Here is a 288,358-nt window from a genome sequence, read left to right as displayed (position 1 = left end):
CACAGGACAGCAAAGCACAGTAAAATGAGGTATGTCTATATACCCAGCAGTGGAATTTCTGGGTCATATGGAATTTCTATATTTAACTTTTTGAAGAAATCTCTGGACAATCTTGACTTTAGCTACAACTTCAACTACAATCTATGCGGTGTTGTCCAGTAGGACTTTCTACAATGATGGTAATGCTTTATAATTCTACACTGTATGATACAGTAGCTATTAACCACACATGGCTAATGATCACAAGAAATGTAGCTAGTGTGACCAGTGAACTGAATTTTAAAGTTCTATTTAATTTTAATTCATTTAAATTCAAATTTAAATAGCAACATGTGGGCTAGTGAATCAGACAGTGTTTATCATAGGCTGTGAGTTCATCTAATTCTATATTCCCAGTCTGGCTATTTTTCCTGTTTTACATACAGACTTCCACTGAGTTTCTGCTAACATTTCTTTAATTCACATGGTTCTAATTTCTTATATGCATTATTGCTGCAGACTCCAACCTTATCTCCTAATGGGAGGGTGGCACCAAACTCCAGTCAACTCTACTGCCAAAATGATCTTGCTTACTTTGTCCCAAGCACTGTAATTGATCTAGACTATCTACATGTGCAATGAGTTCTAATTGAACTTTCTAAAGTGTAAATCTAGGAGTTCCCCTTGTGGCTCAGCGGTTTAAGAATCTGACTAGTATCCACGAGGATGTGGGTTCGATCCCTGGCCTTGCTCAGTGATTAAGGATCCGGTGTTGCTGTGAGCTGCGGTATAGGTCACAGATGCAGCTCAGATCTGGCGTTGCTGTGGCTGTGGTGTAGGCCAGCAGCTGAAGCTCTGATTCGACCCTTAGCCTGGGAACTTCCATATGCCTCAGGTGTGGATCTAAAAAGAAAAACAAAACAATAATTTGGTCTTAGAAGGATTCCACTGGCTGCAGGATGGGGAATCTACTGGAGTTTCCAGGACTGTGGCAATAATCTAGGTCAGGGATGGGCAAACTGGGTTCTGGATCAAATCTGGTCCACCGTTTTTGTACAGAATGCAATCTAAGAATGATTTTTATGCTAGGTGCATTTTTGAATGATTAAAAAAATCAAAAGAAGAATATATCCCATGACATGTGAAAAACTAAATGAAACTGAAAGTTTGGTGTCCATTAATAAAGTTTTATCAGAGCATAGCTAAATGCATTTGTCTATATATTGTCTACAGCTACAAGGGCAGAGTTGAGTAGTTGCAACAGAGACAGTTTAACGCACAAAGCTGAAAATATTTACCATGTGGCCCTTTCCAGAAAAAGTTTTCCAACCTCTGATCTATCTAGGTGAGAAATCACAGTGAATTAGACTGGATGACCCAGGCAGACTTCAACGTCTCCTTCTTACCTTTTCCAAAGACTGTGAATTGAAATAATACTCTTAATTTCTTTCTCCCTTTCCCCCTTTCTTTCTCCTTTTTTCCCTGCCTGCCTGCCTGCCTTCCCTCCCTCTGTTCGTTCTTTCTTTCTTTTCTTCCTTTCCTTTCGTTTCGTTTCCTTTCCTTCCTTCCTTTTTTTCTTTTCTTTGTCTTTTTAGGGCTGCTCTTGTGGCATATGAAAATTCCCAGGTGAGGGTGTAAATCCTGCTGTAGGCACCAGCCTACACTGCAGCCACAGCAATTTGGGATCCCAGTCACGTCGGCAACCTACGCCACAGCTCACAGCAACACTGGATCCTTAACCTACTGAGCGAGGACAGGGATCGAACCCATGTCCTACTAGTTGGGTTTATTACCACTGAGCCATGATGGGAACTCCAATTTCCCATTGCTTTTTTATTTTTCTCTCTTCCACTGACCTGTGAACATCTTGCGAGTATGTTTTTTTTTCTTCAGTCAACTTTGTCTTTTTGGCGTTTATCACATAGTACATGTTTATTAAATGTTTGTTGGATAAACAGATGTAAGTGGATTTATATGGGAGTGAAACTCATATATGGTTATCATAAAGCACCAGATGCTTTTGCTTGTTGCCCCCTATGCCTCACTGTCAGGAATCATGGGATTTTGTTGAAGCTGAAAACTTTTACCCTCTGCCCCCACTTCAAGAGTGGACTGTGGCCTGGGTCTGGCCAGTAAGTCTTTCCTAAACCTTAGGTTTTAACACGTGGAAGTGCAGAGGGCCACTTTAGTTGGTTTTGCCTAGAGCTGACCTGAAGTTCATTCTACCCAAAGCTGGTAAGATGTCTATGAGGAAAAATGAGATTTATCCCTCTAGGTACTCACTTGTCCTGTTCTTGTATGACAACAACGAATAAAATAAAATAAAATAAAATAAAATAAAATAAAATAAAGTAAAATAAAATAAAAAGTAAAATAAAGTAAAATAAAATAAATAGCGGTAGAACTGAATGTCATGAGAAGCATGTGGATTAAACCAAGGCAGTGAAACTCAACACAGGATTTTCTTTTCCAAATCTATTGGAAAAGAGAAACTCTTCCTTTCTGCTATATGCTGAGCTGGGAAGATATAAATCATCTAGAGATCACCATCTAGGGAGAGAGGCTGCCTGAGAATGAAGTCAACGCACAGGGAAATAGAAACAGAAAAAAGAAGAGAATCCAAGTGTTAATAATTAGCCTGTGGGTGGAATCTGGACTCCTGTGGTTCTCAGTTATGTTTTTTATCTTTTTAATTTTAATTTTAATTTTTAAGGGCCTCACCCATGGCATATGGAACTTCCCAGGCTAGGGGTTGAATCGGAGCTGCAGCTGCCAGCCTACACCACAGCAACACCAGATCTGAGCCGTGTCTAATTGGAGCTGTAGCCACTGGCCTAAGACAGAGCCACAGCAATGCGGGATCCAAGCCATGTCTGCGACCTACACCACAGCTCACTGCAACGTGGATCCTTAACCCACTGAGCAAGACCAGTGATCGAACCTGCATCCTCATGGATAAGAGTCAGGTTCTTAACCCCCTGTGCCACAATGTGCTTTAATTATGTGCTTTTATTATTGCAGTTATGTGCTTTAATAAGGACCCTCTTTTTGCTTAAGCTTAGTTTTCTGTTATTTCAAATAGAACAATTCATGTCTAAAGGCGTATGGAGCTGGAGCTTACCAGCTGTTGTTTTAATTTAGGCTCCAGAGCCTGAGATTAATATTGGGGTGCAGGTGGCTTATTTGGGAGATGATGTCTGAAAGCAGGGCTGAAGCAGCTGCTCAGGGAGGGTGAAAGAGCAGAAGCCAATAAAAGGGGTTTGTTAATGAGCTGGGGACCTTCCGGGTAGGATGTCTCAGCATTACGCCTTCAAAGGAAGGGAGGCTGAGGCATCCACCCAGCATCTCTGATCCCTCATTGGTTGACAGCCTGGAGCATTCATTTAATAGTTTCAGACTGCTTGCTTCCTGACCTTTGGAGAAAACTTCAAGCAGAAGAGTAGGGAGGTGCTGGGGTTCGACCTGAGATGCATGGAACTTTGCACCACCGCGACTCTTGACGTCACAGGCGAGTGGGCAGTGAATATATCACAGGGCCCTCAGGGAACAGGCTGCACATGTCAGCTCTTCTTGTTCATGGTCAGCAAACTCTGTAAATCCTGTACACTCTTAGGAATGCCCTTGAATGGAGAAGAAGCCCTAAAAGAAACAACAGAGGAAAGGCAGAACATCTGGGAAAGGCGAAAGGCAAGAGGAAGAAAGAGAAAGAGGTGGAGTATGGAAAGGCAGGACTACTTTGGACTGTGGCCTCCAATGCCATTTACTTGCACAAGTGAAATCTAAGTAGAATGGTAGCTACCTTGGAAAGAAGATTAATATTTTTCAGACATTGAGTATGATTTATTAAGTGTAATAATATCTTATTTTTGGCTATGCTGGTGGCATGTGGATGTTCCCAGGCCAGGGATCGAACCCAAGCCACAGCAGTGACAATGCCAGATCTTTAACTGTTAAGCCACCAGGGAGCTCCTTAAATGTAATATCTTAATTTGTGGGTGCTTTACAGATTATAAAGCCTTATGCTTTTTAATTAAGGTAATTTAACTCTTAATATAGGAATACTTTCTTGTTTTGAATAATTTAAAAATACTTACAATAATCCATTAGGCTAGGTGCTTTTGCCTTATGTAATACATTAGGTGCTTCTTTTTCTTTTTGGATGGGGGGCTGCACTCCCATGGCATGTGAGCCACAGCAGGGACAATGCAGGACCCTTAACCGGCTGAGCCACCAGGAAATACCTCAGACATAGATGATTCTGACCTTCTGAAAAACCTAAGTATTTTTACTCTCTTGGACACAAAGTGTTACAGATCTCAAATGCCTAGCCCCAGGTCATACACACCAGCTAGATGGCAGAGCTGAATTTCTTTTCTTTTTCCTTTTTCTTTCTTTCTCTCTCTTTTTTTTTTTCAGTCTTTTTAGGGCTGCACCTGTCACACATGGAGGTTCGCAGGCTAGGGGTTGAATCGGAGCTATACCTGCCATTGTACACCACAGCCACAGCCACAGCAACAGGGGATTGGAGCCGAGTCTTCGACCTACACCACAGCTCATGGCAACACCAGATCCTTAACCCACTGAGCGAGGCCAGGGATTGAGCCCGAATCCTCATGGATAATAGCCAGGTTCGTTAACCACTGAACCACGATGGGAACTCCCAGCAGAGCTGAATTTCTAACTCAGGTATTCATATTCTTGGTTCAATGATCCTTCCACAACTCATATTTCCCTAAAGGGGAGCCCAGTGGCCTATATATAACATAGCTCTGAAAATAGAACACTGGTTTAGACTGAGTACCCGTGCTCAAATAAAATCACAAATTGCAGATGTTATGGATTGAGTTGTGTCCTCCAAAAGATATGCTGAAGTCCTTACCCTCGAGTACCTCAGAATGTGATCCTATTTGGAAATAGGGTCATTGGCGATGCAATTCATTAAATTAAACGAGGTCATACTGGCCTAGGGTGGGTCCTTAGTCCTATATGACTGGTGTCCACATAAGAAGATGGCCACGGGTAGACAGTGACACAAGAAAAATGTCACGTGATGATGAAGGTAGAGATTGAAGTGTGTAGCTCTAAGCTGAAGAATGCCCCCAAATTGCTAGCAAACTACCAGGAGCTAGAGGGGCCAGGAAGTGTTCATAAGAAAGGTGGTTCTGCCAACACCGTGTTTTCAGACTTCTAGCCCCCCACCCCCCAGAAATGCAAGATAACAAATTTCAGTTATTTGAAGACACCACGTTACAGCTCTAGGATCCTAATACAGCAGGTAAATTTCTTTCTAATAAAATCTATAAAGGTAAATGTCTTTGATAACATCTTTTTTGTCCCCCCCCCCCAAAAAAAAGACCCCATTCTTTCCTCAGGGTACTCTTGTTTGTTTGTTTGTTTTTTGTCTTTTTGCCATTTCTTGGGCCGCTCCCGCGGCATATGGGAGGTTCCCAGGCTAGGGGTCAAATCGGAGCTGTAACCACCAGCCTATGCCAGGGCCACAGCAACGCGGGATCCGAGCTGCGTCTGCGACCTATACCACAGCTCATGGCAACGCCGGATCGTTAACCCACTGAGCAAGCGCAGGGATCGAACCCGCCACCTCATGGTTCCTAGTCAGATTCGTTAACCACTGCGCCACGACGGGAACTCCCCAGGGTACTCTTTTCTATGTTAAGTTGTTCAAAACAAAACAAAAGCCAGAAACAATAAGATTTTTAATCTTCCAGTTACCCAATGATGGTTTAAGAGTTCAAAGAGAAATATTGTGCCCTTGATTTAAGAGCAAGTAGTTGATATTTAATCCCTAAGGTTATTTTCCCCAACATTTTACTATAAAAATGGATTTTTTTAAAACTCCGAGGTTTGTTTTTTTTTTTTTCAGAAATGTACCGAGAAATACTTACACATTTATGGTTGTATGAAAACATTTTCAACTTAAACTATGGCAGAAAATGTATAAAATATGAGTGCTACTTGAAGTATATATTAGTTTTTTCCTCTCCTTGCAGAAGAGGGCTTACATGATGGTCACTGAATTTTTTTTGTTGAACTAGTTTGTGTTGGGGGATGACCTATGGGTAATAGTATGGAGTAAAAAACCCTTCAGTTCTAATATATCACCTGTCTTTCTTACCCTAGCTTAAAATTCCTTCTCTTAGAGTCATTTCTTTGGGCCAAGAGAACAAAGGTCAGGACGTTGTCCTGAGAAGTTGTAATAATTCACATGACAACTGAGAGAGGTAATAGATGAGTGTTTAGCGTCTCCATGGCTTTTTTTCCCATTAGCTGATTAGCATGGAATAATTTACTTGATCTGTTAAAATTTACCAGCAATGTCATAGAGTCTGAATCAGAGAGGCTCAATCTAGTGGTGGAGAAAGCATAACAGCAAGAGCTTGGAGTGTGGTTGGGGAGGCCAGTAGAGTCTTTACATGGACAACAGTCCTGCTGGGGAGGATAGAGCAGGACTCTATCCTGGCTGGCTTTAGGAGGGACATTCTGGAGCAGAGAGGAAGAGAGGTCCACCCATCAAGGAGAAGTTGGATCCACCCTGCTGATGAATGAAGGAGGGGGCTGGATAGAATGCTGCTTCCTCATACCTTAGTGAGGAGGTGGGACAAAGAGTGAGGCTTTGGGTAATGACATTCTGGGAGCAGAAAGATGGGAGTGGCGATAATGAGGTGACAGTGATGAGAAAGCCCACTGGAGGGGGAGCAGGAGGAACAAAGAAGAGAATGCTCAGAGGGCCACCTTCCCATCTTCCCTTTGATTGGTTTCATCCTGAGTTGAATTTATTTTCATCCTGTGCAAAGCTGGTGAGATATTCACCAGGATCAGTGACAGGTTTATCCCTCTAGGTACCCACTAGTCCTGTTTTTGCATCCCTCTCTCTCTCTCACACACACACACATACACCCTCTACCTAATGTGAAATTCTTCAATACGAGGCAGTCGTTATTTCAGCTTTGGAGTGTAAGAGGAGATCATTTGCCTGCTACCTTTAAAATCCTTCCTCTCCTCACATTACTTAAGGGCAAGTGTAGGCCTCTGTTACTTTTACTGAGCTGTCCATCACAGGAAGCTTGATCTGCTTCTTGAGAATGAGGATGCTGTTTTCTATGGTCAGGAATGTCTGCTGAATATTGGTTGATTGATTATGTCTACATTGCCCATCAAATCATATCTACCCAAGATATGCACATGTAAACATCCTGCTCCAAGACATATTTCCCACACGTCATCCTGAATATAAAACAGAGGAAAATGAAGCAAGAAGCAAGCACACGTTATAGATGTACTTATTTTACTGCGTTGTCTTGTTCCGAATCAGTGGCAGAAATATGCAGACTAATATATTTCAGATGATCAAGCGTTAAAATCTGTGCTTTTGAAGAAATAGAAGTGACTTTCGGGGGGGAAGAAAGGATGGCAGAAAGGGGGTAGGGTGTGGAGGAATGTGTGGTGTTATGGGAAGAACGTCTGTTTCAGCTAAAGAACAAAACCTGAAAAATCAAAAGCTGAGTGCCTGGATGTCCAGTTAGGTTGGTGATAGCTTTCTGAGAGCTAAGACCCTGTTCACTGCTGAGACCCAAGACCCTGTTCACTGCTGAGACCCAAGACCCTGTTCACTGCTGAGACCCTAGTATCAGAAGAAGCATACAAAAAATGTTTGTTGAGTGAATGAATGATGGATGAATGAATGAAAGTCTGGAAATCATTTCCAGTCTATGAGGAAATCCATTAGACCTACGTTTTCTCCAAATCAAAGGTTTATTTTATTTTGCTTTAGATGTTGAATTATCTCTTCAACCAAAACCTTGCTGAACACAAATAAGGGCAGAGCCACACTGATGCAAGTTTGAATGAGAAGTGCGGTGACGTCATCCATTTGCCTTTTCACCAGTCATGTCCCTCTTCATTCCAGATGCTCCAGTTCACTGGATCTGGGGTGTTGTGATCTTAGGAAGCTGACGCAGATCCAGACTTGGACACCGCAGCTCCTGGGCTCCCCTGAACACTAGACTGTAAGCCTCATGAGAGTATGGAGTGTACAGTTGTATGTCTTACAACCAGCCAGGGCCAGGTTCATCCTGGACTCCAGCACTATTTTCTCTATTTCTATTATTGAAGTCACATTTGTGGTCTTCAAAGTATCCCTTGGAGCTGATTTGGGGTTAAAATAGATGCTCAGTGAATGTCTGTTAATTTAGTCTAGCTTTTTCAGAAAATTTGGAGATAGGGCAGGAAGATCCCCTCCCCCCTTTATCTGAGACAGAACTTTCCTCCCTTTGAAATGTCTGATATTTTTCTTCACGACATCCTGGTAGTGGGGAAAAAACAGATATTTCTATTCTTATTTTATAAATGGGGAAACTGAGGACTAGAAATTGTTATTCATGGAGTTCCCTGGTGGCCTAGTGGTTAAGGATCTGGCATTGTTACTCGAGTGTGCCTCAAGTCACTTCTGGTGGCTTGGGTTTGGTCCCTGGCCTGGGAACTTCTGCATGTGTTATTATATAAATATCTTCTACTTAGCAAAAACTGGTAACGTATGATTACAATACAATCTCTCGTGATTTTGTTGGGCAACCAATAGGATCTTCTATTTTATTTCCCAGATAAACTTTACAGTCAGTTAATGTTATTCTATACACTTTGGGTCCCTCAGCCCCTTTCAAAGTACTCCTTAGCATCTTTCTCCTCAGCAATACTTATACTTGGCATTTCCCATTTATTTTCATTAAGCCTGTTCTCTCAAAGATTCTAATAAACTTCCTTTGTAACTGAATTCTTCTCCTTCCTCCCCAGTACCTATTAAAGAACAGAGTGCCTCTGAAAAGCACAACATTTGATGTATTATCTTACTCTCTGATTCTGAGACTTTTCAAGATAACCTTGAAAGGGCATCAGCTCCGTGGCATTCTCTAATGAATATCACAGAAACGTGCATGTTTTGACCCAATCCACGAGAGGAGTTCCTTTGGAAGTGATCCCAGAATTGGGACCACAGATCATAAGAATGAGTTTATTTATGGACAATGATGATGTGAAATCCTCTGTTGAAATACAGAAAATTCTAATCAATGCCTTACTCTTGAGCATCTCTCCTCAATCTGAGCATAATTTCTTTCAGTTTTGATCAGGATGTGTGATGCATAGCTAATGGGCTTCCCACTGCCATCTGGCAGGCTCTGTGGGCTTGCGGCTCATGCTACGGCAGAAGCGAGTCCAGAAGCCACATTTAAAATAAAAGTGAGCTATAGGACACTTGAACCTGGGAGAATGAATTCTTGCTTTGCTCACTCAATTCTTTTTGGTGGGACTACCAGCTTTCACAGTTGGCAAATCTCTGTAGCCTTTCAGATAGGGCCCTTTCCCTGTCCTGACACTGGTAAACCTGAGGTTCCAAACTGTTTTTTTACCAAAAAAAAAAAAAAGTTTGCTTATTTGGAGAGTTTTAGAGTTGTTTGTTTGTTTGTTTAGTTTGAATCATTTTTTCATCACTAATTGTTAGAATATGATTTAATTATATTAGGAGGATGGATTCTGGGGAGTTTCTAATTCTTGAGAAGGTGCTCATGTATATTAACCAATATCCAAACTGGTGTTTATGTTGGATAATTGTAGAGAAACACCTTAATTGGCTTGCTTGAAACTGTTGTTACTGCCATTTAGTTCTTCACCTCAGGATGGGTCACTGGAGTGCTTCCAAGTAATACTGGAGCAAATGAGGACACTGGCACTCTCGATTACTTTCAGGGTAATTTATGCTCTTTATAATTCTTGCATGAAACAATTTTTTCCTTTAGAAAGACTTACTGCTGTGTGTTTTTCACATTATCCTATTCCCAGGTCGGAACTTCTCTCTGCATCTTATTCACATATGTAAGTCCATAATATATTAGTTATTCCTGTGATTGGAAGTCATAGCAAGCCAACTTGAGTTTGCTTAGACTCCAGGGGAGAGTTGAATAACGGCTCAATCTCATTGATTCTAGAACTTGCATTACAATTTAAAAAAAAAATCTCTGAAATAAAATGTCTAACAATTGATAGCATGCTAATCTTCATTGCAAATGTATTTAAACGATTTTTTTTTTGTCTTTTTGCTATTTCTTTGGGCCGCTCCTGCGGCATATGGAGGTTCCCAGGCTAGGGGTCCAATCGGAGCTGTAGCCACTGGCCTACACCAGAGCCACAGCAACGCGGGATCCGAGCCACGTCTGTGACCTACACCACAGCTCACGGCAACGCCGGATCGTTAACCCACTGAGCAAGGGCAGGGACCGAACCCGCAACCTCATGGTTCCTAGTCGGATTCGTTAACCACTGCGCCACGACGGGAACTCCTGCAAATGTATTTAATACACAGTATTGAAATAGATAACATAGTAGTGCATCCTGTAATTGGTGGTGTCTTTTTTTATTTTTTAATTTTAACTTTTTGCTTTTTAAGGTGACAACTGTGGCATATGGAGATTCTCAGGCTAGAGGCTGAATCAGAGCTACAGCTGCCAGCCTACGCCATAGCCACAGGAACATCAGATCTGAGCCGTGTCTGCGACCTATACCATAGCTCATGGCAACTCGGATCCTTAACCCACTGAGTGAGGCCAGGGAGAGAACCCTCATCCTCATGGATACTAGTCGGGTTCATTACCAGTGAGCCATAATAGGAAGAGGAACTCTGATGGCATCTTAAACTTGATCAGATATGGTAAGTCATGGGGCTGTGATGCAGGTGTGTTTTGGGGGGACTACTTGAACCAGAATTTCAACCATTCCTGGAACCCCCTGTCCGTGGCCATGGCTTCCCTCATTTGGATTGGCTTTACTTCATTTTCTGCACACTTCTTTCTTTTCACTGTGTTTCTTTCACTGCAGGCTAGCAAGAGACAGGGCTACTAACAGCTCTTTAGAGTCATAGCCTATGAGTTCCACCACAATGGTTAGATAATGGTGAGTCCAGCTGAAAGGTATCGACTGGGAAGGGTTCAGGTGAAATTGTTTAGCAAGCAGTTGAAAAAAAAAAATGAGCCTAAACTTCACGGGGAGGTCTGGACTGGAGGAGTAGATTTGGGAGTCCTGAGCATGTAGACCAAAGGTGGCTGCAACAATGGAGCTCAGCTTGGATCCACTCACTCTTGCACAGTAAAGGCAATCTACTGACATGGGGTGGTGGGGAAAGAGAGTGCAGCTAAGCGAGAGCCCTGGGACTAGTGCTCAAAAGGCCCGAACTCCCTGGTGGGTTTGAGCAAAGCACTTTTAAAGGCCAGGTTGGGGGGGGCAGTCCAGGCTTGGTGATCTGCTCATGCACAATTCTCTTGATTGGTTGATGGTGAGGTAACAGGGCAGTGTCACAGGGGGTCCCTACCAATGGTACGTCTGCAGGCCACGTGCTCATGGTCATCAAATAGTTACTTCCTTCCATTTGGTGGGGGTTTTAGCATCTGTCAAACAACTCAGGAAATGTGCATGGGATACTATTATCTGCATAGTCAGGTACTAAAGCAGAGGATATGGGGGAGGGTCTGTTCCAGGAAGGCTGCACGGGGTCCTGCTCCACAAAAGTAGAGGGAATTATTCAGTGACTGCGTAGAGGGTGAGAAAAGGACAGCAGACTTGAGGAAACGTGTGCTTGGACAGTAGTTGGGGAAGGGTATGAGGGAGCTATGTAGGATCTAAAAAGGATTTTTTTAAGGAGCAAGTGTTTCAAGAAACCTACCATTTGGACATTTTTAACTCTCCTCTCTCTTCTTGAAACTCCCTCCTTTTTTTTTTTTTTTTTGGCTTCTGTGAAATTGTTTTTCTCTGGTCCTTCTCTTCTCACTCTTCCTAATGCTTCCACTGCTGTAGGTCCATCTTCTGTCTCCCGAACAGGTACCACTGCGGGTACTTAAAGACCCTTGGTGATTCTAAGTAGTAGTAGTTCTTACGGACTTGTTCTAAATGGAATCTAAACACTAAATGGAATCTAAACACTGCCTCAGGGATGGCCCCAGCTCCTCCCTAGAGATGAGATCATGTCCTGCACCAAGTTATGCAGGTGCCAATATAGTTTTCATATATTGGAGCCACTCTCCTCCAGATGACGTCACTTGTTCTCTCTTCGTCCTCTCTTAGCAATTAACACTTCACATGTGCCAACAGGTGGGTGTACCATAGAGAAAGCAATAATAATAATAATAATTATAATGAACTTCTTATAATCAATCCTGCAATAATCAACTTTTTCTACCCCTCCTAATCTCACAAGTTTTCCAGACCCTCATACAGCAAAGAGCAAATAAGATTAAGGAGCAAGTAAGATAGAGAGGGTTAAATAGGGAGGCGGATACGACATTTGGGCTAAATAATTTCACCGTCCTTCACGCTGTAGGCATTTCATGTATCCCTTGCAATTCTGGGCTGGGAATCCTGGCTTTGTTTCCTCTCTTCTATTCTTCTTAAAAAAAATCATATTAAGAGTATAATTGATTTACAATGTTGTATTAGTTTCAGGTGTATAGCAAAGTGAATTCATTATACATATATCCATTCTTTTTTCCTATAAAGGTTATTACAAACTGTTGAGTAGATTTTCCAGTGCTATTCAGTAGGTTCTTCCTCTCTTCCTTTCTTTTTTCCTTCTTTGTTTTTAGGGCCACATCTGCAACATATAGAAGTTCCCAGTGGAACAGAGCCGCGGCTGCCTGGCCTGCGCCAGAGCTATAGCGAGGCAGGATCTGAGTCACATTTGTGACCTATGCCACAGCTTGTGGCAATGCCGGATCCTTAACCCACTGAGCGAGGTGAGGGAGCAAACCTGCATCCTCAGGGATAGTAGGTGGGTTCTTAACCCACTGAGCTACAACGGGAACTCCCTCTCTTCCATTTTTTTTTTTTTCTAGTCTTTCAGGGCCGCACCCATGGCATATGAAGCGTCCCAGGCTAGGGGTTAAATCAGAGCTATAGCTGCTGGTATACGCCATAGCCATAGCAATGTGGGATCTGAGCCATGTCTGTGACCAGCACAACTCACAGCAACACCAGATCCCTGACTCACTGAGCAAGGCCAGGGATCGAACCTGCAACCTCATGGATACTAGTTGGATTCGCTTCTGCTGAACCGCAATGGGAACTCCCTCTCTTCTATTCTTGATTTGAGGGGTCTGATACAATTTGGGTACTTTCTGTGATCATTCACATGTGGGAATTGTTTAGGGGTAATCAACTCTAGAACCTGAGAGAGAAAAAGCTTCTAGAATCCACAGGTGGCAGAACAATTGCCTCTCTGGAATTGGGCTTCTCACCTAGTTTATTGTTAATTGGTGGAATATGACACTCCCCACACTGGACTAGTGATTACAGGACAGATTCCCCCACCCCCCCTTCAAGAATTCATTACAATAAATGGCCTCTTCTGCCTTCTGTTAATTTAATCTCCAACCCACTCTGCGTCATGTTCGTACTGCTCTAGTAGAAAATGGATGTCATCATGCTTATGTAACTTTGGGTTGAGTGCTTTATGCTCCAGCCATACTTACTTGTGAGTCATAATTATGTCTGTGTTAAAACACTGCTGCAAGCTGTGTGTGCCTGTGTGGGTGTTTTGTGGATGGGTGTAGTCTACAGCCTGGGAAGCTAAACCTGTTGGTGAAGAGATTTTCATTTACCTAAGAGAAAGATCTTAGCACGTAATAGAGATCAGATTGATTTCACCTGCTTATTTACATGGACCACAAGCTTCATTAGCAAAAGTAAGTGTAACCCACTGAATGGCAGACGCCTTCCTCTCTTACTTTCAGGAGAATCAAAGAAAACTCTCAACTTCTCCCTGGCAAGGCAGGCTTTTGTTAGTTCTCCTGTCCGGCCAGTAAACCCAGTGGGCTCCATTTGAGATAAACTGTAATAGAAAATAGCATGAAAAAAAAATATATATGTAGAACTGAGGCATCTTGCTGTAGAACAGAAATGCACGCAACATTGTAAATCAACTACCACTCAGTAAAATTTTTAAAAATAAATAAATAACCAAACAGGCTTCTCTAGCGCTAGAAGTAGATTAAAGGGTTTTTGTTTTGTTTTGTTTTTTTGAATAAAAGACTGCCAGGGATTATGATGTGATAAGAGGATAGACTTTGGATCCAGGGCAACGTTTCTTTATCTGTAAAATGGGATGATACTATATCTCATAGGGTTGCTGTAAGGATTCGGTGATATAATACATGGCAAGAGCTTAGTACCTAATACACCATGGAACTCAAATAGCTGTCTTCTGTCTGAAGGGTTCAAGAAGTGTCCTAAAGCTGGAGGGGGCTCACTGCCTTAAATCACACAGAGGAATGAGGCCTCAAACTTCCGCAGCTGGGCCTTCAGCTCTGTCTCACGTGGTTACGCCCTCGTTGGCCCCTCTTCTCCGCAATCACTTCCTTAGTCTCCAGCAGGCCCTGATCCTGCCTCGGCCTTGTCCTTGACACTCTGGTAAGGGCACGTCTTTCTTTTCCTTGAGTTACGTTTTCAAGCTGACCTCGGTGTGTGTTTGTCTTTTGTTCCCCTCGCTTCCTTCCACCCACTCTCCACCCCCAGCCCCACAGGCACCAATGCCTCCTTGCCAAAACTGAGTCTTTTCATCTTGCTCAAGTTCGGGCGGCTCTGTCAACCCCCCTGTTTGCTCTGATGGAGTGTGGGTGACTTCGTGACTGCCCTCCCACCTTACCTGGGCCAGTTTGTTTCACTGTAGTGCAGTAACTGGCAGGCGCGGTGTTTCCTGGTTTTTTTTGCCCTTACCTCTGGGCGTGGTAGGGGGGCTCCGCTGAGGCTGGTGTCCTCTTAGAAACTTTGAGCTTTGTGCTCCTCTCTGAGTTCATTCCACCTGGTGTTCTGCGTTTCCCCAAGGATTGGATTCCTTCTCCAATTAAGAGGGTAGCCCTGGACCTTGCCCATTGGTGTTATTCCATTGACTGTTTCACCAGGCTTCACCTCAGCAGCCATTTCCATTAGAAAATAGAAAACAGTAGCCACACAGACTGGCTTGTTGCAGATTTGGAATATTGATGAGAATGCTTAGGAGTTTATAATTTGTGACACAAGGAATTGGGATTGGCAGCTCTACCAAGATGGACCACTTTTTCAAGGTTTATGAGATGAGAATGGGTTCCTTTCCTCATTTGATTTCTGCTGGTGAGTTTTTGGAGGGCTTGCTTCAACTTTTTCCCCATTCCTTCCTTAAGAATTAGATGAAATGAAGCTTCATTCCACTATATTGATCCAAAAGTTGTATTTTTTTTTCCTTTTAATATAAAAAGATCTATTCCATATGGAGCAGAAACTCTGACTTTACTAGGCTATAACACATTGGCCTTTTTTTGTAGCCTGGCCTTTTTTTTTTTTTTTTTTTTTAACAAGTCTCCACATAAACCAGCAATCCTTCTACTTGAGCCGTCTGGTCAAATGACACATAATATCTTCAACCTTCAAATATCTCCCCAGTAGTTGGGATAATGGTGGATTAGAGAGTTCGTTCAGTGTGCCATTCAAACTAATTTGCTATAACCAGCCACAGAAATTAGGTTCCCTCAAGAGCAGTGGTGTTGTAGGGTGTTATCAGTGTGGGCTTTGGAGCCGGAGTGCTTAGGTTACATTTCTGTCTCTACCACTTATAAACTCTGCAAACTTGAACAAGTTACTTAGTTTCCTGTGCCTCTGTTTCCTTATCTGTAAAATACGATGATCATAATTGATTTTACCTACCTCTTAAGAATTCCTAAGAGCTTAAATGAGTGATTATGGGCGCTATCTTTTACTAGCTCATTGTAGTGATTTAATACGTCTTGGGCAATCGTCTTACTTTGGTTTTTTGATTGTTTTATCTAGCTATCTCTGGTAAGTTCTGGTCTTCAATGATCAACAGGAGCAAATATACTTTCATTTAAGGAGAGTAATGTAGAGGGAGAGATGGGGGTAGGGAGAGGGGAGAGATGAAATAAGAGTGGAGATTATTGAAGCCAGGTGATGGGTACATGGTTGTTCATATATTATTGTCTTGTTTTTGTCAATGTTCATTTTCCACAGTAAAATTTAAAGATAAAACAAGAGGTGAATTCTGAACCTTGTCAGTGTGGATCAAGCACAGTGCAATGGGAGCTCTCGTGTACTCTTTAAGTGGGAGGCCAAATTGCTGTAGGCTGCTTGGAAAACAAACTGACAGGATATATCAAGAACCCTGAAAATGTTTGTTCCAGTGATTATTGCTGCCTAAAACGTTACCTAGAAACTTGGCTTAAAACACCATTTTATTAAGTTCACACATTCTATGCATTAGAAATGCGAACAGTGGAGATGGCTTGTCTTTTCCACAACACGTGGGGCTTCAGCTGGTAAGAGTTGAAGGCTGGGGGGGACTCAGGGGCTGGGGCTGGGCTCTTCAGAAGGTTGGATTACCTACATGTTTGGTGCCTGGAAAGGGGTGATGCACAGACTAGGAATTCCTTCCTTGGCCTCCATGTGGGTTGGCTTCCTCACAGCAGGGCAGCTGTGGGGTAGTCAGGTTTTTTTATATGGCACTCCGAAATCCAAGGGTTAGTGCTCCAGCCATCAAATGTCAGAGATCATACAGTATCAGTTCTGCTTGCTCTCTGGGTTGAAGTTTTCATAAACCTGCTGAGATTCAATGAGAGGGGAAATAGACCCAACCTTTCCCTAGGGAGAGTGTCAAGGGCCATGGTCCCTTGAGACCCATCAATGAATGTAACACGTTGAAATATCTTGGTTGCCCCATACAATGACTGAAGTTGTAGTCTTCCCATAAACTAGATAATACATCACTTTTTAAAAAAGACCTCAAACACTGAATCAGTTCATGTAATAGGTTGGCAGCCCTTGAAATAAACTGGTTCCAGAGCCACATCTTATTATTGGTGGTAGTTTCATAATAGTTTTCTGGTATGAATTATGGATGATAGTGCTCTGATGTTAATATTCAGTTCCTCAGGATAATTTTTAACCAGTTAAAATAATCAAAGCTATACATAATTTGTTTTAGATCACCTGAAATGAATAACACTAGGCTTTTAGCATATCACATCTTCCGGGCAAGTTATCAGTGCCAGCTGTCCACATCCTTACTTTATGATATAATATGAACAGAGGATTAGGGGGAAGGATAAAATATAGTTTGAGATAGAAATGGAAATGGTTTATGATGCAAACTCTGACTAATATGGTTAAATCATTTGATCCTCTTAAAGGATTTGCAAATCAGGAAAGACTTTATTCTCTGTTCCAACCCAATTTCTACTACTAAATTGTTTACGAACTCAAAGAAACAAAGTGTCATCCTTGCCACTCACAAATATTTTGGTTCTTCTGGGGACATGGTAGGACTGTTGCTTTGGAGTTAACTTGGCCATGAGATTGGCTTTGGAGAATGAATTATGAGTGGAAGTAGAAGGAAGGATCATTCTCTGGGTGAAGCTTTGAGAACCAGGGTGTGCTTTGCCATATTCTCTGCCCCTGTTGGGTTGAACGGAGATTGTATTATCCTGGTTTTCAGGTGCTTAGATGATCAGTCTCCCCAACTTAAACTGAACATGTGGTAGGATGAAGAAATGAATTTATTAAGCCACTGAGATTTCAGGATTGTTTGTTACCAGAGTATAACTTAGTCCATCATGACATGGTAAAGTCATGGTAGCTGGCTAGATGATGGGTAGGTATACATGTAGGTAGACACATACAGAGAGAGAGATGGAAATTCAGATATACTGGTAGTAGTTGTTCATGGGTATAGACTATAGACCTGGAAATCATGACTAAATTTTTACTCTAGTATTGTTAGTCTAATTAATTGGTCACTATTTTTGATAGCTCATTTGAGTCTCCTTACTTTGAATTAAAAGTTATATTTTGACTTTGTTGCTATCTATATTGAGTCTTCACAAGGTATTTTAAGTGAGAAATGGCAAATTATAATGCGGGATATTCACTATGACTCAATTTTTGCAGGAAAAATTGTATATGATTAGAGAAATGTTTGGAAGGCTATATATACCAAAATATAAGTATACATGATTTACATTTTATTTCTGTACATTTATTTTCTATTTTAAAAATATACACATGTCATAAAGATCTATTATTTTTGTCCTAATTGGTGTCCATTCCAGTGAGTAACTGTCCTGCCTTCTGTCCATAGGATTCCATTTCCCACCTCTCCACCCCAACCAGTAGAAAAGCAGATATATGCCATCTGAAGTTAGCCAATCAGACACTTTCCTAGAATCTAAATCTTGATACAGATACATGGGAATGGATGGTTTTTGTAGTCAAATCTGCTGGCAGTGTCAAAAGTGACACTTGGGAATTCCCGTCGTGGCTCAGCAGTTAATGAACCCAGCTAGTATCCCTGAGGATATGGGTTCGATCCCTAGCCTTCTTCAGTGGGTTAAGGATCCAGCATTCCTGTGAGCTATGGTGTAGGTCATAGACACGGCTCAGATGGGTGTTGCTGTGGCTGTGGTGTAGGCCAGCAGCTACAGCTCCGATTTGACCCCTAGCCTGAGAACATCCTTATGCCACAAATGAGGCCCTGAAAAGACACCCCTCCCCCGCCCCCGCACACACAAAAAAAGACACTTGGAACTTCCTGGATTTTTTTCCTGAGGATTTAGGAGTTACTTTGATTTTAGGGTTATCTAGTTTCTTCTACTTGTTTTATCTTTGGTTTATGTTAGTCTAAATTGATTTGGGGGTTTGCCACAAAATTGTCTTTACTGACACAACATGTATTATTTGTTTAGTTTAAAAGATTAATAAGATAAAGCATAAAGAATAAATTTCAGAGTTCTTATTGTGGCTCAGTTAGCAAATCTGACTAGCATCCATGAGGACGCATGTTCGATCCCTGATCTTTCTCAGTGGGCTAAGGATCTGGCTTTGCTGTGAGCTGTGGTGTAGGTCACAGACACGGCTCAGATCCGGCACTGCTCTGGCTGTGGCATAGGCCGGCAACTACAGCTCTGACTGGGAATCTCCATGCTGCGGGGGTAGCTCTAAAATAAATAAATAAATTTTGTGCTCTTGCCTATGAAAGATTAAGTCACGGAAACCTTTTAGGCTTTTTATGCTTGCTTTGTTTGAGGCGGTGGTAATTATTACCGAGCTCTTTAAAAGAATGAACAGGTCATTTACAGTCAGCTACACGTGCATTCAGACACACTGGGAATATGCGTGTGTGTGTCAAGGTTGTACTTGATGAGAATAATGGGTCAGTATCCTTCCCACTTAGTTAGCCACCCACCATTTCACCACACCTCATAGTTATATGAACTTGTTATTTCAGGTTCCTTTCAGAAGTCACTCTTTCCACTATTGATTTTTTTCTAGTGTATTTTTCATTTCGATTATTGTATTGTTCATCTTTGTTCTTTAAATCATCTATCTCTTTGTTGAACATTTCTTGTATCTTCTTGGTTTGTGCCTCTAGCCTTTCAGAAATCTTGGATCATTTTTACTATCAGTACTCTGAATTCTTTGTCAGGTGGATTGCCTCTCTCCACTTCATTTAGTTATTCTTCTGAGATTTCATCGTGTTTTTCTGCCTGGAATATATTTCTCTGCTGCTGTAGCTGGGCTTCGAGGGGGAGAAGGCAAAATTACCTAAACCGTCCTTTCTAGCATTCTGTTCTTATGCTCTTCAGCCTTCAGTTCTTTTAAAATGATAGCTATTCCCTCTCTCACTCTCCATTCAATTAATATTGGCTTGGTAATTGCCATGTGCCAAGAGATGTGCCAGATGCTGTGGATCCAAAGCAAATGAGACAAGAGTTTATCTTTAAGGAGTCTGCAGGTTTATAAAGACCATGGAAAAGATGCCTAGATGCCTTAGAGAATGAACCAAGATACTCAGAGACTTCTAAAACCTGAAGCCCACTTCCCAACTCCCACGTCCATGGGAATAGGAGTCTGGCAATCATTAGTGCTGCTATTCTCCAATATTTATGATTCTCCTCCTTCAAGTCACATGGTAGAATTGCACTTCCCTCCCCCTTAAAATTAAGTATAGCCATAGGACTTGCTTTGGCCAATATGATGTGAATAGAAGTAATATGCGTCACTTCTGAGAAAAAGCTTTTATGAGCAAGTGCATGATTTATGATGATAGTGGATGGCCATGTTCCAGATGGTGAGGCTCTATTAGCCTTGGTCTCATGACAAGAGGGACTTGCAATAGAGCTCCCTACACTGACCCAACATAGATATATGGCTTAAAGCATGAAAAAACTTTGTTGTTTTAAGCCACTGAAATTTGGGAGTGTTTGTTACCTCAGCATGAACTAGCATTTCCTGACAGATACAGTAGACATCTCTGAGACCTGGCAGGAGTTTTTGTGGTCCTGGATCAGGCAATCAAATCTGAGTTAGGATGGGTAGTCCTGGGTGACCAGCAACACTGCATGAACAAAGATAACCCTGAACTTAGTTTAGTTGGAATTCCCAGAAGAAACTGTCTTTTCAAGTTATGAGTAATTTCTCTTAGCCTCAAAGGGGCTGCCTTACCATGCCACGGAATTCTTAGAAACAGTAAAACCCAAGGGTACCTACTTGGCAGCAGTAGGTTCATACCTGGGACCACTCTTGAGAACCAGAACTAAAAATTTCTGTGACAAAGCATCCTTGGAAAATGCCGGGCAAGCCGGCTACTCTAATGAGAGTCTATAATCTTGAAACCTGGATTTCCCATCTAACTCTGCATTTAGAAGCTCAGAAGCCTCTTCTGAGACGTATTTCAACAGAAAAAAAAAGATACAAACATCACCAGAAATGAAGAAAATGCAACATTTTAAATAGCAAAATGATCATTTCTTTCAGCTATTAATTTGACAAGATATTTGAAATGTCCTGTGTTGGCACAAGTGATGGAAATATAAATTGCTGCCATCTTTTGGCAGACCAGTAAGGTAGCATATATATAAGACCTTTAAAATACATATGCTTATTAACCCCTTCTTTGATGGTAATAACATATTTAGCCGGACTACTCAGGATATAGATTATATTCCCAGCTTCTGCTGCAGCTAGGAATGGGTGCACGAGTAGTTCTGGCCAATGAGATGAGAGCATAAGTGATGCGTCTAACCCCGGGGTTGAGCCCTAAAAAGGTAGTTGTGTAGTCTCTTGTTCCCCCTTTTCCTTGTCTTACTACCTGAAATATGGACATGCTTTTAGGTGCCATGGGCAAGAGCAATATCTAGGGAAGGCAGAGCCACAAGGTGGAAAGAACTTGGATCTTTGACATCATGGTGCAGAATCACCACCCCAGCTCTGACGTCGGCCTAGATATAAACACACTCTTGTTATTTAAGCCACTGCATGTCACACATGTGACCAAAAATATCCTAACTAATGCATCTTAATCCCTACTTTTGGATATTTATCCTAAGTCAATAATTGAGCATCTGTGCAAAGATTTAAACAACAATGAAACAATGAACCTTCTGTATAGCCCTGGGAGCTGTATCTAGTCACTTATAATGGAGCATGATAATGTGAGAAAAAAGAATGTATACAAGTATGTATGACTGGGTCCCCTTGGCGTACAGTAGAAAATTGACAGAACACTGTAAGCCAGCTATAATGGGAAAAATAAAAATCATTATTAAATAAATAAATAAATAAATAAAAATGAAACTTATGTGAATGTTGGAAATAAATTAGTGGTTTGGTTAAATAAAATATAGTTTATCTGTACAATGGAATACAATGAATCCATTCAGAATTATAACAGAATCGTACTGATTGATGTAGAACATTCTTTTTTTTTAAAAAAAAATGCACATATAAAACAAGAAAATTATACCTGTGTATATGATCTCAGCTTTCCCTCTCTTCACCCGCAAAGGGACAATTCTAACTCTGCCCAGGAAGTTTCTTTCTCTCCCTCTTTCTCTATGGAAGGGCCTGCCTTGCCAAATGAACTCCTGTGGACTTCTGTGATGAGAGTTGAGGAGAAGGTCCATTGATTGGCTAGGGCTAGGAGGGTATTTTCCGAAGGGTTTTGAGAAGTAAGGGGTGAGCTGTTGAGTGTGGGGCAATGGCTGGGAGAAGAAAAAGGGGATTTTTAAAAGTATGTCTGTGGACCATATATCTCTTCAAGATATTTGGGCTGAAATGATTTCAGGCTGCTATGATATGCAGGCATTGGACCATGATCATTTTTTTTCAGCTATTAAAAAATGTTAATAGGGTTAATAGTAGGGTTCTCTACTGTGGGCACAGAGACAGGTTTCGAAGATATTTATTAAACACTCAGGGTTTTTACCAGCTTTTCTACTAGTGGGTAGAATTCCATTTTCTGCTTTTTGGTTTCCTGCTAGTATTTCCCCATTTGTTATTAAAAACAAGTGTTAAGATTTATTTTTTTGGAGTTCCCATCATGGCTCAATAGAAAGGAATCTAACTACGAACTATGAGGTTGCAGGTTTGATCCCTGGCCTCGCTCAGTGGGTTAAGGATCCGGCATTGCCATGAGCTGTAGTGCAGGTCGCAGACGAAGCTTGGATCTCATGTTGCTGTGGCTGTGGCACAGGCCGGCTGCCACAGCTCTGATTCAACCCGTAGCCTGGGAACCTCCATACGCTGTGGGTACGGGCCTAAAAAGACAAAAAAAAAAAAAAAAGATTTATTTTTTTAAAAAAACAGTGGCTGAGCCCTGCTGATAAAAGCAGAGGCATAAACCTAATCCCAGCCTTTTCCCTCAGCAGAGGAGAAGAGGAAAGTTCCCAATTTCACTATCCCCAACTCATAGCAACATTCACCCCGTCTGCTAGAAATGACCATCTGCCTCCCCCAGGTCCCGCGCCCGTTAGAGTTAGGTCAAGTGGTGTCTGTCAGTGGCTCTCCACCAACTGGGTGGAGAGGATGAGAGAGCATGACAAGAGTCTGCTGCTTTAATTCTGGGGAATTTGGACCATACACACCCTCATGGACATCTATTGCAGGCCTGCTCTCTATCTAATCAAACTCTCACTGCTTGTGGTCCATCCACCCAACAGACCTCCTGCTCTCAAGCCAGGTTTTCATCCTTGGTAAGACTAAAGCTTAGCTCAGCTGGCAGGAGACCTGATCACAATGCCGTTATCTAGAAAGGGAATGAACTCTGCATCTGGAATTCCTGCTCTGCAGTTATGGCACATGCCTAAGGGCTTGAAAAATGACAGCTTCACCAAAATTCTGTTGTCCTCTTTGCCCACCTTGGGGAGTATCTATGGGGAACGATGGTTGAAGTCCCAGGTGCTGGTCATCTTGACGTAGAATAAAAGAGAGAATGGTGTTTTGTTCATCCACTATCAGAGAGAGTGGATCAAATCACTTACTATTTTTAGCTATCCCTTTCCTCAGAGAGACATCCTGAAGTCTTCTGAACAGCTCAAGAAATAAAATATAAAGAGGATGGCAACTTACGTCTTTCCATCTCTATAGGGTCCTCTTTAATCAGCTGCATTTTAAAAGAGTCTTCAAACCAAGCTTTTGCTCCATGAAGTTTGTCCCAGAGGTTGACCTGGAGCTTATCCTATAGACATAATGGTAGCTCTAGGGTGAATGGGAAGGATGGATGAGAGAATCCATAATTATTGTGGAGGAATGTTTCCGCTGGTCATATAGAAAATATTAGTCATCAATGGGCCCCTCAGTGACCCAACTATCTGGATGTCATGGGGTATAGTTCTTGAGGAATCATTCACAAGTCTGCTAATGCACTTGACATTGTGATGCCAGTGCTGGGCAGGAAATTCATGGGCCCGAATGATAGGATTTTAATACGGAGCTGCCAGAGTTCACTGGGCCAGGAATCCATAGGACTGAAAAATTTCCTGGATGAAAAAAGCCACTTTTTCTTTTCGGCCACACCCACGGCATGCAGAAGTGCCAGGACCAGGAAGGGAACCCACCACCAGCAGTGTCATGACCCACAGCAGTCACAACACAAAATCCTTAACTGCTAGGCCACCAGCAAACTCCGAAAAGGCCATTCTCTTGATGGTCTTCTGAGGACATGTATCTATGACACCTTTGCCACGCTAATTAAAATCAGAGGAATATGGTGCCCACAGACAAAAATCCACGGGTAATAAAAGTCCACATTGTTTCTTAGCGCTGCACATGAGTGGGAAGTGGGAGCAAGAAACTTATAGGCAGGACTGTCTACATTATTTGCAAGACTGCGAAATGAAAACTCGGGGCCCCTTATTCAAATAGCATTAAGAAGTTCAAGACAGAGACAACAGAGCATTAATTCAAATATGGAGTCCTTTAAAGCCTGAAGCTCTATGCAACTAATTATACAGGTTGCATGCCCACGAAGCTGGCACTGTTTTTAACATTTCCCAGAGAGTCTCCGAGAACTGAAGACAGAGGGAGCCAAAGCAGGGCTGAACCAAACCAGTAATTGCTGAGGTTATTCTCTCTCCAGTTTTTAGTCTCTCTGGCTCTACTAGATATTGCCTCATGGATTATACAATTGGCCCGCAGAATTCCCCTAGTTACCCCTTCATTGCTCTCATTTTCTTCACAAATTTCTCGGAAGACTAGATTACAATTGCTCTCTCCACTTTCACTCTAATTGTCCAGTCATCTACACTTTAAAATCAAATTTTATCCCCACAAATCCATCACCTCTTACCAGGAGGGGTCAAGTTGTATGAGTCAGGGGTGCTTCTAATAACAAGTAACAGATACTCTGGCATATCGCCACATAGACAAACAAAAGTTTATTTTCTAACCTTCCAAGAGGTCTGGAGATTGATAGTTGTGGGTGTTGGTTCAACAATGCCAAGGCCAATATCATGCATTCACCACATGGTTATAAGATTTCTACCATTCCCACTCAGCTCAGCTCCTAGAATCAAGGCTAGAAGAAGAAAGAAAGGGTAATGCTAGCTCTATCCATATTCCAGATGTAAAGTAAATCACTCCCAAGCTAAGTAGCAAAAAAAAAAAAAACAAAAAAAAAAACAAAAACAAACCAAACATTTTATTTTGTTTATAGATTCTGGCTTAGGAATTTGTACAGAGCACAGTGGGAAAAAATTGTCTCTGCTTCATCACGTCTGGAGTCTTGGCTAGGAAGATTTTTTTTAAACATAAATTTTATTGGCGTGTAATTGACTTACAAAGTTGTGTTAGTTTCAGATGTACAGCAAAGTCAGTCAGTTATACACATACATATATCTATTACTTTTCAGATTCTTTTCACGTATGGGTTGTTATGCAGTATCGAGTAGATTACCCTGTACTCTACAGTAGGTCCTTGTTACCTGCTTGTTTTATATACAGTAGTGTGTATATGTCAATCCTAACCCCCTAATTTATCCTTCCCCCACCCACGTTTCAGCTAGGAAGATTTGAAGGCTGGACATGATTCAGTGGTGGGGACTACAATCATTGAGTGCTGTCCTCACCCATATGCCTCACCACTGGAGCTAACTGTTGGCTGGGACCACTGCTGTATTATCCAGAACATCTAGACAATGGTCTCTCCATGTGGTCTCTTGGCATAGTTTGAGCTTCCTTGCAACGAGGTTGCTGGCTTCCAGAAGCAAGTATCCCAAAAGAACAAGTTGGAAATGCATGGCAATTTTACGGTCTTGTCTTAGCTGTCACAGTACCACTTCTCCTGCACTTTGTTGGCCAAGACAACCACAAAGCTTACTCTAGGATCAGGGAAGAGGACACTGGCCCCATCTCTCAATGGGAGCAAATTCAAGATCACATGGGAAGAAGAGCTATCCCATTGAAGGGGAGCTGTTGTTGTAGCCATCTTTGAAAAACACAATCTTCCTTGAGCCCTTTTACTAAGAAATCAACACTTCCCCAGAGAACACCTGGCAAATTTACACTTATATCTCACTGAACACATTTATGTCACATGCACGCTTAGTTGCTAGGGAGGGTAAGAAAAGGAGTATTTGACCTTCAAGTCTATTTAGTGGGTGGTATCAGGGAAGGGGATAGGATGATTGTTAGTCAGGCAGTCAGCAAAGTTTGTCATCCTCTCCGCCCACTGCTAGATTCAACCACTCCCTCCCATGTACTGTTTCTTCTCCATACATCCTTCTATACGGCACCTATAAAATTTTATGGCATTTGTTTTTTTCAGTTATATTTCAAGCCCTTTATAGGCAGGAACTCTGAATTATTACTCCTAGGTCAGATTAGGTCTCCTAAGGTCTACTGCTGTGCCTGGCACAGAGGAACCTTTAATAACACACATGTTGAATAATGACAGGTAAGATTAGGTTCTAGAATTTTCAGAGTACAGTAACTTTTATTTTTTAATTTTTTTTTTTTTGGTCTTTTTAGGGCCATACCTGTGGTATTTGGAAGTTCCTAGGCTAGGGGAGCTATAGCCGCCAATCTATGCCACAGCCACACAGATCCAAGCCTCGTCTGTGACTTAACACCACAGCTCACGGTAATGCCAGATCACTAACCCACTGAATGAGGCCAGGGATTGAACCCGTGTCCTCATGGATACTAGTTGGGTTCATTACTACTGAGCCACGATGGGAACTCCTAGAATAACTTTTATGTCCAAGATTATAAGTAATTTCAATGGAAAGACACAAAGAAGTCAACCTTCAATACCCACAATAACTAGATTGCCTTATGGTCTACAGACAGCAAAGGACCCAAAGGTCTAGGAGATACTTTTGATAAAAATAATCACAAGCCCTTTGTTTCATATGAAGTAGTTTCACTAATATTATCCTATTTGTTCCTCATAACCACTCTGAAAATTCAGAAGGGCAGATATCATTGTTCCTGTTTTGTGGAAAAAAAAAAGTAACTAAGATTTAGGTTAAGTGACTTGCTCAAGCTAATATGTATAGGAAAAGCATGATAGTTTCTTTCTAAATTAACCACACATACATTTTAAGTCTGGAAGTCTGTGGGATGCAATCAAAGCACTTACTGCCTAATTGCAGGTATAGTTTCTGAAAATAACCTTAAAGTTTGAAATTACAAGTTTACACACACACCATTCTTTCTTTCTATCTGTCTGTCTGTCTATCTGGGTAGACACACAATCAAGTACAATTTACCTTGAAGTTTTATGTAAAATAATATTCTAGAGAAATAACTATGAGTTTCCTTGAGTATAATTGTCTATCAAAAGTTAGGTTGCAGAGACGTCTATTTGAAAATCTGGATTCCTCCAATTCTTGAGTGCCTGGTTTAGAGTCTTGGCAGTGGTAGAGATATGTATGAATATTAACCTCTCTCAGGAGGAAGGAGTGGGAAAGAACTGCGAAGGGTGTTAATTCAGCATCACACAATCTTTGCTAAGGTACCAGGGAGAGTCCTACAGAAAGAAGGGTGCACCCAGAAATGTTGAAACCTAACTGTCAAGTGTTTCCTGGTAACATGGCGCTGAACTACCAGAATTGGAAATCAAGTAATAAGTGTGAAAAATGGATTCTGTGGCTAAAATGTTCCTACATTTCCCTAGAAGAAAATCCCACATCTCTTTGTATATGTTCAAACATAGGCTCCAGAAGTGGAGGAGCAGGAAGGATGGCTACCAGAACACCATCTGGGTTAACTGTGATGGAAGGAACAGAGGTACAGAATACCAAGTGAGTCGGTATTCCTTATACTGTTTCAAGAACAAGTGCATAAAAATCTGTAGGTAGAGTCATTTCTATTTCAAACACGTAATTCATCTTCACCCTTTCAACCCAATAATTGAAGATAAACTCTGTGAAAAGGTTGGCACCTGTTTACATTGCTTTTACAGTATTTACCTTAGTTTTCCGATGTGAAAGTATATTCATATAAACCTGAACTGTTCCAAGGCCACGGGCTGCCAGACAACAGGGAATATATGTCTTGTTTATCTTTATGTCTAGCCCAGAGCTTTGTACTTATTAGTAGTTTAGTAAATGTTGTTTGAATTGAATAGCTCTGTGTAGAGGCTGCTAAAGCAGATAATAGACAGCGGGTCCTTGACTTAATTAGGTTCAATCAATATATCATAAAATGCCCAGGGAAATTCAATTATAGGTCCAGGCTATGAAGGTAAGAGCAGTGTCTAACACAGCCAGGATTACTATCTGTCTCCTCTGGCATTCAGAAGAAGTTGAGCTCTGTATCCTGATGCCCGTAGGAGATACAAAAGGGATCTTGCTGGGAATATAAGGAAGAGCATTTTGCAGTTAATGCTTGAAATGTATTTTAAGAATACTCCATCGCTTTGGCAGCTTTTTAGGAGCAGACATAGCCAACAAAAAAGTTTATTGCCTGTAGAGCTTCCCACTTGACTAGATTTTCGACAGGGCATAAAATATAATTACCAGTCCCCAGAAGTCAGAGACGTCACATAAATAATATTTTTATGTCTCTGACGGCTGCTTATTATAAGGTTGCATGACAACAGTGATAAGGGTGAGTGAACCTTGAACTGCCTGGCTAGTGAAAAATTACTTTCAGTTTCGTGAGAGCCCTGGGTGGGTGATAATGTCTCAGACTCCTGTCTTCTTCCTTATTTGATTATTTAATCCCTGACACCTGAATATTGGGTCAAAGTTTAAGCATCGACTTAGCTAGAAGTACTTGCTATTATTGTAGAACCCAACTGATGACAGATCAAACTCTCATCCCTTTCAATTGTGCTTCCTATCATGGTTTTGACTCTCCCCAATGAAAGTGGGCTATAAACTCCAAGAGCTTCAGCCTGAACCTCCTGTCTGAGCGCCATCTCACATGCTCATTCATGTAAGGTTTATTATATGGGTAGTGGGTTTGGTGCTGGAGCTAGACTAAGACACCATTCTTCTCCTAAGGAGTTCATAGCACTTAGGGAGACAGAAAAGCCATTAATCATGATAGAGGGACATCAGGGTACCACAAAGGCATCACCAGAGGATTCTGGAAGCACCAGAGTTGAGGACGAGACTCCTGTAAGAACATAACCTTTCAAATGGCCATTTCCACTGAACGAAGACTCAACATTTCAAATAAAGAATTCATAATTTTCTCTCCCCAACTCTCATGGCTTCCTAATATTTACATTTCTACACACAGTACTACTATTTTATCTTCCCAAGGATTCAGGTTTAAAACTTCATGTTTCTATTTTCTTCATCCCCTAGAGCCATGTAGCCATTAAGTTTTGTTAGTTCTTCCCTTTCATTTCAGGTCACTAAATCCCTGGGTACAATTATGCGTGGAGTGTTTGTATTCTGCCTCTAGTCATCACAATTTCAGGTACGCTGTATTATCAAAGTTAAAAAAAACCAAAACAACCTAACTAGCTCAATGTATGAGTCCACACCCCATCCCCTCACTCATGGATTCCTGAACTAGCCTCCAGGCCTATTGAGCTTGATCCATCCTGGATTCTGCCACCCAGATCCTAGAGATATTTGCCTGGCTGGACCATGTGGCTTTAAGATGAAGAAGGCTGGAGAGTTCCCCTGGCTCAGTGGTAATGAACCTGACTACGATTCATGAGGATGAGGGTTTGATCCCTGGCCTCACTCAGTGGATTAAGGATCTGGCATTGCCACGAGCTGTGGTGTAGGTCCCAGATGTGGCTCAGATCTGGTGTTGTTGTAGCTGTGGTATAGGCCTGCAGCCGTAGCTCCAATTCAACCCCTAGCCTGGGAACTTCCATATGCCATGGGTACGGCCCTAAAAATCAATCAGTCAGTCAATCAGTCAAAGAAGGCTGGAGGTCCTCTCGTGGCTCAGTGGTAATGAACTGACTAGTATCCATGAGGACGCAGGTTTGATCCCTGGCCTTGATCAGTGGGTTAAGGATCCAGCATTGTTGTGAGCTGTGGTATAGGTCACAGACATGGCTTGAATCCAGTGTTGCTGTGGCTGTGGCTTAGGCTGGTGGCTACAGAGCCAATTTGACCCCTAGCCTGGGAACTTCCATGTGCCATAGGTGTGCTCATAAAAAAAAAAAATTAACTTTTAAAAAAGATGAAGAGGGCAGGAAGGGCACCATACCTACCTAAACCTGTAAAATTAGGATGTGATCAATACAAATGGGCATGGTGTCAAGAAGGGTGAGAGAAGAGGAATTACCTAACAATTCACCAGGAACGCAGACAGGGAAGCAATGTAACTTTCCAAAGGGGCACGATGCCCAGGTCATTTCCAGAGAGCCAGGTCATTGTATTAGTTTCCTGTGACTGTTGTAACAGAATAGCACATACTTGATGGCTTAGAGCAACAGAAATGTATTCTGCTCAGTTCTGGAGGCACAGAAATCAGTATCACCAGGCAGAAATCAGGTGTCAAACAGCCATACTCTCTCTAGGGGAGGCTCTAGGGGAGCACTGGTTTCTTGCCTCTTCTAGCTTCTTGGCTTGTGGCTGCATCCTTTCAACCTCTGCCTCTGTGGTGATCCTGACTGTTTTGGTCTATGTTCTCTCCCTCTGCTTTTCTCTTGCAAAAACATGTGTGGTTGCATTCAGGACCCACCCAGATAATAGAGGATAATCTCTCTGTGTCAAGATCTTTAATTTTTTTTTTTTTTTCTTTTTAGGGCCATACTTGTGGCATATGGAAGTTCCCAGGCTAGGGGTCAAATTGGAGCTACAGCTGCTGGCCTACATCATAGCCACAGCAATGCAGGATCTGAGCTATGTCTGTGCCCTACACCACAGGTCATGGCAACACCAGATCCTTAACCTGGTGAATGAAGCCAGGGATCAAACCTGCATCCTCATGGATCCTATACGGGTTTGTTAACTGCTGAGCCACAAAGGGAACTCTAAGATCTTTAATTTAGAGACATCTGCAGAGTCCCTTTTTTAGCCACAGAAAATAACATTCACAGGCTCCAGAGATTAGGATGTGACTATCTTTTTTTTTTTTTTTGCCAGGGGGCAGATTACTTAGCTTTCAACACCAATAAACAAAGTAAATGTGAAATCATGATCCAGGCCTATAAATCTGCTCTCCTGGTTGTCTCAGAACTAGAGCTGGGTTTTGGAGATGTGGATGAGGCACAGGGTATTTCTTTACCAGGGGGAACTGCATGAGCAAAGGCCTGGGGGCAGCTGGGAGGATATAACGAAGATAAGGGGGACTAGGCCAACTGGACTGGAAATGTCATATGTGATCTATTATAGAGAGAATGAAACAGATTATGTAGTTAAAGAGGGGCCAATTAACAGAAGAGCTGGAGAAGCTGAGACGCTGGGGACTGTTTGTTTAGTTATTTATTTTTGGCCATACCTGCGGCATGTGGAAGTTTCCCAGGCCAGGGATTGAATCTGTGCCACAGCAGTGACCCAAGATACTGCAGTGACAATGATGGATCCTTAACCTCTTGCATCGCAAGAAAACTCCCTGGGGACTGTGTTCTCATGGAGAGAATGCTATTGCTTCCTGCACAGGAAATGGCATCTTGGAAGCCCTGTCGTAGGAGGAGCAGTGTGCACTCCCCTTGTGAAGGTCACTCCATTCCTAAGACACTTAAGGTCATGGGCCAGAAATCCATCACTGGACACCATCTCAGATATTCCTCTCAACTTGCTACTAACAGGTCTAGCCTTAGACAAACTGTGAATAAACTCTAAACTCTACCATCGACCATCAGGTCATTTGTAATTTGGCCCCTGGATACCTCTTCAGCATCATTTCGTGTCATTTTTCTTATTACCACTAGTCCCCTTTTAACACTTTGAAGATGTCAAACTCATTCCTGCTTCAAAGTCTTTGAATGTCTTCCAGAATTATCTCCTCTCACCATTTGCAGGGCGGGTCCTGTCTCATTCTTCTAATCCCAAACTGTCATTTCTTTCCAAAGATCCCTTTTCACCATCCTATTGAAAGGGGCTTCTCCATTAATGCACCTGCTAGCTTTCTTATAGCACTCATCACAACTGGTAATTATATGTATTTATTCATTTACTTGTTTATTGTCTGCTTCTTATAATTATTATCTTCATGAAGGAAACCATTTCTTTGCCTTCACATATTCAGCAAATATGTATTGCACATTTACCGTGTGCCAGGTGCTGTGCCAGATGTTGGGAGACAGCAGTGAACAAAAAGATGCACTCCCTGTTGTCAGAGAACTCACATTCAAATAGGAGGCAGGAAATAAACACTTAGATGAATATATAGCAGGTGGTGATGAATACACAGCAGGTGGTGATGATAAGCACCAAGAAGAAAAATCAAGCAGGAAAGGGGATGTAAAGATTTCACTCTTTTTAATGACTGAGTAGTATTCCGTTATATGTATATACACCACATCTTGTTTATTCATTCAGCTATTGATGGACACTTAGGTTGCTTCCATATCTTGGTTATTGTAAATAAAGCTGCTAGGAACATTGGGGTACATATGTTTTCAAATTAATATTTTCATTTTCTTCGGCTATCTACCCCAGAGTGGAATTGCTAGATCATATGGTAGTTCTATTTTTAGATTTTTGAGGAACCTCCATACTGTTTTCCATAGTGGCTACACCAATTTACATTCCCACCAATGAGTGTTGGAGGGTTCTTTTTTCTCTACATACTCATCAACATTTGTAATTAGTGGGTTTTTTGATGATAGCCATTCCAGCAGGTGTGAGGTGACATCCCACTAAGGTTTTTGATTTGCATTTCTATGATGATTAATGATGTTGAGCATCTTTCTATGTGCCTGTTGACCATCTGCATGTCTTCTTTGGAGAAATGTCTATTCAGGTCTTCTGCCCATTTTTTAATTTTTTTTTAAAATATTGAGCCGTATAACCTGTTTAAATATTTTGGATATTAACCCCTTATTGCTTATATAATTTGCAAATATTTTCTACCATTCAGGTTGTCTTTTGGTTTTGCAATGCTTTCTTTTGCTATGGGGAATAATATTCACTTATCTTTGCCTGGAACCACCATCCTCCCTCTCACCAGAGGAGTTGCCCCTCTGTAATTGGCCACAGATCAAGTACCCTCCAGATTGACCAGTCACTGTGATGGTGGCGAGACCTTCAGAGGCTGGGGCTCTTTGGGCAAAACGAAATCATCAATTTGTCTAGAACAGTGCTGTCAAATATGAATATAATGCAAACCACCTATGGGATAGAAAAAACATTTAGCAGTCACATTAAAAAAGCTAAAAGAAGTGGAATTAATTTCAATAATGTTTTTTATTTAACCCAGCATAGCCCAAGTATTATCATTTCAACGTGGAATCAATGTAAAGAATTATTAAAGAGGTGTTTTACATTCTTTTTTTTCCTCTTTACATAATGAGTCTTTGAAATCTGGTGTGTGTTGTTATACCTATAGTACCTCTCAGTTCAGCTCAGCCCCATTTCAAGGGCTCAGGAGCCACCTGTGGCTTGGCCTATTGTATATTGCTCAGCACAGGTCAAAAACTTACCTTTGCAAGAGAAACACACATACACTTCTAATGTGGCTTAGGGGCCTAAATTCATAGCTGCCTCAGCCAGATTATGTCCAAGGCTTAAAGGTATTAGCTTCTTCAGGGGAAGTGAAGACCAGAGGAAGGAGGTTCCATCAGGGAAATGAAATGGTACAGATCATGTTCCTCTGCCTACCTTTCCAGACCGTCTTGCCCATGACAAGAGGCCTATTGGCCTCACATTGAGGACTGAATCTAGAAACCAGATCCCATAAAACCCTGCTGTGAGAAGGAAGAAGGGAACACATACTAGGTGAGCCCCCATCTTTTCCCAACTTCTTCCCAAGTCCTCACAGTCCTGAAGATGCTTCCTCTCCTCCTCTTGCACTGGCTGCCCCATGAGTGGGGAAAGTCAGTGCCTGCCTGAGTCCTCTGCGGGAGCTGCAGGCAAGTCTGCAGATTGAGGTCTGGATAAATGAGCTATGAGTAAGTCAGTGGGTTCCACATCCTGCAATGCTTACATTTTGAACAGTTTTGCCTGGTGAGAAGAATATCTGCTTCAAATAAGTGAATATATAATGGTGGATTTTTAGGTACCATTGGTCCTGAATTAGGGAGAGGGGATATTTTTTTGGATGGCAGTGTCCACTGGCTCTCAGAGTGATGAGCTGTTTAGTTGCCTAATTCCATAACCCTTCCCTCTTTCTGCAAGAGTTGTTTGGACCCTGTCTATAGGCTCAGTGCTCCTGAAGCCGGTCAGTCAGTACCCCACAGCTGATTCTTCTCTGAACCTGAACTCCTGTTTTAAGAAACTTAGCCCTTGTTTTTTCCATAGCACCAAGCCCACTGCTGGCCTCGCTGTCTCAGTACCATCTAGTTTTAAACCTCCAGGCTGGGCATCATCCTTTTCCTTTGGTGATCTGGACCAACTCAGCAGTGTATTAAAAGCTCCATCCACCTCCCTTCCAATAGGTGTGGTTTGTATTTAGTCTTAATGATAGCAATGGTTCTGTTTACAGAGCCTCTATAATGGTGCCAGGCACCAAGCTTGGTGCGCTATACACATTACATCACATTATCTTCACAGCAGCTGTGTGCCAAGGGCATGTTGTTAGCCCCATCTTAAAGATGAGGCAACCACAACTCAGATGTTAATTAGCTGGCTGACAGTCTCACAGCCAGTGCACGGTAGACTCAAGGTTAAAACCGCAATTAGTCTGGGTGAGAGCAGAGGCCAAATGACACCACCTCACAGTCTTGCTGCCCTTGGCCAGGATCTGGTAGATCTGGGTGGGTCCAACATGCTCCAGCTTCACATCTAACCTCGCATGTGTGTGCCTTGTATGTGGGATTCTGCTTCTGCCCTGGACCTTGACTCCTACTCCTGGGCTGAAGTTCCAGCCTGACTCCCAGTCTGCCTTGCTGAATGCCTTGCCCTGCCCCTCTTCTGTGGCTGCACCTGTTCCTCCAGCTGCTGGGTGGGGTCTTATGCTCCATTGGCCAGGATCTCCCAGAACCATGAACCCCTCTCCTGCTTGACCTCATTCGCAACCTCTATCCAGAGGTGGTTGTGGCCACACGCCATCAACCCCTCTTTCAGTGGCTCATGCACACCCGTATCAGCCCATGCTGTGACTGCTACATATCAGGCCACCATAGGGGCTCACATTTTGTCATGAAATTGACCTGAAAGGAGTCCTGAGTGCCCTGAGCCTTCACTCTTCACCCTTTCCCCCCAGTTTCTTGATCTCCCATTGGGCTCTTTAATGCAAAAGCTATTCTCAACCTCTTGTTTTTATGACCTAGCTTTGGATTTTCTATCAAAGATGTTTTTAGTGTAGAATTTTTTTTTTGCTTTTTAAATCGAGGTATAATTGATCTGTAATTATTATATTCATTTCAGGTGTACAACATAGTGATTCAAAATTTGTAGAGATTATACTCCATTTAAAGTTATTCTAAAGTATTGGCTATATTCCCTGTGCTGTACAATATAGCCTTGTAGCTTATTTATTTTATACATAGTAGTATTTACCTCTTAACCCTCCCTTCCCTCTCCCACTAGTAACTGCTGATTTGGTCTCTATATCTGTGAGTCTGTTTCCACTTTGTTATATTCATTTGTTTTCTTTTTAGATTCCGCATATACATGATAACATACAGTATATCTTTCTCTGCCTGACTTATTTCACTAAGCATAATAGTCTCCAAGTCCATTCATGTTGTTACAAATGGAAAATTTTCATTTTTTTAAATGGCTGAGTAGCATTGCATTGTGTGTGTGTGTATCTACTTTATCCATTTGCTTTTTTAAATTCAATTCATTCATCTGTTGATGGACACCGAGTTTGCTTTCATATCTTAGTTAATGTAAGTTATGCTGCTATGAAGACATGACAAAGATTTGTCATGATTCATAGTCTCACCTGCTGTAGCCATCGCTCTGGGGAAGTCATGCTATGTCCAGTGACCTACCGTGACTAGTGGGATTTGCCCCAGAAGTTTGCCTGGCTTTTGCCTAATAGGAGGGGCAGGGATTGGGCTTCTCCTGCCAGATTTGAGCACTGGTACCAACCCAAGTCAGACCCTAATTTGTGGTTTGGACAGCTGGCTCCTCTCCTTGGGGCCATGCCCAACCCAAATTAATCCCTCTTGCTTGGTCTCTGCCAGTTTTCAGCTCATTCTTTCAGTACTCACCTACCATTGAGATCTCAGCATGCCCTGTAACACAATCAACCCGAATTACAGTCTCCATGTTCCCTTGACTTTGAGAAAGTTCCCACCTGAACCACTGTGCCTTGTTCTTGCCTCAGGATTCCTTTTCTCCAGGGCTGGCGGCTGTACAGAATTGCCTGGACCCGATGCCTGGCTTTCTTCTACTACACCAACCCCACTGCTGTTGGTCCATCCACACACGGACCTCGCTTGCCTGTATCGCTGCCGATGGCTTCACTCTGTGGAGTGCTGCCAGCCAGCCAGCCAATCAGCCCCACACTCTGCCTCCCTGACACTCACTACTCCATAACCCCTGTCACCCCAATCATGGTTCCCACTTGGTGATCTGCCCAGTGTCTGGGTCCTGGCCTTACCTCATGTGGCCTCTCTCCCTGGCTCTGATGTTCAAAATTCGCACGTGCTATGATGGGAATAACCATGTGCAGTACTGAGAACATGGGATCTGCCTGTGAGCCTTCTCACTTGTCTTGCAATTTACCAGGCTTCAGCACACATGAGTTTGTATTGATTTCTAGAGACTTCATACATGTAACTCATCTCCTCCATTAGGGTTCAAGCCCCTTTAAGCTAATAACTATGTCTTATTCTGAGTTAACCTAATATGCATTGAGGCCTTATGTCCTAAGCCCTGTGCTGGATCCTACAGTGTGTGTATATGGTTGAGATGGGGGGTGCATGTGTAGGGTGAAGCACCAGCATAGTATCATGAATCAAAAGAGGCTTAACGTAGAAAGAGGTCATATGCTTGATCACCCCAAATTGGGAGACTTCTGAGAGTGAAAGTGGCCCTAAAAATAATGAAGTTAATTGGTCTACAGTACATGGAAACCAGGACTATCATGGGAAACTTGGAATTAGGGTCACATTTCTTATATACTATCTAGTTTGGCTCTTGCATCCCAGCACACTGAGTGGGCTCCTATTTGAGGCCTGACTAGTGGCAGCCCCAGGCCCAGAACCTTCATCTCCCTCCCAGCCCTCACTGTTTCTGTGGTTTTCATTTGAATCTTTGCCCTTTAGAAATTTGGAATCTAGTTAGCAAATCCACAACAATCAAGGGAGGTGTTCCTGGTCGCCTGGTAGTTATGGACTTGGCATCTTCACTGCTGTGACTCGGATTTGATCCCTGGTCAGGGAACTTCTGCATGCTTCAGGTGTGGTCAAAAAATAAAGAAAGAAAATAAAAAAACAGAATCAGGGAAAACATAAACAATGTGTGTTAATTAATTGCCAAGATACCGGCAAGCATTTTTCAAACAGTGTTCCAGGGTACCCCAGTGTTCCTAAAACTCTCAGTGGAGAAACTCCCAGACTAGCACATCCCCACTGCTACCAGAGCCCCTCTGCCATTATTGGACTTTCATATCAGCTTCTGCAGAATTTTTGTCCTCAATAAAGAGATGTATGGCTTTAAAAACATGAAACCTTTTGGTAGACAATAAATAAAATGGAAGGTCCGAGGAGGGCAAGATTTTTCTTGTGTCAGGAGGCTTTTAGAAGCCATGGTACTTAAGTTAGGCCTTAGGAGATGGGTGGAATTTAAATCCTTCTAATGTACTTCCAACCACATCCAACTCAATATTGTGATCAAAGTTGTTGCCTAATAGACAATCGTTGACTTTTTTGGCCTTCATGTTCACCCTAGTACATTCTGTGGTTTAAAAAAAAAAGTATGATAATAATAGCTAACCAACATGACCTCATGCTTCTCTCTCTCTTCCTGTTTCCTGAATCATCTCACATCCTCACCCTTCCTACCTCATTCCTAAAACACATTGAGCATTGCTCTTCCCAGTCATCATGGTATGGGAATCTTCCCCTAGTGGGACTGTCCACTTCCCCCAATCTGAAGGAGTCCTCTTGTCTTGCTTGCTAGTGGTAGTGATGACCTTGTGATGGGGGTGTGATGCTGTTGCTTGTTCCCAGACAAGCTGGGGGCGGGGGTGATGGTGGTGGAGGGCGGTGTGTGTCAGTGGTGTATAGGTGGTTATTGATCTGCCCTCAGCTAACTGACTTCCACCAATAGAACACCATGGCCATGGCCCCATTCACATGGGAAAAGTGCTGCTGAGCTCTCTCCATGTTCTAAGCACCCACCATCTGATTAGCAGGGGATCGGCAGGGCTTTATACACCTGTAGCAGAGTGAGCCTGCAGGAAATACTGGGAAGCTCAAGAAGACAGCTCTGCTAGTGGCAGCTGCTGGTATTTCCAGCTTCCTTGTTGGTTGTAAAGGAGCCAAAAGGTTTTCCTACACATTTGCAGAATACTCCAGACAGAATAAGAGATGGAAGAGAAACCGAGTTTAGGTTACTTCTAGGCCCTTGAGGCTCAGCCACCTTATGGCTACAGGGGTGTCAAAGGATGCAGAATAAGCTGCAATTCTTAGTCTTTAGTAAGAAACTAAAACTAGTTTAGTTTTTAGTAAGATGCTTTTTTTCTTTTCAAGGCCACACCTGCAGCATATGGAAGTCCCCAGGCTAGGGGTCGAGCTGGAGCTGCAGCTTCCAGCTGTAGCCACAGCCATAGCAATGCAGGATCCGAGCTTCATCTGAGACCTACACTATAGCTCATGGCATCACTGGATCCTTAACCCACTGAGTGAGGCCAAGGATTGAACCCATGTCCTCATGGATACCAGTCAGGTATCAGTTCCAGACTGGAACTCCTAGTAAGAGAATTTTTTGTTGCCTTAACCCCAGAGCTTCAAATTAAATCATTGGCAAAAGATAAAACTCAATTCTATCATATCCACCAAGGTTTTCTATTTGCAAAGGGTAACTAGCCCAGCCCAGTTCTCTAATCTTCAAGGACACATCACTTCTTTTTAGGGCTGCGTCTGTGGCATATGGAAGTTCCTGGGCTAGGGGTTGAATTGGAACCCTAGCTCCAGGGGAACACTGTCTCCCACCTCCTGGTAAAGATAGGACATCAATTCTCTCTTTTCTTCCTTTCTTTCTTTCATTTTTTTTGGTGGGGGGGTTCTTTTTAGGGCTGCACCAGCAGCATATGGAGGCTCCCAGGCCAGGGAGTCAAACTGGAGCTGTAGCCACTGGCCTACTCCACAGACAGCAACTCGGGATCTGAGCCCACATCTGTGGCCTACACCACAGCTCACGGCAATGCTGGATCCTTAACCCACTGAGCCAGGCCAGGGGTAGAACCTGTGTCCTTATGGTTTCTATCAGAGCCATGATGGGAACTCCATCTCTCATTTCTTATAGAGCTATAAAGCACTATTACTCGTGGTCAGAGAATCATGCTGTCTGCACTGATTCAAATTATAAATGAACATGGGGCACCTTGCTGCCTTGTACCCAACATGTAAATTCATGTAAAGTGACCAGAACAGGATGAAGAGTTCAAGTTATCTCCAATCATCGGTGACAAATCACCTTGAATTCTCTTGTAGAGACAAGGACAATTAATGGCCACCTTTATTTTTGAATGTACTCTCAAATAGTTGCTATTCCTGGAGTAAAACAAGCATTTTACATGCTCACTTCAGCTTCACCTGGACGCTAGGAAGTAGGTACCGTCAGTGCCATTTTACAGGTGGAGAGAGAGGCACAGGAAATCCACTGACTTACCCAGGGCGGCAGAGCTAAGCTCTGAATCCACATCTCTCTGAAGCCCATTGCTCTTAATCCAACATGCTTTACCCCGCTCTCAAAATCCTTATCAAACAGTGATTCTTTATTCTCTGTACTTAATTTGCCACAAGACATTTTCTATTAGGGAAACAGCGTCTAGAGAACCCTGACTGCTAGAAGGTGATTAGTGTTAAATAAATTCTTCCCCTCTAGGAAGCTGTGATATGTTTAAGGACAAGTGATACGATTAAGGGAGAGTTTGGTTTCTAGAGCAAGCCCTGGGAAGCTTTGTGAGTACTTGCTGTCAGAAGTATATTTAAACACCGAAGATTCAACTTCTCTGTCACCTAACCATGACAAGGCAAGGCAAGGACATTTTACTACCACCCCTAAGGGAAGTTATGCTCCTGGGAAATTCATCGTTATTTAACACTGGTTGAAAAAAAATAAATTCATCGAATTTAGACCGGCATCAGGGAAGGGCAGCCACATGCCTCCTGGAAATCAGGGCTGAACAGCATAAAACCTGTACACTCTGTACCCATCGACCTTTGTATTTTGATTTCACAACATTTGTGCTCCACTTAACAACGTAACTGCATTTCAATGTATGTCACAAGGATTTTGGCTCATGTCTTTTAGCTGGTAAATAAATGCACTCATGAGCTTCAGGAACACAAACAGGGAATCAGTTTATTCTGAGACAACTAAGGCTTAGAAAAAAAAATTCTGGTGTTAGGAAGAGAATTGACATCTGAGAAGAGATCAAGAATTTCAAGGGAGACAGAAAGAACGTCAGTGCTTAGAATAAAGGTTAATACCTAAGTTGGGTGGGTCTTTGCTTTTAAAAATATGAGTAGGTTCTAGACTGACTAATAATTAAGAATGAATTTTATTCCCAGCGTTATCACTAATGTGTGCAACTTTGAGAAACTCATTTATTCTGTGCCTCAAATTCTTTTATCTGTAAAACTCCCCTTGTGGTTACAAAGATCACTGAGATAAGGATTACAAAATGCTGTGAAGAAACGTCGTACACAGATATAGAATACATCTCTTATGGTGAGCTATGCTATATTTCACTTTCAGTTTCCTCTGACCATAAAGTAACCCTCAAGGACAAATCCTCAGGCACACACACATTAAAGTGCCTTTCCTGGATGATGGCTTCCCCACTCTCTTTTTCAAATCATGATTTGGAATGCACAAGAAATCAAAAGTTTATTATTTACTCCAGGTTCATCTTTGAGGCTTGAACTGGAATACATATCTGTAGTTAGCATCTTAAATGTCAGGCTTGTTTAGAATATGGGTGGTGAAAATGGGAAGTTGGGTATTTTACAGTTTTTATCATAAAGGTCAATCATGGTTCTCCACAATGTAAATTTTTTTTGGATTTGAATTCTGTAGGTGATTTTAATTTTTTAAAATTTTATTTATTTTTTTATTTAAGTATAGTTGATTTACAATGTTTGTCAATTTCTTTGCAAAGTGACCCAGTCATTCGTATATACATATGTGTGTATACACACACACACACACATATATATACACACATTCCTTTTCTTATCTTCCATCATGGTCTATCCCAAGAGATTGGATATAGTTCCTTGTGCTATACAGCAGGACCTCATTGCCCATCTATTCTAAATGCAATAGTTTGCATCTACTAACTCCAAACTCTCAGTCCACCCCACTCCCTCCCATCTCCCCCTCAGCAACTACAAGTCTGTTCTCCATGTCTGTGAGTCTGTTTCTGTTTTGTAGATAGGCTCATTTGTGCCATATTTAAAATTCCACATATAAGTACTATCATATGGTCTTTGTCTTTCTCTTTCTGACTTACTTCACTTAGTGTAAGAATCTCTAGTTGCATCCATGTTGCTGTAAGTGGCATTATTTCATTCTTTTTTGTGGCTGAGTAGTAGTCCATTGTGTATGTATACCACATCTTCTTAATCCATTCATCTGTCAGTGAACATTTAGGTTGTTTTCATGTCTTGGCTATTGGGAATAGTGCTGCTATGAACATGTGGGTGCATGTTTCTTTTTGAATTGTAATTTTGTCTGGGTATATGCCCAGGAGTGGAATCGCTGGGTCATATAGCAACTTTATTTTTAGTTTTTTTGAGGAATCTCCATACTGTTTTCCGTAGTGGTTGTACCAATTTACATTCCCATCAACAGTGTAGGAGAGTTCCTTTTTCTCCACATCCTCTCCAGCATTTGCTATTTGTAGATTTATTAATGATGGCCATTCTGAGCAGTGTGAGGTGGTAACTCATTGTAGTTTTGATTTGCATTTCTCTAATAATTTGTGATGTTTAGCATTTTTTTCATGTGTCTGCTGGCCACCTGTATGTCTTCTTTGGAGAAATGTCTACTTAGGTCTTCTGCCCATTTTTTGATTGGGTTGTTTAATTTTTTTATTGTTGAGTTGTGTGAGTTGTTTGTATATTTTGGAGTTTAAGCCCTTGTCATTTGCATCGTTTGCAACTATTTTCTCCTATGTCATACACAGTGTGAATTTTTTAAATGAGTGCATCAGTTAAGAAGAAATTTAGAAAAAAATCAATTAATCATTGTAGGAAAACAAAGAGGATAGCTAGCATCCTATTATTCTAACCTAACATGCGAGTTTAATACAAGAAGATTCAACTCCAAGTTCTTTCGGGAGTAGAAGGTTGTCTGCAATATCACAGTAGCCAGGAAATAAGTGTATCTACATACAGATGTCTAGGTATTGACTCTTTAAAGGGCACTATGTTTCCTGGCCAATTGGTAAACTGCTCTAAGAGGGAAATTTACCAGTGCAGCTGTAACTACTTAGGTACTAACTTCTGCCATCTTGAAAGGACATTGGATTTACTCCCAGGATCTCAGCCTGATAAACTATGGAAAAGAGGCCTTGGGTTGCTTGGAAAGAGGATGCAATGGAGGAATCTAGAGAACAGAACTTTAGTTCTGGCATTCTTTTTTTTTTTTTTTTTTTTTGTCTTTTGTCTTTGTTGTTGTTGTTGTTGTTGTTGTTGCTATTTCTTGGGCCGCTCCCGTGGCATATGGAGGTTCCCAGGCTAGGGGTTGAATTGGAGCTGTAGCCACCGGCCTACGCCAGAGCCACAGCAACGCGGGATCCGAGCCGCGTCTGCAACCTACACCACAGCTCACGGCAACGCCGGATAGTCAACCCACTGAGCAAGGGCAGGGACCGAACCCGCAACCTCATGGTTCCTAGTCGGATTCGTTAACCACTGCGCCACGACGGGAACTCCTAGTTCTGGCATTCTTTTGCTTCATCCTGGTGTAGCAATGAACCCATCCCGATGAATATCTCACCCAGGACAGCTCAGGTCCAGTTGAATTCTGTAGACCAGGGAGGAGGCAACTTGGACTTTGCCTTGGTGGAAAGAAGGTAGACTGGTCATGAATGGAAAATAGAAGGCATGTTGTGAAGTAGAGTAAATTATCCAGGATCAAGTACAGTTCAAGTCAGAACTCAGAGGAGAGGAGCTGAGGGTAAAGAAAGCCAAGGTGAGCATCATTTACTGACACCACAGCATACCAGAGGCAGGACACTGCTCTCAGTGCAGCTCTGCACCAGGCAGAACCTCCTCCTTCAACAATAAATTCAATAAAGACTTCTGAGCTCCTACCATGTGCTAAGCACTGTATTAGGCAGTGAGAATACTGCAGGAATATATCTTACTTTGGAGGCTTACTAGCCGTTCTGCCTTTTCTCTGGTAATAACTCGATGGACTTCTTTTAGGGAACCACTCCCACCCATCCTTGTTCAGTCCACATGGTTCAGAGAGTCGCTGCCCCCCAGAGTCAGAGACAAAGCATGTGCCTCAAGGCTGGCCAATTACTGCACTGAATTTCCCTCCATAGTGACTGGTTCAGAAGTGACTGGTTCAGTCACTCAAGTTCCTCCAATCAGAATGAACCCAGAACTTAAGAGGGAAGCACCAGGAAGATATTTTTCTTCTGAGATTAATCATAGTAAAAATGAAGTCACTAGGAGTCAGCACATAGCATCTAACCTGTGCTATGGGAGGAGAGTTAAGATGGAGAAAAATAGAATTCTCAAGATCCTATTTGAGCCTCTGGATCCAAGCTTTATCAGTCTGGCACTATTTTTGAAGTTTTCAATTTTATGTTTAGTTAGATTCCCTTTAAAAAAAAAAAACAAACAAACCCAAAAACACCCTTGGAGTTCCCGTGGTGGCGCAGTGGTAACAAACTATCTAGCATCCATGAGGACGCAGGTTCAATCCCTGGCCTCACTCAATGGGTTAAGGATCTGGCATTGCCATGAGTTCTGGTGTAAGTCACAGACACAGCTCTGATCCAGCATTGCTGTGGCTGTGGCGCAGGGGGGTGGCTACAGTTCCAATTTGACCCCTAGCCTGGGAACTTCCATATGCTGTGGGTGCAGCCCTAAAAAGACCAAAACAAAACAAAATCAACCACACTTCCGCTTGGCTTAATCCACTTTGAATTAATTTCGATGTCATTTGCTACAACATTTCAGAATTTTGATATAGAAACTTAAAGGAAAAGACATCACTCCAGATCCGAGGTGGCCGACTTGTGGTAGGTACAAATGAGAGATGCATTCCTAGCATGAGATGGGTAGAGCCAGTGATTCTGTCCTGGGGACTAAGTTTCCTCAGCCTGGAGAGGATAACTGTTCATGACTAACCTACACGCCTACTGACCGTAAGACATACAATCTCTCCTCCTACATGCCTCAGGCTAATTAGTTCTGGGAGGATCCAGTGGTCTGGAAAAATTTCCTGGCAACTCCTTTTCCTCTCCAATTTCCCCTGGTCTGTGCATTTGCAGTAACTGATGGATAATCCTGACAACCTTACAGTCTTAGTCAAAGACTGAGCAGGTGACAATGGCAAGAGAAAATATTTTTCTCTTTTTAGGGAAGCAGTCATTGGCCTTAAACCCTCATCCACAGCAAGAATAGATCACGTAAATTACCAAAAGAAAGAAAAAGACACAGACAGACCGAAAGAAAAGAAAAAGAGAAGAAAAGAAAAAAAGTAACTTACTGCACTGTCAAATATTTCTTATGACTTGATGTACTCTTGAGAAAGATAATTACTGGAAAACACTGAATTCCTGGATTCGCGTGGCTCCTGTGCTCTCCTTCAAGCTGGACAACCAACTGCAGCCTTCAGCATCTGTTCTTGTGGGGGTGATGTTTTGAAGTTGGAAGGTCTGCTTGACAACACTCAGACTGGCAATATTCTCCAGGACACAAGTTCTTTAGTTGCCGGCTGGCATGGGGGAAGCAGAATAATGAAGTGGAAAGAACGTGACCTTAGAGTCACATGCATCCATTTTGATGTCTTACTGCACCCAATCAAGAGAATTAACTTCTCTGAGCATTGATCTCATTTGTAAAATGAAGATAATAGTGCATCACTCTCCGGAGTTCTGTGAAGGCTGCGTAAGATCAAGCGCCTCGCACGCCTCACGTCATGTTCTGCATTCATTATAAAATAAATGGTTGTCATCAGTGGGTAAGTTCTCTCGGAATTCCGTCTCTAAAAACCAAGATTTAATAAAAATATCTAACCAGATCTCTATTTCCCTTTGTGCAAGCTCTCCCCCCAGCTTATTCCCTTCCACTCCCAGAGCGCGAGGGCTAGAGTTCCTATCCATAATTTACTAAGTAACAGGGAAACTAGTGAGCCGTGTGTCCAGTTGGGATCACAGTAGGGAGGGTAGATTATAGAGTGACAGCTGGCCTGAGAGAGAAACCTTCCCTAAAAGGGCGAGGGGCTCTATTCCAGTCTGTCGAGCCCTCACTGCCAGAGAGCGGATAGCAGATTTCTTCTCCATTTTCACCTGCACAGTCACTGCCACTTAGCCGATTCTCGGTAACACAGCTTGACTTCTTCGCAGAGCCCCCCCCCTCATTGCAAGCTCCTTGAAGGCAGAGACCTGGTCTTTCATTCATTGCTGGGACTTAATGCCTAGACCCTACCTGCATACAGTTGATACATGATAAATACTTAGGAAGCACTGTCTAAACAGATGAATCCAGAGCCCTGATTACCTTCCCTTGTCGTCTCTCCCTAGGGCTTCGTTTGCATAAAGGGCTGATTAGAATCCCCTTGCCATACAATAGGGCCATCTTTCGTCTTTTCAGCCTTGACCTCCTAGATGAACATCCAGACCTTAAATTTGGTCTGAAGATAGAGGGAAAGCCTTTAATGGCTCCAACGAGATTAGCCTGAGCAGGTGAAAAGGCCAAGTTGATGTTCTAGTACCCCTTTCTCTAGAGCTAAACACTCAAAAATATTCTTTTCCAGCTGAATATTTTGTTATATTTATATTTGAAGGAGTAATTATAATTTATAATTCATTATAATATAATGAATATAATTTACATTGGAGGAAATGCTTTCAATGCTTAGGAACTGAGACCTCCCCCTCTCCCCCACCTCAATAATAGTAGCTTAAACAAGATAAGTTTGTTTCTCTCTCATATAACAGGACAGTTGGAGGCAGGCAGTCAAGGGCTGGTGTGATGGCACCACAGGGGTGTCAATATCCAGCCCCCTGGCTTTCTCCTCCCCCACCCTTAGCGCATGGCTTTCATCTTCACAAGAGCTGGTGCTAAATGCATCTCATCCAAGCTGGAGCACGGTCTGAGAACAAATGAGTCCTTGCCAGCTGAGCGTCGACACATGTTGTTTCATTGCCTTCCTCTTCATTGCCCTTCATGGTTATTGCACTTTTTTCTAAATTGAAGGTTTGTGGCAAGCCTGTGTCAAGCAAGCCTATTGGTGCCATTTTCCAACAGTGTTTGCTCACTTCATGTCTCCATATCACATTTTGGTAATTCTTGCAAGATTTCAAACGTGGTCACGATGCCGGATGGTGATCTGTGATCCGTGATCTCTGGTGTGACTATTGCAAAACGTTTACAACTTACTGAAGCCTCAAATAATGGTTAACTTTTTTTTTTTTTAGCAATAAAGTATTTTAAAGTTAAGGTATGTACATTTTTTTTTGTCTTTTTGCTATTCTTTGGGCCGCTCCCGTGGCATATGGAGGTTCCCAGGCTAGGGGTCGAATCGGAGCTGTAGTCACCAGCCCATGCCAGAGACACAGCAACGATGGATCCGAGCCACGTCTGCAACCTACACCACAGCTCACGGCAACGCCGGATCGTTAACCCACTGAGCAAGGGCAGGGACCGAACCCGCAACCTCATGGTTCCTAGTCGGATTCGTTAACCACTGCGCCACGACGGGAACTCCGGTATGTACATTTTTAAAGACATAATGCTATTGCACACACATTAGACTACAGTATAGTTAGTGTAAACATAACTTTTAGGTGTACTTTTACAGTATAGTGTAAACATAACATAAACATAAAATTTAGGAAACCAAAAAAAATTCGTGGACTTGCTTTTATCATGCTATTTGCCTTACTATGTGGTCTGGAACCAGACCCATAATTTCTCTGATATTTGCCTGTAGACTTATCCCAGAAGCACTGTCCAAAGTCTTCCACTTCATCTCCTGGGCCATTCATTCTGCAAGGGGATATGGAAATAGAGCATATGTTTTTAAAGCATGACATATTTATACCTCCCAAATATAGAAGTTAGTGAAGATGAGAGTGGGTACAGGGTAGGCAATTTGCAATTTCTGACCAATTATTCTATCACTCAAGATGCATAAATGAAGATGACAGAATCCAGCCTGTAAATTTATGGAGAAATTGTTGAGAAGATGCAAGAGCAGATTGAGGAGGCTATGCTTAGGGAACAACTCCCGGAACCATACTTCAGGGCTGGCCTGCTCAGTTGGCTGCTGTTTCCAGCCCCAACCAGGTCTGCTGGTCTCAGAAGAACCAAATGTCTCTACCACTTTGCCAAATGCATAGCTGAATCACTTTGCTGTACACCTGAAGATAACACAACATTGGTAATCAACTATACTTCAATAAACATTAATTAATTAGTTTAAAAATTACCCAATGCCTACTCCAGCCTAACCATGAGAAAAACATCAAACAAATCTCAAGTGGGGAACATTCAACAAATACTTGACCTGTGTCCCTCAGGTCTGTCAAGGTTACCAAAACCAGTAAGTCTGAGAAGCTGTGACAACCAAGAGGAACCTAAGGAGACATAACAGCTAAATGTTTTGTGGGGTCCCAAATGGGATCCTGGAACAGGAAAGAATCATTAGGGACACACCAAGGAAGTCTGAGTAAAATATGACATCACACCAGCCCTTAACTGCCTGCCTCCAACTGTCCTGTTATATGAGAGAGAAACTTATCTTGTTTAAGCTATGGCTCATCAATTGTACCAAATAAACCATAATAATGTAAGATGTTGTTAATAAGAGGCCAAATTAACTGTGGGGTATAGAAGAATGCTCAGTACTATATGTGCAATAATTCTCTAAGTCTTAAACTCTTCTAGAATTACAAATTTATTAAAAACAAACACTAGTATATCTGTACTCAAGGCAGAATCACTCAGAAGGTAGCACTCAAGCACTGACATGTTTTGAAATTTTTCCGGGTGACTTTCATATGCAGTTGGGGTGGAGCATCCATGCTTTGTCTTTGGCAACCAATTCATATATTTTAAAAACACTGTGATGGTAAAACAAAACATCTGTGGGGCCATATGCAGCCTTTCACCACCAGTTTGGGAATTCTGTTCTATACTTTCAAGAAATTTATAATATAGTTGGGAAGAAACACAGAATCAGATCTAGGAGCAATGGCTGGAATTTATACAGCAAAGAAAGACCCTCAGAGAATCAGTGGGGTTCCAGTGGGAGGGAAAACGTGGTGGTGGTGGGTGTGGGTGTGACTGAGATAATATTTGTGGAACACCCCCAATACCTTTTCTCACTGCTCATCTATTTTCTTTCCCTACACCATCTCTGTTCTGATCATCCAGGAAAGTGGAGTTAAGAGAAGCAAATACAATCCAGTGAATGAGGACTGATCAGCCTGAGTTCTGAAAGAGTAGTGGTTGTCCAGCCTGGTTGGTACTACCTGGGAGCTTGTAAGAAATGCAGCTTCTCAGGCCCCATTCTATCACTATTGTGTCAGAACCTGCATTTAGTAGCATCTCCAGCTGATTTATAACCACACCAACACTGGAGAAGCACTGATGTAAGTAAATCCTGTAAGTCAGGAAAGAAAACGAGAAACCCACTCCAGCACTAAGGGAGAGCACTCCGGAAAGAAGAGGTGATGGGCAAGGGTTGAGTTATGACTGTTGAACTCACTCTTCAGGTTGGGAAAGGGCATAGAAAAGCCAGGTAATTTTGTGGCAGTTTTGTCTGGGAGTATTGAGGCAGATCCCTTGTTTCTTGGGGTATTATTTGGGGGAAGTTCATTACATCATCACATCCAATATGACACAAGAACAGTAGGTTGATCCTGGCAGAGGTTAGATCTAAATGTATGAGTCTGATGCTGGATACCAGGTGCCTGAAGCCTGCATATGGCATGAAGATTCCAGAAGCTCTGAAGACCTCAGAGCAGAGCTGGGAAACCAGGAGACTGAAAAGGGTCCTGGGCTCAGAATGAGGAGGTTTCAGAAAGTGGGGACAAGGCCAAAGGTTGTGGATTTCTGCAGCTGATGTTATCGCAATGTCTAAAACTCAAGTTGGACCAGGCATACCTCAGCAGCTACCAGTTCAGTAGGTTCAGAGGCCTGATAAGGCAGGTGACATCTGAGCAAAGCCCAGGAGGAGACTGGGATTTTCAACACTTTCATCTTCAGACACAGCTTAGTGAAGGTAAGTTATGTCTCTGCACCCAAGTGTCATCTTGAGTGGGGAGTGGGGGCAGGTGCATGAGTTCCTTTGAGAGAGAAGAAACTGTCTCAGGAGGTGCTGAAAATGTCCCTGTCTTCCTAAGAGCAACAATTTTGAATCTAAAGAGACCGAATTACATTTTGGCCTTGGCCCTCCCATTAGCAGGGGTAATAGGATATAGAGAAAATAAATGAAGGAATACATTTTTGCATATCTGAGATGAAATGCATGCGTTGCTTCCCTGCTCTAAGAGGAAGGACTTAAAAGGAAGTGAAGCTTGAGCTAAGCTTGAAAGATGAGGTTTGTCAGGAGGACAAGAGGGGAGGGGAGAGGAGGTTTGTCAGGCAAAGGCAAAGGCATTCTAGGCTGTCAGCAGCGTGGTGGCCTTATTGAAATGAAAATGGTCCAGATGGCTAGAGAACAGGGTATGAGAGGGTTGAGGGTGCCATGTGAAGATGTAAACTCATAGGTAGGGTCAGGTCTTGGAGAACTCCGGGTGGCATGCTGTTTGGATTTTATTTATACGGGCAATTGTGGAGAAGGGGACGGGCACTATATAGGACTGTTAAGGAGATTCGAGTTTCAGAAGGAGCCCTCTGGCATCATTGCAGAAAGTGAACTGAAAGGAGTGTGATACTGATGGAGAGACCAGTTAGGAAGCTAAAAGGTGAGGGAAGGGCTGGACTATATAAAGAAAGAAGTCTTTGGATTGTTTCTGTTGGGTTACTGTGTCAGTGGTGCTGTCATTCACTGAAAGAGGGTATGAAAATGAAAGGAGGCACTTCAACACAGCTTTTATTTTCATCTGCTCAAGCATCTACTCATTGTTGAGTATTTGAGCTTATATCTTGCTGTCACACTGCTGCCATGAACATTCTTCTATAAATTATTGTTCCTAACATTTGGAGTTTTGAGGGGAATTAAAGTGTATTTCCAAGTTATGATGATTTTATCAACATGCAAAATAGTTTTATGCTTTTCACTACTTGTTTTGAAAATTTTATTGAAGTATAGTTGATTTATAATGTGTTAATTTCTGCTGTACAGCAAAGTGACTCAGTTATACATATATTCTTTTTTTAATTTTTAATTTTTTTTTTCTTTTTAGGGCTGCACCCACAGCTTATGCAAGTTCCCAGGCTAGGGGTCGAACTGGAGTTACAGCAGCTGCCCTACAACACAGCCACAGCAACACCACATCCAAGCCGCATCTGTGACCTACCCCACAGCTCAGGCAACACCGATCCTTAACCCACTGAGCAAGGCCAGGGATTGAACCCGCAACCTCATGGTTCCTAGTCAGATTCGTTTCCACTGCGCCATGATGGGAACTCCCATGTATTCTTTTTCATGTTATTTTTTTCATTATGGCTTGATCACAGCATACTGATTACATTTCCCTGGGCTATACAGTAGGACCTTGCTGTTACCCATCCTATGTATAGCAGTTAGCCTCTGCTAATCACAAACTCCCAATCCTTCCCTCCCACCCTTCTTGGCAACCATAAGTCTGTTCTCTATATCTGTGAGTCTATTTTTTCTGTAGAATGTTGATGTGTGTCATATTTTAGATTCCATATGTAAGTGATATCATATGGTATTTGTCTTTCTCTTTCTGACTTCACTTAGTATGATACTCTCTAGGTTCATCCATGTTGCTGCAAATGGCATTATTTCATTCTTTTTAATGACTGAGTAGTATACTTTTAACAACGCTTTTAAATATTGTCAGATTGCTTCCTGGAAAGACAGGCCACTTGATAGCTAACTAGCTGTTATTAGTACACCTATCTGTACACAGTCCCAATGTATTGGATTTTTACTATATAAATCAATTTTACTATATAAATCCACTTAAAAGGTGGATCCTAGAGTTATTCAATCTTGATCTCCACAATGAATGCTAAGCCTGTGGACTTTGTATGCAATACATTTGCTGTATTTTCTAATCCTACTTGTTCATCTCTTTTGACATCTTAGCTATGAAAACAGTGACTAACAACCTTTATAGCTATAATGCTCTTGTAGCTTCTAGTTTTTAAAATAGGCTTTATTTCAGTTCTTGATTCCAATATCTAGTTATCTCAACAATAAGCATTAAATAGAGACTCTTTTTCTGTCTGGTTATTTTTGCTGGTTATCATTGTTTTCTAGTTTCTAGAACAAATATCTACTGCATCTACTTCACTGGTTGTTTTTTAGGATATATCACTAATTATGGCCATTCAATTAAGATGTATGGCTCTTCCTCATAACCTGCTTCTATGTGAAACTCATTTATAATATTTCGTAGAACGTCATATATTATTTTTTCCTTTGTCTATATTTGCATCTCTTTGATTTTATTTAGAATAACAACGAACAACTTTTCTAGTACAATGTTAAGGAAGATTAATGCCAAAGGGAAATTCGACATATTCCTATCTTGAAGCTGAACATTTTTTGGGCCATGCCCAGTGCGTGTGGAAGTTCCTGGGTCAGGAATCAAACCTGCATCACAGCAGTGACCCGAGCCGCTGCAGTGACAATGCAGGATCCTTAACCCACTATACCACAAGGGAACTCTGAAGAAAAACATTTCTAATGCTGAACTGTGTGCTAAAGGTGATAGTTCCTGTCAGTTTTTAGTATGAACTCATTACCAAATTAAGAAAGAAGAATTCCTTTTAACCAAGAAAAGACTTTTTATTTAATCAAATACTTTCTTTGTACTTACTCATATGGTTATATGATCTGTACTCATTCCTGTCGATTTAACGATTGTCTTGATCATGTTTTATGTGTTATATTAATCTTGTATTCCTACAATAAACCTGACTTGTCATGAGTGATCGTTTGTTCTTAGATGTTTGCAATGATCTCATTTTCTTCCTTCCTGCCTTTGCTTTCTCACTTCCTTCCACTTTTCCCTCCCCTTCTCTTCTCTCCTCTCTCCCAGTTTCTCCTTTTCTTCTTTGCATCTATGCTGATGATTCTAATTTTCTTCTTTAATATTGGCCTTAGCTTTGGGGGACAAATCTTGTTTAACTTATAAAGTTAGTCTAGAAATATTGCTTTTCCCAGTTTTTTGAACCATGTGACAATTATATACTTGAAAGATCTGCAAATTGAGCAGGTCCAGGTGATTTTTCTCCTTTTCTCTTCTTTTCATTATATTGTAACAGCTTCTCCTATGGTTTTCTGTTTAGTTCTGCTGTATGTTTTTTCTCTGCTATAAGAAGTCTATTTAATAAATCATCTCCTGTTGTTAATTTTTCACTCAAGGGTGAAATAACAGTGCTAATCGGTACCTGGAATCTACTTTTTAAAGAAGTTCTCATGAGATGTTCTTCAGGATGCTCCACAATCAAAACGAGACCTTGGGAGTTCCCTTTGCAGCTCAGAGGTTAACAAACCTGACCAGTGTCCATGAGGATGCAGGTTCGATCCCTGGCCTCGCTCAGTGGGTTAAGGATCCACGTTGCCATGAGCTGTGGTGTAGGTCGAAGACACTGCTCAGATCCTGTGTTGCTGTGGCTATGGTGTAGGCTGCAGCTATAGCTCTGATTCGACCTCTAGCCTGGGAACTTCCAAACTTCCATATGTGTTGGTGTGGCTCTAAAAAAGCAAAAAACAAAAACAAAAACAAAAACGAAAAAACAAGACCTTGTATTTCTGCTAGTCTGTTAGCTTGTATTTTTTGAAAACTCATCCATTTCATTTTGGTTATCAAGTATTTTAACATATAACTGGAAACAATAGTCCTTCATTTTAGTAAAATAAAATTTTTTTTGTTTGAATTCTGATAGCTTTTTTCTTGCACTGAATATTACTATTCTAGGTTTTCCATTTATTTCAATGACTAATGTTTTTTAAATTTTGTAAAAGAACCTCCTGTTATGGACTCTATAGTTTTTTCCTTCTTTGTTTATACTTTGTTAGTTCTCCTTTTCCAAATTTTCCTTGGTGGTTTTCTGCCTTCCTAAAAAACAGATAATTTAGGGAGTTCCTGTTGTGGAGCAGTGGTAAAGAAGCTAACTAGTATCCATGAGGACTCGGGTTTGATCCCTGGCCTCGCTCAATGGATTAAGGACCTGGCATTTGCCGTGAGCTATGGTGTAGGTCACAGATGTGGTTTGGATCCTGCCTTGCTGTGGCTATGGCTGTGGTGTAGGCCAGCAGCTACAGCTCTGATTCAACCCCTAACCTGGGAACTTCCATATGCTGTGGGTTTGGCCCTAAAAAGACAAAAAACAAACACAAAATCCAGATAATTTAGAAAATTTGTTAAATAAGGAAAATTAGGGCTGAGACTCACAAGCCAAAGACAACTATGTTTATTTTGATGCATTTACCTGCATTTACATAATTATGTGACAGCCATATATAAACTTTGTGTATTGTTGATCATATGTGACATTATACAATATGAATATGTTATTTAAAATATATTAGGATAATGTAGTGAATTTCTTCCCTGATGTAGGTTATTATTGAAGAAATTTATTCAAAATTTTAATCAATTCTGCTATTGTTCATTATTTCAAATTGCACTATTTCCTCTCTCTCTCTTTTTTTGTCTTTCTAGGGCTGCACCTGCGGCACATGGAGGTTCCCAGGCTAGGGGTCCAATCGTAGCTGCAGCCGCCGGCCTACGCCACAGACACAGCAACGTGGGATCCAAGCTGTGTCTGTGACCTACACCACAGCCCTCAGTGAGGCCAAGGATTGAACCTGTTTCCTCATGGATGCTAATCAGGTTCATTAACCACTGAGCCACGACGGGAACTCCCTAAATCGCACTATTTTTTCTTTGGGAATGTGGTATGTAGAATCTGTCTCTTATTTATTTATTTATTTTTGGTTCAAATGAAGAAATTTTTTTGTGTGCCTCATTTGATTGATATTTTTGATGACCCCTTAACTAGAAAAAATATATTAACTTCCTCTGTGACTCTACATGTCTATTAATTATACCTAATTTATTATACTAATCAACTCCACACTCTCTTCGTTAAATCTGAATCCTCCCGACGCGACACATGGAACACCGCCATTTCCAAAAACAATTCTACTTCTGCCTATTTTTTTCCTTGCATGGTGTTCTGGTGTTCTTATGCTTTTGTTATTATAGCTTTTATTATTCTGTAAGGACTTTATTTCTTTTTGAAATCAAATAGTGAGAGAGCAAACTCATTTTTATCCTAATCAAAAAGGCAAGCTCTTTCTTGGTGTTCCCCCACTTTACTTGGCATGTGTATTAATTTCATGGGAACGTGTTAATAAAGACCACAGACTGGGTGGTTTAAAAAATGGAAATGGGGAGTTCCCACTGTGGCTCAGTGGGCAACAAGCCTGACTTGTATCTGTGAGGAAGCAGGGTTTGATCCCTGGCCTCTCTCAGTGGATTAAGGATCCACATTGCCGTGAGCTGTGGTGTAGGTTGCAGACATGGCTTGGATCCCATGTTGCTGTAGGCCACCAGTTTGACCCCTAGCCTGGGAACTTCCATATGCTGCAGGTACGGCCCTAAAAAAACAAAAACAAAACAGAAATGTGCTATCTCACAGTTCTGAGACTAAGTCCAAGATTTAGGTTTGGGCAGGCTTGGTTGCTCCTGAAGCTTTGAGGGAAGGGGCCATCCCAGGCCTGTCTCCTGGGCTTGTAGACACCTGGCTTCTCCCAGTGTCTCTTCAAATTGCCTTCCTTCTATGGGTCAGTGTCCACATTTTCTCACTTTATAAGGATACTGGTAATATTGGATTAGCAGCTATCCTAATGACTCGTTTTAACTTCATTATCTACAGAAACCTGTCTCCAAATCAGGCCACATTCTCAAGTACTTGGGGTTAAGACTTCAACATATGAATTGAAAAAGTTAAACATTCACCATATGATGTTTTGGGGGGCTATTCCATTCAATTCCATTCAATTCAATAAATCTTTATTAAGCACCCAATGTGGATTGGGTCCAATAATTGAGCTTGTCACAGCCTACCTGCCTTCTTTCTTTCTTTCTTCCTTCCTTCCTTCCTTCCTTCCTTCCTTCTTCCTTCTTCTGGGGCTAAGAATACAGGAAAGTAGGGAGGGAGGGGATGGAGGGAGGGGAGGGAGGGAGGGGAGGAAGGAGGAAGAGAAGGAAGTGAATGAAGGAAGGACAGGAAGGAAGGACTCCCTCCTATCCCTCCCTCCTCCCTCCCTCGCCGCTCTCTCTTCTCCTCTCTTCTCTCTCGTTCTTGCGTTCTTTCTTTTCTTTCTTTTTGCTTCTTTCGTGTTCGGGCTTTCTTTCTCTTTCGTGGCCGTTTCCCGTGGAAATCTCCTTGTAAAATGTATCTTTATTTTTGCTATTCTTTCTTCTTTCCGGATAGGGTTTTTTTTTTTTTTGTCTTTTTGCTATTCTTTGGCGCTTTCCGCGGAATATGGAGTTCCCGTCTATGGGTCAAATCGAGCTGTAGCCACCGGCCTACGCCAGAGCCACAGCAACGCGGGATCGAGCCGCCGTCTGCAACCTACACCACAAGCTCACGGCAACGCCGGATCGTTAACCCACTGAGCAAGGGCAGGAACCGAACCCTCAACCTCAATGTCCTAGCGGGATTCATTAACCACTGCGGCCACGAGGAAACTCCAGGGTTTTATTTTAAAAGATTTTTTTAAGGCCGCACCCGCAGCATATGAAAGTCCCCAGGCTAGGGGTCGAATCAGATCTGGAGCTGCTGGCCTACACCACAGCCACACCAATGCAGAATCTGAGCCTCATCTGCAAACTACAGCACAGCCCTCGGTAACGCTGGGTCCTTAACTCACTGAGAGAGGCCAGGGATCAAACCTGAGTCTTCATGGTTACTACTAGTCAGGTTCATTACCGTTGAGCCATGATAGGAACTCCAATCATAGGGTTTTAAAAGTATGCTTTCAGGGAGTTCCCCTTGTGGAGCAGCAGAAACAAACCCAACTAGTATCTATGAGGTTGCCGGTTCGATCCCTGGCCTCCCTCGGTGGGTCAGGGATCTGCCATTGCTGTGAGCTGTGGTGTACGCACACAATACTCGCATCCTGCATTGCTGTGCCTGTGGTGTAGTCTGGCAGCTGTAGCTCCAGTTTGACTCCTAGCCTGGGAACTTCCATATGCCACAGGTGCGGCCCTAAAAAGCAAAAATAAAATAAAAGTGTGCTGTCAACTCTATATCTTTTCTAGATGATGAGATCAGTTTATCTAATTTGGTTACTTTTCCAACATTATTTAACATTAAATATTTCACACAGTATTTGCTATTTACTCCTGAGGCTTTCTCATATAAACTGGTGAGCTCTCTTTCCTTCTGAGGGTGATAAGGACTCAAATGATTTTCTGAGAAGGTGCCATGCAGCATGAGCTGTGTGTGTGTGTGTGTGTGTGTGTTTTCCTTTATATCTATTAGCTTGCAGGTAAGATTTTGTTTGAAGAAAGCCATCAGAAAGCCCTGTCTAGATTACCTTCCCCAGGCCCGATGCACCCATCCCCCAAATGCTAGGAACATTAGCTTCTTAGGACCCACCGCTGCCCACTTTGTCTGAAGAATTGCCCTTAGCATGGGGCTGCCTGAAACTTACAACCCCACTCTGCTGCTCTCTGCCAATGACCAGCTGATGGGATACACAAAGTTGACCCCTCGCCTCGCGGGTAATTGAGTCTGCAGTGTAGACTGGCTCCTGGGCTCCCTGGGGATCAGCCTGAAGCTGGGCTCTGGCTGAGGCCACATCCTTGCTCAGCTTTTCTATCCTGCGCCTGTCCTGCTTTCCCTCTTCCACTTTTCCAGAAGTGCTTCCTCCACAAACCACTTGCACAAGAGTCTCCATCTCAGCTTTTCTTTCTAGGGAACCTGTTCTTAGAAGGGTTCCACAACTAAACACCACAAAAAAAAAAAAAAATCACAGATCTCATGTAAACATATTGTGATACATCTACCAGGGTAAGTGGATTCCCTGGTGGCTCTCAGGAAGAAGTTAGAGTTCATCGTTCAATGGTTTTCTTCCGTCTTCTGAGAAAGAGCCCACTGGAGACCACTTTTAATCAGCAGATATAAGATGAACCATATAACTAACCATCATTGTGGGAATGTTCCAGCCCAGTGGACATCATCCAGTGGAAGCAGATGCTTCAGACTCTGATATTAAATTGTGAAATGTCTTCTCTAGGGAGAATTACATCTTTACTCCTTTTCATAAGTGTGTTTTAATTTTTATTTGTTTTCTCTAATGGGAATGGAAGGCCTGAGGTTGGGAGGCCTTCCTTAAACTCAGGAGGAAGAGAGAACAAGAAATAGGAAGAAAGCAGGTCAGAGGAGGCATGGAAAAAACTCTCTCCAATGGACAGCTCATGGGTCCGTCAAACCCAACATGTGTGAAACAAAAGCATCTTGTCTGTGTATCATACCTGTTCTTCCTACCTTGTTCAATAGATGGCATGACCATTTTTTTTTGGTCTTTTTTTGCTATTTCTTGGGCCGCTCCTGTGGCATATGGAGGTTCCCAGGCTAGGGGCTGAATCGGAGCTGCAGCCACCGGCCTACGCCAGAGCCACAGCAACGCAGGATCCGAGCCGCGTCTGCAACCTACACCGCAGCTCACGGCAACGCCGGATCGTTAACCCACTGAGCAAGGGCAGGGACTGAACCCGCAACCTCATGGTTCCTAGTCAGATTCGTTACCCACTGCGCCACGACGGGAACTCCTGCATGACCATTTTCTACTCCTTATCCTCTCTCAGACTGTACCCTCTCTTCACTCCTGTCTTTCCCATGCCCTTTTTTTTCCCGAAGATATTTTATTGTGTTTTTAAAATTTAATTTTATTGGAGTGTAGTTGATGGACAATGTTGTATTAGTTTCAGGTGTACAGCAAAGTGAATCAGTCATACATATAAATCTGTCCATTCTTTTTTTCCACATATAAGCGGTTATAAACTACCAAGTAGATTTTCTCGTGAAACCAATGTAACATTAATACATCAATTATACCTTCTAAATGTTTCTCCAATCCATTCACTTTTTTCCATCCTTTCTCCTACCAATCCTGTCTATACCACCACAATGTCATGCCTCAGCTCTGCAACAGACTCCTATAATGTCCATTTTCCATACGGAAGCCACTGTATCTTCTGAAACACAAATCTGATCATGCCATTGACCTGCTTAAATCCCAATAGTATGTTTCCATTTCCTTCAGGATGAAGTCTAAAACCCCTTTTCATGGCCCGTATGACCTCACTCTATTTGCCCTCCGCCTGTGAACATACCATTTTTAAAAATCATTTTTTAAGTTGATGATTAGTTGATTTATGTTAGTTTCTGGTGTACAGCAAAGTGGACCAGGTATATATGTTATTACATATTTGGGTTATTACAAGACATTGAATATTGTTCCCTGTGCTACATACAGTGAAACCTTGTCATTTATCAGTTTCATTTATAGTACTACCTGTTAATTCCATATTCCTAATTTATCCCTCCCCCAATTTCCCCTTTGGTAACCATAAGTTTGTTTTCTATGTCTATGCATTTGTTTCTGTTTTGTAAATAAGTTCATTTGTATTGGGTTTTTTTTTTTTGCCTTCCACATATAAGTGATATATGATATTTGTCTTCCTCTGTCTTACTTCACTTAGTCTGAGAATCTCTAGGTTAATTCATGTTTCGTGAATGGCATTGTTTCTTTTTTATGACTGCATAGTATTTCATTGTGTACGTGTACATCTTTATCCATTCATCTGTTAATGGACATTTAAGTTTCTTCCATGTCTTGGCTACTGTAAATAGTGCTGCAATGAACATTGGGGTGCATTATCTTTTCAAATTATAGTTTTATCTGGATATATGCCCAGGAGTGGGATTGTTAGATCATATGGTAGCTCTGTGTTCAGTTTTCCAAGGAACCTCCAAACTGTTTTCCATAGTGGCTGCACCAATTTACATTCCCACCAACAGTGCAGGAGGGCTCTCTTTTCTCCCTATCCTCTCCAGCATTAAATCATTTTAAAAGTCTCCCTCTCCACATTCTTCTCAAAAAGCCATGCTTGTCTCAGTGGGAACATGTTCTCTCTTGCTTCCCAGCCATCACACCTGCGGTTCACTCTTCTTCTCATGCTGTTCCTCCCCTCCCCTCTCCCTTCATCCAGCTAATTCCCAATCAGCTCTCAGTTTCAGCCCCTCCTGAACCCCGCTCCACCCCACACTGTTAGATGTCCCTGTCTTATGTTCCTAGAACCTCAATATTGTCCATCATACTCATCACCACACTTCATTGTTTGCTGTCTTTCTTCCTCATAAAACTTCAAGAGCTATGAAGTCAGGAACCATGTCTCTTCTTTTCTCCACCACATCCCCAGTGCCAAGGCTGCAACTATTACACATTGAACTTTTGTTCAGATCAGAAAAAGGTGCCTCTCCAGGCCAAAGAGTTGCAAAAAGTTCCTCTCTCTCCTTTGGTGCAGCCGTGTGCTGGAATATTATGGCCTATATTTCAGCCCTCATTTGCCCTTCTTGGCCTTGGAAAGCACAACCAAGTGTTTGGAGGTCCTAAGAAAAGAAGTAGATCTGGTCTAGTCACTGAGAAACATGTCAAGGGATTGCTTGCCTATGATGAAATGCATAGCAGGAGAAACTAGAAAATCTATGGACATCAGGCAAAGAAATTTCACAGCAAAAAGAAAGGTATGGCCCATTCACGTATCTAATAAGACTCTTGTGATATTGTGCTTTAGCATGACTGGCAACAGGACTAAGTAGTTGTGACAAAGACCATGTGACCTGAAAAGCCTAAAATATTTACTATCTTATCCTTTTATGCTGGCCCCTGTAGTAGAGTCTCATTTGATTCTCCAGCGGCCCTGGAAGACGTGTATCATAGAACCATTTAAGCTCAGAGCGGTTACATCATTTGCTCAGTGTCACAAAACAATGCCAGGATCTGATCCCAAGTCAGAAACTCGACTATTTATGCTAAGCCTCTTTTACAGACACAATGCACTTAAATCTCACAAGAATGCTCTCATTCCTCTTTTTCAGACGAGGAAGCCAAGGCTTAGTGATCTGTCCTAGTTCATAATCTGGTGAGTAGATGAGTGGGGATTTGAACACGCATTCATCCGAGGCTTCAGTGCTCAACCTCTAAATACTACCAGGTAACCCTGCCTCTAAATATTATGTTGTGAAATGTATTCGTTCTCAAAGATTTTTTGAGGAGCCATGATTTGATCCTAGCTTTTAAAAAGATGTCATGAAATCAATACAGAGCCCAATTCCCTTCAGAAGCAATGGTAAGGAAAACAGCTGACCGGGTTGGCGTTGTGTGACAGATCCATTTTTGTCCCTCCAGCACTGGGATTTTTCTAATCCTTAAAGAATTTGAAGATATCCTTTAACTAACAAAGTAGTCATTGCAGGAACTTGTTGACACTGAGCTAATTCATTATATTATAGCACTGTCATTCCTCCTAGCTCCCCCCCCCCCCCAGATTAGCTCGCAATAGATGCAAAATTACTTCTTATACACGTACACTATGTAATCCCAGCCAATTAACTGGAAGCTTACCATTTCAAAAAGAAACTGTATAAAATTCTCCCTCCTGTTTTTCTTTTTGACCTTTGAACATGTAACACTACAAGGTAATCATCATTTTATGGTGTTCAAAGATTCTCATTTTATCTGCAGTACAGATAGGACATATAGGACCAGTAGGGAATCCACGTTCAAACAGTACGGAGTTGGGTTGTAATTCCATCTGGTTTTGTGGGAAGGAATTGGCAGCCAGATGGAAGTGAGTAGAACTAGGGAGATGGTGTCAGCCGCGGGAAAAGCAAAAGAGGCTGTGATAAAGACAGAGAGAGAAACAGAAATTCCCTTGCAGATTTCCATGTGAGTCTCGGGGTCCCAGGCATGGAAGGTGACACACACATCGACCTTGGCATGGCTGTAAGGCCAATCCTCACTGATGTATCTAATGCGTGAGGTTATTCTTGTGCTTCTTTCATACTTGGTAGGGCAGAGGCTTCCTTTGAGTCTCACCCAAGGAAATGGGAGAGCAGGGCACAAAGCAGGATTGGTTAACAGAACTGTTGTGTTTAAGCACCTGCCAGTTACATGACAGAAGCAACCTCTAAGATAAAATCTTCCACTTATGACCTCATACCCCTGGTAATGCATTTTGTTTACATGTTGGTTTGTTTTTGTCCCAGTAAGAATGAACAGCTTGGGCTTGCATTGCATTATAGACAAGAAGGCATATGCCCATTGATTGTTAGGCTTCTTAGAAGAAGTAGCATTTTTAGGGTGGGAACACATACTACAGAAGGAAAGGAAGAAAGAGAAAAATACTTGTGGGAGTTCCCATCGTGGCTCAGTGGTTAACGAATCCGACTAGGAACCATGAGGTTGAGGGTTCGATCCCTGGCCTCACTCAGTGGGTTAAGGATCCGGGCATTGCCATGAGCTGTGGTGTAGGTTGCAGATGCGGCTCGGATCCCGCGTTGCTGTGGCTCTGGTGTAGGCCAGTGGCTACAGCTCCTATTAGACTCCTAGCCTGGGAGCCTCCACATGCTGTGGGAGCGGCCCAAGAAATAGCAAAAAGACAAAAATAAATAAATAAAAATAAATAAAGAAAGAAAGAAAAGAAAAAAGAAAAATACTTGTGGGACAAGGGGTCCCTTTCTAATTATATTACTTTAGGTCTCCTGTTGACTCCCCAGGCTGTCCTGAAGCCAGCCCCAGGATACTAACAAGTGGCAAGTGAAATTCACACCAGGAGTCTGTCTGGGTTAGAAACTGACAGGGATAAAGCCCAGTGGACTATTTTTGCAAAGGTGTAAAGTTTGTTTTCTTAAATTACTTTGAACATGCTTCCCATGATTTTAGAGGCTCTTCTCATAGGATGCAAAAGGTCTGGCAGAAAGTAGGAGTGGAGATTGTGATTACAAGGGCTTTTGAAATTAGTTACATCAACCTTAAGTACTCAAAATATTGCTATTGTAATTGTCATGCTTTTTTCTTCATAAGCCACCACAACAGGATAACTAACAGATTAGTTACTCTGCCAGCTTCTACATACCATGGAAAAAAATATTTTCAGAGTTAGTGGGGGAATCTAATGCTGCATTTAATGAGAGAACAATCAGGTGATGTTTCATTTGTGTTAAACAATAAAGAGGAGTTCCCTTGTGGCACAATGGGTAAAGGAACCAGCGTGGTCACTGCAGTGGCTCTGATTGCTGCCATGGCACAGGTTCAATCCCTGGCCTGGGAATTTCCACATGCCGCAGGCGTGGCCAAAAAAATTAGAAGAGGGAGTTCCCATTGTGGCTCAGCAGTAACGAATCTGACTAGTATCCATGAGGATATAGGTTTGACCCCTGGCCCTACTCGGTGGATTAAGGATCTGGCATTGCCATGAGCTGTGGTGTGGGTTGCAGGTGTATCTCATATCTAGCATTGCTATGGCTGTAGCATAGGCCAATTTGACCCCTAGCCTGGGAACCTCCATATGCTGCAGGTGCGGCCCTAAAAAACAAACAAAAACAAAAAGCAAAGGGATAAAGAAATTAATTCACGAAACAAAAATATAGGCTGCTTCACAGTAGGGAATATTCATGCTCAGAGAGACCAGCAAGATGACCCTAGTGGTCCCTGGCAAGTGCCACTGATATGAGGAAAAGTGACCCAATGGGCTGCTTTTGGGGCTGGTTTTGGCAGGTTTTGCCTGTGTGTGGTAGATGCAGGTCGGCTGGTTTGGTGAGCTTCTAGGATTTACGCTACAGCAAACATTGACACTGCTTTCCAGCTCACATGATTAGCCAAGAAGATGACTTGATGTAAGAAATAGCTGATAGTGGGACGAGGACAAATAAAACATGTACAGATTGTATTTATTTTTATTTTGTTATTTTAAATGCTAGAGTAATCAAAATGTCTCACAAGCGTGAGAATGCAGAGGCTTCCCAGTGAAGGCATTCTGGTTCTAGGCAGGCTTGGGGTTGGCATCGCCACAGAATATCTCCCAGCAGCCTGTCACTGGTGCCTGAAATAGTAGCACCAGATTCATTCCTTTGGATTTAGGGTGTGATTAAAGAGCCGGGGCCCAGACAGTGGAAAACCTGAAGTGTAGGCTAAGCTACTTGTGAATGACCTTCTCTCCCCAGTGGGGCAGATGACTGGCTGGGGGACACATGTCTATAGACTTTCCAGGGGATGGTTCTGGGCAAGTAGAGGGTCACCAGTTGGCATCTGGGAGAAGAGGTGGCTCTGAGGGTGCTAAGGGGTGTTCTAACAGAGCCAAGGTGGGCCAACTTAATCCGTTCCACAGTGTTTACGAGGCTGGCGGTCTAATCGAGGCTGATAAAATATTGTTGAGACATCTGTCCAGTGGTTTCCTGCAAAATTGGGGAATCAAGAAAATACCTCTGGATTTCAAAGGCCTACTCTCAGTATCATTTGGAAGACCAGGGACAGCCACAAGGGGTCTAAGAAACCACCCCTTTGTGGCTAGACCTTGACTTTTGTGGTTGTTTTTGTTGTGTTTTTTGTCTTTTGTCTTTTTAGGGCTACACCCATGACAGATGGAGGTTCCCAGGCTAGGGGTCCAATCAGAGCTGTAGCCACAGCAACACCAGATCTGAGCCATGTCTGTAACCTACACCACAGCTCATAGCAACGCCAGATCCTTAACCCACTGAGTAGGGCCAGGGATCAAACCTATATCCTCATGGATACTAGTCAGATTCCTTACTGCTGAGCTGCAACGGGAACTCCCTAGACCTTGACTTTTGAATGGATGGGCACTGTCAATCAAGGAGTTTGGCCTCCATGTAGCAGACCTAATGGAACCGTGTTCTTTTCAGGGTGATGGATCCAGGGAGAGCCAACACATGGTTTACAGCAATGCGGCCAAGGCAGTCATGGCAACAGAGCCCAGGACTTGCCATGGGTTAGTCAGCCGAGGTCCCACATGCTGCACAGACAGGGAGTGGGCTGTCACAGGGTTGTGTCAGGACAAGCGTGGATTCCGAGTCCTGGCTGGCCAAAGCAGATTTCCCTAATCTCCTCAGCAGTTAGTCATAGGGGCTGCTTCATAAATTGTCTAAGAGTATCTCTAATGGTTTGTATAATTTCATGCTCCTGGGATATTTTCTGAAATCTTTTGGCAGTATTCAAAGTTTACCAAATTAGAAAAATTTCCATGTGTGTGGAAGTCGTCTTCAGATGCCAATTTTCTAGGTCATTTTTTCCCCCATGCTTGATTATGGTGGTGTAAAGAGATAAAACTGGACCTATTAATAAAACCTTATACAAATATATACAAACAACTCATACAACTCAACAACAAAAAGACAACCAAATTGAAAAATGGGCTGAAGATATAAATAGACATTTCTTGCAAATCAAAACTACCATGAGATATCACCTCACACCAGTCAGAATGGCCATCATTAATAAATCCACAAATAACAAGTGCTGGAGGGGGTGTGGAGAAAAGGGAACCCTCCTACACTGTTGGTGGGAATGTAAACTGGTACAGCAACTATGGAGAACAGTTTGGAGATACCTTAGAAATCTATACATAGAACTTCCATATGACCCCGCAATCCCACTCTTGGGCATCTATCCGGACAAAACTCTACTTAAAAGAGACACGTGCACCCGCATGTTCATTGCAGCACTATTCACAATAGCCAAGACATGGAAACAACCCAAATGTCCATCGACAGATGAGTGGATTCGGAAGATGTGGTATAAATACACAATGGAATACTACTCAGCCATTAAAAAGAATGACATCATGCCATTTGCAGCAACATGGATGGAGCTAGAGAACCTCATACTGAGTGAAATGAGCCAGAAAGACAAAGACAAATACCATATGATATCACTTATAACTGGACTCTAATATCCAGCACAGATGAACATCTCCTTAGAAAAGAAAATCATGTGTGGCTGCCTGATGGGAGGGAGAGGGAGTGGGAGGGATCGGGAGCGTGGGCTTATCAGACACAACTTAGAATAGATTTACAAGGAGATCCTGCTGAATAGCATTGAGAACTTTGTCTAGATACTCATGTTGCAACAGAAGAAAGGCTGGGGGAAAAATGTAATTGTAATGTATACATGTAAGGATAACCTGACCCCCTTGCTGTACAGTGGGAAAAAAAATAAATAAATAAATAGACATTTCTCCAAAAAAGACACATGGAAGGCCAGTAGGCACATAAAAAGATGCTCAACATCACTATTTATTAGAGAAATGCAAATCAAAACTACAATGAGATACCACCTCATACCGGTCAGAATGGCCACGGTTAATAAATCTACAAATAATAAATGTTAGAGAAAGTATGGAGAAAAGAGAACCTTCCTACACTATTAGTGGGAATGTAAATCGGTACAACCACTATGGAAAATGATATGGAGTTTTCTCAGAAAACTAAATATAGAACTACTATATGATCCAGCAATCCCACTTCTGGGCATATATCTGGACAAAACTATAATTCAGACAGATAACATGCACCCCTATGTTCACTGCAGCACTGTTTTCAATAACCAAGAAAGGAAACAACCTAAATGTCCTTTGACGTATGAATGGGTTGAGAAGATGTGGTATATACATACAATGGAATACTACCCAGCCATAAAAAAGAACAAAATAATGCGATTCACAGCAATGTGGATTGATCTAGAGATTCTCATACTAAGTGAAGTAAGTCAGAAAGACAAATACCATATGATATCCGCTCTATTTGGAATCTAAAATATGGCACAAACGAACCTAGCTACTGAACAGAAACAGACTCGCATGCATAGAGGACAGACTTGTGGTTGCTGAGGGGGAGGGGGAGGAAGTGGGACAGATGGGGAGATTGGGGTTAATAGATGTAAACTATTACATTTAGAATTTTTAGAATTGGTGGGCAATGAAGTCCTGCTGTACAGCACATGGAACTATACCCAGTTTCTTGGGATAGAACATAATGGAAAGTAATATAATAAAAGGAATATATATATATATATAAAACTGGGTCACTTTATTGTACAGTAGAAATTGGCACAACATTGTAAATCAACTATAATTTAAAAAAAAGAAAAGAAAACCTTATACAAACAGTTCCTTGGGAGAGGAGGTGTTGGGGACCATATATATACTGTACACATATGTACACACACACACATGCACACACATGTGCACACACACACAGTTACACCCACAAATATCTTGATAGGCCACATCCCATCTCAACCCGGAGCTTTTCAATTTGAATTATTTCATTAGTGTGTTGGTTACAATTATATTTTTAAAATTACAATAATGAAACTATTGAAACTCACACCCCCAATTCTCCCATTTCTCCTGCCCCCTCATGCCCATAATTAGATTAAATACACCTATACAACTGTATTTGGATGCGGGGAACAGAAAAGTCACCTACAGCAGCTTAAACAAAAAGAGGATGATTTTCCTCTCACGAGAAACCTGGCGTTGGCAGGTTTTGGTTCAGCTGTTAGGCAAGGGCAGGGCCTCCACTCTGGCACTCCCTTGGCCTTCTCCTGCATAAATGCAAGAAGGCTGCTGTAGCTCATGCCATCCTGTCCATAAGGAGGGAAGGGAAATGGGAAGAGGGTCACGGCCACTTCCTAGCAGGTGCCTGGGAAGACTTCTGCTTTGTGTCATGGGTCTGAACTAGGTCATTTGGCCTCTCGCACCTCAACAAAGAGTGTGTTGTAGGAACGCTCAAGGAGAAGAGACTGGGGGTAGCCATTTAAAGAATAGGCCACAGTTCATTTCTAGAACGCTCAGAAAAATTCTCCGCTCTGACCGAGTCACCATCACAATTGAGGTGGTTTTTTATTCTGCCTCTAATGTGAGATTTCATTGCTGGAAGTGGTCACTAAATTTTGGTCCTTAGGACCATCATCTAATAATGTTTTTCCATGAAGTAAGAAACTCATTCGAGGAGAGCCTTTCAGTATTATCAAAGTCTAGACTTTGCTTCTAGAAGGCGCACGTGCCTTGTACTTCTTAGCCGTGTGAAGTCTGAGCGCACCTTGGTGGCCATATCTTTCTTCTGGAGCAGTTTTGCTACGTATCCAACTTTGCAGAAAAGTAATAAAGAGTGAAGACTCAGTGTTTGACAGCCACGTTGCTGGGTTGAACAGATGGGTGACTGCAGGATCTCCAGGTAGCTTTGGTCTCGGTAAACTGCAGTGTAGTCATGACAAGCAATTTTGAAGGAATCCTTCCAAAGATAAACCAAAACAGAAATCAAAACAATGTGCCTATAATTAGAACTACTTAGAAACAGAGTCAGAGCTCTCCATTCTGGTTCTGATTCTGGTTACATCCAACTGTGTGACCTTGGGTGAGCAGGTCAGTAGTGTCCTGGGGATATTATTTCCACATATGTGAGAGTGATTGAGTTGGCTTAGGAGATTGCTTTCAAGTATAAAGGATGATGACATTCCCATAAAGTCCAAACATTGATCTGTATATTTAATTAGATGGATTACAGAATGTATGGCTTGAAGATCGGATATCATTCTTTAAAACTGACCCAGTTACACTTAAAAAAAAAAAGAGTAGCATTACTCCACCTTTTTTTTTTTTTAAAAAAATAGAAGTTTCATTTCCTGCATTCCATACAGTTTTAAAAATATGGCCAGCTTGGCTGACTGTGAAAGCACGAGCCTGAAATTAATTGGCAGCATTGAATACGTACATTTAGGTACTATTTCAAAAAGTATAACCTCCAACTAACTGCTGCTCAACAGTTATCAAAATTTCCACTGAGATTATATTTATGAACTGCCAAATTGGCATTTCTAGCCCAGATTTCTCTCTCAAAGAAATGTAACTGCCCACTGAATATTTCTATAAAGAAAGTCCACTCAATGAGTTTAAAACAGAACTTGCTTCTTCTACAAAGCTGCTCTTTCTGAGTTTTCTACTTCATTGAATGAACCCTCCATCCTGCCTTTTGATTCATTTTTCCAAATATCTCTGTTTCTCCAAGTCTCCTTGTGCCCCCACTGGCACCATCCTGGCCATCTCAACTGCTTGTGTGATTAAAAAGCAGCCACCCAGCTGGTTTCTCCCATGCTAGCCCACAAGGCAGTCCATTCTCACCATCTTTCTAAAATGCAAATATTCTTTCATTCACTGGATATTTATTGAATGTTTCCTACATGACCGGCATGGTTCCTGTTACTGGAATAAGCAGCATACAAAGCCAAGTCCTCACCTTGCAGAAGTTACACTGCAGAGGAAAGAGACAATAAACAAATTAAGAGCTGGACATAGATGACAGTGGGGCAGGGAAAGCAAGGCAGGGATATTTTTAGAGAGGAGGGTCAAAGAAGTCGTTTGAGAAGTGATATCACCTTTAGGAGGAAGTCAGGAGGCAAACTAGGCAATATGGATGGAAAGAATATTCCAGAATGAGAGAGTCCTGAAGTGAGAGCTTTCTTAGTGAGTTCAAAGAGGCCAATGAGGCTGGAGTGGAGTCAGCCATTGGCGGGTGGAGGAGATGAGGCCAGGGAGGTGACGAGGGCCTGGGTCCCTGGAGGCCTGTCCAACTGCTGGAAGCTTTCCAGCAGGGGAAGGAGGTGACCTGACTCATGTTTCATCCAGCGATCTTTTGTTGAGTAGAAAATAAACAATATATAAGGGATCAAGAATGGTCACAGAGAGATCACTTAGGAGGTTTTTATATGGTTTTGGGAAGAAATGATGAAAGGTCTATTTTATTTAATGTTATTTATTTACTCTTTACTGTGCTAAACTGTATGTAACATAAAATCTACCATTTTGACCACTTTTAAGCGCACAGTTCGGTGGCATTAAATTCATTCACATTGTTGTGCAACCATCACCCCCATCCATCTCTAGAACATTTGCATCTTCCTAAACGGAATCTCTGTGCCCATGAAGTAAGAACTCCCCATTTCCTCCTCCTCCCCCCAGCCCCTGGCAACCATCATTTTACTTTCTGTCTCTATGAATTTGACTATTCTAGTTTCCTCATATAAGTGGAATCATATGTTTGTCTTTTTGTCTCTGACTTACTCACTTAGCATAATATATTCAAGATTCTTCATGTAGTAGCATGAGTCAGAATTTCCTTCCTGGAATTCCTCTTGTGGCTCAGCGGTATAAACCCCACTAGTATCCATGAGGATACAGGTTTGATCCCTGGCCCTACTCAGTGGCGTTGCTGTGACTGTGGTGTAGGCCAGCAGTTGAAGCTCTGATTCAACCTCTAAGAATGTCCTTCATTTTTTAAGGCTGAATAATATTGCATTGTATATATAGACTACAGTTTGTTTATCCATCCATCTATTGATGGACACTTGGGTCGTTTCCCCCCTTTGGTTATTGTGCATAATGGTGCTGTGAACATGGGTATATCAATGTCTATTCAAGTCCTCGCTTTCGTTTTTTTGGGTATCTGCAAAAGTGGAATTGATGGATTGTATGGTAATTCTTGTAGGCTTATTTTGAACGTAGAGATGACAGGCACCTACTCTTCTGCTTAAAATTTTTCAGTGGTTTTCTATTGGCCTTCAGGACAAAGTCCAAAGTCAGTTCAAATACCCTGCATGATCTTACCCTTTGCCAATCTTTCGCAATCACCTGCCCCCACCTTCCACCTTCTAGTGAATTTCTTTGAGTCCCTAGAATAGGCCATGCTGTTTCCTCTCCTGAGAACGGCCCACCCATCCCAGCTGACTTGTACTTATTCTTAGTTCTTCCTTACAGGGCACCTCTCTGTCCTGCCACGTTCAGGTTGGGTTTTCGAATGCCACCATCCTCCCTGAGCACCTTCCCCCCACACCCCCCGCCCCATGTGCATCCCCCGAGTCCTTGCAGGGCTGTTTTAGATGGATTGGTCTGTGCTGCCCTTGAGATAGTAAACATTGTGTCTGTCTCAGACCTGATGCCTCCTGTAGAAAGAGTATTTGTTGAACAAAAAGAACAAAAGAGCGTATACAATACAATTACAATCTGCCCTTCCTGGCGACACAGTATTTTAAAACATGAGTGATGAATGAAAACACCGCTGGGGGCCAGTTAACCCAGATGTGTGATGCTGAGGGGGAGTGTTTCATAAAGTGGAGTAGAGTGGGACCTGTGGTATCTCAGAGCTGTATTGCCCAGTAGGGTCTCCACTAGCCACATGTGACAATTTGCATTAAAATTGGTTAAAACTAGAGTTGCTGCTGTGGTGTGATGAGATCAGTGGCGCCTCTGCAGCACTAGGACTCAGGTTTAATCCTGGGCCCCTGAACAGTGGGTTAAAGGATCCAGCATTGTGGTGTAGGTCACAAGGAGGCTCAGACCCGAACTCCATGTGCTGTGTCATGGGTGGCCAGAAAAAGAAGAAAGCAAAAAAGATAAAAAAAAAATTGTTGAAGTTAAATAAAATTTAAATTCAGTTCCTCCATCAAAGCAACCACATTTCAGTAGGTAGCTGCGTGGGACTGTTGGCTACCACAGTGGGCAGTGCAGATACAGAAGATTTTCATTATTGTAGGGGGATCTATTCGACAGTGCTCTTCTAAGGAGTATATGGCCCACCTGAAGGCATAAAATATTAAAAAAAGAATGCTTAAACATGGTGGCATCCAACAAAGTACTTTGGGACCCCAGTGTCTAACCCCTGCTCTCAAAAATGCACCTTCTGTTAAAGACAGACACTTGGAGGCTGAAACACGGGATGTGTCTTTGTGGAAATGAGGGTCATGCTTTGGATGAGCCAGTGACATCGAGAATGTGGTTTATTAGCCACCTTACATGGTGGCCCCTTTCTGAAAAGCCTGGGGGAATTTTCCCTCTGATCTTAGTGTCAGGAATCGTTGTATGTTTTTCCATCACAGTCTGATTCTATCATTGATCAGATTTCCCTTTTGCATTGGCTGCTAAAAGTTTAGGGCTAAATGTGACCCAGTGCTAACCTATAAACCAAACCTCATTTTGTGCATTAACCCCTTATTTAATCTTAGTTTTCTTATTCTATCTCTCCTGTAAAAAGAAAGAAAAAAAATCCCCTGGCATGTGTTTTGGAAATGCATTATTTCCTCTAGTGAATCTTATTTATTTATATTAGTGTTATACAGTATTCCATTGTATGTATATACATACTATAGTTTAATTCTCCATCCCTTTATGAGCAGGTCTTTGAATTCTTTCCATTTTTCCCTTTTGCAAACAGTGCTAATAGATGTCCCTGTACCTATATCTTTATTCTGCTCTGTGAGAGGATGCTGAGAAACAGAACTACCTGGTTGTAGGCTATGCTTATTTTTAACTTTAAGATGTTTTCAAATTGCCCTCTGAAGCTCGTGTATCAATTGACCTGCCCACCAGCTATGTAGGAGAATCTTGTTTTCACATCCTGCTAGCATATGGATGTGTTATAATTTGTTGCCAGTAGAATGGGTTTAAATATCTCTCTTTGTTGTTGTTAGGCATTTTCCCCACCCTTCATGGGGAAACCATTTATTTGCCTGACTGTGGGTCCTCTTCTGAGTGTTTCCAATACATGTCCTTTGTCCATTTTCTATTGGATTATTTATGATCTTCTTAATGTCTGATGGGAACCATGGAAATCCATTTTTAATTTTTAAATTTATTTTTATTTATTTATTTGGCTGTGCTGGCAGCATGCTGAAGTTCCTGGGTCAGGGATCAAACCTGCGCTACAGCAGGGACCTGAGCCATAGCAGTGACAATGCCAGATCCTTAACTGCTAAGGTCACCAGGGAACTCCTAAATCCATTTTTTAAAATAACATCTTTCTTGGGATATAATGCACACAGTCATAAAATTCACCCTTTTAAAGCGTACAGGTCAGTGGTTTTTAGTATATACACAGAATTGTGCAACCATCACCACTATCTAGTTTTAGAACATCTTCCTCACCCTCATCCCCAAAAGAAGCTCCGTACTCATGAGCAGGCTTTCCCCATCTCTCCCCGTCTCCCCCCTCCAGCCCCAGGCAACTACCAATTTCCCTTCTGTCTCTATGCACTTACTTATTTTGGACAGTTCATATAAATGGTATCATATAATAAAATTCATTTTGAAGTAATATGGAAGTATAGATAAATAGCTATTTTAATGAGTTATAGGATAATTCTGCATTTTGAATTATGTAAGTGGCCCTTCATGCTTAGATGCTTTATACTTGTTTTTTCCCCTTCTCACATGAGTATGATGAACAAATATATATATTGTATAAATAAATGTATTTCGTATAAATCTTAATCTTGCCTTCCCAATCCTTGTCATCTTGCACCTTCAAGGATTCCCAGAGATCAGAATCTCCCCTTTGAAAAGCATTGGCCTGGAGCAAATCAGTCTAAACACAGCTCTTGTAAGAGCAGAGCTAAAATTCAGTTCTGTTTACATTTGGCTGAACTAAAAGGGGTCATTTCGAGAAAGAGTCAAGGACTAGAAAAGGAAATGGCCTGGAATGAGCCTAAAGATTTAATGTTTAAAAATTGGGGGACTCTAAGGGAACTTCCAGCTATTATCAACTGCATGATTGAAAAGGAATCAAGTGTTAGAGTAACTGGCCAAGCCAAAATTCTTTTCAGAGTAAACATCACAAAGTATATATTTTTGTGTAGGCATAGGACAGTCTACAATGCAGCAATGAGAACACAGACCATAAGATTCCTCTAGGAAATACATTCCTTGAGAGTTGAAGGTGGGGGGGGGGGAGCTACTAAGAAAGGATGGTCCGTGTTGAATGAGGAACTTCGAAGTTTTCAGCCCATGAGAAAAAAAGGATTGGGTTCAATAGAAATGAATGTTAAATCGAATCATAAGTCAAATAGAATGTTCACATATGTTGTTTTCCTAATCTTTCCAAAGCAAAGCATGGTGGTGGTTATTGGTTTTCTTTGTTTATTTGGATAGGCAAAATGGTGTCTTTAATTGTGTGGGTTTAAAGTTCAATGTTGTGTTGTTTTCAGTGGGAGTTGCCTTCCTATGTTTCTGTTGGGTTTTAGAAATCCAGGTATTCCAGCATGTCTTTCAATGTTAATGCAGTGGGTTTTTTTCTTCCTAAAATGTAAATACTTATAGAGGCATTGTAACACATTCAGCATTTCGCACATACCCACCAGGGCTTAACAAATGCAATTTGCTACCAGACACAGATAATGACCACGGATATTGTGATACAGGCTGGCATCTTCTCCCAAGGAAATAACTGTATATCAAGATCTTCTGCACATGCGCTAGACTTAAGCATAAATGGGTTTATAAAAATAAAAGCAATGTGTTTTCTTGACTTGAAATTTCCACTTCTCACTGGTTAGCCTCTTCTGTTTATCCTGCTTTTAAAGAGAAAATTGACAAATCCTCTAGTGGTTAACTGAAGTGAGAATAAGGAGAGTCATGAGACATAGCCTGTAACACTTCAGTAACCTCAACTGAACCTCAATTGAACACTTCCAGGCTTGAGAATATTTTTAAAGAACTATAGTTTATGACTTTGAGGCATGTTCATGAACTAAAGCTTCGGGCAAGGTATTTCCAAGGTAAGCGCCTCCCGGTCTGTGTTTCTGTCTCATTCATGATAGATGATACAGACAGTAACACATACCTAGTCTGCTAATGTGCTCACAGCAGATTGAGCAAACAGAGTAAATATAAGCTCAACCTCTTTTTTTATTAACGTGCTCATCAAGACTTTTTTTTTCAGAGATAAGCAATGGTACAGCTTTTTCTTGTGTGAGTGTGTGGTAGACTTACACACTTCGAAGTATTTGAATGATTAAGGTTCAGTCAATAACATTGACAGTTTGCACCCCAGGCACTTACCAAAAAACTCAGCACTTAATTGGCTGGCAAAAGTACAGCGGAAGCAATTAATATCAAGAGAGGTGATTGAAAGGACATGTTAATTATTCATTTTCCCAAATCTTTCCATTTCTGCATTATTACATGACCAAAAAACAGCCATACTTTTCCATAGGGTGGTTTTCAAACTTTAATGTACCAGATTCCCGGGCCTTGTCTACCCAAATATTGACAATTTTCTGGACTAGGATTTAGGAATTTGCATGCGTTATCAAGGAGCACCAGATGATTTTGCCCCAGGTGGTACCACTGAATGTTTGAGAAACGGGATGTGAATACATCACATTTTCTGCGTGCTATGTTCTGATAGATTATGCTGAATGCAGAATACAATCCAGTTTCCTATCAAGAAATTTTTGCTTCTCTTGCAAAACTGTTGTTTTCATGATGCTCTTCATACTTCTTATGGTCTTTTATATAAGAAATTACATAACAGATTTAGTGACAGAAAAAATGTTTTCCTCTCCTGAAAAACTGATTTTCCTCCAATTAACAACCAAAAGAATAAAAATGTTCTCTTTTTGCCCCAGAAGATATATAGGAAGCTCAGAGGACAAATAAGCATTTCATTGTAGGTTCTCAGCTGAATTTTTTTTCCTCCTTTCTTCCTCAGTATGGCTTCTGAACATTCTACCTGATTTAGGTTTTAGCTATTCTGGTGTAAATAGCTTTTTATTACCATAATGTTTCCAGAGAAGTAGAGAGGATAAATTATTAAAGTGTAGGTAAAATAGTTGATATGGTTGTAGCTTCATAATGCTACTAATAATTGTCCTGCATTCAACTGCATTTCCTGCATTCAAGTGCAAGCCAGGGTCCAGTATTGACTTGGGCTGCCTTTCTGACCCACAGTGCTTCTCACACTGATTTTGGTTTCTCTCATTCCCAGTGGACATATTATCTAAGTTGAACTAGTCCCATGGTGGCCTTTCTCTCCACTTTCCTGATAGGTCCTCTTCACTGACTTTTCCAGGGATCAAATCTGAGCCACAGCTGCAACCTATGCTGAAGCTGCTGCAATCTTTAACCCATTGAAGGAATCAAACTCATGCCTCCACAGTGACCAGAGCCACTGCAGTCATATCCTTAACCCACTGAGCCACAGTGGGAGCTCCTGAATTCTTTAGAGTGCTGGAATGTTCTATATTTTCTTTGTAGTGGCTACCAGAATCCATGAATGTGTTAAACACATAGAATTGTATGCCCATGTGAATTCTACTGTAAGTAAATTGAAAAAAAAGAAGACAAACCAGAGGCTAGGAGAAAATATTTGCAAAACATATTTGTTTGAGGATTTTTATTCAGTATTAAAAAGAATTTTCCAAACTCGATAATAAGAAACCAAACAAAGCAATTAAAAAGAGCAAAAGATTTGAACAGACCATCAAGGAATGATGGATATGGACTATGGATAGCAAGTAAGCACATGAAAAAATGTTCAACATTGTCATTAGGGAGATACAAATTAAAGCCACAATGAAATATATCTATTAGAATTCCAATATATATTAGAATTACAAAAGAAAAAACTCTGGTGTTCCTGTCATGGCTTAGTGGTTAATGAATCCGACTAGGATCCATGAGGATGTGCTTTTGATCCCTGGCCTCACTCAGTGGGTCAAAGATCCAGCACTGCTGTGAGCTGTGGTGTAGGCCTGCAGCTGTAGCTCCAACTTGACCCATAGCCTGGGAGCTTCCATATGCCTCGGGTGCAAAACCAAAAAAAAAAGAAAAAGAAAACTTAGACAATACCAAGTACTGTTGAGGATCTGGAAGAAATGGAACAGTCTGATATCGTTGGTGGGGACATAAAATGGTTACAGCAACTTTGGAGAACAGTTTGGTGTTTCCTTAAAAAGTTAAGCATACTACATGCTCCAACAATTCCACTTCTTTTATCCAAGAAAAATGAAAACATATGTTCACACAAAAACCTGTATATGACTGATTTCAGCGGCTTTATTCATAATTGCCCCAGATGGGAAACAGTTTAAATGTTTTTCAGCTGCTAAGTGGATAAGCAAACTGTGGTCCATGCATACAATATAGAAAGAGGACAAACCATTGACGTATGCTACAAAATGGATGAATCTCACATACATGATCCTAAGTGAAAGAAGCCAGGCACAAAAGGTCACATACTGGATGATTTCATTTATATGACAAGCAGAAAAGGAAAAACTATAGGAACAGGAAACAGATCAATGATTGCCAGGGGCTGAGAGAGAGGCTGACTACATAGGGACGCACAGAATGTTTTTTTAAGAGTGCCTTAACTGTTCTCTATCTTGATGATGACAATGGCAACATCACCATATGCATTTGTCAAAACTCAGAGAATTGTACACTGTGCAGAAGAAACCTTACTGTGTGTAAGGTTTGCTTCAATAAACCTGACTTTTAAAAAATCAGTATGATTTTTTTTCCATTGTGGTGCAGCGGAAATGAATTCAACTAGTATCCATGGGGACATGGGTTCGATCCCTCGCCTTCCTCAGTGGGTTGGGGATCCGGCATTGTCATGAGCTGTGGTGTAGGTCACAGATGCCGTTAGGATCCCATGTTGCTTTTGCTGTGGTGTAGGCCAGCGGCTACAGATCTGATTCGACCCCCTAGCCCAGGGCATTTCCATATGCTAGAGGTTTGGCACTAAAAAGCAAAAAAATAAAAAAAATCAGTATGGTACTCGGAACTTGAAGACTTGGGACTAAGCAAGTTTCACCCTTACTTTTCCTTTCTTTCAATTTTTCTTTGTTTTCAAATGAACTAAACAAGTGTCAAACATTTCCATGGAGCATTCACCATACTAAGCATTTCTCTGAGACCACAACAGAAGTTTAAAACTAGGTTTCCAAACTCTAGTTGTTCATAACTGTGAGGACAGGCATTGCAATTTAGACATTACAAGTCCTCAAGTATAGAGATGACAAATGAGTACCACATCTTAGAAAGTTCAACCAGAGAGCTTTATGTGGTGTACATTGTACTGGGAGGTGCTGTAGGAGACAAGTTAAGAAACAGTGGGCGTTGACAGATGAATGGATAAAGAAGATGTGGTATACATATACAATGGAATATTACTCAGCCACAAAAAAGGATTGGAGCAACATGGATGGACCTAGAGTTGATCATCCTAATCAGAGTAAGTCAGAAAGAGAAAGACAAATACCATATGATATCACTTATATGTGGAATCTAAAGTACAGCTCAAATGAACTTATCTATGAAATAGAAACACTCACAGACATAGAGAACAGACTTATGGTTGCCAAGGGGGAGGAGAGGAGGGGAGGAAAGGATTGGGAGTTTGAGATTAGTAGATGCAAACTAGAGTATATAGAATGGGTAAATAGTAAGGTCCTCCTGCATAGCACAAGGAACTATATTCAATATCTTGCAACCAACCATAATGAAAAGAGTATGAAAAAGAATGTGTATATACGTAACTAAATCGCTTTGCTTCACAGTAGAAATTAATACAACATTGTAAATCAAAGATACTTCAGTGAAATTTAAAAAAGCAAAAAGAAACAATGAAACTAACCTACAAGTGAGGTGTTGATAAGAACACATGCAGGTGGATGGCCGTTTTGGACACCTAGAGAGGCAGATTAAGTGCATACCCAGGGAGAAAGGCACCTAAAAAGAAATTCTCAGCATTAGCAGTTCTCTTGTGGCTCAGAAGGTTAAGGATCTGGCATTGTCACTGCTGTGGCTCAGGTAGCTGCTGTGATACAGGTTTAGTGACACATATACACGTTCTTTGTCATATTCTTTTCATGATGGTTGATCGCAGGATATTGAATATACTTCCTGTGCTATGCAGGAGGACCTTATTGTTTACCCATTCTATATACTCTAGTTTGCATCTACTAATCTCAAACTCCCAATCCTTCCCTCCCCTCCTCTCCTCCTCTCCGCTTGGCAACCCACCTTGCTCAGTGGATTGGGGATCTGGCATGGCTGTGAGCTGTGGTGTAGGTTGCAGATGTGGCTCGGATCCTGCGTTGCTGTGGCTGTGGTGTAGGCTGGCAGCTACAGTTCCAATTTGACCCCTAGCCTGGAAACTTCCATAGGCTGCAGGTGCAGCCCTAAGCAGACCAAAAAAAAAAAGTTTCCAAGTTATGCTCTTGAAAGAATTTAACATTAATAAAGAGGGAAAGGTGGTGGAAGGCTTGAAAGGGGGAAGACTCTGTGCCTTGCTTTGGACCTCCTGAAGTTTGATGCGAGAAGGGTCCTCCAGTCTGGAAACCTGCCCTGGGCTCCTTTGCTGTTTCTGGAACGAGTCAGGCACACCCAGCTGTGGAGCTTTTGAATTGGTTCTTCCCTTTACCTGAAATGCACCCCGCGCTCCTTGCCGTAGCTACGTGGTATCTCCCTCACCTTCTCCAATTCTTTTCCCAGGCTCACTTCCCAAATGAGGCCTCTCAGACCACCCTCCCGAAAACTGTGCTGGCCCTCTCCAGTCGGCACACTTTGCTCTGCTTTTCTTTTATTTTTCATAGCGCTGACTGCCTTCTTGTCTCTAGACACTTCACTTACTTATGACGCCTGCTGTTGACTGTCTGCCTTCCCTTGCTAGAATGCAAACTCCCAAAGCAGGGATCCTTCACAATTTTGTTCATGGATGCATCCAAAGCACCCAGAATAGCACCTGGCACACCAGAGGTGATCAATAAATATTAATGAACTACAATAATTAACATTTATTGAGCATATTCTTAGTCTAAGCACGTTATACTTTATATTATTTAATCTCATTGAGTCCTTACAATTGTTCTATGCTGTTTTTTTAAATGAGATATATATATATATATATATATATTTTTTTTTTTTTTTGGTCTTTTTGCCATTTCTTGGGCCGCTCCCGTGGCATATGGAGGTTCCCAGGTTAGGGGTCGAATCGGAGCTGTAGCTATCGGCCTACGCCGGAGCCACAGCAACGTGGGATCCGAGCCGTGTCTGCGACCTACACCACAGTTCACGGCAACGCCATTTCCTTAACCCACTGAGCAAGGGCAGGGATTGAACCCGCAACCTCATGGTTCTTAGTCGGATTCGTTAACCACTGTGCCACGACGGGAACTCCTAAAATGAGATATATTGATGAACAATATATAGGTTTCTGGTCTACAACAGAGTGATTCAAAATTTTTAAAGATCATACTCCATTTATAGCTTATGAACTGTTAGCTCTATTCCCTGTGTTGTACAATATATCCTTTAGCTTATTTTATACATAGTAGTTTGTACCTCTCAATTCCCCTATGTTCCTTTTTGTTTGTTTGTTTGTAGGGCTGCACCTGTGGTATATGGAGGTTCACAGGTTAGGGGTCAGATCAGAGCTGCATCTGCTGGCTTACACCACAGCCACAGCAATGCGGGGTCTGAGGCGTATCTGCGACAAGACACACACCACCTCTTGGCTGCTGGGCATCTGGAAACCTAACAGATTCTTGGCTGACAGATTAGATCTATAGGATGCATCTGTCAGTGGAAGCCGTCTAAAGAAATGAATTATCCCATAGAAACCCTTTGCCAGGAGTTCGTGTTGTGGCTCATTGGGTCAAGAACCAGACTAGTATCCATGAGGCTGCAGGATACCACCAGCATTGTGGTGAGCTTCGGTGTAGGCTGTAGACTCTGCATGGATCTGAGGTGGCTGTGGCATAGGCTGGCAGCTGCAATTTGACCCCTAGCATGAAAACGTCCATATGCCACAGGTGTAGCCCTAAAAAGAAAAACAAACAAAAAACAAACAAAAAACCGCAAAACAAACAAACAAATTCTCCTTTACCAATGATATGGAGAGACAATGAGGCTGAGACTAGACTGCTAAGAACACTTTTGGAAGATAAAAGCTGGAATTCGAACTGAAGTTTTTCACTCTTCAACGTTGATAAGAAATTGAAAATGGAATTCACATCTTTCCTTTCTTCCTTTCTAAAAGGGAAAGGTAGGCTGAATTCCCTTTTATTCTCCAATTTTTAGTAAAGCCTAGCTAAAATAAAATCCACTCAATGCTGACGCTTACTGAAATTGTTTTATGTGAGCAATTAATTTGTTTTCTGTTTTACCAGACAGGAAAATGTTTTTCATTCCTTATGTAGTCTCTCTAAGAATTCATTACGGAAATAGGATTTACAACACAAAAATAGTATTGGAGGGAAAAAAAAAATCTTAATTTGGATAGTTGTTTTACCAATTCTCACAACGGCGCCTGATGATGAAAATATTCTCAACCCTTTCGGGCAGGGTTTTGCTCTTCCGGTGCATGTTCGGGGGAGGATGACCTTTCACTCCCTTTTGATGAGCGCCCTCTTGTGGTGGATGGTGAGTATGCACGTCTCCATCTTGCTCCAAGGTTCTTTGTGACCCGGGATGCGCAGTGTTTGATCTGGAGCATTCTCTTAGAGCCCTGGCGAAGAGAAGCAAGCCCGCCGCGATTTCACGTCCTATGTAGTCTCTGGTGTTCTTGAACCATAAGGACAAATATGTTGTTTTTCTTCCTAGGCTTCATTTTTCTTTATATCTTTTTCTTTCCACTGCTGTTACTGTAACTGGTTTTCTTAATTTTTGTCTATTTGATGGAGGGTAATTGGTGAATGTAAGTAGAAAACTCACTTTAAGTAGGTTTTAAAAGTCTTTACTTTTTAAAGGACAAATTCATTCCTTACCCAAACAACTCTGCATCTTTGTGCTAAAAGAATAATGTGCACTTAGGGCTGAGAAATCTGCAAATGTCGTGGGAGTGTGAGCTTGTCTTATTTCAAAGCTGTCGAATGGTCAGGGAGAAAATGGCAAGATTCAGGGAGATGGAGGAGAATTGCGGAAGCCCTTAGGACATGTTCCCTGCTTGGACACTTGATAATTTGTCTCCTGGAAAATGATGGTAGATATGATATATAAATTGCTAGTCTCCATTTGAGTTCTCCTGTATAATGGCTGCCACTTTAATTTCACTCACTCAAGGGATGATGTCTTATGCTTTTTTCACAATCCATTGAAAATCACAATCTTTGGAGTCAAACAGACTAGGTTTCAATGTAAACTCTGATCCTTAGCAGTGTGATTTTGGGCAAATTACTTAGGAGTGCCCGTTGTGGTTCAGTGGAAACCAATCTGACTGATATTCATGAGGACACGGGTTCCATCCCAGGCCTCGATCAGTGGGTTAAGGATCCAGCATTGCCATGAGCTATGGTGTAGGTCGCAGATGCGGCTTGGATCTGGCATTGCTGTGGCTGTGGCACAGGCTCGTAGCTGTAGCTCTGATTCTACCTCCAGCCTGGAAACCTCCATATGCCACAGGTGTGGCCCTAAAAAGACAAAAGACAAAAAAAAAATTTACTTAATCTCCCATGTTGCAACAAGGGGACACCCATCCCTCCTTCAAGGGGTCAGTAGCGCAAAGGAGGTTGTGAGTGTAAAGGGCCTTTCACTTGGAAGGAAAATGTCTAATCATTGATGATTTATTGTAATCTAATTGGGTGACAGGACACACATTGAGATAGTGACCAGACTACATAGTCAGTTGAAATGAGTTTGGGTGAACACCAAGTTTTTGTACTATCTGTTTTTCTTTGTGTTTGGAGGCTATCTTAAAAAGAGCATGCAAGTTGAGAATTGCTATACCTTCCTGGTGAATTGAAGTTTTCTAAAGAGGTATTTGACAACTTCTATAAGGTTGTTTGTCTTAGAGCCTTTTTTGTTTGACATTGCCACAGTTATACCAGTTCTTTTGGCTAATATTTGCCTGCTTCAAGTCTGCAATTCCATATCTGCAGTTCTGAAGACCAAAAAACTCTGATAAAAAAGGTTTTCTTCATAATTTATTTGGCAGCAAAACCTGATCTATGCTGATGTGAAGCTATTTAGTCCTTATTTATTCTACTTAATCTGACTAGTCATGTGTTTCTTTCAGAAATATTACTGTGTTTGATTATGAGGTGCTGCATCAAACCCCACTGGGGGTATTATGTAATATATAACACAGGCCTGTATTAATTTATTAAAGTAAAACTTAATCTCAACTGGAAACACATTTTGTTTTAGGGTTTGAATTAAGGACTGAGTGTGTGAATATATAAACATATATATATATACACACACACACACACACACATTTTTTATGTAGGCATACAGTACTTATAGTATATAAAATATATAAAAACCTTGTAACATATAATATAGAATATAATATACATTATACATCACATATATAATATATAAAATATATATATATATTATAAAATATATGTAGTATATGTTTTATGTAATTGCATATATAACATATAAAATACATATATTTTTATATATTTCCCTCCTGTTCCTATGTGGGTTTTTTTTATTTAATTTTTTTTTTCCTTTTTGGCTGCACCTGCAGCATATGGAAGTTTCCAGGCCAGGGTTTGCATCCAAGCTGCAGCTGTGACCTACACACTGGATCCTTAACCCACTGCACCCCAGCGGAAACACCCTCCTAGGTTTTAGATGTGTATCTTTAAGCAGCATTTAGCTGGATTTATTTTTAATCTAATATAAAAATCTGTCTTTTAAATGGAAGGTTTAGTCTATTCAGATCTATTTCTGATGTATTTGGATTTTTTTTTTCCCCTGCCCTCTCACCTTTTTGCTTTTTCTGTACTTTTCTCCTTTCTGGCATTCAGTTGTATTAACTGAGCCTCCCTTTCTATTTTTTCTAAGTTTTTGCTCAGTTAACTAGAAAGTTATACCCTATTTATTCTCTTAATGGTTCCTTTTAAAATATTTTCATGCATATTTAATTTACAAAGTCTGCAATCAATCAACATCTTTAGCCTCTGCCTCAAATATTCCAAGGCAGTTCATTGCTCTAATTCTGATCACACTTTCTTAGCTTACATGATATTGCCCACTATTTTTATCTACTTTATTTGTTTTTAGTCATAAAATTTAGAGTTTTCCCTAGTGGCTCAGTGGGTTAAGAATCTAGCCTTGTCACTGCTGCAGCTCAGGTTGCTGCTGTGGCCCAAGTTCGATCCCTGGTCCAGGAACTTCCACATGTCGTGGGTACAGCCAAAAAGAAGAAAAGAGTTTATTATCATTTTTAAAATTTTTATTGGAGTATAGTTTATTATTTAATTGAAATGTTTAGTTAGATTTATGCCTCTGTTTACCAGTTTGTTTGCTCATTAACCATTCATCCAACAAGTAATTTCTGAATACCTACTGCAAAAACCTGGGGACTCAGTGAGCAAACAAAATGAAGTCTCTGACTTTCAAGGACTTAACTTGTAACTCATAGTAACTGTTCCTTCCTACACCTCATATATATATATATATATATATATTTTTTTTTTTTGTCTTTTAGGGCTGTACCCACGGCATATAGAGGTTCCCAGGCTAGGGGTCCAATCGGAGCTATAGCTGCCGGCCCACACCGCAATCACAGCAACGCCAAATCTGAGCCGCATCTGCAACCTACACCACAGCTCACGGCAATGCAGGATCCTTAACCCAGTGAGTGAGGCCAGGGATTGACTCCGTGTCCTCAGGGACGCTAGTCAGGTTTGCTAACCGCTGACCCATGAGGGGAACTCCCACCTCATGTCTTTTTTCCGGGGTCATTTTTCTTCTTCCTGTGCATCTTTTAGAAGTTCCATTACTAGGAGCTTATTGAATCTTAATTCTTTTTTCTTTTTTAGATAGCTTTTTAAAAACGTTTTCCTATTTAAAGTATGCAATTAAGGAGTTCCCTGTTGCCTAGCGGTTCATGATTTGGTGTTGTCACTGCTATGGCTCCAGTTCGATCCCTGGCCCAGGAACTTCTACATGCCATGGGAGCAGCCAGTAAAATAAAATAAAATAAAATGTACAATGAAATAGTTTTTAGTATATTCATATATATGTGCACGTCACCATAGTCAATTTTAAGACATTTTCATAACCTCAAAAAGAAACCCTATACCTGTTAGCAGTCATTTCCTATAGTGAGTTGAATAGGGTCTCCTTAAATTTTGTGTCTACCTGGAACCTTGAAATGGGAACATATTTGGAAATAAGGTCTTTGCATATGTAAGTAGTTAAGGTGACATCCTTCTGAATTAGCATGGGCCCTCGATCTGATGACCACTGTTCTTAAAAAAGAGGTGAGGGCACACAGAGCCACAGAGGTGAAAGTCATGTGAAGGGGGAGAGAGTGATGCAGCTGCAAGTCAAGGATGCCAAGGGTTGATGGCAGTTGCCAACAACTAGGAAGAGGCAAGAACGACTTTTCTCCAGAGCCTTCCGAGGGGGGATGGCCCAGTTAACAGTGAAGATTTCTGACTTCTAGCCTCTAGTACTGAGAGAGAGTAAATTTTTCTGGTTTAACGCCACCCCGTTTGTGGTCATTTGGGATGGCAGCACCGGGAAACTGACACCCTTCTTTTTCCCCCTTTCTCCAACCCTTGGCGACCATTGATTTACTTTCTGCTTATACGGATTTACCTGTTATGAATATTTCACATAAATGGAATCATAAAATGTGTGGTATTTGGTATCTGCCTTCTTAATGTATATTTTCAAGGGTCATCTGCATTGTAGCATGTATCAATACTTCACTGTATTTGTTGGCCAAGTAGCATTCGATTAGAAGGATATACCACATTTTGTTTATCCACTTGTCAGGTGATTAACATTTATGTTGCTTCCACCTTTTGGTTATTATGAATATTGATGCTCTAAGCATGTGCGTACAAGTTTTTGTGTGGACATGTGTACATATATATATACCTGGGGTGAAACATCTCACGGATATGTGTTACTATCTGACTTTTTTTTTTGTCTTTTTGCCTTTTTCTAGGGCCGCTCCCGTGGCATATAGAGATTCCCAGGCTAGGGGTCTAATCAGAGCCGTAGCCACCGGCCTACACCAGAGCCACAGCAACGCGGGATCGGAGCCACGTCTGCAACCTACACCACAGCTTACAGCAACACCAGATCCTTAACCCACTGAGCAAAGCCAGGGATCGAACCTGCAACCTCATGGTTCCTAGTCAGATTCAGATTCATTAACCACTGAGCCACGACAGGAACTCCCTATCTGACTTTTTGATTCTAGCTATCTTACTGGTTGCCAAGTACTAGGTATCTATTGGGGTTTTGATTTGCATATCCATGACTAATATTGATGTCAGGCATCTTTTCATATGCTTATTGGCCATTTGTGTATCTTCCTTGGAGAAATGTCTATTCAGATCCTCTGTCCAATTTAAAAAATTGGCTTCTTTGCCTTTTTATTGTTGAGTTGTGAGCATTCTTTATATATTCTAGATAATACCTCCCTTGTTAGAGATATGATTTGCAAATATTTTCTCCTATTCTGTACATTGTTTTTGCAGTTTATTGATGGTGTCCTTTGAGGCACAAAAGTTTTACCTTTTTATGAACTCCAACTTATCTATTATTTTCTTTGTGGCTCTTGCTTTTGGTGTCATGTCTAAGACTCTATTGCCAAATCCAAGGTCATGGATATTTATTCCTATATTTTCTTCTATGAGTTTTATACCCTTAGCTCTAACATTTAGATCTGTGATTCATCTTGAGTTGATTTTTATATATATCGTGAGGTAAAGGCTCAACTGCATTCTTTCACTTATGGGTGTGTAGTTTAACCAGCATCATTTGTTGAAAAGACTGTTCTTTCCCCCATTGAATGGTCTTGGCACCCTTGTTGAAAATCATTTGGCCATAGAAATGTGTTTTTATTTTCTGAGCTCTCAATTCAATTCCATTCTGCTGAGTTACATGTCTCTCTGTATGTGAGTACCACACTGTCTTGATTGTCATTGCTTTGTGGTAAGTTTCGAAATTAGGAAATATGATTCTTCCAACTTTGTTTTTCTTTTTCAAAATTGTTTTGGCTATTCTGGGTCCTTGGTAGTCTGACCCCTATCTTGTGTGAACCTCTTTGACTGTCTCTTTTTCTGACCACATCTAGCTGTTAATTTCCGCTATTTGCTGGTTGATTGCTCTCTCGTTTTCTATGATGCCTTGGGGCATAAATTGCTCCCTAGACTAAACAAATTAGATTTGGCTTCCTTTGGAAGGATGTTCCCTAGGTCAATGTTTGAGATTTGTCTGAACCCAGATAGGCTCTCCCAGCTGTCCCTTTCTCTAGCTGGCTCAGGTGCCTATAAATGCAATCCCAGCTGCATATCAATGCAATCCACTAATTTGAGATTGTCCATAGACTTGAACTTCCCCACACTCTGTTGCAAGTAAAATCAGTATCTTTGGGAAGAGGTTAGGAGCCATCTGTTTTACGGTCTGCTTTTCTGCAAATTTAAGCCTCACCATGGGGCAAGGAGGTGGGAGCAATGACACACTTCTTTCTGAATGATACTCCCACTTTAAGAGCTAAGTTCTTGCTGGTCAGGGAGGGACTGTAGCCCCGAGTCTTTTTAGCTTGACCTGGTATAGAACTATGAGCTTATGCGCTGAATCAAGGTCATCAGAGTGCCCATATTTTCAGCAGTGTCACAACAAAATAGAGTCTCCTTTCGACAAATAGACTTTGGGTAGAAGAAGGGAGCTCCCATCTCTCCACATTTATCTGGAACTTTGCCTCAGTTATAGGTAGCTGGGGGCAGCATGAGAAATGCTCATGACCTGCTTCTCCTGGGAAGAGAGCCCTCTGCTTGAGAGTTGAGGGGAGAGTGAGCGCTGGGCTCTTGGCTGCACCTGCCTGGAGTGGAGTTTCCATCTTGTTGAGTTGGGAGAGGGGAGAGAGGCTCTATTCAAATACCATAGACTCTCACTGTTCTTATAGAATTTTAGTAGATTTTCTTGAGTAAATGTTACTTTATTTGCAGTATGTCCTTGGATCTATTTCCAGAGATTTTAAATAATTATGTTTTTGAAGAAGCCATAATTTTCATCAGTTTTGCTGTGAGTAGGTCCTTGAAGCACCTCATATCCCTCTCAATGCAATTGAATGTTAATTCTTTCAATTTTTTTTTTTAAAAAATATCTTCCAATCACTTGTGGATAATGTAAGAAAAAGTGTGTGTGTGTGTGTATGTGTGTATAAGACTGGGTCACTTTGCTGTATAGCAGAAATTGACAGGACATTGTAAATCAACTATAACAAAAAACTATACTTCAATAAAAAAGATATATAAAAACATAAAAATAAAGAAAAAAATCTGAAAATTATTTTACCCCCAGCCATGGAAGATATTTTTTTTTTGCATGAGGAATACATAATTTTAGGCTGACAGTTATTTTTTCCTCAGCATTTATTTTTCCACCATCCTTTTTAATTTTTTTTTTAATTTTGTTTTTTGTCTTTTTAGAGCCGCACCCATGGCCCATGGAAGTTCCCAGGCTAGGGGTTGAGTTGGAGCTGTAGCCGCCAGCCTACATCACAGCCACAGCAATGCAGGACCCGAGCCGAGTCTGTGACCTACCCCACAGCTCATGGCAGTGCTGGAGCCTTAACCCGCTAAGTGAGGCCAGGGATCAAACCCGCAACCTCATGGTTCCTAGTTGGGTTCATTACCGCTGAGCCCCGATGGGAACTCCCAAAGTTTTACGCATTTTGACAAACACTTGTTAAATTGTCCACCATCCTAGCAATCAAGAGATATAATATCTTCATAACCTCAGAAGTGTCATAGTGCCCATTTATAATCTGTTTTCTTCCCCCCATTCACAGTTCCTGGCAAATACTTATTTGTGCCCACAGTTTTGCTCATTCCTGGGTATCATAAATGGAATCATACCACATGGAGTCCTTGAGTCTGGCTTCTTTCATGTAGTCAAATGTTTTGAGATTCACCTATGTTTTTGTGCATATTTATAATGTGTTCATTTTTTTATTGCTCCGTAATACCCCATTGTATGACTGTTCCACAAGTGGTTTATCTGTTCGTGTGTTGAAACACATGTAGACTATTTCCAGTGTTTGGTTATTGTACATAAAGCTGCTATAAACATTTTTATATAAGGCTATTGTGGCTACATATCTTAATTTCTTTTGAGTAAATGACTAGGAATGAGATTGCCGGGTCTTATGGTAAGAGCATGTTTAATTTTATAAGAAACTGCCAAATGGTTTTCTAAAGTGGCATTTTGCATTCCCTCCAAAGCATGCGTGTTTTCTTCGATCTTTTCTATCTTTGCTTTTCTGAAGTTTTACAACACCATGTCTAGATGTGTGTTTATTTTTTCCCCAGATTTGAGAATTCCTGCCTCTTACCATTTATAGGAAATTCACCATTATGTTGACAATGATCATTTCTACTTTCTTCTTCAGAATGTTCGTGACATGTATTTTAGGCTCTCTTCCTCTAAAATACATGTTTCTTTTCGTTCGCACTTTTTGTCTGCTTTTTACCCTGTGCTCAGTGGTGGCAGTTTCTTCAAATCTGTTGGTTCTCCATTGCTTGTCTTTCTGGCTGTCATTTATCGGCTTTTTATGTATCCACTTGATTTCTCTTTTTAATACTTACTCTTTCCTTTTCTAGAATTTCTTTTAGGTTCCTTTTCATACCTGCCCGGGCATGTTAAATTGTACTTATTATTTTCATGGTTTAAAATCCAACTTCTCTGTCTTTAAATATTGTATACAGTTACTTTATACTCTGCTATTACAACATCTCATACTTCCAACCTCTGAAGCCACTGGGGACTCTAAATCTTTTGTTTGTTGTTCTCACTGACTCTTGTTTGTGGGGTTTTTCTCCCTCAAGTGTTTCATTAATTTTGATTGAGAATTTCTATTTGGCAGAATTTAATCGGTGGAAATCCTGGGAAACCTGAGATGAGGATGTTTTCTTCCAAAGAGAATGTACATTGGTTTGGTTTGGCCCTGGGCGGTACCAATAAGCTGGGACCACTTAAGCATAATTTCTCTTGGGATGTAGCACTTACACAAACATTTAAGTTCAAAGCCCAGATCCATATGTAGATACATGTGGTCATGCAAATTCTTATGGAGGTTGTTTCTTCTTTTTCCTTGATAGCCATGGATTTTCTTGTTGACTCTCTTTGCTATAACTGGAGAGTGTTTTTTTTTTTTTTTCCTGGTCTACCCTTTCACAGAAAACAAGACACTATCAAAGTCCCAGATTTATGCCTGTATTGCAGGTGTGTGAGTGTGTATGTCTCCAGTTGGGAACTCCTCGAGCTCCTTTCAGGGACCAAAACCGAGATCCTGTTCCCTAGGCAGCTGGCTTATGATCCTCTGAGTTGTACATTTCTGGAATTAGCATTTGCCCCCTTCTATATATATATGTATATTTTTTTTGGGGGGGGGGTCTTTTTAGGGCCTCACCCGCTGCACATGGAGGTTCCCAGACTAGTGGTCAAATCAGAGCTACAGCTGTCAGCCTACACCATAGCCACAGCCATTCGGGATCTGAGCCGTGTCTGCGACCTACACCGCAGCTCCCAGCAATGCTGGATCCTAACCCACTGAGCAAGGCCAGGGATTGAACCTGTGTCCTCAGGGATCCTAGTTAGATTCATTTCCGACAAGCCACGATGGTAACTCCTCAGCTTCTGTATTCACATCACTTTGGTTTCATTCCTGTACATTTCATTTTCTGCGATGGGTGTACCATGGGGGTTTACTTTACTTTTCTCAATTTAGCAATACATTTAAAAGCGTTTTTGGTAATTAATCCAGTAGTCAGGTGTTTTTCAGTGAGATGACTTTTTAGACTGTCTAGACAGCTCTACTGCTGTAAATAGAAATGCTAAAATTTGTTTATATATTTAATTATTGGCTAATTAGGGCATTTCAAATTTATTTTTCTTAATACTTATAAACATGATTGGCCTTGTCTCTTTGGGTCAATATTTGTAGGGTTTCTCTAGGTTATATGACTTGGAGCCAGATTTCTGGAGCATAGAAATGGCATGTTCAGCATTATGTGGGATTGCTTGTGACACATTATCGGTAATGAGTAATGAATTTTTGCTGCTAGACATTGTTGTCAGTCTTAGTACCATCAAACTAATTTATGCCTGTCTGATGGGTGGGAAATGTCATGTGCCTATTGTTTAAATTTCACGTCTACCTGATTACCAACAATTACCAATAATCACGAATTTTTCATGTTTACGTTTCATTTGTGTTACTGATTTGGTTGACCGGACCCCCACACCAGGGTCTTGTTGCCAAAACTCGGCCTCTGTCCAGGGGTGCTGAAACGTGGACACAGTTTTGGTTGAAGGAGAAAAAAATAGCTTTATTGCTTTGCCAGGCAAAGGAGGCCATAGCAGGCTAATAATGCCCTAAAGACTGTGCCCTCCCTTAGGAGAGATTAGGAAGTGGTTTTATAGTTTGGGAGTGGAAAGTAGGGCCACAGACAAGGATCAGGGCAGATGCAACTTTACTTCTTCTTCAAAGTTGGGGTTTAGTGGCCCCAGGACTAGTTCTGCTGGGCCTCCTCTTAGGTTTTCATTTGTTGGGGGTTTAGTTCTACAGAAGAACTCAAAGATATTGTTATGCATTGTCCCTGAAGAGGAGGCAGGACCCGCCCTCCCCCCCCAAAGGCACTATTTTTTTCTTTTTTTTTTTTGTCTTTTTGCCATTTCTTGGGCCGCTCCCTTGGCATATGGAGGTTCCCAGGCTAGGGGTCTAATCGGAGCTGTAGCTGCCGGCCTGCGTCACAGCCACAGCAACTTGGGATCCGAGCCGCGTCTGTGGCCCACACCACAGCTCACGGCAATGCAGGATCGTTAACCCACTGAGCAAGGGCAGGGATCGAACCCGCAACCCCATGGTTACTAGTCGGATTGGTTAACCACTGCGCCACGACGGGAACTCCACTATTTTTTTCTTGACTGCTCCTCCCTCATCTCTGCCTCCCCTCCCTTCCCTGACTTGCAACTGTTTGAACCTGCCCTTTGGAACTCAGGGAAGGTCATGGAGGCTGAAGCTTATTCCCTAGAAACAAGAAATGGGGAGACAGAAAGGCTTGTGCCCAGGAGCCCCACAGGGTCCTGCTCGGTTTCAGTCTTAGCCCAGGTTGAGAAACTGGGAGGTTCTTTTTCTAATCAGTTTCATAAAGAGAATAATAAAACCAATGCTGAGACTGGTAACAGCACAAGTTTTATTCAATGGCCAAAGAATGGGGAAGTGGGAATCTAGTTTACAAATCAACTTCTCAACTCGACGTGGATAGAGACGCCAAATAAACAGGAGGATGGAGGTAAAAGGGAATTGGAACAAGTAAGAGGAAGATTCATGAGTTATCCAAGAACAGGGCTGTGGCTTGGATCTGAAACTAATGCAACTCTCCTTTTCAGTCCTTATAGGGGCTTTTGCAGCTGTTGTCATGGCAAACATCAACTGTCAGGGCACTGGGAGGTGTGTTTTTAGCTGCTAATAATGTATTACAGTGAGTATAAGATGTGGCTCAAGGTCCATTGGAAGTCAGATCTCTGCCATCTTGGCTCTAGTTGGTTCTAACCAGTACTTGCTTTTTTTTTTTTTTTTTTTTTCCTCTTGGTACCTTTCTCTGGAATCTTAGATAAGAGTAATTGGGGAGTTCCCGTCGTGGCGCAGTGGTTGACGAATCCGACTAGGAACCATGAGGTTGCGGGTTCGGTCCCTGCCCTTGCTCAGTGGGTTAACAATCCGGCGTTGCCGTGAGCTGTGGTGTAGGCTGCAGACGCGGCTCGGATCCCGCGTTGCTGTGGCTCTGGCGTAGGCTGGTGGCTACAGCTCTGATTAGACCCCTAGCCTGGGAACCTCCATATGCCGCGGAAGCGGCCCAAAGAAATAGCAAAAAGACAAAAAAAAAAAAAAAAGGGTAATTGGCTTCTATTCCAAAGGGGCAGGGGTATGATTCCGGGGGCAACAGTCTTGGTAAAATTTGGGATTTCTTTTTGGATATTGACAATTTATATTCGTTACTCATTTTATGCATAGTTGTCTTTTTCTCATGGATTTACTAGATATCTTTATATATCCCTTTTCAGTTTTATTCTAAATCTCTTCTCCCCTTTGTCATGCCACTTTGTTCAATATACCCGAGGTGTTATCAGTCTTTTCCTAAATAGTTTATGCTCTGGGGCTTTCTGACCCTGAAATCAGATGCATACTCTCCCATTTTCTCTTACCTATCTTAGAATACTGAGACCTATCTTAGAGTACTTACTGCTGTAAAGATCTTCGATCTTAGAGATCACTTTGACCAAAAATGAAATTAAAAAATAAAATTAAGATAATGCAAATAAGATGAAAAAAACAGCATACGCAGCCCTACTCTCTATCTCCCTTAATCTAGTCACTTTTTCTCCACAGACTTAACATTTGGTCTATTATGTATTTCTTTCTCACAATCTGCCACCTCTAGGACATAAGCTCCTTGAGGATTAGGAATATTGTTTAGTCATCATTGCCTATCACCATTGCCTAGAACAGCACCTAGTACATAGTGAATGAATAAATGCATACATGTGGGGATCAATGAATGGCAGGTCTAGGTGTGGGTAGAACAGCATAAAAACACTGGGTATTTTAGAAAAAGAGTAGATACAGAGCGGGGAAGAGATCATAAAGAAGGAAGAAGGCAGATAAATTTCTCCCATTTTGCAATGTAACTTAGAGCCTTTGGGGCAGCTGACTCCTTGGCCCTGGCCTCTTCTGTTGTCTTAAATATTAGTTTCTTTCCTAATATCCTGAAGGTGGCCCTCTGTAAAGGCTTCTTGACTGACAACTTCATTAAGTTATTATAAGAAGTTTTCTCCTACATCACCTGGAAATGGAATCATTTCTTAGATTGCTTTGGTGGCCAGGCTTGTCCTCAGGTCCACCAGGAGAGGGATGGACCAGAAGAGGGATGGACTAGGAGCTTTCTGTGTTCGTGTTGAGAACGTTGAAAGTTGATGTTAAGGAGATGGGGTCTTCATTTTTTTAACTTTAGTTTTTAGTATTATTATTATTTTGGGGTTTTTAGGGCTGCACTTGTGGCGTATGGAGGTTCCCAGGCTAGGGGTTGAATCAGCGCTACAGCTGCCAGCCTACACCACAGCCCCAGCAACACGGGATCTGAGCCACGTCTGTGACCTGCACCACAGCTCACGGCAGTGCCGGATCCTTAACCCACTGAGGGAGGCCGGGGATCGAAACTGCATCCTCGTGGATGCTAGGCAGATTTGTTTCTGCTGAGCCACGACAGGAACTCCGAGAAGTGGTCTTTATTAAGAGAAGACTTGTATTGGTTTATCATGTATAAAACCATTCAAGAACGTAAGAACCAAATGAGGTGGCTGGCATCCAAGACGTAGCTCTTACTTCAAAAGTGAGGGAAGAAATAATGCAGGTAAGTTAAATCTTCCCTTTGTTATCATCTTTGACTCACTAATTTATACTTTCGAGTATATCAATGTTTGTGTAGGTATTTAGAAACAGTATAGTCTACTTGAATTTAGACTGAGGGAGAGAAGAAAGGCTTATCTATTAATCAGCTGTACTCTGGGCAAAATATTTAGTCATACTGTGGCTCCCATATGGTAGGGATGAAATAGTTAAATAACAAAACTCCAAAGATGAAGGAGGTAGCCAGTTTTTAACCCCAGCTGTCACAACCAGAGGCTATCAATCAGAGTGGGACAGGTTTCTAGGAAAACATTTTCCAGCCTACACTTTGCCTGTAAGCTACTCATTTTCTGCTTAAAGACAAGGATTAAAGCTTTTCGTTGTCAGAAAGAAAAAATACCCAAATACTAGAGCACTTCCGTATTTTTTTGAGATTTGTGCCACTGCGATTAAAATGGGGATCTAGGAGTTCCCTAGTGGCCTCGCAGTTAAGGATTCCATGTTGTCACTGCGGTAGCTCAGATTCAATCCCTAACTGGGGAACTTCTGCAGGCCCTGGCTGCAGCCAAAAATAGATAAATAAATAAAATAAAATGGAGATCTCTAGAGAGATAGCAATATGAATGTTATACATAGGTGCCTGAAAGCTAAACTTTGGTAATTGTGGGCATAAGAGACTGAGATCTCCTCTGCAATACATGGATCAGACTGCAGATGGTGTGGTGTGGACAGATGCAAATCGGCACAGGAGGTGGGCTCGCATGGCATGTGTTCCACATAGAATTAAACAATACTCAGCAGCTGATTAAGAAGCAGGACAGGATAATGGAGATGCAAAATGAGAGAAGAGTTGCTGGGACACTGAACAGCAAGTGACAGAAAACCAATCCAAACTAGGTTAAACAGGGAGTTCCCTTGTGGCTAGTGGGTTAAGGATCCAGTGCTGTCACTGCAGCAGCTTCGGTTGCAGCCGTGGTTTGGGTTCAATCCCTGACCTAGGAACTTACACACATTGCAAGAGCAGCCAAAAAAAAAAAAAAAAAAAGCCAAACAAACCAAAGACTAGGTTAAACCAAAAGAGTGATTTATCTGAAGAACACAGAGGCAGCTCAAAGGACCATGAACAGGACATACATAGGGTCCCAAGGCCTGGAACCAGGAACGCAAACATTAGCACTCTCCCTCCATTTCTTTCTGTCTTTCTCTCATCTGTTCCACTTAAGCATCTTTCTCTGTTAACAGAGACAAACATTCTCTGCCCAGTAGGAAAAGTGGCCTTCAGAAACTGTTACAGTCACATGCTGAAAGATTTGCAGCCGGAGATGTCTCTAAATTTCAGTTGGAAAGATCCTAGGAAGGACTCAGACTGTTCAGATTGGATTCTTAAGCCCAATTCTTGGATTATTGGGCTACACTGTAGCCAGGGGTGGGCTCTCTGCTGACCCAGCCTGGGTCATGTTGCCTTCTTTGGGTCCGAATGAGCAGCTTCTGTACCCAAAGGTGGCTTAGCACAGACATGACCACTGGCCCATTTGTTTGTGTGGGGACAGTCCCTGCAGTGGACCCCTGACAATCATCACCACGGTCATTTTTAGCACCCTTCTGAGGAGGACGGCTGGACAGTTACTCTGTGAACTTGACATGTGTACACCTGTGTCGTTACGCTGACTACATTCCAATGGCTTCTCCCTCCACCACTTACTAGCTAAGGGATCTTTCTATGTACCCATTTCCTTGTTTATAAAATGAAAAGAATAGTGGTACCAACTCCAAGTGGTTGTTAATAGGATTAAATGTTCAAGGTAAAGCTCCTTGAACAAGCCTGGAATATGAAAGCATAGTTGTCACTATTACTAAGAAGAAAACCATAAAGACGATGCATTGAGTAAGGGTGCTTTTCATAATATCATCCCTTCCCTTTACAGACCATGATGCCTGTGGAGTTACTTTGCATTTATCATTGTTTGCTCACTGGAAACTGTTCAGACTCTCCTTGCAAGATACTCATTGGGGCTCTGAGGCTGTCCTGTGTCTTGCTGGGCCTCCATTGTAGAGGGAGTGTCTTTCTCATTTTATGATCCAAAACAGTTTATTTCTCAAACAAATAAACTTATATTATAGGGTCCCTCCGAAGCCCCAGAGATAAAGCCTCACTTGAAAGCTGACAATGAGCAGAGCTGTACCACTCTTGCTTAGCTTGCTTGAACTGGTCAGGCCCATATTTCTGAGCAGCGTCCTCTACTCTGCAACCATACTTCTTGCCGCCCCGGGTGGCTTCCTGTCAATCAATTGCCATCAGACTCTCCTTTACCCACCACAGGCTTCTCATTCCTAGCAATGAGTTTCTAGGGCCTGGATTTACTTTCCCTGAGGTTTTGTTGTTGTTGTTGCTGTTGTTGTTTTTAATACATCTTTCTCTTCACTTTATTGTACAAATATCTATGTCTCTATCTTTGTAAAAATTTTTAGTAGAGTATAGTTGATTTATAGTGGTGTGTAATTTCTGCTGTACAGATAGTGATCTAGTGATATATATATATATACACACACATACACACACACATGCATACATGTACACACACATATTTTTCTCATGCTATATTCTATTGTGTTCTATCCCAAGAGATTGGATATCATTCCCTATGCTATACAGTAGGACCTCATTGCTTATCCATTCTAAATGTAATAGTTTGCATCTACTAGCCCCAAACTCTCCATCCCTCCCACTTCCTCCCCCCTCCCCCTTGGCCAACCACAAGTCTGTTCTCTATGTCTCTGAGTCTGATTCTGTTTTACAGATAGGTTCATTTGTGCCATATTTTAGATTCCATATATAAGTGATAACATATGGTATTTGTCTTTTTCTGATTTACTTCACTTAGTATGAAAATCTCTAGCTGCATCCATGTTGCTACAAATGGCATTATTTCATTCTCTGTTATGACTGAGTGCTAGTCCATTGTATATACGTAGCATATGTTCTTAATCCATTCACAGAATGGGAGAGAATCTTTGCAACCTACAAGGGCCTAATCTCCAAAACATACAAATGACTCATACAACTCAACAACAAAAAGCAAACGACCCAATTGAAAAATGGGCGGAGGAGTTGCCGTCGTTCCAGTAATGAACCCAATTAGGATCAATGAGGACACGGGTTTGATCCCTGGCCTCAATTGGGGGCTTAAGGATCTGGTGTTGCCTTGACCTGTGGTTTAGGGTGCTGACATGGATTGGATTCCATGTTGCTGTGGCTGTGGTGTAGGCCAGTGGTTACAGCTCCAATTCAACCCCTAGCCTGGGAACTTCCATGTGTTGCAGGTGCAGCCATAAAAAGTCAAAGAAAAAAAGGAAAATGGCTGGAAAACCTATGTCCCTATGTTGATCCAAATCAAGTTAGCAAATTTTGTTTGTGGTTCTATTATAGACCAATAACTGTGCTTGTATCACTCCTTTTACTTCTTTTTTTCTTTTCTCTGCCTTCTTTTTTTCTCAGTTTCCTTCATAGAGGGAATCACAACTTTTAATACATAATTTTTTAGTACTTGAAATAAAATTCTCTTAGTTGTTGAAAGTATCTTCAAAAATAAATCTCCGTATATCAGATCTTTATGTGAGAGAAAATGCCACTGGGGAGAAGTTAAATGCATCTGTTTCTTTTACCTATAGGTCTGTGGTTAGTAAATTGTACATTGCTCATTCCATATAATAGTGGGTTCATTATTGCCTGTTAATTTTTTTTTGTTGAGTTTATAAAGTCCTGAGTTTTGAAGTAATTCTTCAAGTACTTTTAATGGCAGATATCTGAACCAGACAAATTTATCAACATTTGTGGTCTCTAATTTGTTGCTGAAAGTGGTTAAATTAGTCAAGAACTTCAGACTAGAAGTTCTACAGCAGGTTAAGGATCTGGCACAGTATGCAGCAGCTGTGACCTGTGGTGTAGGTCACAGCTGCAGCTTGGATCAATCCCTGGCCTGGGAACTTCCATATGCTGCAGATGCAGCCAAAAAACTTTAGACAGATGCCTAAAGAGGAGCTACTCTCGTGTGGCTGTTGTTTCTCCAAGCTCTGTGCCTCTTAAAGTAAGAATAATAATACCTCATGTATGGAAGATAACAGGTTAATCAGAGGTCAGCAAACCTTTTTGAAAATGTAACTAAGTAACTGAAGAAAAGCATGTTTTAAATAATTCATCATTTCATCATAATCAGTGGGAAGGCAAGGACCCATAGGTAGGTACTACGTTTGCAGACATTCACCTCATTTCATTGTCTCTTACTCTTTTCAGAGAAACTAGACTTCTGAGATAATTTGTATAAAATGGTACTGATTTAATTATTAAAGTGTTATTTTCTTGGATTGGGAGGCTGCACCTTCTCCAGAAGCAGAAGAGAGCTGTTGAGGAAAAAGGTGAAGGGTCCAAAACCTGAATCTTGTATTCTAAAATCACTTTTACATTCATTCATTCATTCACCAATCATTTACCGAGCATCCGTGGGTCAAGTCCCATGCTTTGAGCTGAGGCCTCAAAGACGAACAACATAAAATGGTGCCCTCGAGAAGCTGACTGTCTGCTTGGTGGGGTAGACAGATGTGTAAATGAATAATTATACATAGTCAGGTAAGTACTAATAGACAAACATACCAAGTGTTGGGAGAGGAGGAAGGAATGAATGGCTAACCACTTGGTGGGGAGTCAGGAACATCTTCGTTCATTTAAGGGATTAATGGTCCATTGAGGAGAGAGGGGGCTGGAGGAGGGCATTTCTGGAAGAGGAAATTTGTGCAAAGACCAACAGTGCTCTGAAAGAGTGTGTAACATTCAGAGGGTGGAGGGGAACTCCGTGAGACATGCAGGTAGAACGGCGTGTGAGGAAAACCTAGGAGTGAAGCCAGAAAGGTAAATAACAGATGGGGGAAGACTATGTGTCATGCGAAGGATTTCAGACTTTCTCTTGGAAGGAATGACTTAATGATATTAAATGGGGAAATGACATGATCAGAATCCAATAAGAAATAATTGAACTGCTTAGTCAATGAGGAGCTGATCCTCCAGAAATACTTGAGCAATTTCACTTCAGAGTAGATTTTGAGGGATGCTCATTAAAAAAAGGTAATTTTTGTTCAAGTAAGTTTGAAAAAAACTGCACACTCACTTCTCTCTCAGAGAAACCTTATATACCAGCCATTAATTAGTGGCTCTGTGAAAACCAGCATAAAATGAGTTTGTTTAACTTTATTTATGTTTGTCTTTTTATGGCCGTGCTGGTGGCATTGGAGGTTCCCAGGCTAGGGGTCAAATTGGAGCTGTAGCCACTGGCCTACACCACAGCCACAGCAATGCAGGATCTGAGCCGCATCTGTGACCTACACCACAGCTCACAGCAACGCTGGATCCTTAACCCACTGAGCGAGGCCAGGGATCGAACCCACGTCCTCATGGATACTATTCAGGTTCGTTAACCTCTGAGCCATGACAGGAACTCCATGTCAAGTTTTCCCAAACCTATATGGCCATAATATAGAGTTGGCAGATGAAATTCTGGATATCCAGTTTGAAGTGGAATTTGTGCTAGATAATGAATACTCTTTTAATATAAGTAAAGGATATTGCATAGGATACCATATGTGAAATTAGAATTCCGAGGAACACTTGCATGGCCCTGTAAGCTTCAAAGATATTTTCTGCTGTGTTTTTAATGAGACAAGAAAAGGACTCCATTCCCCAGAACTCCAGACATCCTTAAGAAATCTGTCTGATATAATTCAAATCATTTTACGTTAATTGTGGTAGGTACTGAATGCCGTTATCTTTGTGTGTGTGTAATAAGAATGTAAAAGTCTACTCTTTTAGCAACTTTCAAATATACAATACCTTATTGTTAACTACAGTCCTTGTGCTAAACATTCTATCCTCATGACTTATTTATTTTATAATTAGAAATTTGTACATTTTGACCACCTTCACCCTCTTCTCCCACCCCTCCCCTGCTTCTGCCTCTGGCAACCTCCAATTTGTTCTCTGTATCTATGAGGTGTTTTTTTTTTTTAATTCCACATATATTGAGGTCATATGATCCTTATTTATTTCACTTAGCATAGTGCCCTTAAGATCCATCCATACTATTGCGAATGGCAAAATTTCCTTCTTTTTTTTTGTGGCCAAATAATACTCCATGGTGTATATATGCCACATTTTCTTTATCCATTTGTCCATCAGTGGACACTTAAATTGCTTCCAAGTCTTGGCTATTATAAATATAGTTGACTATTGAACAACATATGTTTTTAACGGCATGGATCCACTTACACTGGACTTTTTCTTTTCAGCAAGTATGTATATAATATTACATGATTAGCAGTTGGTTGATGTGCTGGTGGGGTCCCTCATATATAGAGTGTTGTCTCTAAAGTTATACATGAATTTTTGCCTGAGCCAGGGGTTGGGGTGCCAACCCCTGCATTGTTCAAGGGTCAATTGTAATGCTGCAGTGCATATGGGGATGCATAAGTCTTTTCAAATTAGTGTTTTTGTTTTCTGCAGATGAACACCCAGATGTGAAATTGCTGGCTCGTATGGTAGTTCTGTTTTTAATTTTGTGGGGAACCTTCAAATCGTTTTCCATAATGGCTGAGCCAGTGTACATGCCCACCAACAGTGAACAGATGTTTCCTTTCCTCCACATCTTCATCAACACTTGTTGTTTCTTTTTGATGACAATTTTCTAACAGGTGGAAGGTGACATCTCCTTGTGGTTTTGATTTGTATTGCTCTGATGATTAGTGATGTTGAGCATCTTTTCATGTATCTGTTGGTCATCTGCATCTCTGCTTTAGAAAAATGTCCATTTATATAAGAACAATCTAATTTGTTGAGGGTTTTTATCATAAACACATGATGAATTTTGTCAAATGCTGCCTCTTCATCTATGGAGATGATTATATGATTTTTATCTTTTATTTTGTGTGGTATATCACACTGATTGCTTTTTGGATGTCAAGCCATCATTGGGAAAAAAATCCCACTCGATCATAGCACATGATTCTTTTAATGTATCGTTGAATTTGGCTTGCTAATATTTTGTTGCAAGTTTTTGCATCTCTATTCATCAGGGATGTTGGCCTATAATTTTCTTTTCTTGCAGCATCCTTACCTGGTTTTGGTAACATGGTAATCCTAACCTTATAAAATGAGTTTAGAAGTGTTCCTTCCTCTTTGGGTTTTTTTTTTTTTTTGGAAGAGTCTGAGAAAGATTGGTTTAATTTTTCTTTAAATATTAGAATTCATCAGTGAAGCCATCTGCTCTTGGACTTTTGTTTTGGGTGATTTTTGATTACAGATTCAATCTCCTTACTAATAATCATCTGTTCATATTTTCTATTTCTTCATGATTCAGTCTTGGTAGGTTGTATACTTTTAGGAATTTATCCATATTTTCTAAGTTATTCAGTTTGTTGGCATGTAATTAGTCATCATAGTTGTATGACCCTTTGTATTTCTGTGGTATCTGCTGTAATGTTCCTACTTATGTTTCTGATTTTTATTTATTTGAATCCTCTCTTTTTCTTGGTGAGTCTAGCTTCATGTCAATTTTATTTAAAAAAATTTTTTGTTGTTTATCTGTAACTTAAAGCATCTGTTTAATTTTACATTTTTTCATTTGTCAGTAACTATATGGTAATGTACAGAAAAGTTGTCCTTCCTATAATTGATTTGGAAAGTCTTCTCCTTCCAGTGGTAGGGTTTAATTAATTAATTAGCCTAATTATCCAACACACATCTGTTGAGGTTCTACCATATACCAGGTGTTGAGGATACAGAAATGTACAAGGAAGATATGTTCTCTGCCCTTTGTGGCATTTACGGTGCAGTGGACAACCGAAAGTCAATCTCTGGTCCTCTAAACTGAGCTTAGCACAGTAGCTTCTGCATGATCTGACTCAGGATGCTGTATATAGTTGCTTTTCCCACCATCCTGCAGCCTGCCTTTAACTTTAGCCATATTTGCAGTTCCCAGGACATACCAAAAAATGCCCCTGTGCTCTCTCCTCCTCCTCACCTTCTCTATGTCATACTTGGCCTTCAAGATTCAGTTTAAGCATGAATCTTGGAAGCGCTTCCTGACAATACTTCCTCAAGGGGTGCCCCCTTTTTCTACTCCAAATATTCCTCTACCCAAATATAACTCTATCATAACATTTACTAGAATTTGCTCTGATATCTGATTTCCTCGAATCTTTCCCCCACATTAAACTATTATCTCCCAAAGACCAAGAACTGTGTCTTTTTCCATTCTTACCACCTAGAACCACCCCAGATAGATAGATTTCTAAGTGCTGGTTGAAAGATAAATCGAGGGTCAATACCTTCCTGTCTTACATCAGTAGACTTTCTTCCATTCTCTCCTGCTATCTTCACGATACTGAATTATTCTGAAACGAATTATCAGTAGGAAAATATCAGCATTTTCCATCTCGTGCACTATAGTAGACTAAGTCAAAAGACAAAAATGAAAAACTTTAAGTACCCTTTGAGGAAAAGTGTTAAATAATTCTACTTTGGGTTGCTAAGAACTGTCACCAAAGCCATGTCTGAGGTAATTAGGAGAGGACAGCTTGACCCACAAAGGTTCTTTGTCAAAGAGGCTGATTTATGAACAGTCATGATGGTTCTGCAAATGGCAGCTGTGGCCCCAAACCAAGTAATAATCTTTATAGCTCCCCAGGGTGATTAGATGGTTGGGCTTGCTTTGGTGGGTATGGTTACATCCCACACTCAAATAAAAATTGTTCTTTCCTTTTTTTGTCTTTTGAGGAACTCAACAGCAGCATATGGAGGTTCCCAGGCTAGGGGTCTTATTGGAGTTGTAGCTGCTGGCCTATGCCAGAGCCACAGCAACGCTGGATCGAAGCTACATCTGTGGCCTACACCACAGCTCACGGCAATGTTGGATCCTTAACCCACTGAGTGAGGCCAGGGATGGAACCTGCATATTCATGGATACTAGTCAGGTTTGTTTCCACTGAGCCACGACGGAAACACTATAAGAATTGTTCTGAGTAGTATCATATACCAATGCCAAATGCCAGAAGGAAAGTTAGAATTATGTCCTGTTAGAGGACAAAGATATTGTAATTTGGTGAATTATGAATTTATTGGACAAAGAGTTAAGAATAAACATGGAGGCATACCTTCTCCATGTCCTGGCACCTGACTTAGGGCTGACCACCCCACTCCTAGGTAGTAATGTTATGCTCTCCCAGAGAGTCTTCTTTATTTCCCTAAGATAACTGCTTTTATAAGCTTCTGGACAAACATGAGGATATGCCATTATCCATGGAAAACAGGCCAGGAGAAGGCAAAGTAGCTTCCACATATAACAAGAAACTTGAGTTACAGAGAAAACAGGGAACTGAAACCATCCTACCTTTTAGGATCCTTGGTCAAATGTGGCAAACGCTCTGTAACAACAAATGTATCGACTCCTGATGTCTGTTAGACGCCCCTCCCAGCGACACCTGTGCTGCTTGCTCTCCGTCATCTCCTCCCCTTTGAAGGATACTAGCAGGGCTCTTGGGCTAGATCGTCCTACCTCTCCTGGTGGTCATGTCTCAGCTCTTGCCGTCTGTATCTTCTTGTATGACATCAACAACTTCTTTGTGGGTCAAGACCTGACCTGATAGGTGCCTTTTCTCTGACAGAATGTCAGTTTGTCTTCCTTGGCCTGCGCAGTGTTGAGTGACTCATCTGGGGGTGGAGTGGGAAGGCCAGCCACACCTGAAAAAAAAAATGTGCCTTTTGGAACCTGCAGATTAAATATTGCTCTGTACTTCACTTTTGATTTTACCATTTCAACAGATGTGATCAGAGAGATGAGAATAAAGCTATGTGTTGACATTTCCTCATTCATAGTGGGAACTGGAAAATTAAAAGAACCATCTTTTTTTTTTTTTTTTCCAGTGGAGGGCATCTCCTTTTCACCTGTACTATGCTCCTTAGCTCATTTCCTGCCACGGCAGTTTCAGGTTCAACTTGTTTTTTAAAGTTGTGAATCACATCAGTGACTCAAAGCCAATTTGGGGAGGAAAAAAAAAAAAAAAAAGCTGAGCTCTCTGTTTATAAAGAATCAAGGCTAGTAGGGAATTTGAATTATTCTTGGAACTTTTGGCAAACACCCACTAAAGTATTATTCACTCCTTCATTCAGCAAAAATATGTTGAAGCAAAAATATGCTCAGTGGATTATGTCATATATAAAGGCAATTAAACACTCTTTTATGAAAGATGCATAGGTTTTTTGTTTTTTTTTAAAGCTGGATTCTTATTTTTTCTCATGCGGAAAACAAAATTTAGAAGTGGTAGTTACTATAAATTTGTCAACTGTGTTGTTTTAAAAAAGAGAGGAAATTATGGATTTCCTCAACCAGACATACTGTGATAATGAGTTGATACATGAAACATTTATTTTCTAAATCACAGAGCTGGGAGAGACCTCAAAGATTATGTGTACAACTTTTCCATTTCACTAATGAGAAAAGGGAGTCGCAAAGATGGTGAATGACTTCCTTGAGATTGCCTGGCTGGTCAGCCTGTGGCAGGGCCAGGCCGTCTGGATCTGCCATCTTTCCATGAGCAAGTGCCCTCTCCTGGAAAAATCATGTACAGTTATTATTTACTTATTATGAGAGTAAGGAACTTTCTCCTAGGCTGTATTACTTAATATTTAGTCATCGTTGCAAAATAGATATTACTCTCTTTACTTTAGAGAAAGGGAAATCAAGTCTAAAAGAAAATGTCCTTTAGCCAACAATTTCCCGATGGGCTAGTGGCAGAGCTAGGATTGGAAAAGGCAAGAATCTGACCCCTGAGGTCATATTCTTTCCACGTTTTGGCACCACTTTACCCTACACCGTGCTACAGGGTAGCATCTTCTTATGCTTGTGTCTTTTCCTATATAGCCAAGACCGAATGGGGATGAATGAAATTCTGTCCCCACATTGATATGTTTATTTGGTCATTCATTCTTTCATTCATTATTCTCTATGTAAAGCACTGAGTTAGGTGCTACAGACAATCAAAAGAATAGATAACACACAGACCTGCCCGTTAGGATATCCAGTGTCTGTAAGGGGATATAAAACTTGTTCACAAATAACTGTAGGAAAAAGGTAGAATGTAGTAGCCAATTCAAAGTGGTAGAAAATGTTACAGGAATTCTCATGTCGTAGGAAAATAAGATAATTGTGGACAGTTGAGAAGACTTAAGAACTCTGGGAAGGAAGTTTTTTTTTGGCTATACCAAGTGGCATATGGAAGTTCCCAGGCCAGGAATCGAACCTGTGCTACCATAGAGACGATGCCAGATCTTTAACCTGCTTCACCACAGCAAGAACTCTGGGAAGGAAATATCTTAGAAAGATTTTAAGTTGTTTAACTGTTCAACCTCTAGGTGGTAAAAGAGAGGAAGTACATGCCTTATGGAGGTTTCATTACAGAAGAATGGGCATAATTTTTAAATTCAATGAATTTTATTATATTTATCATTGTGCAGCCATCATCACAACCTAATTTTAGAACAGTTTCATCCCAAACCCCCAGACCACCTCTTTCCTCACCACCTGTCCTGTTTGGTAACCACAAGTCTTTCAAAGGCTGTGAGTCTGTTTCCATTCTGCAAATAAATTTATTTATATCCTTTTTTTAGATTCTAGGTGTAAGTGACATCGTATGCTGTTTGTTCCCCACTGTCCGACTAACTTCACTTAGTATGATAATTTCTAGGTCCATCTATGTCACTACAAATGGCATTATTTCATTCTTTTTTTATGGCCGAGTAATATTCTATTGTATATATTGTACCACATCTTCTTTATCCATTCCTCTGTCAGTGGATATTTAGGTTGCTTCCTTGTCTTGGCTATTGTAAATAGTGCTGCAATGAACTTTGGGGTACATGTATCTTTTTGAATTATGGTTTTCTCTGGATGTATGCCCTGGGTGGGATTGCTGGGTCATATGGTATTTCTAATTTTAGTTTTTTGAGGAATCTCCATACTGTTTTCCATAGTGGTTGCACCAATTTATATTCTGACAAACAGTGTAAGAGGATTCCCTTTTCTCTGCATCTTCTCCAGCATTCATTTTTTGCAGACTTTTTGATGATGGCCATTCTGGTTGGTGTAAGTTGGTACCTCATACTAGTTTTGATTTGCATTTCTCTAAGAATTGGTGATGTTGAGTATCTTTTCATGTATTTTTTTGGCCATCTGTATGTCTTCTTGAAGAAACGTCTGTTTAGATCTTCTACCCAAGAATGTACATAATGTTTTATTGAAGAATAATTGGAGTTAATGAACTAAAGAGGAAGACGAAGTTTGGATTATTCCAAATGGGTCCTTGAAACAACAACATAGCTTCTAAGCTTATCAGCAGTCCAGTCCTCTAGGATGTAAAAGTTTAGATGCTATTTAAAATTTAGTTAATAACTAAAAATGCATAGTTATTACATTTACTGGGCTCTCATCCCAAGTAAGGTAAATGTGAATGAATTGGTAGATAAGTAAACATTCAGATTTTGATGGAAATGCATAAAAATTTAAATAGGAAGAGATTCGATTGGGCAAGAACAACAGCTATTTTTTTGCAGGAAGTTTTTCAATTTTAAATGGCTACTCTATGGGGAAATAAAATTTAAAAAATCAAATATCTTGTGAAATTACACAAGATTTTCAAGATGTGTTTGGACATCTTAAAATTTAAAAATTTAGATCGAAGGCAGGTAAACATTTCAAAGTGCATTTAGATCTCTTTTTTCTTCTTTTTTTGGTCTTTTTAGGGCCACACTCACGTCATGTGAAGGTTCCCAGGCTAGGGGTTGAATCAGAACTGTAGCTGCACAGCCACAGCAATACCAGATCTGAGCCACATCTACAACCTACACGACAGCTCACAGCAACGCCAGATGGTTAACCCACTGAGCAAGGCCAGGAATCGAACCTGCATCCTCATGGATGCTAGTCAGATTCATTTCAACTGAGCCATGACAGGAACTCCCTAAATCTGTTTTCTGTCCACAATGAATCCTAATTCTAGGCTTGAGATTCTTAGAAAAATGAGAAAAAAGAAGGGGGGGGGCTCTAAATGAGAGGGAACATATGCCCTAAGACTAGTTCAATTAAAGCCCATAGCGACCAGGGAAGAATTTCACTTTGCCTTTCAACACTGTTTTCGGATTTATTACTACCACACTCACAACCTAGCATTTATATAGTTTAAAGAATAATAATAACTACAAGTTCCAAAAGAGGTAGGAAGAAGATTCAACTACATCTGAGGTATTTTATTTCCTCAAAAACATCTGAAGTAAACACAGGGAAAATGAGAACAATCTGGATGGTGGTGACTAAGAGCCTGTTATTTTGTTCTTCCTCCCTTATTGTGTTTGAAATGCCTCATAATAAAACACCTGTACCCAGGCTTTATGAAGCCTTGATCATTTTTATAAATCCCCAAATCATTCTGCCCACACACTCTCCTGTCAGTGTTTTGATTTACCACAGGGGACATAATTCCACAAAAATGACACAATAGAGGGACAAGAACCTCCAATCAACTAGTGGAGGCAGGGAAAGCGACTGGTAGAGGAGTGGGGTATGGGGATGGGGGCAAGAACATCTGTCTTTAGCATTCCCAGAGCTTGTTGATGTCTTATTGATGGCTTTGTGCGTGGTGGGGGCAGGGCGGGGAGGGATGCCCTCAGAACAGATTCTGTTACCAGATGGTTAGGCTCCTTCTGAGGTGGTTTGGCTACCACAGGACTAAAGAATGTCTTTTCCATTCTTTCGGAGAAAAAGAATGTGTGTGTGTGTGTGTGTGTGTGTGTGACTCACTCACTATGCTGTGCACTAGAAATTGACCCAACACTGTAAATCAACACTAATAAAAATAAAACTGAAAAAATTTTAAAAAAGAATGTCTTTTTGAAGAGGCTAGGAAAACTGTTCTACCTACAAAACTGGGAGGAAATGTCATGTTAATTTTAGGTTTTCAGAAACCCGGAGAAGAAGGGCCGAGTAGGTAGATGATACCCAATTAGAACACCTGACCATTTTTACTAATAGCGTGTCCTCCTGCATCTCATAGTGTGCTTTTGATGAGAGGGCAGAAGATTTAGTTGCAGAAGACTTTCAGAAAAGGATGACAGTTACAGGAAAGCATGATAGAAAATGTCCAGATTTCCCACTAGTATTCATTGATTTGACAGTTCTTCCAAGTACAATTTATTACATTCTAGCCTTGGGATTCCTCCTCATAGCTATCAGATATAGTTTCAGGCAAATTTGTGAAATAAGTGAGGGGTGTGCTTACTACCTGATGTGAAAGACTGAGTGTTTCTAATGAGATGGTTATGGTGCTAAGCATTTCTTGCTGTACATGATCTTGTTTGGTCCTCATGCCTTTTTTAAGATTGGGAGTCTCTCTATTTTCATAAATGAAAACCTGCTTAGGACTATGGAAAACAGTATGGAAATTCCTTAAAAAAACTAAAATAGATGATCCATCTACTGTATGATCCAGCAACCTGACTCCTGGGCATATACCTGAAACAGACAAATATCCTAATTTGAAAAGATACATGTACACCAATGTTCTTAGCAGCACAATTTACAGAAGCCAAGACATATAAACAATCCAAATGCACGTCAACAGATGGTTGGTTTAAGATGTGGTACATATACACATTGGAGTATTACTCAGCCATAAAAAATGAAATATTGCCATTTGCAGCAACATGGAGGGACCTAGAGATTATCATGCTAAGTGAAGTTACACAGAGAAAGACAAATATCATATGATATCTCTTTTACTTGGAATCTGAAAAATGATACAAACGAAGGCTAATTGTACTAATGCTTCCTCTGAATGTCCAATTTTGCTGTTTCTAAAAATTGCTTTGGTTATTTTAGCTCTTTTGCAATTCCATATAATTTTTTTTTAAAAAAAAGGTAATAAAATTTGACAAAAAAAGAACAGGAATTTAAGTGGGAATTTTGTTGACTCTATACACAAATTTGGGAAGAATTGCCATGTTAACAAATACTGAGTCTTCCAATCCATATGTGAAGTATAATCTCTCCATTTGTTTAGACCATCTTTAGTTTTCCTGTCTTATGTGTTTTGTAGTTTTCAGTGTAAGGATCTTGGACAATTTTAATTTTATGTATGTCTTTTCTCTTCATTTTTCCCTTTTTAGATGTATGAAAAAATAATTCTCAGAAAATAATTGGGCTTATTTACAGCCTGTAAAGTATTGCTCCCACAAGTAAAATCCTGTGGGCAGAGCAGAGCCAGAAAGAACTTCATAGCAAATAAGAATTTACAATTATTTTTTAATTTAATAAATTATTGACCAAAATGTTGAACAATTTTGAACAAATTCTTTTTTTAAAAAACTGCTTTGGATGGTAATTTCATTATTAATTTGTTTATTTCACAAATATTCTTTTTAAAATTTTTAAAAATTGAGGTATAGCTGATGAAAGCAAATTCTTAATGGAGGTAGGCAGAGTTATATATTTTCCTAACTAGCATGGAAAAAAGGATTTATTTTGCATTTGGCCATGCTTTGTTATTGAGTTCTTACCCGATGTCTTCCCAAGGTCAGCTTGCTCAATACCTTTGCAAAGCAAAGATCAGTCACTGCGTGGGTTAGAGACAAACTACATAGATGATTTTTCCTGAAAGAAATAATCACTGTGTCTTTCAGAAGTCACTGGTAGGGAGGGAAGAACATTAAAATAAGAATACCTAGAGTTGAATTTTCTGATGACTGCAAAGCGTCCTTATCACCTTGAGATAAACAATTCACATTTTGGAGTTCCTGCCCTGGTGCAGTGGGTTGAGAATCCAGCTGCCACAGCTCAGGTCACTGCAGAGGCACAGGTTCAATCCCTGGCCTGGCACAGTGGTTTAACGCATCCAGTATTGACACAGCTGCTGCGAGGGTTGCAGCCGCAACTCAGATTCAATCCCTGGCCTGGGAACGTCCATATTTGTGGGTGCAGCCATTAAAAAGAAAGAATTCACGTTTTAGTGTAAAGAGACACAACACTGGCTAAAGAGTAGACACAAGTCCTTCAATTAGGAGCAGGAGTCCTCAGAGAGGACAAAGGGGAATCAGAACCTTTACTATCTCCCGACAGCTCTGTGGCTCCTGCATTCTTCATTAGCAATGGGTGCCATAGTACTTCGAATTAAGAAGTCACTCAAAATAATTTGCCAAGAGCTGGGACATGTTAAGTGTGAGAAGTTCCTCATAGAGGAGCACTTCAGGGCTAATAATGATGATGCTGACAGCAGTTTGGGGCATTAGCAGCTTGAAAGATGCTATTCTGGCAGCTTGAAAGCACCTAATTAGCACCTACAGTTACGTTAAAAATAAAGGAACCAGTATATGGTCTCGGGCCAGGTAATTTTCAGTGGCAAAAAAGCCTTTATGGACTCCAGAAATTCTGCTAGTCTTTTTTGTATGTTTATTTTTTTGTTTGAGGAGGGAGCTGACAGCATTAGAGGTTTTTTCCTCCCAGCTTTATTGAGAAATCATTGACATACATCAATGTATAAGTTTAAAGGGTACAACCTGATGGTTTGCTTTACAATATATTGTGAAATGATTACAATATATTGTGAAATGATAACAATATGTTCAGCTAACACCTATCTCCTCAGATAGATACAATACAAAAGACAAAAAGAAGAAAAGAAGAAAAAAATTTTCTCCTCCTTGTGATAAGGACTCTCGGGATTTATTTTCTTAACAGCTTTCCTATGTATAATACAATGGCTACAGTCATCCTGTTGTACATTACATCCCTAGTACTTCTTCATCTTGTAACTGTAAGCTTGTATCTTTTGACCACCTTCTCCCAATTCCCTCTCCCACAAATTTAATCTCCTTTTCTTTGAGGTGATATAGCACATGTCTTCAAGGTCCAGCCTTGTTAAAAATGATAGGATTTCCTCCTTGTTATCATGGTTGTTGTTGTTGCTGATGGCTATATCATATTCCATTGTGTATGTATGTATATCATAACTTTATCCATTCAACAGCGTAAGTTGTTTCTGTGTCTTGGCTGTTGGAGATAATGCTGCTGTGAACATGGGGGTGCATATATCTTTTCAAGTTAGTGTTTTCATTACCTTTGGATATATTCTCAGAAGTGGAATTACTGGATCATATAGTAGTTCCATTTTCAATTTTTTTGAGGCTCCTCCATACTGTTTTCCATTTCCATCAATTTACAATCCCACCAGCAGTGCATGGGAGTTTCCTTTTCTCTACATTCATGTCAGCATTTGTTCTCTCTAGTTTTGATTATGGCCATTTTAACAGGCTTGAGGTGCTATCTCACTGTGGTTTTAATTTGCATTTCCCTAAAGACTAGTGCTGTTGAGCTTCTTTTCCTATGCATGTTGGCCTTTTGTATATCTTCTTTGGAGAAGTGTCTGTTCAGGTCCTTTGCCTATCTTTTTTTTTTAAATTGGGTTGTTTGTTTTTTGCTATTGAGTTGTATGAGTCCTTTACATGTTTTGGATATTAAATTTTTGTTAGATATATGATTTGCAAATATTCTTCCCATTCTGTAGATTAACACTTCACTGTGTTGATGTTTAGAAGATATAATTTTTATGTATATATTTATGACCATAAGTATGTGAAATAGCTTACAGAAAGCCAATGGAAGGAATGCAAGAAGGGGAGATGGTAGCAGCGGCAAAGAGTTTGAATCTTTCTGCATCCCCACATAAAACAGATAGAGAACACAGAAGCTTTCTGAGCCTCATTTAGTTTTTGCAGTGTGTGATCCAGGTGCTCCTGAGTGTTCAGGATAGGATTTTAAAGTGACATAATGTGGAATAAACAAATCAGTAATTTTATTTGGTAACACCTTGCCTTGAGAATCTACACTGATATTCCAGACATATTTCCATTGCTCACACTGTTTTGAATTCTTCTTTTGTGTGTCTGGCGTATTCTTTGGAATCCAATCTTTCAATAGTAAAAGACCATCATTTGAGGACAGGTATAATTTTTAGAACAAAAGTTACTTTGAGCCCAGTATAGTAAATAAAGTTGGTAATCCAGTGGGTAGCACACACAATTGAGATACAATGAAATGAAACTTATTTGATGGAATGTGTACCACGCTGACCTTAGGCTGGGTTAAGAGGAGCCCGGATATTGGGCCCATGATTCAGGGGGCCCTGCATCTATTATAAATGCACTAGAAATTAAAAATCTCTGGAGCCTCTATCACTCAGGGTCTAGTGCTGACACAGTACAACTCATATCCCTAAACCATCTGCAATCATGGTCAACACAGTTCAGGCTTCAGGGAACTACTTCTCAACAGTTCCTGCACAAAATATTCAATATTCTTGAAACAAAAGGCAACTGTTTGAATGCTGTGAAGTGATACTTCTGTTGATACTGCTTTGGAGAGCCGGTTTTGAGCGGTCAACATTAACAGAAATGAATAAACTAGTCAAATAGATTTTTTTCAGAGAGCTGAATGCAATAGATTCTTACTTAAGGAAGCATCATGTCCTAGGTAGCATCTGGTGTCTACTTTGACCCTCTCTCTATGTTGAAATTTGTGATTGAGAAGACAGTTCACCAGCATTACACATGGTAGCTGAGAAAGATTTTACAATATTAAGCAATATATATTACTTAAAAATATATATATGTAGGTCTATATGTAACATGTATGCAGTGTGATTCTAATTCTTTATTTGCTACTAGATGGACATTGAAGACTAAAATTCTGAGTAGTTATGTTTTTACAAATATTTAATGATATTTAATTAAAATCCTTAAAAAGTGGACTTTAACTTGATTTAATGTAAATACTCATTAACTGTAATTTGTAATCTGCTATTTATTTCAGTAGATAATTTGAAAAGTTTGGAAGAAAAGTTTGGAAGAAAAATTACTTGTTTAGAAAGTACATGTGTAAGTGATTTTAACTTTTTGATTTTTTTTTTTTTAATGGTGCCACCTGTGGAATATGGAAGCTCCCAGGCTAGGAGTCGAATCAGAGCTGCAGCTGAGGCTTATGCCAGTCACAGCAACACTGGATCTGAGCCACATTTGTGACCTATGCCACAGCTTATAGCAATTCTGGATCCTCAACCCACAGATCGAGACCAGGTATTGAACCTGCATCCTCCCAGAGACAATGTTGGGTCCTTAACCTATTGAGCCACAATGGAAACTCCTAACTTTTTGCTTTTTAACTGTTACTTTAATTTACATGCATCCAAATCATGTATACTTTGATTACAAATACTTTCCCCTTTTTCATCCTTTAAATCATTCCATCAGCAGAACTCAAATTATGTGAAAATCTTGATTACATAACCAGTGATTTTTACTGATAGGTAGGAAAGAGAAAAATGCTGAAATAAATTTATAAATTGTATGTCTTCATTGTTTTACTCATCCCAGTTTTCCAACCTATCAGTGAAATATCCAAATTTATGCAAATGATACTTAAACTCAATTGCCTTTGATATTTTCCTCACTTTTGGTCATATGAGAACCATGGCTTTACATGTACATTTTTTTTCCTTTTATTACAAACATATATTTGACAAATGAGAAGAATGAAGCATACCTTGTTTGATTTATAACTTTTAATTATTTATACATATAGTATGTGGATCTCAGTGTGCACTCTTCCTCTACATTTTGCAAATAATAGGGATGGGTTTGAGGGTTTTTAACAAAGAAATTCTAATACTGTTTTGAATGCTGCCATCATAATGATAATATTTTCAAAGATGACCACTAAGGATAACACTTGCAGATATACATCTATTTTAAAACTACTCATTTTTCTTTATAGTGATAGCTCCATATCACTGGTTATATTTTTCAGCATAAATATTAGATATATGTATTCCTAAAAGGTAATGTGTAAATTAGATTGCTTCCGTGATTTAGAAGTTCACTTCTTGAAAGACTGCTTATGATCAATTTAATATTGTAGAGCAAAGACTCTTTTTATAAAGCAAGCTATCGTGTTCCTAACTTACATATTTTTGGAAATCCATGCTTGCTTAAAACAGTGGTTCAACTCTAAATGCACATTAGAATAATCTGGAGAGGGTTTAAAAAAGATTAATGTCCTGTCTTACCCCAGGAGATTTTCATCTAATTTGTCTGGAATAGGGCCCAAGCATCAGCATTTGATTAATGTCCTCTGGGGGGCTTAAAAGCTTTACTTTGAAATAATTATAAATTTAAAGGAAATTGGAAAAACATGCATAGGGAAATGTTCTGTATTATTCACCCAGTTCCCCTGAATGATGATCTTGCATTAAGTACAGTATGATATCAACTCCAGGAAAATAACATATGTAGAGTCTACAAAAGCTCATTCACATTTCACCAGTGTTAATATGCTCGTGTGCACCTGTGTGAGTGTGTGTTTCTGTGCAATTTTAGCACGGGTGTGGAATCCTGTAACCACCACCACAATCAACATACAGAACTGTGCCATCACCTTAAAGCTCCCTCACGCTCCCATCTCTAACTCCTAGCAACTACCGAGCTTTCCTCCATCCCTATATCTTGGTATTTCAAGAATATTATGAAATGGAATTATACAATATGTGATGTTTTGAGGCTGGCTTTTTTCACTTAGCAAAATTCCATTGAGGTCCACCTAAGTTGATGTATCAACAGTTGGTTCCCTTTTATTGCTGTGCTGTATTCATGGGATGGGTGTCTTACAGTCTGTTTTACCATTCACTCAATGAAGGATATTTGTTTTTTTCCAGGTTGGGGCTGTTAGGAATAAGGCTGCTATGAACAGTCATGTACAGGTTTCATGTGAACCTAAGTTTTCATCTCTCTGGAATTAATTACCAAGTGTGGAATTGCCGGGTCATATGGTAAATACATGCTTAGTTTAGTTTTTTTTTTTTTTTTCTTTTTTGTCTTGCCATTTCTTGAGCCGCTCCTGAGGCATATGGAGGTTCCCAGGCTAGGGGTTGAATCGGAGCTGTAGCCACCGGCCTACACCAGGGCCACAGCAACATGGGATCTGAGCCACATCTGTGACCTACACCACAGCTCACGGCAACGCCAGATCCTCAACCCACTGAGCAAGGCCAGGGATCGAACCCACAATCTCGTGGTTCCCAGACGGATTCATTAACCACTGCGCCACGACAGGAACTCCAATCCATGCTTAGTTTTATAAGAAGCTGTCAAACTATTTCCAGAGTGCCTGTACCATTTTACATACCCACCAGCAACATGAGTGGTCCAGTTTCTCACTATCGAATGGTGTCACTTTTTAAAATTAGCCATTTTGGTAGGGATATAATGGCATTTCATGGTTTTGACCTGCATTTCCCTAATCGCTAATGATGTTGAATATCTTTTCAGGTGTTTATTCACCATTTGTATGTTTTGGCGAAATATCCCTTCATGACTTTTGCCCATTTAAAAATTGGATTGTTTGTTTTTTACCCTGAGATTCATGTTCTTTATATTTTTCTAGAAACAACTCATTTATAAGATACATGGTTTGTAAATATCTTCTTTCACTCTGTAGCTTGTCTTTTTCTCCTATAAGTGTCTTTCATGGAGTAAAAAAAATAATAATAATTTCAATGAGATTCAGTTTTTCAAAATTTTTAAATAGATCATGCTTTTGGCTTCAAGCCTGAGATCTCTTCACTTAGCCCTTTGTCCTTAAAAGTTTCTCATGTTACTTTCTAAATGGTTTATAGTTTTATATTGTATGTTTCAGTCTGTGATCCCTTTTGAGTTAACTTTTGTACAAGACATGAGGTTTTGTCTGAGATTCATTTTTTGCCTATGCATGTCCAGTTGTTCCAGCACCATCTCTTGGAAAGGCCATCCTTTCCTCACTTGAATTACTCTTCCATCTTTGTCAAAAACCAGCTGGGCATAGTTATGTGGGTCTATGCCTAGGTTCTCTTTTCTGTTCTGTTGATCTACGTATCTATCCACCCATCACACCACGCTATCTTGATTACTGTGGCTACATAAGCCTTAATATCAGGGGGAGTGTTTCCTTCCACATTAGTCCACATTTTCCAACATTGTTTTAGTTAGTCTAAGTCCTCTGTCTTTTCATATACATTTAAAATAAGCTTTTTTATGTCTTGCTGGGGATCACCTCAGGAGATTTCGGCTTAATTGGCTTGGAGTAAAGCCCTGGCATCAGTAATTTATAAAAGCTTCCACCACTGCATCCTGCCCAGGTAGTTCTGATGTAGAGCCAAGGTTGCAAGCTTTGGTTTAAAGCTAAACACACATAAATAAAAATTGCCCTAGGAGAATTTCATGACTCAAGCCTTGGTTTGAAAGTTTGAAGAACAGGTGGACTATTCTAAGAACATGGACCATGCAATGAAATTTAAAGAAGTGACAGCGGAGTTCCCGTCATGGTGCAGTGGTAAACGAATCCAAATAGGAACCGTGAGGCTGTGGTTTCGATCCCTGGCTTTGCTCAGTGGGTTAAGGATCCAGCGTTGGTGTGAGCCGTGGTGTAGGTTGCAGACGTGGATCGGATCCCGCGTTGCTATGGCTGTGGCATAGGCCAGTGGCTACAGCTCCGATTTGACCCCCTAGCCTGGGAAACTCCATATGCTGCGGGAGCGGCCCAAGAAACGGCAAAAAGACAAAAAGACAAAAAAAAAAGTGAAAGGAAGAGAAAGAAATAGAAATTTCTTTAGGGCTCCATAAAGTAGTCTCCCACTGGAATAGGAGGAAGCTTAGGTTTGAAAAAGTAGCTTGACTAATCTTGATGAGGCTCTAAAAGTGGAAAGAATTGTTCCTCAGCCACAGAATATTCACTTGGCTTGAAAACAAGAAAGACGTAGGTGTGGCCTTGGCCACATATGTTACAGGCAAAATACTCTAGATAGGTGTGGTACAATTTAGTAATGTGACAGCTTTTTTCCTCGCCGCAGATGGTGCTAAAAAACAGTGTTGAAACTTTAAAGGGTTTTAAAAAGTATTTTGAATACTGAGCCATGTTTGGGAGCCCCTCTGGAATAAAATGGCAGGGAGGTCCTATAGTGGTTCAGTGTAACGAACCCAACTAGGATCCATGAGGATTCGGGTTCAATCCTGGCCTTGCTCAGTGGGTTAAGGATCCAGTGTTGCCCTGAGCTGTGGTCTAGCTCCCAGACACAGCTCGGATCCCGCATGGCTATAGCTGTGGCGTAGGCTGGAAGCTGCAGCTCTGATTCGACCCCTAGCCTACGAACTTCCATATGCCCTTTAAAAAAAAAAAAGAAAGAAAAAAAGAAAGAAAGAAAAGGCAATACACTTGCTGTTTTCTTTCTTCTCTTTTCACTGAAAACCTTTTTAGCTGAATCTACTGAGTATCAATTTTATCACTTCTCTTACAATTTGCCTATAATTTATAGCAGTCGTTGGTGAACGGAAGACTCTATGCTGGAGGGGATATCTGCTCCCTTTAAAGACTGTGGATAGTTGTCTCCTAACCGCGATTAACGCACATTTCCCCCATAGCCACAGAAAAGACAGCGTGATTGAAGCAAAACCTTTTCAGGGCTAAATAGAGTCCTTTTCCCATTTTAAGATGACCAAGTAGTTGGATTACAGAAGTTTGGGTCTGAAATCAGATATCTAAGGAGACTAGATGTTAGTGATACCTTTCTCAAGGCTGCTTTCTGCAGTGGCCCTGGTACCGGGAACCAGAAACTTCTTCCCTTCACATCTTCTTCCTGGCGGCCCTGGTTATTTGACCTTCACCCAGTGGTGCGGCATTCATCTATTTTCTGTGATCTTTCTCATGGGGAACGATTTGGACCACTTGCCTCCCTGGCTCTCTGTTTCATCTCCATGGGGAGTTTGGGGTTAAAACGAAGATTCCTGGTCCCGAATGCAAGCCGTTCTGCTTTTTGGAAGGTCTGCTGTGAAGTCCCCAAATCTGCTTTTTTTTTTTTTTTTTTTTTTTTTTGCTTTTTAGGGCTGCACCTGCAGCATGTGGAGGTTCCCAGGCTAGGGGTTGAATCTGAGCTACAGCTGCCTGCATACACCACAGCCACAGCAGCACCAGATCCGAGCTGTGTCTGCAACCTACACTGTAGCTCAAGCAACGCCAGATCCCCAACCCACGGAGTGAGGCCAGGGATCGGACCTGTATCCTTATGGATACTAGTTGGATTTGTTTGAGCTGTGTCACAACGGGAACTCCCCAAATCTACATTTTTGACACATACCTCAGATGGGTCTGAGCCTGCTTTGGGGTTTGCGTCAGCAGAGCGCTGGTTGTGATAACGATGCTTTTAATATACACCTGGCTTGGGGATGAAGGTGGCAACCATGGCTGGAGGAGCCTTCGGTGAGAGGCCCTCCTGGCTGTCCATCCTCTCTTCAGACCCCTTTCTCTCCAGCTGCTTCTCTCACAGACTGCTCTCTGTTCTCGCTCAGCCACCACAATCGCAATCCTGCTTCAGTTCTCACGGTTTCATTGAGTGTTTGATCACTTCGGTCTGCAGGGGCCTCCTTTTCACCATCACAATCAACAGAGCAGAGGCATTCTGAGAGCAGGCTTCTTGTCTGAAATTCCATGAGGAAGGCTCTGGGCTCTCCTGCCCCCCAAGGTGTCTGAACGAAGAAGTGGTTCTTTCCTGACCCAGCTCCTGCTTGCCACCCCTTCTGCCCCCTCCATAGTGTCTCTCTAGGGTCACCATCCCTGGGCCTTCACTGCCTCTGGGACTGCACCTGTCCCTCCCTCCCTAGCACCAGCCCCTTCTCCCCCAGCTTCCTCTGTGCTGTCCGACCCCCAAAACCTTCCATTTGTGTGCAAGAAATTAGAAAATTGCTTTTATCAGTACAGCAGTGATAGGACTAAAAATGATTACTGTTTTTCCACAGCCAGAGATTTTGTAAAGGGAGGTATAGCGGTGGTATCTCTTATGGGCTTTGTTACCTGCAAATCCTAATTGAGTATTCTACTTTACAGGGGTTACTCTTACTGCCCCAACTTACCTGGAATCTCCTTAATACCAGGGACCACATCTTCTCTTCCCCCCCCCTACATTTTCCATAAGCTTTATTGATCATTGGAAAGGATGGTGGAGATGCAATAAAGAAAAGAGGATGGGCTTTGGAGTCCATGTAGGTGGGATCATGGCCCCCTGAATATGACCACATCCTGATTCCTGAACCTGTGAATATGTTAGGTTACCTGGCGGGGCGGCGGGGGGGGGGGGGGGCGGTATTAAGGTTACAGATGCAAACAGGTTTTCTCATTGGCTGACCTAAAAGTGGGTGTATTATCCTGGTGGGCCTACAGTAATCATGAGACTCCTCAAAGATCAGAGAGGGTGGGGAGGAATCCATATCAAAGTGAAGTGATGTGAGAAAGACCTGAGCAGCCATGGCTGGCTTGAAGATGGAGGAGGTGGGCCAATGAATGTGGGCAGCCTCTAAAAGATAGAAAAGGCAAGAAAATAGATTTTCCTCTAGAGTCTTCAGAAGGGAATGCAGCCCTGCTGACACCTTGATTTTAGTCCAGTGAAACCCATTTTGGATGTTAGACCTCCAGAACTGTAAGATTTAAAAAAAAAAAAAAATTCTGTTGTCTAAAGCTACAAAATTTGTGGTAATTTGTTACAGCAGCAATCAGAAGCTAATACACACTCTGGACAGTCTCTCTCTGCCACTTATTAGCTTTATATGAATTTTGGCAAGTTACTTGAACTCTTCACCTTCAAAATAAAGGTCATGTTAAGAACTTTAAGAACTCTTATTAGGATTCAATGAGAGAACAGTATGTTAGCTTCCAGTCTGATACCCAGCCCATAGTTGATGTGTAATCAATGCTAACTCTCTTTCCTATAGAGATGTTCAATTCTAACTTTTACTTGATCTAGGGATTTTTAAATATAATATTCTTCATTATTAGTAAGTCAGCCTTTCATGAATACCCCAAGGGACAAGGAGCTTACTCCATCCATTTTGTTTTCAAAGTTATGGTTGTTGCAAAGACTCTTCTTCATAGTTTTTATGTATTAGTTTTATTCTGTCTTTTGGAGTCAATTGGGATAAATAGCCACAGGGACACTGCTAGCTTATCAAGTGCTTTTGTAAAAGTTAGAAAAAATGCACCCCCTTTCCAGTACTTTACTTTCTTCGGTTGAAAAATTATTATAATGGACCAGTTTTGTTGCACAAGGCACTTGATTGCCACCAGTCAAAAAAATTTGCCCTAGGATACAAATCTATGATGTCTATGACGTGAATGGTGCCTTTAAATTGTGCAGTGCACCACTTGCACATCTAAATATGGCACCATTGCATGACCACTAATTTATTCAGTGCTTTATAGTTTAGACGAGCTTTCAGCAAAATGATATGATTAGCTCTTCATGGCAATCTGTAAAATAGGTAAAAATAATTATCTTAATCACAGAGATGAATCAACTGAGGTTCAAATTGTTGAACATATGCCAAAGACCACACAGCAAGCTAGTGGGAAACTTTTCTGAACTTTGACTTTCATCTAATATAATTCCTATTCCTTGAGTTTCATGTCCTTTTTTTGCTTTTTAGGGCTGCACCCACAGCATATAGAGGTTCCCAGGCTAGGGGTAGAATTGGAGCTATAGCTGCTGGCCTACACCACAGCCACAGCAACATGGGATATGAGCCATGTCTGTGACCTATACCACAGCTCACAGCAATCCTGGATCCTTAACCCACTGAGCGAGGCCAGAGATCAAACCCGCAACCTCATGGTTCCTAGTTGGATTTGTTTCCACTGTGCCAGGATGGGAACTACTCATGTCATTTGTGATATCAAGCCAATGTCTCTATGATTTCAGAGAAGTCATTGATAAAAATGTTCATAAGGGAGTTCCCGTCGTGGCTCAGTGTGGTTAGCAAATCCGACTAGGAACCATGAGGTTGCGGGTTTGATCCCTGCCCTTGCTCAGTGGGTTAAGGATCCGGCATTGCCGTGAGCTGTGGTGTAGGTTGCAGATGCAGCTCGGATCCCACGCTGCTGTGGCTCTGGCATAGACTGGTGGCTACAGCTCCGATTCGACCCCTAGCCTGGGGGTCCATATGCCATGGGAGCGGCCCAAGAAATGGCAAAAAGACAAAAAAAAATGTTCATAAGTTCAGGCCTGTTGGAGGAAGAAGGGGAATCCATTGTGTGACTGCTTGGTACCAGAAGCTTTATTTGATATATCCCATTCAATCAATATTATTATTATTATTATTACTATTTCATCTTTTTAGACTGCACCCATGGCATATGGAAGTTCTCAGGCTAGAGGTCAAATCAGAGCTGTAGCTGCCAGCCTACACCACAGCCACAGCAATGCCAGATCTGAGTTGTACCTGCGATGTGACGTATACAGCTTGCAGCCACACCAGATCCATAACTCACTGGGCAAGGCCAGGGATGGAACGTGCGTCCTCATGAATACTAGTCAGGTTCATTACCACTGAGCCATGACAGGAACTCTGATATATCCCATTCTCTTCAGGAAAAGTTGTTACATCCACTTATAGACAAGGAAATAGGAGTTCCTGTCATGGCTCAGTTGTTAACAAATCCAACTAGGAACAATGAGGTTGTGAGTTTGATCCCCGGCCTTGCTCAGTGGGTTAAGGATCCTGCATTGCCTAGAACTGTGGTGTAGGTCACAGACATGGCTCAGATCTGGCGTTGCTGTGGCTGTGGCCTAGGCCGGAGGCTACAGCTCCGAGTAGACCCCTAGCCTAGCAACCTCTGTATGTCGTGGGTGCGGCCCTAGAAAAAGACAAAAAAAAATAAAAAAAATAGATAAAGAAATAGATGGGTCAGTAAATTGCTCAACTTCTCAAAGCCAGCGAATAGAAGTGCAGAGATGGCCTTTATATCCAGTTCTGTTGGATTTCCAGGCCCCTGTTTTCTTCCTGTACACCAGGCCACGTCTCACAAGGCAGGCTTCAAAGCGTTGTGGATTTTGGTCTTTCTCTTGGTTTTGTAGGTCAATATCATATTTTTCTTGTGCTTGGTTGTCTCCCTCCCTTTCCACTTTTCCCAAATATCTTCTTAGTGTGTATGCTGCCAAAGCAAGCACCCGAATATCTTTTTCATAATCTGCTTTAAGTAGAGCCTGCAATTGAAACCGTTTTTTAAGATGCCCACCTCCCCTGCCCCTGTGATGAACATTTGCAATTATGAAATCTGAATTCCTCTTCTGAATACTTCCCAGGAGGCTTCTTCCATTTAGAGGAGTACTTGCTGATTAATTGGTAGTAGGTACTCCATGAAGGTTTTTAGAATTTAATTTAAGGATTCCCAGGGAGCTGGCACATTTGATAACCCTGACAGCCACAGGAATTTGAATTTTATCATTGCTTTCATTTAAGAATACATTTTATTTTTCATTTTTAGTTTCTTGGTTTTTGTCTGGGTTTATTTTTATTGATGTATAGTTGATTTACAATATTTTATGTGTTTCAGATGTACAACATAGTGACTCAGTATTTTTATAGATTATTCTCCATTAAAAGTTATCACAGGATAATGGCTGTATTTTCCTGTGCTATACAATAGACATTTTTGTGGTTTATCTATTTTATACATAGAAGTTTGTATCTCTTAATCCCATACCCCTAATCTGACCCTCTATCCTCCCCCCTCCTCATTGGTAACCGCTAGTTTGTTACCTTTATCTTTACATCTGTTTCTGTTTTGCTACATATATACATTTGCATCATTTTTTAGACTCTACATATAAGTGGCAATATGCAGTATTTATTATTCTCTTTTGGACTTCTTTCACTGGTCATAGTCGTCTCCAAGTCCATCCACGTTGCTGCAAATGGAAGAATTTCACATTTGAGAATATATCTTGAAGTCTGTTTTCCTCCACTCACTTAATATATATATATATATATCATGAAATGAGGGAATTATTTATTAAAAGCAGAAATAGCTTTAGTGATTATTTCGCCTCCTTCTTCCCTTCATTTTACAAAGAGTAAATTAACTCAAAGGGATTAAATGATTAAACAAAAACCATGTAGCTAGCTAGTGAAGCATCAACATTAGAATATAGAAATATGAGTTCAATTCAACAGTGATAAATATATCTGAAGTTTAGAGCTACAGTGGACATTTTTTATTGAAAGTCTGAAATCCATTCCTCCTTCTTTTGGTAACAGAACCGTATATTCTTTCTTAGAAAATTACTCTTTCCCCCATTTTCAGTTAAGAGATTGGGTTGGGCTAATTCTGTGTTCAGCTCAACAGATGGGCATGTGATACAGACCTGGCCGATCAGAGTGATGCGTTCTTTATTTGGTTCAGAGATGGACATGTCACCCATTCAGAGCTAATGAGACTCAGTTCTGGGATTCATACTGGGAAAACAGCATCCTCTGGTTACTGAGAGCATAGGACATTAGCCCGGAACTGCAGGCAGCTGATGTGCCATCTTAAGGGGAGTATTGCACAGAATGGGACACCATAGAGGAAAACAAAACCCAAAGATGGCAAAAGATCAATCCTGAAAATATTGAGACAGTAGATCTAGATGAGTCTGAGGTGAAAGGATGCTTGGACTTTTCAGTAATTTGAATAATTACTTTGATAGTCAGTAAATCACTGCCCTGTTTTGTTTTTTTTTTTTTTTAATTGCCTAAGGATACTTGAGATGGGATTTCTGTCATTTGCAACTAAAAGAAACAATGAAAATGTGATTTAAAAGCTAATAGATAAGAATAAGAATGGGAAGCCATGCCTAACAGCTTTTTGTGCTCTTAGGAGAAGATTTTATTCATATTAATTTAAAATTGATTTCTTGAACTATATGACAATAGTTCTGAGTTCTATACTGAGAAGCCAAAAGAAAAGATGTAAATTTTCTTCTATATGGCAGGGATTATTTTTAACTTTTAGAAACAGCTGATGATAGTCTCTATTATGTTGCACTAGTCATTTCTTGCTTGGAAAATTGTTTTCAGTTTTGTATAATGATTTTTAAGACAGACAGGGACAAATAATAGAGTCTTAGGAGGAGGGGAACTACAATAATATGGGATCTTATAATCACACTTATTGAAGGTCTGGTTTAACCAATGGAAATGAAGGCTTAGAAAAAGGAAAAAAAAAGGGCTCTTTTCAAAGACTTTGACTGCTATCAGTTGGAAGAAAATATTTTTTATTTTATTTGGCAGAAGTGGGACTAGTGGTTAAGAATTTCAGGACAGCGGATTTTAACTCAGTATGAGCAAAATTTTTAACAAATATGCTCTTTCCACAATGTCTGCAATGGGTTACATACGAGCCCCATATGTTTGTTATTTTCTTGGAAGAGCCAAACCATACAAAAATGTTTCACAGTTTAAATAGACTTCCTCCCCCTTCCCCAGTTAATAACTGAGAACAGATTGTATTTCTCTGTACATCAATACACTCTATGGTCTGGGACAATGTTAAGTAAAGGTGTTATAAATATATGCTTAACACATGTATGAATAAAATTATTGGTTTTTTAAAATCTACCCACTTTAAAACAACATTCTACCTGTCTTAAGACTTTGTGTGAGTGATTATATAATTGAGTTCAGTTAGCAAAATATTAATGTATACTTTGAAGCTACAGTGATAGGCACATAGCAGGACCTGACCTTTATCTTCTAGGGAGAAATTAAAATGTAGACTTACTCAATTTCCATATACCTTTTACAAATTACTCCTATATTATATCCCAATGTACTATGCTGATGTGTTTACTTCCCTCAATAAAACACTTCAAGGAGAAGAACCATGTCTTTTCAAACTCCATGTGAAAGTACTGGAGCTTCTAGCCAGCTCAATAGGATAAGAAAAAAATAGAAATAGAAGGATTAGAGAGGAGGAAATAAACTGTAATTTTTAAGGAAGATAGTATAATTTTCTACTTAGTGTTTTTTAAAAATAAAAAAAATTTGGAATCAATTGTTTCTAGAGGTCAGACGAACCATATATTGTTAAATAAATTGTGGTATAGTTTATGTGAAGGAATACTCTATAGCTGTGAAAATGATTAAGCTATTTTAACCAGATCTCTATATGGATGAACTGCAAAAACATATTATTGAGTGTAACAAACCCACAAGCAATTGGAAATTCTTGTATAGAGGTCAAAACCAGCTAAACCTAATAATCTATGCTTAGCAATACATACATATGTGATAAAGCTACAAAATGAAATGCATATTTAACATAAAATTTGTGAGGTAATCATTCATTAAGAAGTGGCACCTAGAGCTTTTTAAAGCACTGGCCTTCAAATATTTTGTTCACTGATTCCCATAAAGAATTTTGAGAATTATGTATTTGTTGCTACATTTTAAAGTTACCATCTACAAGTTTTCATAATATGTTGAAAGAGTTGAAAAAAATGTAATTTCCAGCACATTGTAAATATTGACATTAAAAAATAAAACTGTCATATCTTGCTTTTAAAGGCATTCAATAAAATATGAAACTATAATAATTGTATAGAATTACCAAAAAACCACTTAAAACATACATAAACAAGTTTTTTTTTTTTTGTCTTTTTAGGGCTGCACCTGCAGCATGTGGAGGTTCCCAGTCTAGGGGCCTAATTGGAACTGCAGCTGCTGGCATACACCACAGCCTAGCAACTCGGGACCAGAGCCGCATCTGCAACCTACACCACAGCTCACAGCAATGCCGGATCCTTAACTCACTGAGCAAGGCCAGGGATCGAACCTGCAACCTCATGGTTCCTAGTCAAATTCGTTTCCGCTTTGCCACAACAGGAACTCCCAATGAGCTCTTTAACATTAAAAAATAGGAGTTCCCATCATGGTTCAGCAGTTAAAGAAACTGATTAGTATCCATGAGGACCTGGGTTCAATCCCTGGCCTCTCTCAGTGGGTTAAGGATCCGGCATTGCCGTGAGCTGTGGTGTATGTTGCAGACGTGGCTCGGATCTGGTGTTGCTGTGACTGTGGCATAGGCCATCAACTACAGCTCTGATTCGACCCCTAGCTTGGGAACTTCCATATGCCATGGATTTGGCCCTAAAAAAAAATAAGACCAGGAGTTCCCATCATGGCGCAGTGGAAATGAATCTGACTAGGAACTATGAGGTTGAAGGTTTGATCCCTAGCCTCACTTAGTGGGTTAAGGATCCAGCATTGCTGTGAGTCATGGCGTAGGTCACACAGGTGGCTTAGATCTGGCGTTGCTGTGGCTGTGGCCTAGGCCAGCAGCTGTAGCTCTGATTCGACCCCTAGCCTGGGAACCACAATAAGCCATGAGTGCAGCCCTAAAAAGCCAAAAACAAACAAACAAGCAACCCCCCCAAAAAAAACCTTAAAAAATTAGGTAATGTTCCCTTTTTCTCTTTGAATAATATTCCTATTCTACTTCCTCCACAAACTTTTGTCCTGATATATCTTTACACTTGAAAATCTTCTATTGATTACCCTGTCATACTTCTCCAAAACAAAATATGCATATAAAGGTAATTTCATCATTTATCTCATTTCCTGAAGTCATAAGGCTCTAAGATTAAGAAAAAGTTTATTGGAAATAAATTACTTTATCAGGAGAATCATGATCTTCTATGCTGTTAATAAAAGTTTGTACTGGTAAGAAGTATGAGGACTGGCAGTTATTTCATATATAATTTTTTAATTAGTAGGAGATAGAAAAACGATAAACAGTTTACAATATGAGGAATCACTGTAATTACAAAAATAATTCATAATATAGTTGATAAAATGGGTTTTTAATTGCCCCATAGAGTACCATATGCCAAACTGGAAAGAAAATACATAAAAGTTTTATCTTTGGGTTTTACCCAAAATTTTCCTAAAATTTCGGCTGTCCCAGAAACAGTCCAGTAACACTGAAAAGAATCAGATTCAGGAGTTCTCATCGTGGCTCAGTGGTTAACAAGTCCGACTAGGAAACATGAGGTTGCAAGTTTGATCCCTGGCCTTTCTCAGTGGGTTAAGGATCCGGCGTTGCTGTTAATTGTGTCGTAGGTTGCAGACGCGACTCGGATCCCTCGTTGCTACGGCTGTGGTGTAGGCTGGTCGCTACAGCTCCGATTCGACCCCTAGCCTGGGAACCTCCTTATGCTGCAGGAGAAGGCCCTAGAAAAGACAAAAAAAAAAAAAGAATCAGATTCATTCTGCTTCTTTAGCTTATCGTGATGTTCCAGCAAAGGACACACCCTAGGAAAGAGTATTGAAAATAACTGAAAAGAAATGCTTGTTTTTAAAGATATGAAAGGAAAAAAAAAAAAAAGACCAAGTTTTCAGGGTTGAATATTTCTTATCCATGATTGCTTTGCTTTTCTTTCCCAGAACTCTTCCTCATTCTTTGAAAATGCACTGGGGAGGAAAGAGATGGAAAATTATCATTGCCCCCCCCCCCGCCCTGCCATCCTCATCATATAAATCTGATTTCAGAACATCTTGGCAGGAGCCAAAATACTTGATTATAAAATTCATGTTTTAGGGAGTTCCCATTGTGGCTCAGTGGTTAATGAACCCGACTAGGATCCATGAGGATGAGGGTTTGATCCCTGGCATTGCTCAATGGGTTAAGGATCTGGCCTTGCCATGAGCTGTGGTGTAGGTCACAGGCACAGTTTGGGTCCTGTGTTGCTGTGGTTGTGGTGTAGGCAGACAGCTGTAGCTCCAATTCGATCCCTGGTCTGGGAACTTCCATATGCTGTGAGTGTGGCCCTAGAAAGCAAAATAAAATAAAATAAAGTAAAATAAAATAAAATTAAAAAACTAAAATGTCTGCTTTACTATTAACAAAAATACGTATAAAATGGGAAACATAGAAAGCCCTATGGGCTTATGATGCCTTGCTTCATCCTCAGAAGACCTGACTCATTTATAATAAAAGGGGTTCACACCCAGGAACCTGTGAGATTTGCAGTGGGTGCTTTGGTCAAGTGGGAGAAGGACTATTGTGAGCTCAGGAGTTCTCAGAGGAATTGGGTTTAGGAAGAATATATATGGAATTTGGGTATCTAGAAATAATTTCCTTAAACTAGTAGATGCTTCAATACCCCCAGAAAATCCTTATGTGCCTGAGTGGACGTGGGGGAGTGTGAAGAGGGTACCAGCCTTGGTTTGGAGAGCGCCGTTGATGGCATTCCTGATGTTCTATTACTTGAAAGAGTTATGGAAACATGGATGTATCTTTATTTGGCTATTTTTATTTAAATTATATATATGATTATACATAAATGTGATGTATCTCAATAAACATAGTTTAAAAATCTACAATGTTTGCAGGGAAGTTTTGTTTCTCACACACATTCTTGGAAACTGCAGCCCAGGAAGGCTGGGTTCATAGGTGTGACAGGTGGGGGAGAAAATCTAAAATTTTCGCAGTTGGCAGGAAAATCCCTTTTAGGGAGAAAATTGTCTTTTTTTAGGAAAATAATAAGCCCTTTTAGAGGCTGGATGGGAAAAAGCTTCATAAACGAAGAGATAATTTACTTGTTTTACATTTAAAAATGAAGGAGGAGTTCCCTGGTGGCTCAGCAGTATAAGGATCCAGCATCATCACTGATGTGGCTTTGGTTACTGCTAAGGCATGGGTTTGGTCTCTCGCCTGTGAACTTCCACATGTCATGGATGTGGCAAAAAAATTAAAAAAAAATAAAGGAATTCAGATAAACCCTCACACATATCGTCAAATGATCGTTGTCATGTGTGTCAAGACCACTGAGTGGGAAAAGGACCGTCTAAGATTGTACTGAATAAACCAGATATCCATATGCAAAAAACAGAAGTTGGATGTTATTTTACACCATGTAAAAAAATTAACTCAAAATGGATTAAAGTCATAAACACAAGACCTAACACTAGAGAAGCAGAAGAAAACACAGGGGAGAACTTCATAGCATCGGACGTGGCAATGGTATTCTAGACACAACAAAAAAGTACAAACAACAAAAGTAAAAGGAGAAATGGGACCACATCAGTTTTAAAAACTGTTGTGCATCAAAGGACACAGTCAACAGAGTGAAAAGGCAACCTGTGGAAAGGGGGGAAAATATTTTCAAATCTCATAGCTGATAAAGGTTTAATATCCAGAATATATAAAGAACCCCTACATCTCAACAACAAAGAATCAAATAACCTAACCAAAGAAATGGGTAAAGGACTTGAACAAACATTTACCTAAAGATGATATCAAATGGCTAACAGGAATGCCCTGGTGGCTCAATGAGTTAAGGATCCAGTACTGTCACGGCTATGGCTCTTGTCACTGTTGTGGCACAGGTTCGATCCCTGGCCCAGAACTTCTGCATGCCATGGGTGTGACAAAAAATAAATGGCTAACAGTCATATGAAAAGATGCTCAACATTACTGTCAGAAGAATGTAAATCAAAACCACAATGAGGCATTCCCATTGTGGCTCAGTGGTTAACGAATCTGACTAGGAACTGTGGGGTTGCAGGTTCGATCCCTGGCCTCACTCAGTGGGTTAAGGATCTGGCATTGCCGTGAGCTGTGGTGTAGGTCACAGACATGGCTCGGATCCTGTGTTGCTGTGGCTCTGGCGTAGGCCGGCAGCTACGGCTCTGATTAGACCTCTAGCCTGGGAACCTCCATATGCTGTGGGAGGGGTCCTAGAAAGACGAAAAATACAACAAACAAACAAAAAAAACCACAATGAGATGACCTAACACCCATTAGGATGACTACTGTTGAATAAAAACAAAACAGAAAATAAGTGTTAAGAATGTAGAGAAATTGGAAGCCTTGTACACTGTTGGTGGAATTATAAAATGGCACAATTACTATGGAAAACAGTGTGATAGTTCTTCCAAAAATTAAAAATAGAACTACTATAGGATCCAGCAATCCCATTTCTGGGTATAAATCTAAAAGATTGAAAGTAGGTTCTCAAAGAGATATTTACACACCCATTTTGATAGCAGTACTATTCACCATAGCCAAGAGGTGGAAACAACACAAGTGTCCATGAACAGATGAATGGCTAAACAAAATGTGGTCTGTACATATAATGGAATATTGTTCAGCCTTAAAGAAAAAAAAAAAAAAAAGGAGTAGTTCCCATTGTGGCACAGTGGAGAGGAATCCAACTAGTATCCACGAAATATTCGATCCCTGGCCCCACTCAGTGGGTTAGGGATCTGGCGTTGCCTTGAGCTGTGGTGTAGGTTGCAGATGTGGCTTAGATCTGGCTTTGCTGTGGCTGTGGCATAGGTCAGTAGCTGCAGCTCCAATTCGACCCCTAGCCGGGGAACTTCTATATGCCTCAAGTGTGGCCCTAAAATGCAGGGGGAAAAAAAAAAAAAGGAAATCGTGTCAACTGCTACAATACAACATGGATGAACCTTGAGGATATCATGCTTCATGAAATAAGCCAGTAACCAAAAGAAAACTATCATAAGATTTCATATACATGAAGTCTCTAAAGTAGTCAAATTCATAGAAACAGAAAGTAGAATTGTGGTTACCAGCGTCTAGGGTGAGGGGAAAAGGGGAGCTGTTGTTTAAAGAGCATAAGGCTCCTCTGCTCCAATCCCTGCAATGGCTCCCCATTGAAATCAGATGAACACAATTGTTATAATGGCCCCAAGTTCCCCATAGACTGGCTCCCCTTACCTCACTGGCCCATCTCTGTCTTCTCTCCCCTCAATCACTCTGCTCCAGACTTGCTGGCAGCCTGCTATTTCTCCACCCTTCCAGGCTTGCTCCTGTCTTTGGGCTCTTGGACAAGACAGTTTGTCTTTCTGGAATGTCCTCTGCCTAGAAATCTGCTCAGCTAACTCCTTAGCTTTCAAGTCTTTAAGTGTGAGTGTCTCAGTGAGACCACCCTGTAGCACAGAAACATAAGTATCCTGTCCCCGTTCACCCCTTCATCCTGCTGTACTTTTCTTGTATTCTATATGCTTATCATCTTTGTACATCTTAATATTATTTTTTATGTTTTTCTTCCACAATACATTTTTATAACTTAATGAATTTTATTACATTTATAGGTGTACAACAATCATCACAACCAAATTTTACAGCATTTCCATCCCAAACCCTCAGTGCACCCCTTACCCCCAAACCTGTATCATTTGGAAACCTTAAATTTTTCAAAGTCTGTAAGTCAGTATCTGTTCTGCAAAGAAGTTCACTGTGTCCTTTTTTAGATTCCACATGTCAGTGGCAGCATTTGATGTTGGTGTCTCACCATCTGACTGACCTCACCTAGCATGATAATTTCTAGGTCCATGCATGTTGCTGCAAATGCTGTTATTTATTTCCTTTTAATGGCTGAGGAATAGTCCATTGTGTATATGTACTACATCTTCTTTATCCACTCCTCTGTCAATGGACATATAGGTTGTTTCCATGTCTTGGAGTACATGTATCTTTTCCAGTCATGGTTTTCTCTGGATAGATGCCCAAGAGTGGGATTGTTGGATCAAATGGTAGTTCTATTTTTAGTTTTCTGAGGAATCTTCATACTGTTTTCCACAGTGGTTGCAACAACTGACATTCCCACCAACAGTATAATAGGGTTCCTTTTCCTCCACACCCTCTCCAGCTCTTATTGTTTGTAGACTTTTTGATGATGGCCATTCTGGCTGGTGTAAGGTGGTACCTCAAAGTGGTTTTGATTTGTATTTCCCTAATAATGAGTGATGTCGAATATCTTGTCATGTGTTTTTTGGCCATGTCTTCTTTGGAGAATTGTCTGTTTAGATTTTCTGCCCATTTTTTGATGGCTTTTTTTTTTTTTTTTTTTTTTGGTGTTGAGCAGTAGAAGGTGTTTATAAATTTTGGAGATGAATCCCTTGTCAGTCGCTTCATTTGCAAAGATTTTCTCCCATTCTGTGGGTTGTCTTTTCATTTTGTTTAGGGCTTCCTTTGCTGTGCAGACACTTTTAAGTTTAATTAAGTCCCATTTGTTTATTTTTGTTTTTACTGTCATTACTCTAAGAGGTGGATCTGAGAAGATGTTGCTGTCATTTATGTCGGAGAGTGTTTGGCCTATGTTTTCCTCTAAGAGTTTTATAGTGTCTGGTCTTATATCTAGGTCTTTAATCCATTTTGAGTTTATTTTTGCATATGGTGTTACGAAGTGTTCTAATTTCATTCTTTTCCATGTGGCTGTCTAGTTTTCCCAGCACCACTTATTGAAGGGTCTGTCTTTTCTCCATTGTATATTCTTGCCTCCTTTGTCATAGATGAGTTGACTGTAGGTACGTGGGTTTAATTCTGGGCTTTCTATTCTGTTCCACTGACCTATATTTCTGTGTTTGTGCCAGTACCATATGGCTTTGATGACTGTTGCTTTGTAGTATACTCTGAAGTCCTGGAGCCTGATTCCTCCAGCTCCGTTTTTCTTTTTCAGGATGTCTTTGGCTATTCTGGGTCTTTGCTTTTTATGTTTTTTTTTTTTCTTTTGTCCTTTTAGGGCTACACCCACAGCATATGGAGGTTCCCAGGCTGGGGGTCTAATTGGAGTTGTAGCTGCCAGCCTATGCCATAGCCACAGCAATGCCAGATCTGAGCCATGTCTTCAACCTACACCACAGCTCATAGCAATGCCAGATCCTTAACCCACTGAGCGAGGCCAGGGATCAAACCTGCAACCTCATGGTTCCTAGTTGGATTTGTTTCCACTGCACCACAATGGGAATTCCCATTTTTTATTTTTTAATGTCTTTTTTTATGTCTTTCCTTGCTAGAGCATAATCTCCATTTGGGATACACTATTCCAGGTGTATCCCAAACACCTACGATAGTGCTTTATAAATAATAGTTCCTCAATAAATATTTAATAAATATTGTTGAATCAATCTTCACAAGCAAAAACACTGTTTCCCCAAGTGAGTCAGTGGAACACTAATTCTTTTTTTTTTTTTTTTTTGGTCTTTTGTCTTTTGTCTTTTTAGGGCCTCATCCATGGCATATGGAGGTTCTCAGGCTAGGGGTTGAATTGGAGCTGTAGCCACTGGCCTATGCTACAGCCATAGCAATACCAGATCCCAGCTCCATCTGCAACCTACACCACAGCTTATGGCAATGCCAGATCCTTAACCTACTGAATGAGGCCAGGGATCGAACGTGTGTCCTCATGGATGCTAGTCAGGTTCATTAATCACTGAGCCACAATGGGAACTCCTGGAACGCTAATTCTAAAGGATGTACCATGAACACAAAAAATGTCCTGTGGTCAACTAAGCGTGATGTTCCCTTCTTGGAGCTTGCCAACATGACCACCTGCTAGTAGGCTTTTAAGAGACTCTGACATGATTGACCAATAGTGATGGAAAAATATTTCAACGTTGCTGGAATGGCACAATAGGGATATAGGAAAAAGGCTTAGGGAGTTGGGACAGATACCTATTTTAGTCCTATAAATAACAGACTTCACTGTACACTCAGCATTTAGGGGTGGCCAGTGTAATGTGCTGACACTGAGAGCCACGCAAGCTCTAAACAACAAGCCTGGTCATGAGGATTTAAGTGAGAAGTCATGAGTACCACTGGCTGCACTGATTGCCAGGAAACCATCCATCTGTTCATTCTAAAACATTGTTGTGCTTGGCACTATCATTGGGCCTAAGAATCAGGAAGCAGAGCTAAAAAGCAAAGAGTAAGGTAAAACATGAGTTGAAGGAAAGCTCAAGTGGCCCCTGAGATGAATATGAGGTCTAGGATTAAAGAATTCATGCTCTGGAGCTCCCTGACGCCTAAGAAGGCAATGGTCCCTATGACAACATCTACAGTGGGGCTGGGGAAGGGGTGCAGAATGTTCAAGGGGGCCCAAGCATCTCAGGACACCCAAAGACTCCAGGGCTTGTTCTTCATTTACGGAAACAGGAGAATCTTGGCAGCCTTCGTGATAGGTTTTCGCCCATCTCCATATTCTCAAACACTCTTTTATTCATAGGATGCTTTTCTGGCCAGAGTGACTCTTTGAAACACAGCCAAAGAAGCAGGAAATGAAGAAAAACAACAAACAAACAAAAACCCTTCAACATCTAAGACAGCGTAGAGTTTACTTAAAACCGAAGTACAGTTGGACCTCTGTATAGTACACAGTTTGTGAATGGTACCACGTTTTCCATCTGTAGGATGTAGAGCTCGTGGATAGCAGGGCTGACTCTAAGACTTGTGTTTCCACCCACTTTGGTATCAGCAACAGAAACAAATCCCCCTGGAACAAATCCTCCCCAGCTATGGGGGGACAACTTTACTTTCACTTCTACAAAGAACTCCTTAGGCACTCAGCCAAAGCCTGGTGACTTTCTATAGAGTTCCCCAACTCATAGGAGAATTGAAATTGCAGTCAAGGCAGCAATAACTGAAATATGAGAGGAGATTGAAAAACTAGAAAGTAGATACAGCAATTGAAAAAGTTTACCTGGGAGTTCCCGTTGTGGCGCAGTGGTTAACGAATCCGACTAGGAACCATGAGGTTGCGGGTTCGGTCCCTGCCCTTGCTCAGTGGGTTAACGATCCGGCGTTGCCGTGAGCTGTGGTGTAGGTTGCAGACGCGGCTCGGATCCCGCGTTGCTGTGGCTCTGGCATAGGCCAGTGGCTACAGCTCCGATTGGACCCCTGGCCTGGGAACCTCCATATGCCACGGGAGCAGCCCAAAGAAACAGCAAAAAGAAAAAAAAAAGAAAAAGTTTACCTTTTTGACCATAGTTCAGGGCACGGAACAACACTTGACAAGTCAACAGACTCCAAGATGTCACTGTAGTTCTTTGACTCATCCATAAAAATTCAGTTAGGACCGCTAATTCCACCTAAGTATGTAAGGACACGTGATCCATTGCAGAAATCTCTCCCCAAAGACTCAAAAGTGAAATGTGTGGGAGTTCCCGTAGTGGCACGGCGGAAACGAATCTGACTAGGAACCATGAGGTTGCAGGTTCGATCCCCGGCCTCGCTCAGTGGGTTAAGGATCCTGGGTTGCCGTGAGCTGTGGTGTAGGTTGAAGATGTGGCTTGGATTACAAGCTGCTGTGGGTCTGGCATAGGCCAGCAGCTATAGCTCCAATTATACCCCTAGCCTGGGAACCTCCATATGCCATGGGTGAGGCCCTAAAAAGACCAAAAAAAAAAAAGTGAAATGTTTGCTTATAGAGGATAAGCTTCAGCTGAGCAGAGTTCCTTAATATTTTTTGAATTAGTTTGTGACATATTATTTCACATATAATCTGTCCTTTAGTCCTTACACCAGTCACAAGAGATGGTAATTTTCATTCCCATGTTATAGAAAAGGAAGCAGAGACTTGAGGTAGATCATTGATTTGCTCAGTCACAAAATGCAGTCCGGTTTTCAGATCCAGTTTTGTTTTGCCGTAAAGGCTGGGTTCTTTAGGCTTTCATTACCTGTTTCTATTCCATGTTTTAGGCTCCAAACCTGCCCGCCCAACGCTTGTACAAAATTGTATTTATAAATATCATTCCATGGCTTTGCAGTTAATGGAGTTTTGTTAGCAGGCTTTATATCTGCATTCAATCACCAGTGACTAGTTTCTGCTTAGCATTTCTCATAACTGGTTTCTTTCAGAGGTTGGTATATTATTTTGGATTCTTTTGTCTTTAGACATAATCAGCACCTCCTTGATATAAGTACATAGGTTACCACACTGAGAAGAGTTGTGTTGATTTATCTCGAATGACTAATTCTTAGGGGAAGATGCTATATTATTCAGCTGTAAGAGCTAAATCTGGTAGGCATTCAGATATATTAATTTCTTAATTTCTGAACATGCACAAATATAAAAACAATGTTGAACTGTGATCTCAACTTGGAAGATGTGCAGGTAGGCAGCAATAGATGCTTTAAGCAAATGCAGAATGGTTGAGCAAAAACCTGAAAAGTAGAGCACTGACTGTAAAATCTAAATTCCCTACTGTTGTGTGTGAATGATGCTTAAAGAAACTGCTTAAAAAGCAAGAATGATAATTATCCTGGGTCAGTTTAGACCATTCTCCAGATCAGATCTCAAATGTTATGCATGGAGTTTAATGTCCTATTCAGGCAACAATTTCTGCTGTTTTCCTGAAGGTGGACTCCTAGTATAATAAAACGATTTCTGTATAATAAAAAGAACAGTGGAATAGCCAAGTTTGAATCCTGCTTTTACTGTTGACTAGCTGGATCAGTTAGCTGCAAGTTACCAGAAACTTAATAGTCTCATGAATAAAAATGGAGAGGATGATGACGTAATAATAAGTGTGGTAACTGTTGCCCTTTCAACCTCAGAGTTTTGGGGAGGATCAAAGGGGGTGAAATAAATGAGTGTGCTCTGTGAATACAAAATATCATTACACAAATATGTGACATTATTGATAATTTATTTTTACATGGGTTATGTCTTTATAGATGGTTTTAATTAGTTTGGTTGGTGACTTTATTTATTTATTTTATTTTTTTTATTTTTTGGCCACAGTGTATAACAGCTTGATATGGGATCTCAGTTCCCAAACAGTTCCCAAATTAGGGATTGAACCTGCGCAACAGCAGTGAAAGCACAGAGTCCTAACCATTAGACCACCAGGGAACTCTGTTGGTGATTTTTTTGTTTGTTTTTTGTTTGTTCTGCTGTGCCTGCAATGTGTGGAAGGTCTTGGGGCAGGCATCGATCAAACCCGCTCCCAGTAGCAACCTGAGGTGCTGCAGTGACAATGTCGGATCCTTAACCCACTGCAGCACAGTGGGAACTCCAAGTTGGTGATTATTTTTCATTGAATCATTAGAATTTGACTTCTTGAGGGCGTATTGTAAAGTCCGAGGATGATTTTAATTCCGTTTTGTCCTTTGGCTATCTTTGGCTGGGTCTGGATTGGCAGAAGACTGACGTTGAGTTGTTGGTTTGTTTTTGTTTGTTTGTTTGTTTGTTTTGCTGTTTAGGATTGCACCTGAGGCATATGGAGTTTCCCAGGCTAGGGGTCAAATCGGAGCTAGCTGCTGGCCTAAGGCCACAGCCACAGCAATGCCAGAACCGAGCCGCATCTGCGACCTGCACCACAGTTCATGGCAACACTGGATCCTTAACCACTGAGCAAGGCCAGGGATCGAATCTGCAACCTCATGGTTCCTAGTCGGATTCTGCTGTGCCACAACAAGAACTCCTGGTTTTGAGTGTTTAATTAGTGGATGGTATCATGCTGCTTCCTTGAAATTTGCCAGAACATTTTTCGGGCCTTTTTTGTCTGGCCTTTAATTTTAGACCGGTCATCAGGATGAGCACTGGATCTTCTGGATGACTTCAGTTTCTGAGCATAGCTTCATAAAGGAGATGAAAAATTTGACCGTGATATTGAGTCTCATTCTTTTGCAGACAGAAAAACAGGTGAGACTGGATGCCTGCAGCATCACCCCAGTCCCCTCATTTCTGAACAGCAAAGGTAATGCCTATCCGCAGGAATGACAGGCCTGTGGGTGCCTGAGTGGACCTCCTATTTTGTTTTAGAGGAGGCAAAGGCCCAAGCTCTGGAGTAAGACAGGCATGTTTTATTCAACCTCCCTAAACGTAACCACATTCCAGTTTTCTCATCTGTAGAATAATTGTGATATCTACCACATGGGTTATTTGTCACTGGTAAATGAAAGAGCTTTTGTAAAGTTAGATATGTTACATCTAACATATAATAATAATTATGAATTTGTGATTGACAGAGGATGCAAAGAGAGATAAAGGAGAAGGAAAAGTGAGCGATGGGTCCGAGGTGATGCTCTTCTACATCTTAGGATCATATTCCATCCTCTGGAAGACAATTTAATTAGGCTTATAGAGTTACTGATCCATTCTTTTGATATCATATCATCTAATAGTTGTTTGAGCATTCATTGTCTCCAGGAGTACAGAATTCTGTGATGTTTTGTTTTCAAGATCTAAGCAGTGTTACAGTATTTTTAAGGAAAAAACTTCAGACAGGATTCTAATCTGTGTTTTGCTGAGCAGAAGAAAATCCACATAGGGCTAATCTTCTGTTTTTATACCTATGCCTATGTGAAGACTCATTTTTTAAAATTTTTTTTGTCTTTTTGCCTTTTCTAGGGCCACATCCGAGGCATATGGAGGTTCCCAGGCTAGGGGTCTAATCGGAGCTGTAGCTGCCAGCTTACACCAGAGCCACAGCAACACGGGATCCTAGCTGCGTCTGTGACCTACACCACAGCTCATGGCAACTCGGAATCCTTAACCCACTGAGCGAGGCCAGGGATCAAACCCGCAACCTCATGGTTCCTAGTTGGCTTCGTTAACCATTGAGCCATGATGGGAACTCTGTGAAGGCTAATTTTTGACAAAAAGACAAAAAAAATTAATAAATAAGATAAAATAGTATTTTCAAGCTCCTTCTGCCCTCATACACCTACCTCACTTAAGCTGTCATCTTACTCAAGATAAGAGGAACATTTATTTCCTGGCTCATGCAGCAGCTCGGTCCTCTTTTGGAGTTCCCATCATGGCTCGATGGTTAATGAACCTGGCTAGTATCCATGAGGATGCAGGTTCTATTCCTGTCCTGGCTCAGTGGGTTAAGGATCCAGTGTTGCTGTGAGCTGTGATGTAGGTCAAAGACGTGCTCAGATCCTGTGTTGCTGTGGCTGTGGTGTAGGCCAGCAGCTGTAGCTCTGATTCGACCCCTAGCCTGGGAACCTCCATATGCCACTGGTGAGGCCCTAAAAAGACAAAAAAAAAAAAAAAAAAAAGATAAGAGGAACATGGCTTCACTTCTGGTCATTTTCTAAAACTATGTAATATTTAATGAACCTGTCTACCCTGATCTATCCTCAAGCATATGCCTGTGTATGTGAGAGAGTGTGTGTGTGTGTGTGCGCGCACACGCATGTGGTATGAATAAAGCAGAGATTGTCATTTGGTGATGGTGGCCTTCTGTAAAATCTCCATGAGCACAGGGAGTAGTGGTAAGGACATTTTTTTTTTGTTGTTCCTCAATAGAGGTCATGAATTGAGAAACTCTGGCCTGGCCTTTTAAAGTTCAGTGCAGCTTTTTAGCGATGAAACTCTCCCAGAAGGCCAGGGTGAGGCCTAGCCTGGGAGAGGAAGTTGTAACAAGTGGCGGAGAGGCCTTCAGTGGGATTTCAAGCTGGAGGCCACATTGATAACAGTATTGGCTCTGCCTCTAGGTTACTGTTCTCCTGTTTGGTTGGGTTCTCTACCAATTAATCCTTGGCTCCCTGGCTCCCTAACAGCTCCCAGGTAAACTGCTGATTCAAAGATTTGGGCTTGGTTACCGGGTGAAGCCTGAGGATTCCCATCAAGTCGCTTTTCTTTTTTCCCCTACTCATCCCATTACAACACTGTTTTCCTGAAAGCCTTGTCCATCAGCGAGCATACAGCAGTTCCTGGAAATGATCAAGATTTTATGATTCTCAAAATCTATTAATCCACTGGAAAAGTTTCCAAGTGCCAGTGATACACTTGGGTGTCTGAGGACACGGAAGTGAAGGGGCGAGGTGTCGCTTTTTAGAACCGGTGCGGGCAAAAAAACTGATCAGAATGCGTTTAATATAACAGTAGCCCCGCTTCCTACAGGGGTAAAGGAGTTCTTAATCCAGAGGGCGGGTCAGACATTCAGGGTCAGAAGCCGGTAGTCCTGGTGTATGCGCTTGTGTGACACAGACCATGGCAGATCAGGGTGTAGGAAACTACGTCTTGACCACAGGAATGTAAGGAGAGAGGGGGCTGGGTGCTGCGGGTGGGGGTGGGGGGGGGGCTGGCTGTGCGTACCGGGGTCTCCTTGGGCTCCCAGCCACCGGCAGATTAACCCTCTGCCCCGAGGATTGCGAGGGAGAAATCTTGCAAGGAAAGCGAAGGAAAATTTTAGCCGGCGCGGGGACCGGAGGGCGGGGTTGGCGAGCGTGCAGTGAAACCAAAACAGGGTGGGGCCAGGGTGCTCCCTAGGGCTCGGCGCCGGCCAGGGGAACCCGGGGGGAAGTCGTTTTGTGGGGCAGGGAGGACGGCGAGCTCGGGAGAAGGAAGAGGAGAGGCTCCTCCCGCCTCCGGGGCTGCGCGCGACCAGGCGCAGAGCTAGGCGGCGGTGCCCGTGGCGTCGCTTTCCTCCTCGGGTCGGCCGGGGCAGGGAGGGCAGGGTGGCGCTTAGGGGCCGGGCTCCGAGTCCCCACTTTTCCTCCCTCCCTCCCTCCTCCCGGGCCGTCCCGGGCGTCCCGGCCAATGAGCGGCGAGAGGAGGGGAGCGGGAAGCGGAGCGCGCTCCGCCGCGGCCCTCCTACCGCGCCCGTGGCCGCAGCGCCAACGCCAAGTTTGCGCCCCAAGAGCTTGCGCTTGATCGCGTTCCCGCTTCGCTGCTGGGTCCCCGCGAGCTAGGCGGCCGCGCTCCCCCTCGGGACAGCCACCCACGCGCACTTGGGCGAGAGGACGCGCAGCAGGGTGGCGTGGGGCCGGGGTAGCAGTCTCCTGAAGATGCAGGATGGCAGCAGAGCCGTCGTCCAGCCTGTCCTACCGCACCACCGGCTCCACCTGTCTGCACCCGCTCAGCGAGCTCCTGGGCATCCCGCTGGACCAGGTAACTGCGGGCGGCCGGGCCTCGGCTGGGGCGTGATCGCAGGAAGCCACCCTGAGCCGGGGGTGGGCATGCAGCCTGGCGGGGAGCATGATCTACCTCCATCCCCGCCCCCATAGCAGTTTTCACTGCTCCCAAACTAGACAGGTGGATTTTTTGCTTTTCGGAGTTGATGTTTTTCTGCTGTCACTATGGCGGGGGGGGAAAGGTATATCCTGCACAGCAGTTTCGAATAAACTTTTTTATTTGTTTGTAGTTTTGGGTTTGGGTTGCCTCGTTTCCTGGAACCAAGTTCTAAAGCATTCTGATAAATGAATCAAGTGTATCTTTCATCGGTATAGTCAAGCCTTCATTATTTTTAATGTAGATGATCCTACGTAGAAACTAAGCCTGATTCTTCTGTAAGTAATAGCCTATAGCTTCTGAATGAGAGTCTTGGGCTTTAGACTATAGCTGTGGAGCTTGTGAAATCAGGTGACAGGTTTTTGTTTGGTTGGTTGTTTGTTTCTTCCTCTTTTTAGGGCCGCACCCACGGCATTTGGAAGTTCCCAGGCTAGGCACCGAATTGGAGCTGTAGCTGCCGGGATACGCCATAGCACATCAGTGCCTAATGCGAACTGGGACAGCTTACTTGATCCTCAGCCCATTGAATGGGGCCAGGGATTGAACCTTTGTCCTCATGATTTGTTAGCACTGAGCCACAAAGGGAACTCCCAGGGTAAGCGTTATTTTGTACCATGTGTCCCACGACCATTGTCAAGGGAGGAGGCCCACAGGAGGCTGTGGTTTTCCCAGGGCCTTAGTTTGTTCAGTCTATCCTGGAGGGTCCAGGCTCCCTAGTAGGACAGGTTAGGTGCTGTTGAAGTTACGTGGACTGTCTAGAAACTGTCTGCTACCATTAAAATTGAAAATGGCAACAAAGAACTGTAATTCCAGGTAAGAAATCTTCCTGAGGGTTGAGGCTATCTTAACCCATTTTCTTGTCTCTTGAAGTGCTGCGGGCTAGATCTGCCTTGTATCTAGCAGTGAGTCAATAAATACACAGTTGACCCTTGAACTACACAGGCTTGAACTGCATAGGTCCACTTAGATGTGGATTTTTGTCAGTAGTAAATTCTGCAGTACTGTATGGTCCACAGTTGGTTGAATCGCAGATTTCTAGGCACTGCAGATACAAAGGGCTGAATATAAATTATAGGCAGATTAACCTCCGTTTTGCTCAGGGGTCAGCTCTGCGTTGATTTAAATGGCATCAGGTACGGCCGGCTTGGAGGAGGGGCCCACTCTTTTGACTGCTTCATGCTGAGTTCTCACCCACTTTTCTTCCTCTGCCTCTCCCTAGTGAGCTTTTAAAAAATTCTTCTTTCCTTCAAACAAGAGCATACCTGCTGCTTTTTCCACGCACGTTCCTGCAGCAATGAGGAAGTGAGACCTGGCCGGTTGCCTCATTCAGATGCTGTTTACTGAGCCACCCTTCTACCTGGTTCCCTCTGAGAATCTGATTCAGAACGATGCCTGATCTGACTCCTGGCTTCTAATCAGTTGCAAAATCCAGAAAGCCTGGAAGTTGGGAGGAGGTATCAGATGCTAACTCCTGTTTTTGCAGTGAGGATGGCGTGACTGCCAGGGACCTGCAAAGGCAGACATAATAGCCAATCCTGTAGTCCTCAAATGAGATATAACTAAGAGCGAAATTTCCTTTAGGGAAGTTTATTTTGTACTTACCCCTCTACCCTCCATCACGATTTATTTTAATTGCATTTTTCTGTTTTCAGCAGTTCAGCACAGCTAGAGAAGAGGAATCTGGGGAAGTTTTTGGGGATAGAAAGAGATAGATTGTTAATGGGTCCCGAAGATTTACGACAGAGAGGCTCCTAGGATGATGTTATTAAGTGCTTTTTAACTGCATCCACCCCCACCCCTGGTCTTCGGGATGTCTGTCGAAGGAATTCTGTCTTTAATTTATGAAAAAGAACAAAAGAGCCTGTGGGATGTTGAAGGCCGAGAGGGAGGGCTTTCTGGGATGAACTGAAGGAAAAATGTGGGTAAGAGGCAAGGAAGCAGCACCTGCGATCTCTTTGATCTAAGTACAGCCCCCCTGCCCTCCAGCAGGGTCAAATCTGAGTGACCCTCCGTGGAAGAAGCACTTAAAGGCAATGCCCCAGCTCGCTTATTTTAGGCCTCCGGAGAATCCCAAACCATAAATAATGTGGTTTGAGGCTAAGCTGTGGCTTGAGAGTCTGGAAGCTTGATGTGTTTTTCTCCCTCACACTTTCAAGGGCTCTTTAAGGCCTTACATGTTAGCCCGACTGGGGGGTAATTGCTGCTCTGCCAGAAAACTTCCTTCTGTGACCACAGACTGGTATTCTATCATCCCCGAGCCCCGGTGTCCACCCATGTAAAAAGGGGTGATAAGACCTACCTTTTGGAGCGGAGATATTTTGTATAGATCTAAAGTGCCCTCCATCAGCAAGGGCACATCAGCACTTTGTATCAGACGGCGTGCTGGCAGGACACAGTTCAACTCAAGGGAATGCAACAAAGAAACTTGAATGAACTGCTTAGAGAGCTGTGGGTGGCATTAAGGGACCCAAGAAAGGATGTTCACCTTCCTATACTGGGGCGCTGAAGGGGAAAGGGAGGAAGTTCTGTGGCCAGGATGCAGGAGAGAAGTAGAGAGAGAAACTTCCATCTCTTGCAGTGGCCCCTCCTGTGGGTGGCTGGCCTGGGGTGCCTGGGTGATGTAGCCTACAGGAGCTCCTCTTGGGGCACAGAGTGGAGAAGAGAAAGGTGGAGCCAGCTCTGGAGGACCGTGCTAGGATAAGAGCACAGCCCTTGGTATCTGTTTGCTCCTGACCCATTAACTTGCAATTTGCTAAAAATGATAAAACATGCATCTCAAATTAGCCATGCAACTCTTCATATGTCACTTAAAGATAGTGAACCCCTTTGCTGATAGCCTAACGTTTCACATGTCTGTTGGTAATTTCTGAATTGATTGTACTTGCGAGAATGTTTTTGGCTTCTGGGTCTCCCTGTGTCAAGTAGGTGATTATTTGCAAAAACTGAAATATGCGTGGAGCATTCTACTGTGTGAGCGAAGAACTCTTTTATTTTTCATCTGATTCTTCCATTTCTCTGTTTTGTTAGCTCCTGGGGGGAGCCTGTGTGCAACTGTGACCATCCTGAGGAAGAGGCTATGGGACTTTTTTACTAACCTGGCCTCTTCCTAAAGATACTAAATGCAAAATCATCTGATTTTAGTAGAGACTAAAGCATAGCCATTCAGACCCAGAAATGAATGGTGACTTAGGGGCCTCCGCAGGTGCCTCACAGATGGATTAGTTGAAAACCATGTTTCTAAAATGAGTCCCTTTCTGTCGAGCAGATGTGGAGCCTGGGCAGAGAAGGGAAGGTGATTGTTTTATTTTTTTGTTTGCATCATCTGCTCATGCCCTCTCCACTTTGTTTTGATTGTGGAGTATGACATGGCCTGCCTTTAAGCTAACCTAGCCTTCAGAGTTTGCAAAACGGACTCAGCTCCCAGGATGGATGGGGTAATGCTGACATTGTTAACTTTGTGTGGTACAGAGTCATATCCTAGGAGCTGTGCAAGATGCGAAGTTCCTGGCCATAAGGAATGTGTAATTTGGTGGTGGGGAAACTCTGAGTGTCAAGGCTCTTTTTACCGATTGGCATCCCCAGATTTGTCAGTTCTGCATGAGTTATCAATTCATCATTAAACTAGGATTCTTTGGATTTCCATTTCCCCCCCCCCCCCACAATGTAGCATCAGCAGAGAAAGGGGCAAAGGAAAGAGAGACCAGCACATGAGAATCCAGGAAATGATTTTCAGGATTAAAGCTGCAAAGGTTTAGGCCTATTCATGTACGCTTGTGTTACAGTTTTAAAAAGTTAGATGGGTGCAGACCAGTTCTGTAGGCCTGGTCCTTTCGACAACATGGTGATACCAGCAGTGGGTTTTGGGGATGATTCTACCAGGGCCTCTGACCACAAAGTTTCTTTCCCTGTCCACAGTTTTCAGGTTGTGGAAAGCCCCACCCTCAATTCTCTTCTTATCAAAGTCTCGCCCTTAGTTAAAAGCTCAGCTGACATTCCACAGTTGTTATTAAATCCATTAAATATTTAACACTAGTAGTGCCAGGTACCTGGTCACGTCAGAGAAATAAAAGGATTAAAAAAAAAATCAAGGTTTCTCTCTTTGAAGGACTTACACACCTGTAGAGGAGACTAAAGACCTACCTAAGGACACAGGGCTGCACATTCACAGACCTGTGTAAGTGCTCATAGAAATGTGTAGATGGGACCTGGTGGAACAGAGAGAGGACAGCCGCAGGAACCCTTGGACTCCTGTAAAATTTCCTGCCTACCTTTGACACTGTTTATATTTCATGCTTCGTGAATGTTACCTTATTTTGTTAGGTATCCTGCTGGGTTTGTATGTTGAGTTTCAAACTCATTTAAGTCTCCTTGAGGTCTAGGTTTCTTCTCTCCTCATATTCCAAGCAAGTAGTAGGCGCTTAGTGAATGTTTATCATTCGTAATAATATGTGCCCATGCTAATGATAGGCATGCTCAAACGTTGCTCTGTAGCATCTTGTTTTTAAAGTGAACAGGAGACAGGCCTTTGTTGGGGGGAAAGTTCTCCACTGAACATCTTCCGCTGTTAGTGCTGCCTCTGCGCTGTACCCTGGGGTTTCTCTTCCCTTCACCCTGGGGCCTTCCACTTAACCGCAGCTCAGGATGCATATGGCAGGCCACAGAACGTGGGTCCTGCCTGCAGAGAGCCACTGCATTTTATTTTTGGCTTCAGTAGTTCCCGCAAAGCCAGGCCTCCTCTCCCCACTGAACTTCCCTTTTGTTGTCTGATATTGAAAATCATTGGCTTACGGGAGGAAAATCATTTGGTTAGACCACAAGCAACAACATACCGTGTTGCTGCTGTGTTCCAGGAATTTCTGGGACTGTGTGAGGCTATGAGGTTTCAAACATGGAAAAAATACAGTCCACCCCAAAACACGCCTTGTTGGGTGTGGTGGGGACACAGACCTCAACCCATGTGGTTCCTGGGTGGTGCCTAGACCAGCAGCATCAGCCTTGAAACGTGTTAGAAATGTCCATTCTCTGCCTGGAGCCCCTGTCCATAGCTCTGGGGGGAGCTGACCCAGCCAGGGGGATTCAATGAGCCCTTCAGGCGGTGCTCATCCCCCAGAAGTTTGAGAACCATCACTGTATACCGATAATTGGGGTATAAATTAATTAAGTGCAGTGGAATGCGAGGAGGTATGGTTGTCAGAGAGCACGAGCATGCTACAGGTGGGAAGGAACCTGAATTGGGTTTTGAAGGACCCAGAAGTGTTTGTCAGGCAAAATGGGTACATTTTGTGCAGAGGTGGGGAGGTGTGAAATGATGTGCTTCATTTAAGGAACCAAGTCCACCAAAGTGGCTGGTGGGGCTGCCCTTGTGGGTTCTGTGGACTCTAGATGGGGGACATAGGCACGGGGTCACATCACAAGGAAGCAGGAAGGCTCTGGTGAGGTGTTTGCACCTCATCCTGAGACCAGGGGCGGCAAACGTTTCCGGTAAAGGGCCAGACAGTCAACATTTTTGGTTTTGCAGCCCGTGCAAGTCTTTGTCACAATGATCAGCTGTGCCGTTGTGGCTTGAGAGCAGCCGTAGACAATGGGTAAATCATTGGGCCTGGCCGTGGTCTCGTGAAACTTTATTTATGGATGCTGAAATTTGAATTTTATGTAATCTGCATGTGTTGTGAAATTCTCTTTTTTTAATTTTTTTTTTTCTAACTCTTTAAAAATGTCAGAAGATGTAGTTGACATGCAGGCCGCACAAAAACAGACAAGGGCTGGATTTGGCGCAAGGACTGGAGTTTGAGACCCCTGCTGTACATGAGTTTTCTTTAAATTTGATGGATGGGTCATCATCAGAATCTGTCACCATGGAGGCTTCTGAGATTTGGTTCCGAGCTGGTAAATCTGAGTACAAATCAGGGTGAAGGGGCTCCCCAGGTGATTCTTGGGCCAGCTGAAATTCAGAGGCACTGATGCCATCAAAGGGAAGGCATTGAAGGGTTTCGTTGTGAACACATTTTTATCTTGTGAACGGGGGCAGAAGGTCATGGCTGAAGGAGGCAGGAATGGAAGCGGAGCAGGGGTTTTGAGGATGAGTGGGTGTTTAGAGTAATCTTTATGGGGGAGCAGAGAAAGAGCTGACTGGGACCCATTTAATGGGTTGCTGAGTATCATCCACCCACTGAAAATCAAAAATTTCAGCATTTGTGCCAATATGCGCTTTTCCTCTTTCAGTTCCTTCTTCCAGGAGCGAAAGTAAAACACACTGTTGGATGTTTGTGGGGAAGGTTGTTAGAACTTTAGAAGTCAGGGTGTTGAAAGATGCTGACGCATAGTGGAGGTGAGGAGAGTGAAAAGGGAGACATTTCGGGATTGGAGGGATGTTGAGGAGCAGGTGTGGGGGAAGTGAGAGAGTCCAGGGCTGGGATCTTCTAGTTGAAGATTCCTGGTGAAGCTTCTCTGGACGGTGATGAAAATCAGGCTGTAGACGTGGGAGAGGGGTTGAAAGTTGATTTGGTTTTGCAAGCCAAGGAACTGGGGAAGGTGATGGACTGTTCTCTTAAATGCCGAAGCTGCCCAGGTGACTGGGGATGCAAGGTGGGGAGAAAGACCGTGCGGTACCTAAGCTCTCCAGGAATGTGGAGATTGATAGGTTCTGACAGAGAAGGAGGACCAGTGAGGGTATGGTCAGCTCTGCTGTCAGGCAGTCAGCCACCTGCTCGTTAATGTTAGGAGTCTGGATGAAGTCTGGAGGGAGGTACTTCCTGCTTGGAAGGATGGTGCCTCTTTCAGAGGGCATTGGAAGGGCTCTCCCAGCCCTTCATAAAAGGGGGGCAGCAGCTGAGACTGACAAGGGGGAGGACATCTGCTCTGTTCTTTCTGTGCCCATCACTTCCACTTTCCCCCAATCGTCCTCATCCTAGAGGCCCAGGTCACACAAAGCACTCATTAAACACTTTGCTGAATAAATGCAATCCCAAACAGAATGCAGAATGCATTCCCATGCTTTCTTTAAAAATCAGCTTTAGGAATTCCCGCTGTGTTGCAGCCGCTGAAGGACCTGGCGTTGTTTCTGTAGCAGCGTGGATTCGATCCCTGGCCCAGCATGGTGGTTTAAGGAAATCAGGTTGCTGCAGTTGTGGTGCAGGTCACCGCTGTGGCTTGGATTCAGTCCCTGGCCCAGGAATCTCCATATGCTATTGGTGCAGCAAAAACAAACAACCCCCCCCCCCCAAAAAACAACCCCCCCCCCCGCAAGAAACAACTTTAAAGACCTTTCTAGGGGGTAAGATCCTTTCTAAATGGGTTAAGGATCTGGCGTTGTCACTCCTGTGGCTTGGGTTGCTTCTGTGGCACAGGATTGACCGCTGGCCGGGGAATGTCTGCATGCTGTGTGTGTGGCCAAAAAAAAAAAAAAAAAAAATGACCTTTCTACTCAGACTGATGACAAACACAGTAAAGGCAGATGTGCTCCTTTAATGTCATTTGATTTTATCCAGCACTTGTGTCTTTTACTCCACAAGTATATTAAATTGAGGTAAGGATGGTGAAGGAGACATGGTCCAAAGCAGCATGGGGAAGTTTGGAAGAGCAGGGACTTTCTTCTCTCTGCTCGGCTGTTACAGTGGCAAAATGGGAAAACAACTGCCTAGAGGCAGACTGTCCTCCGGCAAGGCAAAGCATGGAGGGCGGGAGCTGGGAAGATGCTGATGTTTTTGAGCAGAGCAGAGGGAGGGCTTTGAGAAGGTCAACTGTGGGAGGGAGGTCGGTAGGGGGAAGATGAGTCAGGAAGAGGAGGATGTCGGGAGCAGCCCTGGCTGCAAGTGGAGAAATGGAGTCTGCGTGCTGGGCAGGAGGCTGGGGGACCCAGCCAGGGTTCTCAGCAGGTAGAGGTGCCCCCTGGGGCCCCAGAGTCCTGATGAGACCATGGTCAGGGACTGACCCTGAGCCTTGCCACCTCTGCTGAAGCTGCACACAACTGTGGTGGGAAGTCCTTTTGTGGCTCTGAAGAGGTTGCTTTTGGGAGCTGGAAGGTGGCTTTTAAAATAGCCAGAGACCATCAAACGATGAGGTGTGTTGAAGGCAAGACCCTGTGTTATAAACCCCAAATTCCATAGAAGGGAGAGGTCACGGCTGGTGGCACTTGGGACTGTCCCTTCGTCCAGCCCTGAGGAAGCCTCTGCCCTGGGTGGGAGGATGAGGTCTCCGCTTGGGGGAACTCCAGGTGAGTCCAGGAGGTGGGCTGGCCCGGCTGTGCTGACTGATGTCACATCTGGTGGCCTGACTTGATAATAGTTGAAGGGAGGGCAGGCGTGGCCATATGCTCTCTGGCAATTTCAAGCAGGAGCCTAGTGGGTCCTGGACCTTTAGTGTCCTGTTGTGGAGCAAGAGGTGGCTCTTGGCACCTTGTCCTCAGTTTACCTGTCTGGCTTAATGGCACCAACAACTCCATGTAATGAGTGATTAAACAGGCCTGCAGTCTTAAGTAACTTGCCTGCAGCCCCGATCCTGGGCAGGGGCAGAGGCAGGACTCAAACCCAAGACCGTCTCTGCAGGCATTGCGCCTAGTCGCTGCCCTGCCTCCCAGCCACCACTTCCCTGGGCGCTGTCCCATCACCACAGAGGATGCGTTCTTTGCTGTGCCTTAGATCCACTGTCTTTCATGCCTTCCAGCTTCTGCTCACACTTTTCCTTCTCCCGGGCATTCGTCCTCATCCTGGTCCTCCTAGCCTGCCTCTGCTCTTGTCTGCTCTGTGTAACCTTGGCCTTACTCTCTTCCTTCCCCCTTGCAGACCCCTTCCTCCCCACCCCAGGGCCAAATGGGTTCCCTTTAATTCCTTTGTTTCTCCATTCTCTCTGTACTGTACGGTACCTCCTTTTATTTTTATTTATTTTTTTTTTGAGGGAGGTAGATTATGACTGTAATTCAACAGATTATGTTTATTTGCAATTAGTTGACTTTGTCAGATCTCTTTGTCCACATATGGGTTATGCTTATCTGTTTCTATCTTTTTTTTCCATTGAAATGTAGTTGATTTACAAATTGCGTTAGTTTCAGGTGTCCAGCAAAGTGGTTCTGTTATGTATATATATATATATATATATATATATATATATATATATATATACTTTTTTTTAGATTATTTTCCATTATAGGTTATTACAAGATATTGACTATACCCCTGTGTTATACAGTGAATCCTTGTTGCTTATTTATTTTATGTATAGTTTGTATCTATTAAGCCCAAACCCCTGTTGTTCCTCCCCTATTCCTTTCCCCATTCGTAACTGAGTATTTTTCTCTTTGTGAGTCTGCTTCTGTTTTGTATATACATTTATTTGTATTATTTTTTTAGATTCCACATGTAAATATTATAATATTTGTCCTTCTTTATCTGACTTACTTGTATCATATTCTCTAGGTCCATCCACATTGCTGCACATGGCAGTATGTCATTCTTTTTTCCTGCATGGTGCCTCCTACCTTATGTCTCAGATTTTTAGCACTCTTTCTGCCCTGTGTGACTCTGAGAGGCTTCTTTTTGTATGCCAAATATTGGACTAGAAGGGGGATAATTAGGGTCTGTGCCTTCTATCAGACAAACCTATATGCATATGTAAGCTCTTGTAATACCATATGCTCAGTGCTCCCCAGAATATGTGTGGACCTCAGCTCCCCTGGCCTGTCCTGGGGAGGTGGGGGGGTACTTCCTGGGAGCTGCAGCTCTGGAAGGAGAAGGTGTGGGGCCAGGTGGGACAGATAGAATATTCCAGGAAGAGGAAGCTGTTTGAGCAGAGGTACTAAGACTCAAGAAAAGGTGAACTTTCTTCATGGGCAGTGACAGAGGATGAGTTGTAGTCATCTTGGTATTCTTATTAATAAGAACTAAATGAACGTTTGTTCCACAGAAATGGAATTTTATTTACATATTTGCATTGGAATGGATGAGTAAGTCATGATGCAATTAGGAGCCAGTTCTTTTTACTAACTAGTTAGGTCTGTTTATTATTTGGAACCTGCATTTCAGATTGAATAGGCCTAATTTCTGATTTGAAAGTCAATTAATGGCCCGAGTGCTGACAGTTAAATGTTAATCTCGTGTGGTTTAAATATAAAATTTTCCATTCCCTGTTTTCATTATGTGGAGTTGATAGATGCATTACTTGTAATTATAAATGCACATGCAATTATACATGCAGATATTAATATCATTTGGGGGGACCAGTTGTCTCAGGTTGGTGTGAGCAACATGTGGGAATTTCCTTGAGCAGTCTAAATTTGAGTCACAGGTAAAAAGCACCACAGGCTCAAGTATTCCCAAGTGTTTTCAAAGCATGGCCTCTGAATTACATTTGTGAAGAAAAATTTCTTGACAAGATTATATCTAAAAAGATATGATCTGGAAATATCTTTTGTAGCAGCAGCTTGTAAAAAGAATTCAGTTTGTATAATTTAATCACAGTATTTGGTTGTGTGCTTTTCAGAAGCTTTCTATTTTAAGTAAGTCCGCCCTTTCAGTAAACAAGATAAAAGAGAAAACTCACTGCAGTCTCACTAATGACACTTTCTAGTAGGTTTGCCAGGATAGCACAATGATGAGAGAGTAATCAGTGGGAGAAGTAACTTCAAGTAGTTTACGCTGGTTAAAAGTGTGCTTTGTTAAAAGACCATTATCTCTTAGGGTTTAGGAACGTGACCGGCTGCTCAAAAATGAACTCATTAACCCATTTGTAATGTTTTTTAGTTAGCCAAAAAATACGCACTTGGTGAATCATTTACCGACTTCCTTGTAATAGTGGGGCCCTGCCTGTATCTTTGTTATCAGTGATTCGTCTTCTTTGCAGAATGGTTTTGAGAGTCCGCATAGCATGAAAGTGGCCCTGAGTGTGGAGCTAGGATTTCTGTGGGGGATGGTGCTGGGGGGTTTCCAACCGCCGTATTATCACAAATATTCTCTTCTCAAATTTTAGCAAAACAACAATCCGAAGCTCGGGTTCTAGTTTCATTTGAAAAAAAAAAAAAGGGGCAGGGGTGCATTGGAGAAGTTTTGGTCAGAGGGTTAATTCTTATTTCAAACAAGTAATTAAAATAGCCTGTGGTTTGTTCCCCCACCCCGCTTTTGTCTCCTTCATCATTCTGTAACTCTAATATGAAACAGAACCCGCAGAGGTACACAGCTAAAAGGCTGCTAAGGCCTAGAGGAAGTTGCTAAATTCAAAAGTCACTTTGTGCAATTTCATGAAGTGGTTTAACTGTGATGTGTCACCGGGTTGAGGCATCTTTCTTCCCAGGACTCCCCTCCCCCACAGTATTGTCTGCTCCATCTTTAAAAAAAAATTCATTTCATTTATTAAAATATTTGTTTATTTTAATTAAATATTTTTAATTTTTAAGAAGTTAACTTTGGGGGGGTTATTTTTTATAAATACAGTTTAGAACATTTAGTTTTCTGATTAGGTAGTTGAGTTACTTAGGAGTATCAAAATCACAAGGCAGAAGAGGGCGATATAATGAAAGGTTAGTCCCTGTGGGGTCCACACCCCCCACCCCGCCCCCAGTTTGCAGCTGCGCAGATCCCCTCCCCACTGGCAGCCAGTGGCATCCTTTCAGAGACAGGCCTACCCATCTATGTACACAGAATCTGTTTGTCTTTTCTGAGACAAATGATAATGTCCAGTTCTTCCACTCATCGCCTTAAAAAAAAAAAAAGTAACAGTGTCTCTTAGGGATTGACTCATATCTGCATATACAGAGCTCTTCTGATGCTGACTTCCTTCTTGCCTTTTCTGAGAGCTCTGTTTCTGTGCTTCCAGAAACAGCCTCATCCTTTAGCAGATGCCGAAAGCTGCTGGGGTTGAAGGGTGGGGGGTGCGGGGCGGGACAGAGTTGGGGAGGGGTCTTAGGTGAGGTGTGCCTTTAGGTTCTCCTTGGAGGGAGAGAGGTACACTTTGGAGTTAGGCATGAAGACCTTAAAGATTCCTGCCCCGTGTACCTCAGGGATGGAAATGGCCTCCGCCTCTAACGAGCCCTGGTGTCAGCAGCACAGCTCCAGAAATTTTGGTGTCTCCGTTTTCCAGAAATGATGCTCTTTAAGACCAGTTCAGCTCTCAGCGTCTGTGATTCCAAGATCTTCAACAGTGGCAAGGAAAGCCAGGTTTTAGGTTGTAAAGAAACACCATTCTTGAGGGTAAAGCCCACAAAGCAAGAGGTTTTTGTCATCTTTTTATCTGTCAGTGATGAGGCTAAGAGGATTATACGTGTATAGTTTACTTTCCTATTTCTCCCAGTGAAATGTACGCATTTCCATGCATGTTGGCTAAGGTGAGCTAATCTTCAGAGCTCTGGAATCTTCTTCCACCTCCTCATTAGAGTAAGGTCAGAATGCCTTAGGAATCTGTGTGCTTTACGCTGAAAATACGATCATGTAAGAAAGAGCTTCTGTTTCTTGTTTACTAGGGATACTGTGCTGGTTTCCCTCCCTTTTCTATTCCAAAAGATAATTGCCCATTCATCTCCAAACAGGAAGAATTAACTTGCCTGAAGGTTATTTAAGGGAAGCAAGTCAACATGTATAAGAAATTTCTGCATGGCTCAGCGGAAATAAATCTGACTAGCATCCATTAGGACTGGGTTCCATCCCTGGCCTGGCTCAGTGGGTTAAGGATCCAGCATTGCTGTGAGCTGTAGTGTAGGTCACAGGTATGGCTCGGATCTGGCGTTGCTGTGGCAGTGGCATGGGCCAGTGGCCACAGCTCTGATTCAGTCTCCAGCCTGGAAACCTCCATGTGCTGCAAGTGCAGCCCTAAAAAGACCAAAAAATAAAATAAAATAAAATAAAATAAAATAAAATAAAATAAAATAAAAGACATTTATGCAGAGAGCCATTTTCTACACATTTGGAGGAAAGGACAAAAAGAGGTTTTATTTTTTTTCAATGTGTGGGACCTAAGGGTGGAGTTTACAAAAGGATGTAACAGATTATTTTGTGATCTCAGCCTTATGGAGTTAACAGTTACCTCGGTTTTGTAGTAAGTTAGCTTGACTAAGTTGCACAACTTAAGTTGACCTATGTGATTGTCTTTCTGTTGAGGTATTTAGAGTGTCTTATTATATATATCTTCATCTGATGGCCAGTTTTATTACCTCAATTTAAAAGAAGAACAAAAGGAGGCTATAAACTAAAAAAAAAAAAATCACTTGGTCAAGATACAGGGGCCCCCATTTTCATCGTAATAACCAATAATGGATTATGACTGTGCATCTTAGCTAGTTGAAACTGCAGAGGGAATTTGAAGGTTGATAGTAGGCTGTAAAATGATTTAGAAATTGACCTCTTACAAGTTTTTGTGAGAGCTGGAAAACCATCTCTTATGTACTTGGCAACCTTCAAATATTTATGAGTTGCGTGTGTCCAGATTTGGTTCTGTGTTGCAAAGTTTCTAGAAAATATGGAGAAGTTAGGAAAGAGCAGGAAAAACTGTTATAAGAACAACTGGACTGAAGGTTGCTAAACAGAAGGAAATGAACTTGAATGAAAGAGTTGACTAAAGATGACAAAAACCTCAGACTGTGAAGTGGCTGTAGACTGTGTGAGGACCATAAAATGCTAGTCAGGTGGCCATAAACAGGGTGTGCCATGAATGCACCTCATTTCCTGAAGGCCTTGAACTTGATGGCCTCAGAGAACTCTTTTGTTGTGTCATTTTATAATTACCCCTCTTTAGCATGAGTCAAAATTCTAAGGGTCTCCCCATTGCTTCAAGAAAGGACTTGCATATCATTTAAGGTTTGCTGTTTGCTTAATAATAGATCACATTCTATGGTAATTAAAAAAAAATCCCCAACTTATCTTGGAATAATTTTAAATGTACAGGAAAGTTGTAATGATATTACAAGGGTTTTTTTTATACATGCTCCTCTCCCCCTCAACCCCAGGTTTCCTCAGTGTTAGGTAACATGTCAAAACTAAAACATCAGCACTGATAAATAACTATTAAATCCATTCCAGACGTTTTGAATTTCACCAATTTTTCCAGTAATGTCCTCTCTCTAATCTAGGATTATATACTTCACACTCACCCATATCAAGTACACAATTCAGTATATATTTTTTACTGTATTCAGTACAGTAACTCAGTTGTAGGTACTGTAGTAACAGTTGTGTAACTGTGGTCACAAGGGAATTTTAAAACATTTTTGCCCTCCCCCCAAAAGAAACCCTGTGTCATTAGCAGTTCCCACCTCCGCCCAAGTCCCCCCTCCCTTGTCCACATCCTAGTCCCTGGCAACCACTGATTTACTTTCTCCTTGTAAATAGGCCTATTCTGGACAGTTTGTATAAATCCACTCATAGGATATGTGTCTCTGAGATTGGTTTCTGTCGTAGTCAAGGGTCTCCAGTGATTTTGATTAGGTGCTCATCCTCTTGTACTTTACCTGTGGGGATAGAGACCTGGATTCAAAGTATCATCCTTTTGAGGGAAGTTGGGTTTCCTCTGCCAGAGCACCTGGGAGCACTCCCAATCTAGGCTCACTTAAATTAAACTTCTTCCTTTGGATTTGTGTGTGTGTGTGTCTGGGGGAGGGGGCGGCTATATAGGGCAGGTGGATTTAGGGCTCCAAACTCTCATTTTCAGAGTTTTTGTACATTTTATCTCTCGACCCAGAGCCATAGGAACATGCATCCCACTGTCTCCCTCTCTGGGGAGGGCTTTTTTTCCCTAGTGAGGTGTCATCTTTCAGAAGTTTAGGAGGGGTCCTGGCTTCAAGACATGTTTTAGCTTTATGGGGCATCTTTACATCTTCTTCATAACTCTCTATTCTCAATCTGCTTTGTCTCTGCTTTGTCTCTGTTAACTCAGCTCTGGGCTACTTAGATGGGACTATGCCCCAGGGCAAATGCCATTTTCAGGGGCTTACATCTCTGATTTCTGCTTTCTGGTTCTAAGGAATTCTCTTACTTTTCCACTAGTTTAGTTGTACATAAAAATGATCAAGCACGTCAATACAAATGCATGTTTAGCTTTGTGTAGATATACCGGTTACATTTCTATTACATATAGAAATGTTTATAGATGTGTATATTCAAAGGTTAGTAGGCTCACATATATTTCCTTGCCCTATCAGCCGAGAGGGTCTATAGGAGTGACACTCCATTAACAGTGGTCACATCCACACCTGGATTTTGGCTTCTAATACCACTCTCCAATAAAAGGAATCATTGGGGGAGTTCCCATCATGGCTCAGTGGAAACGAATCTGACTAGCATCCATGAGGTTGCAGGTTCAACTCCTGGCCTTGCTTAGTGGGTTAAGGATCTGGTGTTGCCGTGAGCTGTGGTGTAGGTTGCAGACGAGGCTTGGTTCTGGTGTTACTGTGGCTGTGGCGTAGGCTTGCAACTACAGCTCTGATTGGACCCCTTGCCTGGGAACCTCCATATGCCGTGGGTGTAACCCTAAAAAGACAAAAAAAAAAAAGGAATCATTGGGGCTCTTTGGGGAAATGGCTGATGCTAGGAATGGGGCAGGAAATACACAAGATAACCTGGCAACATCTCACAGTGACAGAAAGCAAGGAAGTACAATAGTAATGAAAACTCATAATGATAAGAGAGTGTCAAATGGACATAGAAGCCAACTGAAAGAGCTTCCAATGGCCAAGGCTGAAACAATTTGGACAATAAAATAAAGAAGTATTATAGAATTATAGATTAAATAAGTATAAATTATAGATCTAAAATCTGTAGATTGTGAAAGTATTAAATTATAAGCCAAAGGGTAAAACAAACAACCATGAGTTCATATTGATATAATTGATGATTAACTCAATGGGAGAATACACATATCTCCCTACAGAATTCCTTCATGTTGATATTCTACCTTCAAAAATGGGTGTGTCATCACTTCCTTCCACAGGGGATGGTAAGGAAAGGGAACTGGGAGGAGAATAATTTTACAGTGGAGGAGCCTAACAAACATGACCTAAGCCAAGTGACAAGGTCAACATCAAGGGCGATATTTATATTGATATCCCATTACCCTTAATGTGATGTGGTGAAAATGACACTCTCCTTTTGTGATTTTCCTCCCCCAAACTCATAACCCCTGTCTAATTCTGAGAAAAACATCAGACAAATCCCAGTTGAGAGATTCGACAAAATACCTCCCAGTATTCCTCAAGACTGACAAGGTCGTCAGAAACAAGGCAAGTTGGAGAAACTGTCATAACCCAGAGGAGCCTCAGGAGACCTGACAACTAAATGTCATGTGGTGTCCTGAATGGGATCCTGGAGCAGAAAAAGGGCACGAGGTAAAAAATGAGGAAATCTGAATAGAGTATGCTCTTTAGTTCATACTAATGTATCAGTATTGGTACATTGACTGTGACAAGTGAAACCCTAAGATATAAGATACTAATAATAAACAGGTTGTAGGATTTATAAGAACTCTCTGTACTATCTTTGCAATTTTTCTGTCAATCTAAACCTATCCTAAAAAATACATTTTATTTAAAATCTGCTGCTTTTGGAATTCCTGTTATGGCTCAGAGGTTACCAACCCAACTAGTATCTATGAGGACATGGGATTGATCCCTGGCCTCACTCAGTGGTTTAAAGATCCTGAGCTGCTGTGGGCTGCAGTATGGGTGGAGGACACAGCTCAGATCTGGTGCTGCTATAGCAGCTATAGCTCTGGCCTGGGAACTTCCATATGCCACATGGGCAGCCCTAAAAAAGACAAAAACAAACAAACAAAAAAAACAAAACAAAAAACACTGATGCTTTTTATTTTTAACCTGGGATCATTAGTTGTGCTATGGCGGTGAACGTTGAGCTCATCGTATTGCCAGAAATGGAAGTCGGGGCCAGCCAGTATGTATTTAGAGAATTTTCTAGACAGAAAAATGGAAAGAAAAGACACAATTACATTGGTGTGTGTTTGTGCTTTAGATTCACCTTTGCTTTAAGGTCAGATGTTTTAAAATCATTGCATGCATCTAAGTCACTTTCAGTAATGCTATAAAGGACTTTTGGTTCACCTTGAATCCTCAGGCTCCTTATCAGGTAATTTTCATGAATGAATAGTTATTTAGTAAGATAAATATTTCTTCCCCATAGCATCAGGACAACAGAACCACCTCCAGAACAAAAATCTCCAGGCAGCTACCATGCTCACTGAGATGTTTCTTTATTAAGTTTCGACCTCGGAAATGCTATTCTGCTACTCAGTTGTCCATTGAGCAGAACCATTCTAAGTGTATATTGCTCAAGCCACAAAAATCCATGCATAAATCTTCTTAAGGAATTATGGAGTACAAGTGGTATAAAAGTTGACCAAATTGTAGACCAGGCTGTGTAATTGATGTTTGGGTCTCCAACTGGGTTCTGTCCCTTGAACGTGACCTTGCTCTAATGTAGTAGGAACAATGTTGAAATAGACTGTGAAGAGCTGGGTTCTAGGCTTAGAGTCAGTCTTGATTAGATGTGTGACTTTGGACAAGGTATGTAACCTTCCTGAGCCTGAGTCCTTATTTGCAAAATGGGCTAGTGCATATATAGGAGCAATTGTCGTGAATTTCAAATGAGGTAGGTGATCCATGGGGAAGGTTTTAGGAAGCTGTTGAGTACTTATATAGATGTTTGCTATCATTTCCTCATCACCACATCCATCACGTTTTTTCTGAAGCTCATAGGGCAAAATGTGCATGTTGTAGCACTGACCTTAAGTGAGGTGGTTGTAGGTGGTATTTGGGGAAAAGTTGGGTTTTTAGTTGGTATCTGATGAAGAGAAAAAAAAAGACTCAACTTTGGGGATCCTAGGAGATTTAGGAATTTAGTACTTCAAGGCAGAATAGATGGGGTAGAAGAAGACAGTGAATAAAGATACGGGTGACAGATGGAAAGAAAACTTTTTGTTTGACTGTAGTGAAATGGGAAGGTGGAGAGCCAAGCTGAAACCCAAGTAAATTTAGTGTCCCCAGGAAGTGTGAAAATACCTCACATAGGAATGGCTCTTCTTATCAGGTAGACATTGCTTCTTATCAACTGAAATGCTGGGGTTGTTAATTTGGGTGTGCTCATTGCCACCAGAGTGGCTGTGCCTGTAGGAATATTAGGAAAAGTCAACCATCTTCTGAGACAGATACTAAAGCACATTTTTAAAAACTTATTTATCAGTAACTTGGACCTATAAAAGATGGAACTTCTTTCCATCTCTCCCAAAGAAAAGGAAAACAAGGAAAATAGAATTACTTCCTGGGGAGGGCCATAGATAGATTTATTCTGTCACATGGCAGTATTTCTACTTTCAACTTCTGAGCTTAGTGCTAATTTAACTCTAAAGAAAACTTTTTTTTTCCTTGTCTTTTTAGGGCCACACCCTCGGTATATGGAGGTTCCCAAGCTAGGGGTCTAATTGGAGCTGTAGCCACTGGCCTACACCACAGCCACAGCAAGTCAAGATCTAAGCCACCGTGTCTGCGACCTACACCATAGTTCATGGAAATGCCGGATCCTTAACCCACTGAGCAATGCCAGGGATCAAACCTGCATCCTTATGGATACTAGTCAGATTCATTTCCACTGAGCCATGACAGGAACTCCCTAAATAAAACTTTTTGCAATGAATTCTTCCTATATACTATGATAAACACTCCATATGAATTATCTCATCTAAACCACACAACCCTGTGTAGTAAGTGACTTGTGTAAGATCTCATGGCTGGTCAGCCATAGACCCTGGATTTGGACTTAGGAACTTCAGGTTCCAACCCTGGACTCTTATCCATTCTTGTATTTTATGCCTAAGGGCATCAAGTGCAGCCTCAAAGCAGGGATGGTTTGGAGCATATTTGATAAGCCTAGGAATGAATCAGAATACACAGTGGTTTTACAGCTGTCCTCTTTGGCTTGTGCAGTGTGGTGAAATGACCCAGGCAATGTGTTTTGCTCTCCTGTCCATAGCAGGTGATACTGTGGAAGGGCAGATGGCTACTGCCATTCACTCTGTGCTGGTCAAGTCACAACTCCCCCAGGTGTTTAGTGCTGGCTGTCAGCTTTCAAGAGAGACATTGGAAAACAGGTGTAGCTGAAGGAAGGTGAGAGGCAAAATGTGAGGCCTTGAAACATGTTCATATGAGGAGGATTATTAGAGGAAGAAGAACCTTCAATAGGATACAATGGCAGTTTTCAGATATTTGAAGGATATTATGCTATAATTAAATTCAAGGGATGGAAACTTTAGGGAGGTTTGTCAGAAAGTTCCTTGTTAATGAGAATTGTGTAGATAAAAGAATTGATCACCATGGAGGCCACGAGTCCCCCATCCCTGGCAGTATTCAAGCAGAGGCTGTGTGGAGATGATTCCTCTCGTTAGCATATACTCTCTTCCTAATGTCCCTCCATGCTTGCCCAGGGTCCTTTCCTCATCCAGCTGCCAGTACACACTGATTATAGTGTTAGTGTTGATTGACAAATTAGTCAAATTAGTCAGTGGTTTAAGGAGCCGTTCTCAGTGGGTATCTAAGATCCTTAAATGTTAGGCAATAGAGGAATAGTTAGCTTAATTATGATATATTCACTTATGATATATTAAGTTCTGCAATCATGTACAAGTGTTAGAGACCATGATGTCACATTGAGAGATGCCCATTATAATAAGCAAAAAGAGCAGGTTGCAGAACAGTGTGTATATTCTGATCCTATGTCCTGTTTAAAAAATTAAAATACTCTTTCTTTCTTTTTCTATTTATGTCTCTGGAAATATGTTGATTAAGAGGTGAAATATGGGAGTTCCCATTGTGGCTCAGTGGTAACGAACCCAACTAGTATCCATGAGGATGTGGGTTTGATCCCTGGCCTTGCCCAGTAGGTTAAGGATCTGGTGTTGCCATGAGCTATGGTGTAGGTCTCAGGCACTGCTTGGATCCAGCATTGCTGTGGCGGTGGTATAGGCTGGCAGCTACACCTCCACTTCAACCCCTAGCCTGAGAACTTCCATATGCTGTGGGTGTGGCCCTAAAAAGCAAAAGAAAAAGAAAAAAAGAGGTGAATTACGACTTCTGCTTGAGCCATGTTTAGGTGAGAGCAGGATTTCAAAAGAGAAATGCCTTAAAAACAATGTGAGATGTGCAAGATTGGAACTGTAGAGATGGAAAATTGGAAGTCATTGGCATGAGTTGGGGTGGGATGGATGAAACCAGGAAAAGGAACCAACTCAATGAGGGAGGAAATGAGATGAAACCACAGCAGAGCCTCACCCTGGTGAACACTGTTCATTGAATGCACTTAGAGGAGCTCAGAGGGAGGGTAGCATTATAAAGGTAACTTAGTAGCCTGGAAATAGGTGAAGGTGGGAGGGATGTTACAGGGCCCTCAAAAAAGGGGGAGGATTGAATTTTTTGAGAAAAATGTTAGGGAGGTAGAGAAGTTTTAGAAAAATGGTGAAGAGGGAAGATGGTACAGTGTTTAGGAAGGAATGAGATGAAGGGAAATGGACATATGTGTAGACAGATCATAAGAGGAATCTGATGACTTTGAAGAAGAGAGATGAGATAATGGTAGGAAGGGCCAAGGGCAGTTTTGTTTTTGTCTTTGTCTTGTGGCTGCACCCAAAGCATGTGGAAGTTCTTGGGCCAGGGATTGAATCCAAGCTGCAGCTGGGACTTAAACCACAGCTGGGGTGGTGTGGGATCCTTTAACTCACTGCACCAGGCTGGGGATCAAACTTGTGCCTCTGCAGTGACCCAAGCCACTGCAGTTGGATTCACAAAATCCAATTCACAAAAGTGCCACAGTGGGAACTCCATTTTGTTTTTAAAGATAGAGGGGAGATATTCATATCTGAAGAAAGGGAAGAAATCACACAATCTGTGGAGAAGTTGACAGAGACTTGATGCAGAGTGGATTAAATATGAAAGGGGATGGGATCCAGCACTTGGTCAGCTGAGAACACAGAAAGCATGTCTCCTCTGCACCCAGAAGGGTGGGTATGGACCTGAATCCCTTCAAGAGACAGAAGAAGCATGAGGTCCTCCTGCTGAATAGCCTTGGCTTTGGTTTTTTTCATTTGACTGAAGAATGGCTGGGTAAACATGTTCTTCAGAAAGAGCTGGGTAGGGAGTTCCTGTCATGGCACAGTGGTTAATGAATCTGACTACCATGAGGTTGTGAGTTCAATCCCTGGCCTTGCTCATTGGGTTAAGGATCTGGCATTGCCATGAGCTGTGGTGTAGGTTGCAGATGCAGCTTGGATCCTGCGTTGCTGTGGCTCTGGTGTAGGCCAGTGGCTACAGCTCCAATTCAGCCCCTAGCCTGGGAACCTCCATATGCCATGGGAGCAGCCCTAGAAAAGGCAAAAAGACAAAAAAAAAAAGAAAGAAAGAAAGAGCTGGGTAGATGGTAACCATCAAAGGATGAGATGGAGCTCAAAGTATCCTAAGTACCTAAGGTGTCATAAAGTGGCTCAAAATATTCTAGTTTACAGCAGTTGTTCCCAAACAGAGGTCACCATAAGAATCACCAGGGCAGCATTTTAAATACAGGGATTCCTAGGCCCCATCCCTGATCTGAGTCAGAATTTCTTAAGAAGTGCCAGTCTAAGACACTGAGGGGAGTCTCACAACTTCATCTAGATCAGAGAGTGGGAAGACAGAACATAGTGGAAATCACTGAAGCTGAATGTAAAAAAGAATAAAAAAGAAATGAGGACAGTTTAAGAGGCTACTGGGACAACATTAAGCATACCAACATTCACATTACAGGGATCCCAGATGGAGAAGAGAAAGTGAAAAAGGGCAGAGAACATAATTGAAGACATAATAACTGAAAACTTCCCTAACTTGGGAAAGGAAACAGATACTCAGATCCAGGAAGCACAGGGAATCCCAAACAGAATCAACCCAAGAGGACTACACCAAGATGCATTGTAATTTAAATGGCAAAGATTGTAAAACCACTGTAGAAAATGGTATGGAGGTACCTCAGAAAACTAAATATAGACCTACATTATGATCCAGAAATCCCACTCTTGGGCATATATCTGGACAAACCTTTCCTTGAAAAGGATATTGTAGCACTATTCACAATAGTCAAGACATGGAAACAACCTAAATGTCCATCTACAGATGAATGGATTAAGAAGAGGTAGTACATATATACAATGGAATACGACTCAGCCATAAAAAGAGCAAAATAATGCCATTTGCAGTAACATGGATGGAACTAGAGACTCTCATATTAAGTGAAGTAAGTCAAAAAGAGAAAGACAAATGCCATAGGATATCGCTTATATCTGGAATCTAATACGTGGCACAAATGAATCTTTCCATAGAAAAGAAAACTCATGGACTTGGAGAACAGACTTGTGGTTGCCAAGGGAGAGGGGAAGGAAGTGGGATGGACTGAGAATATGGGGTTAATAGATGCAAACTATTGCCTTTGGAATGGATAAGCAACGAGATCCTGCTGTATAGCACTGGGAACTATATTTAGTCACTTGTGATGGAACATGATGGGGGATAATGTGAGAAAAAGAATGTATATATGTATGTGTGACTGGGTCACTTTGCTGTACAGTAGAAAACTGACAGAACACTGTAAACCAACTATAATGGAAAAAATAAAAATCTTTATTAAAAAAATGAATGGCAAAGATTAAAGATAAAGAGAGAATCTTAAAAGGAGCAAGGAAAACAGAAGTTACATACAAGGAAACTCCCTTAAAGCGATCAGTTGACTTTTCAACAGAAACTCTGCAGGCAAGAAGGGAGTGGCATGATATATTTAAAGTGATGAAAGAGAAAAAACTTCAACCAAGAATACTCTACTCTACCCAGCAAGGCTTTTTTTAGATTTGCTGAAGGGATCAAACATTTAACAAACAAGCAAAAGCTAGAAGAGTTTGGCCACACCAACCAGCTTTATAAAAAATTTTAAAGGAACTTCTGTAAGCAAAAGAGAAAAGACCACAACTAGAAACATGAAAATTAAAAAAGGAAAAAAAAATATTTAGTAAAGGCAAATATACAATAAAGGTAGTAAGTTATTCCTGTATAAAGCTAGTAGGAAGGTTAGAAGACACAAGAAGTAAAATCATCTATATCCACAGTAAGTAGTTAAGTGGTAGACAGAACAAAAAGATGTAAAATATGATGTAAAAAACGGTAAACCTGTGGGGGGGAGGTAGGTAAAAATGTAAGGTTGTGAAAATGACATTAAATGTAAGACCTGAAACCATAAAACTTCTGGAAGAAAATGTAGGCAGTAAGCTCTTTGATATCAGTCTTAATAATATTTTTTTGGATATGTCTCCTCAGACAAGGGAAACAAACAAAATGAACCTATGGGATTATATCAATCTGAAAAGCTTTTTCACAGTGACAGAAACTGTCAACCAAATGAAAATGCCACCTAATGAATTGGAGGTGATATTTCCAAGTGATGTAACTGATAAAAGGTTAATATCCAAAGAATTCAGAAAACTCAACATCAGAAAACTAAACAACCGGATTAAAAAAATGGACATTCATGTCCCTTTTGAGGCACTAAAAAGTAAAAGGGGTAGACAATCTGCACAGACATTTTTCCAAAGAAGATGAACTGATGGCCAACAGGTACATGAAAAGATGTTGAGACTCACCAATCACCAGGACATGCACCTGTCGGAATGGCTGTTCTCAAAAAGGCAACAAGTAGGATTTCCCTTGTGGTACAGAGGATTAAAGATCCAGTGTTGTCACTGCAGTGGCTCAGGTTTGATCCCTGGCTGGAACTTCCACATGCTGTGGGCACAGAGAAAGAAAGAAAAAAGACAACAAATAACAGGTGTTGACAAGGATGTAGAGAAAAGGGAATCCTTGAGCACTCTTGGTGGAATTACGAACTGGTGCCACCACAATGGAAAACAATGTGAAGATTCCTCAAAAAATTAAAAACAGAACTACCATATAAACCAGCAATTCCTCTCCTGGACATTTACCTAAAGAAAACAAAAAAACTAATTAGAGGAGATACCTGCACCCCTGTGTTCATTGCAGCATTATTTATAATAAGCTAGATATGGAAGCAACCTAAGTACCCGTCAATAGATAAATGGATAAAGAAGATGTGATATATATACCAACTTGGTAAATTGTTTTATGACTGAGTAATGGAATATTACTCAGCCATAAAAAGAATGAAATCTTGCCATTTGTGACAACATGCATGGACCTAGATGCTATTATGCTAGGTGAAATATGTCAGATAGAGAAAGACAAATAATGCATGTTTTCATTTCTGTGGGGATCTAGAAAACAAAACAAATGAAGAAACATGACAAAACAGAACCGAGTTATAGAAGTAGAGAACAAGCAGGTGGTTGCCAGAGGGGATGGGATGGAGGGAGGTAAGAAATAGGTGAGGGAGGTTAAGAAATGCAAACTTGCAGTGCTAAAATAAATGAGTTACAGGTATAAAATGTACAGTGTGAGGAATATAGTCAGTAACTGTAGTGTTGCTCTGTGGTAACAGATCATAACTATACTTATTGTGGTGATCACTTTAAAATGTTTAGAGATATTGAATTACCAGGGTGTAAATGGAACTAACAAAGTGTTATAGGTCAATTACACTTCCAATGCGAACAAACAATCTCAGAGAAAAAGATCAGATTTATTGTTATCAGATGAGGGAGGGGGAAGTGGATGAAAGTAGTCAAAGGGTACAAACTTCCACTTGCCAGATGCATAAATACTGGAAATAGAACATACAACATGATAAATGTAATGAATAGTGCTGTATGTTATATATGAAAGTTGTTGAGTGAGTAAATCCTAGGAGTTCTCTTCACAAGGATAATGTTTTTGGTCCTGTTCCTTTCATTCTGTGTCTGTATGAGATGATGGATACTCAGTAAACTTACCGTGATAATTGGTTTTTTTTTTTTTTGTTTTGGTCTTTTTGCCTTTTCTAGGGCCACTCCCGTGGCATATGGAGGTTCCCAAGCTAGGGATCTAATCGGAGCCGTAGCCACTGGGCTACACCAGAGCCATAGCCACGTGAGATCTGAGCCACATCTGTGACCTACACCACAGCTCATGGCCACGCCGGATCCTTAACCCACTGAGCAAGTCCAGGGATCGAACCCGCAACCTCATGGTTCCTAGTCAGATTCGTTCACCACTGAGCCACGATGGGAACTCCTGATAATTGTTTTTTGATGTATGTGAGTCATAGCGTTATACTGTACACCTTGCACTTACGCAGTGCTATCTGTAAATAATATCTCAATAAAAGTATTGGAAGAAAAAAATACTTAATCTACCCTTTAGGAGCTGCCTGGGATGCTGGGAGTGCTTAAGAGGAAGCATGGCTTTCTGGAACGTAAATACTCTGCGTATTGTGTGAAGATTTATCTGAGCATTTACTCCTTTAGGGACTTACTCACTTGGGGATGTCATGTCTCCCATGGTGGTGGGGCACTTTGCTGTTTCTAAGGCTAGGCCAGCCTTTGTAGGTGTGGATATATATTTTGTTGTTTACAGTCCTTCGCCGGCCATTTGTTCCCACCAAGACTCCAAGGCAACTCTGAATGCCCTGGAGTTCTTTTCTCTAATATGCTCTTCTAGTTCACAAGGTTGCCTCTTATGCCCCCCTGGCAGACCTCGGAGATATTGGGGGATCAGTTCCAGACCACTACAATACAGCAGATACCACAATAAAACACTTGTTTGGTTCCTCAGTGCATATAAAAGTTATATTTACCCTATACTATGTTCTAAGTGTGAAATAGTATTGTGTCTAAAAAAGCAATGTCCACCCCTTAATTAGGGAACACTTTATTGCTAAAAAACACTAACCATCATCTGACTACACAGACTTGCCACAAATCTTCAAGTCATAAAAACCCTATTATCTATGAAGTAAGGTGAAAATGGGGTAGGCCTATAGAGTGTTCCGTTTCACATTTAAACTTAGGTAGAAAACCAGAGTGCTTCCTTTCTTGACCTGACCTATGGAAATTCTTCTTTTTCTGCTTATTCTTTTCGTATTAGTTAATTTAACTCTTAGTGACATGACTTTTTTTTTTTTGTTCTCTTCTTTGCCAAAGATAGGGATTGCTTCCCACTCTTGGGCATTTATCCGGACAAAACTCTACTTAAAAGAGACACGTGCACCCACATGTTCATTGCAGCACTATTCACAATAGCAAAGACATGGAAACAACCCAAATGTCCATCGATAGATGAGTGGATTCGGAAGATGTGGTATATATACACAGTGGAATACTACTCAGCCATAAAAAAGAATGACATAATGCCATTTGCAGCAACATGGATGGAGCTAGAGAATCTCATACTGAGTGAAATGAGCCAGAAAGACAAAGACAAATACCATATGATATCACTTATAACTGGAATCTAATATCCAGCACAAATGAACATCTCCTTAGAAAAGAAAATCATGGACTTGGAGAAGAGACTTGTGGCTGCCTGATGGGAGGGGGAGGGAGTGGGAGGGATCGGGAGCTTGGGCTTATCAGACACAACTTAGAATAGATTTACAAGGAGATCCTGCTGAATAGCATTGAGAACTTTGTCTAGATACTCATGTTGCAACAGAAGAAAGGGTGGGGGAAAAATGTAATTGTAATGTATACATGTAAGGATAACCTGACCCCCTTGCTGTACAGTGGGAAAAAAAAAAAAAGATAGGGATTGCTGAACCTCTTCTGGCTTTGTAAGTTGTTTTACACTTAAGATAAGAATTTGGAACTGTTTTCACAGGGGAAGTGGAAAGAAGAATATGAGATCTATGGAACCAGGGCAGACATTTGCCCTGGTGAACATGCCCCATAAATTGTGGATGAGCCAGGGGTTTGTTGTTGTTGTTGTTGTTGTCTGCTTTTTAGGGCCACAACCAAGACATAAAGAAGTTCCCAGGCTAGGGGTCGAATCAGAGCTACAGCTGCCAGCCACAGCCACGGCACCACCAGATCTGAGCCACATCTGTGACCTATACCACAGCTCACGACAATGCCGGATCCTTAACACACTGAGCAAGGCCAGAGATCGAACCCGCATCCTCATGGATCCTAGCCACGATGGGACCTCTGGATGAGCCATTTAGATGGTTGAACTAGATGCGATACAAATATTTCGTTATGGAATTTTCAGAATTATCTTAACAATAATCTGATTCTCTTCCTCATTTTACAGATAAGAAGATCTAGGCTCATTAATATTAGATCACTTACCCAAGGGCACCCTGCCAGCTGGTGGCAGAACTGGTTGTTAGACACCAAGGTCCATGCCCTTTCTGTGCATACTACTCTGCTCATACCTTCAGAATTAATAAAGCATGGCCAGGGTGAGCAGGCTAGACCTTTGAATGACATGGTTATTATGCACAGAGTTGCCGTTGGTCTGTGTTTAATCAATCCAAGAAGCTTAGGAATCCTCTCTTAGGTCCTTGGGAAGATTTTATATTCCTATCCGAATGAGCAAGTTGTGATGGTCAGAGATGTTTTAGTGGAATAAACATAGGAAGGTATTTTTATCACAAGGATGTTTAAGTTTGAAATAAATATTTCCAATCAACCTGGTAAATAGTTTTATAACCATATTTACAGGCTGCAGCTTTTGCTTACAGCTGAATGGCTTATGCTTTGCTTTCCACATGTTGGAGTGTGGGACTTGCTTTCATTAACTTGAAATTGATCATTGGGAATAACTCAAGGCTCTTGTTTTTTTTTTTTTTTTTTTTTTCCCCTCTGAATTTCTGGTTAGTTGATTTACTTTTGGAAATAGATGTTTTCTTTCTCCTGTAGTTCTTTGAAGCCCTAGACTCAGAGAACATTTAAATTCCTTTACATGGTCCAAAGTGTCCCTTTGACAGAATATTCTGATTTGTGTTACTTCTTCAAAGGTTCCTGCAGGGCTCTCCTCCACAATGAAGGCATTTCAGCCCTGCCTCACTGACCCTCCAGATTCAGATCCAGCAGCCTGCCAGGGAAGAACTTGCCCAGTAAATTTGCTTCGAAGAGGAAGTTCTTATCCATTCCACACGGGACCACCCTTTTGCCTCTCCTTCTGTTTCTCATTGCTTCCTGCTGGGCTGCCAGAAGGTGACGAAACGCAAGACATACAGGTTTTTCAGTTGCTTGGCCCTGGTCTCTGAGGACAGTAGGAATAGTTGTTAGAAGCATCCGCGAAGATAGAATACTCATTGGTTCATCGCTATGGAAAACAGTACAGAGGTTCCTCACAAAACTAAAAATAGAATTACTGTGTGATTGAGCTATTCCACTTCTGGGGATATTCACAAAGGAAATGAGATCAACATCTTGAAGAGCCCTCTGCACCCCTGTGTTCATCGCAGCATTAGCCACAAGCACCAAGACGTGGAAACAACCCAAGTGTCCAGTGATGGATGGATGGATGGATGGATAAGGAACATGTGGTGTATGTATGTGCAAAGGAACATTATCCAGCTCCACCCCCACCCCCAAAGGCCGTCTTGCCATTTGTGTCAGGAACCTTGAGGGCATTGTGCTAAGTGAGGTGAATCAGGTACAGATGAGCATTGTATCATCTCACTTCTATGTGGAATCTAGAAAAGCGGGCTTCATGTTGCAATACTCACAATCACATTGAAAAGCCAGAGACGCTTGTTCCCTGGGGCGGAGGGAACGGAGGGCGGAGATGGAATACCTGCAGGTGAGGACACAGCTGAGTATTGAGCAAACTCCAGGGCTCTCACTCCATCTCCTTCCTCCCAGCCATTCATTGTCCTGAATTGTAGTTTCAGGCAGGGAGTCAGAGCTGTTACTAACTACCTGCGAGGGCCGGTAGCAGACCCTCCCTGAGTTTTAGTCTTTTCATTTGTTCAATGGAGGTGCTAATACCTGCCTCATGGCTTTGCTAAGAGGATGGGATGAAAAAATATGGAAAGTGCTAAGGCTATAGAAAATAACATTAATTTTCATGATCATGTGTTGGGCACTGCCCTAGGTGCTAGGCTTACAGAGAAGAGTAAAACTCATTCCATGCCCACAGAGAACTCAAATTTATTGGAATTATAGGCACACACACACAAAAGTTGCAATTATGTATGACAATTAAAATGTTAGTGTTTGGGGTTAATAAGTACAGACAATTGCATTTGGAGTGGCTAAGCAAGAAGATCCTGCTGTATAGGGAACTATATCCAGTCACTTGTGATGGAACATGATGGAGGATAATGTGAGAAAAAGAAGGTATATATAGATATGACTGGGTCACATTGCTGTACAGCAAAATTTGGCAGAACATCGTAAATCAACTATGATAAAAAATTAACAAGTTTGAACTTGAAAAAAAAAGTTAGATATATATAGTAGTACAAAGGTAATATAGAGGTAGACCCCTAGCCCTGCACGTGTGTGTTTGTCTAGAGATGGGGGTAGGAGAGTAGGAATGAGGAGATGGTTTCCAAGAGGAGGAAGGGGCGTAAAGCCTGGGAGAGACATGGCTGGGTTGTTCTAAGCAGTTCGTTTGGTGCAGGATGGTTTGGGAAACTTTAGACAAATCATGCACCACAAACTATGGGAAGTCTTGTAGACACACAAGGGCTAGTTCTCCATCCAGGTTCGAGGTTCAGGCCTCAGTCTTGGTTTAGTGACCAGGTTCCTGTTCTCTAGAGGAATTGCCTGTCCCTCGTGTGCCTGTCTGCCCATGTGGGCTTCCAGTGTAGTCTAGTCTACTGTGTTTGTCACCAGCTGTTCTCTGCCCACCTGTTGTGAGTGGCATCGCTATAGACAATGTCCCATCCTCACCCTATCCCCTCACCCACCCCGTGTGCATAGTAACTAGGGATGCTGTGCCTCACAGAGCTGGCTTTGCCAGGCTGGACATCCCAGCACCAGCACCTGGATGGTCCCCAACACGCTCCCCTCCTGGGTAGCCCGGGTGCAATGTCCATGCCTCTTCCTGCCTGTCATGCTGTGAGCTATTGGTTGTGGATTCCTAAGATGCCATTCAATTTAAGGACAAATGATGTCAAAGATTTTGGAGCCGAGTGGCAAGCCTTTGGGGCAGAGCCTTGCCAGCAGCAGTAACTTGGTGGAGTCACAATTGTCCATGTCCTGTCCTTAGCTTTACTCATTAGTCTCGAGCCTTGGTTTCTGTTGGTGGACTTAGACTGGATGATGCTCAGTGATGAACACCAACTAAGCAGAATGTCATTTTATCTCTTTGCTATGACTAATGCAACTGGTAAGCAGGATGGAAATATTGATGTCCAGTAGTCACTCTATTTATATCTCTTATGAGAGACTTTCTCTGCAAATTCCAAGTATAATCAGAAGTAAATGGAGTCCTTTGAGTGGGCATCACGGTCATGGTGTTTGAGCCAGGCTGGCCAGATGGACCCTGTTGTACCATAGGCTGTACCTGGGGCAGCTGGCTGTAGCACCTGTTCACCTAGAGGGCGCTCATGTAGTCAACTATTTTGTCTTTTTTCCTTTGCTGTTTAATAAAATCCCTGCAGACCTCCCCTTTCTGTAAACACATGATCTAGATCATAGTACCATGGATTAGATTACAGTTTATTTTAGTTACATTCCAGCCTTGAGGACAGGGCAGCCTGCCAGGTATCTTGAGTGAGAGAGTGACAAAGGAAGCAGAAGATGGGAGTTTTCTCATAGCCTTGCCTCTCTGGACAGGAGTGGGAGATAAGGCCAGGGGATTTCAGTGTCTGGAGAGCACTGTGTCACCTTGCTCTTTTTATAAATGTAACACCAACTTTTTCCATTGTGGTTTCTGAATTTTTCTGCATTGGTGAAAAATTTGCCACCATATTCCATAGTTGTAGTAAATATTGGGGGCTGAAAGTTCCAGTTTCATCCCCTCTAGGGAATCCATTGAGAAATGTGTCCAGCTGTCAGCTAGGGTTCTAGAGAACACCTTTGATAGTGAGGAAGTGAAAATGGAGATGTCAGTATGGTCCTCGGGCTGAGCAAGAGCTCCTGCAACCGAATTGAGAAGATTGAGCCCAAGGGGCAGGTGGAGCAGCTAGCTGGACAGCGTGGCCTTGGGGGCTTGCCCTGTGGAAAGAGGGGGAGGAGACTGGGCAGCCTTTGGGCAGCAATCTCAGGAGAGCGAACCCTCAAAGCTTCAACTCCCACCTCTAGGGGAAGGACGAGTCTGCTTAGGGTCGCTCATACCCTCCTTTGGGCTGACCAAGTGAGGAGGAGGGGCAGATGGAGGACATTTCTTCCCAGTGTCCTAGAGGTGAGACCTGTGATTAGGTATGAGCCCAGGAGGAAGGGTGAACAGCTTGGAAAGGTTTGAGTATCTGTGCATTACTCAAATTCCCCTAACAACTCTGGAAGTGGGCCAATACTGCCATTTTATACCGAAGGAATTTGAGTCATTGGTTTGGGGTCACCCAGATCTGTGTAGGAGGCAAGGGACTCAAACCCACATCCCCCAGACTTCAAATCCCAGGCCATCCTCTGACACCAGCTCACCTGTGTGAAGATGTATATATGCCGTTATCCCTTGCTTAACTGTGAGATGGGTGTGAAATAGTTTCTGAGTGATCTGAGTCACTAAAGCGTAAATGTATAAACCTGTGTCCTTGAATCATGCTCTGTTTTGGAAGCACAGCCACCACTTCGATGGTCCCTGCTGCATCATCTGGTCCCTATGGAGATGTACACTTTCTCCTCTGGACACCCATGGGCGTCCCGTCTCCTTTGTGTGAGGACAGATGATACCTCATGCTGGGTGGTCTGTTGGACTTGCTTTTCCCCTTTCTCTAGAAGTTGGGTACCAAAGGGCCTGTCGTTTTTGCGTCTGTGGTACCATGTCTGAACTCAGATGCTCTCTTTGGGCTTAGTTATTTAATTAAATAAATTTAAGTGACACCTTTTCACCCCCTTTAGAGTTCAAGAGAGAAGAAAAAGGATGAAGAGAAAAGTCCAGCAGTTGAAAATAATAGAATAAAGTGGAAACAGAAGAAATGGGACAACAGGTCACTATAATAAGGCGGTGAAAGAAATGAAATTTTGAAAAGAGGGAGAAAGGAGAGGTGACACAGCAGGCATGTGAAGTGGGCTGGGATGTGTTTCCTCCTTAAAAAATGAAAATTGGAGTTCCCATTGTGGCTCAGTGGGTTACAAACCCCACTAGTATCCATGAGGATGTGGGTTCAATCCCTGGCCTCACTCAGTGGGTTAAGGATCTGGCTTAGCCGTGAGCTGTGGTGTAGGTTGAAGACATGGCTCAGATCTGGCGTTGCTGTGGCTGTGGTATAGGCCGGCAGCTGCAGCTCTGATTTGACCCCTAGCCTGGGAACTTCCATATGCTGTGGGTGTGATCCTAAAAAGCAAAAAAGAAAGAAAGAAAGAAAGAACATGGACAAATAATTGGGTTTTGTTAGGTGGTAGAATGGAGAGTTGGTGTCTTATTTAAAGGCCAGAAATTTAAATAATATTTAGAACAGCTCTAAGTGGAACTGTGGGCAGATTCACTAAGTGAGGACAGCTCTTGCGTTTAGTTAGCAAAATCTCAGAGCAGCTGACTCTGTGGGGGTCAGAATGTGGGGTGTAGGCGATCCAAGGCCACAAGTGGTTCTTGGAACAAGAAAGGGGTTCGTGAGCTGCCCACGAGGCCTGAGAGTCCACATTGGGAGGCTCTGGGGAGACAGTAGGAGTGAACAAAGGACGGAAGACGGCAGGGCCAGCGTGGGGGGAAGATGGGCAGGAGAATCGGGGAACACGTGAAAATGGTCCCGAGTGAGAGTGAGGGGGTTGAGATGGTCAGAGAAAGGAAGGAGGGGAAATTAAAGCAGGTTGGAGGACATTACACCGTGTTAGAGATTTGTTGGAAAGAGCCCCAGAAGTACCTACTTTTCCGCCAACATGAAGATCATCTGAGTCAGGATTCTCTCTTGCAGGAAGCAGTCTGGTAGTGGAGGGGACGTGGACAGAGATGCTCAGGGGACTCAACAGTATGATGGGTGCAGCAGGCTGGCCGAAGCCAATTGCTGCCGTTGCTGAAGGGAGAAGGAGGTTTAGTGGTTGCTTCTCTCGCATTCTTCGAGGGAAGCATTGGTTTTTTTTCCTTCTTTTAAATCCCGTGCTGCGGTGAGACACTAACATCAAATGCTGTCACTTACATGTGGAATCTCAAAGGACACAATGAACTTCTTTGCAGAATAGATACTGACTTGCAGACTTTGAAAAACTTACGGTTTCCTAATGAGACAGGTTGGGGGATGGGGGGGAATGCACTGAGGGTTTGGGATGGAAATGCTATAAAATTGGGTTGTGTTGATCGTTGTAAATGTAATAAAATTCAGTGAGTAATTAAAAAACATTAAAAAAAAAAAACCCTCATGCTTGGCAAGTCCTGATACCAGCGACACCCCCCTATGTAGGTCTGGTGAGGCGAACTTGGAGGAAAAGCAGCTTTTGGTTGGATGAACTTGCTCCACCCATCACGTTGGTGTCAGTACTGTGAATTTATTCCCCATGCTGTTGGTATAGCCATCAGTGACTTTACCTGAAGTGGATCAGTTAGTTCATCATTACCTGTCAGATGGCGATCAGCCTGCTTCCCAGTTTAAGTCATTTTATCCCAGCCAAAGCATTGAAAACATCTGTAAGAATTTTTGAGTCAGAAAGGATCTTACGGATCATTTATATGATCTCCTGATTTTCCCAGTTAGAAAGCTTAGCGCCTCAGGGGTTAGATGAGTTGTGTGCTGCTCAGTACATAATAGACCTTTTTTTTTCTTCTTTTTTATGGCTGTACCCACAACATATGGAAGTTCCTAGGCCAGGGACTGAATCCCAGCTGCACCTGCGACCTGTGTCACAGCTGCAGTATGCTGGACCAGGGATCAAACCCATGCCTCCACAGCAGCCTAAACCACTGTAGTCAGATTCTTAACCCACTGCACCACAGTGGGAACTCCAGGACATAATAGATGTTGACTGCAGCCCACAATGGACCTGTCTCAGAGCTAGTTAGTGTCTGGTCCAGGATTAGGAAATGGATACCTTCACTCAGACTCCAGGTGTATTTGGCAATGACTACTAATTTTTAAATATTTCCCAGAATCCTGTGATCCTCTTCTAACACTGGCATGTCTCTGTGCCATTAGTTACTTGATAAGTATTATAGCAGGGGAATCTTGGCAGTAGTTGGCAAGCTTAGCTTTTGCTCTGAAAAAAAAACAAAAAAACAAAAACAAACAAAAAAAACAACGGTTTCCATAAACAGCAAGGTCCTACTGAATAGCATGGGCAACTGTATTCAATATCCTGAGATAAAGCATAATGGAAAAGAATATAAAAAAGATTGTACATGCAGGTGTAACTGAATCTCTTTGCTGTACAGCAGAAATTGACATGGCATTGTGAATCAACTCTACGTCAAAAAACAAGATGAAAATGAGAAGGGTAGGAAGAAGAAATGACTCATTTTTCATATCATGAAGAAATAAAGTATTCAACCATCAAAAAAAAAAAAAAAAAGAAAGAAAGAAAGAAAAGAAAAATGCTGTCATGTGGGGTGGCTTTCGAAGTCCATTCATTGAATCAACAGGTTCTGACTGTGGGCACGTTACAGACACACTGTAGGGACATTCCTTTTTCACATGTGCAGGTGCCCTCTGCTGCGCCTCCTCTTCCCCATAGAATTTGTGTCCCTGGAACTCAGGAGCAGCAGGCAATAACTTCTGCCTTGGACTGTGGAATGGGCTGATTTAAACATAAAACACATAGAAAAACCACAATAGGAGAATGGAAGTTGCATCTTGGTTTAGTGGGCTTTTGAGGTGAGTAATTTTTTTTTTTAACATTTGTACCACTGAAAAGATTTTTTTTTTTTTAAATCTTTTTGTCTTTTTAGGGCCGCACCCATAGCATATGGAAGTTCCCAGGCTAGAGGTCGAATCAGGGCTGTAGCCACGGGCCTACTTATGCCACAGCCACAGCAATGCTGGATTGGAGCCACGTCTGTGACCTACACCACAGCTCATGGCAACACCGGATCCTTAACACACTGAGCAAGGACAGGGATTGAACCCACATCCTCATGGATGCTAGTTGGTTCATTAACCACTGAGCCATGACAGGAACTCCCTGAAAAGATTAACTGATACACTCTAGAGGACTAATGGGTTACATATAAAACCCCCAAAGAATTTCCCCTTTACATGGAGAGAGAGTGGCTTTAATGCCCAGCTGTACATTTGAGAACCTTCGGACACTGCAGCATGTAAGGCTTGTGAGTGACACCCAGGGCCAACCAACCTGCCCATCAGGGAGTTAGAGAAGCTGGCATCAGAGAGAAGGGGAGGAGAGAGGTCAGGTGGTAACATGGTGGCAGACAAGCTGAGCTTTCAGGGCAAGAAAACAAAAGTGAAAAAATAAACAGAAAGTTTTATAGAAAAGCAGACATTTTAGGGTAATGCCTCAGAAACCCTTCCCAAGTTTCATAAGAAATCCCAGTGTTGTGTTTCACTGTGTTGTAGGGTCTTTATCAGTGTTCATCTGGGTAGTGACTCTGGGCTAATAATTCTTTTTCTTTTCTTTTCTTTTTTGCCTTTCCTGTAGTCTGTGAAAGTTCTTGGGCCAGGGATCAAAGCCGAGTCACAGCTTCGACCTGAGCTGCAGCAATGACAACACCAGATCCTTAACCACTGGGCCACCAGGGAATTCCAGGGCTGGTAATTTTTTCTTTTCTTTCTTTCTTTTTTTTGCCACACCTGTGACATATGGAAGTTCCTGGGCTAGGGACTGAATCTGAGCCACAGCTGTGACCTATGCCACAACTGGGGGCAACACCGGATCCCTTAACCCACTGTGCTGGGTAGGGGATGGAACCTGCACTGCCCAGAGACAGTGCCAGATACTTAACCTGCTGTACCACAGCCGGGACTCCCAAGGGCTGGTAATTCTAGGTGGTGGGTTAGACTGTTAAAAAAAAGTTTCAATGTTTCTAATATGTATGAAATAGCTTTGGAAGCTGTCCAGTTCTACCCAATTTTGTAGTGAATAATTACGAGGCTCTTCATCATCTTTGAAATGGAGTAAAAACTGCTGGTAAATGCCAGTACCTCTTCTGCATCTTACTTTGGGACTGCTTAAAGCTTCAGCTTGAAAAAAAAAAAATTAGCTTTAAACCACAGCACTGCTCTGTATTAATCCTACAACAAACAAAAACAAAACGCATGTGCCATCACACTCAAGCTCCAAATAGCTCTTTGTCAATGACCCTTGTGATGCTATTGGGCTACTTGATACGTGTTGCATTTATATGCATCTTTTTCAATAGGTAATATGTTTAAAAATTTTTCTCCAAAGAACCTAAGCTTCAGAGTCTCCATGTAAGAGGAAGCAGTGTCTGCGCTACAGCTAATTTCTCTTCGGGGGGCTGTCTGGCTATATTATTTTTATTAATGAAAAAATATGTTCATGGGGTCTTAAAGGGGACCAGCTTTTAGGGGAGGAGATGGTTTTGAAGACCTCTCTCTGTCCCTGCCTCCAGACGTCTTCATGAGGCTCTTAGAACTTACCAGATAAGGGGCTTTGCTGTGAACTCTCTTTCCTGACTGTCTTCTTAAATGAAACATCCAGGGTGAATTTATTTGCCCCTCGTGGATGTCACTGCCCCTCTTCTGGCATGTACCTGTCATGTCAGATGTGAAAAGAGAAATGGAGGGAATTTTAAAAACAGTAACTAACTTTTTTTTTTGGTCTTTTTGCTATTTCTTTGGGCCGCTCCCACGGCATATGGAGGTTCCCAGGCTAGGGGTCCAATCGGAGCTGTAGCCACTGGCCTACGCCAGAGCCATAGCAATGCAGGATCCGAGCCGAGTCTGCGACCTACACCACAGCTCACAGCAACACTGGTTCGTTAACCCACTGAGCAAGGGCAGGGATGGAACCCGCAACCTCATGGTTCCTAGTCGGATTCGTTAACCACTGTGCCACGACGGGAACTCCTAACTTTTATTTTGTTTTGGAAATTCCTCTCCATAATTGGCTACTTGGTATTATTTTTCTTCAGTATGGATCCTGCGAGTGGAACAGTTTTCAAACACTCTGGATTTCCTCAAGATACTCACAAGAAGCAGTTCTTCTTTCTTGAGCCCCAAGTCACCCCTCAGTGTTGTACACAGCAGGGCATGGTGTTCTGTGCATGACGCCAGGAGTGGCCATCTGGAGGTGGCCAGTGTGGCCGTGCCACACACATTGCTATAAATTGATGGACTGGGCATCTGGACAGCTGTTACTTTTTTATCCCATTTCTCCCTCAGATGTCTTAGTTTTTCTCTTTAGAGCATAGAAAACAGCATTAACTGTACTATGAGGCTTAGTTTTTATCTAAGAGCAGGTGCATCCTTACCTCCTGGAAGAGATAGTCCACTGAGATCCATGGGCATTGCATGTATATAAACGTCTTTCTCAGACCACAGTGGATCTGGATGGTACCACAAGCCTTGCGATTAGTACCATCACACATTTATTTAGTTACTGTCCTATCATTTTTAAGGTTTCTTCACCCCCCCCCCCTTATTTTGGTAAAACATGCAACTCTGCAGAAATCCTGACTGTTATTATTAGTCTCATTCTTCATTTGAATCTGAAAAGGCCCCAGTAAGTAGCTGGTCCCAGGTTACTGGGGCCAACCAGGTGGCCCGTGGGGCTAGGCCCACAGGATGGAGAGAGAGCTGCTTTTCCCGGGCCAGGTGCATGCTGGGATGTGTAGGACAGGTCCCTTGGGTATTGAGAAGAGGTGGGTGGAGTGTGTGAGAACTCCTCAGGCTAGGTTGGCCTTTGCTTTTCAGCTCTAGGGAACAAAGAAACCAAGCAGTCTTCTGATCAGCAAAACCTGGGTATCATTTTGCTTTTATTTACATAGCTGAGATCTAGAAAGCCAAGAAGGGAGCTTAACTAGTTAGAGTCATTCTTTAGAGCTACCAATTGTAGGCTCCACTGAGTGATCCCATCATGGTTGCCTTAATGGTTCTCCTTTCTCTCCTAGATTTTCTTTAGCTTTCCTCTTTATACCTTTTCCCATTCATTCATTCATTCTATAGAGATTAAAATGCTTATTATGTGCCAGGCACTGTGCTAAATGCCAGGGATCCAAAGAATAATAAGCCACGCGGTTTCCGTCCAAGAGATCCTCACATTTTACTGGGAAAAGAGACTTTTTCTAGAGTTTTAATTGTTCACATTCAGCTGCCAATTCTAAGATCTCATCTGAGTTTTAGAAAACAGCCTTGTAAGTAGCAGCAGTTAAACCATATCCTTCTTGGTTTTTTCCCTTCGTATTTATTTCCCTTCCCCAACATTTTTGTCTTTCTCCTTTCTCTGTACTTTAAACCTAGTATTTCTAAATATTTACCGGCACTGCCTAGCTCTTCATGTAATACGTTTTAAAGTTTATCTTCTTCCTGGTCTGTCTCTTCCTAAGTCAAACAAAATTTTTAATCTCTTTTGTGTCTTCCTATTTATGAACAGCCAAATTGTATTTAGACTCCGTTTTAGGGATTTTCCAAAATGAGTCATTAATCATTTCTGCTGAAATGTTTCCATTCCATTTTGGTATCTTTTAAAAACCTGTTTGAATGCCTATGATTATTTTTATGGAATTTTAAGATTTAAATCCTAGATTAACTTTCAGACGTTTTTTCTTGTATGGGAACATAGGTCTAGAAAATACCAGTTTATATTACTCAGAGACCACAAAATTCCAATTTTATGTGACGTGGAGGAGAAGTTGCCTTTTCTTCATAGAGTCCATCCAGGAAGCTAAACTGTGTTCATATATTTCTATACCTTTTGCCTTTTTCCTCCATGTTTTTGTGAATCCTTTTGTTTATAAATGTTTCTTAAATATATGGTTGATCATCTATAGGTCTACATTAAGGTTATAATTATATGTATATGTATATTTACGTGTGCATGTACATACAAACATATTTTGCCTTTAAGTGTCTGCAGGACTTTTCACTGTAGTTCTCCTGGTAATTTACTTCTCTTGGAACAAGAAAATAGGGCATTTACTAACTACAGATTTGGAAAGGCAAAAAAGCCTTTTTTTACATTCAGATTTTACATTCTGTTTGGTTTTAAAGAAGAAGAGTTGAAAAAGCAAGGCAGCAGATCCTCCTATGATTTTGGCAGGAGTTCCCATTGTGGCCCAGCAGAAATGAATCCGACTAGGATCCATGAAGATGCAGGTTCGATCCCTGGCCCCACTCGGTGGGTTAAGGATCCGGCATTGCCGTGAGCTGTGGTTTAGGTCCCAGGCACAGCTCGGATCCTGCACGGCTGTGGCTGTGGCTGTGGCATAAGCTGGCAGCTACAGCTCCAACTCAACCCCTAGCCTGGGAACTTCTATATGTTGCGGATGGGCCCTTTAAAAAAAAAAAAAAAAAAGAAGCAAAACTAAATAATGAATAAATAAACAAGTGACACCTGTAACTCAAAGAAAAACACTTCTGACAAGTCACTCGTGGCCCCCAAACCGTCCATCCTTACACATAAGCTTCTAGTAAACTTTTTCTGAATGCCTAATAGAGGCCTAGAACTGTATTCCTTACAGAATGAAGCAGAAGCATGGTCTTTAGATTTCTGTATTACTTTTGGTCTGCCTTTCCTTTAGCTATCCTTTCTTAGGTGACGAACCTCCCTTGCTCCTGAGCCTACCATTCATTCATTCGTTCATTCCAAACTTGAGAACCTAATAGATTACAGGCACTATGGACACATTGATTGAAAGGATAGACATGGCCTCTGCCTTCTTCAAGCTCTTTGCCCAGGTCATGAGATTTTTACCACACAGTGCGAGAAGTGCTGTGCCCACAGAAGCTTAGGGTGGTGTGGGAGGGGCAGAAAGGAAGACTTCCTGGAGGAGGTGACTTCTCAGCTGCAATTAGAAGGATGGAGGAGGAGGCTGGGAAAGCTTGGGCATGGTCAGAGACAGGGAGATAAGTTAAATGGCCATTGAAGTCATCCAGGGGAAATAAATGGTGGCCTGAATTAAGGCAGATGTAGCAGGGGAGGTAACGGGATTTAAGAGAGACTTAGGAGGTAGAATTAATAGAGTGAAGAGATTGATTCTCTGTAGGTGGGTTTAAAAGAGAGGTGCAGTTCTTTGGTGTCTGGCCTGAAGAGTTGGGTGGTTGAAAGGCAAAGAGGACTAGGTGAGGGGGAAGATGATAAGCTGTTAGGGACATGGAGAAATGTAGGCATCTGTGATTTCTTCAAGGAGGCTTCCAGTAGGTATGGGGGTGTATATATGCCTGGGAATTCAGGAGGAACATCTGGGCTAGAGGAAGAAATCTGGAAGTCCTCTAACTGGAGGCGCAGGAATAAGAGAGATCCTTTGGCATATGACACAGCCTGAGAAGTGACGCTGGCCTGGGATGGCCCCCAGAGGGCACTGTCTTGGCAGGGCCAGGTAACAGGGGAACAACTCTCAAAGGGGAGGGTTAAGGAGTGATCAGAAAGTTAAAGATAGGAGTTCCCTGGTGGCTCAGTGGGTTAAGAATCCAGTGTTGTCACTGCTGTGGCACAGGTTAAATCCCTGGCCCATGAACTTCTACATGCCTTGCGTGCAACCAAAAAAAGAAAAGAAAAAAAAATTGAAGGCAATCAGGAGAGTTTCGGTGAGCCAAGAGGAAGGAGCAGAGTAGAATGTGCAGTGCTACATGTTGCCCAGAGCTCGTGGCAAGCAAAGACTAGGTATGGTTCACTGGCTTTAGCAAATAAGGAGGTAATTGGTGACTTAGAGCAGTTATTTGGGAGTATTCAGGAAATGTCATGATTTATGGCATGAAGTGGGGGTTGAGAAATAAAGTATGATTTCAGAGGTTCTTTGTAATTAAAATTTTTAAATACAAATCCTTCACCCTGCTCATCCCTATGATTCTATAGGTGGGAGAATTAAGAAGCACCCAAGAAAAGCTTGCTTTCTTACTACTGGAACATTTTTTAACCTATAGGTGGTAATTTGTTTCCTATGTTTGGAAGCTGTTGTCTTGTTTCCTGTTGAATAGGCTAAGGGCTTTTTTTTTTTTTTTTTTTTGGTCCAAATTGGAGTTTCCCTTTTATGATAAACATATATTTTACAGAAGGTGATTGCATGATAGGAACTAAAAATAGTTTAGTTTAGGACATCCAGGAAGAATCCCAGATATTCCTATTTTGATGATCCCTGGTTGTACAATGGCCCACCAGGCTTTGGGTTTCTCCATGAGTGGAATTGTGACATTTATGTTGTATCCTATCTGGCCCCATAGAGCAATATTTTATGAAAGCTAAATGGTGATAGGTTTTATTTTCAACTTAAACAAAATTAAAATTAATTGTTGCAAGATTTTCGTGAATTTCGTAATCGTCTGAGATAATTGGTCACACCCTAGGGTGTTGCATAAGAAAATATAGCCCTGGTTTTGCATTTTTCCATTGTCCCCAAAGATATCACTCTCTGTAGCATCTTAAATAGGGAGTAGTATTATGAGTGATGGGAAAGTGGGGCTGTGTATGGAGGGTACTTTCTTTGAAGTGGTAAGTTTTTGCTTAAGTCCACTAGGAAAGAAATTGTTCAAGTCAGGTTTTTTGTTTAGGAGGCAACATAGGTTGTTGGGGAAAGAGGTGACTTGGGAGTCTGTTTTCCTTTCTCTTGTTAAATGGCCTTATTTAACCTCTCCGTTTTACCCACTGGGAAAACACTGATGATATTTGTACTTACTGCCTCCCTAGTGACATGAACAACCAAATACAGTTCCTGCTTGTGTGTGCATGCGTGCATGTGTATATACCTTTTTTTCATAAGAAAGACAGCGCTATAGTATAATCAGTCAATACTCCATACTGGTTGGTCTTATATTTCTTGATTAATTCTGCTATTTCAAATGTGTAATGTCTAAGAATTTTTAAATAATGAGATTCAAACAGATGTTAGAGTGGACTTCCCTTTGTGGCTCAGTGGGTTAAGAACCTGACATCAGGTCTGTGAGGATGCAGGTTCGCTCCCTGGTCTTTCTCAGTAGGTTAAGGATCTGGCTTTGCCACATGCTGTGGTGTAGGTCACAAATGAGGTTTGGATCTGGTGTTGCCATGGCTGTGGCATAGGCCCCAGTTGTAGCTCTGATTCAGCCCCTGGCCCAGGATCTTCCACATGCCACAGATGTGGCCATAAAAAGAAAAAAAAGAAGAGAAAGAAAAAAAAAATGTTAGAGTAGTGAATGTAACCTTTTTAAAGCACAGTCATAAAACTCAATTGAATCTCATTTGGGAAAGAAGATGGGCTAATTGCATTTTTACATTTAGGACAGGTATCTGACTATATAGGAGCTTATTATGCATTTGGTTGGCTGTCAGTGATTTAGGGTCCATCATTTATATGGTTTTTACTAAAGGATGTGCAGAGAAATTGATCAACTCTAATTAGTACATTTGAGCTATTCCCCTTGCTACTGTGTTGGGTAAACAGCTTGACAGAAAATAAAAGAGGTGATATTTAGCACACTTTGAGTGTTTCACACTGGATGGGCACTGTGCTAATCACTTTACATATATTAACTCATTTAATCCTGTGAGGGTTTGGTTATACTATTATACTTATTTTACAGAAGAATTGGCATACAAGTTAGATAACTAGCTCAAGGTGTATAGCTGGGGGTGAGTTAGGGTGGGATTCAGTCCTCAGCCATCTGATTCTGGAACCTGAGCTTTTTTTTTTTTTTTTTTTTTGGTGGCGAGTCCGCTCCTGCAGCGTATAGAAGTTCCCAGGATAGGGTTTGAATCTGAGCTGTAGCAATGCAGGATCTGAGCCATGTCTGTGTCCTACACCACAGCTCATGGAGATACGGAGATACGGGACCCTTAACCCACTGAGCAAGACTACGGATCAAACCCGCATCCTCATGGACACCAGTGGGGTCTGTTACTACTGAGCCACAACGGGAACTCCCCTGGTCTTGAGCTCTTAGTTCTATGCTCTGCTAGATCTCTTTAGTCTGCCTTCCCTACCTGCAGATCTGCAGGTTCTCTGTGGACAGAACCTGAGGAGAAGGAGGGCTGACTACATTTGGCCATTTTGAACAGGGGCTTGAGCATCCATGGGCTTTGGTATCTGCTAGTGTCCTAGAACCGATACTGATACTGAGGGACACTGTACTATGGATTAAATCTGAGTGCTTAATTCATCTGCCCTTTTTTTACAGTAGTGACAATGTTAGTCTAGTGGCTAATAACTTCACTGGCTAAAGGCTAATGATAAATGAAAAGATGCTCAAGCAGTAGTCAGGAGAATGCAAGTTGAAATTCATGTACTACCAGTCCTCCACCTGATTGGAAAAATTAAACAGATTTATAGCATCCACTGCTGGTGAGAGTGAGGGGTAAAGGACACATACTCATATGTAACTGGTGGGATGGTAGGAGTGAGAAATTGCTGCAGGGGTTCCCACTGGGGCTCAGTGGTAACTAATCAGAACTAGTATCCATGAGGACGCAGGTTTGCTCCCTGGCCCCGCTCAGTGGGTTAAGGATCCAGCGTTACTGTGAGTGCAGTGTAGGTCACAGACGTGGCTCCGATCCCCGTTGCTGTGGCTGTGGTGTAGGCTGGCAACTACAGCTCCAATTCGACCCTTAGCCTGGGAACTTCCATATGCCATGGCGGGTGTGGCCCTAAAAAGACCAAAAAAATAAAAATAAAAAAGTAGTTGTGAATATTGAAGGAGTTATACATGCAGACGGATTTAGGGCAGTGCCTGAGATATAGTAAGCACCCTAAGGGCTATTTATTATTATTATTGTTATTATCATCATCATCAATTTAACTGACTAATGGCAGAATTAATTCTAATGGGGAAATGGGCGACAGCATGTTTGTGGACAAGATTTTTCAGGATTCCTCAAATGGTCCTAAATTCTATTCAGTCTTCCCTGTATACTGCGCCAAGGATATGATTTATGGGGTGGAAGGCACGCTGGAGGAAGAGCCTTAAAAGATATCATCTACTTATTTCAAGGATTTTCTTCGCCATGGCTAAAGAGATGGCATAAATATTTCTCCCTTGTATCCATTGGAGCCAGTTTTTAAAGGGTTTTAAGTGTAAATCATAATGAATACATGACATGATATTTACAGAATAAGGTCAGCTACAGGCCTTCTTGTACAGTTTAAACTCAAACCAAGTATCCAGAATTCTTTTCTGCCAAGTCGAAGAGGGATTATCTCATTCCAGAGGGACTGGGTGGCTTGCTCTGAGCTAGTGGATGGAGGCTTGTCATGTGAGTATGAAAACTCAGGGAGAAGGTGTGTGTGAGCCTCAAAGAAGAGGTGCTGTGGGAGTTCATTGTGGCGCATTGGGTCAAGGATTGGTGTTGTCACTGCAGCAGCTTGGGTCGCTGCCCTGATGTGGGTTTAAGCCCTGGCCCAGAACTTCCACATGCCTCCCCTGGGCCCCTCACCCAGCATCCCCCCCAAAAAGAGAGTTCTTGGAAAGGACTTTGAACAGCTTCATTCAGGGCTCCCCCAGAGAGGCAACGACAGGCAATGGATAAGCATCTCGCTTTCATGGTGCTGCCCTATAGCTGAGTGTTTGGGGGCCATTTACTTTTGAGTCTCAGCTTTGTCAGCAGTCCTTGAGGGCTGTGGGAAGATTAAATGAGATAGTAGATGTGAAACATTTAGAATAACAGCCAATTGGAAGTTTCCGTTGTGGCTCAGTGTTAACGAGCCTCTCTAGTATCCATGAGAATGTGGGTTCGATCCCTGGCCTTGCTTAGTGGGCTAAGGATCTAGTGTTGCCATGAGCCGTGGAGTAGGTCGCAGATGTAACTCGGATCCCATGATGCTGGGGCTGTGGTATAGGCCAGCAGCTGCGCTCTGATTGGACCCCTATCCTGGGAACTTCCATATGCTGCAGGTGTGGCCCTAAAAACAAAGTGAAGCAAGACAAAAACCCCAAAAACATAATCTTTGTGGAGGTCAGTAAATGCACATGCTCAATAAATGCCAGTTATTCTTACTTAAAACGTATATGTTTGAAACAAAGTTTAAAGGATTCATGGACTTTCTCAACACATGTAAACCCATTATTGGCTAATGGGCGTTGTCATAAGTGGGAGCAGAGAGGCAGGGGCAGGAGCTGGGAAGCCCTCTCACTAACTCTTGGTAGTGGGCTGAGAGGTAACCTCCAGGTGAGGAGGGGGCTCCTGCTTTTGCTAAGACTCACAGTGTCCCTCATAGTTTGGTTGGGGTCTTGCTGACTTGCCAAGGAAAATGAAGTCTGTTTCATTCCATGTCTTTGAGGATTTTTATTGGGAAGTGTTATAGGCCGAATTGTGTTCCCCCCAAATCCAAGCCCTAACCCCCAGTGTCTGAGAATAGGACGGTATTTGGAGAAGGCGTCTTTAAAGAACTAAGTTAAATGAGGTCATTAAAGTGGGTCCTAATCCAGTGACCCATGACCTTATAAACAGAGGAACTTTGTGTGTTCCCATCATGGCTCAGCGGAAACGAATCTGACTAGCATCCACGAGGACGAAGGTTTGATCCCTGGCTTTGTTCAGTGGGTTAAGGATCGGGCGTTGCCTTGAGCTGTGATGTAGGTCGCAGACTCAGCTCAGATCCCACTTTGCTGTGGCTGTGGCATAGGCCGGCAGCTGCCTTCCGATTCGACCCCTAGCCTGGGAACTTCCATGTGCCGTGGGTATGGCCCTCAAAAGACCAAAAAAAGAAAAAAAAAGAGAGGAAATTAAATGCAGACATGGATCAGGGGAGAACCACATGAAGACACAGGGGAAGACAACTGTCTACAAGCAAAGGAGAGAGCCCTCAGAAGAAACCATCTCTGCTGACATTTGAATTTGCAGCCTCCAGAATTGTGAGACAATGAAGTTCTGCTGTTTAAGTGCCGCCCCCCCTCTCAGCCTGTGGGACTTTGATACGGCAGCCCGAGCCAATTAGTACAGGCAACTATTAAATTCTCCCCAAGTGACCGTATTTCTGGGGAGAATGTTTGAGGTTGAGGGGAAGTGATACAATATAATGAGTGAGGACTCAGGCCAGGTTTTAAACCATGGCTCCGTCACTCACCAGCTTTGTGAATGCAGCCATTGTATTTAACTGGGTTTTTTGTTTGTTTGTTTGTTTTCCATTTTCCTCCTGTGTAAAGTGGGAGTAAGCTGTTTCATAAAGTTGGGAAGCTGAAATGGCATCATTTATGTGCGGTTTATCACTGTGCCTGACACTTAGTAAGCATTCACCAAACAGCATGTATTGTTTTGAGGAGATAGAATAGCATTTAGAAGTTTGGTTATAAATTACACCCATCGACTATCAGTCTTAAATTGTATTTGCTCATCTACGGGCTTGGAAAACATTGGCTTTTTGCAGATTTAAAAGCATTTCTTGCTGACATTCCAAGGAGTTTGGAATTAAAGGATAACAAGGATGTCTTTTAAAAGTGCAGAGGAGCTAAGGAGCATGATACAGACCCGTTTTGTTCTGTGGTACCGAAAGGAATAGCATTTTTCATATACTTTGCAGGCCACATTGAGTTGTGGGAGGCAATGCAAAAGAGAGAATACTATTTGTGGAGGAGGAAAGGCTCGCCTTTAAATAAGGAATTGTTTAATTAGATTGGTTTTGTCTTGAAACGTATAAGGCAGTGTTGCTGAGAAAAACATTCCAGGCCTGGACAGTTGCCTATGCAGCCTTGGTGAACCACTGGTAAATCACTGTAGGAGGTGAAATAATTTTGAATTGTTAATATTTGCTGTTTGTTAAAAATAGCCTGCTTGCATCTCTTCATTAGGAGAAAGGCAGTGCTTTGAGCTCCTAGCAAAGTTCTTTTTTTAGGGGAAGATTACGAAGGTCATGGCACAGAAATCCCCAAGTAATGACTTTTCCGCAGTGCAGAAGAGCAGAAAGATTGAAAACTTACATGTGAAAATTGCAGCCCAGTCTGATTGGGCTTTGGTGAAATAAATCAAACCCTTGGGCATGTGTTTGATTTCCTTGTGGTGATTTTGAAATCTTGCGAGAGAGGAGGAAACTGAGCTCTTGCTGAATCCCAGTTATGTCAGGCTCGATTGTGCTGAAGAGTCTGATCGAAACAGCTGTGCTGGGAGTTCTTATTGTGGCTCAACAGTAACGAACCTGACTAGTGTCCATGAGGATGTGGGTTTGATCCCTGGCCTCACTCAGCAGGTTCAGGATCTGGCGTTGCCATGAGTTGCGGTGTAGGTCACAGATGCAACTCGGATCTGGCATTGCTGTGGCTGTGACGAAGGCTGGTAGCTGCTGCTCCAATTCTGCCCCTAGCCTGGGAACTTTCATATGCATAAAAAAGACCAAAAAAAAAAAAAAAAGAGAGAGAGAGAAACAGCTGTGCTGTCCTGTTTCTTTATGTAGAAAGGCCTGCCCAGTCCTTTACTTGTGGAAGGTGTGTTGTTGGATGTCATGAACAGAAGTACAGCTTTCTTTCTTGCTCTGGAGAGAGGGCATCAGAGAAACGTCAGAACTTGGCACATTTGGGGAGTTCTTGTCATGGCTCAGTGGAAACAAATTTGACTAGTATCCATGAGAACACAGGTTCGATCCCTGGCCTTGCTCCGGGGGTTAAGGATCCGGCATTGCCGTGAGCTGTGGTGTAGGCCGTGGCTCAGACCCTGAGTTGCTATGGCTGTGGTGTAGGCCGGTGGCTACAGCTCCTATTGCCCTCTGGCCTGGGAACCTCCATATGCTGAGGGTTTGGCCCTAGAAAGACAAAAAACAAATGAACAAAACTTCACACACTTTCCTTTTAAATTTAGTGAAAATATATTAAATATAAATGTGCCTATTTTCATCTTCTTTGTCCATCCCTAGGGTTACTCTTGAGATTTTGCTGCCTGTAAAAAGTGTGTTTTTCTTCAAGGTGAAACTTTTTACATATTGACTTGTATTTATGCCTATTTCCTCCCTAAATTTTATTTCTAGTAGGTGCTGGTAAAGACAACCCTGAGGATAGAGTAAGTAGAATTCAAGAAGGATGGTTATGAGTTTCTTAGAGCGCCCTGATTGTGTGTGGGAGACGTGTATGTGTGTGGGGTGTGTGCGTGTATATATAAGAAGTTCTTATGGAAATTATAATTATAAATTGAAAAAAACATTCCTGTCACCCTCATAAAAGAGCCACATTCCATTTTACATATTATCTCTGCCTTTTTCCATATGCCAGTATTTTTTCAAATATAGTTGTACATGTCCAAACAATTTAATATTCTCCTTTTTATTAATTATAGCACATGTTTTCCATTTTCTTACAGGTGCTTTGTAATGCTCATTTTTCAACAATGATGCTGAATGGATTTACCATTAATTACTATCCCTCTGTTATCCTAAATATGTAGGCAGATTTTGCTTCATTTTGTCTTGTAAATAATGCCTTGACATTTTTTTTCAGCATTAAGCTTTTCATTATCCAATGAATACATTTCCAGGAATTGGTCAAAAGTATGGCTTGTAGCGAATACCATCATATTCCTTTCAAATAGGATTATAAAGCAAAGAGCATCCCTTAACAGTTTTATATGTTAACCAGTGGCTTTACTAGTTATTGAACTTTTAGTTTCCTTCTTCTTGTGACTAGAAATACTACTGAGGTGTACTTTATTGTGTGTACAAATGTTGTGCACATTTCTAATAAGAGTGGGTTTAAAATTTACAGCCACAGACATGTATTCAAAAAATGGAACCTTTAAAATTTCTCCCTACTAAACCTAATTTAGCTTGCCAGCTAAACTGCCAGTTTTGGGGAGTTCCTGTCATGGCTCAGTGGGTTAAGAACCTGACTAGTATCCATGAAGACTCAGGTTTGATCCCTGGCCTCCCTAAGTGGGTTAAGGATCCAGCATTGCGGTGAGCTGAGGTGTAGGCTGCAGATGTGGCTCGGATTTGGCATTGCTGTGGCTGTGGTATAGGTCGGCAGCTGCAGCTCTGATTCAACCCCTAGCCTGGCAATTTCCATATGCCAAGGGGGTGGCCCTAAAAAGGCAAAAACAAACAAACAAAAAACAAAAAACACCAAAACAACCCAAATAATAATAATTTTTTAAAAATGCCAGTTTAAGGCAGCTTACCTCCCATTTAAGGTGGGTTATGTTAAAGGTTTGTCTCCCTCTGCACCTGGGAATGAGCTGCAGCCCTTTGTGCCTTCAGTGGACATTGGATCCCTTTCCCATTGGGACCTTGCTGGCCTCTGCTCAAGAGGAGCCCATCACTGTGGTCCTCTATAGAGTGCTTGTCTACAGGGCTGGCCATCTCCCCGGGCTGCATTCTGGGAAGCGAGGCAACCATCTCTTTTACTGTGATACCTGCATCCTTCCTCCAGGCTTCTCTTGGTACCCCATCCATCTCGATGGTCTCAGCACCGTTATGCTGACCCCTTTGCCCCCTTGTCTAAGTGCTAGTCCTTCCCCACTGAATCCCTCCTTCAATTCACTGGCCAAACTGTTTATCAACTTTTGCGCCCCAAATACCTCTCACATGACTAAGAGTTTTTCTTCCCTCTGGGATTATGGTAGAAACTCCATGCTTTAAATTCTTCAGTTTTGCTCTTATCTGTGAAGATAAACTTTCAGCATTAAAAAAGGAAAAAAGAAATCTGTCCTAAATTTCTGGAGACTGCCTTGACTTTTAGATTTCCCTCTGCTGCTAGAAAACTCAGAAATTGACTCTTTTCATCCCAGGCTGCATTGCCTTTCCCTGTGGAAGAAAGGACACCTGGAAAGACTCAGGTAGCCGCCTAAGTGATGGGTGGAAAAGGAAATCCATCCAAGGGCAGCAGGGTGGAGCCTGGGGAAGCCAGTCTTAACAGCTCAACAGTGGTAACCCCATATGGAGTTTAATCTGTGCGCCATGTGTGTTTTAATTTAGTGGTTATAGAATAGTATTAATTGCAAGTGTTTATCAGTGTTGGGACTGTTTCGAGTAATCTTCTACATTAGCTTCTTTAGTCTTCAAAACAACCCTGTGTGGGAGTTCCCGTCATGGCTCAGCAATAACGAACCCGACTAGTACCCATGAGGACATGGGCTCAATCCCTGGCCTCACTCAGTGGGTTAAGGATCTGGCGTTGCCATGAGCCGTGGCACAGGTTGCAGACGCAGCTCGGATCCTGTGTTGCTGTGGCTGTGTTGACAGCTACAGCTCCGATTTATTTGACTCCCAGCTTGGGAACTTCCATATGCTTGGGTGCAGCCCTAAAAAGACAAAAATGAAAACAAAACCCAACCCTGTGAGCTATTACTATGATCATTACCTCCATCGTGTGGACTGGGAGCCAAGATGAAGTGCGTTTTATAACTTTTCAACCAGTGAGCAGGGAGCTGGGTCTTGCAGCCCAGTGATCTGGCTCTGCTGGTCACCACTGGATCTGTTGCAGGTCATGGGCTGGGAGATTCCAAGTGCTTAATTTGATCATTATCGAAGGTAGATCTTTTTCTCTTGCATTTGTTACAATCTGATTCTCTTCTTTCAGGAGTTTGATCATTTCATAAAAGGGGGTTCTTTTCCTACTTAGGAAAGTATGATCCCTGTATGGTTCTGGTTTATTTCTATATTTACATACATTACTCACTCAGCTGTGTCTCTGATGTGGATAAAGTTTCAATTACTTGGCATCACTAGGGGTTAAAATCTATGTCATCTCAGGTCAGTGACTGGCTTTCCAAGTTGTGTGATTTAAAAACCTGTTTATTATGGAAAGGTTCAAACATATGTGAAAGTGGAGAGATCAATGGAGTGAACTTTCATGTTCCCAGCACTTCAGCATCAACACTTGGAAACTCGCAGTCAATCCCGTTTCATCTCCACCAGGCTTTCTTAACCTTGGCACTACTGACATTTTGGACTGGAACATTTTTGGGGTGGGAGGCTCTCCTGTGCCTTGTAGGATGTTTAACCCTGTCTGGCCTCCACCCACTAGATGCCGGTAGTACCCTTACCTGCTTTCTCGTTGTGACAACAAACTATCCCCCAGGGAGCAAAGCATCCCCAGTTGGGGACCACGGATTTATACTCACTCCACTCTCCCCATCCATCAAGATCATTTGGAAGTAGATCCCATACATGAAATCAAATGCATCTTTAGGTATATTTCTAAAATATAATGCCTCCAATTTTGAGAAGAAAGGAGCAAAGATCTAGTTCTGCTCTTATAAGAGTTTTGTCATGGCAGCTAGCCAGTCTTGGCCATAGAGATAGTCATAGTTCCTCCCATCTACCGGTATTTATTTTTTAGTTTTTTTGTCTTTTTAGGACTGCACCCTTAGCATATGGAGGTTCCCAGGCTAGGGATCCAATCTGAGCTGTAGCTGCTGGCCTACACCACAGCCACAGCAACAGCAACATCAGATCTGAGCTGCGTCTTCCACCTACACTACAGCTCACGGCAACACCAGAGCCTTAACCCACTGAGCGAGGCCAGGGATCGAACCTGTGTCCTCATGGATACTGGCCAGATTCGTTTCCGATAAGCCACAATGGGAACTCCCCAGTTACCAGTATTGATATGAATTAGGAAACACAAAGAAATTGTTAACATGCTTCAGCCTTTACTTTTTTTTAAAACTGTAGTAAAATATGCATAATATAACATTTTCCATTTTAAAGCATATAGTTCAGTGGTGTTAAGTACATTCACACTCTTGTGCAACCAGCACCACCATCCATCTCCAGAACTCTTTTCATCTTGCAAAAATGAAACTGTATCCATTCAACAGTATAATCCTCTTTTCTCCATCCCTCCGTCCCTGGCAACCACCATTCTACTCTCAGTTTCTAAGAGTTTTACTATTCTAGGTACTTCATGTAAGTGGAATCAGATACTATTTGTCCTTCTGTGTCTGGATTATTTCATTTAGCATAATATCTTCAAGGTGCATCCATGTTGCAGCATGTGCCAGAATTTCCCCCATTTGAAGGCCAAATAATACTGCATTGTATGTGTATATTTACTCCATATTTTGTTTATCCATTCACCTGTTGGTGGCCATTTGGGTTGGTTCCCCTATGGCTACTGTGTATGATGCTGACGTAAACATGGTGGGTTGATATTTCTTCAAGCCCCATCTTTCAGTTCTTGTGGGTACATACACAGAAGTGAAATTGCTGGATTGCATGTAATTCTATTTTACTGTTTTGAAGAACCACCGTACTATTTCCCACAGCGGCTGCACCCTTTTGCATTCCCACCAGGAGTGCACACATGTTCTAACTTCTCCACGTCCTTGCCAATCCTTGTTATTTTGTTTTTAAAAGAATTACCATCCTAATGGGTGTGAAGTGGTCTCAAATTGTGGTTCAGCCTGTACCTTTTAAGAGGCACCTGTGGCAATTGAAAAGCAAGTCTGCTAGAACCTTCCTGCTAGAACCAAGTGCTGCTGTTGTGGGCTTCTACTTTTGCCTTGGAATAGTTTGCCGCTGAACTCTGAGCCTGCCATCCTTGACTCACTCCTGGGAGGAGGGTGGGAGAGTGGATTGGGTTTGTGTTTGGGGGGGAGCTTTAATCCATAGCAAAGTGTGGCATTTACCATTAAAGGTTAAGGGGAAAGGATCTGATTTGCTGTGGAATCAGAAGCCATTAGAGCTGGAAGAGGCACGAGGGATCAGTTCAGTAAAGGGAATTGAAACCCAGTGGCTGTAAGTCTTTTCTTAACTTGAGGGTAGTGACAGCGTCTTGCTCACTGTCCCCAGTATCTGTCATACAGAGTCAACCAGTAAATGTTTGTGGAGTTAAATCCGTGAATTACTTAAGGCTACCCACTTACAGTGAATGTCAGAACTGGGGCATTCAGTGACTACGCATGATATTTTGGTGACTGAAAAATGGCAGATTGCTTCAGTCGTCAAGTGAGTCCTCTCTTTGTCCTTTTCAGTTGCTGGGGTGACAAGATTTGATGCAGTTTTCCCACGGTGAGGCCCTCTTTTCCTTGGAAATAGGTTTGAAGGGGTCTTGAAGATGACTAGCCCAGCTCAGCTCAGCAGACCTGAGAAGGCCTGGGTTGGCTGAGTGATGGCCACCAGGCTTTCATCACTCTGTTTTTTTGTTTGTTTGTTTTGCTTTTTAGGGCTGCACCTGCAGCATGTGGAAGTTTCCAGGCTAGGAGTCCAATTGGAGCTACAGCTACCTACCTATGCCACAGCCACAGCCATGTGGGATCCAAGCCGCACCTGAGACCTATAACAGAGCTCACAGCAACTCCAGATGCTTAACCCACTCAGCAAGGCCAGAGATCGAACCCACATCCTCATGGATACTAGTTGGGCTCATTACCTCTGAGCCACGATGGGAACTTCCTGATCACTCTTAAATCTGTACCACATCGTCCTTGCCCCAAGCTTGCACGCGCCAACCTTCCTGGTCTGTACTGGTGTTTTTCATTCCTGGAAGGCCCAGCTTCTGGTGGGTCCCTCTCTAGGTCTCTCTCTTTATTTGTCTAAACCAGGAGCTCTTCATTCGTCTAAACCATCCTGCCTGCTTATTAGAATCACCTAGACACTTTGAAAAGTCCTGACACCAGGCCGATTCTATCAGAATGGTGGAGGGTAGCACACAGGTAACAGTCTTTTTTAGTGTTTGTAATGGTCCTCAATTTTCACCTATTTCAGGAATTTTCCTGATTGTCTGCCTGAATCTCATCCCTTCTTAACCATGAGCTTCTTGTCATTTTCTTTGGATCTACAGGGCACATAGTAATTACTCACTGTGTTATTGCTACTTTATAGTTACTTGTAGGTTGTTTGCATTCTCTTGCCAATTAGATTATAAACTCCTGAAAGCAGGGATTATACCTCCTTTTCCCCCAGCTGCCTATTATTTGTTTACTGATTAAACAAACAATATATTGAGTATCCTGTCAATTGTGATGTGTCATATTATTAAGTAGTATCTCAAGGCACAATATACAGGTGGGGTGAGGTTTATTATTACAATGGATTCAAATGCCTATTTAAAATAGTTCTGGACAATTTTGATTTTTTTTTTTTTTTTGTCCACTTCTTGTTAGATCTGAATTGACTTTTATTACTTTGAAGGCAGGGATTATGCCTTTTCCCCCTCTATCCCAATTGCTCTCAAACGAAGATCCAAGTCATCTGGGGAACCTGTTAAAACTCAGATTACTGGGCTCACGCTGGGAGGGTCTAATTTAGTAGGTCTGAGGTAGGGCCTGAGAATGTGTGTTTCTAACAAGTTTCCAGGTGATGCTGCTTATGCTGCTAGTCTGGGGACCATAGTTTTGAGAACTGCTGCGCTAGCCTCTGGATCACTCCTCCTGGGCGGGGATGCTCTATAATTACCGGCCAGCGAAAAAGAATGGAGCCAGTTTCCCCTTGGTTGCTCTTCTGAGCAAGTACGTGCTGCTGTGACTGTGGGCTGGCCCTTGGATCTGGACAATGAAAGAATGTATGATTGATCGCCTACAGGTGATCTTAACTTTGACTTTCTAGCTACCAGTTCTTTTACATTCTGAACCTTGCTAAGACAAGTTATTTTTCTAATTGTGTGTGTAGTGCGTGTGTGTGAGAGAGAGAGGGAGAGTTGGTAGTTGTGTATTTAGGCTTCAAAGAGATATGACCACATCATGCAGAGTAAAACCCATGTTCATCTCTCTTTCAAGGTGGAAAGGGAGCGTGGGCAGTCGCAGGAATAAATTTCTGGAAAGACTGGTAAAGAAGGATCTCTCAATAGAGGGGAACCCCAGCACAGTCAATTTTTAAAACAAAATAAATTTTCTGAAGGTATTGTTTTCTTTGAATTACAGGGCGTTTATTCTTTGTTGTTGTTGTTGTTGGGAAAACAAATGAGCTTGGGTGGAGCTGGTCCTGCCTCGACCACTGCCCTGATGAATTTCACTAGCAGCCACAGTCTTTGTAGCATGAAAAGCTGTTGAGGCTGAAATTGAGGGTCTACTCAAATACTTATATCCTAGATCCCTTCTAAAAGCAAATTGATACTGAAGTTTTCATTCTGAATGCTCTGAAAAGTTTAAACTGCTTTTCCAGGGTTAATTCATGGTTAAACCACTTACTGTATTTTGGTTTTGTGTTAAAGCAGCTGCTCTTTCCCAAGAGTATCAAGGAATTATTGTATAGTTTCTTTTAGGTAATTTTTTTTTTTCAATGGCTGCACCTGTGGCATGTGGCTGTTCCCAGGCCAGGGGTTGAATCCAAGCTGTAGCTGTGACTTAATGCCGTAGCTTTGGCCATGCAGGATCCTTTAACTCACGGAGCTGAGCCAAGGATTGAACCTGTGCCTCCGCAGTGACCTGAGCCGCTGCAGTTAGATTCTTAACCTACTGCATCACAGCAAGAACTGCAGTAAAATACTTTCAAAAGAGAGATCACTGAGATTTTTCTAAGGAAATATGGTGCCTATTATGCATAACTGGATAGGTATTGGTGTTGCAAGTTTAATGCAGGTCTGGGTTTTGGGTGTGTGTATGTGCATTTAGTGTTATACATTGGATTTGAGCAATGCTCTTGCTTACCAGGTGTTAATTTAAAATGAGAAAAATTGGGAGTTCCCGTCGAGGCGCAGTGGTTAACGAATCTGACTAGGAACCATGAGGTTGCGGGTTCGGTCCCTGCCCTTGCTCAGTGGGTTAACGATCCGGCGTTGCCATGAGCTGTGGTGTAGGTCGCAGACGCGGCTCGGATCCCGCGTTGCTGTGGCTCTGGCGTAGGCTGGCAGCTACAGCTCCGATTCGACCCCTAGCCTGGGAACCTCCATATGCTGCAGGAGCAGCCCAAGAAATGGCAAAAAGACCAAAAAAAAAAAAAAAAAAAAAAAAAGAGAAAAATTGGAGTCAGAAAACAGCTGATGATTGTTTTGGAGAGGCTTTTGACTTCTTGGGTACCTGTGAGGGAAGCCTCGTGGAGCTGATTCAGCTGCGTCGCAGAAAGAACACATTCTTTATCTTAGGGTAACACTGGGAGATGGGCAGGACAGTGACCTCCCAGTCGGCGGGAAAGCAGCCGTGGCCCGAGTCAAAGGATTGGAGAAACAACTTTGCGGATCATCTCTTCAATCTCTCGTACCTCCTCCTCCAAACGAATGTTCTGCTGAGGAAACCCTCCACATCCGAGCCTGAGATGCAGATGAAGAAATCTGAAAAAAGGAAGGAAAAGGTGCACACAGGTCAAGCACTAAAGGTTTCGATTCTCTCTTTTTTCCCCCATGTAGGTGAATTTTGTGGCCTGCCAGCTCTTTGCTTTGTTTGCTGCTTTCTGGTTCCGCATCTACCTAAGTCCCGGTAAAACCAGCCCTGATGTCCGGCATGCATTTGCCACCATCTTTGGCATCTATTTTGTCATCTTTTGCTTCGGCTGGTGAGTATGAGCCTCTGAAAGTCAAATATTTATCATTTGGGTGTTTTGTGGTGATTTTCTTGGCATTTCCCAGGCACTAGGGAAAGAAATACATGATGTTTCTTCTAACTGTGAAATAATGGGGATGTTATGAGAATCTCCATTTATTGTAAGAACCTGGACCAAGAGACCAACTGCCTTTTAGAAACCAATTCAGTGAATTTTTCTTAAAATTAGACTTCTGCTGATCTCACCCTGGGTCATGCAAATGGAATGTTACAAAGTTTAATTTTCCCAACAAGGAATCTTTCCTGGTCATTGGTTGTATTGGTGTTTTTCTTGCATCACTAGAGATACTGGCATTAATCCTGCACTTAAAGTAGAACAATGGCTTGAATGTGAGTCTTAGGGAGTGTGTTGGTCTTTAACAGAGAAAGCCAGTACTCTTGAGACTTTTCTCTACTAGGTAAGCTGGGGAAGTACCCTGGGAGGGGTACTTCCTGGGAAAGAGATTTTAGGAATGAACACTTCTAGAAATACAACTCAAGGGAATTTATAAATTCATTCAGGGTAGTAAGATTATGTCTCCTCCTTCAACAAAAATTTGGAGAAAGGATGATGTGTATGCAGCTCAGTTGTGGTCTGGGTATTTTTTTTTTTTTTTTCATTTTTAAAATTGTAGTTGATATACAATGTTCTCTCAATTTCTGCTACACAGCAAAGTGACCCAGTCATCCACCCATATATATATATGCATTCTTTTTTTCATATAATCTTCCATCATGTTCTATCACAATGATTGGATATAGTTCCCTGTGCTATACAGTAGGACCTCATTGCTCATCCATTCTAAATGTAATAGTTTGCATCTGCTAACTCCAAACTCCCAGTCCCTGCCACTCCCTTCCCCCTCCCCCTCACAAATCTGTTCTCCATGTCTGTGAGTCTGTTTCTGTTTTGTAGATAGATTCATCTGGGCTATATTTAATTTAATTTATTTTTGTCTTTTTAGGGTCACACCTGCAGCATATGGGGATTCCCAGGCTAGGGGATTGAATCAGAGCTGTAGCCACCGGCCTACACCACAACGACAGCAATGCCAGATCTGAGCCGTATCTACAACCTACCCTACAGCTCACAGCAATGCCAGATCATTAACCCACTGAGTGATGCCAGGGATCGAACCGGCATCCTATTGGATTCTGGTCAGATTTGTTTCCACTGAGCCCCAATGGGAACTCCTGTGCTATATTTTAGATTCCACATATTAGTGATAGCATATTGTGTTTGTCTTTCTCTTTCTTACTTCACTTCAGAATGGCTATCGTTAGTAAGTCTATAAATAATAAAAGCTGGAGAGGGTGTGGAGAAAAGGGAACCCTCCTCAACTGTTGCTGGGAATGTAAATTGGTGCAACCACTGTGGAAAGCAATATGGAGGTTTCTCCGAAAATTAAATATAGAACTTCCATATGACCCAGTAATCCCACTCCTGGGCATATATCCAGATGAAATTTTCACTCAAAAAGATACATGTACCCATGTATTCACTGCAGTACTATTCACTAGAGCCAAGACCTGGAAACAACCTAAATGTCCAATGACAGATGAATGGATTAAGAAGATGTGGTACAGATACACAATGGAATACTACTCAGCCATAAAAAGAACAAAAAAATACCTCTCAGCCATAAAATAGAATGAAATAATGGTCTTAGTACTTTAAAATTAGAACGAACTCTCTTCACTGAAGTTGGCAGGCTACATCATGACTTCCTAGTGTCATTTCAAGATACAGTTTGAATTACATAGAACAAAAATACTTGATTTATTTTATCTTGCCTAAACATGAATTAACTGATCATCTGCTTTTTGGTGGGAGTGGAGGTGGAGATGCAGTACGGGTGGCCAAGAGGTATGTAGATATGAAATATACTCAGTGTCCCCTCTTCTTCCCCGTGATGTCCTCCAGGTACTCTTTGCATCTTTTTGTCTTGGTGTTAATGTGCTATGGACTCATGGTCACTGCCAGCGTATCCAATATTCACAGGTAAGACCCTGGGGAGGAACAATGCAAGGTGACATCTTTTGTGATCTTTGAGATGTACCTCTTTCCCCATTTGCCACAGTAATTTAATTACTAATTTAATTTAGTAATTTAATTCCTAAATTAGCAATTTAATTTCTGAGTTCTCTGGGCTATCAGAAAGGAGGGAGGGGAAACCTTAAATTCAGGGAGTCTTCAGAGAAACCTTTCTGGAAAAAGTATGATGTGAATTGGGACTCAGGTGAAAGAGAGTTTATCATGATTAGGCTGCCTCATTTGTAATAGCAACAACCTGGGAGCAGCCTGAATGGTCACTGTAGTGGAGTACTACTCAGCAAGAAAAAAGCATGAGAAAATACCATACACAATGACATGGGTGCATCTCAAAATAAATAGGTGGAATGAAGGATGCCACACAAATTCTCTTCTCAAAAATGCCAATTCAGGAGTTCCCATTGTGGTTCAGGGGTTAAGAACCCAATTAGTATCCATGAGGATGTGGGTTCAATCCCTGGCCTTGCTCAATGGGTTAAGGATCTGGCATTGCCTCAAGCTACGGCATAGGTTGCAGATAGGTCTCGGATCCCAAGTTGCTGTAGCTGTGGCGTAGGCCTCAGCTGCAGCTCTGATTCAACCTCTAGCCTGGGAACTTGTCTATGCTGTGGATGCAGCCCTAAAAAATGCCAATTTATATGTAGTGACAGAAATCAGATCAGAGATAAGTGGGGGTGAGATGGTTCAGGGAGATATGAGAGGGACCACAAGAAACATGAAGCAACTGGGGACTGGGGGTGATGGATAGGCTCATTATTTTGACTGATTTTCTGAGTACGAAATATATCGAAACCTTAGGCTTTAAATATGTCCAATGAAAGTTCTTCCTCAAAAAAGGAAGAAATATTCTTACCATGATACTCTGATTTCAAAGTACAGAACTAATTTAATTCCACCTTGAAGGCTACGGGCTTGGCACTCATAGAAGATCCTGGAGTATCTGTTTTGCATTTTCTGTCTCCCATGGTCTTTCTGAAACCTCAGAATTAATTCGGCCTTTCAGTAACACTGGAATGTAAGCTCTGTGAAAACAAAGACTTTTCTCTCTTGTTCTGTGGCGTATCCTCAGAGCCTAGAACAATACCTGGCACAAGTGAAGGCTCAATAAATATTTATGTAACGAAGGAATGAATATGCTTGCAAAGACGTTTACCCTTCTCTGGCTTCCTTTCTGATAGCTTCTCTGAAAAAGTAAATGCCTTATTTCAGCCTCAGAAATCTCTTTGATTCATAAGACTATTAGCACAATAGTTTTCCTTCTTAAAAACATAGGAGGAGTTCCCGTCGAGGCTTAGTGGTCAACGAATATGACTAGGAACCATGGGTTACGGGTTTGATCCCTGGCCTTGCTCAGTGCGTTAGGGATCCGGCGCTGCCGTGAGCTGTGGTGTAGGTTGCAGATTCGGCTTAGATCCCGCGTTGCTGTGGCTCTGGCGTAGGTCAGCGGCTACAGCTCCGATTAGACCCCTAGCCTGGGAACCTCCATATGCCATAGGTGCAGATCTGAAAAGACCAAAAAAAAAAAAAAAAAAAGGCATTTAGGGAGTTCTCTGATGGCCTAGAGGGTTAAGGCTCCTCCGTACTCACCGCTATGGCTCTGGTCACTGCTGTGTGGTTCAGGTTTGATTCCTGTCTGAGGAACTTCCACCTGCTGCCTGTGTGGCAAAAAACAAAACAAAACAAAACAATACCAAGAGAGAACCTAAAGTAAACATTGCAACTCTCATTAAAACAAATTGGAATTTAACTTTTAGTGTGTCCTCTTGCAGTTGCTTCCAATAAATTTCTGGTTTTCAAAGGAAACTATTTTTGCCTGCCTTTAACTTGTAGAGTCATTCAACCTAGGTTTCAAAAGAGCCCTGGAAGTTTGAATTCTAATCATCTCTCTTCTATGTGTCCTTCCTGAAGGGGGTAGTATCATTCCTTCGGAAAGGAAGTAGAAAATCCATATTTCTAATCTGTTAAGAATGTGTTTGGGGAATGCTTCTTATTATGTCAGACATGCTCGTTTCAGTGGGAGGTAAAAGTCCTTGGCTTTTCCTGTACTTGATGGCAGAAGCAATTAAATGATCAATAAAAATGTCATCACATCTCCAGAGCAGTTTTCCAACCAGCTGACAAATTGTAGGTTCTAGTTTGTTTGTTTATTTGTTTATTTATTTATTTATTTATTTGCTTTTTAGGGCCACACCTGTGGTATATGGAAGTACCCAGGCATGGAGTCGAATCAGAGCTGCAGCTGCCTGCCTACGCAGCCACAGCAGCGCAAGATCCTTAACCCACTGAGTGAGGCCAGGGATCCAACTTCATGGATACTAGTCAGATTTGTTTCCACTGTGACACAACTGGAACTCCCAACAAATTGTAAATTGTCAGCTTTTCCCACCCTTGTGTGATGCTGGTAGGGCTTAGTCTGTTTTTCAGAGGGGTCAAGCTGTGTGTCCAGGTTTGCTGTATTAGCCTCTGGCCGGGAATGGAATCCTCCCTCCTTGGCAGAGCTGAGCCCTTTACAGACAACAATATTGGAGTAGCAGACAGCCAGGTCATAAGACCAAAGAGCAAAAAGACCAGAGCAAGTTCTTCCTCTTTTTCGCTTGTGTCATTGCCAAGCCTGCAAAAGTAGGGAGTGGGTCCCATTTCCTAGTGGATGGAAGTTGTTAACTCTGGCTCCTGGGAAAGAACACGAGGCTGGAGTCAGGAAATCTGACTCTTTCTGGCAGTGTGTGAGTTCAGAAAAGCCAGGCAGCTTCTCTGCAGAGCAGATTTCCTGCCTATAAAATGCAGGGTTTATGGTGCTTTGGACTTAAGTTATCTTCAAGACCAGGATTTCTGGGTTCTTGGTGAGTTGTTACCTCTTCTCCTCACCGAGTTATGAGTTCTGCCCTGTGGCTGGGAATAGGAGGGAAAGTCTAGGATGTGCTGCCTAGTGGAACTAACCCATTTCAGGGCTGACTCTTGTTAGCCAGGATTTGTCTAGAGTTCTTGCGGTACCGTTTCTGTTTCCTTCTGAAGATGCTCTGTTGGGCAGAAGTCACAGGCGTTAATTTATGTGAACAACAGGAACAGAACATAGCATCTGCAAGGACGGGAGTCCTCACATGGGAACTTGGAGATCAGTTACCAATTTTGGAGAACTTGCTTGGTGTCAAGTGCTAGGCCAAGCTCTTTTAAATATATTATGTTGTATTATTTTTGATATGCAACTCTTAGTGTATCACTTAATATATTACATATAATATTTTCTATCATTACTACAAATATATTCTTTCTAGGACAACTCTATAGGATATAGATTTTTTTTCGGAAATGAAAAAAAAAATGAAATCTTGGAGAAGTAAATCAATGTACAGCATAATGAATTTTCACAAAGTGAATGTACCCCTATAACCACCCCCTAGGTCAATAGGATACTGTTACCATTGCTTAGGTCCCAAACTCTACCACACCCTTCCTTCCTAAAATACCTGCTGTCCTGACCTCTCACACCAAGGATACTTTTGCCAGGGCTGGGATTTGAGCTCGTGCTGGTCTGCCTCTAGAATACATGCCCTCTCCACTGCTTCTGGTTTCCTTGGATGTTTCAGGTTGGTCCAGGGCATGACTGTGTTGTCCTGTTGTTCTGGGTTTTCATACTTAGCCCTATCCTTGAATGGTGGGTCTTAGGATAACAGTTGAATTGAACTTGCTTTTCTCTCTGGGTGGAGAGGGTGGGGTCACAGAGAGGTATGGGTCTAGCTCCTTTTGGTTCTAAGGAAGAATCTGTCTGGATCTGCTTTGTACTTCTGCCTTCACCCTTGTGAACTGGCTTGAGAAGAGCAGAAGGTACTGGAGGCAAAAAGACTTTAACTCCATCCTTCAGCTCTTCAGGGATTTGCTTTTGCATGGACACTTGCTTTGTGCACCATCTTCTTGGTTTGGAAAGGGTTAGAGATGAACCCAGGGGAGGGAAAAAATATTTTTTGTGTAGTAACATCTCTGTTTGCAAATACTGGTAAAGAGAGCTAAAGCCACAGAATGCTTTAGAGTTTATAGAAATCTATCATGCTTGGCATCTGGCGTTCCCTGGCTAACAAATGACTTTGTATTATCTGTGCTTTACTTTTCCTTATGTTGATCTAGTCCCCATGAGTTATTTTATTGTGAATTTGTGAATTTCAAGATAATTTGATATCAGAATATATATCTTCTCTGTTTTATAGTGCACGTTTAAAAGTCATCCCCTGTGAATTTGTTTCTGATGGGCTCCTGACCCATTAAAGATGTTTAATGTTTTCATTTCAGTCCATTTCAAGTAACAGTTAAGTGAACACCTTCTATGGCCAAGGGTTGGGTTGCTCAAGGTCACAATGAGTTGGGGAAATAGATGATTACATGTAATTTTAACATTGTAATTACATAGGTTAGCATGTAACACTAGAGAAATCAGGCAGTGAAGCAATGTATGGCGTTGGGAGTGAGAGTGGAAAGGATGGAGCAAGACTATGCCAGGTGCTATCAGAGCTGAGACTTAATCTGATAATTAGAAAGTTTCCAGATGGACTGAGGATGGAGAAAAAGAGTTGCAGGCAGAGGAAGGAACACGTGGGAAGATACCTGGCCTGAGAATGCAGGATGTCATTCTGGAAAGGAAGCAGTCCAGTGTGGTTTAACATAGGGGGACACGGAATGTGGCTAAACAAGAGTCCAGAAAGGGAAAGAGCTTAGCACGTGAAGCACCTTGGCTGCTGTACTTAGGAGTTTTGATGTGATTAGATAGTGGGATCCACTGGAGGCTTCAAAGGCAAGTAGCATTCATTTAGTTGTTTGTTCATTCAACATACAGTAGGTGCCAATGATGAATGAAACCCACATGACCATTCTTGCCTTGATGGAGCTTTCAGCCTAGTACACGAGATAGTAGTTAATCAGATTCACATGTCTTTCTAGTAGCAGGTGATGAATGTTCTGAACAGTGTGTGTGTACACACATTGCTAGTTCATACTCTAGGGTGGTGAGGGCCAGCCTCTGAAGGAGGCCATGGAGTGGACTTGAGTAGGTCGTAACAGGAGTCTCAAGCATCAACAGGGGGGGTCCTGAGCAGAACACGACGAGCTACCACTAAGGAATAGATGGAGGAAGATAAGCTGAGCAAGAGCCTTGGAAGAATTGACCAGAGAGGCGTGGAGAAAATAAGGAGAAAAGAAGCCAAGAGAACAGAATGTTTCAGGAAGGGAGTGGTTGGCAGTATAGTGATGATTTGTATTTCAGGGAGATCCTTGTGTAAACAGGAAGGTTTGTGAAGAGGAGCCTCTGAGTGCAGGACCTTACAGGCCAGGGGCTCCAGCTCTGGCTGCACGTTGGAGTTACACCTGCCAGGTGGACCCCCTACCAATGATATCAGAATATCTGGGGGTGGGACCAGGTGCCTCCCCCAACCCCCCACACTCCAGGTAATTCTGTTATGCTGCCCAAGTTGAAAACTAGTGCAGTGGTCCAGGTGAGAAAAGATGAAGGGTTCAGAGCAGTGGGTGAGAAAGGACAGGGGATGGGCTGGGAGGTAGATGAACCACTTGGGATATTGTGACTAATTACACATGAGGGAGAGGAAGAAGAAGAGAAAATTGAGCGTGTATTTTCATGCACAGTAATCCAATCCTTTGTGTTTCTGCTTCCAGATACTCCTTTTTTGTAGCAATGGGATACCTTACAATATGCCATATCAGCCGAATATACATCTTCCACTATGGAATCCTCACTACAGATTTTTCTGGGTGAGTATCTTAAGTTGGATGGGAGCAGTGGGACTGCTGACTTTGACTTAGTCCCTGGTGGTCTGTAAAAATCACGTGTGTCCATAAGAATCATTGGTGGCTGGTTAAATCAGTTGGTAAGACTGAGCTAATGAGGCGGAGGTTGAAGATCTGGTTACACTGTAGGATGGTGGGCTTTGCCGTGTTACAAGATGGGGGTTGCAAACTACAGCCAAACTATGGCCATATATGTTCCGTCACTTGTTTTTGTAGTTATATTGGAGCACAATCAGGCAGTTACTCAATGATGGTTGCTCTGGCTGCTTTTGTACAACAGTGGTAGAGTTGAGTCGTTGTGACCAAAACCACATGACCCACAAAAGCCAAAATATTTACTATCTTGCTCTTTGCAGAAAAAGTCTGCCAACCCCTATTTTAAGGACCTTAACACAGGGTTGGTATTTATCTCTTCCTGGTTATAATACAAAATTCTCCCATACTAAGCGGACAAATAGCTGCTTTCCTGACTCCTTCAAGTGGTCCTTGGCCACCTGACCTCTCTCCCCAGACCCCTCAAACTTCCAGCAAGGAGAAGGGCAATGCCCAACACAGCAGGAGTATCTATACATCTTCTAAAAATTTGTCTGGCACCTTGGCCACCCCTCTCCTGAGTGGTCACCTGGTGAAGATGGCAGGTGGATCCTTGAAAACTCTATGCTCTGTTGATGTTTGTTCAGTAATAACTTTTTGTGAATCTTGAGCAATGGGCATGAAAGCAGAGCTCGTCCTCATGACATTTTGTGTATTTTCCGCGTTACTTCCTTAGGAGTTCAGTTCTGTTCTCTGCAGGCAGCCCGAGGTCAGGGAGAACCGGGGCTTCTCTTCTGGTTGAATTGCCTTCCATTCTGTGAGCTGGTAGAGAAGAGTTAGTAAGAAAAAAAAGGGCTACAACTTACCGCTCATTTCTGTGAACTTTGCACATTGTGCCACAGAACTGTCCCTACACACTGAAGAGGATTCAGAAGACAGAGCGTTGTTTTGGGACCTTGACTGTGGATCCTGCCCTGCTGTGGCTGTGGCTGTGGCAGGCAGCTGTAGCTCTGATTGGACCCCTAGCCTGGGAACCTCCATAAGCTGCGGGTGCGCCCTAAAAAAAAAAAAGGTCATGAGTGATGCAGACCCAGAGACACACAGAGGGGAAATGGCCTCATGAAAATGGAGGCAGAGATAAGAGCAATGCAGATGTCAATCAAGCAAGTCTAAGGATGGCCATCATCCTCAGAAGCTAGAAGGATGCATGGAACAGATTCTCCCTGAGCTTCTAGAAAAAAATCAACTCTGCCAACACCTTGATTTTGCTTTTTTCATTTCCTTCCTTTCTTTCTTTGCTTTTTGTGGTTGCATTTGGGGCATATGGAAGTTCCCAGGCTAGGGGTCAAATTGAAACTACAGCTGCCACCCTACACCGCAGCCACAGTAACACGGGATCCAAGCCACATCTGCAACCTACACCACAGCTGATGGCAGCACCGTATCCTTAACCCACTGAGCGCAGCCAGGGATTGTTTCTGCTAAGCCTCAACGGGAACTCCTCATTTTTTTTTTTAATGGCCACACTCAGGCATACGGAAATGTCTGGGCCAGGATTTGAATCCAAGCCACACTTCAACCTACACTGCAGCTGTGGCAATGCCAGATCCTTTAACCCACTGCACTGGGCTGGGGATTGAACCTGCCCCTCTGCAGCTCTTTCTTCCAGCCACTGCAGTTGGATCCTTAACCCACTGCAGCAGGAACTCCTTCCCACCACCACCACCACCATTTTTTAGGAGAGTTTTATTAATTCACTGATCCAGTATTTACAGGGGCCAGAGGGTCTATGTTCAGTGTAAAGAGGCAGCTGCTGCACCTGCCAGCCACCCCCACCCCAGGTCACCTATGTACAGTTAAGGAGCTGCTTGGATCACCTTCAAAGCCACTTGGCAGAGGTCACGAGCTGTGTTTGTTTGACTTCCAGCGGCAGTGCTGGGCCCATTAGCCCCTAGCATCAGGCCCTCTGGGAAGACAGGGGCTCCAACCTTGACTTTGGACTTTCTGTCCTCCAGAACTGTGAGACATTAAGTTTCTGCTTTTAAGCCACCCAATTTGTGGGAATCTCTTATGGCAGCTCTAGGAAATGAATACACATCCTTTTATGATTCCACACCCTCTGATGAGCTAACAGCCACCCCCTGCGCCTGGGCACGCGGGGTAAAAGACCCTTCATGCTCACATTTATTCCTGCTCTCGTCACATCTCTTCCTCCACTGGTTTTATCCAGAAAAGCCTGAACTCTTGAATGATGGTTTAGTGTAATGTGGAGAGTTACCAACAGGAAAAAATAAAGGGCATTTCTGGGAAAGAGTCACGTGTTCGTGAATTGGGGTGGATTTGGAGTTTGAGAGCAGCGGAGGGTGGAAATCAGTTCCTGTCCACTCCGCTTTCAGTGGCATAGTCACTTTCCTTAAGGGTATTTGTTCTCTGGCATTTTGGGGGGATCTCCTTGCATTAAGCCGTCTCGGACTTGACACACGAAGCTGCAAACTGTTTAAAAAACAATGGACACTTGTTAAGGAAAGGATACAATGAAAATGTGTCTTCTCTTGTATAAGTCATTTGGTTTAGATCTCTTAATTGCCAAGTGACTGTACTTTATCCAGTTCTTGGGGGGGGGGTGTGCCTTTTTTTTTTTAAATTATAGGTCACTATTAAGCGGCAGCATTATTTTTTCCTGTCACCTTAAATGCACAGGGCCTTACTGGTAGAAATCCATCTTCTTGGATAAGGTCAGAAACAGAGAGAGGTACGTGCCTGCCTGAAATGGACAAGATGTTTTAAATCAGATTGTCAGCAAGAGAGTCTCTTTACCATGTCTGTTCTCATTATGAACATGCAAGTCATGACCAGCTCTCCTTCAGAATGGAATTTGTTCAACACTGCTGTTTATTTCAGTCTAAAAACTCTTACTTAGGATTTTGTGGCGGCATCAAGTAGCAATCTGAAGTTGAACCTGGTGGGGGTTTTTTTTTTTTTTGCCTTTTTGTTTTGTTTTGTTTTCTTCTTATGCCCAAACCTGTGGCACAGGAAATTCCCAGGCTAGGGGTTGAATTGAAGATGCAAATGTGGGCCTACGCCACAGCAATGCCGGATCTGAGCTGCACCTGCAACCTAGCAGCAGCTCGTGGCAACTCTGGAGCCATAGCCAACTGAGCGAGGCCGGGGATTAAACCCACATCCTCATGGGCACCATGTCGAGTTCTTAACCCGCTGAGCCACAACAGGAACCCTGAACCCAGAGTTTTAAAGCAGCCCGATAAGGTAGCTTCTCTCTATGGGCGTGCATATGAGTTTAAGTGCTGAGCAGACTTATTTAGAATAAGAGCACAGACAGGAATTGAACAGGATTGGATTATGCTTGTGTTTGTGTCCAACAACATCTATGTTTTTAGTGTGGAGGACACATATTGAGGTTATTGAGATTATCCTGGGGCTTGAAATTTTATTTATCACCCCGAAAGTCATCAAGTCAAGTGTTCATGGTGAGGATAAAACACGAAATAGACTTCTCCTAGTGCTGCTGATGCAATCTGTATCAGTCCATGCAGAGGCCACTGTCCTTCCGTGTTTTCTCTGTGAATGTGGGTTATTAAAACGACGGGAACACGCAGTGTTTTCCCTGGGGAAGCTCAACAATTGCTTGTCATAAAGCTGATACTTGATTCCTTTTAAGTCCGTGCGAGGGAACTGATCTTTTTTGCTCACAGAAGGGTGCAATCGAATTTTCTTCTGAGGGAAGCAGCATGAAGAAACCTTCACTTCTTTGACAGGCGAGGCCAGATTCAGGCAGATAATTGCTCTCCCATCATGCTGGCAGTTTGAGGTGCCCATGTGTTTTTGAAAACATTATGAAATGAGAACATTTATATGCTGCTAGTGGGAGTATAAATTGGTACAACCCTTCTGGAAGGCAATTTAGCCATAAATTTTAAGCAAGGATTTTTTAAAAAGGTTTATATCCTGTAACAGGATAAATTCCTAGAAATGAAATTACTTTAAGGAAATCAAATTTATTCATAAGTGTGTTCAACTGTTGTCAATAATAGTGAAAAACTGGAAGCGTCCTAAATGGTCCAAAAGAGGTGAATGATTAAATTATGGTACCTAATATGAGTCTATTAAAAATGATGTCTTCAGAGAATATTTAATGACACTGGAGAATGACACTGGAGAATGCTTGCAATATAATGGAAAATCAAACCACAAAACAAATACATGTATTAAGATTCCATTTTTATGAATGTGGGCATGTGTAGAGAAAGGAATAGAAGGAAATGATAAATGTTAAGACAGGGATTCTCTCTGGAGTTGGTAGGGTATTCTTTATTGGCGATTTTACTAATTCCTTTATTATTTCATATAATTATAAGATGAAATCCTAAAGGTTATTTTAAAATATATATATATATATATGTATGTATGTATGTATGTATTTTTTTTTCCTTTTTTAGGGCCACACCCACAGCATACAGTGGTTCCCAGACTAAGGGTCGAATCGGAGCTGTAGCTGCTGGCCTACACCACAGCCATAGCAATGCAGGATCTGAGCTGTGTTTGCAACCTACACCACAGCTCATGGCAATGCCAGATTCTTAACCTACTGAGCAAGGCCAGGGGTTGATCCTTCAGCCTTGTGTATGCTAGTCAGATTTGTTAACTGCTGAGCCACAATGGGAACTCCAATTTAAATATATTTTGAATGTATATTGCGCATGCATATAAACTGCAGCCTGTACCAGTGGAACAATAGCTGCTTGTGTTCTCGGTTATCCTATTGGGCATTATAGAAATATCACTTGCCCTTTTGTTCCATGGGAAATGATTTCGTCTGTTGGTTTGTGACATCTTGATCATGCCACCTGACCAGCCCAGTATGTGCAAATTTTTAGTCTCTATCATATGGAAAAAAGAAGGGCAATTTGCAAAGGGATTTCGAGATTTGCTTATTTTATGTTTCTCCTTTGGGCTGCTGCTAGCCTTTCAAGGATTAGCACTGAAAAAAGTCCACAAAAGAGGTGAAAGAGAAGTGGCCCTACCTCAGCCATGCTGGACTCAAACCTTTGTTTCAGATTGATCAGATGGTTCCCATAGATTCAAGGGCAAGGCCTCTCTCTGACTGATAAGTGTGTAAAAATCCAAATTGCATAGCCACTGCAACGTGCGTCTCCAATTACAAAAAATTTGTGCTGGGCTTTGTGTAAAGAAGGCTGGGAGTTTAGGTCCTATTACTAATTCCTTGGACTTAACAATCTTACAAGGGAAAAAGAAAAGACAAAAAGGCTTTGGAAGCCAAAAAAAAAAAAAAGTCATTTTTTAAAAGTCGCTTGATTGTGATAAGAAAAGCAAGTCTCAGTATCTGTTATGCATCCTGGCTCAGAGTTTTTGTTGCATAGCAAGAAGATGCAAAGTTATGTTGTCTTTAAGACCAGTTTGGTTTTGTAGAAAGTTTTGATGCTGTCCTTCTATCTAGGATCCAAGCCTCCCCATGTTCTGGAAGCAGTTATTTTTTTCACTATAAAAGAGCATGGTCAAAATCAGTGTCAGTTGTTTGTCTTGCTGCCCTAGAATGACCCACCCTGGGGGCTTTCTTGTCTGTCACATCCACTTGTCCCCTGCCCTGGCAGAGCACAGATTCCCCCCTCTTCGGTAGTTAGACTCACTTTCCCTCCCCTGCACCTCATACCTTAAGAGTCTTGTTTTAAACACTGGCCATTGGGCTTTTGCAAATAAGGTTTAGCGGTGAGCGTAGGTGTTACAATTTCAAAGTGCATTCATTGATACTCTGTTTAACATAGTTTATTGTGTTCGTGTATATTGATAGTTTAAAATATGACATGCTTATTATTTTAAAGAGATGGAAAATGGGAATGAGAACCAGAGGACTGAAAGGAAAAGTGTGCTGAGTGCAGTTGACATACCAGCCTTGGCCCAAAGATGTGTGTCCTACCCCTTCCTCCCATACCTGGGCGGGGCCTGAGCTCATTGGAAGCCAGAAAGGGGGTCATCTCAGGGATGCTGTCTTAGGATGCTGACCAGAACCTCAGCCTTCTAGTAAATGAGCCATTAGTCCACAGGTCAGAGGCAGCAAATTCAGCCTTGGGAATGGAGATCAAAAAACCTGGCTAAGCTAACAAGGTTTGAAGGAAGGTATGGCAGTAGAGCCGTGGGATTTTATCTTGTCTCATTGGGCCAGAATAGAGCTATTAAAGGTACTGAACTAGGCTAGATGATTGGGAAAACAGTGTCATTGTAATTGTAGCTTTACTGAGAGAGAATTCACATACCATACAATTCATCCCCTGAGAGCATACAATTCAGTGGGTGTCAGCATGTGTGCAGAGTGAATTGACAGAGTGTAATCATCAACCACAGTTAATTTTACATTTTGGTCCCCCCCCCCAAGAAAATCTGTATGCATTAGCAATCACGCCTCGTTTCCTCCTAATTGCCCCAGCCTTAGGCAGCCAGCAATCTACTTCATTTCTCTATGGATTTGCCTATTTTAGATATTTCCTATAAATGGAATCATATAATAGGTGGCCACTTATGTCTGGCTTCTTTCACTTAGCATAATGTTTTCAAGGTCTATCCATGTTGTAGCATGTATCAGTATGTTCTTCTTCTTTCTCTTTTCTTTTTTTTGCTTTTTAGGACCACATAAGTGGCATACGGAGGTTCCCAGGATAGGGGTCCATTTGGAGCTATAGCTGCCAGCCTATGCCACAGCCACAGTAACTCGAGATCCGAGCCGCATCTATGACCTCCACCACAGCTCACAGCAATGTCCAATCCTTAACCCACCGAGCGAGGCCAGGGATCGAGCCTGCAACCTCATGGTTCCTAGTTGGATTCATTTCCGACGTGCCATGACGGGAACTCCAGTATGTCATTCTTCTTGTTGCTGAATAATATTCTATTGGATGGATATTTATTTATCCATTTGTCAGTTGATGGGTTATTTCCTTTTGCGCTGTTATGAATAATGCTGTTCTGAAAATGTATGTATAATTTTTTGTGTTGACATTTTTATTTCTCAGGGGTATATACCTAGAAAGGGAATTGCCTGGTCATACAGGTGTTCTATGTTTAAACTTTTTAGAAACTGCCAGACTGTTTTTCAAGCAACTGTACCATTTAGTATTCTCACCAGTCATGTCTGAGGGTTGCAATTCTCCACCTCATGGGCAACACAATCTGTCCTTTTGATTCTGGTCATCCTGGTGCTTGAGAAGTGGTATCTCGTGGCTTTGCTTTGCATTTCTCTGATGGCGGATTTCTGTTGAGCACCTTTTCTTTTTTCTTTTTCTTTTTTTGTCTTTTTGCCATTTCTTGGGCCGCTCCCGCAGCATATGGAGATTCCCAGGCTAGGGGTCTAATTGGAGCTGTAGCTGCCAGCCTACGCCAGAGCCACAGCAACGCGGGATCCGAGCTGCGTCTGCAACCTACACCACAGCTCATGGCAATGCCGGATCCTTAACCCACTGAGCAAGGCCAGGGATCGAACCCACAACCTCATGGTTCCTAGTCAGATTTGTTAACCGCTGCGCCATGATGGGAACTTCTCTGTTGAGCATCTTTTCATAGGCTTTATCACCATTCGTAGATCTTTCTTTTTTTTTTCTGTCTTTTTAGGGCTGCACCTTTTTAGGAGGTTCCCAGGCTAGAGGTTCAACCAGAGCTACAGCTGCCACCCTACGCCACAGCAGCTTGGGATCCAAGCTTTGTCTGCGACCTACACCACAGCTCATGGCAATGCTGGATCCTTGACCCACAGAACAAGGCCAAGGACCAAACCCTTGTCCTCATGGATACTAGTGGGTTCTTTACCACTGAGCCATGCCAGGAACTCTTTTTTTTTTTTTTTTTTTTTTTTTAGGATTAGGATTATGTATTTTAGCTTAGTGGTAAAGAGATACAGCTCCATCAGGAAAAAAAGAAAAGCATAATACCTACTTCTACCCACATTAAATAGGATTTTTTTTCAGGAAATAATCCTTATTACTATTTATTTAATTCATAAATATCGAGCCTTTGAACATTTTGATCCTAAAGCTAATTTCCTAGTGCAAATGATGAAAGCATGCAGGTAAAACTCTTCTATCCCAACTTTCCCATTTCACAGTTGAGGAACTTGACTCTGGCTATTTTTAAACTGGTTATTTTGGGTTTTTTTGTTGTTGTTGTTGTTGTTGTTGTTGTTGAGTTGAAAGAGTTCTTTATATATTCTAGTACAAGTCCCTTAGCAGATGTTTGATTTGCACATATTTTCATACATTCTGTAAAATGTCTTTTCACTTTCTTGCTGGTGTGGATCCTTTGAAGCAAACAATTTTTAAGTTTTAATGATATCCATTTAATCTATTTTTTCTTTTGGTACTTGTGCCTTTGGTGTTACATCTGAGAAGCCATTGCCAAATATAAGGTCATGAACATTTATGCCTGTGTTTCCTTCTAAGAGGTTTATAGTTTAGTTCTCACATTTAGGTCTCTGACCCATTTTTAATTCCTTTTTGTATGCTTTTTAATGTGGATATCTAGGTGTCCCTCATTATTTGTTGAAAAGACCATTCCTGCCTCCACTGAATTATCCTGACACACTTGTTCACATGGGTGTCACTTCCTAGGCTAGGGATCGAATCAGAGCTGCAGCCACCAGCCTACACCACAGCCACAGCAATAGCCCGCCAAGTCTGAGCTACCTCTGCAACCTATGCCACAGCTCACAGCAATGCCAGATCCTTAACCCACTGAGCGAGACCAGGGATCAAACCTGCGTCTTCATGGATACTAGTCGGGTTCCTTACCGCTATGAAGAAGCCAAAATATATATCCATCCAGGTGGAAGCAGGGGACTGGATTAGCTATCTCCCAAGCCAATATTTCTTACACTTAAATGTGCATCTGAATTCCATGGCGATCTTGTTAGAAGTTCAGATTCTCATTTTCTGGGTTTGGCCTCATGGAGTGGGAGATGCTGTTTCTAACAAGCTCCAGGAGATGCTGGTGGTACTGGTCCTGGCATGTAGCTTTCATTATAGCCCAAGTGGGACTTTGTAGTGTGATCTTGTTCATTGTTCTCCTTATTTAAAGTGATTTGGAAGGGAAATGAAAATTGTTTTGAATTCAGCGTTTTTGTATTTTATTTAATAATCCTCAAGATGAAAAACCGCCATGCCCAGAAATGGAATAAGTGTTTTTTCCAGTGACAGTCTTGCCAACCTTGATTGTTTTCTGTCTTCCTTTTAGGCCTCTGATGATAGTCACTCAGAAGATCACAACCTTGGCATTCCAAGTTCATGATGGTGAGACAGACAGCCCTCCTCTTGGTTCTAAGGTTAAGGCTGACATTCGGAGCTCTTCTTTTCTACTGTAGACACAGTCTAAAGGCCCGACGAGGGCTGGCAGATCTTGCTATATCCTGCCAAACATTTGCAGTCCACTTTAACCATAGCTTTTTACCTTTCCAGCTATGACTTACCATTTCCCTGCTGAAGCCGTAGTCTTCACTGCAGGATTTGCATGGAGAACAGGCTTTCTGTTGAGCATTACAGTGTTTTCAATTTAAGCTAATTTATGGCTCCCTCGGCCCCTCCTTTCCAAATCTGTTAAGAAAAAATGGCGTCCTTTTCCTTCGATTTAATCTCTGAGAAGCTCATGGTGTAATAAAAGATGCAACGTCATTGGCGAGTTAACCGTCGCTTTTGTTTGTTTTTTTGAGAACAGCGTTCCATTTATTAACAGACGTCCACACGTGTTCTTCTCTCTAGGAGCCGTGCAGCTTCCTTCTGGAGGCATTGAATGGAAATTTGTTCCAAGCCTCTGTCTTAGCTCTAGGTGGTTGCTGGCAGTTCTTGTCATTCCTTGGTTTATAGAGACGATACTCCAATGTCTGCCTCCATCTTCACATGGCCTTCACCCCTGTGTCTGTATCCACATTTATCCCCCCCCAACAAACCTTTTTGTTTTGTTTTGTTTGTTTCTAGGGCCACAACCACAGCATATGGAAGTTCCCAGGCTAGGGGTTGAATTGGAGCGGCAGCTGCTGGCCTGCACCAGAGCCACAGCAATGTGAGATCAAGCCACGTCTGCAACCTATACCCTGGTTCACAACAACGCCAGTTCCTTAACCCACCGCGTGAGGCCAGGGATCGAATCCGTGTCCTCAGGGATCCTTGTTGGATTCTTTTCCGCTGCACCACAACAGGAAGTCCCCACATTTCTACCTCTTATTCTTCTTAAAGGACACCAGCATTGGATGAAGCCCACTTTTTTTTTTTTTTTGGCTTAGAAAGTAATTTAATGAGATTAGCCTGACTCTATAAAAGCTGGGAAGAGGAAGAATCTTCTGTTTGTATAAAACAGAACATTTTCTTCACTCAAGCCCTTCCTGAAAATGGCCAGAAAGTGTGATTATTTCCACTGTTAAGAAGAGCACTGGGTTCCAGGAAGGAAGACACACTTTCTGCTGAGTGGATGGTTTCAATGCGGGCTTAGGAGATGCCAGGTGCAGTTAGTCAAAGTATATTCTGTGGATTTGTATGGCTCTGGCAAAGCCTTTGTGACTGTTGAAACTTCTTTATGTGTTGACAGGTTGGGAAGATTTAGTCTTCTTGTTTTTCCTTAAAGCTTGGGAACTGATTTAATTTTATTTTGACCCTGTTTATTCCAACTTCATACTTGGTGGTTTCGTCATTCTGTAGAGAACGGAATAACGTTATTTTTTTTTAAAATGATTTTTATTTTTTCCATTATAGTTGGTTTACTGTGTTCTGTCAATTTCTACTGTACAGCAAAGTGACTCAGTCACACACACACACACATTTTTTTTCTCACATTATCCTTCATCATGTTCCATCACAAGTGACCAGATAAGGTTCCCTGTGCTATACGGCAGGATCTCACTGCTTATCCACTCCTAATGCAATAGTTTGCATCTATTAATCCCAGACTCCCATCCATCCCACTCCCTGCCCCTCCCCCTTGGCAACCACAAGTCTGTTCTCCAAGTCCATGTGTTTCTTTTCAGTGGAAAGATTCATGTGTGCTGTATATTAGATTCCAGAGAGAAGCGATAGCCTATGGCATGTGTCTTTCTCTTTCTGACTTACTTCACTTAGTCTGAGAGTCTCTAGTTCCATCCACGTTGCTGCAAGAGAACTGAGTAACTTTATTCTGAGGATGGAGGCTTTCTAGGGTGACCAACTGTCCTGGTTTGTTCAGAACTGAGAGGTTTCCAGGATATGAGATTTTTATATCCTGCCTATATTTGGAAAGCCTTGGGCAAAAGGGAGTGAACTGGCCTGTGCTTTTGTATCTGGAAACCACTTGGTAGTGGTGATAGACTGATGTTAGCAACCCAAGTTAATAGCTAAAACCAAGTTCATTTCTGGAATTGTCAGAGCTATACTATTTGATGAGATCTTAGAAAAAAGTGTGTGTGTGTGTTTTAAAACATTGCTTCTCGGTTTTGTTTTGTTTTTAATATATAGGCTTTTTGCCAAAACTTACTTTTTAAAGCATTCTCGGTTTACCCTATTTTGGGGGATATCCCTTACATGCGGCAAAATGTTTATTTGCCTTTTTCTCTTTTTCCCTTGTATGTGGGAGGAACAAGTAAATTCCAGAAACATTCTGCCTTCACTTAGGCATGTTTTTGAGTTGCCTTGATGGTCAGTGACCATAATCCAGCTTAGCTGAATATACATTTTACAATCTCCTTCTTTTGCTTTTAAGATGATGTTAAGATGAATATACATTGTAAAATCGACTTCTTTTGCTAGACTATAAGTTCACATACAGATTTTATAGGAAGCATGTGTATGACTTGGTCGGAGTTTTTCTGGCATGGATGAGTTTTTAAAAGAAGAAAAATCTCCTGATAATTCTTTTGTGTTTTCCCTGCATTCAGGGTTACATTTCCTGGTTTTTTGGAAGGGGAAAATCCCCACTTCCTTTCCCCATCTCCCTCTCTCCCATTCCCTTCCCTTCCATTCCATTCCCAGCTTGTACCAGATATCTGCACCCAGCATTAGCAGGGAGGCAGTTGAGCAGGGCAGGTTGAAAAAGCACCTTACGTCTCTCCTGTAGCAACAAAAACATGTACAACATGGTAAGGAGTAGATGAGGTATGGAGGGGCCTCTGGGATCCCCATTCATATTGTGCCTATTAAATAGGGGCCACCCCTGCATTCTCCCCTCTTCATAAGAACCTGTGGAGACCTTCCTCCTTATACATGTACTTATGGGCAGGCCTTTGACCCAGGGCGTTTAAAGAAGGGAAACTGGGGCACCTTGATGATTTATGAAACAGAAATAAATCACTTTTTTCCAATGAGTTTTAAAAGCGTCTTTGAGGATTTAGTTTTCCCCTTCCCTGCAAACATCTTATTTCTAAATACTTCTTTTCATAGGATTAGGTCGAAGAGCGGAAGACCTTTCCACCGAGCAACATCGGCTTGCTGTAAAGTAAGTTTTTGTTTGTTTGTTTTTTGGTTTTTTTTAGGGCTGTACCTGCATCATATAGAGGTTCCCAGGCTGGGGGTTCAATGGGAGCTGTAGCCTCCGGCCTACGCCACAGCCACAGTAACGCAGGATCCCAGCCGAGTCTGTGACCTACACCACAGCTCACGGCAACACTGGATCCTTAACCCATTAAGCAAGGCCAGGGATGGAACCTGCAACCTCATGGTTCCTAGTTGGATTCGTTTCCACTGTGCCACGGCTCAAACTCTGCTGTAAAGTAAGTTTAAGGATGGATTCTGGAGCCCTTTGCGTATCAGTATCCAGAGATCTTCCTTTTTTTAATACCTGCATATTAATTCCATTATATGGATGTAATATCATTTATTGAACAAACCCACTGTTGAGGGGCTGGTTGTATACCAGTCTTTTTTTTTTTTTTTTTTTTTGCTTTTAATGGCTGCACCTGCGGGCATGTGGACGTTCGCAGTCAGAGCTGTAGCTACTGGCCTACGCCACAGCCACAGCAACGCAGGATCTGCATGCCGCAGCTGGTGGCAACACCGGATCCTTAACCCACTTGGCAAGGCCAGGGATCCAGCCCACATCCTCATGGATACTATGTTAGGTTCTTAACCTGCTGAGCCACAGTGGGAATTCCAGTCTATGGCTTTTATAAATGGTAAGCCGTGGTTACCTTGTCCATAGGTCATTTTATTTTCTTTTTTTGGCTGTCCCATGGCACATGGAGCTCTTGGGCCAGGGATCAAAACCGAGCCATAGCCATAAACTAAGCCACAGCTGTGGTGACGCTGGATTCTTAACCAGTGGTGCCGGGCCAGGGACTGAACCCACATCCTAGTGCTCCCAAGATGCTGCCCATCCCATTACACCACAGCGGGAGCTCCCATGGGTCGTTTTAAATGGATCTACATATATAGTTATAGCTGTAGGAGAGATTCCCAGAAGTGAGAGCACCAGGCCAAAGGATACAGAGTTCTGTAATTGTGTTCCTTTTGCAGGATTCTCCTTTGCTGGGATTGTTCAGTCTCTTCAGAATCATTCTTATTGCACATGAACCTGGGGGTCCTCAAGAGACAGTTAACTCTCAGTGCACGTCAGTATGATTAGATGCTGGCATGGAGAAGACGACAGGAAGTAGGGTTGGAGGTGGACATGTGGGCTGGGAATGGGAAGGAAGGAGGTGGAAGCTGAAGGCTGAAGGAAACTTGGGCCCGTGTTGATGCAGAGGGGAAAGGGGGTGGGCGCTGGAGAGGGAGAGAGGCGGGGTGCAGTAGGAGGATAACACAGGGGAGTGGAAGTGGCATGTGGCACCTAGGGACGGGCCCTACCGGGGTACCAGGAAATAACTGGGATGAGGGAGAGGGTCCCCAGTGGTGAGGACATGGAGTGCTTTCTTCCTTCATTAAGGAGTCGGTAGGAAGAACCATTGGAAAATATAATGCATTAAGTTCGCTAAGCATCTAAGCATCGTGCAGGTGGCAAGGCTCCAGGGCGTAATTTCGGTGACCGGTTAGCTGTTGCCTTTTAGGAAACCTTTCCCCACAATTCTGTCCCTCTAGAAGAGCGTGCCCTTTAAAATGCTATGAAAACACTAGACAGAACGGGTCTCTGCAGCATTTTCTCCTGCCACTACTCTTGTCTGTTGTCCAGGACCTCGTGCCTGGACGCCAAAGCAGACAAGAGACTGTTCAGCAGTAATTTTGTGCCGTCGCCTCGAGTGGAAACCCGTTCCCCCCATCGTTTGTTTTGTATTTATCTTGGCAGCTGGGAGGGAGTCTTCCCATTTCAAAGCAGCTCTGGTGAGGTCAGGTTCCCACCCCGCTTTCAGTGCATAATCTTGATTTTCTCTGGTAGACAGAAGGCTGAGGTTGTTGGGAAAGTGCCTTTCCCCAGCCTCAGCCTTCCTTGGCTTTGCCCGAGTCCTGGCCCTCCGTGTTTATAGCTGCGGTTGGCCAGCAGAGGGCGCTATGGAGCGCTGTGCCTTCTCACAGCCACCCGCCTCATTCAACTAGATTTCTCTCTCAGGTGGATTTTCAAAGAACCAGAACAAGGAAAGATCACGTCGCATTTCATAACCTAGAAAGACAACACCTGTGTTTACAACTGGCATGTTTGCAAATATGAAAGAAAAATCAAAGACTGAAGACTCTTCAACTTTTTGTTTCCTTTCCGCAGAGCAAAACCCTCGTTTTTGGAATACTTAAGCTACCTTCTCAACTTCATGAGTGTCATAGCTGGCCCTTGTAACAACTTCAAGGACTATGTCGCCTTCATTGAGGGGAGACACACACACATGAAGTTGCTGGAAGTGAACTGGAAGGAAAAAGGCTTCCACAGCCTGCCAGAACCTTCTCCCACTGTAAGTTTCTAGTGCCAGGTCTTTACCCAGAGGTCCAAAAAATAGAGCTTTGCTGCCAGGCTGACTGTCACTAGTAATCGTTCTACTTAAAATGCCAAATACTTTACCAGAAAACTTGGCCGATGACTTTTTTCCCCATTTAAAATACCAGTATTGGTGTTTATTTGTGGTAGTTCTCTGTGTTGGTGCAATAGATGTTTATTTCATGGAAAAGCCCATTGGCTGGGAATATTAAAACAATTAATCTACTAGCCAACCAGCCAATATTTGGTGCCCACCATGGTGCTAGTAAACACATTCAAATTTATGAGTGTTTTGTCTTTACAAATAGAAATTCATAGGCAGCCAGAGGATAATCAGGCATAAAAGGTGGAGAAGGAGCGAGTGGGGACAGAATAAATGTGCTTTTTATTGCAGAGCCTGTGTATAGCAGGGGAAACCAGTTTTGCACCCCTGTGCCTGTAGCTTGGTTTCATTGACTTTGAGGGTTTTTTTTGAAACTGTATTTTAATTTTCATCTGAAATGTATTAATTTCAAATTAGTCAATGTGAGGATAATTCATTGAACTTCGAAAATATGCTAAATTTCTTCAGATCAAATATCCTATATTGGGAGTTCCCGTCGTGGCGCAGTGGTTAACGAATCCAACTGGGAACCATGAGGTTGTGGGTTCGATCCCTGCCCTTGCTCAGTGGGTTAAGGATCCGGCGTTGCCGTGAGCTGTGGTGTAGGTTGCAGACGCGGCTCGGATCCCGCGTTGCTATGGCTCTGGCGTAGGCCGGTGGCTACTGCTCCGATTAGACCCCTAGCCTGGGAATCTCCATATGCCGTGGGCGCGGCCTAAGAAATAGCAAAAAGACAAAAAAAAAAATCCTATATTGAAGGGAATTTTTTTTTTTGATGTTGTACTTTTTTTATTATTATTATTATTTTTATTTTGCTTTTTCAGGCTGCAGCATATGGAGGTTCCCAGGCTAGGGGTCGAATTGGAGCCACAGCCGCTGGCCTACACCACAGCAAAACGGGATCCGAGCGGGGTCTGCAGCCTACACGAGAGCTCATGGCAAGGCTGGATCCTTAACCCACTGAGCAAGGCCAGGGATTGAATCTGAATCCTCATGGATCCTAGTCAGGTTTGTTAACCACTGAGCCACAAAGGGAACTCCTGCAGGGAAATTTTTAATTGATTGAAGGAAGGGGAACATTAGAAAGGGAGAAATTGAGGATAGTTTAAATCTTTTTTTTTTTTTTTTGTCTTTTTGCTTTTTCTAGGGCCGCTCCCGCGGCATATGGAGATTCCCAGGCTAGGGGTCTAATGGGAGCTGTAGCCACTGGCCTATGCCAGAGCCATAGCAATGCCAGGTCCAAGCCGCATCTGCAACCTACACCACAGCTCACGGCAATGCTGGATCCTTAACCCACTGAGCAAGGCCAGGGATCAAACCCGCAACCTCATCGTTCCTAGTCATATTCGTTAACCCCTGAGCCACGATGGGAACGCCAAGGATAGTTTAAATCTTTTCAAAATGCTAACATTTAGGCAAAATTAAGTACTTGAAAATTTAAATGACTGATTAATTAAGCCTGTGTTTTCAGAGAGTTTTGTTTTGTTTTGCTTTTTTAGGGCTGCACTCGAGGCATATGGAAGTTCCCAGGCTAGGGGTGGAATCAGACCTGTAGCTGCCAGCCTAGCTTATACCACAGCCACAGCAATGCCAGATGGCTGACCCACTGAACAAGGGCAGGGGTGGAACCTGCATCCTCATGGATACTAGTCGGATTTGTTTCCACTGCGCCACAGTGAGAACTCCTCCTTTTCAGAGAGTTTTGATACAGTCAAGCCTTCCGTACTTTATGGTTAGATGTCTCAGCTCCAAAGTCATCTTTATTGACGCAATCTAGGAGTGAAGTACCCAGGGCTTTGAGACATCAAAGTCCCCACAGGTGTTTTGAGGCCGTGCTGGGTTTCACGTGCTTTTACTGGGAAAATAATAATTTTCAGAGTCTTCACATCACCCTCCAAGGAGACACTTGCATATGTGGGCACCCGAAACGTGCAGTGGTGAGGCCGCATTTTGGCTAAAGACACATCAATGGGAGGGGCTGGCTCGCACCAGTCGTGCCCCCTCGGCGGTGTCGTCACAGTTCAGCATGATGTGCCCTTAACGGGGAGCCGGGCACTGTTCTCAGAACCCGGTGAAGTTCCTGCTCAGAAACTCCAAGCCACCACGCCATTGAGGGAGGTGCTGTGACCATCCCTGTATTGCAAACAGTCTGTCTTTACAGTTGGGAACTGTAATCGCTGATGTTAAATGCCTTTCTCGGGAGTTAGAGGAACGGGGCAGAACGACTCCACCCAGAGGAATTTAAATCCTCAGGACACCTTAACCCCAGAGCAGAGTGTATGCAAACCATCCAGAGAGGTTTTCTAAAGCTTCTCACCACCTGCCCCCATAAGTAAGACCTGGAATCGCAGGCACAGACACCTTCCGAGCTACAAACCCATTTCCTTGGCTCCACGGGCTGCACAACTGGAAGCCAATGGGTCTTTCTTTCTGATGGAAGACTGCCACCCTGTAACGTTACTGATTTCTCTTACATTGTGGGTGATCAAGCCACCTGCCCTTTGTTGGTAGAATTTGCTAGTAAAAGGTTTCCTCTGTTTTAGATCCGTCAGGGGGCAGAGCTGTATTCTGCATCTAAATATCGCACATGGGCCCATCATCTGATCCATGCCCAAGGAAGGGTGCCTGTTGCTGCTCCCTCTAGAAAATATTGCCAAAGCAGCTATGGACCAGCTTTGTTCTTTTTTTTTTTTTTCTTTTTTTTAGGGCTGCACCCTCAGCATATGGAGGTTCCTGGGCTGAGGGGTCCAATCGGAGCTACAACTGCCAGCCTACACCACAGCCACAGCAATGCAAGATCCAGGCCTCACCTGCCACCTACAATGCAGCTGGTAGCAACGCCAGATCCTTAACCCCCTGTGGGAGGCTAGGGATTGAATCTGCATCCTCATGGACACTAGTCAGGTTCTTAACCTACTAAGCCACCAGGGGAGCTCCACGGACCTGCCTTGTTCTTAATGTGCCCTCACCAAAATTGTTTTCCTCCTACCAGAATCTTCTGCATGGCTATACTCATTTTCTCCCCCCATTTCCAGGGAGCCGTGATACACAAGTTGTGCATGACCTTGGTGTCTCTCCTTTTGTTTTTGACTCTTACCAAGACCTTCCCCGTCACCTGCCTGGTTGACGACTGGTTTGTTCATAAGGCAAACTTTCTGACTCGACTCTGCTACTTATACGTTGTCATGCAGGCCTCGAAGCCCAAGTATTACTTCGCCTGGACGTTAGGTAAGTTGGAGGGCGTGGTGCTAAATGCAGAAAATAATGATAATCCTTGGGGGGTTTGGCCAGACCAGCATTTGGATCACCTCATTAAAAAAGAGTCCAATACTGGAGTTCCTGTTGTGGCCAAGTGGATTAAGAAACCGAGTGGTGTCCATGAGGCAGATGTGATCCCTGGCCTCACTCCCTTCTTTAAGGGTTCCCGCGTTGCTGTGGCTGTGATGCAGTCTGGCAGCTGTAGCTCTGATTCGATCCCTGGCCTGGGAACTTCCATGTGCGGCAAGTGCGGCCCTAAGAAAAAAAATCAAATAATAAATTTAAAAAAAAGGAATTTTAGACAGGAAAAATTTAAGCCTTTGTTCAAGTGAGCAGTAAAGCTTCGGTTTACTTACCAGGAACGGCAAAGTAGTTTGGTAAAGCCAAGCAGCCATATCCTCATCTTGTTTCATGCTCCAGGTTTTTAGCCCCCAAATCAAGTTTGTAGCGACTTATTTTTTTTTCATTTATTATTTGTGTTATTGTGATAAATTAGACATAACATAAAATTTACCATTTAAACCATCTGTGGTGGACAATTTAATGGCATCACATTCATTCACAATATTGTGCAACCGTCACCACCATCCATCTCCAGAACTTTTTGCATCACCTGAAATAGAAACTCTGTCCATCAAACAAAGTAATAACCTCCCCCTTCCTCTCTTCCTGGCTCCTCATCCAAATTGCTATTTTTTAATTAAAGTACAGTTGATTTACAATGTGGTACCAATTTCTGCTGTATATCAAAGTGACTCAGTCATACATCTATCCACATTCTTTTTTAAAATATTATTTTCCAAATTATTATTTTTTTTACTTTTCAGGGCCACACATGTGGCATATGGAAGTTCTCAGGTTAGGGGTCGAATCAGAGCCACAGCTATTGGCCTACCCACAGCCATAGCAGTGCAGGATCTGAGCTGTGTCTGCAACCTACACTGAAGCTCACAGCAATACCAGATCCTTAGCCCACTGGGACGCCAGGGATTGAATCCACATCCTCAGGGATAATCGGTTCATTATGGCTGAGCCACAGTGGGAACTCCCTCCAAATTACTTTTAAAGGTCAAAGTGTTCAGAGGTGAGTCAGTCTGGCGCAGTATTTATGTCACACTTGACCAGAGAGAGACGTGGACTGTTTCTAAAATTTGCCGTATGGGGAATTCTGTTTCTGGTCACATTGGGTTTCATGGAAGGAGTTTTTGTTGAGTACCAGGCTCAGTGCTGTGGGGAACGCAGAGATGAGGCAGGCGTCTTCTCAACCCTCAGGACATGTCCAGCAACCAGACCGTACACTGGATGAGCTGTCCCAGTGCTAGGACTCCAGAGGAGATGATGTATATGGATTGGTCCTTGGGGGAGGCTTCCAGAGTCTCCTTGTATCCGGTTCCTTTTTCTGCAGATGCTTCGTGATTAGAAAATAATTTCCTTCTTAGAGAGGCATTATATGTCTACTCTGGATGGACCCCTACTTGGAATAGTGGGCATAGTTTTCTATGTGAAATAGAATTTTTGCTTTGCTCTAACCTTGTGTGTGTGTGTAAGACAGACTCTCTCACTTCCTTACTACCTCCTACTTCTTCACTTACCCTCCTTTTCTTTCCCCCTCTCCTTCCCCTCACCGCCCCATATCCTGCCTCCCAGGGCTTATAGGCTGGCTTCTGGACTAAATCAGCTCCTGATTGTAAGGAGGAAAGAAGGGCCATTCCGTGGCCTCATAGGGAGAGTCTAACACGAGGTGGGTTGTGCTGGTGGGGACCTGGGTGGGGAGGGGGCTTCAGGGCACAGGGGTGTCTGGCATCATCTTGCCTTTTGGGGAGTGACCCCGTATTTGGAGAAGTAACCCTTTTTGTGGCTGGCTTTCTCTGTGGATGTGGTTTTCTGCCTCCACCCCTCCCCCCTTTATTGTTTTTGGTAGCTTCAATAGAAACACCTCATTAATTTGTGTGGCCTCAATTTGAAGTTTGTTGTAGTTAAGATTGCATGGGCTGGTCTGAAATTAACCTTTGTATTATTTATGAATAAAGCAGCAGTGAGTAGTGTAACAGGGAATATTTAAACTGCTTAACCAAATAACTGTTTTATCCAGCTCCTTAAAACACCATTTACATATAATTGATGTACTAATTATACATGATTATAAATTTAATCCTTAAAGCTGGCCTCTTGATGGATCTCAGCTGAGTTGCACTGTATAAACCAGTTCTACTTACCAATCCTATTGAAAGACTACAGCGATTTTCTTTGGACTTAGTGTACAAAGCTGGTTGTTTTTCCCTCACTAATTAGTACTAATTAGTGAGACCCAGTTTTAGCCCAGATTGTGTTCTAAACATCACAAACTCCAAAATATGGGTGTTCAAATGAGTTTATCTTCAGTAATAGGGTAAAGCTGTGTACAATGCCAGTGAAGCCAGCTTGGGACTAGTGAACCAAGAACCTTTAACTGCTCCCAGGCAAAAACCAGTTTTGGACATATTGAAGCAGAGGGCGCTCAGGGGAGCCGGGATTCTGCGGTTGTCTGGATGCAGGGGTTCCGAGAGTTGTTCCTCCTGTTTCTTCTTCAGTTGCCTTTCTGATGTCTCTGGAGTTCTAGCATTTAGACTCTGGCGTTGTTTACCACCTGAGTGATCTGAGTGCTAACATCACTGGAGTTCCCACTGTGGCTCAGTGGGTTATGAACTCAACTGGTATCCGTGAGGATGCAGGTTTGATCCCCGGCCTCACTCAATGGGTCAGCCATCTGGCATTGCCGTGAGCTGTGTGGTGTAGGTTGTAGACTTGGCTCTGGCGTGGCTGAGGCTGTGGCTGTGGCATGGGTTGGCAGCTGTAGGTCTCATTCAACCCCTAGCCTAGGAACATCTATATGCTGTAGGCGTGGCTTTAAAAAGCAAAAAAAAAAAAAAAAAAGAAAAAAAGAAAAAAGTTAACATCACTAAGCTGTAGTCCTCTTCTTAGCAAAAGTGGCCAAGCCCTGTGCCATGCACTTTTCGCATACCCAATTTGGTTTTATCCTTTCAACATCCCTTTAAAATAGGTACCATTATTATATCTATGGTCTACTGGAGAATAGGTTTCTAGAAGTTAGACGGGTCTTCTGAAGCCGTGAATTGAGCCCCTTCTCAAGGGGGCAAAGGGACCCAGAGGGTCCGCCTCTCCCACCCTGAGCCACTATCGGCACACAATTGAGAGCATTCAACGAGCAGTGTCTGTGCCCTGCTTTAGGGCATCCTGGGAAGATTGTAAGCGCCAAAAAAAAAAAAAAAAAGGTTACTCTCGGTTACTCTCTTCTTTGGACCTGAGCAGTTGTACCAGGCTGAAGGTGGAAGCAGGAAGTCCACCTCCACAAACTCTGCGGGTCCCTGCGAAGGGCTTGTCCTCTCCTGGTTTAGTTTATTTCTGTCATTTGCAGTTTGCACCCACACATTTTAGTTGTCTTTTTTTTTTAGGTCCGCCTCTGCGGCATATGGACGTTCCCAGGCTAGGAGTCAAACCGGAGCTGTAGCCGCTGGCCTACACCACAGTCACAGCAACGCGGGATCTGAGCCACATCTGCGATCTATGCCACAGACCATGGCAATGCCAGATCCTTAAGCCAGAGCAAAACCAGTGTTCGAACCTGCATCCTCATGGATACTAGTCTGGTTTGTTATCACTGAGCCACAACAGGAACTCCTGCACCTGCACATTTTAAATGATTGCTTTTTAAACGGGTTTTGTGCCTCTTTTTCTTTGCCACTGAGTTTCCCTCTAGTCAGGGTGGGAGAAAGTCATAGCAGGACTCAGTACTTTTCCTCCTTTCTTCTCAAAGAAACCAGGTCATTTTACACTGAAGCCAAGAAAAGCAACACTAAATCACCACCTCTGCCAAAAGTAAAGACAGCAAACTGAGAGCGGGTGGTTTTTCTTCAGAAGTCCAGCTTGTGTTGGACCTGAGCCCCTACAGAAACAGAGTGAATGGAGCTTTGGGAAGGAAAGGTTTTTCTGAGATCTCCCCTAGCTCTCAAATTTTGACTTCATTCATTTGCTTCTTAGTTGTTTTTGTTTGCTTTTCTTTTTAGGGTCGCACTCGCAGCATATGGAAGTTCCCAGGCTAGGGCTTGAATCAGAGCTGCAGCTACCAGCCTATACCACAGCCACAGCAATACTGGATGCAAGCCTCATCATCTTTTGTTTTCACTTTTTTTTTTTTTTAAGGCCAGGGATCGAACCCGCAATCTCATGGTTCCCAGTCTGATTCATTTCCACTGCACTACGACGGGAACTCCAATCATGTCTCTTTTTGATTGGAAAAAATTTCTTTAAGGAATTGATTAGAAATGAAATACTGCAGGGAGACATTTTTGTAGAGTTTGGTGAAGTGGCATAAAGATGGACACAGGAACTTTCAGACTGACTTTGTGGGTAGGATGGCTTGGTGACTGTGTCTCCCTGTGGCCTCTGCAGCAGCTGGCCCCAAATTCACATCTCTCTGTGCTTTTTCTTGGATTCTAAATATTTCTAACTTTGTCTTGCCACCCTCCCCCTTCCCCCAGAATCCTACTGGCCTGTCATGCTTAACATGTCCAGAACGAGCTCCAGTTTCTCTTTCAGAGCTAATCCCCCATCTGGGGTCATGCTGTCAGCCTCCATCCTGCCATATTTAATGACAGCTCTTGGATGGGGGTCCCCAAATCTTCTGGTCTCTGCTTCTGAGCTTCCATGTATTTTCCCCTTTCTCCCCTTCTATCAAGTTGGTCACTAAGTCCTCTTATTTCCTTCTTTTTGTTTCATTTCTCTTTTCAGTTTGCATTCTATGAGCTCCTAGCACCTGCCTTCTTACTTAGCAGATGCTCAGTAAATGCTAGTGAATGAATAAAAGTTGGGGGTCTCCAAAAAGCCGAAACTCTGCTTACTAATGATACAAGTTCCTTTAAATTGGGGGAGGGGTTCTTTTCCAAGGATAGTTCCACATATCTCTTCATCTTAAAGTGAGACAGACTTTTCGGATCTTTTGAAGCAGCAATATGACTTTTGTTCCATGTCCTAATGTGTTGTTTTAAAAACCGTAGCTGATGCAGTGAATAATGCAGCTGGCTTTGGGTTCAGCGGAGTGGATAAGAATGGAAATTTCTCTTGGGACCTGCTTTCTAACCTAAACATCTGGAAAATTGAGGTGAGTTCATCATGCTTTGGAATCAAGCTGCCATCATGAATAAAGCAGTTTGCTTTGACGGTGGTATCCTTGGACATTCATCAGTGTCCAAGAAGAATTTGCCATCAAAATGTCCAGCCTCTGGGACATTTTGTATCTTGGAGCTTTTATTCTTTTTTTTAAAGATACCTACTTTCTTGGTAGTTGTTTTTTTTTTTTTTTTTTTTTTTTTTGTCTTTTTGCTATTTCTTGGGCCGCTCCCGCGGCATATGGAGGTTCCCAGGCTAGGGGTCGAATCGGAGCTGTAGCCACCGGCCTACGCCAGACCCACAGCAACGGTGGATCCGAGCCGCGTCTGCAACCTACACCACAGCTCACGGCAACGCCGGATCGTTAACCCACTGAGCAAGGGCAGGGACCGAACACGCAACCTCATGGTTCCTAGTCGGATTCGTTAACCACTGCGCCACGACGGGAACTCCATTTTTTTTATTTATTTTTCATTTTTTTATTATTTTTATTTTTATTTATTTATTTTTTTTCTTGGTAGTATTAATGGTTCAAGGAATAATGACCCGTGAACAATCTGAAAAAAAAGCCAGGAAAGTCTTTTTGTTGCTTACATTCCTGGACAGTACCGATGTCATCTTCTCTTGTTCACATTCTCCTCTCCTCAGTCAAGGATATAGACTAGCAGTTGTGTTTAGATTTCAGTATTGCAAGTCTTCTGTGATTCCTTTGGAGACACTGATGACACATTTCGCTTTTAAGAATTGTCATGGCGCACACCTTTTTAGGCCACTGGAGTTAGTGTGGTTTTTCTCTTTTGCTGGTTTTGTTCCTGCATCACAGCTCTCGATATGTTTCCATCTCTTAAGGTGGTGTCTTGGGGGCCACATCCTTCTTGGTTTCCCCAGCATTGTCATCCCTCGGAGCCGAAAAGAATGCCAGGTCTTGGACCCTTTCCTCCTTTGAGCTGGATGGGAGTGAAGGGGTGATACCTACATACGGAAGTGTTGGTTCTGTAGCCAGATCACTCAGGGTTTCTGTTGGTCACGATTCCCCACCCATCTCTGGGCAAGCAGAGTGCCACACCGGAGAGCTGGGGGAGAAGGGGCATGTCTAGGAGTTCCTGTTGTAGCTCACCAGGTTAAGAACCTGACTTGTATCCATGAGGATGTGGGTTCAATCCCTGGCCTCACTCAGTGGGTTAAGGATCCAGTGTTACCATGAGCTGTGGTGTAGGTTGTAGATGCGGCTCAGCTCTGAAATTGCTATAGCTTTGGTGTAGGGTGGTAGCTGCAGCTCTAAGGTGACCCCTAGCCTGGGAACCTGCATATGCCGCAGGTGCAGCCCTAAAAAAAACAAAAAAACAAAAAAACAAGATGCCAGTGTAGGGCAGGAAACATGAGATGTGGAGCCTGAGCGCCTGCCACCACCCCAGGTGGAAACTAGGTCACAGGGAGGGGCGTGGGGGACAATCTCTGCCCTCTTGACCCTTCTCTTCATTTTGAAAGGACAAGCCCCAGCTTCAAGAACCACCTCTCTTGTTTTTCTATAGCGATGTTGTCAGAGCACAATGTATTATCACTTACCTTCCTTTCCCCACTAAAATTCTTCTGTCCCTCAAAACTCTTGGGCTGGCGGCTGGGTGCTCTGGAGTGCCGTGGGTCACGTCCTTCAGGTGGCTCCCTTTCTCCTCGACTGTGCACCGGAAGACGGACGCCTGTCACTGTGGACATGTGTTCTGGGTAAAGGGCTGAGGTAAATATTATAAAAGAAGACCAGAAGGTGAAAGCTGGTATTTCCACTGAAGCTGATACAGAACAAGGAGCTAAAGGAAACCCAGGGTGTCTGGTTTAGTTAAGGCCGTGTGTCCACCTGTTTAAGTTTTTATTAAAGTACAGTTGATTTACACTGTTCCTTTGATTTCTGCTGTACAGCAAAGGGACCCAGTCATACATATATATACATTCTTTTTTTCATACTCTTCCATTGTGTTCTATTTTTTGTTAGCTGCAGAAGATAGCTAAACAGCTACATAAAACTCCTTAGCGTTTTGAAATTAAAAATTCATAGTACAAAAATCTGTCTATCTTCAGTCTGTTACCTCACTCCCTCTCCTTTTTGGTATATAGGTGGCCTGAGACTTTCTTACAGTCGAAACAGAAAAAAGTGACATTTGCACTTTCCACCTTCATTAGGAATTCTGGCTCTGGAAGGTTTGCTTCATGCTTTATGCCACCAGCCTTTGATTATGAGAAGTCTTGGTTTTTGTTTTTTGTGAATTTGTTTTTTGAATGAGAACACCCAGTTAATGGCTTATCTTGGAATCTCTCTTCCTCAGTGGTTTATTTACCTGCATCATTGCCAGTTGGGTGATATTTGTTTTCTGTATTGTGACTCCTTCATGCATAAAATCTCATACTATTCTAGATGCAACTGGAAGTGTTTGAACCTGTGAAGCTATTTGTAGAATAACTTCATAAGACTGACCTAGTTTACAGGTGGCCTCTTAGTGAAAGATGACAATTAAATGCAAGCTGTCTCCGTAAAGGCACTGAATTCACATGATTAAGCTTTTCCCATGGCAAACCCCGTTTTAGAGTGTTTCATTTTAAAATTCTGATGACTTAAAATTTGTGTTTAACCAGAATGGAAAACCCACAAAACATTCTTTCAGTCGTCCTCTAATTTGAAAATAGATTTTGAGAAACATCGAGACTTGGCAAGCCAAGTTTTAGTTGCAAAGGCGATCTTATAAACAGCAGAACATTTTACTGTGTACCATGGAACAGCTGATCTGCTCTTGACTCTAGTCACTGTTGAAATAACCCCATCTAATCTGCTGCCAGGGAAATTCGGGGGAGGACTTTCCATTTCTTGAGGTATTTTTAAAGCTAATTATAGGTGTTATTTTCTCCTTTCTAGACTGCCACAAGTTTCAAAATGTACTTAGAAAACTGGAATATTCAGACAGCTACTTGGCTGAAGCGGTAAGAAAAACAAAAACGACCTCATTATTCATGGCCCTGGCATATGTTTAGATGGGCATCATTTGATGAACAGCAATCGTCTGCCAGTGGTACTGTCATCTGACACTTTTGTTTGCTATTAACATCTATGCTGGGTAAATGAAAAAGTAAATATGTAGTGATTTGAGAAGGTCACGATGTAGCATGTTTATTTTAATGTATCAAACCCTTAATATTGCCATTACTAGGCACCGGGCACTCATTTACTGCTCACCTTAATCCTATGAGATGTTGGTAGTCATCACCCCCATTTTATAGATGCGGAAAGTGAGGCACAGGGAGGTTATGCAACTTGCCCAAAGTCAAACAGCTAATGAGTAGCAGATTCGAGCCCAGTCTGTCTGCAGAGCTGACTCTTAACCTCTGTGATGCTGCCTCTTATCTAGACGAGAGCCTATTGCTCACATGTCAAGGAGGGTTTGTGTCGGCATCACATCCCTGTGTTTATCCCTAACAGTGAAAGCTTTATGGTACCCCACGTGTTTCCGCGTCTAACTTTGGACTTTTGTTATTTCTCCGTCCTTTTTTTCTACACATTCCAAAATCAGATTACTTCTTATGGAGCTAGTGATAGGCTATCCTTGAAGCAGCAAAGTCTAGCCTGTGATTATTCCTATCATAAGAATGCAGGAAGAATATACAAATATTAAGCTATAGGTTCTATTTTTGACAAGTAGCGTTTTTCCGAAGTTAAAACGTTGAGGTAAAAGAGGAGACACTGTATAATAATTCCAGTTGACTTGCACAAGCAGTTTTGGAACATTTGCCCTTAATATTATTGCTATTAATTTTGGAAGTCATTGTAGCCTAAACTTTTCTTTCTGCATATTAAATCATCCCAGTGTATCCAGTGTCCTAGAGTCTCCATTAGGAGATACAGATTCATTTAGTTCTATGGAGAGTAAAAACTTCACGTATCTTCCAAAATGATTCTACTGTGAGTTGTCTATCTGGTAGTGTTTAAGAACACTCGAGGTCAAGGCTGCTTGGGTTGTACCATCAAGGCCCTGAATGGGTTGGGCAGGCATGCGCGCAGTCATGGGTCACGTGATTTTTTCCGTGCTGTGGTCCAGAGAGATGCAGGTGTAGGTGGAGGTTTCTAGTATGTTTGACCTGCAGCTGCTTATCCGTTCCTCTCTTTACAGAGTGTGCTATGAGCGTGTTCCCTGGTACCCCACCGTGCTAACCTTCATCCTGTCTGCCTTGTGGCATGGTGTCTACCCTGGATACTATTTCACCTTCTTAACTGGAATCCTTGTCACCCTAGCAGCCAGAACGGTAAGCTTCCTTTGGTTGTGGGGGCTTTTCCTTAGGAATCTGGTGCCGGGATGTTTGTCTTTTAGGTCAGCAGGAGTAGGGTCCGGGTGGTGGGAATGATGTTTTGAAAAATCAACACAAGTCCTCTTGTTATAGAAATACTTCAGTGTATAGGAACATAGGGTCATAAAATTCATGTTGTTTACAGAGGGTGTTTGCAAAACAAAGGGACTTTTAGTGCCTTAAGAGATGAAAACATTTTTAATCATTAAAGGCTGTAAACATACAATCTGCTAATTATAATGATAATTAACACAGGCTCTGTAAGACTTCATTTTGCTTATACGCTGCTTAATTTCTCTTTTCATTATCCTACACCTAGAAACAATTCAGTCTCTGAGCAGCCCGTATGATTGCAGCCACAGGAACTTTTTATAGCTTGCTCAGACCGTTCATGTCTGATCCAATTAGTTTGTATAAAGACCTTTGTGAATTTTATAGACTGGTTCTCTAGGTTTGGGGGGTAGCCTTCCAGTTAGTCCTTGTCTGTTCCTACCATCTGCTGGCTATGGAGCAAGGATAATAAAAAATATGGCTGTCCTCAAAGAATGAGATGAACATGTAGATAATTACAATTCAGTGTATTCTAATTGTCAAGTATAGAGTTTTTTTTCAGTATTTTTTTTATATTTTTTTAATTTTTTTATTATTTTTTTATTTTTTCTTTTTTTCCCACTGTACAGCAAGGGGATCAAGTTATCCTTACATGTATACATTACAATTACATTTTTCCCCCAGCCTTTCTTCTGTTGCAACATGAGTATCTAGACAAAGTTCTCAATGCTATTCAGCAGGATCTCCTTGTAAATCTATTCTAAGTTGTGTCTGATAAGCCCAAGCTCCCGATCCCTCCCACTCCCTCCCCCTCCCATCAGGCAGCCACAAGTCTCTTCTCCAAGTCCATGATTTTCTTTTCTAAGGAGATGTTCATTTGTGCTGGATATTAGATTCCAGTTATAAGTGATATCATATGGTATTTGTCTTTGTCTTTCTGGCTCATTTCACTCAGTATGAGATTCTCTAGCTCCATCCATGTTGCTGCAAATGGCATTATGTCATTCTTTTTTTATGGCTGAGTAGTATTCCATTGTGTATATATACCACATCTTCCGAATCCACTCATCTGTCGATGGACATTTGGGTTGTTTCCATGTCTTGGCTATTGTGAATAGTGCTGCAATGAACATGCGGGTGCATATGTCTCTTTTAAGTAGAGTTTTGTCCGGATAGATGCCCAAGAGTGGGATTGTGGGGTCATATGGAAGTTCTATGTATAGATTTCTAAGGTATCTCCAAACTGTTCTCCATAGTGGCTGTACCAGTTTACATTCCCACCAACAGTGTAGGAGGGTTCCCTTTTCTCCACACCCCCTCCAGCACTTGTTATTTGTGGATTTATTAATGATGGCCATTCTGACTGGTGTGAGGTGATATCTCATGGTAGTTTTGATTTGCATTTCTCTTATAATCAGCAATGTTGAGCATTTTTTCATGTGTTTGTTGGCCATCTGTATATCTTCTTTGGAGAAATGTCTCTTCAGGTCTTTTGCCCATTTTTCCATTGATTGATTGGTTTTTTTGCTGCTGGGTTGTATAAGTTGTTTATATATTCTAGAGATTAAGCCCTTGTCGGTTGCATCATTTGAAACGATTTTCTCCCATTCTGAAAGTTGTCTTTTTGTTTTCTTTTTGGTTTCCTTTGCTGTGCAAAAGCTTTTCAGTTTGATGAGGTCCCATGGGTTTATTTTCGCTCTAATTTCTATTGCTTTGGGAGACTGACCTGAGAAAATATTCATGATGTTGATGTCAGAGAGTGTTTTGCCTATGTTTTCTTCTAGGAGTTTGATGGCATCCTGTCATATATTTAAGTCTTTCAGCCATTTGGAGTTTATTTTTGTGCATGGTGTGAGGGTGTGTTCTAGTTTCATTGCTTTGCATGCAGCTGTCCAGGTTTCCCAGCAATGCTTGCTGAATAGACTTTCTTTTTCCCATTTGATGTTCTTGCCTCCCTTGTCAAAGATTAATTGACCATAGGTGTCAGGGTTTATTTCCGGATTCTCTATTCTGTTCCATTAGTCTGTCTGTCTGTTTTGATCCCAGTACCACACTGTCTTGATGACTGTGGCTTTGTAGTATTTCTTGAAGTCTGGGAGAGTTATACCTCCTGCTTGGTTTTTGTTTCTCAGGATTGCTTTGGCGATTCTGGGTCTTTTGCGGTTCCATATAAATGTTTGGATTGTTTGTTCTAGTTCTGTGAAAAATGTCCTGGGTAATTTGATAGGGATTGCATTGAATCTATAGATTGCTTTGGGTAGTATGGCCATTTTTACAATATTGATTTTCCCAATCCAGGAACATGGAATATCTTTCCATTTCTTTACATCTTCTTTGATTTCTTTGATTAAAGTTTTATACTTCTCGGCATATAGGTCCTTTACCTCCTTGGTCAGGTGTATTCCGAGGTATTTGATTTTGTGAGGTGCAATTTTAAAAGGTATTATATTTTTGTATTCCTTTTCTAATATTTCATTGCTGGTATATAGAAATGCAACTGACTTCTGAATGTTAATCTTCTATCCTGCTACTTTGCTGAATTTATTAATCAGTTCAAGTAGTTTTTGGGTTGAGTCCTTAGGGTTTTCTATGTATAGTATCATGTCATCTGCATACAGTGACCGTTTTCTCTCTTCTCTTCCTATATGGATGCCTTTTATTTCTTTTATTTGTCTAATTGCTGTGGCTAGGACTTCCAAAACTATGTTGAAGAGCAGTGGTGAGAGTGGGCATCCCTGATTTGAGTGAGAAGGCTTTCAGTTTTTCCCCATTGAGGATTATATTTACTGTGGGTTTCTCATAAATGGCTTTGATTATATTCAGGAATGTTCCCTCTAGACCCACTTTGGCGAGGGTCTTGATCATGAATGGATATTGGACTTTGTCAAATGCTTTTTCTGCGTCTATTGAGATGATCATATGATTTTTGACTTTTTTTTTGTTAATGTGGTGTATGATGCTGATTGATTTGCGTATGTTGAACCATCCTTGTGAACCTGGGATGAACCCAACCTGGTCATGGTGTATAATTTTTTTGGTATGTTGTTGGATTCGGTTGGCTAAGATTTTGTTGAGAATTTTTGCATCTATATTCATCAATGATATTGGGCGATAGTTTTCTTTTTTGGTGGTATCTCTGACTGGTTTTGGAATGAGGGTGATGGTGGCATCATAGAATGTCTTTGGGAGTATTCCTTCTTCTTCAACCTTTTGAAAGAATTTAAGGAGGATGGGCACCAATTCCTCTTTAAATGTTTGATAGAATTCACCTGTGAAGCCATCTGGTCCTGGACTTTTATTTGTAGGGAGTGATTTTATGACCTCTTCAATTTCATTTCTAGTGATCGGTTTGTTCACTTGGTCTGTTTCTACTTGATTCAGTTTTGGCAGGCTGTAAGATTCTAGAAAATTGTCCATTTCTTCCAGATTGTCAAACTTGTTGCCATATAGTTGTTCATAGTATTCTCTTATGGTTTTTTGTATTTCTGCTGTATCCGTTGTGATTTCTCCTTTTTCATTTATAATTTTGGTTATTTGGGTTCTTTCCTCTTTTTAGTGAGTCTGGCCAGGGGTTTGTCAATTTTGTTTACCTTTTCAAAGAACCAGCTCTTGGTTTTATTAATTTTCTCTATTGTTTTTTGAGTCTCTATTTTATTGATTTCTTCTTTGATCTTTATAATTTCCTTCCTTCTGCTGACTTTAGGCCTTTTTTGTTCTTCTTTTTCTAATTCCTTTAGGTGGAGGGTTAAGTTGTCAATTTGGGATCTTTCTTCTTTTTTGAGAAAGGCCTGTATTGCTATAAATTTTCCTCTGAGCACTGCTTTTGTAGCATCCCATAGATTTTGAGCGGTTGTGTCTTCATTATCATTTGTTTCAAGGTAGTTTTTAATTTCCTTCTTGATTTCCTCATTGACCCACTGGTTTTTTAGTAGCATGTTGTTTAGTCTCCATGCAGTAGGTTTTTTCTCTTTCCTTTTCCCATGGTTGATTTCTAATTTCATGGCATTGTGGTCAGAGAAGATACTTGAGATAATTTCTATGCTCCTAAATTTATTGAGATTAGCTTTGTGTCCCAATATGTGGTTTTTTCAGTATTTGATAAAGATTTGTGGCCTTTCTTATTCTGATGCAAGAGCCCTGCATAGCTATTCACTCATTCCATTCTTGAATTCATGTGTTCTATTAATATTTTAGGAGGCCTGCATGTTCTTATAGGTGGTGGGCTATTGCAGCAAATCAAAGTTCCTCTCCTGCAGAATGTTTTAGTTAGATGATGGTTTGTTGGGACACATGTGTGAACTAAGATGTAATTAATTACAATTAATTCTGATTGGCATACTATATTGTACATATTTGTGCATTGAAAACACATTTTCTTCTCTCCCTTTCACATACCAACTTGCCTCAGAAAACTAAAAAGCAGATGCGAGGACAAACTTAAAGAATTTTGTTAATACATTCAGAATATTATTTCTTAGGATGTCTTTAATTCAGTTGATTTTAGTGGGTATAAAAGCATAGATTTGTGTGAAGCCTTCCTGTTGGGTGATCTGGAAACTTTTCTTCACAAATGGGTGAGAGAAGAGATGGCGAGGAAAGGGTTGATAGGACAGTTTTTCCATTTTTCTTCTGAAGGGAGCATGAACCCAGACATGAATTGCTTCAGGCCTGGGAAGGTACCTAATAAAGTCTCTTAGATGCTTCCCAATACTGTCCATGGAAGGACCTCTAGCCTCTGTCCTGAGGAACTCAGCCAGTAAGTCTTTAGCTTCCCAGGCAGCCCTGGGAAGACTTTCTTGCTTGGGGAATGACCTACCTAAAAGCCAGTCATTGTTTCAGCTCTGCCTATGGTTCAGATCTGGAAATAAGGTGCCTTTCTGGAGCTAAATCTAGTTGCATGTGTCAAAAGACCTACAAATCAGTGGATCCTTTGATGAAGCATCGCCCATCTTAAAGGATTCTCTGTTTCCTTGTCTGTAAAATGGGCTTATACTATAGTTACACAATAGACTTGTGTTGAACAATCTACACAGGCTTGGCAGACAAGTACACAATAAATGGTAGCTATTATAACAGACGATTTGTATTATTACTATTATTCAAAGGAACAAATTAGGAAACAGTGCAGAGACTTTTCTAGAAGGGTATTCGTCACAGAATTGTTCTCAATAGCAGGGGGTAGGAGACTAACTTTTCCATAATTAAAATGGTATTAGAGATATTTACTGACATGGAAAAAAATTCATGCTATGTTACTCAGTTAAAAAAAAAAACAGGCCAAAATATATTGATGCCATTGAAAATATAAATATGAATATATAAATATGAGTAGAAAAAGACTCAACAGGGTATGTGCTAAAACAATGCTTTTCCCTGGGGAATGTTAAAAAAAATCTGACTTGGCTGAGTTGCTCTTTAAACATTTTTCTACTGTGAATTTTTTTATAATAAGTATTTTATATCCTCTATTCCTGAGGTGTACTACCTGCATGCCTGGTGTAAAAGTTTTTATTTTTTTGCACCCCCACCCCTTCCCATGACTTCCTTGGTGAGCAGGTGAGGAACAACTACAGACATTACTTCCTTTCTTCAAAAGCCCTGAAGGTTCTTTATGACATCATCACCTGGGCTGTCACTCAGCTGGCTGTCTCCTACACCGTCGCACCCTTCGTGATGTTGGCAGTGGAACCCACCATCAGCTTATATAAGTAAGTTTCCCTTGGTCTCGGTTGCCATACAGTAAGCGTGTCTTTGTCTGTCTGGCAAATTGAATCAACCAGGACTGGCAATTTCTATGTATGGTTTCCACGTGAAAAAGTCGAGAAACCTCTGAGAGGCAGTGGCTGTCCCGGAAATAGCAAATAGTGATATAGATGAGCAGAGTTGACAGGGACCCCTTCAGCCATTCCTAATATAAATCAGGGATGCTTAAGGCAATGAATTCTGAAGGGATGGATCTGGATTACAAACTCAGACAGCGAGGTCACCGCCCTGGCCTCCGAGAGCAGGATAGAGATGGGCAGAAGTGGAGCCACTGCGCTCTGCTGGGGGACGGTCTGCTGGAGAGCTTTGTGCTCCACTTAGATGGCAGTTCTGCCAATTGCCTGTGGGGGCGCCACTGCACACGGTGGAGGGGAGAATGCAGAATTTAGTGTGGGGGCCTGGGGTTCGCACCACAGGTTAAGTCTCTTGAGGGAAAGGGTGTCAGGCCCTTATGTTCAAACACCAGCCCTCCTGATGAACTGCAGACCCCCTCTTGATTTCTTTTGTTACTCTTTTGTTCAGTTAGTCTTACTTCTCTTCACTCAAATGATTGTGTAACCTTTGGCAAGTTATTAACCTCTTACCTCTGTGTTTTCTCAACTGTAAAATGAAGGTAAGAAGAGAATTCACCGCAGACCACCTGTTAGGATGGAATGCGGCCAACGTGCTTGCTATGTGGCATATCGTCTCATACTCGATAACTACCAAACTTGTATTATTTACTGCCTTGCAGAGATGTCGGTAGATGAAGTTTGGAACATAGCTATGGTCAGCAAAGTGGCTTAGAAATAAACACTGCAGGCATGCCTTATCAAAGGCACCCGTATCAATGTGTAGACGTGGGATGATTCTTTTTCGGGCTCCAGGAAAAGGAGGTAGAGGGGACTGGACCACGCGCCTCAGGGAGGTCTGCTTCCTTAATACCCTGCAGCTCACAGGAGTGAGGTCAGTATAACATGGAATTTGAGCTGGTTTATACTCCAATTTGTCTAGACAGCAGATCCCACAATAGTGGACAAAGAATAATCTTTAGCAAAAACAACAAAACAAAAACCCCTCAATTCATTTGCTACATAGGTAGGAATCTTAAGCCCCCCAACAAACCCCCCAAGCTTGCACCATCTGGGTTTTACCTCCTCCGCACCCACCCTCTGGGCACCCCCACTTGCTCACAGCTCCCTGTTTCTCTTATCTCCATGCCCTCCAGCTAGGATTTGCCCTTCATTATTTTCATTAACACCCCCTCAGGCAGCCTTGAAGCCCTTTTGAGCTCTCTGCCTGAGCTCAATTTGGGGCTTAGGGGTATTGTCTTAGTGTCATGGTTACAGTCTCAGACATAGGGTTTAGTTGTCCGCTTTGAACCTGTAATCGTGGGCTCGTCTCCCCCTTTTCTTTGGAGGTGCCAGTCTCCTTCACCCCCTTCCGCCTGCTCTAGGGAAGAGAGCTGCTAGTGATTTGGCTGATTTATAAAGACGTGGGATAGTGAAATAATGTTAGCTCAGATTTTTTTTTTTTTTAAAGGTACTTGTTCTTTTTGCAACAGGCATTAAAACACATTTACTTGCACTCCTGAGTAAGATGGATGGGGCTAAGGGTTTTCCCCAGAGTTTTGAAAATCTAGGTCACTATGCAGACTAATGAACACAAACTAGAGAGACCATGCAACAACAAAACCACCCCAGCCCCGGCATTGTAAGCACAGGATGTTGCCAGATGTGAGATTTTTTTTTTTTCAGGAATATATCATGTTATAGCAGAAATGCCTGAATTAACTTGGTATCATTTAATTGCTACAGTATGCTGGGCACTGTTCTAGAAGCTGGGTTAGAGAAGTAAGCAAAAGACAGAAGTCATGCCTGCTTCCACAGAGGAAGACACAGGGAATAACCAACAGATTTATAGCTATCAAGATCATACTCTGAGGGAAGGGTCCAGAGATTTATGAGAGCCTGCAATGGGAATCAACTCTTGGGTAAAGGGGGCATTTGAGCTAAGTCCTGGAGGCTGGACAAAGCAGGCAGGGAGCACGTGAGGGTGGTGGATGGGGCACTGCGGACCCCTGTTCCCAGCACAGGGAGAGCAGAGATGAGCCCCTTTGTTATAGCAGGAAGCCCCATGAAACAGGAGTGAGGGCAGAATATAGAATCAATCCGCTACAGAGTCGTGAGCTGAGAAGGGTAGGTATTCAGTATGGCGGTTTATCATGTAGAGAAGTGGAGGCTCAGAGAAGGAGAGTGATTTAACCCAATTCACACAGCAAGGCAGAGTTTCAGATACAAAGTTCCTTTAACAGTAGCGCACTGACTAAAAACTACTGTAGGAGCAGCTGTTTTGGCAGAATGCTGCTCTTTGGGGAATCACACCAAGTGATGATTTTTTTTTGTGATTATGTACATTGAACCAACTAAGCATGCTAATCTCTACACTTAGGCAGGGCTCTAGGGAAAGAATCAAATCATTATCAATCCCAATCCCTTTCATGTAGATATCTATTTCTTTTTAAAAACAATCTAGTTTTATTTTTAATTTTTTTAAAAAAAACTTGTTTAGGATGAAATTGACATTTCTGTCACTTTTACCACTTGTAAGTGCTTCAACCTAATGTGTTATCTTGTATATATATTAAATAAAATATATTATACATTAAACATATATAGAATATATAAATATATATGTTTAACGTATAGTATAGATATTTATAGTATATATATTTATATATTTATAGTACATATATAATGTATAGTATATTTAAATATATATATTTATATATATATAGAATTTCTATATATATATAGAAATTCCCTATCTTGATCAGCTCCGTCCAGTAAAAGTTTCTGCAGTGCCATCCAATATGTTGGCCACCAGCATATGTGGCTGTTGAACTTTTGAAATGTAACTGAAGAACTGAAATTTTTTTTTTTTTTTAGGTCCACACCCTCGGCCTATGGAGATTCCCAGGCTAGGGGTCTAATCGGAGCTGCAGCTGCTGGCCTACACCACAGCAATGCCAGATTTGAGCCTCATCTGCAACCTAAAGCACAGCTCACAGCATCACCAGATCCTAACCCACTGAGCAAGGCCAGGGATTGAACCTGCAACCTCATGGTTCCTAGTCGGATTCATTTCCACTGAGCCACAATGGGAACTCCAAGAACTGAATTTTCAATTTTATCTAACTTTAGTTTGAATGTTAACAGCCAATAGCTATTGTAAAGCATTTTGAAGATTTAAAGTACTTTAAAGTATTTTCAGAATCTGAAAAAAATTTTTTTGCAGAAACTCTTAAGAGAATCATTGAACCTGGTGAAAGAAATTAAAATTGAATCTACTTTTAGTGGAGGTGGGTCTGGTTGCATTCCAGATCAGTTCCTCACTAAGGGGATAATTTCGGTAACTGGCAATGAATGGCAGTGCTATGCAAATCCATTCCTCAGGCTAACCTTCTCAGCTTGATATTTAAATGTCAGATGGGCGTCATTGTCATTTTTCACTTTTCAGTCTCTAGCGTGACTTCTAATCCCAGCTTTGCATTTCTCAGTCTAATTTTTTTAAGTTGTAAATGAGCCCCAAGTGAACACTGAGCTGTATCTCGAAAGAACCTGTCTTAGCTCGGCTGCTGTGACTGAATAGGAGAAACTGGATGACTTCCACAATAGACACTTGTTTCTCACAGTTGTGGAGGCTGGGAAATCCAAGGTCAAGGTGCCAGCAGATTTGGTTTCTGATGAGAGCTGTCCTCCTGGCTTGCCAAATGCTACCTTCTCACTGTGTCCCACGTAGCCGAGAAAGACAGGGAGACAGGCAAAGAGATGGGGGAGGGACACACAGAAGAGTGCTCACACCCTGATTTCTCTTAATTTACTAAGAAGGGCACTGCCACCGCCCTGGGAGTCCCCCCCCTCCTGGGCTCACCTAAGCCAGATTACCTTCCAATATATCATCCCCTTGGAAGTCAGAGGGGGGCATCACCATAGGAATTTGGGAGAGGACACCAACATTTACTCCCGAGCAAATCCTTTCTGTGACATCATTTGCAAAAGCAAAGGCTCACATGTGGTTATTTTTAACGAGATGACACTTTACTAAATCCAGTGTGGAAGAATATTACAATTTGCGTAGGAATTTTTGTAGATAGCCAACTCTGAGAGTAAGAACGGTGTCTTATCTGTGTATCTGGAGTCCCTAGTTTGGGCCTATCATGCTCTATAAATGTTAGCCGAGGTCCTCCAGAATAAAAAGATGATGTATTCCTTACAATTTGTGAGAAATTTGGAATGTCAGAATAAGTTACTAAAAACCTCCCCAAGAGGTTGGATTTTTTTTTTTTCCCCTTGACTTCTGAAATATTTGGCTTTAATCTCATGTAGTTGTTCCAGGGTAGATTGGGCCCCATATAACAGATCGAGGCAAAATGCAAGAACAAAGTGTATTTTAGGAAAAGCTAGAATTACCTCTACCTGAGTGTGCCTGGGAGAAGGCCAGCATACCTTGCTGCAACCAGTGTGTTCCTCTGTCGAGCTGTTTTTCACTCTCAGTAATGTCCTAGTCATACCAGAATCTGGGTTCTTGTTCACGGCAGTCGACGAATGAACTCTGCAAACACACAGGCAGCAAGCAAGCAAAGTTTTTATTAAAGAAAAGCAGCTAGCTCCCAGGGCTGCTGGGAGGGGGGAGAAGAGCCCCCCGCCCCCGCTTTCTCTATTCTCCTATAGGGGTTTTTATCTCTTAAAGGTGGGGAGGGCACCAACGTGGGGTCCAGAAAGATGTGGTTTTTCTCGCATTGGCCTTGTTCAAATACCCATATCAGTCCTTGTCCAATAGGATGTTAGGGGTGGAAATGTCCCCTAAGTCTCATAGTTTCTTCCTTCTCTTCCTGTAAACTGAGTCACAGGGGATTAATGTCCATCTGGGCATAGGTCCACTCCCTACAGTCAACAAGGCCTGTGGGGATGTTACTCCCTGGAGCCCTTAATCCGCAAATATTAATCAATGGCCATATCAAAGAATGCATCAAAGCCCATGCTCCTACACTGACTAACTGAGTTAATAATATTCTGCCTCAGGAGTTCCCGTCGTGGCGCAGTGGTTAACGAATCCGACTAGGAACCATGAGGTTGCGGGTTCGGTCCCTGCCCTTGCTCAGTGGGTTAACGATCCGGCGTTGCCGTGAGCTGGGGTGTAGGTTGCAGACACGGCTCAGATCCTGCGTTGCTGTGGCTCTGGCGTAGGCCACTGGCTACAGCTCCGATTGGACCCCTAGCCTGGGAACCTCTATATGCCGCGGGAGCGGCCCAAGAAATAGCAACAACAACAACAAAAAATAATAATATTCTGCCTCAATCCCCCCTCCAGAGTTGGAGACTCTACCTGTGGGTGGGGGCAGCGGGGGGTGGGGTGGGGAAGGGGAGGACGACCAATCTGACTGCTTCTTGCTGAAAAGGGGCATTGTTAGGGGAAAGCAGTTAGGGCTCCAGTTATGGGACAGTCAAGTGGGCTTTGATACATTACATTGGGTACCCCTTCCACCACCATTTGAAGGTTGATAGCTTCTAATTGGGATGTAATGAAGCAAGAAATACAGTTAATTATACAGGGTGCGAATAAAAGGATCAAGAGATGGCTATGGTAAGGAAATATTTTCACCAGGAGGAGGTGGGCAACCAGTTCCAGAGGGCAGCTCCAAAAGCTGGACCTGGATCTGACAGCCTATGAATCTGTTGCTGGAGATCTTGCAGAGATTCAGATACATTCTGTGAATAATCGGGAATACAAACACAACATTTAGATTTTATAATAGCACAGGTATCTTGTCCTTGTGAGGAGTATGATTTATGGCACCACCTTACTTTTAAAGTTAACGTCATTAAATTTGTTCTAAACTTATTCCCCGCCATGCACAACATTTTTTTCTCAGTATCCACATCCCACACACCTTGCATCACTTTCTGTATCCATATTAGTCTGTCCCTATTTTCCGTCCAGAGCAACAAGCTAAAGACAGAGCATCTTTCTTTTCCCTTAATAAATGCAAATCCATTCCTCATTCCTTCTTTACTGAAAGCATATTCTACTTTTCTAAAGCAACTGCAGACTGTCTTTTATAATTTCTAAAACCACGTGTTTTTCTTATAGAGAACATCTCAGGGTGGCACTAAACATGTTGATTAGTCCTCCTAAATACCTTTAGTTTTTCTCTTTAGTAACTGATGTCTCAGTGTCTCGTTTGACTTTTATTAAACCTAGGTACAATCAAGTATTATACTTAATGTTGATAACTGTAACAACATGTCTATTAATTAGATCAACAAACTTCAATTCTAATATATTAATTTAATACTGAATATTTCCCAGTTTATGTGAACCTAAAATTAATACTGGCCAGTAAGTTCCCTTCTATATTTTCAGACCTTGTTTATGAGAATCCTTGGTCAAGGGAATGCAGAAGAGGGCATCTTTATAAATCTAATACAGTAAACCAGGCTGCTGTTTCTGGAATTTGCCAGAGGAGAGTGTAGGGATGGGCACCACTGGATGTCATGGGCCCACTGCCTCATTTATTAGACAAAGGTCTTGCACTAGGTGCCAAGCCCCATTAGGCTTTTGTACTCCCAATATAGGGGTATTACAGGGGCTGTTACATACAACTCATAATCCCTGTTCCTTTAGGGTTTTTGATTGGGATAAGTCCCTGTCGTGCCTCGGGTCTCAGAGGATACTGCTTTAGGCAAGGAAAGAAATTTTGATCTTTAAGAGTTATTTTTACTAGTTGAGCATTTTTGGCTCATCCTATTTTTCCTCCTATGGCCCAGACATCTGGATCAATATCTATTTCCATCAAAGGCAGGCATAAACCTTGATTAGGATCCATTGTCATGTGAACTTAGGCTTTAACCTTTGACAAAGTATCTCTTTCTAAAAGAGGAGTTGGACTCTCTGGAACAATCAGAAAAGTATGAAAGAAGAAAATGGACCCCCAGTCACAACAAAAGGTTGTGTAGAAAGTTTTGCAACTGGCTTGCCAGAAATACCACAAATAGCGGCAGATTTATTTGAGGGGGGCCCAGGGTTGGAGAGGAGGACTGAAAAGGTGGCTCCCATGTCCAGGAGGAAGTCAGTAGGCAGTCTTCCTACATTTAGAGACACCCAGGGCTCCTGGGTGGTGACGTGGGCAGGAGCCAATATGGAAAGCCCATCAGTCCTGATCCTGGGCTTCAGGGGTTGACCCCAGGGACCTTCATCTTGGGGGGCAGTCCTTCTTCCAGTGATCTCCCCGACATATGGGACATGGCCTAGGTGCTGTGCTCTGAGCCTTGGGGCATTCCTCTTTAAAGGGTCCCTCTTTGCAACAGAGGAAACAGGCTCTGGGCTTAGGTTTCTGCCCTAGTCCTCTCGCCTTGGAAGCTCCCAGGTTGGCTCCCTGTCGTGCCAACCAGAGCCTCAGCCTTTCCTCTGTCTCTCCTCTTGTTTTCCTTTCGTTCTTCCTGGTCCTGATTATTACATACTGGAGTTGCTACTCTAAGGAGATGCTCCAGGTCCTGATCAGGGCTAAAAGCTATTTTTTGGAGCTTTCTCCGTACATCTGGTGCCGATTGAGTTATAAACTTGTCTTTAAGAATTATTTGGTCCTCCATTGATTCTGGGTCTGTTGGCATATGTTTTCTCAATGCCTTTTTGAGTCTTTCTAAGAAAGCCAATGGACTCTCTTGTTCCCCTTGACAAACCTCTGATAGTTTGGAGGACTTAATGGGCTTTACTGGTGAGGCTTTTAGTCCCTCAACTATACATGTAATGAAATGATTTCTATGCCAATTGCCATTATCCCCCTCATCAGCAGACCAATTGGGATTGCTCATAGGAACTGCCTGACACCCTGTGGGGAATCTTGTTCATTCCTCTTCTGATCTGCCTCCAGCATTTATGGCAAACCATTCATCTCCCCAGCTTTGAGCATTTTTCTAAGACTTTATTTTTTTCATTTATGGTCAATGTCTGTTTTAGTAATAACATGACGTCCTTCCAGGCTAACTCAAAAGGACTGCGTGAGACCCTGAAAGACCTCAATATATCTATCTGGGTTGTCAGCAAATTTTCCCAAATCTTTTTTATCTGCCTTAACTCCTGAAGCGAAAAAGTCGTATGGAAAAGCCGTATAGGTCCCCATTCTCCGTTTGCTACTTCTTATAAAGAGAGTAAAGAGGGATATAACTTTGGCACTGGAGGGGGGAGAGGAGGAGCCTTGGGCAGTATTGGGGAAGGCTGACTAACTTTTGGAAGGTCTGACCCAGCTGGGCCAGGATATGGTGGGCACCTAGGTCCTGGGGGAGTTGGCATAATGTACTGGGGAAGTCCACAAGCCTTCCTCAGCGTAGTGTCTTCCCTCATTGTAAAGGAGATCTGACATAAGGCACCTCTGGCCATTTCCCTTCTCGTCTACCAAATAGGTCTCATTGGAGAATAGTATTATAAGCTAGAGAGCCTTCAGATGGCCATCACTCTCCATCCGAGAGGTTATATAGTGGCCAAGCTTTCATGCAAAAGAAAATTAAACGTTTCTTTTTTAGAGTCTCAGGGTCAAGCTTTTCCCAGTTCTTCAAGGCACATGTCAGAGGAGTTGCAATTGACCTGTGCCCCAGGCTCGAGGATGTGGCTCCCATCCGAAAGAGAGGAAGGACCAGCATCCAGCGCCTATTGTCCTTTCTCGATTATGTGAGGGTGTCCCCGCTCTTACATGGAGCAGCTGGACATTAGTGGTCAAATGCCCCATCCGACCTCAGGCTGACTGGAATTAACCACTCTTTACCAGCGTAGCCTCTTTTCCCATCGTCCCTGCCCATTGCCTGTCTCTGGACAGAGGTGAAGAAAACCCAGGCATACAGGCCTTTCCCTGAGATCTCGAGTCCTAAGATGCTCGCTCTGATATGTCCTCTATTAGTATCAGGAAAGTTCCTAAGCCACCATTACCAGGTAAGGTGGATGAACCAGCTGTCAATTTCTCCAACCAGGGTGAAAGTAAATGACAAAAAGCAAGGCTGACTATGCCCAGGCTCTGAGGCTAAACACTTGGCCTAAACTGGACGAATGCTAGTTATGAACTCCTTCTCCCCCCCAGGCATGGTAGCAACTCAGGGTGGCCTTAACATCTAGAGGTCTGTTTCCTTTGCCCCCGCAGTTCTATTTGAGGTAATAGCAAAGGAAATGATAAAAGACAGGTTAGTTTTACACCATAATCTCCAGAAAATCCTTTTTGAAATCTTTGCCTGGATTTCTGGGTTAGGTCCCACCCTGTGTGGCCACCCTGTGTCAGTGTCGCAGACAAAACAAGGGAGGATGCCCCCCCTCTCAGAAGGTGGCCATTCAGCTGTCTGCCTGACTGCTGCCCTCTTGGGAGTTTAGGTGCCTCTTAGCAATTGGCTCGTTTGTTTAAGCCCTGAACTTGGATTAAACTTGGAGGGAGGGAAGAGAACCCTCAAAGTCCACTACAGCCATAAGCCGTATGAGGTCACCATGGAACTGCAAGTTAGGACCCCCTGTGACTCCATAGCCACTAAGGCCGTGGAGCCACAGACTCGAACCTGAAGCACAAGTGAATCAGGCCACACATTCACTCATACACACATTCGGAGGTCATCGCAATGCCTCCTGCCGCCCCAGAAGTTACTTTAAGCCCTTTATCACCCTTTAAAATTCACAAAAACAACATTTTGTTTCTCACATGCCTTTGAACAATTGCTCACCTTCAGAAATACAGTAACTGTGATTTCCCAAATATTTTATAAAGGCTATATTACATAGAGGAGATTTTGGGGGGGGAGGGATGGGAAGGAAAGTTTGCCCGGCTCCTGCTGGCCCGACACTCACTCACACACTCACCCTCCTTTCAGAGGCAAATGAAACTGAAAAAAAGTAGCAAGTGCAAGCTTGCTGCCGCTTACCTTGTGAGCACAGAGGTATTGGATCGGATCCTAGGAGAGCCCCCAAATGATGATACCGGAAAGATGATACGGGAATCTGGGTTCTTGCTCACGGCAGTCGAAGAATGAACCCTGAGAACACACAGGCAGCAAGCAAGCAAAGTCTTTATTAAAGGAAAGCACATAGCTCCCAGGACTGCTGGGAGCGGGGAGAAGAGGCCCCCTTTCTCTATTGTCCTATAGGAGTTTTTCTCTCTTAAAGGTAGGGAGGGTACCAACGCGGGGTCCAAAGAGATGTGGTTTTTCTCCCATTGGCCTTGTTCAAATACCCATTATCAGTCCTTGTCCAATAGGGTGTTAGGGGTGGAAATGTCCCCTAAGTCTCATAGTTTCTTTGTCCTTTTCTTTCCCTAGTTTAAGTCACCATTCGTCTCACTCCTTTTTTATCAGTTGAGGAGCGGGCTAGAGATTCGCATTTCCTATAGTAAACCAAGTCTGTGGGGAATGCACATTTCTTATAATAAAACAAGGCCTGTGGAGCTGTTACTCCCTGGAGCCCTTAAGCCATAAGTGTTCATCAATGGCCATATCAAAGGATGCATCAAAGAAAGCCCATGCTCCTTTGCTGACTCCCTGAGTTAATGTTCTGCCTCACTAGTTTAAGCAGTAGATCTGAGGATCGCTCACCTGTGACTTGCTTGTTCACCCTCCTGCTGGCTAAACGACTACCATCTGTCTGTACTTACATTGTTTTCCAGTCCCAAAGGAAGAGGTGGGCACTGTGCCTTGTTAGTCCCAGTTTAATGCTTTGTACACCCTCCGCGGTAAATGCCTATCAAAAGGAGAAATGAAGACATGTTTGCTTCTGCTAGAGCTCTCGACTCTTCTGTAAACTGACCTTATGATCACAGAAGCTGGCAAATGATACATATAAATCAATTGTGGGTCCCCTGCCCCCCACGTGATGTTCCTTTGTTCTTCAAAAAGCACTGGAGAAAGTCCAAGTTCATGTTTCAAGGTGGATATGGAGCAGTTGTACAAATGCAGGGTCTAATTACTTGCCTTCATTGACATCTGCAGTATTTATTGAGAGTCTCCACTGTGGCAATACTACATTTATGCACTAAAAGTCCACAAGCTTCAAGAGCAAAATTTGTTTCTTATTAGTTTGGACCAAAAGTGAGTTATGGAGTAGGCTTTCAAAAACTGCATCCTTGGAGTTCCCGTAGTGGCGCAGTGGTTAACGAAACATGAGGTTGTGGGTTCGATCCCTGCCCTTGCTCAGTGGGTTAACGATCCAGTGTTGCCGTGAGCCATGGTGTAGGTTGCAGACGTGGCTCGGATCCCACGTTGCTGTGGCTCTGGCGTAGGCCAGTGGCTACAGCTCCGATTGGACCCCTAGCCTGGGAACCTCCACATGCCGCGGGAGCAGCCCAAAGAAATAGCAAAAAGACAAAAAAAAAAAAGAAAGAAAAAAAAAAACGAAAAAACAAAACTTCATCCTTTGGGCTCATGATGGATACAGGAACCCCTGACGTGTGAGTGGAGCACATTGGCTATAGTGTTGCTTGCTTTTGTGTTTTGGGAACAGAGTGTAGGGTTTCCCGACATGTGAGTGGAGCACATTGGCTATAGTGTCGCTTGCTTTTGTGTTTGGGGAACAGAGTGTAGGGTTTGAATTTCGTTCTCTGCATCCTTTTAACATGGTGGGTTTCCAGCTGTTGGGGTTAATTCTTTCGATCTGCCTATTGCATCAGTGGACAGTGCGACGCATCTATCGGTAAATGGGCTGGTTGATTTGCTCTTAACCCACTTTGTGGTTTTGGTCCATCCCTGGCACACTCACCCACCAAGGGGAGTTACCTGTGGAGTGGGTCACGACAAGCCTGAGGGCCGTCAGTCCACTGGTGCCACAAGCAGGGCCTAACTCACCAGACTGCAGATGCTGTAATCCCTTCCAGGGACATGTCCCACGTGGGTCCTTGTCTGAAATATAATTCGTGTATTTTTATTCCCAGGTCCATGTACTTTTACTTACACATCATCAGTCTCCTGATCATACTATTCCTGCCAATCAAACCACAAGCTCATACTCAAAGGCGGCCTCCGACTCTGAACTCTAAGAAAAAAACAGATTGATACCTCCAAAAACATGCTGAGTGCCTAAGACTGCCACTCATTGGGCAGGTGAGATGAAAAGACGCCAGAGTTCTCCAGTGACTTAGAGGTGATGTTTACATGCATCTTTTTTTTGTTGTTTATTTTTGAAGTGCAGGGAATATTTTTATAAAGCCTTTTTGTACCATTAAATCAGCCCCATCCAGTTGATTTAATATATTATAGGACACTTGAGTGGTGTGGAGAATGTGCTGGAACCACAGAGACAGTGCGTTCAGGGCAGCGGGGTCAGCTTTTCTGGCATCATTTCCAGCCAGTGAAATCTGGATGTTGGGAAGCTGGGCTTATGCCCCAGAAATCAGAAGATGAAGCTGAGATGACGTGACTTCCAGAACATACCCCAAGATGGCTGTTCCTTGGGAAGCCCCTGATTTTTTGACTTGTGACATTTTTTTCAAACACAATAACTAACTCAGCAGACTACAGGCAGGGGCGGTGTGGAGGGAGCTTTTCAGAATGCTGTAAGGTCCATGAGCCAGGAGGACTAACTGTGAACGGACACTCGAATGGACTGAAGGTCAGGCATTGTGCCCTGGAGTCAGCTGAGTTCTCCACCTGCTGCCACCCCCACCCCGGACTGTGACCCTTCTTCTTCGAAATGAGCCAAGGTCGGAAATCAGAGTGTCTCCTGTCCACGCGTACCACGAGTCTCAGAGGGACTGTTTTCCGCTGCACACATGCCTTCTGCTTGCCCAGGGATAGGCAAATGCCTGGGAAAATACCCAAATTTCCTATGATTAAGGCAGTGGAATATCTTTTTTTTAAATAATTTTTTTTTAGGAGTTCCTGCCGTGGCTCAGCAGTAACAAAGCTGACTAGCATCCGTGAGGATGTGGGTTCAGTGCTGCTGTGAGCTGTGGTGTAGGTCACAGATGTGGCTCGGATCCTGTATGGCTGTGGCTGTGGTGTACGCCGGCAGCTGTAGCTCATTTGACCCCTAGCCTGGAAATTTCCATATGCTGTGGATATGGCCCTAAAACGACAACAAAATAATTTTTAAATCAATCTAAAATCTCTCTTGAAGTTTGGGAAGCAGCGGCAGATATTTTTCTTCCCTCACTTCATGGAGGTGATCGGGATTCACAGCTGTGACGTACCCTTGGGCTGGTTTCCATTTTTTCAGTTTCATAGCTGATGAAATCTGACTGTGCTTTAGTTGAATCATCCTGTTGGAAAGCAGAAATTGAAAGAATTTTCTTTTCTCTTTGTAATGAATGTGCTGTGGCTCCTAGTGGGAACTTTTATTGGGTGATGTTCTATGGGAGAGAAGTAAATGTGGTATTAAATAGGGAAAATGACAGTAATGATAATAAAATATATGCTACATTGTTATACCCTCAATCAAATACCTTGGGAGGGGAGCATTTGTTCAAATCAGATGGTCAAAAATAGTTTCTTACTAAATGAAGACTATATAAACTAAATATTTCTATATAAAGGAAGTATTTCTGGAAAGATCTGCTCTTTGTGTCAGTAGAGACTTGCCAATATGAAGCATGTGTGTGTGCCTGTGTTTTTCACAAGTGAGAACAGACTGAAGTTTTTACTTGTTTATAGTTGGAGTGTCCTATTTTCAAATTAGTACTCTGTGTCAGGCACTTGGATGTTTTGGTTTTTGGTTTGATTCCTGATCTTCATTCCTAACAGTGCAAGAATTAATCTCCTTTTACAGATAAGGAAAAAGGGTCAGGAAGACAGTTTCTAACTGCCCCAAGGTCGCGGACTTGATGGTCAGGCTGAGATTTGAACCTAAGGGGGTCTCCCAGGAAAGCTACTGGCTATGGATCTTTCCACCGGGGTATCCTGTTGGTGCTTCTCTTTGGACAATGAGGTGTGAAATGGTGTGCTTGTCCCTTAGAGTTTCTGTGGTCCTGATGCTGGGGGAAAGTGCCACAACCTGTGCTCTGGTGCTTACATGACACAATCCATGTTAAGAAGTAGCACACTTGGGAGTTCCCATCCTGGCGCAACAGAAACAAATCCGACTGGGACCCATGAGGTTGCGGGTTCGATCCCTGGCCTCTCTCAGTGGGTTAAGAATCCAGCGTTGCTGTGAGCTGTGGTGTAGGTCGCAGATGCAGCTTGGATCTGGCGTTGCTGTGGCTCTGGCCTGCAGCTACACATCTGATTAGACCCCTAGCCTGGGAACCTCCATATGCTGTGGATGTCGCCCTAAAAAGACCAAAAAAAAAAAAAATGGAAGTACCTTTGGGCCCAGTGGAGGCAGCTCACCCCAGTATGACCAGGTAACCTGGTGGCAACCCTACTTTGCTGTGCTGGGAGGAGTATTACATAGTGGCTCGGGGGAAAGAATGTAGGTGTCTAAAATCTGTCAGGGTCTGTTTCCAATAGAAGTATTTTGAGGTGCAAGACCAAGAAAAATACCCATCTTTTCACAACAGCAAAAATGGTATCTATCACCAGTGGGGATTGGCAGGGAGTGTGTGGACTAGTCCATTACCACAGTGAAATCTTTGGACTTGCAGTATGACTTATGTCTGTGTTTAGCTGTATTTAAACATCTTCATTTCTGAAAGAACAACTTTGGTGGTGAGAGGAGAGGTCATCACTAAGAGACCAGTCCCGCTTTGGAGGGACTCTGCCAACCCCCCTCAGTCCTGGGCAAAGGGGCATGACTGGTCCTTAAGTGAGCACCCAGAATTAAGTACTCATTATAGGATGCAACAGAAGTCAAGCCTGTGAAATTTGGGCTTATAGAATCTCTATCAGACAGTGCCATGTCCTGGGACACATTTTTCGTGTTATGAAAACGTATTCACTACTAAAAAGACAACACCTAGAAGAATCATTAGTACCTTTTCCCCTGAGAACATTTACCCATAACACAAAGTTTCAATTTAGGACCAAAGTTTAGCCAGAAGATTGGGACTGTTTCCATTGCCTTACTTTTCCTAGTTTCCCTAATATGCATTTAATAAATATGTATTGGGTTGATGAGTTTTCACTTTAAAAGAAATATTTTATAGGTTTGTTTTTGAAAAGGCCAAATCTAGGAGTTCCCATTGTGGCGCAGCAGAAATGAATCCGACTAGGAACCATGAGGTGGCAGGTTCGATCCCTGGCCTCTCTCAGTGAGTTAAGGATCTGGTGTTGCTGTGAGCTGTGATGGAGGTCGCAGATGCGGCTCAGATCTGGCATTGCTGTGGCTGTGGCATAGGCCAGGAGCTGTAGCTCTGATTAGACCCCTCGCCTGGGAAACTCCATGTGCTGTGGGTGTGGCCCTAAAAAGAAAAAAAAAAAGCCAAATCTAAAATATTCTATTTTAGCTCAACATTGCTAATCATCAGAGAAATGCAAATCAAAACCACAATAAGACATCACCTCCCAGTGGTCAGAATGGCCATCGTCAAAAATAACACAAATAATAAAAGAAATGGGACTGGTTCATAATCAGACTGAAGCTGAACTGGGCCTAGCATATCAGGTGAATAATATTTTGTTTTGGAGGCTGAACAAGCAGGTTAACCTCATCTGAGATAACCTTGAATTAGAGCAGCCACATCGAGAACTTTTAACCTGGATAAGCTTTTCCACTTATGAGGTGCCCTAGAGAAAAAGGGGTCTCAGCCAAGCACTCACTAAAAAGAGTAGAGGGGAAACTATTTTTTCTCCTCTTCTTGAGTTTCTGGTGACCAGGATAAGACCAGCTGAGACATCCCACTCGCTCCAGAGCCTCCAGAATCCTGAGGAAAACTGGAAGATGACAGCAAAGGGGTAGGAGAGTAGGACGTGGAGCTCATGTCCTCCAACAGATATATTAAAAAAACATGTACAAGCAAAATAATTCACACAGAACATCTATTGAATGCTGGCACAAGACCTCAGACTTCCAAAAGGGCAAGAAAACCTCCATGTCAGATAGGACAAAAGAAAAAGAGATAGAGGGGGGAATTAGGATGGGGCTTGCACCCCAGGGAGGAAAGGTCCCCAAACCCTGGGAAGTCTCCTCACTGAGGCGGAGATCAGCTTGGATGGAGGGAGCCACAGAGCAGCATGATCTACACAGATAATTGGCACCACTGCCCTGTGCTCCCCAGCCTGATACACTCTTGTCTGTCACTGCAAGCAGGGGCTGAGTGCTGAAGCTCAGGCTTCAGAGGTCAGACTCAGGAAGAGGGTCAGGGTTGACTATGCAGAGACATCCTGGGGGGATGGAGTGCAACAACTGAGAGTGTACTTGAATAAAGCCTGGGCCCACCAGAGAGGCAAGTCATCATTGTTAGGGGGCGTATGAGGTGAAGAGCAGGACCTCCACAAAAGCTTCTTCCCTGAGTGCTCTCAGGCAGCAGGACACTGCCTACAGGAGCTCTAGGGACAGGTGTGAGCCAACACTGCCATCCTAGGCTCCAGAGGCAGGCACAGGCTGCTGCCACAGCTATAAGACCCGGGAGCAGGCACCAAGCACTATGCCCGCTGCCATTCTAGGAGCATGCAAGGGCCAATACACCTATGTATCCCCCATATCAAGGGGATAACAGCTAGCACAGGTTGAGTGAAGAGGCAGCAAGCATCCAAAGTAAAAGCAACCCCTTGATTCTGGACAAGATGGCACAATAGAAGGACTTAAAGTTACCTCCTCTCTTGAAAACACCAAAATAACAACTAACTGATGAACAACCATTAACAAAGTAGACTGGAACCTACCACAACAGGTATTTTTACATCCAAAGCCAAGAATGCACAGCAAGACAGTTGGAGGGGCACTTTTGTGATATAAGCAAATCTCATATTCATCACATGGGTGACCCTCAAACTGGAAAATAATTATATCACAGAGGTTTTCCCACAGAAGCGAGAGTTCTGAGCCCTGGATCAGGGCTCCCCAGCTTGGATTCTGGCATTAGAAGGAGGGGCCCCAAGAGCATTTGACTTTGAAGACCAGTGGATCTTGAGTACAGGAGGTCCTCAGCACTGGGTGAAAAGGGGCTCTACTCTTAGAGGGCACACACAAGCACTAGGAACCAGGGCAAAGCAGTGACTCCATAGGAGCTTGGGTTAGACATAGCTGTGGGTCTTAGAAGGTCCCTGGGGAGGTGGTATTTGGCTGTGGCTCAGGGCACTGGTGGAAGAAGCCCCAGGAAATACTGACTGATGTGAGCTCCCCTGGATGTGGCCATTTTGGCACTGAAACCTGGCTCCACCCCAACAGCCTACAGCACACACACACCCCCACCCAGTGTTTGGACACCCTCAGGTCAAACAACCAGTAAGGTGAGAATACAGCCCCATGTATCAGTGGACAAGCTTCCTAAAGTTGCAGTCAGCACACAGCCACCTCTAAACACATCACTTGACACAGCCATGCCACCAGAGGGACAAAATTCAGTTCCTACTCCCCCCCCCCCACCATGAGAAGGCATCAGAAGCTGGCACAAGTCCCTGGGCCAACCTCACCCACCAGGGGACAGACACCAGAAGCAAGAGAAGTACAGTCTTGAAGCCTGCATAAAGGAGACCAAACACAAAGTTAGGCGATGATAATGCAGAAAAACATGTTCCAGACAAAGGAACAAGATAAAAACCCAGAAGAACCACTAAGTGAAGTAGAAATAGAAAATCTACCTGAAAAAGAATTGAGAGTAATGATAGTAAAGGTGATCCAAGATCTCAGAAAAAGAATGACGGTGCAGACTAAGAAGAATAAAAAATGTTTAACAAAGAGCCAAAACACTGAAAGAATAGGTGAACAATGCAATAACTGAAGTGAAAAATAAACTGGAAGGAATCAATAAAATAAATGAGGCAGAAGAATGAATAAGTGAGTTGGAAGACAAGAGTGGTGGAGATTACTACCACAGAACAGAATAAAGAAAAAAAGAAAAATAAAAGAAATGAGGATAGTCTCAGAGACATCTGGGACAACACTGAACACACACATTTTCACATTATGGGGTCCCTGAAGGAGAAGAGAGACAGAGCCTGAGAAAATGTTTGAAGAGATTATAGCCCAAAATGTCCCTAACATGGGAAAAGAAACACTCAAGTCCAAGAAGCACAGAGTGCCATACAGTATAAACCCAAGGAGGAACACACTGAGCCATATGTCAATCAAACTGACAATGTTAAAGTCAAAAAGAAAATATTAAAAGCAACAAAGGGAAAGCAACAAACAGCATACAAGGGAATCCCCATAGGTTATCAGCTGATTTTTCAGCAGAAACTCTACAGGACAAAAGAGAGTGGCACAATATATTTAAAGTAATGAAAGGGAAAAAACTTCAACTGAGAGTACTCTCCCCAGCAAGGCTCTCATTCAGATTTGATGGAGAATTCAAAAGCTTTACAGACAAGCCAAAGTTAAGAGAATTCAGCACCACCAAATCAGCTTCACAACAGATGCTAAAGGAATTCTCCAGGCAGAAAAGAAAAGGCCACAACTAGAAACAAGAAAATTATGAATGGGAAACCCCACTGACAAAGGCAAACATACAGTAAATGTAGGAAATCAGCCACACAATGAAATCAAAAGCAGCAATTTTGCAAAGAGGAGAGTACAAATGCAGGATATTGGAAGTACATTTGAAATTAAATGTCCAGCAACTTCAAATAATCATATATATATACAATATATATATGATATATATGAACAGTACTGTAAACCAAAAATTTATGATGTACACACAACACAAAGCAATCCAAACACAATGGTAAAAATAGTCATCAAATCACAAAAGAAGAGAACAAAAGAGGAAGAAAAAAGGCCTACAAAACACATTCAAAATAATTCAGAAAATAGCAACAAGTACAGATCAATAATTACCTTAAATGTAAATGTATTAAATGACCTAACCAAAAGACTGGCTGAAAGGATATAAAAACAAGACCCAAATATATGCTGCCTGTAAAGGACCTACTTTAGATCTAGGGACACATATAGACTGAAAGTGAGAGGATGGAAAAAGGTATTCCAGGCAAATGGAAATCAAAAGAAAACTGGAAGAGCAATACTCATAGACAAAATAGACTTTAAAATAAAGATGATTATAAGAAACAAAGACACTACATAATGATCAAAGGATCAAAGAAGAAAATAAAACATTTGTAAATATATATGCACCCAACATAGCATTTACCTTATATACTGAGTCATAAAAGGACTAACAGTCATAAAAGGAGAAATATTGGCAGAACGGTAATAGTGGGGAACTCTAACACCCCACATACATCAATGGGTAGATCATCCAGACAGAAAATCAGTAAGGAATAGTGACCTTAAATGACATTAGACCAGATGGACTTACAGATATTTATAGAACATTCCATCTGAAAGGAGGAGAATACACATTCTTCTCAAATGTACATGGAACATTCTCCAGGATAGATCACATGCTGTGCCACAAAGCAAGCCTCAGTAAATTTAAGAAAATTGAAATCATACTAAGCATCTTTTTTGACCACAACATTGTGAGATTAGAAATCAACTATGAGAAAAAAAAAACTGTAAAAAGACACAAACACATGAAGGCTAAACAATGTTACTAAACAACTAATGGGTCACTGAAGAAATCAAAGTGAAAAATTAAAAAAAAATCTAGAGAAAAATGACAATGAAAACACAATGATCCAAAGCCTATGCAACACAGCAAAAGCAGTTCTAAGAGGGAAGTTTATAGCAATACAATCTTGCCCTCAGGAAACAAACAAACAAAAAACCCTCAAACTTTAATTTACACCTCAAGCAACTAGAGAAAGAAGAATAAACAAAAACCACGAGTTAGTAGAAGGAAAGAAATCATAACAGTCAGAGCAGACATAAATGAAATGAAGACAAAGATAACAATAGAAATATAATCAATGAAACTAAAAGCTGCTTCTTTGAAAAGATGAACAAAATTGATAAACCTTTAGCCAGACTCATCAAGGAAAAAAGAGGGCTCCAATAAAATTAGAAATGAAAAGTTACAACAGACATGACAGAAATACAAAGGACCTTAAGAGGCTACTAGAAGCAAATATATGCCAATAAATGGACAACCTAGAAGAAATGGACCAATTCTTAGAAAGATACACTCTTCCAAGACTGACCAGGAAGAAACAGAAAATATGAACAGACCAATCACGAGTATTGAAATTGTAACTATGAATTTAAAAACTTCCAAACAAAAGACCAGTGCCAGATGGCTTCACAGGTGAATTTATCAAACATTTAGAGATGAGTTAATCCCCATCCTTCCTAAACTCTTCCAAAGAATGCAGAGGAAAGAATACTTCTGAATTCATTCTATGAGGCACCATCACCTTGATACCAAAACCAGACAAAGATACCATAAAAAATAATATTAAAGGCCAATATCACTGATGAATATAGATGCAAAAGTCCTCAATACTAGCAAAAACAAATCCAACAATACAGGAAAAGGATCATACATTATGATCAAGTGGGGTTTATCCCAGGGATGCAAGGATTCTTCAGTATCCTTAAATCAATCTGTGTGGTATACCACATTAACAAACTGAAGAGTTAAACCCATGTAGTCATCTCAATAGATGTAGAAAAAGCTTTTGACAAAATTCAACACCATTTGTGGTAAAAACTTTCCAGAAAGTGGGCATAGAGGGACCCTACCTCAACATAATAAAGGCCATATATAACAAAACCACAACTAACACCATTCTCAATGGTGAAAAGCTGAAAGAATTTCTTCTAAGATCAGGAACAAGGAAAGGATATCCACTTTCTCCACTTTTATTCAACACAGTTTTAGAAGTCCTAGCCACATTGATCAATGAAGAAAAAGAAATAAAAGGAATCCCAATTGGAAAAGTAAAACTATCACTGTTTGTAGATGACATGATACTATTCATAGAAAATCCTGAAGATGCTAAGAGAAAACTACTAGAGCTCATTGATGAATTCAGTAAAGTTGCAGGAAGCAAAATTAACACACAGCAATCTCTTGCATTCCTATACACTAATAATGAAAGATCAAAAAGTGAAATTAAGCAAACAATATCATTTACCATCACATTAAAGAGAATAAAATACCTAGGAATAAAACCTACCTAGGAAGGCAAAAGACCTGTTCTCTGAAAACTATAAAAGTCTCTGAGGAAAGAAATCAAAGATGACACAAACAGATGGAAATATATACCATGTTCTTGGACTGGAAAAATCAATATTGTCAAAATGACTGTACTTGAGTTCCTGTCATGGCTCAGTGGTAAACAAACCCAACTAGTGTCCATGAAGATGTGGGTTCGATCCTTGGCCTTGCTCAGTGGTTAGGGATCTGGTGTTGCTGTGAGCTGTGTGTAGGTCACAGACATGGCCCAGATCCCACATTGCTGTGGCTGAGGTGTAGGCTGGCAGCTGCAGCTCTGATTTGACCCCTAGCCTGAGAACTTCCATATGTTATCAGTGTGGTCCTAAAAAGACAGGGGAAAAAAAAAAAAGGCTCTACTACCAAGGCAATCTACCAATTCAAAGTAATCCCTATCAAATTTCCAAAGGCATTTTTCACAGAGCTAAAACAGAAATTTTAAAAATTTGTATGGTAACACAAAGGGCCCTGAATAGCCAAAACAATCCTGAGAAAGAAAACGGAGCTGAAGGAATCAGGCTCCCTGACTTCAGATGATACTACAAAGTTACAGTAATTAAAACAGGATGGTAATGGGACAAATATAGAAATATAGATTAATGGAACTGGATAGAAAGCCTAGAAATAAACCAATGCGCCTATGGGCAATTAATCTATGGCTAAGGATGCAAGAAAATACAATGAAGAAAGGACAGTCTCTTCAATAAGAAGTGCTGGGAAAACTGGACAGCTCCATGTCAAAGAATGAAATTACACCATTCTCTAACACCATACATCAAAATACATTCAACATGGATTGAAGACCAAAACCTAAGGCCAGATACTCTAAGATTCCTAGAGGAAAACACAGGCAGAACACTCTTTGCAGCAATAATTTTTTGGATCCACCTCTTAGAGTAATAAAAATAAAAACATAAACAAACAAATGGAACCTATTTAAACTTAAAAGCTTTTGCACAGCAAACTAAACCATAAACAAAATTAAAAGACAAGCCGTAAATTAGGAGAAAATATTTGTAAATAAACAAGGGATTAATATCCAAAATATACAAACATCTCATAGAGCTCTATATCAAACAAACAATCCAATTTTTAAAAATGGGCAAAAGATCTAAATAAACATCTCTCCAAAGTAGACACATGGACAGCCAAAAGGCCAATGAAAAGACGCTCCACATCACTGATTGTTGAGAAATGCAAATCAAAAATACACCGAGGTTTCACCTCAAACCAGTCATAATGGCCATCATCAAAAAGTCTACAAACAATAAATGCTGGAGAGGGTATGGAGAAAAGGAACCCTCTTACACTGTTGATGGGAATGTCTAGTAGTATAACCACCATGGAGAACAGTATGGAGTTTCCTCAAAAAAACTAGAAATTGAGCTACCATATGATCCAGCAATCCCACTCCCCTGCATATACTTGGACAAAAGCACAATTTGAAAAGATACATGCACCCCAGTGTTCATCACGGCACTACTTACCATAGCCAAGACCTGGAAGGAACCTTCATGTCCATCAACAGAGGAATGGATAAGGAAAATATGGTACATATACACAATGAGGTAATACTCGGCCATTAAAAAAGAATGAAATAATGCCATCTGCAGCAACATGGTTGGACCTAGAGATTATCATACTAAGTGAGGTCAGAGAAAGACATATCATATGATATCAGTTATATGTGGAATTATAAAAAATGACACAAATGAACTTATTTACAAAACAGACTCAGAGACCTCAAAAACATACTTGTGGTTACCAAAGGGGAAACACAATGGGAGGAGGGATAAATTAGGAGTTTGGGATTATCATATGCACACTGCTACATATGAGACAGCAAGGACCTACCGTAGAGCACAGGGAACTTAATATTCTACGATAACCTATATGGGAAAAGAATCTAAGAATGGATGTATGTATACGTATAACTGAATCACTTTGCTATACACCTGCAACACCACATTGTAAATCAATGATACTATAGTATAAAATAAAAACTAAAATATCAAAATACAAATGTTTAAAAAAATCACAAATAACAAATGTTGGCAAGGATATGGAGAAAAGGGAATCCTGTACATGGTTCATGGGAATGTAAATTGGAGCAGCCACTGTGGGAAACAGTATGGAGGTTTCTCAAAAACCCAGTAATAGAACTATGCTATAACCCAACATTTCCACCGCTAGATATACATCCAAGAAAACAAAAATACTAATTTAAAAAGATACATGCACTCTAGTGTTTATAGCAGCATTACTTTCAATTGCCAAGGTAAGAAGCAACCTAGGTGTCCAATAGATAAATGGATAAAGAAGTATATATATACAATGCAATACTATTCAGCCTTAAAAATGATGAAGAAATGTATCTATACAATGGAATACTGTTCAGCCATAAAGAACAAAAACTTGTCATTTGCAGTAAAATGGACAGACTTGGAGGGCACTGTGCTAAGTGAAATAAGTCAGAGAAATACAAATATCATATATGAGATCACATATATAGAACCTAAAAAATAAACTAGTGAGTCACAAATGTGGAGAACAAATGAGTAAGCAGTGAGGAGAGAGAAAGGGAAGGGGCAATGCATTGGGAATGGGGAAAAGGGTTACCATGGGATTATATGAAATGATATGTTTGAAACTTTTAAAAATTGTGTAGCACTCGAATTTAAAGAATCTTTCATTAAACAGCCTATTGAATGGGAGAAAATATTTACAAACAGTGTGACTGACAGGGGCTTAATTTCCAAAACAAACAAACAAACAGCTCATGTAACTCAAAGACAAAAAACCAAATAACCCAATTGAGAAATGGGCAGAAGAACTAAATGAACATTTCTCCAAAGACGACATACAGATGGACCAACAGGCACAAGAAAAGATGCTCGAAATTGCTAATTATTAGAGAAATGCAATTGAATATTACAATGAGGTACCACCTCACGCAGGTCATAATGGCCATTATTAACAAATCTACAAATAACAAACACTGGAGAGGGTGTGGACAAAAGGGAACCCTCCCACACTGCTGATGGGAATGTAAGTTGGTGTGGCCACTATGGAAGATAGTATAGAGTTCCTTAAAAACCAAAAAAGAGTTTCCTTATGATCCAGCAATCCCACTCCTGGGCATATGTTTGTTCCAATGTATTATTAAAAAAGATACATTGACCCCTATGTTCATTGCAGCACTATTCACAACAGACAAGGCATGGAAACAATGTAAATGTCTGTGGACAGAGGAATGGAAAATACACACACACACACACACACACACACAGAGGAATACTACACTCAGCTCAGCCATCGAAAAACACCACCATTTGCAGCAACATGGATGGACCTAGAGATTCCCAAACTAAATCAAGTCAGAAAGAGAAAGACAAATACCATACAGTATCACTTACATATAGGAATCTAAAATATGACACAAATGAACTTTTATGAAACAAACAGACTCACAGAGAGAGAGCAAACTTGTGGTCACCAAGGTGGAGGCTGGGAAAGGGATGGAGTGGGAGTTTGGGGTTAGCAGATGCAAACTATTATATCTAAATAGATAAACAAGGTCCTACTGTATAGCTCAGGGAACTATATTCAATGTTCTGCAAGGAAAATATGGAAAGATATTTTTTAAAAAAAGAATGTATGTATGACTGACACTTTGCTATAAGGGCATAAATTATAATAATGTAATTCAACTATATTTCAAATAAAAAAAGAATCTTTCATTAAAATATACTGTTTTAGTTTTAAGGCTACCATAAGAACAGGGACATTATTCAGAAGTTGCAAAAAGCAGTAAATCTGAGATTCTGACAGGTTGAGAGAGAAAAAGGTAGAAATTAGGAGCAGCAAAAAGGAGCTGGTGGGTGGTCCCAGAGCTTAGCTGGGGGTCCCCCCTTTACTGTTCTGGCTCAGGACGGTGAGCAAATGACCCTTCTGGACAGGCTTTCTCCACCCTGGCTGCACAGTACCACCACAATAGGAAGTTTAAAAAGTGATCAATGCCTTGAGAGAGACCACATCTTATTTCTCTTCTTGCCTCCAGCCCTTGGCACAGCGCCTGGCGTGTACTAAAGATTCAGTAAATGTTTGTTGAATGAATGAGGGACTGGATGTATTAATGTACCGATGCGTTTGACAGTTTTGATGGAAGCACTTTTGTGCTGGCAAACATCTTTTCTGCTTCTCCGAATGAGGTTTTGAAATGAAGGCATGGATTTTCAGGGAATTCTGAAAGCACATTATGTGAAATAACCACAAAGGCAGTCAGTTTAGAGTCTGAAACCCCCGATCTATCCATCCGTTAATGCATTCACTTATTTATCCAATGTTGTCGAAAGGGACTGGAGTTTTGCCAGGCACTGCAGGTAAAAGAGGCTGAAGACCCATTCTCTGCCCTCAAAGAGCTTCCAGTGTGACCAGAAAGACAAGATCCAGAGCCTGTGTTGCAGGAGTGCCAGGGAGAATCCCAGCACTGAGAATTACACTGTGTTCGGTTGCTGTATCTTTGTTTTCCTGTAAGTTTCGGGTTACACCATTTCCCGGGTGCCTGGAGGCTACTGCTCACCAGCCTCATGTCCAGGATAAGTTAAGTCTGCCCTTATCCTCCAGCTGGATGCTCATATTGCAGCAAATCAGACCAGTTAATGCAGTGGCCACCCAAAGGAGCAGGCTGTCTTCCACAGTTGCCCACAGAGGTAGTAAGGTAGTTAACCTCGCCTCTGGAAAGATCTTTAGTGAAGGTTCACAGGCTCAGTGAATGATCTCCAGTTGAGAGAAGGCCCAGCTCACCTGAGCTTTGTCTAACTCCCTGAATTTATGTAAGGCTACCTCCCGTAGGCAAAAAGGAAAAACAAAACAAAACAAAACCAAAACAGTAGTTATTGGCAATTCCTTTTACATGCATTACTTAATGCAGTCTGGGAACTTGGTATTAATATCCTCTGTTCGCAAATGAGGAAGCCAGGGCTCAGAGACTAAGTCACTTGCCCAAAGTCACCCAGCTTGTTGCTGATGAGCTGGGGCTTGGATCCAGGTCTGGCTGATTCTGAGGTCCATCTTGCCTCCTGATGCAGAAATCCTTTAACGAAGAATTTTATTTTATTGGTTGCCCCTAGGCATTTGGAGTTCCTGCACCAGGGTTCAAGATCCAAGCTGCAGCAATGCCACGTTCTTAACCCACTGTGCTGGGCCTTGGGAGCATCCTAGGGCTCCCAAGATGCTGCTGATCCCTTTCTGCCTCAGCGCAAAGCTCCATCGTAGAATTTTAAAGCTGAAAGCAACTCTACAACTCACCTAGTCCAGTGGTTTCTGAATGCAGGTGGGCTGGTCCTGTCCCTTGGAGAGCCTGTTAAAAAAGGCAGCACTGGGTGGGGAGGCATGGGAGGGACTAGATACGTTGACCACAAACTGCCGTTGTCTAGGGGAGCAGCAAGAGGGTGATGGAAATCTTGCTTTGCTCTTACCCTCTGCGGCTCAGGAGAAGGGGCAAACCGGTGGGGCGGCAACCACATCAAATCATTCCACTCTGCCCAGGAGAAGGTCCATGGAAGCTTTCATCGGTGCTTGTGCTCCCAGAAGACCTTAAACTGAACATGATACTCAGTACACCTTGCAATAAGCGAAGGTTGGCCTAGACTTTGGCCTAGTCTTTCGGGACCTGACGGACATGGTGCTTTGCTGGAAAAAATGAACAGAACATTGGGGGGTATTTAGCCATCTCTACTTGGAAGCAGAAGAGTATGCCTGTAGAAATTGGGGGAACTGCGAAGGGGAATTCTCAGATGGGAGACTGATCAGGGCGACTTTTAGGAATAGGATGGAGAAGAGTTGCTGGGCTGTTCTGGAAGGTTCATCTCTAACTGCCATAGCTTGGGACACTTTTGTCCTAAACAAGGGGGGACTTGGCTCCAGCTTGGGCTGGCTTTGGGAGGAGAGAAGAGGACAGACACAGAGAGAGGAATGCAGTGGACACCAGAGATTGGAGCAAGATACTCCCAGAGGGGATCACAGCCTCCTAGGAAAATCCCCCAAATTCCCGGCCCCAGTCTTGGGCAGAGGGTTGGAGTCTGCTCTGCCTCCTGTTGCTCCCGTACTTAGAAATCCAAAAACCCCATCAAGTAAGAGATCTTGAGGACACGTAGGGAATAGATGCCTTAACAGATATCAGGTTATACACAGACTCCAAGGTCCCACTCCCCTGATATTTTGGTTCAGCTGGGGTTGTGCCTAGGAATGGGTACTCTTATCTCACCCCTGTTTAGTAGTCACTGGCTTCTTATTATCGCTATACCTGAGGAAATGAAGGCCCAGGGGGTTTCGTGACACATCGAGGCACCGCGAAGCTGTTCTGTAGCAGAGTTGAGGGTAGCAGCAGATTCTCTCGTTCCAGCAGGGTCTGTACGCCTCACAGGTACATGAGCTGCTTCCATGGACTGTGGGCAAATGGGCTGAGCGAAACCCTCTCAAGTTTTCAATGAGGGGGTCCTTGGAGGAGGCTTGCCCCTCGAAGGCCTGAGAACAAGTTCAGGTGAGCGCTGGCTGTGTTTCTGGGGACCAGTTGGCCTCCACGCGCCCTGGCATGACGTCGGCTTCTAGGCCGCCTCACCGCTTTTCCAGAAGTGCTGATCCCACCAGTGAAGGCAGATGGAGAACGCTTTTCCGGATAGTCCAGCACTTTTTTCCATGGCTTTCTGGATTCACGCAGTCCTGAGGATCAAAGGGCCTCTTTTGTTCCCAAAGCCAATTTGTAGGGAATAAGCACTTTTGACATTCAAATATACACGGTCTAAGCAGTTGCCAGGCACAATCGCCCATTCATTCCAGGCTTTCTTTCTGTCCATTGTCTTGTGTTTGGCCGGCAGAGCGACTTTTCAGAGGTTACAGCTGCAGTCCAGAGTCGCAACTGTCTCTGGGTGCACTGGCCCAGAAAAGCCTCAGAAGCAGGGACAAGTCTCCTGCCTTTGTCCAAGCTGCTGCCATGGCATCTCCCCGGACAGCCCATCGTGCCTGTCCCTCTTTGGAAGGGCTTCTGTCACCTCCTCATGTCTACAGCAGCAACCCTACTCTTCCCTGCCGACCCTAATCAGCCTGGTTCCCACGCAGCTGCCCCATATGGAGCCCTGGCCCAGTAGCCTGGTACATCTGTGACTCTGCGACTTTGTACCTTTTATTGTCACTGCCCAAAGACCTGCCTTTTTCGAGGGTGCACTTCCCAAAGCAAAAAGGACAGGCCTTTCCAGCGGAGAAAATAGAAATGGAAAATAGAAAATGCTGGGGTTCCCATCATGGCTCAGTAGTAATGAACTTCACTAGAATCCATGAGGATGAGGGTTCGATCCCCGGCCTTGATCAGCGGGTTAAGGATCCACTGTTGCTGTGAGCTGTGGTGTAGGCTGCAGCTCCAATTCCATCCCTAGCATGGGAACATCCATATGCCATGGGTGTGGTCCTAAAAAGCAAAAAAAAAAAAAAAAAAGCACAAAATTCTACTTTTCTGTGCCATTTTCCTCCACTGCCTCTGGATCCCGCTCGATAGATGCCACCATCACCCTGCGTGCCCAGCAACTTGATTTCATGTCCTTCCCCAAGCAGATTGCCAGCTGTCAGACAACTCCACGTTATGTTTCATCTGTTTTCTTCATACCTAGCAAGGTGCTGACTCACATGGGGACTGGGCTCAAGTGCTGGTGAACAAATGAGGGAAGGAATGAATTCCACTCACTTGGGCAGGATTATTTCTCTGGGGTGAGGGAGGGGGCAGCTTGAGGAGGTGAGTTGGGTCTGCAGTTCCGGGCCCCGTGTTTAGATCCAGCATTGCCATAAGCTGTGGTGTAGGTCACAGACATGGCTTGGGTCTGGCATTGCTGTGGCATAGGCCAGCAGCTCCTGCTCCAATGTGACCCCCAGCCTGGGAACTTCCATATGTCGCAGGTGCAGCCCTAAAAAAAAAAGCAAAAAAAAAAAAAAAACAAAGAATATAACCATCCTCACGCACTTCTTTTCTAAAATAAATACTTTGTTGTAAGTAATTGCAGAGAGAATTCTTTCCAAAGGAGAATATCATACCATTTTTCTCTTATTTTTTAACTTTTGATTTTTGTTAGGTGTCATGAACAGGTCTCAGTGAAACATAACTAAATCCAGCCCTGGTCATGACCAAAAGCTCCATGTTTCTTTGTTCTCGAGTATCCAGGCTTCCCCTTGAATATGGTGCTGGACCAAGCCCTTCTGGTCACTGGGGTTCAGGTGGGGTAAGATCAGCATGGCTGACCACATTCTGGGGGTGTCTACTCGCTAGAATCCATGTTGCTGGGCTCTTCGTCTTTTACAGCTTTGTGTAGGGAGAGGTTCTGCCGTCTGCATGACCAAGGCTGTATCATTCCTTGCTAATGGACTCTGCCTTTATCTGGTTTCAACAACAGAAACTTGACGTCTCACAGTCTGGAGGCCAGAAGTTCGAGATCAAGGTGTGGGGTGGGTTGCTGTCTTCTTAAAAATTTTATTTTTAGGTTTTTAGGGCTGCACCTGAGGTATATGAAAATTCCCAGGCTAGGGGTTGAACCAGAGCTATAGCCACAGGCCTACACCACAGCCACAGCAACGTGGGATCCGAGCTTTGACTGTGACCTACACCGCAGCTCATGGCAATGCCAGATCCTTAACCCAGTGAGCAAGGCCAGGGATTGAACCTGTGTCCTCGTGGATGCTAGTCAGGTTCTTTACCGCTGAGCCAACAATGGGAACTGCTCAGGTTGCCGTCTTTCGAGGCCTCTTTCCTCCCCTTGTGGACCACCATCTCCTCCGTCTTCACATGGGCTTCATGTGTGTCTGTGTTCCAGTCTCCTCTTACAAGGAAAGCAGTCATACTGGATGGGAGCCCAGCCCCAGTAACTTCATTTTAACTTTACCTCTTTAAAGACCCTACTCTGGAGTTCCTGTTGTGACTTGGCAGGTGAAGAACCCAACTAGCATCCGAGAGGACGCAGGTTCGATTCCTGGCCTTGCTCAGCCGGTTAAGGATCTGGTGTTGTAGTGAACTGAAGCATGGGTCACAGATGCCGCTCAGATCCCATGTTGCTGTGGCCATGGTGTTGGTGTAGGCTGCTGGCTACAGCTCCAATTCAATCCGTAGCCTGGGAACTTCCATATGCCAAGGATGTAGCCCTGAAAAGACAAAAAAAAAATGCTATTTCCAAATAGTTGGTCATATTCTGAGGTCCTGGGGGATTAGGTCTCTAAATGAGATTTTGGGGAGGATAGGAGTCAGCCCATCAGAGACCTTCAGGCTGTTCTCAGGGTTTCCCTGGGAATAAACCAAGCTGGAGTGAACATTCTGTTGTGTTTCCCTGTGCGCACATGGCTGAGAAGGTGGCTCTGGGGAAGTGGGGTTGCAGGAACTGTAAGAAATGGACTTCGAGCCTGCCAAGCTGTTGCTATTCCCCACCTGGTCTTGGGAAGGTTCCCCCTGGCCCTGCAGCGTATCAATAGATCTTCGTCCACATTCTCATCAGATTTGGTATTGCCTCGTTTTTGTTTTGTGCCTGTCTGATCACTGCAGAAAAAATATACAGAGAAAAGTAATTCCCCCCCGCTTGTGTTCCATTCCTCTTTTTAGGACCGCACCCATGGCATATGGAAGTTCCGAGGCTAGAAGCTGAATACTTGAAGCAGAGCTGCAGCTATCTTCCTACACCACAGCTACACAGGATCCAAGCTGGGTCTGCTGCCTACACCACAGCTCACAGCAACACCAGACCCAGCACCAGCAAGGCCAGGGATGGAACTCATATCCTCATGCATACTAGTTGGGTTCTTAACCTGCTGAGCCACAGTGGGAACTCTTATTTTCGTCTTTGTATACAGCATTTCAGAAGAATTCTGTCCCCCATATTTGGCTTTGCAGAAATGCCATTTACTATATAAACTTTCTAAAAGTTGTTTTTAACGGCTGCATACTATTCTGTGAATAAATGTGCCAGTTTTGAAAAACACCCTCCTAAGTGTCAGGCTTTGGTTGTTGCTTCATTAAAAATATTCCTTCCAGAAAATGTTACAACTCATGAAAAGAATAAAGCACCCAGAAGCCCAGTATCTGTGGATATTTTATTGCTCATTTCTCTTTTGTAGTCAAAACAGTTTTTCTTATTCTTATAGGTATGCATGTATACAAAAGCCTCATGCTTCCTATGGAGGCTGGAACTTTGTGAACCTGTCCTATAGCCCTTAAATCCTCCTTCCCTTCCTATTCTGCTTCAGTGAGCACATCAAGGAAGGAAAACTGGTGAGGCCACAATGGGGTTTTAGCTGGAACTGGGGCTCATAATTTTTTAAAAAAGTAAATTGCTGCATTTGTCTCTTTATTATTAGTAAGAAATAACTTTGACTTATCTCACAATCCATCAGCCTATGGAGGCCGAGACCTGCTTCTCTGAGCCTTTTAACTCACTGCCTGCTCAGTGACTGCATTGAGCCCCAAGTAAGATGTGTCTGTGGATGAAATATGGGCCTTTCAAGCCAAACCGCTCTTTTGGTCTAAAAAAGTGGTACCACCTTCCAAAAATGACCAAGCAGAAAGTGTTCGCTTTTTATAATAGAATGAGTTCACTGTCTTCTTAGGGTAGCCAGACTTGAACTGCCATTAATGATTGGCTCAATTTCAGTTTTAAAAAAAAATTAGAAGAAAGACTCTCAGTAGAGAACCCTAATAAAGTACGTAAACTTCCAAACTTGCTGCGACCTTAAAAAATCCAGCAGTCCCCACATTTTCCATCAACAGACCTCATGAATAATATGTTTAAACTGAAAAAATAGTTAAGGAGTTCCTGTCGTGGCACAGCGGAAACAAATCCAACTAGGAACCATGAGGTTGAGGGTTCGATCCCTGGCTTCACTCAGTGGGTAAAGGATCTGGTGTTGCTGTGAGCTGTGGTGTAGGTCGCAGATGCAGCTTGGATCTGGCCTTGCTGTGGCTGTGGCATAGGCCACTAGCTGTAGCTCTGATTGGATCCCTAGCCTGGGAATCTCCATATGCCAGGAGTGCAGCCCTAAAAAGCAAAAAAAGTTTCTCTGTGCTAAATATAGCTGAGGTTGCAATTGTGAGCCTGGTTAATGCAATTGCAGTCTGCTTTAAAACTTATGAAAACCTGAAATGATGATCTGTAAATTTGATTCCAATTATACTTGGGAAAAAGCCTCCATAAGCACAGGACAGTCCTGATCTCAATTATGAGTGTGATGTATGCATATCTATTAAATGTGTATATGACACATAAACTCACTATAGTCCTTTGAGCCTCAGTCTTGTAAAACAAAGTGTGAGAACTATTTCAAGAAGAAAGCACAATTTAAAACCCCAATGGTGCTGTCTTTTGGATGTTGCTCAATTACTGGTTCTCTGAGTCTGAAGCAGTGAGCATGGTAGAGTTACCACAAAGTGCTGATGGGAGCTCTACAACCCAGCAAATGAGGGCTTCCTGCAATGTCTCTAGCCCTGGAGCAGCCTGGAAACCCCTTGAGTGGGTAATGTCTTGGTTAATGTCTCCCACTATCAGGATATTGTCTCAGGCCTTAATTAAAGTCTATGTTTTTGCATTCTCTCTTGAGGCAAATTTAAGAGAAACAAGGAAGCGATCCAAAGACATTAGAAATGACTGAGCTTTTTTCCATTATAAGAGATAAAATCATCTCTGTCCAAAGGTCAAAATTTCTTTACAGGGATGGCTTTGCAGAAGTAGTGTGAAATAGTGACATCTTGTGGACATTTCCAGTAATTGCAGGAAACTCATTATATTATAAATTCAAGCATTCATTATCCTTCCTTCGTTGCTCCCTCCCTCCTTGCTCCCCACTCTGAATATTGAGCAATTGCCACTTTAACTTCTGGTATTCCTTTGAAACAGTAAATGATGGTCTTTCAGAGTAAAGGTCAGAATTTCCTGACTCTTCCTATAGAGACAAATACTGCCTGGTCCTCTATCTTAAAACACCACTAGGAGGATGTATGGCCTCAAAAGGAGCACAGGTGTTGGAGGCCAAACAACCTGGTTCACCGTATGTTTCTGCTTCTTACGTGCTGAGTGACCGTGGAGAGAGCGAGCCAGCTCAGAGTTCTGTTTCCTCTTCTGTAGAATACCAGTCAGAGTGGTGGAGGTTAAAACGGAGTTAGGCCATAATGTGAATTCCGAAGCTGATAAGATTTCTGAAATGATGATACAGTGGAAACAATCAAGTCGTTGGGATATGGGGCTATGTAAGCTTTTCGGATGTCAATTTTCTCATCTGTAAAAGGTGAGTAACAAACAAGTTGACCAGCAGGGTTGCTTCTGTTTCTAACATCCTACAATTTGATATTTTTCTTCACCCTCTTAGGAGTCTCTCTATTTCTAGGAATGAGCTTCCTTGCCTGTGGTTGTGCTGGTCTAGGCTAATATTTTCTGGCCTGTAACTTTGGAGTATTTTGTTTCCTGAATAATAAATCCTATCTATTCTACTATTATCTTTCCATCTTTCATCACTGATATTCCAGTATTATAGTTGGGGTAGTTAGGCAGGTTTCTAACTTGGGAGGGAGCATGCTAAACCTTTGCAGAAATATTTAAAACTCCCCTGTGTGTCCGATAGGCCTGTTCACACCCGTGAATGAGTCACGGGCATCTTCCTCTTCTGGCCTAGGATTACCAGGACGAGCAATGCAGCAAATGAATCTGTCTTTCCAGGTCAGCCTTCACAGTGCAACAAAACAAGGCACTGGGATGAAATTCATAGACTGAGTTTATGCCTGACCAGCAGAGGGAAAAATACTAGAAAGCAATGAATCCTTTGGGCAAGTTTATTCCTTCCTTCCTTCCTTCCTCTTTCCCTGCTTCCCTCTTTCTCTTTTTTTGTGACTAGTTTTCTGTACATTACAAAAATGGGAGTTCCTGTTGTGACTTAGTGGAAACCAACCTAACTAGGTTCCATCCCTGGCCTCTCTCAGTGGGTTAAGGATCTGGTGTTGCCATGAGCTGTGGTGTAGGTTAGAGATGTGGCTTGAATCCTGTGTTACTGTAGCTGTGGTGTAGGCCGCCAGCTGTAGCTCCAATTGGACCTCTAGCCTGGGAACCTCTCTATGCCGTGGGTGCTGCCCTGAAAAGAAAGAAAATTACAAAAATGGTTTCAGACCCTTGTGAAAAGATGTGATATTCCATTTCACCACATATTTATGATGGACAGTTCATAAAGCCTACTCCCAGGCATTCTCTCCTTTGCTTTCTGAACCAAGAATACCGGGTTAGTGGAGCTGCTGTTGCTATCCATTTTAAAATTAGATCTGAAAAAACTGAGTGACTTTCCTGTGGATACACATGCCTGAGTGATGCACTGGTACCCTGGGGCCACCCTCTTGGGTTTATCGCCAGACTGAGTACGTTCATTTCTAAAATTATATCAAAAACTCATCTTGTGCTATCAGCTTGAATAACTGCAGTTAGAATTTGTTTTTGAAGCCTTGTTAATCTCTGAATGAGGCTGACCCTTTTAGAAAGACGAAGGCTGAGGATGGTCTAGGCTGTGTCTTCTCAGAAGCAAACCCTCCCTGAGAAGGGATTTCACATGAATAATACAAGTTTGTCTGAAAAGTGATACCAGGGAGGGTTTGGAAGGGGGAGGTGGGACAGAGTAGGGACAGACATGAATTCAGGGTGCCCTGATGAGCAGCTTACCACTGCGGGCAAATGGGGCACAGTCTGTGGGCCCCCTAAGAATTGTCCCACCCAAGAAGAGGAGTCTGCAGTACTGAGGGACCAGCTCTCCTTTGTCATCAGGACAACTTCTCAGCAGCGTGGCAGGTCCTGCACACAGGCCAAGCCCATTTAACAGGGAGGGGGGCCGCAGCAGAGTTGCAGCCTAACAGCAACCAGCAGCTGCTGCACTTCTGGGAAAGGCGATCGAGGTGAGTGTGGAGAGCAGAGGCGGGGAGCACTGGCCACCCCCCCATCAGTTACACCTGCTCTCCCCGCGTCTGGTGTTATGACAACCATGAGTCACATGTCTGGCACCTCACGTGGTGAGGGCGACACAAAATACACGTGAACGCCTAGAACCTCTGCCTGTCACAGTGGGCTAATTTACAGTACAGACACACTTGAAACAAGTAACACCCTAAGACAGTTTATTAGCAACTGTCAGGACTGAGTAAGAAGGGCATCAAATACTGTGAGAGTTCGGAAAAGGGAGAGAGAGGAAGCCTTGCTGAGGACGTTCTCTCGGGGCTGATGGGCTTTGGGTAGGAGAGTGGGACTCAAGGTGGGATCAAATGAAAAGCAAGGCAGGGGTGCCCATCTTTTTCCTCTGTCTCTAACCAGTGGCAAGTTGAAAGCCCTCCACCCCCCTTTTTATTAAATTAATATATGCATATAGCTTGAAAGAAACAGTTTAGAGTTATCATACAGTGTAAATAAAATTAGACCCAGTGTTTTTTAAAAAGAGATAAAATAGAGGCTTATGCTTAGAAACTACAAAGATACTACCACTATTGATAGAACAGATGCCAGGGATGAAGTGCAAGCCCTGCTTAAAGTTTACAGTCTTAAAAATGTATGGATCTGTCCAGAACAACATCTGAAAATAAACGAGGTCATCGTTTACCTCGAGAAGTTAGAATAACAAAAGCTATTTAAACTTCCTGAAAGGTAGCAAGGAAGAAATCAGAGGGAAAAAAAAAAAATAGTGAAGTAGGAGTTCCCATCGTGGCGCAGTAGTTAACAAATCTGACTAGGAACCATGAGGTTGCAGGTTCGATCCCTGCCCTTGCTCAGTGGGTTAACGATCCGGCATTGCTATGAGCTGTGGTGTAGGTTGCAGCTGCGGCTTGGATCCCGCATTGCTGTGGCTCTGGCATAGGCCGGCGGCTACGGCTCTGATTGGACCCCTAGCCTGGGAACCTCCATATGCCACGGGAGCGGCCCAAGAAGTGGCAAAGACAAAAAAAAAAAAAAATAGTGAAGTAGAAACAATCAAAAAAAGAAGATGAATAATACATCTGAAAGTTGGCTCTTGGAAAAGGTTAATGTAATTCATAAACTCCAGTAAAGACTGGTAAAAAAACAGCAAGTAGAAAAGACAGAACCAAGAATCAAAAAGGAGACACTGTAGGTCTGGTCGCAAACATTTGAAAGAGATTTCGACTGTATTATAAACAGCTTTAAATTTGCCTGTTAAAGTTAGATAAGTTAGATAAAATTTATTCATTCCTCAGTCTATTAGTGGTGACTAAAATGGACCCAAGAAGAAATAGGACTCTCAGAATATTCTAACTACGAAATAAATGGGATCTGTAACCATCAACCTTCCTCTCAAGAAAATCTTAGGCTCAGAATTATCACTGGTGAATTCTTTTCAACATTTAAACAAGTTTATGTTTCAAATGGCAAATTTTACAACTCTTTTAGATCAAGAAAAAGAGATCATTCCCAAGGCGTACGTCTGCATGGTACCAAAACATGAAAAACATTATAAGAAAAACTACCATCGAATCCACTTAAAAACCCTCAACAAAATATTAACAAAGTGCATTGAATAATACATGAAAAGGTAATGTATCTTGCTTATATTGCTGTACTTGGGAATGCCGGCTTGGTCCAGTATTCAAACACTAATCAGTGTGACTGACATGCTTACAGAATGAAGGAGAAAAACTGTAGTGATCATTTTAGTAGATGCATAAAAAGCAGCTGGAATCATTCCATATCTACTCATTTTAAAAGCTTTGGCAATGACACACACGTACAAAGAATCATGAGACCGGTATGAAAATTATATGCCAACAAACTGGACAATCAAGAGAAATGGATAAATTCCTAGAAACGTACTACCTACCAAGACTCAGGAAGAAATAGAAAATTTGGACTGATTCATTCTCACTAGTCAGGGTACTGACTGAGCAATCAAAACCCCACCAACAAACCAAAGTCCAAATCAAACAGCTCCAGTGGTGAATTCTACCCAACATTTAAAGAAGAATGAATACCAATCCCTAAACTCTCCCAAAAAAATGAAAGAGGGAGAACTTGCAAATGCCTTTTTGCAAGTCCAGCATTGTCCTGATACCTAAATGACAGAAAATGACACCACAGGAAAATCACAGGCCAACATCCCCGATGAACACGGATGCAAAAAATCCTCAACAAAATATTAACAAACCTAATTCAAAATACATTGAAAGGGTCATACATCATTATCAAATGGGATTTATCCCAGGGCTACAAGGAAGGTTCAACATCAGCAAATTAGTCAATGTGAAACACCGTGTTAACAAAAGGATAAAAATTATGATCATCTCAACAGGTGCAGAAAAAGCATTTGACAAAATGTAATGTCCATTTATGATTAAAACTCCCAACAAAGGGTATAGAGGGAATATACCTCCACATAATAAATGTGGTATATGACAAGCCCACAGCTATCATCATACTCAACGGTGAAAAGCTGAAAGCTTTCCTTTAAATCAGGAATAAGACAATGCTGCCCATTCTTACCACTTTAATTAAACTTACTGTTGGAAGTTCTAGCCAGAGGAATTAGGCAAGAAAAACAAATCTAAAACATCCAAATCAGAAAGGCTGAAGTAAAACTTAACTCTTTGCAAATGACATAACATATATAGAAAAAAAACCCTGAAGATGTCACCAAAAAAGCTCTTAGAATAAACGAATTCAGTTAAGTTGCAGGATACAAAAGCAATATGTAAAAAGTTTTTTTTCTATACACTAATAATGAACTATCATAGAGGGAAATTAAGAAAGCCCTCCCAACAACAACAACAACAACAAAAAAGGAGTTCCCGTTGTGGCACAGTGGTTAACGAATCTGACTAGGAACCATGAGGTTGCAGGTTCGATCCCTGCCCTTGCTCAGTGGGTTAATGGTCCGGCGTTGCTGTGAGTTGTGGTGTAGGTCGCAGACACGGCTCATATCCTGCGTTGCTGTGGCTCTGGCATAGGCTGGTGGCTACAGCTCCGATTCGACCCCTAGCCTGGGAACCTCCATATACCACGGGAGCGGCTCAAAGAAATGGAAAAAAGACAAAAAAAAAAAAAAAGAAAGCCCTCCCATTTACAATTATGTCAAAAAGAATACTAGAAATAAATTTAACCAAGGGGGTGAAAGACCTGTACACTGAAAACTCTTAAGACATCACTGAAAGAAACTTAAGCAAACAAATAAATGGAAACATATTCCATGATCATGGGTTGGAAAGTTTTAATACTTAACTGTTAAAGTATCCGTACTACTTAAAGCAATACAAAGATTCAGTGCAATCCCTATTGAAACTCCTATGGCATTTTTCACAGAAATAGAACAGTCCTAAAATTTGTATAGAAACATAAAAGGTCTCAAATAGTTAAAGGGATCTTGAGAAAAAACAATGCTGGAGTCATCATACTTCCTGAGTTTAAACCATATTATAAAGCTACACTGATTAAAAGAGTATGATATTATAACACACACACACACAGCAAATGGAACAGAATAGAGAGTCCCCAAGTTAACCCATGCATTATTTGGTCAAAAAAATGTATGACAAATGAGTCCAGAGTATGCAATGGAGAAAGGATTGTCTCTTCAATAAATAATTTTTGGAAAAGTGGACAGCTACATACAAAGAATAAAACTGAGTAAGTGAAAGAATAAAAATAATTCCTCTCTTACACGACACACAAAAATCAACTCAAAATGCCTTAAAGACTTGAATCAAAGACCTGAAACCATAGACTCTTAGAGTTTTATGGATCAGCTCCTGACATTGGCCTTGGTAATCATTTTTTAAAGAGTGGACCCCAAAAATAAAGGCAATGAAGGCAAGAACAACAAGTGGGGCTATATCAAATTAAAAAGGTTATGTTTGCTTGTTCCTTAGCAAGCAAAGGAAACTATCAACAAGATTAAAAGGCAACCCATGGAACAGGGGAAAACATTTGCAAATCATCTATCTAATAAGTGGTTAATATGCAATTAGGTAAAGAACTCATATAACATAATACCATAAAAATGAGCAATCTGAGTTAAAAAATGGGAAGAACTAGGCGTTTTTTCAAAGAAGACATACAGATGGTCAACAGGTATATGAAAAGATGCTCAGCATAATAATCATCAGGTAAATGCAAATTAAGAAAGGTAACAATGAGATATCACCTCTACCTATTAGGATGACTGTCATCAAAAGGACAGGAGGTAGCAAATGTTGTCAAGAATGTCAAGAGATGGGAATCCTTGTACACTGTTCGTAGAAATATAAATTGGTTCAGCCACTATGGAAAATGTATAGAGGTACCTTAAAAAATTTCAAGTAGAGCTACCATTTAATGCAGCAATTCCACTACTGGGTATATATTTTGAAGGCAATGAAATCACTATTGTGAAGAGATATCTGTACCCACATATTCATTGTAGCATTATTCATAATAATCAACTCATGGAAATAACCTAAATGTTATTCACAGATGAGTGGATAAAGAACATAGACACACACAATGCAGTATTACTCAGCCAAAAAAAATATAAGGAAATCTTTCTAGTTGTGAGGAACATGGATGGACCTTGCAGGCATTCTGCTAAGTGAAGTAAGTCAGAGAGACAAAGACAAATATTATCTAAAAAAGTGTAAACTTACAGAAAGAAAGAATGATTGGCGATTGCCAGAGGTGGAGGTTAGGGATGAAGAAATGGGTGAAAGTAGTAGAAACGTATAAAAGATATCTTTGCACCTTTCGGTTACAAGATAATTAAGTTCTGGGTATGTGGTGTGTAACATGGTGACTCTAATTGATAATATGGCATTGTATATTTGAAAGTTGTTAAGAGAGTAAATCTTAAAAGTTCTTATGATAAGAAAAATAATTGTAAATAGTTATGGTGATGGATGTTTAGTAGACTTGTGGTAATCATTTCACAACATATACATAAATCATTTAACATACACATAAATCAAATGATTGTTTCATGCCTTAAACAAAATGTTACATGTGAATTAATTCTCACTAAAACAAAAAAAATTTTTAAATACATCATTCCAGTGCTCAATTCCCTCAAAAGTCTTGGGATCAAAACTACCATGAGGCATGACCTTACACACCTCAGAATAGCCATTGTCAAAAAGTCTACAAACAATTAATGCTGGAGAGGGTATGGAGAAAAGGGAATTCTCCTGCACTATTGGTGGGAATGTAAATTGGCGCAACCACTACGGAGAACAGTATGAAGGTTCCTTAAAAAAAATAAAGATAGAACTACCATAGGATCGAGCATTTAGAATGGATAAGCAGTGAGACCCTACCGTATGGCACAAGGAACTATATCTAATCTCTTGGGATAGACATGGTGGAAGATAACATAAGAAAAAGAATGTGTGTGTGCACGTGTGTGTATACATATATATATAATACATATATATATGTATACACGTGACTTGGTCACTTAGCTGTACAGCAGAAACTGGCACAGTTTAAAACTACTTCAATAAATAAAAAAAATAATGCACTCCAATATTCACTGCAGCATTATTTACAAGAGCAAGACATGGAAGCAACCTAAATGTCCATCAACAGAGAATTGGCTAAAGAAGATGTGGTACATATATACAGTGGAATATTTCTTGGCCATAAAAAAAAGGAAATGCCATTTGCAGCAACATGAATGATATAGAGATTATCTTACTAAGTCAGACAAAGACAAATATCATATGAGATCACTAATAGGTGAAATCTAGTAAAAATTATGCAAAAGTACTTATTCACAAAACAGACAAAGATTTTGAAACCAAACTTATGATTACCAAGGGGCAAGTGTTGGGGGGAAGAATACATTTCAAAGTTGGAATTGGTATATGTACACGATTATAACGTAAAATCATAGCATTGTACAACTATAAACGTAATAAATTCATGGAAAAATATAAAAAAATAACAAGGAGCTATTGTATAGCACAGGGATATCTACTCAATACCGTGGTGTCCTATATGGGAAAAGAATCTGAAAAAGAATGGATATATGTATAACAAGTCATTTTGCTCTACACCTGAAACACAAATTATAAGTCAACTATACTCCAATAAAAGAAACATTATTACTGTATACTGTAAGACATAAAACACTTAATATATCACGATTTAAAATAAAATCATATTAGCAAAGGCACCATGGTGAAATCAGAAGCTCCTTGGTATAAATATATTACAAATATTTATGGAGATTTCATGATGGAATGATGGAATGATCTAAGTAGATATTGTTCGTAAAGCTCTCCATGGAAAGATTCTGTGTGTGTGTGTGTGTGTAAGCACACACATATACACACAACACATACAGATACACATTCACATATATACACACAACACATATATATGTACCCATGCATATGCACATATGTATACATAGAATCTCATTTTATAAAAAGTTCAAAAAACAGAAGCCCAAATACATTATTAGAAGTCATGGTATTTACTTCTGAGAAAGATGGAGGGGGCACCTAGGGTCTTTCTAGGGGGCTGGCAATGTATTTCTCAATCTACATGGTGGTTACACAGTTGTTCATTTTGTGATAAATGAGCTGTTATTTATGTTTTATTTGCTTATCTGCATCTCTATTAAAATTTAACATAAAAACCAGATAGGTCAGTTTAATAAGCAATGTTATCAATAAATATAATACATATGTAATGTAATTTTGGTTTCAAAACATTAAATGATTTGAATGTAACTGCAAGAAAACCAACCAGGATTAACTTATAAACAGCAGAATTTCACCACCAGATTGCATTAAAGCTACAAGGATGAAATAATGCAAGAATATATAAATCTCATATGGACGTAAAAGTGCCAGGAATTCCCGTTGTGCCTCAGTGGTAACAAACCAGACTAGTAACCATGAGGACCTGGGTGCAATGCCTGGCCTCACTCAGTGGGTTAAGGACCTGGTGTTACCATGAGCTGTGGTGTAGGTTGCAGAGGCAGTTTGGATCTGGGCATTGCTGTGCCTGTGTAGGCTGGCAGCTGTAGCTCAGATTCCACCCCTTGCCTGAAAACTTCCATGTGCTGCAGGTGCAGCCCTAAAAAGGAAAAAAAAAAAAAAGTAGGCAGTGCCATGGTGACATGGGTCATTCCTGACTTTGCTTCCCCCTTATAAGAACAACTAATAACTATTTTAGGAGATGATATCACTGAGAGAATTCTAGAATGTAGGAGTGAAGCTGAAGTACCCTGTGTACCACAGAAACCAGAACAGACTTTATTGGAAGGTTAAGAGGAATGGCTACAAGTTGATTACATTGCCTCTCCCCCAGGTCATTGCAGCATCATGCTGCAAATTCTTCCCTGAGCCTATAGTTCCTCCACCGGGAAAAGGGAAACCAGGGTGGCATACAATATTGTGGGTTGTTCTGTGGGAATCCCTACTCTGGTTTTGACCTATAGGGACTGCAAGGGAATCTGCTAGGCTGAACCCCTAGGAGGGCCTTCCAACAAAGAGCATTCAGATCTTGGCAAACCCAGTTCCTACCTGCAGAGCCCAGTAGTGTCCTAATCAGTGGGTTTGTTTATCAGCAGAACCAAATCAGCAGGCCAGCCTGACCAGGGAACTCTAGGTTTCAGGTCTGCCTGATTCAGATCCTCAAATGGGAATTTTGCCAGCCTTAGAGCCTGGTCTGTCGCTGCCAGGCAGAAGAGCTGAGTCATAGCCAAACACACTGTGGAGCAAGCATGGCTCCTGACCCCTTCTTGACTAGACAAAGTGTTTGGAAATACATGGAAATTGCCTGTGTCCTCTAATCCAGCCTAGGCAGGAGAGATAAGTCATAGCCTCATCTGCTGCAAAACATGGCTCCCAGCCCCATCTGATGTGGAGGGCTGGAGAGAAGACCTGCAGGATACATAACACAACAATGCTTGAGCCAAGAGGCAGTTGGGCAGAGGTGATCAACCTCAAAGCAAAGTATTGGGCACAGAGCTTTCACCCACTGCATTCAAGCAGGAACCTCAAAGCAAAGTATTGGGCATAGAGCTTTCACCCACTGCATTCAAGCAGGGAATTAATTCACAGCCCCACCTACCTAGCTCCATCTGACATGGAGGATTCCATAAAAATACCTGCAAGCTGCTGCAATGCTTGAGCTGAGAGGCAGGTGGGCAGAGACAACTGCCCCCAGAGTCAAGCCAGTGGCCCTGTTTAGCATAGAAACTTGAGGGCATGGATCAGCTCAAGTGAGCAATAAGCCTCACTTATTGCTGGATACAAACTTCAGCTCACCTGACCAGGAAATCCTGCCCAGAGCACATGGGTAGCTGAAGCCCATTCAACATCCGTGCTTACAGTGGACCCCGAACAGACAGTACAGTTCATGGCTTTGCCTGTAGGCAGAGCAAAACCAGTGGCTTAACCTGACAAGAATACTCAGTGCATGCTCTTGCATGATTTGAGCCCTCAATGAGCTGTGAAGGCTGTGGGGGCCCATCCTCTTGTCCCACTAGGACAGAGAAGCTATTTCATAGCCCACCTACTGCTGAGTATAATACCCAGTTCTGGCTATCCAGTAAGCCTGATGAGAATCCAGCAAACTGCCAAGCCATCCTACAGCCTCACTTGGGCAGTGAACCAAGTTGGCAGTTCTATGCAGTTGTTCACAGTAAGTGGTATCTCCCACCCCTAATCTCAGAGCTCAAATAGTTGCCTCACAAAAATATACCCTAATAGCAGGTGCCCAAGGATATTATCAGCAGACATATCCAAAAACCCAAACTGAGCTGAATGGTGAAGAACTATGTCTGCTAAAGAAGACTTGCAAAGCCCCAAAGAAGAGACCACTTAAATGTGCAAGTGCTATCTAAGGCATAAAAGATCATGAAAAAAACCAGGTAAATATGACACCAGCAAGACAAGCAATAAACTTCTAAAAACTATTAAAATGTACCATAGGGAGTTCCCGTCGTGGCGCAGTGGTTAACAAATCCGACTAGGAACCATGAGGTTGCGGGTTCGGTCCCTGCCCTTGCTCAGTGGGTTAAGGATCGGGCGTTGCCGTGAGCTGTGGTGTAGGTTGCAGACGCGGCTCTGATCCCTTGTTGCTGTGGCTCTGGCGTAGGCTGGCGGCCACAGCTCCGATTCGACCCCTAGCCTGGGAACCTCCATATGCCGCAGGAGAGGCCCAAGAAATAGCAAAAAAGACAAAAAAAAAAAAGTACCATAAAAAAGAGTAGTTAAATGGATTAAAAAAAAAATCAAGATCTAACAGTACGCTCCCTATGAGGAAATCACTTTAGCTTTAAGGACATACATAGACTGAGGGTGAAGGGATGGAAGAAGATATTTCAAGCAAATAGTAATAGAAAAAAAAGGCAGATGTAGTTAGACAAAATAGACTTTAAAAATATTGAGAAAGGACCAAGAATGTCATTATACAATGAGAAAGGGGAAAATACCTCAAGAAAATACATTAACTTAATATTTATTTACCCAACTTCAGAGCATCTAAATACATACAGCAAAAACTAACAGATCTAAAAGGAGAAATAAGCAGTAATACAATAATCATTGGGGATTTAAATATCCCACTCTAAACAATATATAGATCATCTGGACAGAAAATCATTAAGGAAACAGTACATTTGAATAACAATATAGACAAAATGGACATAACAGCCAAATACAGAACATTCTATCAGAAGCAGACATATTCTTCTCAAGTATGCATGAAACATATTCCAGATAGACCATATGTCACACCACAAAATAAGTCTTAGCAAATTCAAGAAGACTGAAATCATACCAAGTGTCTTCTCTAACCATAATGGTATGAAACTAGAAATTAATAACAGGAGCAAACTGGAGAATTCATGAATAATGGAAATGAAACAACACTCTTGAACAACAAATATGTCAAAGAAGAAATTAAACGGCAAATAAAATAGTAGCTTGAGACAAAAATGGAAACACAATATATCCAAACTTATGGGATGCAGTAAAGGCATTTCTAGGAGGGAAGTTTATAGAAATAAATGCCTATATTAAGAAACAAAGATCCCAAATAAACAACTTAATTCTATGCCTTAAGGAACTAGCAAAATGTAGCCCAAAGTTAGCAGAAGGAAATAATAAAACATGAGAGCAGAAATAAATGATATAGAACAGAAAAACAACAAAAAAGATTAACAAAACCAAGAGTTGGCTCTTTGAAATCTAACAAAAATTTAACACTAACCAGGGAAAAAAAGAGTGAGGACCCAAATAAAATTATAAAAGAAAATGGAGACATTACAATAGATACCACAGGAATATAAAGGATCATGAGTCTACTAAAACTATACATCGACATTTTACATATACACACACACACACACAATGGAATACTACTCAGCCATAAAAAGAATGAAAATTTGACATTTGCAGCAACATGGATGGACTTGGAGGCATTACGCTAAGTGAAATAACTCAAAGATAAATATCGCATGCTACCATTTTTACATGGTATCTAAAAAATACAATTAACTAGTGACTAACAAAAAAAGCAGACATGGAAATATGTATATCTCTATATACATATCTATATCCCATGTATATTAGTAGTTACTAGTGTGTGTAGGGGGAGGGGCAACCTAGGGGTTGGGGAGTGGGAAGTACAAACTGTTGGGAGTAAGACAGGCTCAAGGATATATTGTACGACATGGGGAATGTGGCCAATGTTTTGTGATAACTGTAAATGGAAAGTAACATTTAAAATTGTATAAAATAAAAAAATTAAAAGATAAAGAAAAATTAAGGAAACATGTTGCCACTGAAAGATAATAATTCTCCAATAACCAAGTTCAGAGGCATGGAATTTTGTAATCTAACTAATAAAGAATTCACAATGGTAGTCTGGAAGAAACTCAACGAACTACAAGAAAACCCAGACAATTCAATGAAAGTAGGGGGAAAAAATCATATGAAAATGAGATATTTACCAAAGAAATAGTAATCATAAAAAGGATTCTTAAGCTGAGGAATTCAATGAATTAAATGAAAAATTCAATAGAGAAAGTCTGCAGTAGAACAAGTGGAAGACAGATTAAGTGCACTCAGAATGTGAATTTTGAAATAACCCAGTTAGAAGAATAAGGAAAAAAAGATTAAGAAAGAGTGAAGAAAGCTTACCTGATCTAAGGGATTCCATCAAAAGAACAAATATTAGAATAACAGGGTTTCCAGAAGGAGAACAGGAGAAAGAAGCAGAAAGTTTATTTAAAGAAATTGATCACAAATTCCCAAACCTGGCGAAAGATTTGGACATTCAAGTTCCCAAAGCTACCAGATCACCCTATTATCTCCATGCAAAAAGATCTTGTCCAAGACACATTATGGTGAGATTGTCAAAAATCAAAGGTTAAAGAGAATCTTAAAAGCTGTCAGGAGAAAAAAAGATTATAACCTACAAAGGGACCTCATTAGGCTAAGAGAGGATTTTTCAGCAAGAAGTCTACAGGCCAGGAAAAGAGTGAAATGACATATTCAAAGTATTGAAAGGAAAAAAATTACCAGCCAAGAATATTTTATTTGGCTTATCTCCAGCTATGAAGGGTAAACAAAAACTCAAAGACACACAGAAGCTGAGGGAGTTTGTCACACTAGATCTACCTTGCAAGAAATGTTGAAAGGAGTCCTTTGAGCTGAAAAGATGCTAATTAGTGACATTAAAAAATGGAAGTAGACACACACTGGTAAAGGTAAATATTCAGACTCAGCAAACTAATAGGATGGAGAGTTAACGACTTAACCTACTGTTTAAAGACTAAAGGAGAAGAAATTAAAAATTTTAACTCCTAAATTTGTTCATGAATACCCGGTATAAAAAGCAGTCAGCAATGCCATCAGTAAGATAAAAGGTGGGGCATAAAAAGGCGAAGCTCTTGTAGGCAATAAAAGTTAGGTTGCCATCTGCTTAAAATAGACTGCATGTGGAGGTCCCATCTTGGCTCAGCTGTATCTAATCTGACCAGTGTCCATGAGAATGCGGGTTTGATTCTGGTCTTGCTCAGTGGGTTAAGGATTTTGGCATTGCCATGAACTGTGGCGTAGGTCGCAGACGTGGCTCGGATCCTGCATTGCTGTGGCTGTGGCATAGGCTGGCAGCTGTAGCTCTGATTGGACCCCTAGCCTGGGAACTTCCATAGGCTGTAGGTGCGGCCCTAAAAAGCAAAAAACAAAACAAAACAAATATCCATGAGATGTTTTATGTAAGCCTCATGGCAACCACAAAGCAAAAACCTAGGGTATATTCATGAAAGATTAAAAAAAAAGGGGGGGGGGAGGGAAATGAAAGTAACATCACCAAGGTGGAAAAGCTAGGAGGTCCCAATGCCAGTCTCCCCCTCCACACAAAAACCAGGAACAGCACATAAGCCACTATAAGCTGAAGTGAACAGCTCGGGGCAATTTCTGGACTACAAAGAAGAACTAGCAAAAAATCCCTGTCCTGTGGAGCTCAAAACCCAAGGATGGCTGCATAGCATAGTACAGAAAACATTTTGCCTATGTCATCCCCATCCCAGTCAAGGGTAGCCTGGCACTAGGAGGACTGCCTTGCAGGAAGTTCACCACACAGGAGGGGAGCAGAACCCCAGCAAGCCTCCCCAGTATAGACATTTGCAGCCTTTGCTACAGGGGGCTCCAGCAAGCATCACTGACACTGATCCCGGCTGAATGAAGATGGAGGTTTTCCAAGTTGCTCATCAACTCCCAGGGGCCGGAGCTGTTGGGAGGTGAGACATGCCCTTAAGGGCCCTGGTTTGTGCTATGCCCTGTTCCCAGGGACTGGGTGCCACGCACAGCACCTCACCATATATGACATCAGAGCTGCCATTGCTTTTTGCCCACCCCGGTGAAGTCTTCTGTTGTCGATTTGGTTAACTAGAGAAGTAAGTATTTTGTTAGTCACTGTTTCACAGTGATCCATCATCCTATTTGGCCCATTTTTTTAAACCTATGGATGTTTTTGACAAATTCCCTCCCCCGCCACCCCCCTGTCTCCCAACCCAATTCTAAATGAGATATTTTTTTATCTCAAGCTAAACTTTGGGATTCTTCAGAAAGTTCCTGGAACATTTCCAAAGATTTGTTCTCTCTCCTTATAAAAAGAGAGATGTGGAGTTCCCGTCGTGGCGCAGTGGTTAACAAATCCGACTAGGAACCATGAGGTTGCGGGTTCGGTCCCTGCCCTTGCTCAATGGGTTGGGGATCCGGCGTTGCCCTGAGCTGTGGTGTGGGTTGCACACCTGGCTCAGATCTGGTGTTGCTGTGGCTGTGGGGTAGGCCAGCGGCTTCAGCTCCTATTAGACCCCTAGGCTGGGAACCTCCATATGCCGCGGAAGCGGCCCAAGAAATAGCAAAGAGACCAAAAAAAAAAAAAAAGAGAGATGTTACACTAATTAGACTTATTTGGTATGTTAAATCATGAGGGAATCATTGTCAAATAATTAATGCTAAACTTTTCTTAGATTATATATTAATAGAAATATTCCAGAAGCTGTATCAAATTCTTAGAAATCTGTATCTTGATATGTTATCACTTATAATTCTAGTTATTATCTTGAAGTATTATGTGTTACAGAAACAACCAAATTCTTTGTCAACTCATTAGATTTAACTATGGTCATTCTAGTTTTTGTCATTTACAGTTATTGTTTTAGTCTCATGATTTTACAGAAGTGTTCCTATAAAAGAGCTTTATCCTCAGGGAGTTTCATGGAGGACTGACAAGCACCCCAGAATACAGATTTCTAGTAAATTTTCAGGTCATACCACTGAACAAAATTAAGAATTTACAGAACTCTGATGGAGAAATCAATGGTTTTATAAAACTTCTAAGATCACAAGTGTTGATTACAGGAGACTAAATTAACTGAGAAATATATTTAAATTCGTTATGACTTAAATTTGAAATATTGCTAACTTTTTTAAATGTTCTTACTTTCTAGATTTAAGAAAACTTGTTCTCTTAAGCTAATTATGACTTACTAGCAGTTTGATAAAATTTAACTTTGGAAACAAAGATGAAACATTTTTCTTTCTGCCTGATTCCTCCAGAATTCAGAAGCTTTCAAGTGAATATTCTTCTTTTCGTGTCAATAGTTACTTACATGAGTCCAATAAGACTCCTTTTAACAATGGGAGACACTGGTCATGTTACCAAGGCTTTGACTAAAGTGTCCTACTTTTTTTTTTTTTCCCTCTCTCTTTTTTTTTTTTTGTCTTTTCTAGGGCTGCACCCATGGCATATGGAGGTTCCCGGGCTAGGGGTCCAATCAGAGCTGTAGCCGCCAGCCTATGCCACAGCCACAGCAACGAGGGATCCGAGCCACGTCTGCAACCTACACCACAGCTCACGGCAATGCCGGATCCCCAACCCATTGAGCAAGGCCAGGGATTGAACCCGCAACCTCATGGTTCCTAGTTGGACTTGTTAACCACTGTGCCACGATGGGAACTCCTACTAAAGTGTCCTACTTGAGAGAATATATCTATAGACTTGAATATGACCAGACAGCTTTAAGGAACAGAGACTGACCTTATGAAGCCAAGAAAGCTCCTTGGCTTACAGCGTTTCTAATAGCCTTACCATGTGAGTAAGAAAGGTCCCTTCTTGGCAGGTACAAAAACCTCAGGATATTTGGGGCACCTTGAGAAGAAGACAGGAACTCACCCTCATCTATAGATAATGCAGGAAAAGTCTCATAGCAAGTATCTGGCTTGACTTTTTAGCCACAAGAGGTTTTCTTCACAAATTGTAATTTCTTTGAAAAGCTTTACCAGAGCAAAGTAAAATATTTTATACGGTCAGCTGCTGTACTTATGTAAAGAAGTTTAATAAAACTAGACTTAACTGGCAAACAAATTAGTCTTACTATGGTTATCTTTGATAGACATGAGGGCAATTATAACAAGAGAAATATGATTATTGGATTCTAGTTCTGTTAATT

General features: G+C 42.0%; 1 protein-coding gene across 5 annotated transcripts; it reads left to right on the top strand.

Annotated features, from left to right (window-relative positions):
* Positions 1–139,353: 139,353 nt before the first annotated feature.
* On the top strand, positions 139,354–251,633 carry MBOAT1 (membrane bound O-acyltransferase domain containing 1). 5 transcript variants are annotated; one of them, XM_047794564.1, is made up of 13 exons: positions 139,354–139,431; positions 196,630–196,775; positions 198,726–198,803; positions 204,510–204,605; positions 213,927–213,982; positions 217,091–217,145; positions 219,339–219,522; positions 222,684–222,876; positions 227,961–228,064; positions 230,975–231,039; positions 232,224–232,356; positions 238,006–238,157; positions 250,142–251,633. In XM_047794564.1, exons 1-13 carry the CDS (start codon positions 139,366–139,368, stop codon positions 250,260–250,262), a joined length of 1,449 nt encoding a protein of 482 aa, XP_047650520.1. In that variant the 5' UTR covers positions 139,354–139,365; the 3' UTR covers positions 250,263–251,633. The 5 variants fall into 5 exon arrangements, with proteins under 5 accessions (XP_047650520.1, XP_047650523.1, XP_047650521.1 ...); XM_047794565.1 differs by lacking the exon at positions 139,354–139,431 and adding an exon at positions 139,688–140,287 and having other exon boundaries at positions 222,750–222,876; positions 250,142–251,121; XM_047794563.1 differs by lacking the exon at positions 139,354–139,431 and adding an exon at positions 139,690–140,287.
* Positions 251,634–288,358: the final 36,725 nt, after the last annotated feature.

This window comes from Phacochoerus africanus, chromosome 9, assembly GCF_016906955.1.
Source record: "Phacochoerus africanus isolate WHEZ1 chromosome 9, ROS_Pafr_v1, whole genome shotgun sequence".
NCBI lineage: Eukaryota > Metazoa > Chordata > Mammalia > Artiodactyla > Suidae > Phacochoerus > Phacochoerus africanus.
Note: the sequence above shows the minus strand (reverse complement) of the source record. Positions and strands in the feature narration are given on the sequence as shown.

What these genes read in the sequence shown, in the direction of transcription:
- MBOAT1 (XM_047794563.1), top strand. Translation starts at nt 140,192, where the DNA reads ATGGCAGCAGAGCCGTCGTCCAGCCTGTCCTACCGCACCACCGGCTCC. An exon ending in GGCATTCCAAGTTCATGATG is followed by an intron (nt 213,983 to 217,090) that starts GTGAGACAGACA and finishes TTCTTTTCATAG; the next exon opens with GATTAGGTCGAAGAGCGGAA. An exon ending in TGCCAGAACCTTCTCCCACT is followed by an intron (nt 219,523 to 222,683) that starts GTAAGTTTCTAG and finishes CCCCATTTCCAG; the next exon opens with GGAGCCGTGATACACAAGTT.